This window comes from Dermacentor silvarum, chromosome 6 (genome assembly GCF_013339745.2).
Source record: "Dermacentor silvarum isolate Dsil-2018 chromosome 6, BIME_Dsil_1.4, whole genome shotgun sequence".
Taxonomy (NCBI): Eukaryota; Metazoa; Arthropoda; class Arachnida; order Ixodida; family Ixodidae; genus Dermacentor; species Dermacentor silvarum.
Window position 1 is genome coordinate 139402730 of NC_051159.1, and position 288358 is coordinate 139691087.

General features: G+C 45.3%; 1 protein-coding gene across 3 annotated transcripts; it reads right to left on the bottom strand.

The window, feature by feature from the left end:
* Positions 1-13515: 13515 nt before the first annotated feature.
* Positions 13516-208037, bottom strand: LOC119456090 (hemicentin-2-like). 3 transcript variants are annotated; one of them, XM_049669540.1, is made up of 11 exons: positions 207950-208037; positions 75948-76034; positions 47034-47158; positions 40598-40877; positions 35221-35556; positions 33592-33861; positions 24552-24827; positions 23361-23539; positions 15854-16031; positions 14991-15089; positions 13516-13881 (listed from the first exon to the last, which is right to left on the bottom strand). In XM_049669540.1, exons 2-10 carry the CDS (start codon positions 75952-75954, stop codon positions 15004-15006), a joined length of 1737 nt encoding a protein of 578 aa, XP_049525497.1. In that variant the 5' UTR covers positions 75955-76034; positions 207950-208037; the 3' UTR covers positions 13516-13881; positions 14991-15003. The 3 variants fall into 3 exon arrangements, with proteins under 3 accessions (XP_049525497.1, XP_037573619.1, XP_049525496.1); XM_037717691.2 differs by lacking the exon at positions 207950-208037 and adding an exon at positions 146197-147067; XM_049669539.1 differs by lacking the exon at positions 207950-208037 and adding an exon at positions 110036-110238.
* Positions 208038-288358: the final 80321 nt, after the last annotated feature.

Here is a 288358-nt window from a genome sequence, read left to right on the forward strand (position 1 = left end):
TTAGCTTTATTATTACACAAAAACATGTTTTGTTTAATTTTGAGGACATACTATTGGATGCACAATTCTATGAAACGTAAAAAGTATCAACTGTCCGCTAAAGTTGGAGGACAGACGACAAGATTCTCGCTCTCTTTGGAACAACTTGTCGTCTGTTCTTGCTTTTCTTCGCTTGATGCTGCATTGTAGGTGAGTAAACTTTATTGAGAGATGTATTATGGGTGAATGAAAGCCTTTTATGTAGATTTTATTTTAAGAACGCGTTATTTGTGTAGCCATATCCACGCTTTAGACGAAGCCTCGTACAACACCAGCCAACACAAGCCTCGCAGACACATATCCCGTCATTCCCATGAGGGCACGGCAGCCCTTTAAGAAACTCGCATAGACGGTGGCGCCAGTTTACCCTCTAGGTGTGATAGTGAGAAACTCTATGCCTCGTGCTTTGCAGCGTGCAATGCCATAGCCACTTAGCCACCACGGCGGGTAGTGAGCGGCTTGCGGAGAACAGGCGCAGTTCCTATTAAAGCGAAGCTTTCTTGCCTGTTGCTTCGACGTTCTCGCTCCTGCTACTGTCTTGGACATCGCGTCGGGGGTCACTGAGAACGTGTAGAACATATATGAGAGAAGCGCGGGTGATAGGAAGAAGGAAAGGTGGCTCCAGAAAGTATGCCTTGCTTGGGGTCTCTTCGATAAAAGAGTAAAAAAAAAAATTCCAAGCCCTTCCACTTCTGTGAAGATGGAAGCCAGCGAAGCTATGACTATGGTGGGTCTGCTGTAGTGAGTATTGCTATAGTGAATTTATATGTTATCATTATTTATTGTATTGAGCGTCTTCGGCATGTTGATCAAAGAGCAAGGACACCGGCGCCACTTGCGTTTGTCTATGTAGTACAGTACACAGAGCGTACAGTGAGACACGTTTGCGTGAGGCGTTGTTGTGGGCCATAATCCGTAGCCTGCAAGAACGTTAGCACTGTCATTTCTTCACAAGGAGCATCGAATCGTGGCGGATATATATATATATATATATATATATATATATATATATAAAGTTGAGGAGCACAGCTTCGCGGTTTTCTTAGGTTTATTTACCCAACATTTGCGGTCGGTGGACCTCCCAAGAAATATCCAGTTACTATGTATATATCTTGTTATTGAAGCCTTAGGATAAACAGCTGCCATGTCATGCGCCCGATGTACCAGCACCTGCTGGCCACCCGGGCTTCCATCACGCATCATGGCCTCCCAGTGTTGCAGGGTTGGGACATCGTGGCTGAAGTGTTGATTTGATGGACCGCCGCTCGCGTATTGTCGTCTTGACGCCACGGTGCTTTAATGCGGCTTTGCGTCTGCACGCCCAGTGCGTCAGTTGTCGGCATAAACAAACTGGCTCGGTGTGCCTTTTACAGAAATAGCAGAAACGTAGTGTACCTTACCTTAAAATATTCTTGTTATTACTATTATAAGAACATTATTATGTCTTACTTTTATTAGTATTATTATTATTCCTAGTAGCAGCGTTCCTTTTACTGAAGACACGCCAAACGAAACATGCTTTCTGACAGCGCCTTTGTCTTCCCCCGCGATCCTTCCATGTATGCAAACTGCCACGAGCGAAGAGTGGTTATTCCCCCGTTTCGTCACGGCGTTGGCTTTACGCAGCCTCTGTCTCCTCTTTCTATCATTCTATCTCCTTTCTTGGCTACTGCGCGGGAGTACAAAGGTAAGCGCTGCAGCTTCTGCAATGCTTTTGTGGTGGGCTTACGCGTAATTACAGCCTTTCAGAGTGAATTGTGGCAACGGACAGGGAGCTCCAGAGGGCATTGTTGCGACGCCCCCGGAGTTCGTTGGAACGGTCTCATAGACACCTCTCGCGCGCCCTCGCCACGTAGATTAGGCACGTTCTCAACCACACCGACGTGGCTCGCAAGTCAGCATCACCAGTGGAATAGTTGAAGCAAATTTAGAAAAAAAAAAGCCTGGCTTTGAATCGCCTCCGGCAGCAGGATCCGAAACTGCGTAGTAGCCGACGGCTCCACCCATAGGCAACCAACACTGTTTTCCAGCGAAGCTGTCAGCCTCTTGCTTGTCGGGATTTTTCGTGTCCGCGTGAACGACCTTTGCTCAGACGAAAATGTAGCCGGTCCCGTAGTCAGTGCAAAGAAGCGGGAAGCGCACAGTGTGCTGTTTCTCCAAAGGCATCACACGACGTCATCAGGCGACATCATCACTTAACGAAGACGTCGTCGCGGGACATCACATTTGACGTGATATCATGATGTCTTTTGGTGTCCTGACGTCATCACATGGCGTTTTAGGTGATGATGTAAGCACGTTTTATCAACATGTCAAACGTGACGTCACCACTTGGTCACGGGATTTAGGTACCATCGGATGTTAACGCCGCATTTTTCGCTTCATGGGCCATGTAATGATTTCGTGTTTATAAAGAATGCTCCCTTCAGCAGTTGCAGTGGCGGTTTTCCACAGCTTCGCCGGACATCCACTTTGGCAGGCCGGGATGGTGAGTCATTTTCGAGAAGCAAAGATTTCTTTGCTTTTTCGACTTTTCCACTGCTGCTGCTGCTGCTGTCTTGGACACCGCGTCTTGGGGTGCTTCAGAGCGTATTCATACATGGATGGAGCGTGGCAGCGAGGAAAGGCGACGCGAGAAACTGGTTGAACCTTTTCAGCGCGCCGCATGTGCAGCTGCCTGGGCGCCACCACATTGGCGTCTTGACAGCTGTAATTACCCGTGACCCCCCGCAAAAGCATTCAAGAAACTGCAAGCAGGAAAACGCTACTAGACAGGTTTAGCTTGTCCGGTAATCGGGTTAATGCGTGCGGACTAGGCGTTGGGGCGTTGTGGTGGAACTGTAAACGGGAGTGGCCTGCTATGGTGCTGCCACCTGGTGGCGCACCATACAGGCCAATTAGATTAGATTTAGATTTCGGTGCACGTTAAAGAACACCAGGGCATCAAAATTGATACGGAGCCCGCCACTACGGCGTGCCTCATATTCCGATTGTGGTTTTGGCACGTAGAGCCTCATAATTCAATTAAAGTTTAACACTTGTGACACGCTGTTGCTTTTGAAGCCATGGCAATGCTCAACCCTCTCCGAGATCTTAAGAAACATCTCCCTGTGTGTTTTGTGCGCTACGCAGAGAAGCTGCAGTGGTGCACGCAAGGTAATTAACGTTTAACATCAACTCCCCACCCTCGTATTGACTAAACTTTAAAGAAATTAAGCATTTGCCGTCAACATCACCGATAATTATCGTCAATGAAACCAAACATTAGAGAAAGCTTCGCTTACATCGATTCCCACATTGCGTGGGATCCGCATAACTTTTTTCTTCCCTGTTATGAATAACAATTATGAAAAAAATTACCGCCCAAGAACTCCGTACAGATGTTTAACCAGCGAAGCTGAAACGTGTGGCCCCGGTGTTTATCACTGGGTTAATCGCGGTGGTTCATCAAATTCTTTCTCAATTATTGGTTACTTTGTGTTTCTTAAGGAGGTTACACACACGTTCGGCTGCAACTGAGGGAACGACGTCACTGACGGTATGCTCGCAGTCCGCCGTTGTCGCATTGCCGCTTGCAATTCGTGAAAATTAAATTGCTTCAAAATTAAATCCTGTCCGTCATGTAAGGCAATGGATGGCTCATACCCCGTTAAGCAATGGCTCATACCCCCATAAACGCGGCCTCCCCGTTACGACGACAGAAGTGAAATTGTACGCTATAATGATGAGCGGTAACGGAGCCAGCTGTGGAAGAGGACGACGACGCTCGAGCAGTTGCTGATGATGATAGCTTCTGCGCACACCGGACGGACGGATTTTCGTTTCGCCTAGCCATATACAGCTTCGCTGTATAACGCACGAGTATACAGTAGATTGGATACATAGCGGCCAAAACAGCCAAAGCCGCGTCTACAAGCACGAAACAAATATGTCACAAGGCAAATAATAAAGCGAACAGTTCTCTGACAGGGAGGGAAACATACACTTCATCAACAGTGCATACCACTCCGATGAGAATTCTCTTTAACCATAAAAGTATTTCAGCTGTAAAATCATTTCAATGGAGTGTGACTGCGAAGATGCCTCTCCGGGGTACGTCACACCGCGCCAGCGACGTCACAGCGTGACGTCATCGGCACACGTGCAATGACCCTGCATGGTTGGCAAAACACAGCCGCCGCCGGCTTTCTGCGTGGTGCAGTCGCGCAGTACTGGTGGGAGCCACGTCGACACGCCGTTTCTGTTTTTCTTTTTCTTTTTTTTTTTTAAGGCGAACTTCCACAATTCTTTTGTCAGCCAGATTAGCAGTGTTGTGTGTCGAAGAACATCAGTGTGTTAAACGGCGTGATGAAAATATGACTTCACTGGCCTCTTTTACTTGCGAACGTGAACCACGTGGTGATCTGTGATGGACTGTGCGATGAAGAATATTGGCTTTCCCTTGGAAGTGTGCCCCGTTTTGCTTTTTTTTTTTTGGTATGGTAGAGTGCGTAGCGAAAACAGAGACGACCATCTTTGCGTTGAGAAACGGACCACATTATGTGTGTGTATGCGTGTTTCTGTGGTGTACTACCCGATTAGCAATCCATTTCGCTTGTGAGACTGTGGACGCATGTTGCGCGTAATAAGGCCAGTCGTAGTGATCAGACGCCGATAGAGCTTCAGTACCCGTAATTTTTGACCAGGTGAAAATGAATGAGACGCGATGATTAGTTAGCGCATGCATTTCGAGGCCATCAGCGCTGTGTGCAGAGAAAAAAAGAAAAAAAAACTTTGTTGATCGTAATCTATTAACTGAAAGGTATGAATGTAAATTAGTTCCTAGCATGTTTTTACCACTGCCGAAGTTGCCTCTATACATTTCACCACGGGGAATGCACAAAATGCAAACCACTGAACTGATCGCGTTTTAACGCAGAATGTCATGGCTCATAAGTGAAACTGAAGCTTTCTTTTTTTCTTTGTTGTTATACTTACCTTTACGCCGCGAATTTTATGCTGTTATTATGCACATAAACATGCAAAAGTTGGGTGTTTTATTGTTGAGAGCAGCAAAGGGAAGTAGCAGACACTTCGGATGCATCAGACACATCGAAGTTACCGTGAAACAGATTGTGTATTTTTGTACGCTTTTGCTTTGTATGTGCATAATTATTGCTAATATTTAAATTGAATTATGGCATTTAACTGTAAGGAAAGGCTCCGGATTATCTTGACCACCTGGGGTTTTTCACCGTGCTCTTGAACCACGTTTACAAGTGTTTCTGCATTCCTCCCTCATCTACACCAGTGATTTTATAAACGAAGTATCATTTCGGCACCGTGAAAATTCACCGCAGATGCCGGCACCGTGACATCTGCTGTGATAAAATGTTCGCTTTCGAAGGGTAATACATTTTTGTGGCTGCTTGATCTACGGAAGAGGCACATTCTTACGAAATCACTACATTCCGGCTTCAGGGAACCTTGCACTATAGGCAACAACGCTACGTTCTTGGGCCGGTAAAACAGGAACAATTATACTTTCTATGCGCAGTTCACAGATGCTGTCACTTCAAAAAATGGAAATATGCCGAAATTACGATCGCGAAAGTTAATATACAAGCAGCGTTCTTATGCAGAAAGAACAGGTCGCATGAACGTTTTTTGTCAACAAGCGCCCACTTCGGAGGTGCAGCAGAGGGGAGGGGCGTTCACGACGTTGCTTCACGTTTTTTGCAAACAAAGAGAGGCCCATTGTTCGGCATTCAATTCTAGAATGGGAATTTCTCATAAACTGTGCAGCCCCATAATTAGCAGGATGTCAAAAGGTGCATCACCGCTTTTAGATGTCATGAGATGTCGTATGGAATTAGGATTTAAATCAAGACATTTTCTAAACGTCCTTTGGAGAACACCCCAAAGTAAGATGTCGTCCTTGGAGCCATAATACAGCAACGTTATAGATTTTTGGCAAATCTCGGAGACCATATTTAAGGAAATATAGAAAAATGCCTTTCCTACTTATCAGGCTTTAACAGGTAGCGTTCCAGTATGCAGTTTGTGCCGTAAAATAATGTCTTGGAGTGTGGAGAAATAGCCATTTTATGGACTCGTGCAAGGATGTCATGTCCAGGTAAGCTAATGTATGTTCAATGGTATGACGGAGGCGGTAAAGGCATAGATACTACTTCTTTATACACATTCTCTAGTGAGATAGAGAATAAATACTCATTTCAGAATCTAAATGCTAGAATATGAATGAATGAATGAATGAATGAATGAATGAACGAACGAATGAACTGAATGAATGTAGGAATCCCTGCAAATTGGGACGCGAAGCAAAATTTGTCGGAACCACTAAATTTGGTGAAAATCTGACGAGATTTCCCTGCAAGAACGACCGGAGTAACAGGTGACAACAGTCACCAATAACGAAATGAGACACTATTTGTTGAAAGTAAAGGTGCACCAATCCAAGTCCACCTGCACTAACTCGTCCGAAACGATTGTCGCGCCTGACTGGCTCATCAGAATGGATGACAAAATGTTTGCGAATATTCAGTAAATCTGCTGAATGTAAACACGCGAGCAATGAAGGATTTGCAACACATAGAAGTATTTTGTTGTCAGACATAAATTGCACACTTTAGCTCTGCCAAAGATTGAGAGGTTATGGGGAACAAGTTTCTGCATAACACTTTAGGGTCGGTATATGTTCTCTCCCGTAATTTGTGGTTGACTTACACGTATCCAACGGAACTCCAAGGTATTTCAATGGCCCACAAGAGCATCCACAGTCCCAAACATTTAGTAGAGTTCATTCGTGCTTTATGACCCGCCATGGTTGCTTAGTGGCTATGATGTTGGGCTGTTAAGCAGGAGGTCGCGGGATCGAATCCCGGCCACGGCGGCCGCATTTCGATGGGGGCCAAGTGCGAAAACACCCGTGTACTTAGATTTAGGTGCATGTTAAAGAACCCCAGGTGGTCCAAGTTATTCCGGAGTCCCCCACTACGGCGTGCCTCATTATCAGATCGTGGTTTTGGCACGTAAAACCTCCTAATTTAATTAAACTTTTTTTTCGTGTTCTATGATGGACACTATATTTTTGATACTAGACTTTTCCGTACAAAGGAAAGCAATGTTGTCCGCATGTTTCAGTATTTCTACCTTACTTCCGAAAACACCCAAACCATTAATATTGATAAAGAAAGCACGGTGATTTTCAGTAAGGGAAAATAGCGACTCGTGTCGCCGGCCTCAACAGCAAGTTTGTCCGTTGAGGCCACCGATGCAGTCACGAAACGAGTGGAGTAACAATCTTGCCAAAATTCACTCGTGAGATCTCGGAGGGCGACTCTCAAAAACGCACGAACGTGTCAAAGCAACTTTGACGTTCCGCCTAGCAAAACGTCTTGCAAGCCGCGTTCACATGAATGCGATAGAAGCGTATCGTATCAACGCTCACTACTACTAGGCATGACAATAGTTCCGGACAAACTGATAAAATGTAAATTCAACATACCTGTACGTATCTGACTCGGTTCTGCGAGACGGCAGCACTACCCTGTGCAACTGCAGGCGAGGTTTCTCAGTTTATGCTGCATTGCATTATACTTCGGCATAGTCCCCCTCGAGTGATCATTAGCGACCGTGGCCGTCAGTTCACAGCTGATGTTGTTGAAGTACTTCTACGTTTGTGCGCCTCCAACCTGCGACACTCAACGCCTTATCACCCGCAAACTAATGGGCTGGCAGAACGCATGAACAGAACACTTGTGAACATGATTTCCATGTACGTAAGCTCGGACCACAAGAACTGGGACGAAGTATTGCCGTTCGTCACATACGCATACAACACCGCGCAACATGAGACCACTGGATACAGTCCGTTTTTCCTGCTTTACGCTCGTCCGCCGAGGTACACTTTGGACACTATCTTCCCTTTTGGCAGTCACGACGACGCTTGTATCGCGGAAACTCTCTGCCGAGCAGAGGAGGCTCGGCGCATCGCTCGATTACGTACTCTAGCTTCGCAAAAGCAGTACAAATCCCGATACGATAGTCGACATCGGCAAGTCACTTACGAACCGGGTGACCTAGTGTGGCTATAGACTCCCGTGCGTAAACGCGGTCTATGTCAAAAACTGCTCGCTGACTATGGTGGACCGTTTATTGTGCTTGAGCGTCTCAGCGAGGTGAATTATAGAATTGCGCGCCTCACTTCCAGTGGGAGACGGTCATCCAGGACCGACATCACGCTTGTAGCCCGCCTGAAGCCGTTTATTCAACGAAAGCCCCACTGAGTATACTCGCCCGGAGGGCTTCGTCTGCGAGAGGAGCCATGTTACAGTGCGTCAAAGGTATTGGAGCGGCAGCATGAGCAGCAACAACATTAGTAGAGCAGTGAGGAAGAGAAGGACGACGTGTGGTATCGGCACCCACTTGCCCTACGTCTCTCTGCAATAAACGCCTTCTACACACCTCGTAACAATATAAACAGCGTGCGAGTTTTTCCTCGCAGACGCAGCATCTGGAGATGCAAAGCAACATTGAAGAACATAGCGCCACAAATGAAAACGTCAAGCAGCATGTTTCATATTTCTCCATTCAAGAACCCTTGATCATCATTGTATTTGCACTGCAGCGTCAAAATGACAATAGGCAAGCGGCCGTTCAGCGGACCAACAGTTCAACAGTTGTGCCACGTAACCCCCCCCCCCCCTCCCCCTCATACCGCTCTCGTCTGCGGCCTAGCATGCTTGCGATCAAGGGGCTTTAAAGCCACGACGCTATGCGCCGTGTAAAGCGGTGACAGTGCAAACCTTATCGCGAGCTACAAATATGGGAGGAACAATGGCGGGAACAATGAGGAACAATGGCGGGAACTATGCCGCAAGCAAACACGTCTCGCTTTTTGTTCTGTTTACCGCGTAGACAAATACAGGTGCTGTGTTCAAAAATATGTTAAATATCAGTTCACCACTGTCGTACTGCGCCGAGCACTGAAAAACGTCAAAACTTTGAGTCAAAACCTGCAGCAATCGGCGCAAAGAATAAAGAAGGCTTCGCTTATGAGCCGATTTCCATGGTGCGTGGGATCCGCATGACTTTTTTGCGTGTGAAAATAAACTTAAAATCGGGCACGAGACCAAAAAAAGCTCTGCTTAGAACGGAACTTTTCAGGCGATACAACGCTCGCAGTTTTAGATTTACGAGTGCATGACAATGCCACACATTGGATTTGCTCTACCAGGTTTGATCGGCTGACACCGGCAAGAAGGGCGCAAATAAAATTGTGCACACGTGGTACATGCGTCTGTGGGAATATATATATATTCTTGCCTCCCCCCCATAACCGTTTCATGACATAAAAATAATTACGCAGAAAAACTGTTCGGGGAATATTGAGAGTCAATAGGCAGGATGGGGCCGCCAGCTTGTGAGGCTGTTGCGCCAATAAATGTAGAAGGCTGTGCATTATTTCTCGTAGTGACTATGCGAAACGTACTTCTGAGAGATGCTGAAACAGATAAATAAGCCAGCAGCACATACCGAAATTGGTGAAGCAAGTTCAATGGCAGCCGCTTTGGTGGGCACGAGGATGAAGTGAAAAAAATGCGGGATGTGGTTTAGTTTGGACAGCGCGTAGGGCCGTTGTGACGTCGCCGGATGAGAGCAAAATCACCTGGCAACAAATCAACAAAATCGTTGTTCGTCAATGGTTGTTGCCGAGTTCGTCAATGGTGTTCGTCAATGGTGTTGCCAAGTCACCGCTGTGTGTGTCTTTCTTCGTTTGTACCTGTCTGTCGCGCTATTCTTATTTGAAACCTCATTGTTTCCCAAGGACGCCACTCCCGATAAAGCCGTTGGAAGACCATCCGCCGACTGTTGGCTTTGGCGCATAGTGAAAATGTCTACATCAATAGGGAGGGGGAAATTCGGTACTGCTGTATAGTCCTCGGGTGACCACGCTTTTCCTGGCCAACGTTTCGAGACGAAAGTACAACACAAAGCCCAAATCTGCAACGCTGCAACTTAGAAGGAGCACACTGACACCAGGCAGGAGGACAGCGGGAAGCAGTAGTAACCGGAACTGGATAGCGTTTTAATCGTGCTTAGAGTCAAAACCAACAAAATAAACGAGAAAAGCGCGCCAACGTTGCGCACAGTCATCACGTAGTGGTCACGTGAGTGCAGGGGTGAAAGCTATTTTCAGGAAAGAACACCATGAAGAGTAGACAGTGAGGTGAGCAGGAAACCATAGCGGCTGCGTGGAAGTCAATGAAACACAGTTAACTTTGCTATTACGGTGCCCTTTTGAAGAACTGCAATAAACGTGAGGCAGCATGAGAATTACAGGTATGTGCAACTGCCAATATGTTAAGTAATCTTCTGAGCTTAGTGACTGTTGTTACATCAAAATTCATTTTTATGGCCTATCCATAACGAATAGATTACCTGAATATAAAATAAACATAGACCACTCTTCATAGAATTGGGACGCACTTCCGCCGTAGTACGCGCCAGCTCCAGCTGCTGTTTGTGTGTGTGCCTTTGTTCACGTGTGTTATAAATTGGGTACAGCGGTTAATTTCCAAACGCGATACGGGAACTGCGGAAGACGAGTAGGCGGCGTGGAGTTCCAAAGGCTGACCTCGAACGCCGTGCTTTTGTGTACTGCAAACACCGAAAGGGATTGCAGGAGGTCGATATACACCATGACCGCCATTTACAGTGTTTTTAAATGCGAAGAATTTCTTGGCGAACATTTGCTACTTTGACAGTATCTATCTATCTATCTATCTATCTATCTATCTATCTATCTATCTATCTATCTATCTATCTATCTATCTATCTATCTATCTATCTATCTATCTATCTATCTATCTATCTATCTATCTATCTATCTATCTATCTATCTATCTATCTATCTATCTATCTATCTATCTATCTATCTATCTATCTATCTATCTATCTATCTATCTATCACCCGCCGGGGTGGCTCAGTCAGCCAAGGCGTTGCGCTGCTGAGCACGAGGTAGCGAGATCGAATCCCGGCCGCGGCGGCCGCATTTCGATGGAGGCGAAATGCAAAAACGCCCGTGTGATTGCGTTGTAGTGCACGTTAAAGAACCCCAGGTGGTGAAAATTAATCCGGAGCCCTCCACTACGGCGTGCCTCATAATCAGAACTGGTTTTGGCACGTAAAACCCCAGAAAGAAGATCTATCTATCTATCTATCTAGCTGCCTACGTCTTTGTGCTCTCATGGTCGTTTCGTTAACTTGGTATGTACTAAAATTGGCATACTATGACAAGAGTATATGACGAACATAAATGATTGTCATGATATGAATGTCATTACATGCGTGTCATGTAGGACATGAAACAGCCGCCTACGTCTTGGTGCTCTCTTGTTTCGTTAACTTGGTAGGTACCAAACTGGGCATAGTATGACAGGAGTGTATGACGAACATAAATGATAGGTCATGCGTGTAATGTACGTCATGACAATGATACCGCGAAAAAGAATAAGACTCAAAAAGCCACAGAAATGGGTTCGCACGTGGGTACTAAGTGAAGGAAACACTAAAGCATGATGGTAGAAGTCATAGCCATGACCATGACTGAGCAAACAATGACAATGACTCAGTCAAGAAAAGATTAATACAAAAAACCACTGAAATGGGTTTGGACGTGGGTGCTAAGTGAAGAATGAATAATGAACTCGCCAATGCATTTCTTCACAGTCGACGTGATGTGCAAAGCAGCTTGTGAAGTGGTTGTGTTTCTCACCTGTCATGAACCAGTTCTAAAATCACACAGTAGCTAAGGTGCTGAAATGATGCGCGAAGTTATTCGAAGAAATGTAACCGAATAAGTCAATTAACATCATGTTTAAACCATCATATTTAATTACAGGAAAGTTATTCTAGTGAGCAATATATTTAAATAAGTAATTCGTAAGATAATTTTTTAAGGCTCTCGGAATATTTATCATACGGAAACGTGGTACGTATGAAGAAAAAAGTACAAGTTTATCTGAAAGTTACTGACAACCAAATTTAATGGTACCCATTTTTTTAGTGCAATGAAAAGCTTACCGGTCAGAGTGTCTAATCATGAAGTGGTAACGCGGAAAACGCCGTGGAACATTTTTTATCAGAATTTTTCGACCTGCAGTGAGAATGCATTCATTCACTGGAAGCATGCTGAAAACAGTGATAGGTGAGCGCGATAGCGATTTTAGCCGGCATCGGTGGGAGGCAGTGGATAAGTGTGGCCGTAGTTGTGAGAAAGTATTATTTTGTTTATCAAACTGATGTTCCTGCGATTCATGTTTTCTGAAGTGTTCAATTATATCTACAGTTATAGCTACGTGTTCTCGCGGTTTCCTGTCCAACTGCTTTGGTCACTAACCAGGTTAGAGCTTTTTTTTTTTTTTAGTCAAGCCAAGCTAAGTTCTCGAAAGCAAAATGACATTTTTACACGTGATACGCTGGTCAGCGTGTTGCCGTAGCCTCATACGCGTGTGCTAATATTGTAGGGCTGGCATTCATCCACGGCACAACTATAGTGGAGGGCATTTTGTAGTCTCACAGGGACACCACGTGACTCTGGGTACTTACTCGCAAACTCGCGAGCGTACGACAGCATGTGGGCCGCCATGCTTGTGGGACGCATGTGCCGCTCGTTCGTGTGGACTTTCTTTATTTCGTAATACGCATAGAATAAAGCGCGAGCCTGTAATAATATACGATTGCCATTTTAATCAATAACTAAGCTGTGTTTATTAACCGGCAACTTACGTATGTACAGTAATCTTATGGACTACATCCGAAGTACCTAGATTGCTGGATTCTATCACAGCAAATCATGATAATTTCATTTCCATCAACGTATCACAACACATTTTTGCCAGCTGTCAGTCCCTTTAATACATTGGTGGAAATAAATCTTATTGTATTGTATTGTAATGTATTACTTTACGGCCAATTATGCATTTTACGATTTGCAGCCGCTGAGTTCGCAAGGCCTATCCAAAAGGAATTTTCAGTACGACACCAGTTTTGAGATAATTCTTGTAGTTGGAAGCAAACTCCATTGGTATCCAAGTTACTTAGGACGCTTTATTGCTTAAAACAAGCGTGCACATGCCTGGCAAGCTCGCTGGCTTCAACTTGTAAATTGCAACATGCGCTGTAAAGTAGTTCATTTAAAAAGTGCAGGTATGTTCGCCGCTACGAGTAATCCAGCTCAAGGACTACAATTACTCGACATTCTATAGCCTCTGTAAAGCCTAAAAGAGCCTATTTGCTGAATGTATGTCAACGCAAAAGGTTGTCCTAATCACTGCACCAACTATCTGATGAATATTCTCAACTTGCCAATATTCTTTCCCATGCGGTATAGGTAGTGTGCAAAAAACACCGCAGTTGACCCGGGAGGCCAAAGTAATTACACTTTGTTACGCAATGGAAAACAGCTTGAATTGATTGTGAATATCACTTCTACTTTATTTTCCAACATTTTTTACAGGTTAATAAACATTTTCAACACAAAAGCCACAACATTTTCATCATGTACAATATAGTGTGGAGGATTATCACAATTTTATCCCTCCTCGGCACGATGCTTATAGAAACATTGACTTTGTCTGTGGTATTGTGCTGCCAGTGTCTGGACGCTCAGCCCTGGTAAGATGGCGATGTGCTCGCTTGTGGGACCCGCTTGGCTGAAGAAGGCCTGGCGTTGCTCTTCTCTGCACAGCTGTTACACAGTGTCTTCGTGGCAGGTACACATACACCTCATGTGGTGCCTATGGGACGTTCATGTGCTCACACGTGGTCTAAATATTCTGAAATATAAAAGAGAAAAGCAAGCGTAATTTTAAGAACGTACTGAATACGTTGTGGAGAATACTGTTGCAAACACATGCGTACATTTCGTACTGGTTGCTTCTTCAGGCAAGGCATATATCTCGACATGCTACTATCGGGATACTCAAAAGTGCGCTTTTCCTTACACATATAGAAGAAATATATTCGCCGAACAAAATTTCAGAACCACCAAATGCTCACTGTTGTGTTGAATTTCCCACCCCACGCAATTATTTGCTCGAGGCCTTCTACGTGCACGCAATCAAGAAATAAAAATTATTGCAAATCCAACGCGCAAGATTGGAATCCATGTTAAGCTAAGCTTTAGCAAAGCGGGTTAATTATATGCTACAAAACTGTTCATTTTGTGCACCGCGTTTGGCATCAAAGCGATTACGTGCATACCCAGCAAGACGCAGACCACGTACCACGTGACCCACGTGGCCACGGATTACACTGCCTCCGGTATCGTCCCACTTTACTCGGCGAGAAAGACGCACCAAACATTTACGAGGGAGCAACAGTAAAGCTTCGCGCTATTTAAAAAAAAGTCATTCTGAGCTTGAAGGCGTGTATCTGTTGCAGTCAGGATATTTATGGTCGCGTGTATAGTTTCACTGCCCAATTACGCGGAGAACATTGACGGCGACCAGAACATTTGTAGAGGTAGTACAGATACCCCATATAAACACAATACATATAAGCCAGTTTGATATATGAGTGCTGCCCAGAGTTTTGGTTATTCGACGGGGGAGCAGCAGCAGCAGCAGCACTGGTGAGCAGGCACCGTTAGCAAAGCGTTTGCCACAGAAAATGGCTAGATTAAGGGCACGCTACTTTGGAAGATAGACATTGGTATTTTCAAGTAACATGCTAAAGGAAAGCGCCAACAGACAAGCGACTAAATGAAGAAAACACACAGTGCATCGTCCATTATCTTTCGGTGCTTGTTTTTCGCGCTGAATAGTATATCAACTTGTCTAGGCTACGGTTTCTGACTGAGGAATGTTGGCGAGTTGGTGCAACTTTCATAAGGAATATAATCATTGAGCTTTTTGTTAGAAGCTTATAGTACAGTTATACTTACTCTAAGATGTGTGTCAGCTTGCGCCCCGTCTCATTCTGTCGGAGAAGGCCACAGCTATGCTCATCCACGTTGCCAACATCCAGTTAGCTTCCGATTTCTCTGCAATTATAAAAAAATTGCATGTATTGACTTATTTTGCAATAGACAGAAATTCGACATTCAATACTAGATGAGGAACTCACAAGAAAAACATTGTGATTGGCACACAGCTGCCAATTTGTCGTGGGTTAGAATTTTCAAGCCTGGTGAAGATTCTTTCATAAGTTTTTTCAACTGGCTGTGTAGAGTGATAAACTCTCCAAAATCATGGCTTAATAGCAAATGTGGGTAAGGATGGGTCTCACATTCATATACGTAATGCCCATTCGTAAAATTACGCAGGTGAGATGCCCTGTAAGTTCTGCATTTTTTTCTGTTTCTTTTGCATGGTACAGAATTTTCTGCAGAAGCCCACAAGGTGGATGAAGTTAAATGAATGAGAAAAATTGGCATCCATCTGACAGTAGCACAAAACATCCAGGTAAACCAACCATAACCAATGTGCGTTTCGACTGTGATGATTCACCAAGTAAGTATCCAAAGAAAGCGTTTTACCAGGGTTCGAGATTACATGCGGTTGTTCACAGAAAGCTCTGACGATCATTGACCGTTAGGGCCCAGCCATATACTTTTTTGTGATCTGAATGAAAAAGAAGATGCAGAAAACGACTGCAATGGTAAAAAAAATCCAAAATCAATATTTAAAGCAGAGGAAACAAAAGGGCCGGATGAGGTCAAGAACCAATTATGTCGCCCTACAAATTGTCGTTATTGTGCCCTTTGCCTGTAGAGACACTGTTGAAGCTACTTCATTGTCGCCGTACCTGCGAAGGAGTTCTCCTCCGTGAAAGAGAAGCTAGCCTGATGTGTGACGTTGAGGATGATAGTGGCATCGTCAATGCCTTTGGAGTTTCTGGCAACAAACAATATTTCTCCGGCATCTTCAGGGTGAACCGACCTAATCTCCAGGGATGTGGTTCTGCAAAATGGTGTGTCGGCACTCTGAAAAGAAAACAGATAAAAGTACAACCTATTAGCATGACAAAACAGTTGTCATCAAAAAGTGAGGAGGTAGGGAAAGCTACTAAACAACTCAATATATCCACAGCTAGGCCAAAGATTAAGTGGCACTCAACGAAAATAAGAGAGGTAAAGTATCATTGCTACAACAAAAAAGCCGGGATGCAACCGATGCTGAAAGTAGTCACTCTCAAAAGGCCACACACAGTAACATCTCCACTTTCTTTAGCACATTAGAACTGTAACTACTAATCTTAAAGAATAACGACCACATTGCGTTCACAATGAGACCTTTTATTGCCTAGCATCATAGCTCAATTAATGAGGTGAATGTGACATCAGCATTTGTGAAACTGACAGATTACTTATTATACTGTTTTTTTTTTTGCTCTATCCCTTTCTCGGTGTCCTGGAAAACATTGGTAGTGAATAGTTCGTACCCATCGGTGAACCTCAAATACTCGGGACTCAGCCAGACACCAGGCATCTTTGCTGCTTTAACCACAACACAATCTCGAAAAATGTATAGGAAAGGACAGCACAATTCTACCACTTAACCTGCATTTCGAAGCGGCGTACATAGCTCGTACAGAAAAATGTATTTTACAATTGAAGATTAAAAATATAGCGAGCGCCACCTGTCGTATAACAAACGAAGCTCCAGCGCTCTAGGTGCGAGGGTATGCGTTTATAAAGGGAGTTTTGTTTCCGGAAACATTGGAAACATGTGCACTTCATTGTGGCAAAAAAATGATTAAAGACAGCATCGTGCCTTTCCTGTTTTCGGACATGACATGATCCTCCGACTTGTCGGAGTGTACCCTTAAAACTTACCGTGCGTGGTAATATCTGCCCTCTAAGAAACTTCCACAGTTTTCCATACTCGTCGAGGCTCGGCACGGAAGGAAGACGAGTACGTTAAATATTTAAGCGTCAATTCGGCCACGGCTGATGCCAACATGGGTCTATTACGAGCGGCATGCACTCCTTCAATAAAGGGCGGAGCGTATGTCGTTTGAGCCTGGTTTGAGAAAACTACGAACAGCATCGTCGGAACACATGCACTGCCGATGTGTCGACGAGTTAGCACACATTTGGATTCGAAGACTGGCCCGCGCGCAGCAACCTTCGTGCGAGGTGGTTCACCTGGTTTGCTCTTTATTTAAACCTGAAACATGTCCAGACGCTTAAGAGCTCACGAAAAGAAACGTTTTATAACTAGCGGCGTTTTCATCGCAAGCTCCAACGACTGGGGGCTGTGGACGAAGTCGGCGGGCCATGGGCGTTGCTCCGCTTAGGAACGTTTGCGGTACTGATATGGCTGATCCGCAACAAAGGAGAGTTTCGCAGAGTTATTTGTCTTATTAGGGCGGTCCTTCGTTGCTCAGGATAAATAAAGGAAACTCACAAAAGGCACGCCGTTCTCTGACTGCAGAAGCCGGTAGGCCTTAAAACGACTCTACTTGGTTGGAGGAACGTCCCTTTATATTTCTGCCGACATTCCGATTGACTCCGACGCGGCGAGCAGCGGTAAGCGCAGCGCGCCGTCTGCTCGAGCAGACGACGCGTCTCTCTCGTGTTCGAAATGACGGTATTTTGACTGTAAGTGGCATGAAACCTTCTACCTGCTCAGGATTTGGCGTCTAAATAACGAAAAATTGCATATATTTGGGTATGGGTGTTTAAATGCTGACGGAGGTCGTAAATTATCCACTGTTGTGCCGCTTCTCCAAGGCCTCCTGAACACGTGCTGCCCCTAGCGGCGGCGCTCACTTCCGGTCACACGAAGTGGTCGCTCTCTCGCCCCAGCGCGGGCGCGCCGTCGGAGCACCTATCTTCTTACACCGTGGTTTAGAGCCACGGTGTTGAGGCCCAACCGCATGCACGCGATTTTCGAGCGACAGCGACAAGCGACGGCGACGAGCGACAGGTTTTGCCGTCGCGGAGAGCTATCCGTCGCTGTCGCTGGTCGTGTCGCCGGTTTCTGGCCAGCCAGAAAATATCGCTTGTCGCCCGGAAGTCAGCGCCATGACATCCGCTGGGGACAGCGATTGCACAACAACATGGCAGCAACCAGCCTGCCCGCTTCGATCTGAATTCGCTCTTGCAACTTGCTCTCTGCTGTGACAGCAAAAAATAAATAGTACAATCAGTCATCGCTTCACCTCATCGCTAGCTGAAGACTAAGTATCGGCGCTCTCTTGTCGTTATTATTGAGATCGGTTGTTTTGTTTTGACGCTGTTAGGCCTAAGACGCCACCGAGAGCCGAGAAAGTGTTTTAAGTTTTACTCAACAGATGGCGCCACGGCACCTTACGCTGGCGGCATGGGACGGAGTTCCACTGGGGATGCATGGGACGTATTTTCACTGGGGATGATAGCATATTTTAGCTAGGTCTAGATAAAACATTGACCTTTTGATAAAATTGAGATTTCTTTACGCGCGCACGATAACATTTATTCGCAGAACAATGTAAATCCGTCGCTACTCGTTTTCGCGATGTCGCGTTCATGTGGTTGCTCCACGCCGCGACACGACTGTCGCGTCGCTTGTCGCTGTCGCTTGAATATCGCGTGCATGAGGTAGAGGTGGAACGACGGAGCGCCGCCGCCGTGCACTCGCTGCGTCGAACTTCGGCACCTCCGCTGCATCACGCCGCTAGATGGCAGGAGCGGTCGCGTGGCCGACATTCGGGTGAGCCGGCCCGTATTGCGCATTTGTGGAGGAGCGGTCGCCATCTAGTGGGAGCAGTTTTCGCCACGTCGCGCCCTTGTTTTCATTCTTTTTGTGCGATGACAAGCTGTGCCATTCGTGTTAGCAAGCCGTGAAATTGGCATCAAGTGGTTTGTGCCATGGTGCAAATCTGGCTACAAGACCTGCACTGAAAAAGTGTAGCTTTTTGCTACACCTCGAGAAGCGGAGCACCTGAAGATATGGCGCCATGCGATTCCACGCAAGGAAGGAGAAGCACTTCGAGCCGAGGCACATGACGAAGACGTGGGAAGCAGTCTACAAATTACACGTTCTTGAGAGTGCACCACGAAAGGCGGCTCGGACAAAAGACACCGTGCCGACGAAGTTTCCCGACTGCCCTGCTCACTTGACAAAGACAGAAAAAAAGAAAGGCGCCTGCGGACCGTTCGCACCCTCCTGCAACCAAACGTAGCCGTGTCAGACTGGAAAATTCTCTCCCCGTGCGAGAGCTAGGCTTGCAACAATGACAATATTTGGGGTTTTCCGTGCTAAACCACGATATGATTATGAGGCATGCCGAAGGAGGGCTCCGGAAACTTTGACAATCGTATTCTTTAACGTGAACTGACATCGTACAGTACACGGGCCTCTAGCATTTCGCCTCCATCAAAATGCGACCGCCGCGGCCGGCAACCTTCGGTCAGTAGCCGAGCACCGTAACCACTGTGTGGACTGGCTACGCTCGTAAAGACTCCACACATCCAAAAGGACCAAGTCGTAATGCTGTCTCTGGCCTACTATGTAAGACACAGACAGTGAAAAATACAGAAAGTGAAAAATATCACTCGGATGGGAACAGAGAAGAATCGGAAGCACATACGCGCCACAGAAAAAATGTCTACCTTTCTGGCGGTGCCAAACCAGGATGTTTTTTCATGCCCTAAAGCGTCGTCGGTGCCTCAAACTTAGCTGCTGGCACTTCGCTAAAATTCACTGTTGTTTGTGCGACTAGCTAGCGTTAACAAAGGTTGTATTCATCACACATCGTTTTATGCGTAATCAACGACCGATAATTGCTTCGAATGTTCGAGATGGCAATCGACAGTACGTTTTACTGCTGTAGTACTACGGATAATACGTTATTTTCCTTCAACAAAGAGAACTAACTTCTGTCATATTTCAACGCGACTTGACTGTCAAAGTTTAAATGCATGATTTCATATGTCCGAATGCGAAGGCATCCTCCTATTGCAAACCTTCAAGGTGGTTAATTGAACATATTCAACAGATATCTATGGCTGTATCGTCTAAATCTCGTATTTGTTCGCCGTTTTTTTTTTTTGTGCTCGTTATAGCGCGAAGGCTGAGTTTTTTTTATTTATTTGTCGTTCACGGCCCCGAAGCGACCATGCATGTTACCTCGCATCGGCCACGGGTACTGTGGCGCCATCGCGGACCCTCTGCACAAAACGGGGACCGAAGTTCCGCCTTTCCGGAGGCGCCGTTGGTCCACTTAAAATACTCCTAACACCGTGGTCTAGAGCTACAGCTGCAATTACATGTCTGCTAGGTGGAGCTGCCACTTGTCGTTGTGATGCGGCATCACTTCTTTGTCGCACTGTAGGAGGCACGTGATGGTGTTGCCCCGTGATGTCAAAGCTGTGTATGTCACTACTTTCTCTTCATGAAAAAAAGTGGTGCGACCGACAGCGCTTACGCCAGCCGTGCGACGTGACTCACATTCACATGCACGATAGTTAGTAGACTTCTTGGTTCAATTAAACACAGGTCTCTACAACGCTTCAGGCAGCCGCGGAAGCGTCTCAATCAACCATCCTTTCAACGCAGTGACTTCGCTGCGACATCGCAGACAAACGTCCATCTGGACAATACCAACCCGAGACAACAGTACTTTACCGATTCATATTAACTGCACAACAAACAACCACAACTTCTAGTACTTTGCCGACTGTGGCTTGGCGTCGCTTTTACGAAATCCTTTGCTTTCCGCATCAAAAAGGAAGATAGTGTTGCGTGTAGTCACTGCGGCCGCAAGGAAAGTATTGAACGCGTTCTTTGCCGTTGTCCCTGATACAGCGCACAGAGGCAGTCACTCGCGACCACGCTATACCGTCATGACGGCTGGCCGCTTTCGGAGCAGACAGTACTGCAGCGCCGGGCTCAACACAAGTCGTCAACCACAAGTCGGTCAAGGCACCCTTGAAGTTTTTGCGTTCGAGTGACTTATTAGAGATACTGTAGTTCTCACGGACATTCCCCACTTTCTCTATTTACTTTTTTCGTGCCTTTGCTTTATCTCTCCGCTATCCTTTCCGCATTTTATTTCCCCTTACCCTTCCCCCAGTGCAGGGTAGCAAACCAGAATCTCTTCCGGTTAACCTCCTTACCTTTCGTACCCAATTTCTCTCTCTCTCTCCTAGAGAAACGATCAATGTATAAAATTATACACTGACCGACACGATATAAAGTTACCGCATGGCGATGTGGTTGTAGTCTATTATTGTGGGTGATAGAACTCCCTGAATAATTGCAGTAGGAATTAGTGGCTATAAGCGGGGCAACTATATAGTAGGGTTACTATAATATACTTTAGCATTACTATAGTATGGTTAATATTTACTTTATAGTATACTATAACGAATGCTACAGTATTCAGACATCTCGAGGTTCATGTTTCCTAACGATTCTTTTCATTTTTCATCATTTATGTTCTTTATCATCAGCTCGCAAGAACCCGCGCTCCCGTTATTGCCAGGGTCGACTACTCGGAGGGCCGGATGATAGAAAAGAAAGAGCAACGGCAGGCAAAGAATCCTTACAAAATATGCACCAGATAAATTTTGGATACACTCCAACCTGCTTGCAACACTTACCAGCGTTTAATTTCCTTACGTTTCCTAAATTTAGGCTAGAATAAAAAAGAACCGTAGAGAGAGATAGAAAGGAGCATGGTATCTGGCCCGCTATATACTCGAAGGACGTATGCATAAAGTGGAGACAAAAAATAAATGGAGGCCGTGAAAGCTGCGTGTGACCTTGACTCTATTTCAGGTGGCGAAGCTCCCGCGAGAGGAAGAGTGCGTGGACTCCTGTTTGAAATTTTAGCTGTCTGCGCGACTTACAGTCGCTTGTTGCTTGCAAACATGACTTCCACCCCGTGAAATACGCACCGCGCTCGTCTGCTTGCAATGCCCAAACCTATTAAGGGGCTCTTTAACCCAGTGGTACCGAGATCCAATGTTCGACTACTCGTTTTCTAGCGTTCAATGAAATTCCTACACCTCTATGTCATAGAAAAAATATTGGAAACACCGTAAATAATTTAATATAAAAGCTTTTCTACAACCAGTTTCAGTTTAGTATCTCCCTATGTTGTGACGGTATGACGTAGTATGTGGTCACAGGGAACAAGATTTGCGACGCTTTCACACTCACTGCAACTGACTTGGTCGCCTCGCATGTCCTGCTTAACGTGTCAGGACGTCACAACTCAGTAGAAATGAAACCGAAACTAACTGTAGAAGGCTGTTATATTGAAATATTTACGGCGCTCTGAGGCTTGCCAATACTTTTCTCGTGTTTAGAGGTACCACGTATGGAAAAAAAAAGAAAAAAGGACTAAAATATCGTGTCAGATCCCCTTTAAGGATAAGGGTGTTGGCCATGAGACAAACGAGCTCCTTCATTAGGGGGCGAATATGTTTGCAGTGTTCTATGCCTCTGTGCAGTGGAGTGGAATAACTTCAGGCGCCACTTGCGGCTAGAGCGCCAGCAAAGTCAAAGCAACGCATTGGGATGTTCCTTTTAACAGTGGATTCGCATAAGTTAGGCACTTTTGTATCACGGTAGGGAGCCAATGATATGGTTCCGGATAATGTCGGCAATGTCAATTCCACAATGGAAATGCCTTGTTCAGTCATGTAGCACGCCGCGAACTGACGCTGTCCTGTCCAGTTCCCAGCATCTTTTGTTGTACCTTGTCGGGCTTTTGTTCTAGCTTGTTATACAATCTACACGCGCACATGATTTTATCATGCTGTACAGAAAAAAAAAAATTCATCGCCCATGCACCCCGTACGGATGGTAACCAGCGAAGCTGAAATGTGCGGCCCCGATATGAGCCACACGTGACTTCTTTCTTTCTGCCCTTCTTTCTCGTCCTTGAATCATATACACCCGCATATCCCTGGCGCATACGTGTGGCGCATACCCGCATATGTAATGCGGGTATGCGCCGCACGTGATTTTATTATCGTTAATCGTGACGTAACTGACGAGCATGTGATGTTATTGATGTCACGACCTATCAGTCATGTTAATCATACATTCGTACCCTTCCATGTCAATTTTGGTATATACCAAGTGAACGAAACGCGAGCTTTCGACCGGTTTTCGATAGGGTTTTAGCGTGACACCACCTCCACCACCACCGCCGACACTTGTGAGGCAATACAAGCTTCGCTTGAATAACTCTTTGAGACGTTTGTCACGTGCGATAGGTTTCGATAGGCTTATTTCCACCGGAGAGTTTTTTGTGGTCGGACCACGGGTGTTTCAGCCTAGGCATACACAGCTTCGCTGTAAAAATTACTTACACTGTAGTTATGGGCAACGTATTGGGCGAGGGCCGCTTCTCCGGGACTGAGAAGCAGGCGTCTCACAATCCAGTAAGCTCGTGTAGGTGGTGGGTTGGCACAAACCAGAACGGAGATCCTGACTGGCTTGCCCACGATCGCCATCAGGGTTTTGTTCAGTGCTTTGACGTCAGGCCGCCCTGGATGAAAATTCAAGCAACCGTAAGCACTATTTAAGCGTAGACACCAGTTTTTCTCCGCACTGCAGAATTTTTGAGTACTTTTTTGTCGACCGTTGTTTGAAAACGACTATTCGATTAACTCGGAGAGAAAAGAAATAATAAATCTAGAAACAAGTATTCATTGTTCACAACTTTAGAATTCATACACACCCCACTGTTTACAGCGCAGTGTTCTTGAAACTACACTGCTAAATGTTTCATTCTCCTTCTGGAACACTCGGGATAAAAGATGAAAAGCTGAGAAAAAGTTTTATGGCATAAAATATTCGGCCATCAATACCAGGTTCATGGACCAGCAATGTTGCAGGAGTGCGACTAATCACACATTGAAGGCTAAGCGTTCAGCGCAAAGCGAATTTATGCATTAACTCAGCGGCTGAATGAAGCGGACGTCGTCAGAGAGACCACAAGTACAAATGGCTCACACTTAATGGAGCTATCGGAACCACAGCTTCGATTCTTCCACTGAAGGAAGCGCTCGAAAACAGTTCACGCAAAGCTGACGACATGAGGTGTTGATGCTGTACTAAAGCTCCAGCATCAACAATTTATTTGACAAACTTGACAGAAACTTCTTCCTAGTAAACTAAAAAAAGGCGTCCTTTTAAAACTTTGTTTCGTTCCTCATTGTTTGAATGCATCTCTCGTGCCAGGCAATCGACGTGCAGACCTACTGTTCGCCATGAGAACGTATGCCCGGCGTATTACCAGCCGCTTTGGCTGACGAGAACACAGGGAATGAGAGAGAAATGAAGGAGAGGAAAGCTGGGGAAGTTCACCATAGAAGCGTCCAGTTTGCTACCCTACACTGCGAATAAGAGAAAGGGGGAGAGGAAAGAGGAAGAGAGTAAGCAACCGTGCGCAGAGTAGGACGCACAGCAGCACTACAATCGGTCTGAGAGGCCGGTGTTCTGCAAGAGCTGCAATAGCACACGGATAGCAAAACAGAAAAAAAGGAACAGACAACAACCTGAGATGGTGAGCAGGATGTCCCTTGTCCGGGCACGTTCCTCCTTCCAGCCCAAGTGGTTTGTGGCCGTGCACTGGTAGCTCCCGGCGTCCGAGTACAACACCGGGTCGAGGAGAAGGGAGCTCTCCGAAGCCATGCTCTCGAGGCGGCCCGAACGCACACGTGTCCAGCAGTAGGACGGCGGCGGCTTGCCGTCAGCCTTGCAGTCGAGCTGCACGGGCTCGCCGAAATCGGCGGCCACCTTCGACGGTGGCTGGTCGACGATCTCGGGACCGTCTGCGTGAAAGCCGTGACCAAATGGGGTAAGAGTAGTTATCAATTGAACATTCTTGAGAGAACGAGGGAAGAAGAAAGCGTTTTAGTGAAACGGCGGAGATTTCTGCCAGTGCTTGTGCTTAAAGCCCCTATATTTACAAAAGTAGCGCCATTCTTAGATCTTGCCGCCACCGCGCTCACCCCGGCGCTTCCTCCTCGCCCTCTCTTAGCCGCCTCCTGTCGCCCCAGCCTCCTCCGCTCCCCCATTTGCCAATCCGTGTCACGTGGAAGTTCGCGTCGCGCTTTTGTATATTTTTTTCTTTCCAGCGCGCTCCGACTGCCATTCTCGGGCCTGTGCGACGAAAGTGCTGTACGCACAAACGGATCAAACGTGTTAGGGACAAGAACTTCGTTGTGATGGCATGCTGCTGCGCCTTAAGTTGCCGCAACCGACAAGGCGAGGGCAAAAGGCTTTTTTTGTTTACCATCCGGCGTGCGCAAACGCTTGCTGCACACTTCATATTTACGCCGTCTCGCATCGTCGCGTTGCTACTTCCAAAACGGCATTATTAAGACCAGTTACTGACTGACGAAGCAAAATCGCGCCTCAAAAACGTCTCCGCAGGGCGCGATCGAAGTTTTCCTCGGATTTCCTCTGGTAGCGCGTTAGCTGTCGTCTGCCACGGCAGGCCCGACGCAGGCGGCGCCACTGTCGATATCGCGCCTCGATCGCGCTGGTCGCGCCGAGCGCGATAGTGCAACGGAGGAGGAGGGAAGTGGATGGCGCTACTTTTATAAATATAGGGGCTTTACTTGTGCTGTCTCCTGCATGCTTATCTGAATGTGGGAATGGATGAGGGATTTGAAAGGCCTTACGAGAAATAGAGGGCGTAAGAAAGAAAAAAAAGAAAAGACAAGAAACAGACAAAGTACTGTCGAAATGAAGGTGAACTTGGCACTTGCATCAACAGTTTGCGAAAATCTGTAAGTTGCAGAAAACTGAAAATAATTTTTGAATGCGTGGCATTCAAAATTCGGTCAGTGTAAAAAAATACAGTCATTCTAATTTGTATACACAATATATGATGTCCTAAAGCTTTTACAGCAAGCCGGTACCTTGGAGATAAGCAAACAACAAGTTTAAAGCCTGCATTTGCCTAAAAGGGCTAGGCATCGGACCTACTGTGCTTCTCAGCATCAATAGTGCTTGACTAATTTTGTTCATTTTGGTTTTGTACAAGCTCCTTCACAGACATTAGTGGTTTGTAGTACAACAGTCACGATTCATTTAATAGATTAAAAGACCCATCTGACGCAGCGGCTGAGTGCATTGCGTCTTGCTGGGAAACACAGCGCGAAATCGGCCACTTCTCAAAGTGTACACACTTCGAAAAGCCTGTGCCGTTTTGTTCAGTTTGTTCTTCTACGCAGACGACATAACACTCTGGACCACAACAGGGTCCCTTATTGAAAAAGAAGAACGGCTGCAAACTGCAGCTGACCTCATCCAAGAATACGTCAGCCAACGGGGACTACAATGCTCGCCCGAGAAATCTGAACTCATACGAGTCTGGCGAGGCCGGGGTAACCACACAGTCCCCACAGACCCAACACGAAAAATCGAGGTACACCTCAACGGGAGCCTCATACCAGAAACGTCATTGCTCAGGGTGTTGGGCATGTGGCTGCAGTCTAACCAGCGTGCTACACACACCCTTACGCTCCTCAAAACCAGTGTCAAGGCGATATCACGCATGATATCCCGTGTAACATCGAAGAATAGAGGCATGAAGGAAGGGGACACACTCCGACTGGTCAAAAGCCTGGTGGTGAGCAGAATCACATACAGCCTGCCCTACTACCATCTCACACAATCCGAGACGAAACAGGCCGACACGCTCTTGAGGATGGCTTTCAAGACCGCTCTCCGCCTGCCGATGAGTACATCGACTGAGAAATTATTGGCGCTGGGGTTACACAACACCCTCAGCGAACTCACAGAAGCCCTTCACGTCTCACAATAACAGAGACTTGCGCGGACTCACACGGGCCGGAAGCTCCTACAAACTTTGGGCTTCAAAGCCACAACACGAACCCAAGAAACCTGCACGATACCTCGTCACGTCCAGGACAGGTATCACATTGCCCCAATACCACGCAACATGGACCCTAACCTACACTCCGGAAGGAGGAAAGCAAGGGCCCAATACATAGAGAAAACATTCAGGTTCGATACCACGGCCCGTTTTACGGACGCCGCTATGTACGGAACGAATAAAAAGGGCGCAGTGGCAGTGGTATGCGACCGCCGAGGCCACGTCACCTCCAGTGCATCGACCCGCCCCTGCACGATCACGGAAGCGGAAGAACTGGCCATCGCGTTAGCCATCCGCGAAGGTCAACACGCAAAAAAACCACTGACGATCCTCACGGACTCCCAGCAGGCCTGCCGCAACTTCCTACAGGGAAGAATCGCAAGACCTGCGGCACAAGTCCTAGCCCAAATACCTAAGGAGGACACTGACGACAACACCATCATAGCCATCATTTGGATACCGGGTCACGCTGCCATCACGGGTAACCTGTATGCCGACAGAGCAGCTCGAGAATTTGCATATAACCGAGCACTCATCACGCCGACTGCAGATGACCCTGACCCAGTTGACCCCGAGTATTCAGCAATCCTGAACTACCACAGAGGGAGTCGCTTGCGATATCCCCCACCCCATCGAATACTAAAGACGGAGGATGCCGCTGCCTGGCGTAGGCTCCAGACAGGCACTTACACGAACCTACACATATTACATCGCCTGCACCCCACAGCCTACAGGGACGAATGCCCGTGGTGTGGGGTCACACCAACCCTATACCACATTACGTGGGAGTGCACGCTACACAACATAGAACACCGTGACACGAACACCACGAGGGAGCAATGGGAGGCACTGCTGTCCAGCTCGGCCCTCGACGACCAGCTCAAGCTGATCCAGAGAGCAGAGAAGATGGCAAGAGCCAGCGGAGCCCTGGACTAGGGGCCCCGACCATTAGCGATGCCCCATTGGGGCAAGACAAAACTATATTTGAATTAAAGTTTATCTATCTATCTATTGTTCAGTTTGTTTAAAAGTGCTCGTGCCGTGAAAGCCGAGAAAAAAATCGAAACTTCTGTAACAGAATAAAAACATCGTGTTTTTTTTTTTAATACCATACTCTGCTGTGTACGAAACTCATTTTCTTCGCTTATTGCACGGGTGCCGAGAAGCGGCGCACGCGGCGATAGACGGCCTTTTTCACGCCGGTGTTACTCCACGATGACTTTGTTTCTTTTCTTCGTCTTTCCTCTCTTTTGCGCTTTATACAGAAAATAAACTGTCGTAACATCTGCACACGTGTAGTACAAAGTAAAATACGGTTAAGAAAAGTGAACTCTCCACGGTTCGTCAAAGGGGCCAGGCGCGTGCTGTCGACGAGGCTGTGAAGCGACAGTGGCGACATCTGCTTCCCGACAAAAGACGCGCCCGCGAGCAGTGCGAGGAAGAAAAAGGAGACCGCCTTTACGGCAGACCGACGCCTCAAGGGTTTGAAGTGTCGTTGAAGGGGGGGAGGGGGGTTGAAAGAATGGTGCCTTGAGGTGGGAGGGGGAACTTTCTTTTGATGATTCGACTTCGGGGGGGGGGGGGGGGGTCTCGCGAATGAGGCGGCCGCTAACTCGTTTCCTGGTCCTCAAGACAGGCTTCTTGAGACAAGTGGCCACCGTTATAAGAATGTCCCCGCTTAGCGCAGAACAGTATAGTGGCTAGGCTAAGCGGGGCGGACCCGGCCGACGGCAGTTGACTGGGTAATTAAAAGTTTTCCGCCGCATGCCACTCGTCTCCTTTTCCTGGCTCGCACGCTTCGTCGATCAAAACGAAAACCGCTCTCCAAAAGGGACGCCCTGCCGTTCTCACAAACTCATCGCCGCTCGGCTGTCGTTTGCATCTTTCTTTGTTTCTCCCGCGAGCTATCGTGAAAGTTTAGACAGCGTGACGATGGTGCTCTTAGCGTTCCCGCTCGGAGCGGAGCATATTGCGCGTGCAGAGAGAAGACAACCCGAGCGAAGCGACTGGAGGGCGTAGTTATTTGCCGCGTAAAGAAACACGCCGTTAATAAAAGGCACGAAAGTTAGTAAAATAAATCACCCGTTCAGAAGTATTTGATGAGTGCCGCTAAAAGTTTGCTATTGAAAGGGCTAGCGCTGCCGCAGACTGCACGGCCTGGTAGTTTGTGTCTACTCGTTATAACAAAAAAAAAAAAAAATCCCGGAAACAAAGGGTTTTGATGCTATTTCTTGTAGCAGTGAGAATAGCCGAACGAAATTTCCTTTATTATTTTCCTAAAATGCTGCGGCGATGGAGTTCTTCGGGCTGTGCTTAAAATTTTCAGGGAAGCTAATATTAACATCAACATGCCAGGAATCATTCGCATAAATCGACGTTTTTTCTTGAAGGTTGCAAGGATTACGCGAAGAAATGGTTGTCCATTTTACCACTATGCAATTCGATTGCTTGTTCCTTTAAACTATGGGCAGAAATTAGCCTTTCTGGAGTTCCTTCTTTTCAAAGCTGGAGAAATCGTATTGCAAAATTTGTGACAAACGTTTCGCGAACGCTTTTTCTTTGTAAAGCTTGAACAATTACAGTAACGTGTCGCATGCTAAATCCGTGCAAATGCCGCTCATGGAATGTTCGTAAGAAACATCAGATAGGCAGGTTTTTATAAGACTGCTCTTCTAATCTGCACGTAAGCTGATCTATCCGTCGTATTACATGAGGGACCGCCGAGCTGGCTAGACAGGCTCAAATCGATCGAAACTGTTTACTCGGAAGAAAATCACTTAATTCCGATTAAGGGATCAATACCTAGATGTGGCATGAAGGACACATGTCATTCTTTTTTTTATGCCACTTTTCTCTTGAGAATAATTTTAACAGCGGCTCACATCACCAAACATATACGAAGATTACTGCGTCAATATGGCTGTAACAGAGATTAGACATTTACAGTGTCTACGGTTGCGACACTCACGCAAGATATTTGGCTTTTGCCTTCGTCATTACAACAACTCACTTGACAGCTATCTAATTTTTGTTTGCTCCTAACTCTAACACATTGGGACTGCTCCAACCATAGCAACCTGTCCAAAATGTACTTTTTTGCTTTGTACACGCGCTTGAAGTGAGCAGATGTGGGGTTTTGAAATTCATGTCAGGAAAAAAAAAAAACAATCCGTCATTGACTTCACAGGCCATCAACGTCTACTGCGTGACATTTGGCAGGTCAATTAGTTTCGTTGTTCCTTTGTTATTGCGACATCACTACTATCTGTTTTAAGAAGGCTTTATTGACACGAGTTGCTCCATACTTCCTAGCGTACTTCAGCACTGCATGAGTGCTCAGTTTATTTATGACAAAGTGGATTTTGCTTACACTGCTAAAGGTACAGAAGTACCGGAAATGAATAAACAATACGCGTAAACATTTTGCATGATTCAGTTCCGCATATTCGGTTCCGTGATCGTGACCACGGAACCAAATATGCTCACGTTAAACAGCTAGCACTCAGCTTTGTTCTCCGAGTTTCGTTGTCTTACAAATTGTAATTTTTTTCTCCTTGTTTCTAACAAGTTCAATAGGTGATAACCAGCTTCAGCCATGCGTCTAATGTAAGTTACCTAAGTGTCAGTCTCACTGTTAAATGAAATCGCATGCATGCTAAAATATAAATAGAGAGCACCAGGTTAAGATTGAAAACCATGACGAAAGTGAGTTAATTTATAAAGCTGAGAGCATATGTAGTGGTTCAGAATAGTACGTAGAGGGCCATACTCTAATAGTTATGTCTATGAGCTGTATATAGGAAAGAATAAAAGAAATGGTTGGAACAAAGTAACCTATTTTTTCTTCAGATAGTTGGATATCACTTAATAACAAGATGCATTGTATATCTACGATGACATTGTTTTGTAGACTATTTACTACATTTTAGTTTATTCTATAGGCGCATGAAATTAAAAAAAGATAAAATAAATATAAGGTGGGAATGGCGAATAGTCGTAATACAAAAATTCCGCCTGGCGCTGCAGCTTCACGGCAATCGCTTGCGCATTGCAGTGAAGATGCATAAATTATTGACGGATAGCAACAAAACAACCACAATGACTCAATATATAAAACAAACATTTGTCAAGCTTACTTTCTTGCGTATATTATAATTAATCGGGAATACTCATATTGAAATACTTACCGTCATATGCAGTTATGTGTGCGGGGTTATACACACATGCTTTTTTTCCGCGAGGGTGTAAGTCGCGTGTGAGCCACACGCAGAAACGGGTTATCTGCACGAAAATCCCGATATCTTATCCCTCAGCTTTGATATTCGTAGAACACATTTTTGTTTAGTGCGTTTATTGTCACACTCATCATTAGAGACTGGATATTTAGGCACTAGAGATTTCATTTAAGGCATATATAGGCTCCAAAAATTGTCCTTTAGGCATGTATAGGATCAATTATAAGAACTTCCGCTGTGCACGTATGAAAATCTTTTGATTTTATTGCGATAGCAATTATATGGACACTTCAACCGGATTTCTGCCGTCGCCGTCGCCGTCGCCGTGAGGTTCCGTATAGATAAAATCTTCGCCGCGCGCCGTATGCCCGAGCGGAAGCGTGCGGGGACGCGCGCTATCACGGAGAGCGAACGCACTCAATCTCCCACGCGCAAGCAAGGAAGCGGAAAGCCAGCGTCGGAGGGAGCAGGGGGGGGGGGGGGGGGGGGCACTTCTCTGCCAACAACCGCGCTCGTCGCTCGTCCGCACAGTCTCTTATCTCTTCCACGCGCAAGCAAGGAAGCGGGAAGCCAGCGCTGGAGGGAGCGGGGGGGGGGGTGAGGGGGGGGGCGCACTTCTACGCTGCCAACAACCGCGCTCGTCGTGCGTTCGACCGCACCGTCTCTTATCTCCACACGGCTCTGACCTTTATGTGCCGCGCATGCGCCGCTCAGTTTCCGTTGAAGCGATAGACCGCACGTACCTACGCCCGCTGCGCGGCGTATGCGCTCGCTGCCAGCGTTTTGACAGTCGTTGGCTGCAGTCATTCAGTGTGATCTATTCATGTTTGTTTGTGCGCGCTCACACCACGCTTGTTCAATTCAGTTAGTAATAGTCGGGCCACATTTTCCAACGCACGCTACACATGCAATGCTGCCCGGGTCGGCAGTGCAGCACTACAGGTGTGTCCCTTCGCACGCGCTGCCCACGGTAAGCGCTTCTCATCAACACCACCGTTTCACACGCGCCTTCTCGTGGTCATCGAGTCTCTCTTCATGTCGGTCTACTTACGCCGCAGCACACCTGCTTACTTAATCAGCTCATGTTTACTACAATTCATATTGCTACCAAGGCCGCTCGCCTTACTTCGTATGACATTGCTGTGTTGCTATCGCATTCATTGCTTCGCCCTTAGGGCGAAACTGTGACATTTTTCTAAAGAACACCGTCCAAGAAAACCCGATTTCGTGATATTCATTTTATTTTCTCCGTATAAGTCGGAATGAGGAAAGTTGTGTAGGTTACATGATTTATCTGAAATCCAGTGTGACTAGGCACCACGGGAAAAGCTGTGAAAGCAGTGCAAAAGCACCAACTATAAATTTTCGGATTTCCTGTTGTGCCTTTTTTTTTCACTGAGTGTATTAGTTTGTATGCAGAAAGGGAATGCCCTTACATTCACCTATGTTATCGGCACATACTTGCACTTCGAAACGTTCAAGGGTCCAATGCCCTCTGGAATTTAGAATGTTCACCGGTTAGCACCTTCGACAATACGTTCTTTCAGTAGCGAAAGCCCAGAATTTTTGTCCGAGACAGATTGAAGTTTTGAACTAACCCTTAGCAACAGGCAAATTGCGGATAGTGGCGAAGCTTCACTGCACCTCTAAAATGAGCCCGACATTTCCTGTCAGAGCAGCGCCCGAGCATTCAAATTTCTCGATGAAGATGGCTAAAAAGACGGAGTACACATCTACGCAAGTCAACTTCAAGTGTATCGTCGCGCAGAGTAGTTTGAGTGCGTCTCACCACGATACTCTTGTGTGCTGCAAAGCTGCTAAATATAGCGTTTAGACCGGCAAAGTGTTTGCGTAAAAATCGGCTGCCATCAGCCACGTCCCCCGGCGGTGATATCATTACAAACAAGATGACGCTAGAAAAAAAAAACACCAAAAAGGACCATTTTGAGGCCATAAAAATCTAATTTAAGAATTAGCATGAAAATAGTAATTAGTAGGCCACGAATAAAGGTTCCCCCAAAACGTTGCTAGACTCATAGATCGCGTTTATATATTAAATAGGCACCATAAAGACTGCAAGGAAAAACTAGGTATTTTGCCAAAAGTTCTAGTCTGCAGTCATTATCGTTACCAGCCTATCTAGGACAAATATGTAACCGCCGCCGTGACTCATCAGTTTGCTTTGGCACAACAAGATCGTGGGAGCACGAGGTCGTGGATTCGATCCCCGGCCGCGGCGTACTGCTTTTCGATGGGAGTGGAATGCAAATACGCTCGTGTACCTTGATTTGGGCGCACGGTAAAGAACACGACGTGGCCAAAATTATTCCGGAGCCCCTCTGCTATGGCGTCCCTCATAAACTACTGTGCAGTTCCAGGACGTTAAACATTACAGCATAACTTAGGAGAAATATTATGCGGCTTCTACAGCTCGCCAAGATAGTACGGACTCACATCGCACGTTGAGGAAGTATCCGAATGAGGCGAATGTCCCTAGGCGGTGGACAGCGGCGCAGCGGTACCAGCCTGCATGCTGCCGCTCGATAGCTGAGAAGTTGAGGTATCCGTCGGGGCTCTGAGGTACAGGAGGTGGCCCGTCGTCTTTTAGCCACCGAGGCGCGCACGGTGGGTTGGCATCCACCGCGCAATGGAGCGACACCGGCATCTTCTCCAGGATTGGGAACCCGAAGCCCGGCTCCCGGGAGATCGAGAAGGACGGCACATCTGAAAGGAAGATGGATAGAAAAACATAAACTACAGGAGTAGACGTATTAGGAAATTAGGAAGCGAAACTTGTTCTTTCTATCTTGCGACTCGCATATCATGTTCGACTATTGGTCCTCAGAAATCATGTCAGATGTTCCTAAATGTCGACAACAGAGCGGGCTATAAGTTGTTGATTTCACCTGTGGTTAACAGTAACGTGGAAATGAATAGACCAAGGGCGCTTACAACGTAAAATGATTCCAAACTGTTTTGATTCCAAACTCCTGACGTCAAACTTACGTAACCGCCGACGCAAGCATCGGGCGGTGACCCGCAGCGTTGTCTGAACTACCCAATCAAACACTCTCCTCGTTTATAGGAGGTCACCTTTGTTCACTTTCAGAACCAATAACGTTGTTATCTAATTGGCTGACAAGAGGCGAGAGCACGCTCTGGTGGAGAGGGTTGCGATGGGGCCGAGCCAGCAGAATGAAAATAGATAACCGCATGGAGAGGGTGGTGCCGGCTTCTCCGATTGGTCCGCTTCGCCTTACTTAGCTTGCGCTGGCTAGTCAAAAATCGTGGCGGCGTGCAACAGAAGGATAAGAATGCCGCTAAAACAGATCCTCAGCAAGAAAGAGGACGAGTTGGCAGAGCGATGTCGTATGCATGCCGAAAGGGCTCGATAACGCTTTACTGCCACGCAAAAAGGTTTATCATGCGCAAATAAATACATGCTCACTGGCAGGTGCGAGTAGTGAGGGCCTGAGCGATCGGCGGGCAGCCATCTTATATTCCTTTCGGAACGGGGCAGTCTGTGGCTATTCAGAAAAATTTTCAGTTTTGTTCGGCATATTAATGGCTTTTTTCGCGTACACGTCACTTTGACGTGATGGGTTTTCGCGGTTTTGAGAGGTCGCGTGACAGACAGGTGAAGTGGGCGTAGCCAGAAAACATTGGACGAATAGCAGAGGGCTAATGATGTAAAGGCGTCGAATCAGGAATGACTATTTTTCTTTTGTGCGGTTTAATCATGCATAATCTGTGTGTGCACGTTATATCCGATGGGGAGAGAATGTGATTTTCGTTACGTCGCGTGACAGACAGGCGAAGTTGGGAGTGGCCCGGAAATGCTGTGACCAATCGTGGAGGCTGATTGCAGAAATTGGAATCAAAACAGTTTAGAATCATTCTACGTTATAGCGCCCCAATTCTCGACAAAAATTATTCGTGACATCAGCGTCAGCCCGTGGATTTTACGTTGAACGATAGCCTCGCTGTTACCGCAGGTAATGTGTCAAGTATAGTGCACCCAATTTTAGTATAATCACAGGAAACATTTTTTCATCGGGATCACAGTGCGCACATTGGACTCACAGAGGACGTCTAGTGAGGCAGCGACGGCCGTGGAAGTGGGCCACGACACGTGGTACACGTGGCAGGAAAGCTGCAGGCCGTGCAGGTCCCGCGAAGCGTTGAGGCTGAGCACACTGCGCGTGGTGTACGAGTCCTCCTGGGGGGAGAACTCCACGAACAGCTGACTGGCCCCGGTCATGTTTGTCTCTCCCAGCATCCAGTGCATGTGTCGGACGGCGGGCACGGCACGGCGCGCCACGCAGCCCACTTCCACCTCCTCGCGCTCCTGGACGGTGACGCGGGAGCCCTCGCGTAGTCGCTCGCCTCCCAGCGTGAGGAACGGTTCCTCAGGGGCGCCTGTAAAAGCACGTGTACGTACGAAGTTACTGGAAAAGACGTGCAAGAAGACAACGACAGGCAAAAATTTCCCCCTTTTGCGAGCAATTTGCCATTGCGAGCGGCGTAATTATTGTCAGCAACAACAAAAAAAAATATCTTGTTTGTAAATGATGGGTGCAGTTAGTGAAGACACACCTGCCGAGCAAGTCGCAAGAAGCAGTCCAAATAAAGAAAACAAAAGTACTTTGGCAAGCCATTTTATGAACATCGTATCTGAGTAGCTGTCCGTTGATTGTTATTACAGTGAATAGTGAATGTAATCCCGCAAAACACAGCGCAATAAAATTTCAATTAGGACGAGCTAATCGTGGCTTCCACGCGTATGGCGACAGAACGCTGTGAATAGGAACAATGGGAGCCATATCTTCGGTTTACCATCTCCTTTTGGAGCCGGCAACACACCTTAACAAACAAGTTGGCATCCACGGTAGCCTTCCCTGCGTAACATATATGTACATGGATATATGTCCTTTCCTTCAATGTTCTATATCCCACTGCTCTTAAAGCGGGTAGAACAACTCTTATTTTACTTTCGGTGACAACCCTCAAAGTGTTCTTTTTGTGAAATGAAGTCATAAACGTTAAAGGCAAAGGCGGTGCATCAAGGCACTCTGATATTACTGCATTCTGCCCCCAGATTTGTAATTAGTTCTTAAAAAAAAGAAAAAGAAAAAAGCCTGTAGTTAGTATTTCAGCAGAATTATCACATAAATTGAAACATTTCCTTTTGTAAACTGTAAGCAAATAAAACGAAGCTTTCTTATTACGGCTCCGCAGATACACAATATTTCTCTGAGCATGGAATAAATTCATGGTTAAATCCACAACTGCTATGCGAAAAGAAGTAGCCATCGCCATTATACGGTGAATAAATCTTTTTCTTTTATTTTAATTTCCGTTGAACAAAATCAAAATAAAATTAAAGCCATTTTCATTCGTGCGACAACGTTGATAGAAAAAGGTGTCCTAAGGTATCTCTTCTGAAGGACTTATCTCCCTACGCAACTTGCACAGGTCACCAATTTTCTCCGCCTTAGTCGAAACCCGCCACATCGACCAATCGCCGAAATTGCCCCAACCTTGTTACGCACTGCGGAGTTCACTGCTTTTGAGGGACTTCCTCGAACTTGCGCGTCGTTTTAAAGATTTCCCTTCTAGCGCTGGCATTTAGACCCGGCCTAGGTCTGCTCGGCGGCGGCCATGATTCCGACAAAAGACGTTCTGTCTCTTTATCTCGCGCACAGAACACAATGGAGCGCGCTTTCCGATCTCTCCTTTCAAGTGCGCGCAAGAGAACTTCTTGGGTTTCTCTTCGGAAGGCAAACAAATGGGAAAAGTGGGATGGCTGTGGGCTTTAATTTATCTCCGGCTCTTCCCAATCAGGCACGGCGCTCTTGGTGCTCTCTTTGTTTTCTTACTTTATTGCTTTCTTTATTCGCCCGAGAGCGCTGACTTCCAGATCCATTGGGCTGGGCGCACGCGCTCGACGGAGGAAAAACACACAAGACGCGGCAGACGAAAAGAGACGACTGTCAGCCGAACCAGAATCGGAGCTGCACCGCGCATTTGCGCCATTCGATTACTGACAGGGTAAACATGCTCTAGCGTTTCCTGCTTCCCCGCACTGCCGAATATACTCCTTATTATCTTGATCCAATTAAGTCGGAGAGCCCTGTCTCCTGCCCATTTTCATCGACTGTCGCGGAGATGACGGCAAGCCCTTTCCCGTTTCGTTTGGGGTCAGTATACGACGTCACTTGAGAGGGGACACGAGAAAGCACTAGAAGACTGCGAGAAATAGTTGTGTCACCGAAAAGCGAGATGGAAGATTCCGATTTCCAACGTCTTCGTCCGAGTGATATATGCGAGCTTCTTCGACCACCGCATTTAATTTCCGACGCCTTTGTGAAGTTATCGCTTTACGAAACACCGGGGCACCTATGCCTATCGCCAGGTCATTCGCGTCTTCACTGCGAAATGAGGAAAATATAAACACAGACGTCGTTTGTGTGCAAGTTCACTGTGCTGAAACGATAATCTCAAAAGTGAAGATCCTTAATTTTGAGTTCGAGAGTGACACAGAGAGGCCGCCAGGCTCCTGCAAGTATACCGCCGCTCATGGGGTGCTCAGTCAGTTTTTCGCAAGTCCAGCAAAAGTCGCTATCTTACATGTGACATTATTTTCGAATACAGTGCGATATGTTAGTACGTTTTGTATAATCAGTGCTTGGTTAAAGAAGGCTGGAGGCTATGTACTCTCACAGTGCTGGTGCCACTTGGACGATATGTCTACGTGGTTTTATTGTTTAGAAAGCCCTAGCTCTTCTCGGCAGCGGTGGCACATTTAGTTCGTTCTGCATACTAATTCATCAAGTGATTTAAGCTCACATTCGGTCTACAGTGTTTCCTTAAAGTTGTCCTGAACCGCCCATTTTTTGTAGTCGTGCGCGGTGAGTGGATCCATAATTCTCAAACACACTCTTCTCAAGCGAACCCTTCTCCTCATCCGCTTCGAAGCTGCCGGCGGCGTGAGTATGTCGTCAAATACAAGATTCCCATAGATGGCTGCTATTGCCTGATAGCTGACATCAATCATGAAGGGTGTTTGGAACAGTCCGCTTCTTCCTACTGTTACTGTGTACATTTATTGATGCAGTTTAATAAACAGGCTGAAGTAATCGAAAATCTGCTTTTCAATTTTGATAAAAATTACGTACTTCCGGAAGAGGCCGACAATCGTCTGCTCACGCTAGGCCGAGGCAGCCCTCGTAGGAATTAAACTTTGGCCACCCTGCTTATCAGTGTCGTAGCCGTTAGGTATCACTACTTTCGGTTAGCTTGAACACTAAGCTAGCCCCGAACCATGCGAAAATTAAGGTCAGACCACACGTACGCTTGCCAGCGCGCGCTCGCACCTGGCAACTCCTGGCTAGACGCCGTGGTAGACTTGGCGTCGTATTGAGCTGTTGTCAGCACTTCAAAATGCGCAAGTTGGATGTGGCTACTATCCGTTCGTCAAGGTGTTTGACAAAGCCGGTCCGCATCAAGTAGCAGGGCCAGACGGAGCACATGAGCGCGAGCGCACACTCCAGCCGAGCTGTGCACAAAGCAAACAATGCGCACACGCACTACAATTGCATGTAGCTGCGGTCTGATACCTATAGCGTGGATACCGCGGCGCCCGCGAGGTGCCACAACGAATCCGCTCGCTGAGAGATCTGCGGCTCGCTGAGGACAACCGCGTTTGGCGCTTCGTATGTGCCAAAATCGGAAATAGCGGCGTCTATGTGAACATCCAAAATCATACTTGAACTGTAACTACTTTCCTAAAATATAACTTCCTGACAGGAGGACCTCCTTCTATAAATTTATCCATGTATTTTTGATATTCTTTAAGTATATAGATTGAATGATTGGTTGGTTGATTGAACTACACGCCACCGTGGCGCTCAGTAGGCGGAGCATTGTGGGTACGTCCGGCTCAGTGCTAGCCTTCGCAGTACAAGGCATTAAAGAAGGAACCGAGCACCACGAAGGTGATCAAAGGCGATGTTTGATTGCTGGTAACTCCGCTTCTGCTGAACGTATTGAAGTACTATTTGCAGCAAAGTATTTCTGAAATAGTCCAGTTTAACTTCAAATACATTTATCGACTTCGATAATAAGTGTTCCAGTGTCTCTTTAACAATAGAGTAGGCAGGTAGTTGCAAGCTCTGGAGACTTATTCTCGAACTGTCGCTTTCAGTGCGCGCTTATTGGCTGGTTGAGCAAGAACAGATGAGCTGATTGGTTCCTTGAGTGCTGCGTCACGCTAAAGCGATAGCATCGCTGAAAGTGATCGTCCGAGACTACGTCCACTGGTTCGAGCTAATCGTAGGTTTAACGAAATGTGACTTCAGACGTCCTGATATTGGTGGAATCCCCGCACATTATTAAGCTAAAATTTGGACTCTTATTTAGAAACCTCTAACTTGATAGATTAAATTCTGGTTAAGGTGAAGACTACACTGCAAAAATGAGCACTAAAAATGAATACAGTCGTATTAAAAAAAAACAGCATGCCCAGCAAACCCAAATCCAGTAATGCGATTATATTGGTTTCGTATAGAATCTCATCTGGTCATACATTATTAAAATTATGGGGTTTTACATGCCCGTGGTGTGGAGCAACACCAACACTCTTTCACATCAAGTGGGAGTGTGCAGAACACGGAGAAGAACACGAAACAAACGGCACGTGGAACGAATGGGAGGCGCTGCTGTCTAGCCCGGCCCTGGAAGATCAGCTACGACTGATCCGACGAGCTGAGCGGATGGCCCGTGCTAGTGGGGCCTTGGAATAGGGGCACCATCTTGCTGGACAAACTTCGTGTTTAACCCCCTACCCCCTCTGTGGACTGGGGTAGGAGCCTGTCCGGTTTCTGAATATAACAAAGTTTTACTACTACTACTACTACTACTACTACTACTACTACTACTACTACGTGCCAAAACCACTATCTGATTATGAGGGACGCCGTAATGGGGGACTCCGGAATAATTTAGACAACCTGGGGTTCTTTAACGTGCACCTAAATCCAAGTACACGGATGCTTTCTGCATTTCGCCCCCATCGAAATGCGGTCGTTGTGGCCGGGATTCGATCCCGCAGCCTCGGTCTTAGCAGTCCAACACCATAACCACCAAGCAACCACGGCGGGTCGGTCATACCATATATAATAGAGTTATAGCTCATGCAGGTTCCTTCAATAAAGAAAGTGACTTACACATGCGTCTAACCGATTGTTGATCTCCGTTACTGCTGAATTTTCTTTTCCTATGTCCGATCAATGCTCTAGTCACTTCCCCCTAACATCACAAAGCTACACCCGGGCCATGAGGAACGTGCGGTAGAGGGCTCACTTGTCCTAATTACTGATGAACGTTTCGGGTCGAAAGAGCTCTGCGTGTAAACCGGCCTACAGCAAGCTTAGCTTATACAGCGTTATAGCGAGCGCACCTGTGACGACCAGCTTGAGCACCTTGGTCACCCTCCTGACGGAGTCGTCATCGCCAAACTCTCGGCACTCCCACAGGCCGTCATCGGCTCGCGTCACTTGCGTGATGGTGAGCGCAGCAGTGCCGTCTCGCGAGATGTTCCATTGGCGACGGCTAACGCCGCCGGCGCCACTCGAGCCCACGTCCAGCACAACGGGGTGGCCATTGCGCATCCACTGCACGCTGCCGCCAGGGGTCTCCAGGAAGCATGGGATACTCAGGCTCTCGCCGGGGTTCACCACCTGTCGAGAAAAAAAAAAAAGCAAATAGGACTGTTTCTCAGAATGTACCCATTATCACTCAGTGGTGTAGCCAGAATGTATTTTCACGTGGCTCTCCACATGCCTGTGTGCCAACCTAAGCATGTGGAGGGTTTTCTCTTTATGTCATAACGATTATAGTGATCTTGTGTATAAAACTGATCATTTGTCCCTGATAGTTGTCTGCATTTTTTTGCATGGGCGTAGTACCTAATTATACCGAAATAAATATTCCTACTGCAAGATTATACGTTGGCGTTTGACTATTCGATATTCGCTACTTACTATTCATACTCGATTCGCATTCGAAAAACTTTATATTCACCCACCTCTAGTAATTTTCTGCCAATATTTGTTCCGGACCTCTGTCTTTCTCTGTCACACACACACACACACGCGCGTGCGCGCGCACCCACGCACGCACGCACCCACGCACGCACCCACCCACGCACGCACGCACGCACACACACACACGCACGCACACACACGCACGCACACACACACACACACACACACACACACACACACACACACACACACACACACACACACACACACACACACACACACACACACACACACACACACACACACACACACACACACACACACACACACACACACACACACACACACACACACACACACACACACACACACACACGTGATGCAGCAACCACACCAGTCGAGGTGCCTGTGGCCTCACGCGCAGTTTTAGTTTGCACAGACTCGGAGCATGAGTGCTAATTGAATCCATGGATCCATAGTGCGAGAAGCGCACACAGGCAACGCACAAAAACAGTGGACGCATTGCACCCTCGTGTAAACACTCTTTCCGGGCCACTTGTAATGCGCGGTAATGGTTTTGCCGGTGAGAGAGAGTCGACAGGGTCATGAAGCCTAATTTCAACCCGTGCTATTTATATTAACTGTTTTGGTTGCGGACGTTGTTGACCTTTCATGCTTTATTTTCTAAGCTTTGGATCTCATCATCTCATTAGCACAGGCTCAACAACGAAAGAGCCGAGTGGTGCTTTGCTGTGGCGCCCGCAGCTTATTTGATGCAGCATTGGCGGCACCGCAAGCTTGTGTTCATGACAACAGTGCTGAGTACAGACTTTCGGGCTTGTTGCTTTGATACAGTTTGAAAATTAGCGCATGTCTTTGTTGTTCTTCATTGTCCGTGTCACGTAAACGCTTTGGTCCCATTAATAGTGCTGAGATTTTGTCTCGACATTGCTGTTTTCCTGAAATCACTGCAGTGCAAACCTAATCAGCCCTTATAACAGTAGCTGGCTTCGAAAACGCCGTTTGAAGCTGGTGCACTGCAGCGGAGGCAGTAATTCAATAGGCGAGTTGCCTTCGTATTGTGCCATACATAAAGTACAAGGTTATTTAATCCAGTGAGTGCAACAACTGAAACCTCCACAGTGACGTGACAAGCATCATTAGCTACACAGTGAGTATGAGAGCAGACCAGGCCACAGCACAGAATACCGCAAAACACAAGTGCTGACTTCCACCTATAAAGCTTTAATGCACGTGACTCATGTATATAAACAAGAGCTCGCACATTATCAATCACTGTATGATTACAACACCAAGTATGATATAGACGATGAGAAACACGAGAATAAGGTGAGAGCACGAGTCAACGTTTCGACAAGTGGACTTGTCTTCTTCAAGGCCTTGAAGAAGAAGAGTCCACTTCTTCAGACAAGTCCACAAGTGGACTTGTCTTCTTCGCCTTGAAGAAGACAACTAAACTTCTCGAAACGTTGGCTCCTGCTCTGACCTTGTTCTCGTGTTTCTCATCGTCTTGAATTTTCATCTCCCGCATTCCACGTGTTTTCCCCCGTATGATATAGAGTGTGATATGCGGTATACATTCAAGTGCCTATATAACGAACGCCTCTACAACTAAATTGCTTGTATACCAAAGGAAAAATTCTGTCCCGGTCCTATTGTGATGTGTGCGGTGCGCGACCTTGGCAACGAAGTGGCCGTATAACGAATAACTTCGGATGCACCAAGCACTTCGTTATAAAGGCGTTAGACTTTATACAGCTAGTATATGCATTGGCAGATACTCTTCAGCAATCCTTGGTGCGTATGACTATGGCAAGGTAGTTATCGAGGCGAAAACGAAGGTCCAGCTCGAATAAACGAAAAATACAGTTTAATAAATTCCGCAGTAAATAAAAGCGAAGCAAAACAAAGCTGTTGCAAGTTGTCGGCCATTATAAACAACACAGTCATGTACGTGTTTGAGAAGCGAGAAAAAGTCATTGTTAGTTGGCATTTGTAGTCAAACGGCGTCAATAGAAAGCTTCACTACATTTGTTCTTTATTATTACTGCAGTGTAATCATGTGTTTCTGTTTTCTTATTAACATTTAAAGCCCCTAAATATTGCAGTCGGACGTAAAAACTTCGGAAACTGTTAACGAAACATTTAGTTCGTAAGAGCTACTCGTCATTGGCGTGGTGCCTATATGAATGCTGCCATAGGTGTCATAATTGGAGGGCACCTATTCTCATGAACTCCTGCAGCCTACATGCTGTTTTGTGATGCTGGCTCTGATACAGATCTTAGCACAGCACTCCCCATGAAACTACCCGAGCCTTGTGATTTTTTTTCTGTCCAAAGGCGTCTAAACTAGCAAGCATTCATATAGAGAACTCCTTCCTGTAACACTGCCACACCAAAATGAGCTTTGCAATGCACGGTTTTGAAGATGCTGTACCTGCACCATAACTCTCATGATTTGACACTTGTTGCCGGCACAGAGACGTTGAGCTGCATTTTCGAGACTGATCAGTGCCCACCATGAGTGTGTAATGTCAAATTATGCCTCAGCGGCAAGGACATTCATTTCCCCTGTGGTACCTTGAACAGCCTTGGCCCATGTCCCACCACAAGTAAAGTCTGAGTTGGAAAATATTTTTGAAATGCGAAATTCTTAGGCTCATACTCAACGAGAGTGGCTAAACATACTTTGCGCTCGCACGCGCACGCATGCACGCACACAAAGACGCGCGCACGCGTCTGTGGCCTTGCGCCGTGGCGAACGTCAATTCTCTGGATTTTATGCTGAAATAAGCATGCGTCTTGGCGATTTTCTCTGCCTAGCGTGTCTGATTTCGTGTCTGAAATGTGTTTGCGGACCTAGTTGAGCAGGCTGAAACCTTCCTTGAAGAAGTCAACTACCCAGCCGCGATAGCGTGACTATAGCGTTGCCTGTGCTGAGCACGAGGTAACGTGTTAAATTAAAATTATATCCTGGTGTTTTGCGCACCAAAACCGTGATCCGATTATGAGGCACGCCGTAGTGGGGGACTCCGGATTCATTTCGGCCCCTGGGGTTCTCTACCGTGCACCCAGTGTACCTGGTACACAGGTGTTTTCTTAAAGCACCGACTTGTAACCGCTGGTTTTCATTTCCGTCAGTAGCTGCAAAAAGGTGTCAAAACTTCATAAAGCTATAATTTCTCTTTTTTGTTTCATTTTTATTCTTTTTTTGCGTTAATGGGGAATTTTTGTTTCAGAAGTTTTCGTCATTCATTGCGCCTTAGCCCATATGCCTACAAATGATACGAATTAGCATAAAGCACGTCCTTCCAACCTCTCCGCGGGATCCCATATAGCTTAATCCTTCTACCTATAGGCTTAGCCCTGCTTGTACAAGAGTTTCGTAGGTGTAAATCACAAAATCACAGATGATGATAGGTAAGTAGGTGCTGCGTCATAACTATCCATTCCTGTTCTTTTGCGCTATAAACGTAAGTAATGTTAGAAATTCTTGGAACATGGAAGAATGGGTGCTGCGGAAAAGAGGCTGAGGGGAAAGGGCGACCACTGCGCCTATATACAATGCCTGCAGGAACACCGATCATGCCCTTTTCTAACCCACCCACTTTCGATGCCACAGGGAATTTGCTAGTCTTGATGGGCTTACGAAGGTCTTCGATGAGGTACCACGCCCACATTTGCTCCAGCGCCGACCGGGCAATAAGCGGAGTAGTGGCGGCTATGTTATGGCCGGACGTTCTAGCTCATAGAACCAGCTCGCAGCTCTATCGATTTTTTCCACAAAGGCGTCGCACCTCAAGTACAGAACGTGCGCTTTAAGTAACTCGCCATGGAAAGAATCACAAGTTATTGTTATGACAACTCCGTCGCTTTCTTATGCATGGCCGTCTTCCTCAAATCGTTTTTGATAATTTTTTACAGTGAACTATCACTGATCGGAATCAGCCAGCGCAAATTAGAATCAGCTAGCTCAAGACAGGGGTAATAGAGATCGCAGTGGACATAAATATAGGCTGGTGATGATGATCACTGATGAGGGCGAACACTCTCCTTCAATAAAGCTGTGGAATACCCCTGATGCTGTTATTGTAAGATTCCCCCTAGACGGAGTTACGAAAACAAAACCAAAGGACTTCGAATGTACACGAAATGCAAGAAAGAATTAAGTCTAGCTAACAGAAATATCGGTGTTACAAAACAATAAAGGCGCCACTTTTGCTTAGAATAGAAGGTTTCTAAACTAATAAACGATAAAACGTAGGGCAAGGGTGACGATATAACTTTGGAAGTGCGAAGCCAACTCTCAGAAGTCATGGGCTGAAGTACAGGACGCCCCCAACAGCTTAACGGCAGTGTTCAACGATCATCAATAGAGAGCAAACTACCCTATATTCAAAACTGGATAAAATGCAGAATAATCTCTATTGGCGGATAACAGAGGAAGTTCCTGACTCTGCTATCACTTGGCCCCATGCCTCCTGTGCCCGCATCATATGAGGGTCGTGCTGTGATGCGCAACAGTGCTTGCGCAGCAAGTGCGACACAGTATGAGCTTCAATATCTTTAAGGCAATGTAACATTCCTGCGCTGCAAACAGATATCGCAGAGTTCATGAATGACGCACCGGTCACGTGCGACGTCCTATGCTCGATGGTGAGCTTTAAACTGGGGAAGAGGCGTACTCTTTTAAGTTGTAATTTTCAGCATGAGTAAGACACCTAAGGGCACAGAACGAAAGTTGGCAGATTTTCGGAAGCAGAATGTAGCACTGTATTAACACATAATTTTTGCTCGTGCAAATTTAACAAAAAATTGTATTTCATGGCACCATAAACGGTACGCGTAAGACATCGTCTCCGCCCATCGTTGCATTCAACTTCCTTAATTGAATGGCTAGAAATATGGGCCTTCTCTTTGTAGGAGTCCGCTGGCATTGCGTATAACTAAATGCGCACCAGAATTTTAAAAGATCACCAGCCCTTCCCCTGTCGAGGAAAGGGTGGTAAGCGAAGCTTGTCTTGTGTGTATCTGACCTTCGTGGTGATTTTCTCTCTGTCTCTCTTTCTCTCTCTTTCTCTTTCTTTATCTCTTTCTCTATTTCTCTCTCTTTACTTCTTTCTTTCTCTCTCTCTCTTTCTCCTTCTTTCTCTCTTTCTTTCGCTGGCCTTCGTGGTGATTTTCTTTCTCTCTCTCTTTCTGTCTCCTTCTCTCTCTTTCTCTCTTTTTTTCTCTCTTTCTCTCTCTCTTTCTTTTTCGTCCCTGGTATGTGTCATTGAGCTTGGACCCTATCTGCACAATCGCCAGGATCGGCCCTCTTTTCAGTGTGACACCACCACCACCACCGCCGGCACGTGTGAGCTTATAAAGCTTCGCTTAAAAGCGTGAATCTGTCTAAAGAAAACGTACTTTTCCACCAACATTTTGTTGATATGTGAAAATGGGAAAACGATATTTGGGAACAGCTTCGGTAAATTTCAGCTATATGGCAATCAAACTATAGCTTCATGGACATATTGGTACATTGAATAGTTGATTCATTGAGGTAATAAAACCTCCCAGGAAGCTAGTGTTTTATTACCACATAGCTGAAATTCGCTTAAGATGTTTTTAAATGGGACGTTTTCATACCAAATCCTAATTAATAACTAAGTTTTGGGGGTAGCTGCTGGGGTAGCACTTCCGCAGAGACGAGCGTACGCCCACCGAGAGAGGGGGTCACGTGTCTCGCGCGCCTCATGCCCAGCATTTCTGCATATGACTGGGACGACAACCCAATGTGACGTCAACGATTTGATGTGTTAAGCTCTCAGGCAGTAAGGCACGTACCTTTTCTGGCGGTTCGACGTTGTTTGCTGCCGAACCCCCGGAGCCTGGCGCGGCTGGCGTCGCCACAGTCAGGAGGGCGCCGATCACAGCGGTCAGCAGGGCTTGCCTCACTCCCAGCGCCAATGCTAATAAAGAGAATGTAGAGAACGAAAATTGTAATCCCACAAGCTTTAGATACGGGGAAAGAAAAGGCGCGAAATAATGTTATATTCTGTTTGCTTTCTGAGGTTGTTTATGCCTTTACCACTTACTATATCAGCACGCGAAACACTACCATGAGAAGAAAAAACTCAAACTTTAAAATACACACACAGAGAGAAACATGAAAAGAATACAAATCCACTTAGGCTAAGCACTTAACACCAATTTGCATTGTGGAAGTTTGGTTTGAACTGTCTTTTTTTGCCATTCTAACACAGCAGTGATTGGCTTTATACAAAACCGAATATTTCTTCTGCGGAATGTGCTCTGTTGCATACTCTGTTATGCAGTTCTACGGAATATATCCCGTTTTATGCGCTGCACGCAAGTACACTGGTACTTCTGTATGTTCAGTTACGAGGATGTCCTCTTAGTGATGTCAATTAATGACATTATAGCATATGTTGTTAAGTAAGTCTCTACAGGGAGATGGTCATTACCTAATTCTGTATTTAGAAAGTAAATATGCCTAAAAATAAAAAGGTAATTGAGTTATTTTAGGGGTGTTTGTGTGAGCCGGCCTAACTTTGAAATCTGATGTTTTATTAAGCGAGAATGAGTAGCCGACATCACAAGTAATCCAAAACTCTCATACACACATATTTACTGTGACAATAAAATAACATTTAGCCCGGGGCTACCATTACTGGCTACCATTACTGCACAAAATCAAGGCACTTACTGCGGTGGGCTAAATGATCGTGCTTGTTCGTGCTTTTCTGTTTTTTTTTGTTCTTGTTTTGTGCATGCATATCAAAAAGATGGCTCTACCCAGCAGCGTACGAGAGAACGGCGTAAAGGTGCTTGTTAGGTGTCCAATTATTTATGCCCGTACAGCACGTTTTGTCCACTGACGCAACCCTATGCAGGAAGTGCAGTGAGGATACCGGAAAGTATTTGGAACGAATTAAACCGGGTATAAGCATTGTATGGCCAAATGGTAACATTTGCTTCACCATATCATTTGTATATTTTATAGCCAATATTAGAAGACATACTTGTGATGGAACACTGTAAGTAATGTGTTGATTTATAACCATCACAAACCGAAAAAAAAATTACCAGTCTTTCTCGCTCGTTCATGACCGTTTTGTCAATTTAATTTAAATTATAAAAATTGACAAGGAACTCAGGAAAACCAAACAGGACTACCTTTTCATGAACGTTCTGTCATGCAACACGTGACCTTGCTAGTTATCACATTATTCTAGGGGTCGTATTGAGTTTACTTGCGCTGCTTGCCTCAATAATAAAATACCAACACTTCCAGCAAACTATCCGACTCAACTGTTAGGTCTCACGATAAAACGATGGAATGGAGGCAGGTGAAAGAAGACTAGTAGCTAGCTATAAAAGCTGTTCACGCTTAATGGAAGACGTACTCGATGTACACATTAAAAAGGCTTCTCTCCAACCGAAATTATCCGAGGCCCCGACATTCAAGTTAGCTTGAGTGGTTTTCCGAAGCGCGACCACTGCTTCACTGTGCATGACAACGTTTATCAAAGAAATAAGATAAAGCCGCCCTTTTCTAAAGTACAACAAATGCGTTCCCCAGCGCAAATACCAGTTTTTTTTTTTTGCGAATACGTTTATAAACACACGCCCACACCACGCGCTGAACAGATTGGAGTTAACGACCGCAGCACAATTTTATGGAGGGTCTAGACATCCTTAATATCTGTATTCACGCCCAAATTTGAAGAGTTTTTAGCCAGCCTCACATTGCCCAGTTGTAATTATCTGAATAAGTATGCCGAGAAAAGAAAGTTCAAGTGCACCCATGAACGCTGTGAATGAGCGTTGCATTATTATTACGTTTTTTTTTTTTTTTTCATCGACGCCTCGGGGTCGACCCCGAACCGCGGTGCAGGCACGGCTGCGTCTGAGTGCGCTCCTTCTCAGTGAATGCCGCGCTCGGTGCACGATCATCAGTGGCTTCGCGTATTTTACGAGTTTCTTTAGCCGAGCGAGGCTTAACGACGCCGAGCTGGTAACTAATCGAGTCGCCGCGTGGTGGTAGTTCGAGGTTCCCCTTCGTTTTCGCCCTTGTTTCCCCACATTACCCTTCTCACCCTTTTCTCGCGAGACAACTTCGAGCAGTAGGCATGGTGCGGGAAAGAGGGTGAGCCCGTGCCAGACTTCGAGGCGAGCCACAGCTGGACTTAATTCTTCGCGACGCCGTTACGCGGCGCTTGGCTGTAGCGGCACTTAAGCTATGCGCTGGGTCGTCAGCAAGCACCCGAGAATTACCGAAAAGAAGCATTTCAGGCGCGCTAAAGGAATCACGCTAAGGAGAGCGATGGAGCAACGTACGAAAGAAAAGAAAAGAAGACAGAGAATGCGGCTCTGCTGCAGTTGTTGCTCGCCTCAGGGGCGCTTTCTCGGAACTAGAAGGAAAAAGGTCCTAGAGGCAGCGTCGCTTATGAACAAACGTGTTTTCCGCGCACCTACGCCATGCGCGCACAACGGTATAGCTGGCTGCAGCGAGGACCAGAGAGGTGAGTGAGAGTGGGTGTGCGTAAAAGAAGAGGTCCGGGAGTAAATTACTCTGCTTACCAGCACGGAACTGGCAATTAACCACCTCTGAACCCCCTCTCTTTTCTCGTGGAGGGTCCCCTGCCATCGATTGCTTCCGCTTGACTCGCGGCCGAGGGGAGACGAAGAACGAAGAGAACGCGGCGATGCGCCGGACACCATCGGGATGCGCGACCGTTGTCGGTCGCCGCTGGACGCGCGAAGGCGAGAAGGAGGAGTGACGCGAGCAGTGTGCGAAAGCGCGAGGACCGTGACACGCGCCGCGGGACGGCTGCGCGAGAACATGGTGCGGGAGCCTGCTGAGCGTTCTCCCCATCCTCCGTCGTTTCTCTCCCGCATCTGCCTTAGTTTCTTTGGTTATGGGCTCCTGTTATCCCTTCGCGTCACTTTATATCCCGCTTGGCTGCGCAGGTGGCTAATCTCCTCTTCTTCTTCTCATTTTTTTTATTTCCTCCTTTTCCCTCCTTCGCCGAGTATTAAAGAAGTGGGCTTCTCCTCCAAGTTGCTTTATAGCGTGGCGAAGCTAACTTTAACAGTTGTCTTAGTATTCGGCGTACCTGCATGCTTTCATCGACACCACAGGAGTCGCTGAACGAACGTCACTACCTATAATGGGAATGTCTGTACCGCGCAAAAGACGAGGACAGAAGAAAGAGCACAGCACAGCGCCTGTGTTGTGTTCTTTCTTCTGTACTCCTCTTTTGCGCTGCGCAGACGTGTCGATATTGAATCCCCAACTCGCCCAAGCTACTACTTTATCAAGTTATAATGGTAAACTATTTATTGGCTGCTTGGCAGGTAATGGCAGGTAACTATTTACTGGTACTTGGCCTAGGTAATGGTCATCCGGTGCGTGCACTCGAGAAATATTTGCGAAAAAAAATGACGTTGGTCAGATCTGGACCACTCCTTTCATCACATCGTTTTATACTCACCTAGCCAATTAACGCGGTTTTGGAGTGAGAATTGCGAAAGTGATCGATGTGGCCTCAGGCTACAATGTAAAAGCGTACTATGTTATTTTAAAATGTTGCACAAAAGTGCTGCTCATCATGCATCATCAGAGTTGAAGATAAAATAAAGCGAATCAAGCTGTACACTATGATGCCGATACCAGAAGGTCAACTCGCATCATCTGTAATTCATGACTAGCGCTCTGTTATGACACCCCGAGCTTATGAACGCCTGTACGTGCTCGGGTGAGCTACTGCTACTTGCGAAAACGTGCGGCAACTGCAAGAAAACGAAGAGAAATCCCGGCGGTGATGGGGAAGTGCAAGGCAAAAGTATTGAGAAAGCTATAGTTATGATGGTGACGAAAGGCAGCTGTAACATTCCATCTGGCGAGGAGGTGAAGGCAATGACAGCTGTCAACTATTGTGCACTTTATAAGCTGCCTATTGCGTCGCAGCACAAAAACTACGCCAATGTGCATCATTAGGCTGTATTGATGACATAAGTAGCAATTCCTTATTAAGTTCACTTGCAAATACAGGGCCTTTTATATTGTCATTGTTGCTTTTTGTGCATGACAGATCACTGTGCTCTTGCCTATGATAACCGTGCCAAAAGCCATGGTATTCGCCCATGAAAAGCAGCGCGCTGTTGCCAGGTTGTGAAGAGCGAATGATTCAAAAGGACTCTCCCCCCCCCCCCCCCCCCCCCTCGCTATAAACATCTGGCCAGTTACGTGAAATATTTAGGAGAAGGCACCGATACATCGTCAAAACGTCATTTACCACAAGGCTCTCAAGATATTGTGCAAGATTACCAAGTGGACTACAGCTAGCGACAGTGTTAGCATTCTCATATTCTTTGGGATTGATGTGGCAGACTAGTGCGTGTGCGAACTACAGTAATGTGACTAAACTATGCAACAACGCCTATTCCACTCATTCCGCGTGGGCGCCAGTCTCTGCGAAATGCTTTAATTTACTACGGATTTGAAACTTTTAAATATAGTAACAATGTTTTGTTTGTTCTTCATTTGTTTTGTTTTGTTCTTCATTTATCGAACCAAAAACGTTCACTGAAGATTACAATACTCCCTAATGCGAAATTTGAGTGCAGCTCTATACGTGTTTTCATTTCGCAATATATTGAGGCAAAGAATTTGAAAGAGACATGTAGCAGAGTCGGCAATTATCGTATATCTGCTCTGCGGGTCAAGCGCGTCCGCTTTTATACATGAATCGTCGAAGGTTACAGTGTAATCACTGGTATCGCTTGGCTTCTAGAAAGTACTTCACAATTCGCGTCGAGCATACATTACAAAACAATCGCAAACCATGACAATGAAAACAAGCGCGAACGAGACCAAAACAAGCAAACCAAACAAGTGCGAGCGAGAGCTGACGCAAGCAGACGATAGTACGAAACTATAGCGGTCCGGCTGAGTCAAGATACGAGTACGCATCGAGCGGTCAGGCGAGTCTGCATGAAACCAGTTTTCCGCGCCTACGTCACTGCAGGGGCCGCACTCATTGGTCTCTGCCGTTCGCGGCTCTCGTCTTTCATTTTTCGCTGTTGTGCTCGCTGGCTGGGTGACGCCGCCGCCGACGTTCGCCGCAGGAGCTGCGCTCTAAAAGTTGCTGGTGCACTACTAAATGAGTTAGATGTAACGTAATCGAACGCCTATCCGTAAAAAAAACTAAAAAAAAACATGTGTCTTCTGCCGTACATGCGAACCATGTGTATTCGAACCTCTGCCTTTTATTATTGTCCCCACCCTTCGAAGTTTGTTGTACAGACAGCGAGGTGTTTGTTTCTGTACATGGCTAGCTGATTTGCAACGAACATTTAAATAATTAAGAGTCAATTTATTCTCAATTACGCATCGCGATTGGTCGCTCGCATTAGGTTCTTTTTTATATTCGACGAATCTCACAAACTTAAGAACAAGGTTCGAAACCGCACGAACCCCAAATAGGCGCGTCGACACAAACACTTTTACTCTGGAGCTTGCGCAAAGAAGATAAATACAAACTCAAAGCTTCACAAATGCAAAGGGCTGGAGCAAGCTTAGAGCGCGCGGCGAGAACGGGAAAACGCTCTGTCGGCAAATCAGCCTCAACGGCCTTCGTTGTCTTTGCATCCTTCCCAACCCATTCGGGTCGCAGGTTCTGAGAAGACACGCGTTCGCATGCTGTACGAAGACATAGAGGGAGAGCTGCTTGAAGAAGGAAAGAGAACGGGTCTCGTCATAAGGGGGACGAGTCTTAGAGGGGCTGAAAGGAAAGCGGGGACACGGGCCGACGTGGGCGAGAGATGAAAAGCGCGGCTGTTACGTTGTGCTTCCGACCAGAGAAGTGGCAAAAAAGTACCAAGAACAAATACGAGCAAAGAGAGCGCGGACAAAGCGGGCGACAGCATGACGCAGTACTCTGGGGCGCCGTAAAGCAAACACACCGGTCGAAGCCAAGGCAGGAAGTAGCGGTAGCAAAGGCCCCTACGGTATGAAAGGAGGGGAAGAGCTCCTCTTCCAGCCCGTTTGGCAGCATGGAACCGAAGCAGAAGCACCAGAAACAACGGCACGTGAAAAGGCGCAGCTCATTTTTTGCTGTTCTTCCCGGTAGAGTTCTAGGAGGAGGGCGCCTGGGACGAAGAGCAAGAGAGCTATGCCGCCCTTCCAAATTTATCTCCTCCCTGGGTCCTGGCCTCGCCGTGCCCACCGGAGTCCTCGCCGGGCACGCGGGTGCATCCATCTATCCGTCTACCCGAGCGAGCATTTGGGCTCAGCCGAGCGTCAGCGTGCCGTCGAGATAAGGCCTTATCTTCACGGGATCTTGACGGAGAGATGTGTCCCGCGGCGGCGGTGGTCGCCACCGCGCTAGTGCCAGAAGCCACGTTCCACCCACTTTCCCTTCAGCTCTCTGTTTCTATTTCGCCTTCTCGAAGACCTGGAGAGGAGTGTAGTACGCATTCCTGGCGTAACAGCAGCGTCGTGTCTGGACATCTGATCCCGGGAAGAAACAAGGCCAAAGGGCTGTCGCTCGTAGAGCAATTTCACATACTTGAAGTCACTGGCGTGTTTATTTTTATTTTTCTGTTTGCTTTGCAGCTATCGCCTCGTAACTCTGTTCCTGTGATATTGTTTTTCTTTTTGTCCCCAATAACTGCGCACTTTGCTTTAGGCTACATCACAATAGTGTGCATCACTGTGACAATTACGGTGTGTTAACTGGTAACAAACTTCATAGCATTGCTCGTGTTCTATGGTCGTTTCAATTGCCAGGCTATTCATGAGGTTTAGAGAAAGAAGCTTCGTATTGAATGCTCTGGTCAATAGAAATCTTTTTCCGATGTACGAATAAAGATTTCGTTAACTCGACCCCACTAACTTGCGGCAACATGGCCTTCCACAACGTTGCACACTTTTTGTAAGGAAACGTGTAGCTCGGGTTTCGCTTTCTCTTGCCTGATGATTGGTTCATGGGGAAATAGCATAGAAAAAGAATAGTCGCATGAACGCAGGATGGTATGCTTGACGATGGACCCCCGGTACCGGCGCCACATGACACAGACAGCTTTCGCAAGTCACCATGTAATATAGCACGCACGTTACGTAAAGGCGACGGAGTTAACATAATTTTGCCGGAACTGCATTGCGAATTTTCGATTTATCAGCTTGAACTCTCCTCTACTTCATTTGCGCAGTGCTCCGGTACGCCGTGTAAAAATTACAAGTACTGTGCAGTGGAATCTCGTTCTTCCATCTTATGGTGGAGCTTGCATTGCAATATCTTCCGGCATGCTCTGAACGCAGAAGAAATTATACGCACACTTTTGGAATGAAAATTTTTACCTGCCCAGTTTCGAGCACAAGTTCTAGTGATAAAGAAACGTGAACACAAGGAAATGCGCACAGCATTTTGAATGGCCCTACTGCTTACGTAAAATCAGCAGACAGCTATTTAAAAGTGCACCAAGAGAAGAAAACGAAAAAATCGTCGGCCCTTCCCCTACCATAAAAATGGGGTGTGCGAAGCTTGTCCTGGGTGCCCCTTGTGTTTGACGCTATGTTTCTTGTGAGTAACTTGACCGTGACCAAGGGAAGGTCAGGGGATCTGCTCGGCGTTGGCGGAGTGCCGCAGCTTCAGCGGCTCGCACCGTAGGATCAGCCCGTCAACGACGCGCCCTTTCACAGGCGATCTCCCGTCGGCACTCGGCGAGAGCTGCCTGTTGTTCGGGGGTACGCACAATGCGCGGTCGTCCCATCGGTTTTCCGCGACTGAACTGAACTGAACGGAAACGAAGCGGGCGCAGCGCGCGCGTAACACTTTCCTGCCCTTTCCCTCCCCGGCGGAAGCAAAACGGCTCTGATTGGCTGTGCACGTGGCGTGAGCGCGCGCCTGCGCAGCTGACACCGTGCCTAATGACTCACTCCCGGCGCCAGCGAGCCGCCACTGGAGCCAGAGTTTTAGCGTTACATCGCCGGCGCAGGCTAGCGTATACAAGCTTCGCTTGACAATGCCTTAATAATTGCTATTCTTAGTTAGCTTTGAAACAATGTTTCCGCACAAAAACGTTCTGAAAACATTTCATCACGTTTCAACAGTCCGCAGCATCGCGGTAACTGTGTCGGCGTACAGTAGCTGTCTAGATTTGGTTTATAACTACACCGGTTGTCGAAATGACCAAAATGCCAAAATGATCCCTTATAGCCTGTGTAATTCTTCTGTTTGGCGATTCGCGCCTTTTAGCAATAATCAGGGCGCCCTCGTTGTCATATACGCTACAATTAAGTGCACACAAAGCCCCACGTTATCTTGACCATTGTGAAACGGTTTAGTCGAGCTTCTTTCTCGTTCTTTTGGCTTTGTTGTGTTTGTGTGTGTGTTATTTTCCTAGTATTGTGAGAGCATGCACTCAGGGGCATGATGGAAACTTAGAGGCGTTTCATCGCTCGGTTTCGGCTATTCCAAGGAACTTTGAACGTGCCGTTTTCTTTCTTTCTTTCTTTTCGTTTTTTTATGCTGGGTGAGATGGACCGAGCGCTCAGCAACATCTATAGGCTCGTGCCTGCTGTCTTTATTCTTTTCTTCTCTCAAACAAAGCTCCTCGAGGTAGAGCCATATCTGCTTGGGAAGACAATCTTTCCAAGCGTTCTTTCTTGGGCCGCCGAGAAACCGTGGGATTCGCTTGCGTCGAGACACCCAAATCAGGCCACACGTGCGCTTCGCCGAGAGGAAATCGGGAAACGCTTCAAGTCTTCTGGCACACTTTTCACGCTTCCTCTCGTACCTCCCGTTCTTTCCTCCATGCCGATTCTTTGCAATCCTTCAAGAGGTAGCGGGCTAACTCGCCGCGAAAGGAAGCATTCGGCTGCACCTGCCAAGCGCCAAGTCTCTGCGCGCAACATCTCCGTTACTTTTTTTCTTGTTCTTCCACTCTGCCGCATAGCGCAAACAACCACTCTTGCGATTCCACTAAAGCGTTGTTTTATGAGATACGTTTTTATCATGTCCGTTTAGGAACGCGAGCATTCCGCCGTGTACACAATATATGTGTTCGTGTGTGAGCGTTTGTGTGTTTGCCGGCGCGCGTGTGTGTTTTGTGTGTTTCTTTTTGTGCGTGCCTATTTTCGGAGGCGTCTGTGTTTTTTTTTTCTTTCTGTGCTTGTGTGTGGGAGAGGTTAGGATGAGGAGTGTTTTAAGCTGGGTTTTTCTTTTCTTTCCCCCCTTTTTTTGAGAATTCATGTCGCACATTTTTCGTCTCCCTTTCTCTATCTTGGTTACAACCAAACTACCCGCCCACTTCTCTTTGAGTGTGCGTCTCAGATCTCGGAAAATCCTGCCCATCTTTTTCCAGTCATCTCAGCCTGATGATGCCACTCTCGCCGGCAGCTGAGAAAGCTCCCTAGAAAGACAAGGCTGCTCTAAAAGCAGGCACATATAGCGTAGGGAAACACACACACACACACACAAAAACACACAAAAGATGCAATTCACTCGACACACCAGCGCAAAATCAGAAGAACACGAATAAAAAGCGACCGGGTGAAATTCTACCGGTGAAAGGAAACACTGCAGCGGAGGCTGGGTCATCTCAGGAATGCGCTACCGGCAAAAATAAAAAAAAAAAGAAAAGAAGAAGGAAAGAGGAAGACAAAAGAAAGTAAGCAAGCGCGATGCTTGACGTTCATGATGTTTTCACTTCTCCCTGGGATAACGCAAGCGCACGTAAAAATGCGCACACTGCATGACCTAGATGCTCAAATTAGCATCATTTCCCTGCGTCTGGCCCGAGACAACAGGGTGCGTATAAAGCACGCACTGTCTGGCAATTACTAGGATATGGCGAGCACGGAAATGAGGGGAAAAACTCTTGGTTTTATCTACGGCTGTAAAGCGGAAAACTGAAAATTTTAATGGCTTGGTAGGGCTGAAAAAAAATGTGAGAAAGAAGAGTGAAATGTAAGCTCTTGCGGATAACATAAATCATATAATGCTTCTTAATTCGTTTAAAAGAATGCCTTCACTATGCGACTTCAAGACTACCATAACCTGTAGCATGTTTTGAAATACGGTTGATCAACATAAATAAAGAAAATTGGAGGGCGCATGGGATGTGCAGACTATAATGGGCTTAAACATTGCTTCAGAACACTCGCAAATAGGAAGAAAGGAAATGTTGACATGATTTTTTTTTCTGTGCGAGCGCATGCCTCCCGATACGTAAACTTATTAGTTCCGTGAAGTTATCTGAGATGCCGAAAAGTTCATAACTTTCATGGAAATCCAAAATCAAAAAAGATGGCTGACTAATGGAGTAGCACACGAGGAATAAGGATTATAAACAGGGATAAGGTGCCTCAGAAAGGCTGGCCAACGTTTCGATAGGAGGACCTATCTTCGTCAAAGGCAGGATAGGTCCTCCTATCGAAACGTTGGCCAGCCTTTCTGAGGCACCTTATCCCTGTTTATAATCCTTATAACTTTCATGGAATAATTTTCGCACACGTTCAGTTGCTGTCTTTTTTATGTTTTGTAGATACCCAGTCAATGCGGCCGTTATGAGACTATCATAGGTTGAGCTTTATAATGGAATATCCTCAATGCCATATGCTCTGGTACGAACTTGAGCTTGCTATATTTGGAACGATATCTGAGTGCAATAATGTTGGCGTAGTGCTCGTTTCATTTCATTATATTACTTTCAGTATACCTATCTGGTTTTACAGAATGGGTGAGTTTAGAAATTAGACAAAACGAAATTAAATTACATGTGAGCTAACAAAGCAAATGGGAGGCTGCTCTTTTAAATTTCCGTGAATCGTGACGGAGATGACGGCGGTGAGCAGGTTGTTCCAATCCAATGCGCTCTTCGTAACAAACGATTTATTGTACAGACCATTTCTTCCTTGTGGGATTATAACTTTGGGCATTCCTGCTGATGCAGGTCATGTCGCGAGGTGGCGCTGACATCAAAACACCCTAATTTCATGACGAGAAAAATGACTTTGGGCACTTTTGGCTTAGTGTAAACCCAACTCATACCCTTAAAGCCCTTTTGTTGCGGTTCCTAAAACGTTGGGCCCGCATCATCTGAACGGCAGGGTAGTTTCCTTTAACGGAGCCGTGCCACTCGCAAACATCATCTTGGACAGCAGCCCGTGTTAGGCGAGGTGGGCGGACTGCCCGCCCCTGGTGGCAGTGACCGCCGGCGATGACTAAAGAGACCCCGCCGGGTCGTAACATCGGGGCTTGGGCGTTCGACGCCACTATCTCACCGGCGCGCCATTTGAAAGCGGTATCGCCGATAGAGCGCCCGTGCGAGGCCCGCTAAATCACGGGCCTCGCCGCGCGATGACACTTTTACGAGGCCCGCCTGCGAGCCTGGACCCGTACGGCGGCGACGGACGCCGAAAAGTCGAGTTTCGCGGTGCCGCCCGCTGTAAAGCACTGACCTCCCATGCGGGCGCCCGCTTTCTTCCCGTCGTCTATCTGCCTCGACTAATCCAGTGTACTTCTAAAAGAAAAGAAGTCGTGCAAGACAATAAAGCTGGCTGCAAGAGCGCGCGGTGCACTGAGCGCGAAGAGAACTCTGTAGATGACGCAAGAGGCGGCCAGTTTTCTGAAACTTTTTCGCGGGACAAGCCGTGACCTTTTGCTTGTTTTGGTTTTATAGCGCAGCTGCTTAACTTCGGAAATAGAGAAAAAAGAAACGCATAAATCTAGAAGGGCTACGAGGATGAATAGCCCTTCGGTGTCCTTTGTGAGGTGCGGTTTCGACGTAATATATAAGCCGCGCGACTCCCGAGGGAGGAGCGCGGACCGAGAGTGACGATATTCTCGCAGCGATGTGGGCCGGTGCTTGGCGGAGAGGGTTATGAGGCCCCCAATTTAAGCCCTGACGTATGTGGGCGATAGATTGTCCTCCCTTTCTCTGTCTCTTCACGCGCGGGAAACGCCTTCCTGCGCGAGTCAGATATTTATGGGCGCTGCGCGCGTTATGCCGGCTCTTGCCGATCCGGGAGCCTGCACATGCGCCGTCGCACACATCAACGCAAGCACTGCTTGCCCTCCTTCTTCGGTGTTCTGTACTCTCTCTCTCTCTCTTTCTTCTATCACCGAAATTTCTTTGTTCCCTGCGCCCTGAGTTCTACGATCAGTGAGAGATACAGCGCGATGGCGAGCTATACAGCTGTTCACAAACGAAATAGGTATGATGTGCAACAGCGAGGGTGCTTCAGTTCAGTCTGTGTGGGAAAGCGCTCTACCTTTGAAGTTTGAAGTTTGAAGTTTATTTTTGCTTCCATTACAGAAACAAGGAGCAGGAGCAAAAGGCTACAAAGGCCTGACAAAGGGCTCCCGCTCCTGTTGACACTCAGCGTCAGCGGTACAAATGACAATACGAAATACTTCACACATGTTCATATCAAATTAAAAGTCACATAAGCAGTATACAGATCACATGATGTATAACATGTAGCTTAAATCAAATTAATCCGGATAAGTAGCCCGGAATACAAAAGAAATATGCGCATTTAACAGTAGTTAAATACACATGATTAAGAATCTGTAGAATAAGTTTCCTGTGACTTCAGTAAAAAATAACATACGAGACGAAAGTGAATTGCATAATTCAGTTGTAAAAAAAAAAGCATAACTTGGTCAGAACATGAAAACGAAGACGTTTAGAATGACGGAATACACTTCGAAAGAAAGACCGTGTCTTGCTTTCTTTCTTTTATCTAATTGCTATTGCTTTTTTGGCTTCTTGCATTGATAGATGTTTAAGTAAATAGAAGACAAAGACCGTACAAGTGCCTGATTGAAGGACAGCGTGAAGGCGCAAATTGAAAGGCAAAGCGATGAATGCCAAAGAGAGAGAGAGAGAGAGAGAAAAGGGGGGGGGAATTCACGGAGGTTAGACAAAATGTGTCTCCGTGTCTCTACATTACAAGGGGAGAAACATTCAGTAGGTAGCAATAGAAAACGAAAACACTCATATATATTCGTTCACGCAGATCGGTAAGTCGCAACATGCCCTGTTGTGTTTTCATGACCTACTCATATGCAACGAGTTGTCACGTCAGTGCTGCAGAATCATGTGATCCAACAGGAAACGTCTGTCGAAGCTGCTGAGCAGAACGGCGAATGAACAGCTCAGTGCAATGCAGTTTTTCGGATGTCTTTCTTTTAGCACATCCACAAAGAACTTTCCAGCAGAAATATTTAGTCCACAACCAGTTTGCATTGCTTTACTATAAGAATATTTATTGAAATAACTGTGTAATTGTTCCCAAATCATTTGCTTGTGCGAGGCTGCACCTGAACTGAGGATGACTTTTCTAGCCAATGATTCCGTGCGCTGTACGGTCAAAGACAATTGTGTCCTGCTTCTACTTGCATCGCGTCTACTTTGTGTCAGGCACTTCTTCATACCGCTGCCCCATCGCAGTAATTCCCATAGTGGTAGCTAGCCTTGAATACACGCGCAAACCAAACACGTAAATATATACAAAATAGGCGAATAAATCAAGGTGACCAAGGAAGTTAACTCACTTTGATGACACAATTGATTTCGCAAAGTGCCTCACGTCCGCGCAAAAACAGCAGTGGTGGCAAAGCTGTACGATAAATACACCTATAATTCAAGCCATCATGTCATCACTACACCTCTACATCGAAGGCAACCAAGCTTTTTAGCGTGAGCGTACAACCTTTGTGTGTGTGTGTTGTTGCTTAGTTCTGCAGCTTTCCATCAGTGCTGTCAAACCAAGTTACTTGTAAATTCGATCGTCTAGGTGTGAAGGAACAGAAACACTTAGAAAGCCGTAGGACGGGAAAAAAAAGAAAGAAGAAAGCAATGCTAAGACCGCCAAGCCCGGAGCAGCAACTGACTATGAAACAAGAGGAGGGAGGTGCCATGATCGAAAAGTTTTGGCCCAATATTTGCTTCCACTTCCCCCATAGCTCCGCTGTTCTTTTTGCCACGTGACGGCAAACAAATTCGCTTTCGCCTCACCGGCCCATCCTCCAGGGAAATTGCCTTTACGACCTTCCTTTCGTGAGAATCGATGGACCAAAAAAGGAACGAGCAAAAAAAAAAAAATAGAAGAAAATAGCAAGGCAGACGAAGGTAAACTGGCTGCGGCAGAATCGAAACCGAATGCACATTCACCGCGCTTCGAGGACGGTCTTCCCTTTCCCCCAGAGTCAGAAGAGTCTTCTGAACGCGAAGAGAGCGAAAAATACCGCGAAGGCCCTCAACGCCGCACGTGTATACACAGCCTATTCAAAGAGACTCGGCGTCCAAAGCTAGTGGAAGGGGGGGGGGGGAAGCAGGGTTCCTTCTTTTTTGAATCCCAGGAGGCGCTAATGAACTGCGCCCCGCGAACGGCACGGAAACAAGTCTCTAAGACGGCTGGAATTAGATGGGCTTTTAAAACCGCGGGCACGAACGTCTTTAGCAGACCCTTTGCTCAAGATTTGAGAACTGAAGCGAAAGCTTGCTTTCGGCACACTTTTGCGCTCTTTTGAAAATAATAAAAAGAGAACACCCTGTCCAACTTATGTGCTCAGTGTTTTATGCATAAAAAAATAAAGAAAAGAAAAAAAATGGCGGTCGTAATATTTTTTTGCCCAGGAATGCAAGAATTGTATTTTATTTTCTAAGCAAACGGTTCCGTTAGGACCGCGATCAGATATATAGGCGACTTCTCCGTGATAAAGAGAGTGCCTTGGGCAATGCTGCACATAGATCACTCATCCGCTGAGATGTTCACGAAACGAAACGTCAAGTGTACCGGTGCGCAGAAGCATGTCATATAAATGCATGCAATTATGATATTAAACAGAACTCAGCATTCTCTGTTTTCCTCTATTATATGACGATAAAGTTGAGCAAGTCGGCTGCCAAAGAACTGGTAAGCACAAAATCGTGACTGAGAAAGGAACTAACAGGCGCCAAAGAACAAGGGAATAACTAAATAAAAATCTGCAATAAAGCCTAAAAGAAGACCAAACGGCAGGTGGATGCAAAATAATGAACAAAGAAGCAACCAAGTGGAGCCAAGAAACAAAGAACAAGCAATAATAAGAATTACACGCAGGCATGATATAATGTGGTTGAAGGTAGTCGATGAGCCGTTGCTGTAAAGCTTGACCAAACGCACATTGACTTCAATCAGGCGGATGTGTTAACGGTAGCTGCCCGAGCGTGACATGCAAATTTCAGAGCAATCTAAAAACGCAGTCATCAAGAACACGTCGACGCTGCATGATCGTCGGATGTTGGAGATGCTCGTGAATAGGTGATACCAATCATACCCATCCGCAGATTAGGTTACGATGTCTGCCTCATTACCCACCTATATGGCCTATTTCGAAATAAACATCAGTAAGGCACGGTTTGTGAATGAGATTCGAAGCGCTGCCGTGGTCTTCATAGTTTCTCTAAATAGAGAAACTACCTGATGTTCACCAAGGCTTCAAAACTTTGCCAACATGCTGACACAAATACACTTGGCTCTGAAAAATAGCACGTTCTCTCCTCTCTATTTGATATACAATATAGCAGAACAAAATCAAGAATGCCATCATTTCTTTTCTTTTGTGCGACTTAAAAAAAGTAAATCTTTTAGAATCTCGTGTTCAGTACTGAAGCGTACATTTCCTCATAGGCACGCATGTTTATGTCTCTAGTTGCTCCAAAAATACCCCTCTTCAGCACCACATAAAGTGATACTGGTATAAGTGAACGCCTAGAGATATTGACACACGTCAACATTGTCAGCACTCTCTCACCTCTACTGGATATTTCCCTTTCGGCGTTCATCTCCACCTATCGCCAAGCACTTTCGTACAAACGGCGTCAGCGGCCAAATAAATAAAACATAGATTACACGGCTGAACGCTAAGTCGAATATCTTCTTCATTTCAACGAAGTCGTCTCAAGCATCGCACTCGTAGAAGATTAAGAAAAGCCTTCCTGCGTGCAAGGAGCGTGGTTATCGTGTAACCGAGGCGCCGTTGCCTGGGGTTGCATTTTTTTTTAACGCCTGCGGTCATGTCAGCCGCCGCCTATAGGATTCATACCTGCGAAGGCGAACCGGATCAATAGCCTGCTTGCCCGCCTGTGCCGGACACGCCACCATCACGATGCATTGGTGCCAGCATGCAACGTCACGAGGGGTCGTCGGATAAGCGTCGCGCCGGAGAAGGGTGCGCACGGACGATCGAAGAGTGACGCTCACCGCTCCGTCGCGTGCGACAGAGAGAGAGAGGGGGTGAGGTGAACGGGTTGGGGGTTTGAACTTCGGGATTCGCATATCTCTTCCGCCCCGCGGCTCATATCGACCCGGGGCTTATAGCCCCCCCTCTCTATCTTCCGCGTTGGGCCGGAAAACGTGCGCTCGCGGCTGCCCACAGGTAACGCTACGCCCGGCCGCGCGCACCTGCTCGCTCCCCCATTTGCGGGCAGATTCCGTGCCCTTTGCTGTCGCCACGACCGTACCAAGTCAGCACGGAGCTGCGCTTCACTCCGCGATAGGGTGTATAGTGAGTTTCTTCCGCGTTAAAGTTGGCGCGAGAAAGGTGATTCGAAGAAAACAAATAGCTGTATGCAACTCAGATGAAAAGTATATACAACATACTGAGAGAGAGAGAGAGAGAGAGACAGAAGAAACGGCAAAGCAGGGGTTAACCAGAGGTTAAGATGTGGTTTTATAGTGAGTATTCCGTGAGGGTAAGTGCACTGCAGCGCACAAGAAAACAAACTGACATTTGTAATGTATCGGATTTCGGTACCACTACGGAAGAGTGCGTGTATACGAGAAATTTAAATGGGTTATACCATCCCCCCCTTCCCCTCCATAACACACATACCAACACAAACAAACAATTTCTTCCTCTCCCTCTTCTTCTCCCTAATACCTTAGGCTATCTTACAATAGATTTAAAGGAAAAAGGCAAAAGTACTAGGCGCTGTGTACACTCCACATTACATTTGCGCTATCCAAACTGTCCAGGCATTGCCACGAGTCGACAAGGCAGCATAAAAGCACGTGCCATCGCTGCTGCAGGCAGAGTAACAGGAAACTTTACACTCCTTATGTACACGAAAGAGCAGTCGCAGTAAATAGAAGCCCTAGCAAACACGGCTGGTATGTTTGGATTGTGCGCGTATATTCCTTTGAGTGGAGGAATGTAAATCCATGTGGAGGAAGCCATACAAAAGAATCCTGGATAGGATCGGGGGTCGGCTCAAGCACTTCACAAAGAGCTGTTCCTCTTTACAACAGAGCTGAATGTAGCTTGAAAGACTTCACATATGCAGGGCGTTCCATACCAAGAAAAATAACTGTATTCATTGATTCTATGCAAGTTTTTGGCCGCTGGAAGGAAGTGTTAAAGGAATAGTCAAAACGTGATTCGGGATGTCTGTTCATGTGCAGCTTCAGAGAAGAGCACAAAACGTACAACGTCATGTTGTCGGGGGCTCGATCAAACACGGTTTTTGTATGGTTGTCCATCAGACCAGAGGCCTACCTAACTTTCCAGTCCCACACGACAAGCCCCTGGCCAACACGATGTAGGCAAATACTTCGTCTGGTCAAGAAAAAAGAAGAAAAACCAATAATTGAAGTGCTTTTGCGCATTCAGTTCACAAAAACAAAATTGTGAAGACTGTGAACTTTAAGCTAAGCCTCCCGGCGCATGGGGATGACTACAGTGAAGCCAGTTTCGTAGTGCACACCTGTGTGGCGTGTGACAAGCAAAGCGTTGCTTTCTCAACGAAGAAAAATAACGCAAACGGAATGCCTGGACCAAATTCAAATATATATATATATATATATATATATATATATATATATATATATATAATAGAGTAATAGGTGAAAAGAAATGGACAGCCCAGTGTTAAACAGGACGTCAGTGTCAATCACGAGCATAGGGCGGCGCGATTTCGAGCGCTATTTCAATGCTGTTCCCGACACATACATGTCTAGATTACACAAGGGCACACTAATAAAATATAAACAAGAAGTGCGTAGAAAAAGTGGGGCGTGTCATACAAGGTCTAAGCCAGAGTCCTCGGGGAGACTCTCGAATAGGAACAAAAACTGGCGTCGTTTTAAGCACACTAGAGAGGAGAAAGGAAGGAGGGGGGGGGGGGGGGGGGCTCCAAGGGCTGAGTGCATGACAAGTCTGGACTCAAATGAAACGGATAGACAAAAATCGGAACCCCTTCTCGAAATGCGACATTCGCCGAAGCATGAACAAAGTTTACCCCCCACTGTCTACAGGCATGAAGAGCCCGGGAGGGAGACGAGTGGCTGGGCTTAAAAACCTCTCGAAAGCGACGTGTGCGCCTCACGACGGCGATGAGAAGAAAAGGGGGCGCATAGAAAGGACGGGAGCGAAAAAAAGGAGGCTGGGAATGAGGGGGGACGCGGCGTCGCTCTTCAAGCGCCCTCCCTTTTTCTTAACAAAACCATCTGCCTCAGCGGCGACAGCAGCGGGCACAGCATGGGCGGTGGAGGACGGCGGGGGAGGAATCGCTCAGCTGGCTGGGTGCCCTCGAAAGGGCATTCTTCACTTTCTGCGCAAGAGGCTCCTTCATATTTCATGAATGCGCAGCTATAGCTTCTCGTGGGCTCTGCGAGTGCTCCGCAGCGGAGCTCGCATCCTCAGCAACGACGGCAAAGGCCTGACGGGTGAACGAAGCTGCGTCGACTGTGATAAAGGCAGGGTGAGGCCCCATAGCTCGCTTCGCTCGGCGTGCCTTTTTCTTGGGAGAGACGCTGTAGACGCTGAGACCTGCCGTGAGGAGGCCTCTCCTTGTTGCTTGCAGCTAGCGCGACGTAACCCTTTTTTCCTGACAGGCCCCCGCACTTTTCCCGAGCTCTTTCTTAACATCCTCATTTTTTGGGAGAAGCTGCTCCTTTTCACGAAAGGCAACATGATGATTTTTTCCTTTTTTTTGTAACGCCAGCAGTCATCCGTGAAGCTTCGGAAACTGCGCATCCAGTCAGCTGAGAATCTTTCTAGTACTCGCAATTTTACCTCGCCAGCCGAATCTATGTGACGCGTGCGACCATTTGCACATGTCGTTGATTCAGAAAAAAAGGGCGCGCCTGCCGCCCCCGTTTTTGCCTTGCGTCCGATGGTGCTTACCATTCAGTTCGGCGTTTCACGTGAGGTCAGCGTGGCGCAGAACACACAGTCGGCCGGATCGTCACGTCGTGAAGTCTGGATAGTGGGAACTGGCCGCGCCCAGCTACTTATTAGCTAGAACATAATTATTGAGAGAATAGTGTGAAACTTAATAATTTTAAAGGGACTACCTGAGTTCGAACTAAACCAGTCAGCCATTAGCTTCCTCACAAAAACGCGAGTCTGTACCTTTTTTGCGTTGCGAAAAATCGAAGGCAGGAATGCCGAAAAATGGTATTGCTCAACGACTGTGATTGCTCCTTCCAGATAAATAGTCACCAATTGAACCACATCCGTGGTTAAAAATATTCTATCTAGGCGTCTGACAACTTCTCTCTCTCTCTCTCTCAATGATTGTAAGTTTGCACGTTGAAGGACGTCCCTGCAATTGACATTTATAACAATACGTATATTTATACGTAAGACAGCGCAGTGATGAGCTCGGGAAGTGCAAAATAATGCAGAGAAGAACTACTTGTGATTACTGAGTGAAACTAGGTGGAGAAAGGGCGAGGGTGGTGATCCTTCTTGCCGACACCATTGCGACATAACCTTGGGTGGTATTGGTATGTCATGCCGTTATTGACTGATTATTACTATTGCATTTAGGATGGACAAAACTTAGGAAGACCTCGAATAAATATAGAACGAAGCTGACATTTTGGGCTGAGATTTTCAACCAGTCTGACAGCCTTGCAAGGTTATTCAACGAGCTGTAGTAGTTCGCAGACACTTCTGCTATAGACGCACTGCATGTTAGGGGATTAAGTTGAAAGGAGCGAGCAAAGCGTAGAGAAAGAACGAACAGTGACTTGAGGAATGTTGGGAGATGGGTTGTGATAAGCACATGCGCCCCAGAAACAAAATGACCCGTTGCACTGCGCATTAAACGCATTCTCGTCACCCCCCACACTTTGCCTAATGGTTTCGCCTCGCATTCGAGACTGCGAAGTTTTCGCTTAGCGAACTAGCCGAATCGACCATATCTTAGTCATACGGAAAGAAATCGCTCCACTTGGGGGAGACGATTCCCCTCCCTCTTTTTCTTTTTAGGTCCCCGAAGCCGACATGCCTGTACGGAAACCGTGCGAGTCGGGGACAAAACTCCGATGCGGGCAGTGTAATGGTCCAATGCAAAACAGGACGGACGGTGAAAACGTCGGCAGTACCCCCGACGTGTCGTTAGGTTGATGTCCCGGGTGCAGAAGAAGCGACGTGCCTATTCCGAAGGAGGCCGCAGGCTTGGCGCATGCCGCGTAATCCTGTTTTGCATAACAAGAAAGGGAGAAAGCAATTTGCCAGAGATAATAGCCCGGCGGTGGCTATGAAGGCCTGCATGGGAAGAAGAGAACGTAAACACAATCACGTCGGAATTGAAGGAAAGATTAAGCATGGTATTGTGCTTGTTTTGTAAGCGCGCTTGTCATCACGGGGAAGATAAAGGAATAATAATGATAAAGACGCACAAATGTTACATATCAGGCACAGCCCGCCGTCTTACTTTATTTACAAAAAATACGTGCAAGTTTTCACCATTGTGCAGTTCCAATGTGCATTAAATAGACAGAGAAACCAATGTGCACCGGAAAAGAGAGTTAAAGAAGTGATAAGAAAAAGAAACAGGGAGGTAGGTCAGGTTGAGCCGGTTTGGCTGTCAGGCACTGACGAAGGGGAAATTGGACTAAAAGATGAGCATAGGAGAGAAGAAACGTTCACACTATACGTGCAGTGTTCGTGCATCAGAAGCAATTAAAAATATTTATATCAGGTGCCACTCCCGAGTGTCCTATGCACATAACGTTGAAGTGCATGGGCGGCAAAAGAAAAGGAAAGAGAAATTGCAGTTTCACGCGGAGTGCGAAGGATTCACAGCTGTGCCTAATGTACTAAGCCTCGAAATATGGCTCGAAATTTCATATAGTAAACGTTCACTGCGGTGTGCAAACAATACGTGCGTAAGCCTTAAGGGCTTGAAACGGGGTTTTGTAGGTAGCTGGGGCTGATCTCAGAAAACTGTTATTGGGTGAGTGCTTTTTGCCATTGGCCAATAAGCTTCATTAATAATATGTCAAGTGTCAGGATGGGCTAGTAGATAGTCTCGGGTCGGGATAGTGCAGATGGAGGATGAAGCTGCAGACAGTCGATGTAGACATGTGTGCTGGAAATTAGCTGTGTTCCACAACGATTGTGTGGCATCGTTTGCAAGCACTCGAAGTTTCACTGCTGACAGCGGGATTGGTTCCTGCACGCCGTCTTCATGAGCAATCGAGCAGCTTCATCAGCATGTTCGTTGCCCATTACGCCACAGTGGCTATAGGGAGCCACTGAATGAGGATGTCGTGTGCTTGCTCGACGAGGCGATGAAGGAGCTCTCGGATTTCTAACACTAGTCGTTCGTAGAGTCAATGGCGTTAGGCGGAGAGCAAGCAATGTAGAGCTGCCTTGGAGTCACTGAAAATGCTTCATTTTTGAGGTGGTTGCCTCTCGAATTACGCGAAGTGCACCTATTAAGAGCAGAAAGCCCCGCGGCTGTAGATGTGGTCTGATGAGATGTCTTGAACTTCAAGACGGTGACTTTCGCAGGAAATATCACTGATCCTGCAGAACCAACCACGGTGGTTCAACCATCGGTGTATAGATGGGTATGATCTTTGTTTTATACTTAATAACGAAGATAACGACTTCATTGTTATGGGTGGTTAGACTAGTTCAAAAACGCCTCATAGTAAATAGATGTCGAAAGGATCCGCCTTCGAAGGGCAGCTTTCAGTTGAAGCCAGCTTTTGAAAAATGAATATTTCTGTACCCTATGCGCGATTATACTGCAACTAAGAGAAAGAAATCCGCGCGCCAAATTACGCCTGTAACTTCTGCGCATCAGACTACAGCGGTTTGTTAGAGGCGGGATAACGCTGCAACCTGAAAACACCGTCGTTACCTCTTGCGGCACGCAGCACGCGAGAACAAAGTTATTCTTTTTATGTCCTTATCGCAGCGATGTAATGGTTGGTATAGCCGTAAACGGGCAGGGTGGCCGCGTATCGCTTATATATGCATTGTACACTCAAGCTCTTCTTCAGCCGAAGCTGTAATGAGCTAATGAGTTCTAAAGTGCTCGGCAAACTAAAAAAAAGAGAAAGCCGCAAGGACGGGAAACCTAGAACAGAAAACGCGCAACTCCAGCCCACCAGGTTTACCTGCCGAAATTAGGATTTGCTCCGCCAGATCGCTGACCGGCAGAACCATTTCCGCCCATTAGTAGCGACCCGGAAAGAATGTTTGCGTGCGGGTACAACGAGCTGCATCTTTTTTTTTTTTTTTTTTTTTTGCATGTGCCGCGTGTTCCGCAGACCAGCATTCCAGGGCTTCAATTAGGGCCGAAACACCGAGGTCACGCAAAACTGACCTGCGTATGCGACCACAAAAGCTCTATGCTGCAAGTCTTTCATACGTATGTGTTTGTGTGTGGTTAGTGTGTGCGGGTGTATTTTGTGTGTGCTGTATCTTTAAGGGCGCGTGTGTCTGCATGTGCCTGCGTCTGTATGGGCATGCGCGCACGTGTGGATTTGGTTTTGCAAGCTGAAGTCTGGCCCGCTCATTTTTTTTTTCATTCCTGCGCTAACACGCATCTAGGCACTTGTTTGTGCTTGGGTGTGTGACCGTGTTGTATGTATGTCGACAACGAAATTTAGCCTTGTCTGCTCGGCCACTGAAAAGTTACTCGTGTAGCCTTTTCTTTCTGTCTTTTCTCGTTGAGTGTCAGGAGTGTCAAAGTGGAAAAAAGTGCGTATGTGTGATGTGTGGCAAGCTGGTCATCTGGTAATATATATATACTGAAACTGACGGTGGTCTGCTCCCGACCACCGTCAGGTACACGTCGCTCCTCGAAGAGGCCGGGTGTGTATTGAGTGGGCTCCTGAATCACACTTCGTAATGTGGCGAACGCGGTTTAAATCATGGATCAAAGGGGTTTGACCTAATGCTGACGCATTCATCCTGCATTTACCACTAAATCGACACGACATGTTTTTTTTTTTTTTTTGCATGCGTTCGCTCCCAGTTACCTTCACTTAAAGTTGACGTGTTTTACTTGCTTATGGTAAGCAGGTAATTGGGCTGCTGAATAAGAAAGTTTGAGCTTGGCCTCTTTCATCATCGATGTACTCAGTTTGAAATAGAAAACGAGCAGTGGCGTAGGTAACGGGATTGATATTACATGGCATGGAAGATTAGCATAGACGGAAACACATTTCAATGCATCATAGTCAACTGCCGTACTCGAGAAAAATATTTAAAAGGAGAGCCCTGCATAGTGCTTAAACAGCTCAGCTAACAACGAATGAATTAGTATTTGAGCTAGCTTTAACCGCCCTTACCCTACTTCGTTAAATTCTTATATTAACGGTTTACAGTGAAACAAACAAAAACAAAACTCGAGAGTGTGAGGGAGTATTGATCAGAGATATTTCGATCTGTGCTTGTTTACGCACGTCGGTTTCTTTCCTTTCTAACGCGAGAAGGAGGAGCATGTTGTGGTCTGCTGACAGACCGAACTTTGAAAAACATGCTGGAAATGGCTCCGCCTTAACGCCCTTCGCAAACTTTTTTAGTTATAGAAATTCGCCAGGCCCACTCAATAGGTTTGGCGCCTACTGCTGCCATATCTAATTTCTTGGTGTGTTTCAGAAAATAAATATTTAGTTGACGACAAATAGCTAGCAAGAAAGACCCTTCCTAACGGTGCAATCCCTTAGAAAAATTACGCATGACATTCAATGGAATCTCACCAGAAAATCTACTGTGGAAAAAAAAAAAGCTCAATAGAAACGCAACAGAACTCGTATAACAATTTTTGTAAGGGACGTCAACAATGAAGTGGTACACAGTGCGCCTTGCTGGGTGTGTACTTTATTACGCGAACCAAGTACACTGCGAGCTCGTATGGTTGTCGGCAGAGTGAAGTCGGTTTAACCCACCTTGGTTTGTAGCAGCAATGCAGATATGCAACGATTTCTCCAAAATACAACACTGCTGTACGTAGGCCCGGAAGGCTTTCGTATACAGTAAACGCGCCGGCCTTCATAAAACACATTTACATGAATGCGATTGTATAAAGCGTCGATTTAGCTAAACCACACCACTGTACTATGTTAATCGGTAGCCCCGCGTGCGACGAACAGCTTAACGTTTCTCACTCGAAGGTATATAGAGGCACTCGCACAACATGTCGATAATTCTAGTTCTCGTTGCGTATAATTGGTTGTGTGGGCGCCAGCTGCGAAATGTGGAAGTGATTGTCCAGCCATCTCTGAGTGCCTTATTTCTTGCCATCAATGCCTTCTGCCTGCCGTTTAGGGAAATTCACTGAAGGGATTTTGTCCCTCGCAGTACACACGCCTCTGATGCAATAATGCGATGCTGAATCCTTGCACACCACCACTACTCATTCACCAGAGGGTTGGTCACATAAAGCATAGTGCACTAACATTGTCACTGGCGTATAAACGAGAGCGTTTCAGAAATAAGTTGGACTACCATCGGTACTTTGACCCAAGTGCATTCCTTGCATGACCTGATCTGAAATATCCATTCGACATTCGGCTTACCATTCTGGGTCAACCTACGTCGACCTCGTAGTTCTAACCCATGTAAAAGTGCGTTATTGCAACTATGTTCGCTTCGCTGACTCTGGCTTTGCATCGTTTCTACAGCATCGGTTAAGATGACCACAGCACTGAGCCTGCAGCAGTGGGAATGGAACAGGATAGCGTCATCTTCTCCGGGCACTTGTATGTCGCAACTCGAAAGTGCCTCCGTAGAATAAGAGTCAAGCCAGGTTATGTCCAGCCGGAGATCCGTGCACTGTTTCGGCCACTCGGCCTTTTCGTATGGTGAGAGAAAGCTGGTAATTAGTTTTTGTTTTGTTTTCATTTTCTCACTTCTGCTCCTGTGAATCGAATATCGCATACCTATGCCTATTATACGCTAGTTGTTCCCTTGGAGTAGCAGGTCAGGCGAATAGCCAGGCAAACATCTCCAGCATTTCATTATAGCATGTTTCTCTCTCTCTAGTTGTTCCCTCAATATCTTCGGAGACGTACATACATAACAGCTGTGCGAACTTTGTAGCCAGCAGCCATATGCCTCGTACGTACTTGTATACGACATTTTCGTCCTCTCGCAAGTAACGTTTGTGCTGCTTCAGTTGTTAATAATGTCAGTGTGTGTTAAAATCAGCCCGGCGAGCAGCACGGTGGCGTGTAAAAATATTACATTACCCTTTTTTTATGAAATATTTACAGCAACAAAATGCTTCACATGACAGGAATGAACTTATGAACCCTATAACTCTCTGCCTTTCTGTACATATATTTCTCTCTCTCTCTATGAACACTATAACGCGTCCTAGAAACAAAACACTGTGGCGAGAGTGGCAAATAGTTTGCCATAACAGGCGTCCATTAAAGCTCACTACATCTTGCGGAGGAAAAGAAAACTCGACGAGAGGCTTCCATTTCATCAGAGCAAAGGAAGCGCGGTTTGTCGACCCTTTCTGACTAAGACGCGGGGCCCCGAGCACTTGTAGAAAAAGACGCCAGTGTCGCAATAGAACCCCGACGAGGATACCGCTGCTTCAAGCGGCAGCGGTAGCTCTCCGGACGCCGTGTACACACCCGTGCCACGGCCCTTCCGCGAAAGCACTATCCATCATGCCAGCGGAAGGAACTCTGTGTCGATTCCCGCCTTCTCGCTGCATCGCCGTAGCCTGGCAGTTCAAGCACGGGAAGCACGACGAGACGATGACATTTCGAAGCTTAGGATAATGTTGTTTACAGTTGTGCCTTTACGTTGTATATGCTGCAAGAATTTGTAGGCTTGTTTGGGTGATGTGCTTTCACGAACACGTATTCGAAATCCGTTTCAACGACAACAAGATGACAAAAGTGACTCGTTTTTACGTTAAATCGCCCGGGAGAATAGGCTGTATTGGACGAGGACATTGATCTACACCGGTTGCGTATAAAAGCGCTGGTCCCCCTTGCTGCCTTCGAAACGAATCTCGTCAGGATTTCCTGACCACATGACGTCGGGCGTCCGTGCGAAAATTAATTTGAAAGTTGTACTGCAAGGGCAACCTTCAAGCTGATAAACTCTTACGGCTTCCAATAACTGTGTGAAACAGTGGCACAATAAAGTGGGATTTAATTATGATCGCTTCCGCTGTGTAATTGCACGTACGAAGACGGGTCAAAACGGTAGTGTCTACCATGGCTTCGTGAGTAAGCAGATGAACATGTGCCTATCTGTATTTAAAGCCATTCAGTTTAACTTTACTATATACATCAGACATCGCAATGAGCAAAACGATGACAAACGATGATGATGGGTGAATAGTAAAGTAGAACTCAGCTCACAAATAAGCATGTGCACATGAGCACAAGCTCATGTGCTCTCACCAAGGTGGCTATCACCCACATGGCTTTGAAATAGTGTCCTGTAAGACGTATCACGTGCAAAGTACTTCTCGCCAGCAATTAAAATGACAATGGATTGAATACGTGGTGCTCACTAGAACAAACGAGAATTATTCGCTATGTGATAAATGGTGAGCTTAAGCTATCGTTTTGCTCATTGTGATGTCTGGTGTCTATAGTAAAGTTAAACTGAATGGCTTTAAATACAGATAGGCACATGTTCATCTGCTTACTCACGAAGCCATTGTAGACACTACCGTTTTCGCGACATTTCTATCGTAACTTGAGGCTTTCAATAGAGACATTGCAAACAAACAAATATGGAAGAGAAAAAGAAAAAGAACAGTAGCAAGACAGACTTGAACGTGTGCGCAAACCTATCTTTATTTTTTAGGCGTGTAATGTCTATAAAAACGCTTCTTACAATGGTTTCTATAGAGGGCAACCCATTGTGCCTCAAGTGCGGGCTATATCAACTCCGGTGTGTCCTTAATATACACGTGTTCTCGCATTTTTTCCCCTACAAGATGAGCGTCAATCCCGGTTCCAACTCTTCTCTGCATCATTCGTCGCACTAATTGCAGTGCTACTACTTCACCGGCAACTTTCGCGACAGTACGCAGCGAATTTAAAGTGCGCGGTAGCTTTAGACCGGGCCTGTATACGCTCCTGGGAAACACGGGGCATAATTGAGCACTAGTCGTCAAGCTCGAGCCGACGACGAACATTTCAATGAAGCAAGACCACGCTTGAGTGGCTCTCCGCCTCTGCACTACGCCATCTCCATTTGAAATGGAGTATACGCCTTCTTGAGTCTAGTCAACGGCATGCGCCCCCCTCCCCCCCTCACCACTCTCCTTCCTCGCGCGCTTTATTTCAATGAGAGAACTAGTCTGCCTCTCTTGAGAAGCGGTGCGCTCTTCAACAAGCAAGCTATAACCAGGACAGCATTAGCACACCTACGTATAGAACAAGTCCCATAGCGCGAAAAGCCGAGCGTCACACTAAGATCGCCGCGGGGCCGGATTTCCAGTATTTCCGAGTGGGCACGATTTAGATACGAGGGTGAAGAGGAACGCTCATTAAATGGGCTACGGTACGTGTTCTGGCCCGTGTCCAGTATTTTGCAGGCGATTGTTGTATTTTATTTTTATCCTCTTTGTCCCAACGAGGACGTTGTGTACAGAAGACCACAGAGGACAGCGTCTGTCCATTCTGAGGAACGGAGAAGGACCGGAGATATAGCTATATAGTACGTCCGTTTCAGCAACTGTGAGGTTTGTTCGACTTTTTATTTTGAAGTTATTAACCAAATTCCACCCTCCCATTTGAGTAAAGAAAAGTTAAACAAACACGGGAAACACATGAGACTAAAGTACCGAAAGCGGGCTCATTTCACCGCGCAGTTTAGGTGCCGGACAAAGGACCATCGCCTCAGTTCATTAAACGGAGATTTCCTCCTCTCCTTGCGCAGCCTGTCCTGCTTTCGGAAAGCTGACAGAAAAAATGCAATATACATTAGGCTCAGTTCGCGTATAGCACTTTGTCAGTAAATGTAATGTATAACATTATCGCAGATTCCGCAACGAAAGAGATTTGCCTAATGAGAATGCGCGCCAATCTGGTTATACAAGACTCTTTCGCTACAAAATCTGCGACAATATTGGGCTGCAAGGTGCAACGGTGAAGACGCATCATTGACCTTATTCTTACATTAATTGATTTTAACTACGTGTATTCTCATTTTATAGTACAAGCCCTTGTAGTGTGGATGCAGACGATTCTGTTAGTTTCAGGATGGGTCTTTCCGATCTGACTTCTCCACGTTTAAAACAGTGTAAGGAAAGCGTGTAAACTAGAGAAATTTCACAGAGAAGTTGGTTTGCACACCCGGTCGCACAACTAAAACAATGTGAAATAAAAATGGAACCATGGTGAGCTAAACAATCTATATGAACATTTTTATATTGTTTGTAAGGTAGTGCGTTCGCTTCCATTTTCGAGACGAATGAAGGGCAAGTGCACTTATGACTTACGTTTCATGTCCTTGCAGTCAAGTTCGTTTAGGTGCTTCAAGTGATTACTGCCGACGCATCAGCGAGATTGCAGCCTTTATGCATCTCCTGAAAACGGGAGAGAAAAAGCACTTTTAGAAAACGATCAAATAAAAAGTGACTACAAGCCAGAAACGTACTTTCCAACTAATAATAAATTGATTTGATTTGATTTGATTTGTGCTATAGAAACGGAAACTTTTATTTCATTCCAGCCTCGATCTGCGCGCCCGTCTGTACTTCCACGAGCATCGATTGAAACAACATATTATTCCTCTTAATTCATCTTTGGAATTTCAGAACGAATGCCTCATTAAATTTGTCAGCCATCAATTCGTAGTATTCATCTGGAAAGCGTACGACTTTTGCGCGTACACCAAAGACAATGTCCCACCTCATGAATAAAATAACAAAATAAACATCTAAAAACATACTACTGTCACGGGGCTACCTTTTATCACATTCGCGTTAGCTCGTCTGGCGCACCCTCTCTGATGTTCATGAGGTAGGGTATTTTATCGGCAAAATCCCGAACATGGAAAACTCAAGCATTGTTCGTACTCACACGCACAGAGAACTCGGGTCCTAATGAAATAGGCTAAATGAAAAAGTAATCTATGTAAAAAGAGAGCTGCTCGGGGTTTTTTTTCTCGTATGCGCAAAATTCTTTTACTAAGTAAAAGGACATTAATAGTTCGCTCATCCGCTCAGTGCAAGCACCCTATTTCCCAGCCTGTTCTTTGTTGATAACGATGAAGAACAGCGCTCAGCCAAGCGGGAAAGTTCTTTTTTATTTCTTTTTTCGTTTTCAAAACTACATCTGATCTGGCAACAATGTAAAGTAGGGGAGGGGGCTTCGTATTATGCATAATTTGGGGACATGCGAAACGAAGCGAGGAGAATAGGCACACAAGAAGAAGAAGATGAAACAAACACAGAATGTTTTGCGTTGAGTATAAGTTCTACACTTTTAGTTTAGGCGATTTCGCTGAACTGTGCTCTTCTCTTCGGGCTAAATAACGCAACGCTTCCCAGGTTTCTTAATTCCAACAGTTTCGAAACATGCTGATGCGGAAAAAAGAGAAAGAAACCTTTGGGGTTGCCAGCAGTTAGGCGCATTAATTAGGAGAATAAGTTCTTTGGCGTTCCGTAATTGGAGACGATATTTTGCCTAGCGTTTCACGTTCCACGAATAGAAAAGGAAGGGAACACATGTGGTTATTATACACTTTCAGGAAGAACAGTGCGGTTAGCTGGCGTTGTTTCATATTACTTTAAGCAAGGTAAAGCTTATGGACGAAAATTACGCGGTTGGCTTGCTCGTTCTCTTGTTCGCACAATGTGCACCCAGATGGGCTAAAAAAAAAAGAACACACCTTCGCATTATACGTTCTACGTTGTAGCCACCTATTTTGCTTGGTTTTGTCGTACATGGCCTTTCGGCGAACATGATCTTCTGGGAACTAATTAGCCTTACGCAGGCTAGTTTAAGTAAAAAGCACACGTGCACGGTAATTAAAGCTTAGGACTTTGAAGATGTTTCGCATCGGCAATGTACTGAAGATCGCCGAGTCATATTTCGTTAAGAAGCATTCGTCAACTCGAGCGGGATGATTAACGATAGCGAACACTTAGTAATTACTCCACCGATAATTGCTCGGAAACTCTTCGCTACCCAGTGTATTGAACTATATATATATACCGTCATTAATTATAGTAAAGCAGTGCACAATAAGGTCCTCTGCTTTTCGGCGATGCGAAAGCCCCGAATTCATGGGCGGCCATGGCTGTGCTGCTCTCGCGGTGCGGGGAGGAAAGGTGGAGGAGGAAAGAGAAAAGCAGAAGGCAGGGAGGTTAACCAGAATAACGTCCGGTTGGCACCCTACACCGGGGGAATGGGAAAGGGAAAAGCACATAACACGCATACGGGGCAAGATGAGCGGGAATTGAGGAGTATAATTCGTAATTATGAGGACAAATTAGGGAGCAGTGATGTGAGAGTATCGTATAAACCCAGCAGCTACAGCTTGGAATCGAAGGAAAGGGCCACGCATCATAGGCTACGTGACTTCATCATGATAATCGTGATCAGCCTATTTTATGTCCACTGCAGGACGAAGGCCGGCTCTCCCAGCGATCTCCAATTACCCCTGGCTTGCGCCAGCTGATTTCAACTTGCGCCTGCGGATTTCGTAATTCATTCACCGCACCTAATTTTCTGCGGTCCTCGACTGCACTTTTTTTCCCCCGGCACCCATTCTGTAACTCTAATGGTCCGCCGGTTACCTACCCTATATATATATATATGCATACATGGCCTGCCCAGCTTCATTTCTTTCTCTTAATGTCAACTAGAATATCGGCTATCCCCGTTTGTTGTGTGACCCACACCGCTCTTTATGAAGCCATAAGTTGCTCCGCGATTAATGGCTTAATACGTTTGGTCTCCATGTGCCATTTTCAGGCCTTAGTGCACGGACTTTGTGTCTCAGAGCCATAAAATGCTTTCGTGTCGTGTACCATAGCCGAATGTGAGACAGCCTGGTGTTGAAGAGGTGCCAGAAATCTATCATAAATGAAAATCATTAGACCATGGCGATGCGCGTACGTGGGGGCGAGGGCATACCAAAGCGCCGCCAGCTGACAGCTCCTTAATGACGTGTAACGTTGGATCATGTGCGGGGGCGTCTGCTTCAGCTCCATTGCGTGTTTCGGTTTACGTCGTACTGCCGCGCACGTTTGGTTCGTTGTAGTAGTTTTAACCAACAGTGCTTGTTATTTGTTTTGATTTTAACATTTTATATTCTGTATGAGAATATACGGCGTATCCAAGTGCCGATTTGGGGCAAATTTTGCTTTGCATGCTATCAGGAGAAATGAAGAGCAAGGTAGCTTTTACAAAAGTTCAACGGTTGTCGAACCCCGGTGCCAAATTTTAAAGCACCGCATATACATGTAAAAAATAAGTTTCATTCTCAAGAGCGAAGCTGTCGAATACGTGAAGCGAGATATACGTGACTAATGCAGCCATTCATGCGCGTGGCACAGCGACGTATCTCTTAAATATACAGCGTTTAGTTGGGTTGAACATGTGAATGGATCTGGTTGGCTGACGCTCTGGATTTAGTGCACCGTATGTCTTACTTTATTTTATTTATTTCATTTGATTTCCTTTTTCGCGGGCAATGTGCGCATGCGCCTGTATCGCATCATTTGCTTCAGTCAGATGGTTATCGTTGCGACAGCTACGTGTCATGAATTATGCGGTTCTATTATCTGCATAACATTAAGCTGCAAATATCTTCCTTAACTTACCAGCAATCTCGATGGAGGATAAATCTCCTGTAGCAGCTTCTTAAATTTTTATCCCACGTACAATGCAAAGCCTTCGGCTCAACTTTAACTTTAGACGCAAGAAGGATTGCAGCGCCGGCGCTTCTATTTGGTGGTCCTCGCACCCAATATGACACAAGGATGAAAGAGAGAGAGAGAGAGTGAGACGTTATCTCTTTTTTCTAGAGCTCTCATTGGGCAAGCCTAGTATTCATTTGAAACCTAAGTTTTCCTAATGTGTCCGCATCTGCAGGCTCCGCACACGAGCTAAGGTGCGCCGCTTGTTTAGGAGCTATATTAAATGGACCACGCCTATATGACGCACGCACCTGGGCACATCAACAATTGTCGACAGCCATCCTACGCGCGGGCGCTTTAAGGTGCATCAGATCAGCGGTCACGGGTACTCAAGGCCCGTAGCGCGTTCACAGCTCCATACACAGCTCTCCATACACGGACCCTCTCCGAAGCTCCATTTCTGAGGCTGCAGGAGTAATACTGTCGTCAGGGAGAAATCGCGTGTCAGGAGACGTGTGCCACGCTGTCCCTCGGGGCTTTAACGGGGAGCCGTGGTGATGATAGCGCACCATGTGGCGCAGCGGTGCCGAGTAGAGGGGACCGCCAAGTGCGTATACATGCGTATACATACACGCGATACGGCTTTCACTCACCCTCCCCACTAACCTACAGCGCTCGCTCGCTAACGAGCAGTTTGCCCGACGCGTCTGCTTCGCGATGTCACGCCTGCGGGGACCCTGTCAAATTGTTTCTTTTCTTTTATCTCTGTCTTTCCTTCTCATATGCTGTTTCCTCTTCTTGGGCGAAGTGAATTGCCAAAAATATAGACAACCTCCCCCGGTGCAGTGTCAGGCTCATCTTAATGACTCTATAAGAAGACCAGGCGCTTAAACAGCGGAAGCGCATCCTCTTACTTGGTTGGAGGACAAGAAAAACGAATGTGTATCTCATCAGTATGTAGTAAGTGAAGTAGGAGATCGTGTTAAAAACAGGTTTCGAGTGGCAATATGAAAAACAGAAAGGAAAAGAAAAAGAAAGCAATGGAGGAGATGAAGCGCGGTTCTGCGGTGAAGTTTCTATGTTACAATAGAACCTCGGAAAGGAGCTGTTCACAGTGCCTACACATTCAGCAACAAACCTGAAGGCACAGAAAACTCCCAATTGTAAAGGACTGAGGAGCCGATCTTTGTCTTGGGTATACTGATGCAATTGTTGAGTTTGGCACTGCTCACGTGCCCAAGGCTGTTGCGTTTTGACACAGAAAGCATGCGCTGTCATTGCCACTTCCCCATCGCTTGATATCACGCCCGGTGCAGGCTTATGTTAACAGCGGCTGGATGACCTTCTAACTTCATTACAATTTAAACCTCTACTTAGCGCACTCTAATGCTGTGATACCTAAGTGAACACATGGTTTGCGATGGTTCTAAGCGTATTAGTGCTATTGAAGTCCTTTCGCCGAACAAGAGATTGAGAAGACGAAATCAGCGATTAATACAGCTCTGAATTTGACTGCTTATCTAAAGCGGACGTGACCCTGTTCTCAAAAGCAACTTCTCTGTAAAGCCGAACGCAGCAAGAAATGTAGTTGTAAACCCAAGCTTGCTGAGTGCGCAGTTTCAGGTGGATACCTTGAACAATACAAACACGAAAACTTTGATGCCTTCACCATTCATCAAATTGGTGGAAATTGTGTCAGCGTGCCTTCGCTATCGCTGCGTCAAAATAAAATTATTCACCGTTCCAGCACGTGACATCTCATTGTTTGCGGTGATCTCGTATGTCCATGTTCGTTTGTTTTCCGTTATTCTTTCTGGGGTTTTACGTGACATAACCAGTTCTGATTATGAGGCACGCCGTAGCGGAGGGCTCCGGATTAATTTTTACGACCTGGGGTTCTTTAACGTGCACTACAACGTAAGCACATAGGCCATCTTGCATTTCGTATCCATCGAAATGTGGCCGCAGCGGCCTGGATATTATATTGAATGAACACCCAGTATACATTGACGTCGACACGCAATAAAAATTGGTAGTTAGATAGCGCCGTGTTTCCCTCGCCTTGCTATTTTATGCATTCATTGTTATTTCATTGTAACACTCTATACTCAGCACTCCTCTGGGGCCTGTAGGGTAATATGAATAAATAAATAATCTAGTCTTGGTCCTGAAGAATTATTTGTTGGGCAAGTTAGTCTTGCATTGCTGATGAGGAAAATTAGAGCAACAAAAAGACAACGCACACGAGAAGGGCAGACAAAGACAAGCGTTACTCACAAAATTAATAGCGGGAAACATTTCACATATAAATCACTTGTCACGTATGCGCACATTATTGCATACACATCGCAAAAAGAACACGTGCGCAGCACGTGTTCAGCACGTGCTTAGAATATCAAGGAACGCACTTTCATCACAACTCGAACGTCGCGCCAATGAGAACTGTGTCATGGATTTTAAGCTGTGTAACGATTGGTTTAAATGCATTTTGTGCAGTTTTTGTGCGTTTCAAGCGGTAATGCTTGGAACCCTTTTCGTCCATGATAGTAACTACGTCGCTATCAAGCAGAGTAAAATGAGCGTGCTGGCGTCGTTCAGCGCCAAACCTAAAGTACGCCGGGAATAAGTTGCAATTAGGTAAATTCTTTAACTATCACATTTTCATTAGATACAGCCACCCCCCCCCCCCCCCCCCCCCAAAAAAAAAAAAATCACAAGAAAGGTGACCTCTTAAATGTAAGTGGTGTGAATAAACTTCAAAGAACTTGCTATTGGCCTAATTAACATTTGTCAAACAACATGTCTAGCGCTTAGCAGATGAAGACGAAGGCGTAGAAACATAAACAGGCAGCACCAGCGCCTGTTGACAATTCATGATTTTTTTTTTCTATCAATATAAATGCAGGCCCAAGGTGACTCGCGGAGAGTGACTACATACATGGGCTGTGCTCCGGGATCAGGCCATGGCTACTCATATGATCGATGATGTCGGCAAAAAACCTCGTTGAGACAGGGAAGATGTAGTATTAAATAGGCAGGTGTTTTCATGCGCTTACTATTTTTTCCTACCCGTCAGATAAAAGTCGAGACCCGCCGGGGTGGCTCAGTCAGGTAAGGCGTTGTGCTGCTGAGCACGAGATCGCGGGATCGAATCCCGGCCGCGGCGGCCGCATTTCGATGGAGGAGAAATGCAAAAACGCCCGTGTGCTTGCGTTTTAGTGCACGTTAAAGAACCCCAGGTGGTGAAATTTAATCCGGAGCCCTCCACTACAGCGTGCCTCATAATCAGAACTGGTTTGGGCACGTAAAACACCAGACAGAAGATGAAGAAAACAAAATTCGAGCGCAAATTCATGTGTTCAAACACAATCGCAAGGTGATTGCAAGTGCAACATGATCCCGTTAGCAACACGATCGCAAGTGCCTCAGTTAAACGTGACAATGTGAGCTAGTATTTTGTTTTTATTCCCTTTGCGTATTGTTTTGTCTGCATTACTTACTCGTGCGTTGAGCGTTGTGTTGTTTAAAATGGTAACAAGCACATATATGCCGTGCGCCTCCGAGCATAATCTCTCTCTCTCTCTCTATATATATATATATATATATATATATATATATATATATATATATAATGATCAATAAGATCACGTGTTTGTGACGCCTGCGGCAGAAAGGATGATCCACATCCGGTTTGTGAGTGGTGGTGCTGGCTAACACTCCCATGTTAAGTTCTAGTTGTAAAAAACATAAATACCCCAGAAAGTGGATAGGAAAACGGCTCCGCGGTAGCTCAATGGTGAGAGCATCGCACGCGTAATGCGAAGACGTGGGTTCGTTCCCCACCTGCGGACAGTTGTGTTTTCATCCGTTTTCATTTGCAATAATTTATCATTTCTTTAATTCAATTAGTAAGTGCAAGTAAGTTCCCCTTTGTTGTCCTTGGTGTCATTGTTTGTTGGCTTCTTATGATATATATATATATAACATCCTTCTTGCCACTAATTTTTGCCCTCGATCTCCAGGGGATGTATTCTGGGACGATCACTGCCGGCGATACTATCAGCTCGCCCATCAGGCACGCGCTGATTGGCCGGTTGAGCAAAAGCAGGTGAGTTGATTGAATGATTGAGCACTACATTACGCGAAGGCGATTGTATTGTCGAAAGTGAGCGCCCGGGGAAGCCTCCCCTGATATGGGACTTTAAATCTCAACCACTGAATCGCTGAAGCCACGGAATGACAATGCAGTCGTATTTCATGACCTTACGACGCGGGCATTTGGCACGATATTACTGGATGCTGTTGAGGGCGGCGTCACGGACATAATATATGGGCTCACATGGCACTGTAGAGAAGGGGATGATAGATAACGAGAGTCAAATGAAGAATCTACAAAAAGTAACATCTACCCTGCGCGAGGACGATGCTGCCCATCAATGTCAGCCTGCGAGAAAATGCTTATGCGGCCTGCGTTTCCGCGCATTCGAGAAGCGGAAATTTATGACGATCGTCCCCCCCGTATACGGAAGCGTCATCCAAATACACTAAGAGTAATGCGCGCCGTTTAGGCGTGCCGACCCACTGCTGGGTGGGTTTGTCTTTATTACCGATGCGGCTGGACGTCGCGCTGAGATTTCTCGCATCTGTATCTATCAGTAGTCAATTTATCTTTATGACGTCGTAAATGCGTCAGGTACAGCGTCCTGCTTCCATCGATCCCTCCTATGAAGACTTATGCTTTATGTCTGGCTAACGGCAAGTTTCGGGCTGCCCTACTGTATATGATAAAGCTCTATGAGAGAAGTATGTGCACAGAGCTACACTCTAACTCAGCAGCTTTGTGCAGTGTAGCGAAAGCTACAGGTCACGTAGGCGAACCTGAAAGGATAACCACAAGACCGGCTACTCCACTGTCCGTCTTTGATCGCCCTCCATGCGACGTCGAGTGAAAGAATGCGTCACGGGAGGATTAGTAGCGCATAGTAAAAGGGACCTCCTCCCTCTTCTGAAAGACGAAGTCAGTTCTCTTAAATGATTGGCAAACACAATCCTTACCTTGGCTGCACTGCGCGGAGTTCGGGCTACGAAATACAAGCGCTCCGGAGAGCTGTGTCCGTTCATGCAGTCCGCTCTCATGCACCCACTAAAATGCCACGATAAGCGAACATGCTTGGGGGCTCAAGGTTATTGCAAAACACAATGTTACGTAACTTAGTGATTGTGACAAAATGTAGGAGGCCACCAAATAGGCACCAGTGCCACAAGAAGCATGCTTAAGTGTAGACAATGTTCTTAATCCGAAAGTGAGCTTCGGCACATTCGCCATTTACCTTCCTAATGGCAGCAAAGGTTATTATTAAGGCGAAAATTTTGAGTGCGAAGCACGCGTAGCAGCAAGTGGCTGTGTGACGTATAGTTTGATCGGAAGAGCCACATCTACGCGTTACATCCCTTTAAAGTACACAAAATGTATCTATCTGTTGGTGATGGCAAAACTTTAGTTTCAGCAGAAAATAAAAAAGGCTTACTGACCACAATAAAAAAATATTAGCATCGGCGTTTAATTAAAATTTCCTCTGCTACATTTAGCATGGCAATCCGCCTTGCAAGAAATTTAGCTATCTTTGTAATGCCTCTGAAAGTTGTAGCTAAAGAAATACGGAAAAAAATCTACCAGATGCACATAAACAATACAAGGAAAGAAAGGTCAGTAGCGGAGCAAGTGTCCTTGAGCTTGTAATATATATTGATTCTGTAAACGAGCTTTCGTGCGCAGCCAAATGCATTAGCATAATCAAGATAATCAAGATGCCGCGGTAAGCCATTAACAGTTGTTGAGTGGCAGATTCTAAAAATTGCACAATTTGCTTGTCAACTTGAGGAAACTAACGAGATCCCGCAAATAAAGTTTGTTCTTCTTTGAACAGCTTGACATGAAACTCGGCCGTACTTTAGAGCGACCAGATTGATTAGCTATGCATTTCTACCACTGAAGCAGTCCGGTTTGGCACTGGAACTGGATCTCGTCACATTAACGTTGCACTGTTTCCTGACAGAACTTTACTTTTCTTTCTTGGTAAAATATTCGGAATATATCAGCCCTCAGGCCCTATTGTTTGTTTAAAAAAATGAACGTTTCAAGGACGCTGGACTGAAGTCGCAAATGAACAAATAAAGAAACAAACAATCATAAATGGACACCGAATTACAATCGCCATCCACCTGTGTCACATTGTATTAGAAAGTGGGTGAGCGCGGAAAGCGGCCAAGGAGTGTAAATTTGTATACAACGCGGAGAACGTGAATGCCTCGTCTAGATCACATTTATCTAGGCAAGAGTGATTGCTAAATCGAAACTCTCCAAATGACAGACGGCGAGACCACCCTAACGAGTTCGTAATTACTTTCCAATTCACTCACTGCATGGTGGCTCTTTGGGTCGAGTATTTCCGTAGATAGTAAGACGGCGAGCGCGCAGATGCGACCGAAACACCGCCTGAGACGTGTGTGTGTTTGTGCTCTGATGGTCGGAGGTCGGCCCTCCGGCCTTCAGTGCTCAAGCTAATTTGTAATCGAGCGTAATGAGTTTTATTTAACAGAGCGCCCTCCCGATGAAACGAATCTATATTAATTTTTGAATCTAAATGAAAGATTTCTTTATATTACTACAAGCGAACCAGCAATAAAGGATATCTCGTTTATACATTTCGAGGTGCAATAACAATTTCCACGATTAGGGTCTGCACATTTCCATCGAAATTAAATGGCAGAGGAAATTGAGTGTAACATAATTGCGAGCTTTAGCGTTATATACACCGAGATAAAAATAGAGGTGCGTTACTGCGGTATCCTATATGGTGACGTCTTCACCCTTAACGCGCAGAATTCGATCCGCGATTTTGTTTAGCTTTTTTGCCTTACGCGAACTTTGTCGGCTTATAGACATATATTTAAAACATTTCTGTGTCTTTTCCTTGACAAAATGAGCCAGACAACAGTAAAAATCGTTTTATATGCACGCTGGTTCAATAAAGAGTAAAAATATGAGGCAACCAGCTCCCTTGTTCTTCATACACACGGCTCTCGTTTCATGGTGAAATCTAAGAACAAAGATGCTCTACGCGATTTCATTTACTCAAGTAAGTGCTTGGCCTGCTGTTCAAGTGCATTTCTTGGGGTTGCAAGTTTATTGCTGTAAAGAACATCAACCAAATCAACTAAATAAACTTTTTAAAACGCAAGGGCCGTCGTCATAATAATATCGGCATGTTAGTTAAATTAAATGGCAGAGGAAATTGAGTGTAACATAATTGCGAGCTTTAGCGTTATATACACCGAGATAAAAATAGAGGTGCGTTACTGCGGTATCCTATATGGGGACGTCTTCACCCTTAACGCGCAGAATTCGATCCGCGATTTTGTTTAGCTATGACACACATAGCTTTAGTATTAAGCTATGTGTGTCATAATTGGCATAGTAGACAGTGTAGTACTCCAGAAATTGTCACTTCTTGCCTAACTTTTCAAATTTTTGGTGGCCCAGCTTCGCATACCTTTCTGTCACCGCGAACTCACACCTGTTTCCCCCCATGCACCAAAACAACCAATAACGAGAATAGTTGTTGCACACACAACCCCTAAAAATTAAATTCTGAAGTTTCACAAGCCATAACCACCATCCAATTACTGAGGCACACCGTAGTGTGGGGAATTCGGATTAATTTTGATCGCTTGGGTTCGTAACACACAACTCTTCTTACTTGGCTACTTCTAGCTTGAAAGCAGGGGTACGCGAATTACGCTGTATACCCAGAGTTGAGCCCACTAAAACCCGCTGGCGTGAGCGGAATCTCATGTGTTACGAAGAGGCTCGCACGCTTCCTCCTCAAGACTGATCGGAACTGCCGTGACCAACGATGACCGCGGCGTGCCAAAACGTCATCTGCACTGACGGAGAGGCAAGCGTGGTGCACCCGAATGTCACCACCAGCTTGCGTGCCGTTGTCTACTCGCGTTTTACACGCTTCGAGGCAGGCACCGTCTGTCTATGTGGAGTAGCCTAGAGAAGGCTGATGAAGCGGTAGGCCCTTCTAGCCGAAGGCGTGAGAGGAGCGTTGTATAGTGTAGCGGGGACTGGTGTGAGTTGGGCTCAAAGCGCAATTTAATGGTCACCGAACACTGCGCCACAGATCTACATGTGCGCCAGTGGTGGAGCTGATGCAACAGCTGCCGACGCCACTGATCGCGAGAGACCGCTGGCGGGATGCGAATACGGAGTGCTGCATAATGCATCGCAGGGGGCACTCATGGGCCGCAGGCCGCGTGGAAAATTATGCAGGCGATGACTCTAATACTCTCGAGGATTCGGGCTGCTTCCAGTGCCGGTGTGTCGGTGACGCTCTCGCGCAGCATGGATGCAGATGAAACGCACCGGTAGCTATACCACGCCGCAGAAAGCGAAGCCAACTAGACTGTTGCATAGCCACTGAGTGGAACACGGTATAGTAAGTCAACTCGCAGTATCAGCATTTTTTGTGTTCTCCGTCATGCTTCTCGATCCCCGAGGCAGCTTTGGAGAACTCGATTAGGGATGGCCCCGGAGCGCAGTAAACGGACGTGTTAACGACAGTCACGTGACGGAGGCGCGATGCACCGCACCAGAATGAGACATTGTTGGCATTAAAATCAAATTTAGGTCTCAGTTTGAATCCAACGTGTCCGTTTATTATATACGGGACATCATGAGTCAGTGTTGACTGTTTCCATAATTGCTATCTGCAGAGTGATAGGAATGCTTCACAGTGCCATTATGCGCTGCTTTCCGTTTCATGCTTGCTTTTTTTGCAAAAAAAAAAAAAAGGAAAAGAAAGCGTCGTCTTCAGGACACAGACACGAACAATGCACTTTCATACGGCGTGCAAGCTCGCAAAGACAAAGAGAGAGAGAGGAGTATGGTTCACCAAGCGAAATGCAGTCGCGGTAGAATAAGCGAGAACTCTACGTGAATTCCAACTCCGTGTTTTCCGTTTATATGTTTTACCACTTATAACGCTGCTCAAGGCGGAGTCTCGGTCAATCTCGGCCCCAGTGTATGACACGTCTAATTGGCTTTTGTGCGTTTCCGAACTAGACTACCGTTTATATATATATATATATATATATATATATATATATATATATATATATATAAACGTTTTAGGGACGCTCTCGTGCTCATACGTAGTGGACCTTTTGGTACAGTTCAATAATTTCTCAGTGCTGTAAAGCGCAAGTGTATAGCTGATACTTAAGTGAACAGTCGCATAAGGTGCGGATGCATGCATTCCTTGGGGAGGGTATACAGCAAGGAACTCTTTATGCGGAGAATTTCCTAAATGTGCCCGGATTAGGGACTGGAAAGCCATGGTAATATATGTGCATTTGCCCAGACGGCAATTTCTACTAGGCATTCTCGCAAGATTTGAATGGACTCGGGATTCAAACTGTTTCTGAATCATTTGTTGTTTAACACTGCGGCATTGCAAGATCCGATGATCACAGCACCAATCATGGGATCCTTCATCATTGTACATTTACGAACATTGTCGAGATGACGGCTGCCTTAAATACGGAACTAGACCTCTCTTGCTTTGCCATCATGATAAGTTTATGGTGGACATCAATCAGCTAGAGACACTTCATATAAGGAAGGCAGGAGCCGGTCTCAGAATGTCATTCAAGCGAAACTATGCTGCCCTCTTTTCTGACATCTGTATAGCACCTGGCACCAGCTTTTGTTGAATTAGAAAGTGAATGATAGCCAGAGAGAGAGAGAGAGAGATGAGATTGGAAAGGCCAGGCTTCTGATTTGCTTCTTCCCTAAGATAAGCTTCCGGTTTACTACACTAATCAGAAGCAGCAAATCCGTGACCTAGGCTAGATCGGACAGCATTTTTATTTTATTTTCTCTTTGGTAGGTGTCGGTGTACTGCTCTTATTCTTTTGTTCGGTTTACAAGACGTTTGCTTGGTCTTGCGAGTTTCTCTCACTGATCCTTCTCTATTGCGTCGAAATAGACACGTCACACGCTCACTGCTTATCGCTAGTGCCATTTCCTTGGTTAAGCAACTAAAGCAAGCCACACAAGTTAAGCAACTAAGAAGCCACACATGCCCTGCAGCAGACCACGAGACCCCACGTTAATATGACTGTTCACTCTTTCCGTTACGTCTTTGTGCACTAACCATCGCATAAGCCTCTATTCGATATGCGCTTTATTTTCCTTCAGTCTCTGCCTCCACCTTGCTGTAGTTTAGTACTGATCTGGCACTCACTAAGATGAAACTGACCGGGCAGCCGGTTCGGCACCTTAACACATACGTCAGCCCGGTCGGCTGTGCCCCATACATCACGTCTCGGCTCCTTGGGCCCAATTTCGCTTATCCTCGCTCGATGTTCTGCCAGCCGTCGCGGACTTCTCTTCGAGTACAGGAGTCGGCTTTTATTGGGATTTCGCGCTGTGCCTCGTGGTATTACACAGAAGCAGAGCGAACCAATCATCTGTTCTTAATGGAAAGGCGGGAAGCAGAATTGTGTACCCGCAAAGCGCTGGCTGTCGGAACGGAAAGCTCAACACGAAGTTCGTTTTGCTGCTGCACGTATATGTCTTCACCATGGCTCTTCCCCTTTCTTTCTTTCTTCCTTTTTTTCTTTTCTTTTTATTTCCTTTCTTTGCTTTACTTTGCTTATACTCCGACGTTCCAGTTAAGGAAGTCATCCATGGGTCTTAGTTTCTCCTTTCAACGGCTGAGTGGACAATGGGCAAAGGAAGTAAACGAGAATAGTTGACGGAATGTAAACAACGTGGCCGCTGTATGACTCTTGGGAAGGCGAAGAACATTATTTGCTTGGCCGGTTGCGAAAGCATCATCAACCTGTGGCGACAGCTCAGTGCCAGCAATAACTCATGACGCGCAGCCGTGCGCGCGGTGTCTTTCGGATCAACACTCATTCCGCCGTTCGGCTTCGTTGCCTGCGCTGTGGGTAGATAAAACAAAGAAAGAAGAAAGGCAGAAGAAAAGAAAGAAAGAAAAAAGATCTTGAATTTGTCGTTAGGCGACTACCGGAAGAGAGTTATCGGATCGCTGGATCGGGCTCTCCCGTACACTCACGTCAATTTTTTTTTCTGGCTCGGGATATGCGGCGTAGTTTCGCCAGATTTAGTTCCTTTTTTTATGTCGTTCATCGTAACCTCTGTGTGTGTGTGTGTGTGTGTGTGTGTGTGTGTGTGTGTGTGTGTGTGTGTGTGTGTGTGTGTGTGTGTGTGTGTGTGTGTGTGTGTGTGTGTGTGTGTGTGTGTGTGTGTGTGTGTGTGTGTGTGTGTGTGTGTGTGTGTGTTTTTCATGTACGTTGATGCCTTGCGTAAAGTGTCGTGGTATCTGACACGATTTTCTTTTATTTGAGCTTCGTTAAGTATGTCGTATATGTACATAAACTCTTTTCAGTGCTTAATAATCACAGCCAGATGTGTTGCTGCCTATATAATTGAGCTTGTTATGTAGGAAAAAACTAAATAACGCAGATCAGCACACTATATAATGAAGAACGAAACGTTCCTCACCGATTCGCTCGCAGAAGATACAGACATGCTCCAATGGCAAAACGGTCGTTTCTGTTTCCTTCACCGTACTAAAATGGCGACGAAGTCGCATTTGCGGCAGCTCGGGCACATCGTGGAAAACGAAAACGCACGTTCATTCCGCATGCGAGCTCATCAGCAGCAGCCACCCAAAGAAAACGTTGGGAATCTCGCGACGAACAGCTTCTATCATTAACTTCACGCAGCAAGGAAGCGAGAATGGGTTTGATGATCGATGACGACGGCGACGTTGAAAATAAACACTAAAATTTTACTCAGTATAGTAGCAAATGTGTGCACGTGACCTAGTTTTCTTGGAAGCATGCACCGAGCAACCGCGAAAAGCTGACCGAAGCGCAGCAGCACGAAATACGTGAAACAACGTGGAGTTTCACGTTGGGGATGCTGCATTTGCGATGCTTGTCATCAGCATCGCAAATACAGCGTGCGCGAACCTATATAGTTCTGCTCTTATCACGAAATACACTTCGTTGCATCTTCCAGGACGCAGGCGTGCCTCGTCATTCGGCGCGGCATATCACCTAATGCACATTTGCCCCGGAAAGAAGCGAGGGAAACATTGTGTTGCAAAATCAAAAGATAAAGACGATTGAAGATGGAGACAACGGGGGGAAAGCGCCAGCAATGTCAAGCGTCAGCAATGAAGCAATAATAAACAAAGAGTTGTGCGGCTGCGCTTGAAAATGTTCTCAAACAATCGCCTACACGGTGTGCAAGATGTACACTCTTCGAACAACTCCGTTCTCTAAAATCTACTAACTGTCTACAGGGCCGCAAATATCGGGTGACCTGAGCGCGACAGCCGCCTAGTGCTGGTGCCACACAGCAGCCTCTAGACGAGAAAGGGCTGAGTTCGCTGAAGCCCCTCTCTGCGCCGGCTAAGAAAACACGTCCCCGAGTCGCATATAGAAAGAGGGAGAGCGGAAGAAGTTCTTGCGTTAGCGAAGTGGCCACTCCCCGCTGCTACCACTGAGAAACACTCGGCGCGGGTGGTCGGGCCAACCGGTGCTCTCCTCCGGACGGTCTAGGGGAAAATCGAACGCTAATGGTTTTATTATCCGAGCCTCACTATCCGTGCACTCGGGTCCAGGCCCTTTCGCTCCGCCCGCGGTTCACCTATATACTGCACCAGTGACGAGGGGGGGGGAGGGGGAGGGAGAGAAGGACAACAAAGGGGGAGAATGAAGCTTGGTGCTCCGCTTGCGACGTGTTAACGAGAACGGCCGGCCGCGCCCCACTCCCGCCACTCCAAATGACCGGAAAAACGGACGCACTTACCACGTGCCGGACTAAGCTAGGGGGTCCCGGCAAAACAACGATGGCTGCGCACTCCGTCCTATAGACTCGTACAGAAACGACCAGCTCGTAACGCGAGAAGACTTCCATGAGCCCTGGGAGAAATTGCCAATGGCCCGGGAGTGTCGACCTCGATAACATGCTTCTGAAGACACGAAAAAGCGGGTAAAAGAATCGATAGCTTGTAAGAAATTCTCGCTAGAAAAGAAAAGAACAGTAAACGCTGGAACAGACTAGCACGCTTGAAACGTGCTGGAGAGCATGCACTGTAGCAGAGTCGGCCGTTAGCGACAAAGGCCGCGCGGATAATTCAAGTCGCCCCGCGGTAATGGCCCAGCCACGCTGGACCCGATATACCGCTGCGCGGTGGGATTACGATGTGACGCCTCAGCAACGTCCCTTGCTCTCCCTGAGCGACCGCTTCGATGTCGTTCCACAAGCGACCTCTCCTACGGGAAGTAAGAACTCTCGTTACGAGTCGGGCTATCGATAGGCGCAATGTATATCTAGCGCTGCAGGCTCGTTTTATTAGTTAGCGCACTCGGCACTTTTGGCGTACACGTAAACTATTTGACGAGGCGTTAGCGGGGCACATAGCGTAAACAAGCATGTTAAGTGCCGACTTAAGTCTTTCTTCTTGTGCCTCTTTTGTGTTTATTTATTTGTGTCTAAAGATTGATTATTCTGTTGTATAGAAAATATACTTTGAAGAGTTCATCGCACGTACCGATTATTTTTGTGGAGATTCGATGATGGTCAAAGTTTTTTGTGTGGCTCACGCTTTTATCGAGCTCTCTTCTTACAGCACAGTGCGAAAAAATAAAGCGACGAGCTTTAGGATGTTCGAAAATGACTAACGCGTACGAGAGTAATCAGATTTCACCAACGCCTGATGGTATTGAATGAACCATGACTTGCGACTTTGCCTGCTACCCGGACGATCCTATCGTGAAACAACTTCAGTGTAGCGCCTGTGTTTGGGCGTCACATTCACGAAAGCTTATTCCTTCCTCGTCGAAACAGCCAACATCACTGGATGTCACACTTGCGGATGTGATGAAGCTATAGGAAACATTCTGCGCCACTGTCCATTCTTCGACTCTCCACGATAACGTTATCGGATGCAAAGATCCAGGGACCTGGGCCGAATACCTCTATCATGCACAAGGATACATACGCACTAATGCGCTTCTTGAAGGCAAATGGGCTGTACGAACGTTTGTGACTGTATACGCGTGATGAACATTCATTTAAAGGGTGTGCGAACACTGGCCCTCCTGCTTCCTTATCTTTATTTACGCTAACTCCTTCCCCCACGAGCGGAGTAGTCAACCAGACGCGACCTTGAATAATATTATTCCTGCCATTCCTTCTTTACATCTCCCTCTTAAAATTTATAAGGGCAGTAACCATACTCCCTGCTTAACAAGATGGCGTTTCTATATTTCAAAGAATAAACAAAAGCTCAATTAAACATGTCTGCAGTACCGTGAAAGCCTTCATAAGGAAACAAGAAAGAAGGTGGTACCGCCCATATGTGTGCTGCCTTTCGCAAGTCTCGCAAGTCTCGCAAGTGCATGGCTGCAACTTTCCAGCTTTTCAAGCAACATGGTAATTGACGAAAACGCAGCGTGTCAGCCACCGAACGTATCACAAAATCAGTGGCTATAGCGTTGTGCAGCTGAGCCGGAGATGGCGGGTTGTCGCCCCAGTGAGACGTGGGCCAAGTCATACTCAGCTTTTGGATGAATCCCGGGTGATAGCCTTCGCTATAGGTGGTACCGGTCAGTCCTGTGCAAAGGAAGTTCACCCGTTCAGCTTCTTCTACGGCCGCAATTTCATTGCTGCTCTGCGGCACGCCGGCTGGGTGGCCATGATTTTCCACAAATTAACATTTTCTCCAGCCGAGAGGGCTTGGTCTCTTCTTGACTTTGCCGCGTGTCTCTAGTGTAGCGCCGAGCATGGCTTCTGAAGATAGCAGGAGTCTTTGAAGATCTCTCTTATCCCCGTTAGTCCATGCACCTTCACCAACCAGCGCCATCTCTGCTAAGCCTCTTGGGGCTAACGTACCCAAGTTCATTGCCTGTCTGCATCTCCTTTCTCGCTCTTAATGCGCACTTAAGCCTTTTGTTATCAATGTGTATCCTTACTATCTTTAACATTGTAGCTATGCCACACTATGTCGTACACCGAGAAAAAAGAACAGTTCAACGTGATCCGCTCTAACTTTATCATAATGAATGCAGAGCAAGGGGAAGTGCTACTGCCATGAGAGTTCTTTGGCAACAGCTGCCTTCCAGAAACGAAGACGATTACCAAAATAAGGACGTGGAAAAAGGTGCTCTCATATTTACCGAGGTCCAAATGAATACTGCAAGCACTGAAAAGTAGGAGTTCGCGTAATCATTTAGAAATAGAAATAGCCAGGAGGGAGAACAACGGTTTCTTTGGGCAACCATTTTCGCCTGTATTTCTACCACCTCTTTTTTCAAGCGTGTAACGCTGATGTCTTCTTACTTTTTCGTTTGTGTTTAGCCGATATGATTGTCTTCGGCGCTTTTATTTAATTCAGATAGTGCTTTGAGCCTATACAGATCCTTTTATTCGAAACTGTTCCCTTAGCTGATGTGGGTAATAAACTTGCTCTCATCCTTTGCTGGTAGCAAAATTAACTAGAGGGTAGGAACATTACCAAGTGGCACTCGACTCGAGAACAAGATTTTTTTCATGCCAGCCGACGTTACAAGTCCGAATCTCAACTGCTATCAATAAGCGATTATAAGGACGTGGTGGGGTTTTTTTTTTCGTTTTTCTTTCTGGCCCTGATTTGCTCTAGAGAATTTATTAAAGCGCTGTTGAAGCGTCGTTAAAGCCTCGTTAGGAACAGCTGAGAAAAAGCAAAAATAGTAAATGAAGCAGGTGCTTCGTTAAACATTAAGCGGCGGATTCCGCTGAAGTAATGACCAGTCTGTGTTTCTCGAATGTTGCGGAAGAATCTGCCGTGCGGGAGCTCCTTTGAGAGCAAATTCTATTTGTCGTGAATATCTAATGCACCTAATTTTGAGCGAAGCAGTTGTTCAGTAAAACTTTTCTATAGATGTATCTTGTGAATTGGTTAGTAGCGGTGAAAGCTACTAGCGTGAGAAGATCGTCTTAAGCGCTTCGATTGCATTGTAAACGAAGACTGCGTTTAGTTCGAGTTTATTGTGGTTTCATGTAAGTTCGAGTAAACTTTGCGAATTTACGACAATGTGTCAAGGAAGGAGTGCTGTTTGCAATAACAGCGAGAGGTTCATAACAGGACGACGCTTATAGAGGAATCCTAAATGAAGTCTAACGACCTTCTTTATCTAGCGATCATTCGAAAAATAAGCATGTCTCTTAGAAGCACTGCACGGTGGTTCTTTTACGGTTATTACCTTTTGCGAAAATGCGAGCAAGAACTTTAAACTTATTAGTGGGGAAAGTGCGCTGTACAAATGATTAGACGGCCATGGACTGAATTTATTCTTTAAATGTTTTTGGCAGTGAAAATCAACACGTGTGCCTCAAGTTAGCGCACCTGGTAAAAAAAATTCTCGGGTTTTACATGCCAAGACCACGATCTCATTATCAGGCACGCCGAGATTAAGGAATAATTGCACCATGTGCCCCTAAATTTAAGTACATCAGTGTTTTGGCATTTCACCCTTATTGAATTATAGCCGCCATGGCCGGAATCGAAACGAAGACCTCGAGCTCAGCAGCGCAACGTCATAGCCAGTGAGATACTAAGCCGGGTATACAAAAAGAAAAAAAAGGAAAATTAAATGAAGCAATGTTCTCGATTGACTGTTGGCTCTAAATACAATTTCACCATATTTCTTATAGACTGTGCAATAACTAAACACTTATTGAAGACATTTTACATCCCAACATTACGCCTGTGCTACAAAGATATAGAGTTGCGATTCTGTATGAGAAGGTAAGGTCAAGGAAGCTATGTGGCACTGAGGAAAAGAGTAGGCACTAATACCTTGAATTATCTGGTGATTCTTGGAACGGGACTTGATGACTGCACAAAACAATTATAACCATAGCTTATGGGATTGACAGCCGGGATAACACTGCACACTTATGTGCTTAAGACTCGTGTTGAAGTACGTGCACTGTTGACTATTTTATTATTTATGATTTTCATCCTGTCTTTCTTTCTTTCTTTTTCTTTCATTGGTAGTGTTTGGGAACTTGGAATAGGCGGTGCTAAAGAGGCATTCTTTCCCTTTTTTATTTAAAACAACGCAAAATATTCAATCCTGATGCTTAACAGCAAGATCGTACAGCCGCTGAAACACCACAGCTGGACTCGAGTCTATATATATACTGACAGCGAGTATCAAGTATTAATGTGTACTTGACAGCGAGTAAGATACATAACCCAGGACAGATACTCAGCGCTGTCTAAGGTCTGCTCAATCAATAAATTATGTATCCGCTGCGAAGTTACCCCATCGCCACAAATCATCCACGACGAAAATCATCCCTGCCCCGAATAAAGATGACGAAAAGGCCAGTGTAACCCTACGTTACTGCTATTACTCTATCCCTCATAGAGCCGACATATAAACGTGAAAAGCCCAACGCGGGAGAACAACGCGATACGATCGCGCCGGGACACAAGTAATGGGAAAGTATGGCTTATCTCGGTCCTGCCGGTGTCCCTGTGGCAACTGCAAGAATGGGTGGACCCACAAACTTCAACGCCCACAGCCTCATAACCCGCCCGACGAAATTAAGCGGGTACGCGTGGACGGCGGAGAACCCTGGTGGCTAGCAGGGCAGATAAAATATCGTTATTTATAGGTGAGAGCGGTCTTGGATATTCAGTGAAGAAAAAAAAAAGTTTAAGTGAACGCAAAATGCCAAGATCTAAAAAGAGGGTTTGTCTATAGGAGCAGGCTGATTCCCTATACAGAAGACGCTATCCGCCACGAATCAAATGGCCGTTGAGAGCAAGGGAGATAGAACGCGAACGTTGCATGCGCTTTGTTGGTTCAATAAGTGCTGGCGAGTTGGTGGCTTTGCCTGCGTTCTTCCACGTGCGTGACTCCTATTTCATTCCAAGCAAGCACGTGTGTATTAACGAGGGTAGGGGACACCGTGGTATGGAGGGTATCTTTTGTGCCTACATTGTTGTCGTGCTCACCGCCATTATACCAAGATCTTTATCATGTGGCTCATGGATTGGGGAAGTCGCGACATGTGGGCGGCGCGTGAACAAATGTATCACGTAAGAGTCCTTGTTATCAGCCACGCTTTGTAACCGTTCTTTTTTTTTCTTTCGTTCTTCAATCTTATGCTAACGCACGTTTGACTCGATATTACGAACGTCACACGTAACATTTCGCGGGAGATGAGATAGCGAAGAGTTATTACGCTTATATTATTACGTTTGTTGCGGCGGGTGTAACCTGCTGTGATAAAACGCCTACCACCAAATGTCTCCGTCTGATCCTCTCAACAGCGGAGCGAAGCCGTTTGTGTACCCCTCGTATAAATAAAAAAATAATTAAAGAATGTGACGTTTAGTGCTAAGGAAATTAAATTTGTAAGCAGGCACTCAGCAAGCATTTATAAATTGAGAATTACAGTGCAAGTGCACGATATAGCTGCGCATCGCTGAGTATGCAAATTGCGCCTACAATGGGCATTTTCTTTCTCTTTCTTCTTATTCGTATGCTAGCATAAATTCCGAGCGCAACATCACCTCTTTTCTCTTAATATTTTTTTTCAGAACTCAATAATTACAGCTATATTTATCAAGCAGCCAGAAAGAATGCTGCTGTGCAAACTGACCTAGAAACGGCATACCTTGAAAAGCTGAATAGGCCGGTCAGAAATTTCCGCGCGTCGCACGCTGCTTAGAGATCTGGCACCAGAGCTTGCCTAGTATTTCTGATCTCCACCAATATGGATTGCGTAGACTTTAGAGGAGCAGGCTTATTGATGCACTAAAAGTTTGCGAGAGATGGCATCAGCATCTGCAGATAGTGTTCCGACATTTATGTAACTACTCCCGAAAAGGGCAGCAGCCATAAAAGTAAAAAATAAAGGAAATAAACAAACGATACATTGAAGCAGAAATAAATAAAAGGTAAACGAGAAAGTGAAGTCAAGCGAGCAGAATGAAGCTTTTGCTACAGTTACGTTACGTCCCGCAACCAAGTAGACGTACAAAATACTGCTGCTAACAACGTACGGAACCGACGAGAGAACATGGTGCATGAAACCGGTAATAAAAGGAATCCCTCCTAACGTTATATTGTTGAAGGGTAAATTCGGCTAAAGTTGGGGACGAACGGTAGAATTCCAGCCAAAAGTTGCATTAGCTGGTATTGAGCACGTAAAAAAAAAAAAAAAAAAAAAAAAAAAAAAAAAAACATTGCCGGCGTTCCAGCAGACGCGAAAAAATCCGTCTGAGAGTTCATAGCAGAATGCTTCCTTCTTAAGACCTCCCCGGATTTCGGGCAAATTTGTTCCTCAGTGCTGAAGCTTTTTTTTATTCATTTGTATGGCACGGAGAAGAAAAACAAAACAAAAGAGAAACGTCCCTAATTAAGGAGCTGTCTTTTAGACCGTATCAACAGCACGTACGAGTGTAGCTATTCCTTCGTATAGATTTACTCTTTTTCGCCTTTCCATAAGCGTGCTTTTGAAGGGGGCTCAGTACAAACGCAAGCCCACATACCTTTGATGCGGAATAGGTAAGCGGATTCTAGGTGGGAGGGGGTGGGTGTAGGAGGGGGGTCTCTTCGGGGATCTGGCGCACCGAAGCAAAGCAGATCCCACTAAAAGCGGGACCAGCCACAAAAGAAGAAACCAGCCTTTGTACAGAAGCAGAGTATTTCCTAACAAAATACACGACAGTGATTTAAAAGAACGGGGGGATTAGATTCCTTTCGGCTTGTTTCAGAATACCACAGAGAAAGCTCCAGGAGATTATACTAGTCAGAGTGCACCGGGTGCTGCTTTTTCACTTTCATCATCATCATGTGCCTGTGTCTTTCAGTCACATATTTCTTGGTGTTCCTCTTCCGTGAACCGCCCTGGTTGAGTTAAGCTCAAGCCACAAGGCTTGCACGCAGGTCGTTTCCTTTTCCTTATAAGGCAACGTTGAAGCCGTGAGTCGTTCCTTGGAGAGCTTTGAGAAAACTTATACTGGGAAATAATGAAATAGCCTAGTTTAGAGGTTTCTACTCTGTCTGAACGAAACTGAGCAGCTCACTTTGGAATCTAGGCAGGAAGCCAGCTCACCAAAGCCCGATTCAGTCAATGGTATGTCGGCATATAAGATATCTATGGCCATCGAGATTAGTTGGCACTAGCGCTTTGGAGCTTTCGGCTTACGTTTAGCTGACGCAAGTTGTAACTTCTGCAGTGGAATGTCCTGGTTGTTTTGGGAGAGAACCTACAACATTTATAATCGATTTCTTAATACAAATCAATAACGTGAGAAAAAAAAGCGCACCAGTTTCTTAGATCCATGGTAATCTAAGATAATAAATTTATTTTAATTGACAAAAAGGCACAGCACACTGGATAAAGAGCACAAGACAGAGAAACTGAGACATATAATCACATCAGATCAGTTCCTTTTACATTCTGTTTTAGAAGGCTAAATATAGCATCAAACAGCAGTCACTAAATAGATAAAATAACTGCAGATGTTGTACACAGGAGGATCGAGTCTGAACATTTATATATTTTCCGTATTCAACAAATTAGTTCCTGACAATAGACCGCTGTCAAAAACAACGACATGTAGACTCGGATAGCGCGCTAGCTGCGAGGAGCAGCCCTTTCTCGAAGCAGAGATGACCTTTACAGCTTTGATGAGGTAAATGTCCAGTCAATAAGAGATAATATTAAGAAGGGGGCCCAGGCTAATACATCTACCGCACGATTTACTCCCGTTTTTACTTTCTTATATCAAAAATACTATTGTTTTGCTTTTCGGCCAGTGGCCCGGCCTTCATAGGAGTCTTTGTGTATAGGTATATACACAAAGTGGCATAGATGCATGACCTGCAAACTGAGAGCAATTCCCGCGCTGAATGCAAATAAGAGTAGACATTTGTCACATTCCAGTTCTTCCCCTCTCTATTGCCGGATACGAACTTCGTAACAAGCATTTAAACTTTTTTGTGTAGTGTGTATTCTACTCAGTGACACAAAGCAATAATTTACAGAAAACTCGAATAATATCGAAATCCGTTTAGCCAACACACCACTTTTAAGGGAACACCTAGCATTTCGGAAACGTCATGATTGCTAAAATGGAGCGATGGCAATGTATATCAATAAAACAGTTCTCGGTAACCGTGCAATTTAATGCGCCATCTGAACGCGTAAAATCTACTTCGGAAGAACGCGTCACTTACCCGTAAGAAATTTAAGAAAACGTATATGAAACGAAGGGAAGCAAAGGCGCTTCAGAGCAATAAAATGCGACGAAATGGAGGCAGTTTAGTGAGAATGGTTTCAACGACCATTCAGAAGTTCTTCGCAATCGCAGCTGATAAGGAGAGAGAGAGAGAAAAGATGATGACTTGCGTCTTTTTAGGAAACATCTTTCATTTGCGGCGGACAGTAATCGCTCAAGCTACCGATCACGTGCGCTATAAAACCAGAATTGTCTCAAGCTGTGCTGCTGAGGAAGGTGTCATCGCCAGAGACATTATCGCCTGTGGTAACAGACTTCCCATCACAATAAAGCATCGAGCTTGCGACCATACGGTACGTAGTCTTACACTTCGCGATGTACCGCAAGGCCTTATGGGAATGTCTTCCACGTGCTGGGAGCTACAGCCAAACGGAGGCGTTTGTAATTTTGCAGCACCGATGTTGGGTCAGAAAGCCATAAAAGTATTGATTTGAAGGAGAAAAATACGATGAATAACGAAGGTATAACACAAACCTGTATCTAATAAATGCGCCGAGTATCACTTCCGCAGTGACGTTGACTGTGCATTTTTGCTCAGGAGTACTACTGTGGTTATATTTCTAAACAAGCTTTCTTCGGGGTGGTGTGGCAATATTGAAATTTCTTCTTTTCTGACATATTGCTCTGCTCTTTTGCGTCGGCTCTCACGTAGCTGCCGGTCTAGGTAGAAGATACTTTTATTGTAGCGATATTGCACAAGTTTATTTCCTCCGCTGATGTGCGTATAGTGAGGTGATTGTACTGGTGGAACAGGCAAAAAGTTGCGTTTGGACTATTTGGCGAGTTAAATTTACCAACGAAAGCTCTCTTGTGATGCAACATAAAAGTGGCATGCACAAAGCAGAAAGCCTACAGAAAACACTTGCAGTCCTTTAAATACGGGCTGCACTTTAGCGCGGCCATTTGTGACAGTGAAACGTCATTAGAGCTCAGCGCTCCACACAGTACAACGTTTATGGTAAGGTGAGAGATGGCGCACAAATAGGCGTTTATGGGAAAGTTGAAGAGTCTCTCGACGCAGACTGCCACCACGTCAGCCCCGAAACTAGTTCATTGAGATGCTTTTGCAAAAGCAGTGCTAGTTTCCGAGCGCTCTGCTGATAGTAAACAGCAAATTTCGTAGCGCCGCAAGACGTTCGCTGGCTGTACGTACGTGTAGTTCTTCTATGTGGTGAGTGTAGAACATTGGCGAGATGGAGTGGATTCATCCGTGGTAAATATTAAAGGGTTTCGCAAAGGTGTAACCGATAGTGCCCGATGAAAAATCCTCCGGCTACTAAAACCTAAGATTACTTCTTTCGTTCTCTATACAGCACGCTGCCACACAGGGCCGAAAAGAAGCTAACACTTCTGTCTACTTGGTGCCTGGCCGAGGAACGCTTGCAGGATATCCTCCATCAGATGACGCGGCAGGCTGTCAGAAAAAGCGTGGGCGAGGAACGAAAGGGTTGCTGAAGCCTTTTGCCACTGGAGGGACCGATCAGCCGGATGGCAAGGAGCACCGTGGATCAATTGGCGCAGTTTCTTTCGGGGTGAAGGCCGTCTGCGAACAGCGCAGCGCGAACAACGAAAGGGGAGCTTCAAATGTCTTCTGCGTGTACAGAAACCTCACTTGGTCCATCGAGCGCTCTGGTCACAGCCTCGCGCCAGAAACAGTGTTGGCGACGGCATCTCCCCGGAATTCGGTACTGCTGGCTATCGAAACGTTGAATGTATATTATAGCGCGCACAGAATGTATTTGGGTGTATTTGTGGTATTTAGTACTCACGGAGGCATCCATTTCCTGTCTTTGCAGGGATATACGCTTGCAATTGTGTAAGTTCTACTATTCAATTTGACATTACATTCGTGCTTTCGCAGTCAGTGGGTGGCTTAAAACTCAGTGGGTGGCTCGGGGACAACTCTGATTTTCCAATTTCAATACATCTAAGACGCACAAATGCTTTTATGAGACAACCGTTCAACCAATTTGAATAAAGTCTGTTGCATTTCAGGAAGAATGTCAAATTCTAGTGACTCTACTGCTGATAATTTTTTGTTTAAGAGGAGAAATTATTACGAAAATTCTCGTAAATTGGCAAGTTAAACAAAATTGAAGCACGAAGTTTGCAAATCTATATCTACGCACTAAAATAAATATCGCAGTTTTGTCAACTGCATCACTTAGAGCATCTCAAGAGGACAAATTTGATATATAATTGTGCTGCTTACACGAAGTTGTTACAACGTATACGACGGTTTTGCGAAAATCCACCGCACAATTTAGGGCATACACTTCAGCGCAGTATATAACAAATCACTTTGGACCGCTTGAGGTGCAGTATGGGTAAATTATATAATTGTAATTTTGTTTGTTATTGCTGACTTACACAGTTGCAAACTGGATGGCTTTGTTTTTTGAAGGGTTCAAAAAAATTCCAATATAAATTGGCAGTCTAAATAGAATATGTTTTTTTTTCATTCACTATACTATCCAATAAAACCGATTTCTCTGTTCCTATGCATTTAGGTAGGAGCTCCCAGTTTAAAGCTTAGCGTCTACTTGGAGTAACCTTAACCTACATGGCTCTTTCTTAGAGGGGGAGATAGAAACATTTTATTATTGTTAGGTACTTCTTCTTTAGGTAGAGAAACTAATACACCTCCCCAGAAACATTTCTTAGACGCGTACTCTGGTGAACCTTGAAATCTAACTTCCTTCAACTGAATATCTGTCTATTTTTTTTATTTTCCTTTGTGGAGAGGGTAGCCAGATCATGTCGTGGAGATATATATATATATATATATATATATATGAAATCATGTATAGCATCAACTGAATACATAATTTTGGCGTACGGTTGTTGCTTTAGCGCTATCGATACAGCACTTATCGCTATATATCACGTGCCCACACCGTGTGCCAACTGCACGCTTTTGGCGCACTGCTAAGAGCAGCGCAGCGCCAGCATTAAGGCGCAGAGGTGTGCTAAGTGGACATATTCAACCCAGCTAACATCTCTGAGCGAGTGTTTCAGTTTACGACATGAATTCTGGTATCGTAAGTACCAAACGTGGCTCTGAAATGAGTGCTACTTTTTCAAGACATCGTCAACATATTGCACTGCAGCGCTAAGCATCTCGTGCCCGTCACAAGAGTGAAAGCGCGTACGTTGTCTTTGCTCTTCGCGTTAAGAAGAGCCAGAAAGCCAAACTAACTTAGCTCCTGGAGAAGCACACTCCAGGAACAAGAGTTCGTATAACTTTTGCTTCTGGATGTATTCGGCTCTCTTTCAACGGAGCGCGCTCGGTCTTATTTCTCGTTTCACCGGGGACCCACTCGGGCTGCGCGTTTCAAGTGACGATTTCCTCTATCGAACGCTCAATTTGCCCGATCCCGTTTTCTCGAGGCTTTCATGCGGCACTAAATGGACGGCCAGGTATACGTGTGTCTTCAATGGGCGAAAAAAAAAGTAGACAAAACGAAAAGGAGGGAGACTTTGAGTGCGGATGCAGGAAAGTGGTTGGCTAAGCCTAGCCTGTCCGTTACGCTCTCGAGAGCTCCGCTCCGTCCAATCGAAAGCAAGAGTGGCGCAGCACCACTGTGTAACTTGCGCAATTTTTTAGGCCTGCGCAACGTGTGAAGCTGACACATTACCGGCTTTCTTTTTTCTTTTTTCTGGCCCAAGTGGTCCGGCGCACATGCGTACAAGTACCTCCTGTTTCAAACACTATAGAGCAGCTTTTTTTTTCGTTCGTTTTTTTTTGTTTCCGAAAGGCCTGCTCTGCCGAAACGTCAGTGAAGACAAAGTGCACTCTTCTCCTCCTCTCGCATGTATCCGCCGCCACCGCTGTAGCCACCATCTGAAGGGGCTCTCCGACGCCATTGCAAGACACGCATGTTCTGGAGCCGTGGACGGGGCGTTTTCGCGCCTGACACCGACAGAGGCGCCTCTCACTTTTCCTTCAAGAGAGGAGCGGGGCTCGGCGAAGCAGAGTAAACGGAGTTTGTGCTTGGCAAGCGAGCAAACTAGGGTGCGATGAGTGTAAGCGAGCGCGCTGCGTTCTTCCGTGATTGAACCCACCTGCGCCGACTATAGCGTTTTCGTTTTGGAGCAGGTGTGCTCGCCAACACTAGATGCCCCAAGAGAGGCTTCGGATCGAGACAGTTGTAAGCCTAGCTGTTGCCGGAAAAATGTGCGTGGAAGAGTCGGGAAGCTTTAATGCGCAGCAGGGTGCATGCAGCGCGTTATTGGGGCTTTAAAATCGCAGGTAAGTCCTGTGATAGGCTAGCCTATATATGTCTGCATACTCATATACGCGACCCTGCTTTTCTTGAAAGGGAAACGTGTGTACGCTCATTTCTTGTCAGCCTATGCCGTTTCTTATTGGTTTCGCTCATTAATTATTTTCGGCCCTGTGTGTTAGAGTCAGGGAACACTTATGAATGGTCACTTAGCCGACAAAAAAAATAATGTTGTGTCATCATCGTCCGCCAGCGAATATAAAGTGAACCTTTTTTTCTTTCAATATAAGAAGAATGAACGCCGTGCCCGCGCGAGGATGCATGTCCCCACAATAGAGATTCATTGGGGCATGGCACTTTCGAGAGTAGCACAAGCACACGACACTCTTTCTCAGTGTTGGCACTTCAGCGATTTTGTCGCTAAATTTGGCGACCGGTGACTTTTTTAGGCGATGTGAGAGAGCAACTAGCGATGTGTTAGTGCCTTCAAAGTTAGAAAATTGCTTCAGAAATAAGCCTATAGCACGAACTTCATTGTTTAAAAGCTACATGTTGCTTTGCGTGGGCTCTGTGACCATGTTGAACCAACGGTTGCCTTCACATCGGTGGTCTTCACATGGTGCTTCACAGGGCGGCGGTCTTCACAGAATTCACACTGTGCTCACAAAATGCTTTTTTTTAATTGTTTTTGTTATTCTTTACGAAATTAATTTGAATGGGTCTCTGTGCTCCGGGTTCTGCACTTTCACTAATACGTTGAACCTTGAACCTTGTGAGAATCTTGAAACCTTTCGAAAGGTGTCTGGACTGGACTGGACAAACTTTATTTGGGCCCTGCAAGACGCGCTTAGGGCGTAGCGGGCGTCTCCCACATAGGGACCGACAGGGAATACCTCTTCCGTTTTTATCCCATGGCGGAATGTACCAGACAGAAGTGCAAGTGGTGTCGCGAAAGTTGTTGCGCATTAAAAATACATCAGTGAAGTTGGCGAACTTCCCTATGTTAATGACCTGATTTTGTGAGGCTGATGAGCTTTTCCGAGTCCAGCAACTCAACGTGAACATTCGCTTGCTTCATTAGCAGGCTTTTATTTAATAAAATGTGTACAAGGAGATGCTGGCGCCTCGTAGAGGTGCCGTCTACTCCTCTGCTCCAATGTGCAATAAAACATAGGAATATTTCTTTCCTCAAATGCGCGCAATTTTAACTATTATTTTCTCCTATTCTCGTGTCTTATTCTTGTCTAATTTATTTATTTAGTATATAATATTAGTTTTCGAGTGAAGCTTCTTACTGCTTTGCTCATGCAACCATAACTGCATCACGTGTGTTGTATACCGCCGCGGTTTCGTTTGCATGTTTGAAATATCGTGAGGCCAATTTTTCGTAAATTTGAATGAGACATTGCAAGCTGCATCATTTCCATTAAATCTTTCTCAGATGAATGCCTTGTTCGTTATTGCTGCTCTCTGGCGTTCTTTTTTTTTTGAAATTCTGCTTTCTCTTTTTATATACATCTGCTTGTATGAACTCATGTATTCCGGAACATGCCACTACCTCAGGCCAAGTCCTTGCGGTATACTGCGAACACACAACACCAAATCAATCGACGCAAGCGACTGACTCTATTCAGTTTAGACGGCGGAAGCAATAAGACGTCTTCTATGCATTCATCTTTCTTGTCTGCTAAGCGTGAGCGTGCGAGGGCTCGGCCGCGTTTAAATCCCAGTCGTGACAAATGGAAGCTGTACAGACGTGCACGTCAGCGCCAACGTAATTAATGGCTTTGCCACCTTGCGCTTCTGACCGTCTTCAGATTCTTTTCTCCGCCTCCTCGTTTGATCTGTACACGCTTTGTTCCACACCGAAAGCCATGTGCACGCGCGATTGCTTCATTTCTTTGCAGCCCATGGGTCCTTGCGAGAAAGTCAAGGTATAGTGTTACTATTATTCACTGTTTAAGAAAACGAAAGGAATATGTTGCTACTAAAATGAATTTAGCAAGTCCCTGTTCCATATGTTGTTCCGTTCTGAATAGCGCGCCACTAGTAGTGGTAAGGTTCGTTATTTAAACTATGACAAACTGGATTTTTCTCTTACCGGTTAACGTCCCTGGCCCCACGTCTGGTGTAAACTAGCACCATAAACAAATACCAATTTTGCGAAATCTAGTGGGTTGCACTAAGGGGTCGACATTTGAGAAGTTTTTATAGGACGACCATGGAATCGAACTACACATTACGAACACATAGGTCATCGTAATTCGTTACCATGCGTTGGCCACAACTATAACACCAGTACAGCAAGGCCGAAAGGTCGCGAGACAGTGTAAACACGGCCCTCATGGAGTAAGCAAACATTCATGCGACGTCCGGCCGCTCGACCAATCGAAATGCGTCTTTTCCAGCCAGTGTGTATGACGGTGTTCATGGCTGCTTCGTTTTGCGCTTTACGGCTCATATATCATCGCAGGTGGTTCTCAACGTTTGATCTCACTGATTTAATCTTGCGACAGCGAAGGCTGCAGAACCAGCAATGAACGACGCAACAATTAGTAACGCTGATTATAATATTCGCGCAAAATTGTGGCATTCGGGAGCACCGATAGCTGTTAGACTTCCCAATTGCGCTAGCAGTTACCTTCACCACATGTGCCATCACCTTAGGTTACGCGCTTAGGGTAATGGTCATCATTGCCTCCCATCGATCCTATACACTGTCAACGATAGTAACGATGGAAAGCCGTCCGCAAATATTCGCATGACGGCAGTCTCAAAGCCAACCTCGTACACGCGGGCCCGAAGTGCGCCGTTAAGATTAGCGATAAATTATACATTCTGTCCTTTACCGGCCCCGCGCGGTTACGAGGAGAAAGGAAGGAAGAGCGCCAACGAGTGCACCGCAGCGTAAGGGAAGCCGAAATCAATATAATACTCCGAATCAGCGATGCTATCAACACAGGGGGGAGCTGGGCCATATTCGCCAAGCCGAGTCACCAACGGCTAACGAGGGGCACATTGTGAGCCGTGGCGAGAGATTTTATCGCCAGTTGAAAATGACCGGGGACGGTGATTTATTCACTGCCAGCTGCTTGGGATCTCTTTCGCTGCACAATAAAGGTCCGCTACAAGGCCCGACATGGTCGTGGGGGCGACAGGGGAGAGGGGGGGGGGAGTAAAGCAAGGGCGTGGCCCATTATATCTGCTCGAATATTTTGTTCATTTTCAAAGATGTGATGTGTAAGATATGTTAGCGGACTTTATTTGGCGCTGACTACTCTTTTTCACATAGAGACGTGCAAAATAATAAAGGGCACCGACATGAAAAAATCGCAAAATCCCACTGATACTTAAATTCAACTCATAAGCAAGTCTAGCACTTAGTCTTAAAGCCATGCTCTTTTTTTTGGGCATAGAAAACTGCATCTACATTCCTTTTCTTCCTTATGACGCCAACTAAAAGAAGAAAAGATAGCGTGTTCAGAGTGTATAAAGCAAAAAAAAAATGGTTTTCTTTAACTCTGAAACGCGTTCGGAAGATTATTTCATGTTTTCAGAGTCATGGTTGCTGATAAATAAATGAACGCTTTCTTTTTTTGTGTGTATGCGTAACGTGTGTCCACCAACAGCAATATACTGCTTCCCCATGCACGTACCTTATTCTATTAGATGTCACTTTTTTTCATTGTTGTTATTTATTAAGCACACTCAGGAACTCAATGTTCCTTAAACGTGTGTCAACAGCAGAAGTCCCAAAAGTTAACGTTAAGAAGACTCGATGTTGAGAAAGGCTCAGCTATTATAATTAAGCAATCACAATGACGATATGGATCCTTTCGCATTCCAGAAACAGCGAACGGTTGAGGCAGCATGCAGTGAAGAGACTATGTATGCAAGGAAAAGTCTGTGAGCCAGTTCACAGAAAGTTGTTCATAATACGTATATCCAATACCAAACACAATGGATATCCTTAAAGTTCCTTGCGCTACCTCCATTTCCTTCCCACAAGTATATTATATGAAATTACTGCCATACCGTAACATCTTCTTCGTTTGTTCACAGGTAACCTTTCGGTAGTTTCTTCCCCCCAAGAAATGCATCACAAAGTAGCAAGCACAAACTAAAGCAGCCAGGGATTGTATGAAATATGAAAAAAAAATTACGAAAGAAAACTGCATGTAACCTATAATTGGTACCAGTCATTTGTATTACCGGTGCTGCTTATTGTTTAGATACATACTTGTGCTTAACTAAATGTCAGAAGAAATCGCATGATTCGTTGGAAGCTCGTATGCATACACTGAATCATCTTCATCGACTCCTATTACGCAAACAAGCGCACAGAAATGAACAGGATATCAATACGCCTTTCGAATCTGGCCAAGCGTTCCCGTATTATTTACCTTATAATCAGAGGTTATGATAGATTGAATTCCTTTTTTTACCGTATGTCTTCTCTGAGTGGCTCACAGTATATGGCAACGCCTTAATGCACGCGATAAAGCTCTCAGTCAACAGTTGGGAGTCCTGTCCTGCAAGCCACTCGTGTAAAAAATAAAGAAGAATATATTAAAAGCAAGCAACATGCAATTTTTGCAACAGAGTTGCTTTTGCACAGAGCAAGAGTAAAACTGCACCAGCGGGCTTTCCAGAACCGAAAAGAGCACCCTGCAAAAAGCAAATATCGAAGTCACAATCTCGAAATCTAGGTACCTCACTTTAGCATTACAGCCATCCTAGGTGAACACGCTTCTCCACTTTCCGCCTGAAAGAGCGATGGTTTTGGGTGGCCACTACGCGTAAGACATGACATACGGCCACTTTGTCATACGTTATACTCAGCGTCCGTTATCGAGGCATTTCACATCATAATCGATGCCGCCACATCTAGAGATGGACCGTGTTATCTGAAAATTTTCTACTGAAATGCTTCTCGTGAAAGTTTTTAATCGCATACGCTTCTAACTTAAAAACGTTTCGCAATTTTCGTCCTACGGCCCCAAATGGAACGTTGCTTGTTTGCTCAGCTGTCCCATCCGCGGAGTCTTCGTTCCAACGCGATGAGAAAAGTACTCACAGCTCCCTAAGACTTGCACCAACGAGCGCTATCCCAAGGGCTTCTATGACCGCGTAGCTGGTGCAGACAAAGCCAGTAGGTAAGCGAAGCGGACAGCCGACAGATGGGCTGACACGATGCGACAGGGCAGCCTATGGCCCCGACCACCATCATGTAGTCGTGCTTCGGCTCTGCAGGTTCACGCAACAAGCACCGAAGGTATATGTATACATGCGAGGCCAAAAAAAGTGCTCTCTCGTGACCAAGTTTGGGAGGAAAACAAAAATTGCACTCCGCATGTAACTTCAAGCGAAACAAATGAAAAGAGATAGCCAGAGTAACCTGCCACAGGGATAAGGACGCAGCAAGAGGCAAAAATTGAAGCGAATGACCCTGCTTCCTTTTATCTTCTTTAGGCACGTCAGTCGAGTCTGGACGGCACCCTTATCTCGTGGCAAATGGCCGAGTTCCACTGAGTGCGCCCGAAAAACCCCCGCCCGCTTTCATTAATCTTTTCGCCTGCGTGACTTTATTTTGCGCGTAACAAAAAATACGAAAGAAGAAGAAAAGAAAAGAAAGCAAGCAAGAAAGAAAGAGCGCTGCTTTTCTAGTTTCTCTTCCTTAGCCGCTTTCGCAGCCTCAGCGCTCTCCCTCGACCATCCCGCGCTTCGCCGCCTTTTGCATCTCGTCTTTGCATTTGTTTTGTTTATACTGTTTCTTATTATTGTTGTTCCTCGCTTTTTGTGTGTAAAGGTTCGCCATGGATGTGCTAAACGATACTGCACAGTATCCTATATCTTTTTCTCATTGCCTTCAATTTGTTTTTTTTTTTTTTAGCAACTTGTCAAGGCTTTCTTAACCCCCCCCCCCCCCCCCTCTCCCTCGCTATCTCTCTCCAGGTCTGCCTTTTCCTAACGGCACAAGTGTGCCGTTGTTTCGCTGGCCGGTAGTAAAGGCAGGCGGAACAAGAAAACGGAACGACGGCTTTTGTCTTGCCTCATTCATTCATCTTTTTTTTTCGGTTTCTTGCCCACCACGCGTGTTTGCTCAGAGCCGCATGTTTTATCAATGGGCAAGAGAACGGCCGCTGATGGCAATGTCCCGTGGCGCACATTTGTTATTACACGTATGAGGCCACGGCCACAGCCGTGACGGGCGTGACGTGGGCTAACGAAGCGCGTCTAAGGTTACACGTCGTATACGTGTCTCCCCAGTGGCACCCTCTGCTGCCTCGGGCCCCGTGTACTGTGCGTATCCCGTGTGCTCGCGATGCTTGGTGTCAGCATGCAGGCAGCGAGAGAGACGAAGAGGAGAAGATGAAGAATGCGTGTCTGTAAGGGAGAGACAGAAATAAAGCGATGACTCATAGGTCTATGTAAGGGTCCATATGTAGCAAACAATACCCGAACTACAGAAATTACCGGGTTTCGTGAAAGCTAAGGCTCACATGACTCAATAGTTGCCGCGATAAAGATGGAACGTTATTTATAAGGAAACTTCGCAACAATTGTACTCTCAAGACCGAACCTTGTTTTAGTTGCCATATACATGTTTTACCCTTAAATGGCCCATTTCGTCGGGCACTCGTAAATCATGTTTCTGCCTGTGTACTCCGTCTTCGGGCGAAATCTTATCATTGCACTACTAGCAGTCATATTTCCTGACCATGGTCACTGTATAATGCACGTAGAAGAGACAAAGAAAATTTGGGTCAACGGCAATCAATCGATCGTTTCCTGTTTACCGCCAACATTTCGCATCACTAGACGCGTGTTAGGCAGCTTGTTTCTGCATGACGTACAGTTGGTTTCTGATACTCCATTTCTTATGATAATAACTCACTCCATGATAATAAGATTTTGTTTGCTGTAATGTAAGGACACGCGTGCCGATACTTTAAATTAAGCATACAAATCAAGGAGCATTCACGCCTGCTATGAACTCTCTCCACAATGAGAAAAATACTCACGTGGGAAGTGTTTGCCGCGTATACAGTGGATTCAAACGAAACGCTTGGGCAGCGGTTCTTATGTCAACATGAACACTGTAAGTATTGTTAAAAAATGTCTCGAGTGAAGTATTGTTATGGTGCCGAATGTTAGTGATTCAATGCAAAGATACTGGCCCGTTATGTCCACGTCATACATCATTTTGTGTGTTAATGAACTAGGACCGTGGCTACACCCGATACTGGCAAAAAAGCGATTCTTGCACTATAGTATACTACTTCAAGTGCACCGGTTTAACAGACTGCTTACAGTGTCCCTGTGCATCATCCCACGTGTATTTAGTGTTCACTCTCTCCCTCTTTTCCTCTTTCTGTTCCCCTTTCCCTTACCCCCAGTGTAGGGTAGCAAACCGAACGCTCGTCTGATTGACCATCCTGCCTTTCCTCTCCTTGCTCTTTCTCTCTTGACGCATGTGAAATGAGTAAACTACGGATCATTCCATAGGCCTGCACAGCGGTGACACTAAACTTTAATTTCCTTAGAAGGGCACTGCTTTGGGCTTGTTGGTAACAATTCATAATAAATGTTATTTGCGGACCACTTGAAACGAGGACTCAAAATGACAGACACAAGCGCAAGCAATCAACTGGTTTTAATGGTAGGAAGTCGAGTGATTTTATACATACATGTGATAAAACATGAAAAACATTATAAAATATGCACGTGTAGTCAACAAAACAGACTTCGAAGCTGGAGAAAATGGGGATGGCAAGTACCTGCTTAAAGAATGCGCTGCAGAAGTCTTGCCACCACGTAGTGGAAAATAGCTTCCGGGCTCAGGTTAGTCTGCTCCAGCAGGCAGGATATTCAGGTGATGTGTTTGTACCTGTTGCGGAGTCTTTGTTGCAGGTTGTCAGGGGGGTCTGGGCGATGCACTGAACCGAGACAATCTGAGATCGAGAGGAGTCGGGTTCGAGGGATGGCTGTAATACCGCACTTTCATGACGTCTCCTACCGTCTAAAAAACATTAGAAGCCGTGTCGGGGTAAAAGAGGTTTTAATGGCGCCCCACAAGTTTAGCGTCACTATGGAAGGTAAAGGTGAAAGGTACAACAAGGAACAAGACATGCACAAAGAACCACAGGAAAGAGTATGTAGATTGCGAAGAAAAAAGTGGTATATGCGATCCCGCTCAACTGCTGGAAAAAGTACATTGGCCAAACAGGCAGATATGCCTGACCGATAGCCTTCGGGAACATAACGATAATGTACATAGGACGGTGCAAGGGCAGCTGGCTTTGCATTGCTGGGATTGCGGTTGTCAGCCGTTGTTCGGTGACTGCAAGGTTATAGCCAGGCACAATAATCAGACGACACGAGAGATAATTGTAGCGGCAGAATTTCGACGCCCTGGGAAAAACTGCGTCAGTGTTGATTCATTGGGACTATCACAAAATGAGCTTAGTTATCTTAACGGGACCGAATTTTGCAAAGCTGTGCGACAGATGCGTAGGCCATCGATATATGTGTTGTAACGGAATGAGAGAGACAGAGACAGTACCGTTCCTAGGCCAGCTGTTTTATTATTTGCCCACCTCCTCTTCCTCTTCTTCGCTCTTCGCCTAAGCAATACGAGCGCCGATACCAGCGGACGGCACTACACCTGCGTCATGCTCCCGACACCATTTCCCCGTGGACGCTGCCATCCAGTCCACGGACTAGGAGGTAGTGTCATGCCAGTGGGCATGCTCGACGTTTATGTATCAATGAGTGCGGACAAATCGCCTATTCCTTCAACAGTGTCTTGAGTATCACTTAATATTTTGAATTTATCTGGATATCTTGCTACTGTTTGTTATGTTGATTACACGTGCATATTTTACAATGTTTCTCATGTTTCGTCACATGTATGCATAAAACCACTCGACTGCCTACAAGTAAAATCAGTTTAAAGTTTGGGCTTGTGTCTGTAGTTTCTAGTTCACGTTTCAAGTGGTGCCCAAATAATATTTATCTAACATCCACACCAGCGAGAAGCATTCGGACGACGGCGAAAGCACGCGGGACGCCGTGGACTACTGCCAGGTGGGGTCACCTATCATCCGTCGCCCATTGTCACCCGGTGGACAGGGATTATTATTCCTGTCGCGGGCAGGAATAGACAGGACGTGTGGCGAGTGAGTTCCCGAACAACACTTTACAATGAGGTAAACGCGGTGTAAATCATGGATCCAGGATCTCAAGTTGGCGCAACGTAATCCTAAAAAGTTACTCTCGCACTTACCGCTAAATCGCCAACGAATTTTTTGACAAGGCGATTCGTCTTCTTCAGTGAGTCAGGAGCACGGTCGTTAAGAGAAACGCACAAAGGAGAGAACAGCTCTAGCGTAGAGAAATTCAAATTTAAATTAACTCTTAAAAAATTGTCCCAATTGGTACGTTAGTTCGTTTCTTCCATTGTCATAGTATGCCGTGCCTTCTAATATCTACATTCTAACATCATTGTGAAAAGTAAATCAGTAACAGACGAAACAAACGAGAGTTCTCGAATTAATCCCAAACTGCAAGAAATGTAGTAGGCAGCAACCTCATTTTGGCTTCATTTGCGAGCAAATAGAGTATTTCAGGCCGGCGCATACCTGGCCTGATACACATTGTACAAAGTGAGCTTTTCCGACAGGCGCGCCGCTGTTTTGCATATGCCATTTCTTCCTTTGCCGCAGAAAAAAAAAAAAAAGCTCGGACTCGGGGATTACGCCGGGAGGTAATATCGACCGACAGACGCGGCTTCTAGAGACGCGAACAATGAAGCGCTCGAACAGAAAAACAAAATAGGAAAAAAAAAATAATGACCGGATAGTGAAGCAACACGCAATCACCCGGGAGGAAACAAAAGGTCGACGACACATATGTAACGGGGCTTACCGCTCGCATACTTTCGGAGCACGGCCTAGCTCACTCACTACGAACAAATTAGAAAAAGAAAAGAAAAACCAAAGTTTCTGCGTTGCGGCTTCGTGCGGCGGGTGTATAATACAAAATGCGGCGCTGCCCAAAGCCGACGTGTTCAATATAAGCCGCGCGCCGCTTGACAATGGCTCGGCATTATTCGGCGGCGTACGCGTTCGGGATAGCGCCGCCAACGACGGCGCTTCACGACAACAAGACGGTATTATAGGGCGCGTCGCTCAAACGAAGAGGCCTCTTTCGGAGACGTCTAGACGAGCCGCAATTCCTGCGCTCATATTAAATTTCTCTTTTCTTTCGCGAGTTTACGGCAGCCCTTAATTAAAGCTCCCGCCGCAAAAGAGAATAACCGCGGCAGCGGGAAGCAGCCGCGAAGTTTTTGAAGTTTTCCAGGGAAAGGCGACGGGAAAAAGAAAACACGCTGTACGAGAGGACACTTTGGCTGACGCTCCTGTTTTATTTATTTATTCTTTGTTTATCTGTTTACTTCCTGCGTCCGTCGTATTAGAGAAAGGCGGAAGTACGACACGCCTAGACTGAACGCCACGCGCTCAATATCCTTCCAGGCTATAAGGAAACCTATGGGAGGGGAATAAATCGCAAAACAAACCGGGTCATGTGCACGCGGGAGCCAACAATGAAGGACCTAAAGTCGAATGATCGGTGTTGGCTGAAAAAAAAATATCCCTGACGCTGCACGCCGGGGATCGCCTGGCACACACTGCAGCGTCGCGAGTTTTTTTTTTTTTATTGTTTTCATTTTTTTCGGCCTTGTTTTTCAAAAACAACAGCCTCAGCTAAGATGCTATCACGACGCCCCACGCGGTGTTTTCTCTCCCGTTCCCAGTCGTGTTTAAGAACGATGCGTGTTGCTTGCCGACGCAAATTTCCCAGCGACCAATATCCAGGGGCTGCTCGAGCTTGAAGAAGAAACGTGTTTACATAGCTTCAGGAAATACTTTTTTTTGTCATCATTTTTCAATAAAAATAAAAGTAAAATAATGTAACTTCAGTGTACCTCTAACTTTCAGTGTACAGTGTAAATGCCAATCAGAACCACCAATTAGACCTTTTTTAATTTTATTTTACCTTACAGATGTGTCATGTTCTGATATCACTGAAGACCCGAAAACGATATGGAAAAGTTAAGCTGTTGGACCATCATATTTAATATGTTTTTTCGCTATAGGTACGGCAGATTTGACTGCCGTCTCAACCATACCTTTTCTCGGCTCTCCGCTGAATGAGACGGCATTGGTACATGCCTATACATAATCGTCTCTTACCAGGTAAGGCAGTGTAATTCCGATTAAAAAAAGTCGCCTACGATTACGATACTCCCAAATGCGAAATTTGAGCGCAGTTTTCATTTCGCAATAACTGAGGTATCGCACCGATCACCGCACCAACTGGCAGAGCCACGACGCGCGTCGCTATATATAGACTTGACAAACAGTTGCCGCTTCCCGGCAACTGCAGTTTATGCAACGGTAATATTAACCGGGAAACGGTTGCGGCGAACGCACTGCGCGAAGGCGAACTTTCTGGTTCTTTTTTTTTCTGTCTGAGCACGGCCGGTGCCGCCGCTGCCGCGATGGATGGAAGATGGATGGATGGACGCTATATGAGCGTCCTCTTTGAAACGGGGTGGTGGGTTGCGCCACCAAGCTCTTGTTATTATTTTGCCTAATGTCCTACCTTTATTTTTGAGAAAACACACAACTACAAAGAATTCCAAGCATCAAACTTTTTGAACCATTACTGGGAACTCTGTTTCTGCACGTTTCCGTTGTTTGAGGTCTCCCTACTTTTCTGCCACCAAACCTCCAACCACCTCTTACTAATCTCTATAGCGGACATGTTTACTTTCCCCCCGCTATCCCTCAAAACCAACGGCTTCAAGAAGGTCAGAGAAGCCTAGACTGGGAGCTGAATATATTTCATATTCCAATAAAACATGGTCCATCATTTCCCTAGCTTTACCGCAGCAAGCACATGCGTCTTCTTCCTTGATGTACCTCGCTTTATAACTGCGCGTTCTAAGGCATCCTGATCTCGCTTCGAAAAGTAAGGAGCTTCCCTTTGAGTTATCATAAATTCCTGATTCATAATTTCTTGATTTCGTTTTCTTCTCATAGCAGGTTTCCTTTCCATTGCAGCCATCTATGGCATTGTCTCAGCCTCTCTTACTTTGCGTTTGACGTTCTCTTTTGCCATATTACTTACTATACCGGTCACATGTTTGCTGGTAAGCTTGCTAGTTCTTTTCCTCCACTGTGAGTCAATGTTTTGCCTGTACAAATACCTGAACAGTCTTGCACCCCATCTACTTTTCCTTCATGATCCTCAGTCGTTCTTCAAAATAAATTTTGCTCTGAGCCTCCCTTACTTCAAAATTTGTCCAGCCCATATCACCCTGCACAACTTCATTAGTAGTCTTCCCGTGAACACCCAATGCGAGGCGTCCCACTGTACCGCTGACTTCAAGCAAACAACCGCATTTCCTAATGTTAGCCTTGGAACCATTACACCTTTCCACATACCCCGGCGCACCTCGTACCTATTGTATCCCCATAGCGCTCGGTGCTTCATTATGGCCACATTTCGCTTCCCTTTGGTATTATTGTTTTTTTTTTTTTACTGTGCCTCCAGTTATCTATCGCCTTCGTTTAACCAGACATCCAGGTATTTGTATTCTTTTACCCGAGGTATTCCCTGGCCCTGTATCAACACTTTCTGTTCACTGTTTTCATTGAATACCATAAAACCTGATTTTTTAACGCAAAATTTTAATCCTAAATTCTCACATTCTTCTCCACAGATATCAGCCAGACGTTACATGTCACTTCGCTTGCTAACAAGCAACACAATGTCGTCCGCATAAAATAAACCTGGAAGCTGCTGCTCAACTATTGTGCCGGCTTGTTTGTATATATATGAGAGGTTGAACGCGATATTGATTCCTTCTAGCGCCCTTTCCATCCTTACCATGTACATCATAAACAGCAGCGGGGATAAAGGGCAACCCTGTCTCAGTCCCTTGTTGATATGAACTTTATCCTTGCTCGGACGTGAGCGCCATCTGGTGGTGCTTCAAAGTGGCTTTCCTCATGCGTCCGCTGCACCCTCATCCTCCGCTTTCTTCCCCGCGCTGTCTTCCCTCTCGCCGTATTTAATCCGCCACTGCACTACGTGTTCGCACTTCCATCTATCACTGTGGTCGTTCACTCGGTTACGCCTCCAAGGCACGCCGACGCTGAACGTAGGAACAGGTGCCTAAGTATATATATACTTTATTACACTGCCTAAATCAGTTTTGGTGGGAGACAGTAACACGTTGAATGGTACCCGAAGCACTTTGAATTCCACACTAAATAAACCAGCGACCTCTTCTGCGACAGGCCTTCTTGCACAGCTCGCACCGTCTTACACCCACAAAAAGGGTAAGTAAAGAACTGATGAAGGAACAGAAAAGGCATATCTCGGCGCCCAGATAGATGGCTCAACTTTGGGAGAGAAACCCCAGAGGTGTTGTCGACCCACAAGGAAGTCTGCGCTACGTCGGTGCGGAAAACCTCGCGTCGAGCCCACAGTGTCCTGAATGCCAGCTATCTCCCGTTGTTTCTGAAACACTCGGCAACGCGATGAATACGCGCACTGCAAGAGAAAGCAACGAAGAAACAGAGAAGTGACTCCACAACACGGCAGCTGCACACGCATACACACGGGTGCTCGGGACAAGGTGAAGTGAGGGTGCGCGTACAGCCACTGAAAGGAGGTATCCTCCTGTTCCAAACAATGAAATATAGGCGTCCGCAGCAGCGCAGATAAGACAGCGCGAAGCGCCCTGTCCGTTTGCCATCTACTTCATGTTCCTATTTATTTATTTCCGCTTCCATTCAGATTTTCTTTACGTGCGCTTCTTTCTTGTTATACTTGCCTTCCAGATCGTTTGCTTCTTCCACTTTTCTGTCTTTATGACCCACATTTCCTTGCGCAAGCTCGAACCACCACCACGACATGCGAAATGCATTCCTCAATTTGTTCTTGTCACTTCCACTTTTCGCATTGGTTCCTTCTACCTCTCTCTTTCTCTTCCTTTTCTTTCTGTGCAATGTTCCTTCTGCCTCTCTTCCACTTCTTCTTATACTATTCTCCTGGGCGTCACTTTCTTTCTTTCTCTTTCTCTAGGATACACACAGACGCTTCTCCACGGAGGAGCCCGAACCCAGCTTGAGACCTTGTGTCCGACTTTCTATTTGCGCCGGAGACAAGACCCAAAGGATTCCGCGCTTGCTTCGCTTCTGGTTCTTCACGCCCGTTTTTTGCTCTTGTCGAATTCTGAACAACCACGAGGAATGCGGCAGTGATCAAGAGAGAAAATAGTGTTTTATTCTCGCCTACATAACTGCCTATGTACGTTTAGTAGTACTGGTAAGCCCTGTCATGGGCATGTTTCCAACCTCTGCATTGATTGATTCATCAATTAATTGATTGATTCATTGATTCATTCATTCATTCATTCATTCATTCATTCATTCATTCATTCATTCAATCATTCATTGAAGAAAGTGTTTGCTGGCCCGTGCTTTACTCCGCATACACGTTGGCGCATTCGACTACTTGAATTCAGGCGTGAGTGGAAAGAAAGAAACGATAGAAAAAGAAAACGACACATTTAATGTAGAACGTGTTTACGAGGTCTCCTGTTTTCCCTGGCGCAAAGTGTTCTGTCAGGTGAAACACGTATAGTTCTGCAGAGACGGGTTTCGCGAAGAAGCGAACGCCGCTGAGGCACGCTAAGCAGGACACAAACGTAAAGACATTCCCGGCAAACTGTACAATTGAATTTTCGAATCAGCGCGTCTATTGTGATTTCCTTTCTTTTTCTCTCTCTCTGGCTTTGTCGCGGCGTCGCTTCGAAACTGCACTTTGAGTTTGTTTCAGAGAGGAAATAACATACAGATTGCCTCAGGCAACTGAGGTTCGACAACACAGTGGCAGTGATTCAATTTTCTCTGTCGTTCGTTTTAGTAGGAAGATGCGTTTGTTGCGGTACTACAAGAAAGATGCACGTTGTACGAAGTCTCGAGGAACTCCCAGTACGCAGCTTTGTGGTCGTATGTGCGTGCGTATGCGTACATACGCTGTCGAAAACGAATGACAGAAAGCTACCAAACGAAGACACTGGAGCGAAGCATGCTTGGGTAAACAGGACAACGAGAGGGGCGTAATCGAAATCAATGAATACGCTTTCGGCTCAATATAAGCTGGCTGGCTAGGCCCATGCACGGCACCGAAAGAAGGCAAGCGAGGGCGTGGGTCTATCTAGAAACAGCGCTGAGTCGCCCAACGTGTGTTTGCTGTGTCTTCTTGTCCAAGGCTAAACAAGGTGAATGAAATGGGAAGCAATACAAAACTCGTAGTCTTTATTTCGGGATAAGAAAAGGGGCGCCAGATTACGAAAATAATCGTTGTTACGTGAGGTTAGTCAGGTTATAGAGGTTCTCTGTTTTTGTTGTCCGTGACCAGTGGTGTATGCGAGTAAGGGAAGAGCGGTAAACTCCAAGAAAGACTAAGATGATTTCAATAACAAGTTCGGTTTACCAGGTTAATTTTTCATAATACCTTCTGAAAAAAAAAAGAAAAAAAGAAAGCAAGCATAGAAATAAATAAACAAAGAGCCCTTGTTTGAAAAAATAAATACGGATTCACAAAACACTGTGTAAAAAGCATGGTCCAACGAATGTTTACGGTTGGCCCACTTCACAGACACATTCAGGATGGACGCTTACGAGAAAACGCTAATTGCGGTTCTTTGAAAGCGTCCTTCCTCTTTGACGTGTGCGCGCATTGTGTTTGAAACTTACGCGTGCGATTATTTTTTGATGAACCTGTCTTTCAAAGACCATTTCAGTATTGTTCTTCACGGCTGCGCACATTTTAATTATGCGCATGCAGCGTTGGTGACAGCAAGCGACGTAGTAAAAGACGTTTGCCAATGACAGACATGTTTTTGTTCGCGTCGCCATCTTCTTCGTGCATAAATCTGTCAGCAGTGTCCAGGAGAGAACATTCAACTTGTTTTCAAGCAGCAATTATGCTCGATGTGTGAATTTTAACCTGAAACGTGAGAATATTTCTAGTATTTGGTCTTACGGAACACTTTGATGTCCGCGATTATTGTAGTGTCACTTGGCATCTTGAATAGCAATTTGGGTGTTGTCCGTGACATTGCTCAAGGAAGATTGTACTAAAAGCTCAGCGTACCTATTTGGAATTGATGAAGCACATTTTAAAAGTGACTTGTTAATGTACAAAGGCTTGAGCGCGCGGCCACCCTTTGTTGCTCTATTGTTGGTGGCGTATTGGGAGATCTGCTTCCACGATCAAGTAGTAGCAGAGCTCCCACATTGCCGCCCTTCTAGTGGCGTCATCCTAGGGCAAAATGACAATGTTCATTTCCTAACTCTCTAGGGTGCACTGGCAGAGAGCAATAAACGCGCTTCTAAAGGAGCACGCAATATGAACGGATAGGTTCGCCGTTTCCCATTGTGTGCACTGCTATACCGTTCTCAGCTGTGTGGACGCTTTAAGTCGTTGACACGCGCCATCTCTTAGATAAATTGAGCGCCCGCGCGTAGCGGTCAGAGCTGGGTCGAGTGCACAAGCGTGAACTGGCCACTGTAACACTGACTGCACCCCGAGGAGCTGTAAATCGACGCCTGGGATCAAGAACACACCTTCGTGCTTTTTCCTGCCGCCAGCGCTATTCATTTTCCGCGCTAACACAGTTATATACTCGAATCAATGCCGCTGTTTTTTTTTTTTCATTCCTTTATTCCCCCTTTCTTTTCTTTTCTGTTTCTTTTTTGATGTTGTTGTTTTGCGCCTCTTCATTGCGCGTTCCTTGCGTCGATACCCCAATATTTCGGCTTCACTCGAAGAGTCTGGGTATGCGACGCGAGAAAATAGTCAGTTGCACGCCTATCTGTCATTGTGAAAGCCAGAGCAGGAGCGCGGTGACAGAAAGCCGCGGTTGTGAATTGTGCATTATAGCTTGCTGGCACCACGTGTATGTGTAGTACGGAACACTGCGCGTTATAGCGCTCGCGTGGCAGCGCCTGTACAATCGCGCTGTATTGACTGTTCCGGGTCTTTTGCATTATGCACGCGGTAACTCACCTCTAACATGCCCCTCGAACTATGTAATTACTCTTGGCGCATGCCCGTACTGGGGTGTGGATAGTGCTGAAGTTATTACGCTTTTTTTTAATTTCTTGATATGGTAGAAGAAGGAGGTGTTAGCGATTGAAGAAGAAAGCAGGGCACAATATGCGCATTATCGGAAACTCATCCCATGATGCGTTTGTCGTGCGTAATTTTGCCTCCATGCGTCAGCGCTGTCAAAGTCACGCACGCCCGTTTGTCCAGATTTCAGTTTTTGCATTCTAATGATGCACATTTGTCGAATACTGATTTTTCCACTTCAACTCTGTAGCACAGGACTGTTCATTGTCATACAGCAGCTAGTGTTTTCAAGATCTCTTCTATCTTTAGGTACTACCCCACAATGGTCCCAGGCGTTGCTTGGAAAAATTAACTCTGCTCAATGCCTGGCTCAGCGGCCGCGTGAAAGTGGCTAAGTCTCGGTATCGGCGTTGGCCACCGCGAACTGCAAGCTGCCTTTTCCGCGTGAAGCACGGAGCCAATGCAGTGCGCAGCGGCATTGAGGAGGAGGACAAAGGCATTGAGCAGAGTTAATTATTCGGAGTAACACCTGGGACCGCTGGTGTCGCGGCATGCGGACTCGTAGTCATGCGGCTATTTTCATATTTCGGACAATTTTAACCATGAAATGCTTTTAGCCCTCGTTGTCGGCGACCTTCAAGAGACGTTGAGCCAAAATCCAGAGCCGTTATCCGAGCACCCAAGACGAGAATGAAATGTGAACATACGGGCATCGTTGCGAGAGCAAAACTAGATCGTCCGGGCAACCAGTCAAAACTCAAGAAAATGCGGTCTCTGGCCCCCCGCCCCTTGTACAGGACCGCATTACATGCGCTGGTTACTGTCCAAACAAGTTACCAAAATATATTGCTTCCGCTTTCTTCCTAATCTTTGTTCATAATATAACTGAAGCTGTAACTTCTAGTACGCTGAAGTTTAATTTGTCATTTCCAATAGCGACGTTCAAAAGGCAGATACAGTGCACCACACACTTGATTGTCACCTTTTGGTGATGAGACAAGGTTACCTGCGCTCTTTTCGACTCCAGCGGTCCGTGAGTGCCGCAGCGCGGGCTTTGCACCGCCTCCTTCGAGAAATAGCGCTACACTGCGTGACCAGACCGGCAGCGTCTGGCGCGTCGCGGATGGTTATTTGGCTGAGACTAGACTTGCAACGATGCTCAGTTCAAAACAGGTTAATTTCGGCTCAGTAAGCTTTCAGGCCTGCCTCGTGGCATAAAATCTTCTTTGCCGCTAGCCATTTCATGCTTACATATACTCTCGATTACGGAAGAGCCAGCATCACTTTTTTTTTCTTTCGTATTCCGGAAAAAATAATTACGTGAGACATAGCACACTAAATCTGGTGTGTTAAAACAATTATTTTCCATCAAAATTGGCACCCTCAACTCAGCAATTGAAAAGTTGATTAACTAATCTCATATAATTATCGATAGTTCAATTATGAAAAACAAATCCTTCTAGTGCGATACTTCACTGCTGACAGAATACATTTGTTGCGTCCACGTATATTCTATACTTTATTTTTAGGAGCTTGGCTAACGTTAGCTGGGACACCCTGTATACGGCCAGCTTCGGCGCAGTTAAGCAGCTCAAACAAATAACAAAAGCGCTGCGTATTTGCGACCAGGTACACAACATTACCAATTTCACACGCGTGAACATTACTCTCCACTGGGTGCAGATGCATGGTCATCACCACAACAATGACCTTGTGGACCGCAGTGCTAACTCTTTCTCGACACCCGCCCCCCCTTCTCTTTCCCTTCCCTCTGACCCACGCTCTGTTTTCATTGGCTGAAAATCCATCCTCCGGCGTAACACGCTTGCCCTCATCCCCCCGCGTGTCTGCTCCATTCCCCACAATCTTTCCCGGGTAGAGTCTCCGAAGACTTCGTGCCGGCGCGACCCTTACACCAGCCATCACTTGTGCTTGGGGTCAACCATACAAGGACATTGCCCATTGTACGAAATGTTCCACTCCTGCGTCTACAGCGGATGTCCGCAATCTACTTTGGACGTAGCCTGGGACAAAGATAATTCGCCAAAGTGTACTTCGAGCTTTGACACTGAACAGTGAAGAAGCTGAAGACTATGAACGACTGATTACAGACAACAGAACTTATAAGTCAATGTGGCAGTATCTGTATGAAACAGGCATGCATGCTTATATTTAATTTCAGACGGACGTAATGCCGCATGGCAACCTAAACAAATAAAAAAAGAAACTTAAGATAATTAAATCCCGGGAGGACCTTTCGAGCAACGCTGAATTGTTAGCCGATTACGTCGCATCCTCCTGGGCACAACTAGCAATGTATGAAGTAACGTCCGCTGCTGGGCTAGTTGGTACAAGGTTATAAATGGTTTTAGGCGCAAATCAACACACGGACAAATAATATAGAAACCAACAGGTACACATTCGCAACCGATTTTTATTCTTCCCGATGCATCGCTTCATATACCCTCAGGAATGCGCACAAGATCACAAGAAAATGAGTTAACATGAGATTAATACCAAGCTTAATCACATCCTATCAGCAAGAAAGCTAAACTCATTCTCGTAAAGAGACAACGATGAAACACTGATACAGCGGTCTCTAAATTTGCTGATATACGTAGCCTCTGCTAGTTCCCGTGCCACTGTATCTCTACTTTTCAGTATTGTGCATGTGTTCATCAGCAAAGGTTCGCACGAAAACGAAAAAAAAAAGGAAAACTTGTCCTGTTGTCATTCCGTATGTACACAAAGTGGCTGATTCGTTTAAAATGTGGCTTCTAGGTATGGTGTTACGGTAGTGTTTTCAGTTCCTCTGAAACTTTCTCGCATTTGCGCTCGCCTGCTATCTGTAAAACGATGCCGAATGAATCAAGAAGCGCGCAAGGTGTTCTTTGAAATGTTACGCTGGGGTCGTTTATAAGATTCTATTAAGCTGCGGCAAGGTATACATCGGCCAAACTGGCCGTTGTATAGATGATTCCTTGCGAGAGCCCGCATTGTCAATCAGAAATGGGACAGGCTCGCATTTGCCGTATCATTGCAAAGTGTGCATGTGTGAACCTTTGCTGGTAAACACAGGCATACGGTGGAAAAGTAGAGATACGGTGGCACGGGAACTAGCAGAGGCTATGTATAGAAGAAAATTTTGAGATTAGTGTATCGGCGTTTCGTTGTTGTCTCTCTAAAAGAATGAGTTGAGCTTTCTTGCTGATATGATGTGATTAAGCTTGGTATTATTCTCATGTAAACGCATGTGTTTATGGTCCTGTGCGCATGCCTCAGGTTATATGAAGCAAAGTATCGGGAAACATAAAAATAAGTCGCGAGTGTGCGCATGTCCGCGTCTTAATTAGCGACTTGAACCACGTGCCAATGCCGTTTTGTAAATACGGGCGTCTTAATGAACGGGCTACGACTTGTGTATTGTGCACGCTGCGCGGGCCTTGCGCGAAACATTTGTGAAGTGTTAACGGTGAGTTGTGTGGCTGAGACAGGGTGGATGCGCAGCGTGTGTGGATAAAAAAATGCTGTACCAGCAGCATCCCTCAAAAGGGATTTTTTTCGAAATGTTCTTACATTTCTTGAAAAGAGCCCGCTGTCGCGACACACTGCCTTCACTTGGTGGTCCTATTTATAGATTTGTGAGATTAATGCCTGTTGTGATGGGTGCACTTGAGCCTGAAGTACAAGGAGCTCAATGGAGGGCATGGTTGCATTCGGTAATTATTTTGTCACCACAATCACCTTCTTTAAACTACGTTTTTTTTCAACATTCAAATATTTCACAGTGCCGGGTCTGCAATATCTTCGTGCCATTTCTACCAGTGAGTTAGAGTGGGCGACTAGTCTAACTCAGGCGATTCTAATTAGCTTAATACGTTCTTTCTCGTATCAATTTGAAGAAAGCGGGAAGGAAACCATTTTTATGCATGAATAATTAAGTCACTTCAGCTTTGCTGAGCATGACTGCGTGCTTTGCCTTTACTTGGTTGTTTGTACAGTTACGTTCAACTGGTTTGAGAATATTTCAGCATATATAAAACGGTTCCAGAACGTATTAACCATAAGTTCCAGCTATAGCGTTTGAAGAGAGTCACCGAACGTTCCAAATTACGCCAATCATATGTAATTCCGCAATCAAGCCAAATGAAGCGACATAAAGTTTGGTGCAAATGGGCGAGCAAGAGCTCGAATTCTCGCGTTCGTCAATTTTGAGACCAGCTCAGAATTTAGCTGAAAAGCTCATAGGTTATTTCTAAGCCTGTTAACACGCTTAGAAATAAGCTATGAGCTTTTCAGCGCCGATGTCTACTCAGAAATGCTGCAAGTGGAGAGTTAGGCGCATCATCATCATCAGCCTACTATGTATGTCCACTGCAGGACGAAGGCCTCTCTCTGTGTTGACGGGAAAAAAAGTACGCAAATATGATTTAGTTTGAACGCTCCGTCACCATATGCGCCCTACTTTATTTTCCTCCACTACTACACTATACAACGTTCCAATTTCTCGCAATGACGCGAATAGTATTAACAGAGGGCGACCGATGGCTGCACTAATCAACGATATAAACAGCGCTATATCCTTCTCAGACCTAAACAAAATTATGTGATATAATCATTCTTTTTTATTTTCTACTCTTATGTTTTGAACTCGAAAAAGAATTTAAAATTTTAAGCCCCACTGGTTAGATGCCAATTAAAAACTGCGTCTCCATGTACGTGAACATCTCTTCATCTCCTCATGTTTGCTACGGTAAAAACTGCATTTCGGTGCTTAAATGCAGAGTTGAAGATGGAACTACGTGTAGTAAATTGCCATGTTGCTGGAGCGTCCGGTATTTTCACGCAATTTCAGTGATTTCGAAACACATCTCAAGGTTGTTTTCGGCCGTCTGGGAAGACGCAGAGGTCCAGACCAACTTAGTGTCGAATTACTCGGAAAGCGAATGAAAATAATATGAGTAAACCACTTCTTTACAGTTACACATACACCGTACTTTATATCCAGAATGAATATTTTGCGTAATAACTTCCGAGTAAATTTATTTAAAAATGTAGAAGGCAATGTGGGCAATGTATTGCACAAGGGGTCTTATAGGATATAGTGGTGCCGGATGCAGATGACGTTGCACTCTCTCGATTGTACTGCAGCTCAAAGCAGCCAGAACCTATGGCCCGTGTGCACCAGTGCACTTCCGGCTGTTTCCTTTACAAGCGCAAATGTGCCCCAATTTATGGCCAAGGAATGCATGACTTTCTGACGTTGAGAGGAAAGAGAGCAGGGAAATATGAAATAACAAATAAGCATAGCGAGGCTACATGGTCTGCCCGAGTGTGCAACACATGGCGCGTGACATACAGATATGCTTGTGCATAATTCTGATACACGAGCCGCGGTTTCAGATATCACAATTTTAGCTTATCTGTAAACGTATTAGCGTTTGCGAAATACCGCAAACGTGGCATACGTTGGTGTACGGCAGCAACAACGCTGCTTTTGGCGCTGAGTTTAACCTGAGAGCACACAAAGGTAATACTGCAGTGACTGACCATATTCTACATAACTGTTAGTGTAAAGCGTTAGTAGCGACATAATCTTTAACATGCAGTCTTTTTTATAATTTCCATCGACGAGAACACTGACGCGACTCAAAAGTCTTTCAAACGCATAGTAGCTGGAAAAAGCGGTGTCGTTACCAGCTTTGCTACGGCCGTCCACGGCTCCGGTGATCCGGTAAAGTCGAATGCCTTTATAGCGAAGTGCTTGGGGCTCCGAAAGTATTCGTTATACAGGTAACTTCGTTGTAAAGGTCGCGCTCGGAACAGCTCCCAATTGAACCGGGACATAATTATTCCTTCGTTATGCGGGTGATTTCGTCGTAGAGGCTTTCGTTATAGCGATGGTATTTCGTAAACGGTAGGAAGTGTACGGACAAGCTAAAGCACTTTATAGTCTGTCTACGTTTCTTTTCAAGGGTGTATTCCATTAGCGGCGTGGCTCAAATGAAGCCAATTGCCTGCTTCTACATTCACACGCCCTGCATCGCCTGCCGTCGACATCCTCTGCCATACATAAAACTACGTTTGACAACGCTTAATTGTGAAGTTAGGAGGTGAAAGTGAATTAGAGTTTAACACACGTTCACCTGTGCATCCAAGCATCCTAATGTCTCTTTCAAAAACTTAATAGCTGTTCTCGGGCTTCGCACTAAAACTGCTTTCACACCCTTTCATTCGACGCTGCAAGCGCAAGCTGTGAATGGAGGCCAGTGGCGGCCCACACGCGTATTGAAAGTCTATCTCCCAGCGACACGACGGCATGAGTGTAGCTGGGTCTGATGGAGACAAAGCCCCGTCGGGGAGACGTATTCAGTTAACGCGAGTGGCGGGAATTCGGGGCCGGTTGGACGATAATTGCGTAGGCGCGGTTGCAGCAGTCCGTGGTGGAAGCATTTACTTCTATCTACTTCGTGGCTTTCCTCTACGCACAGCTCGGCCTCATTCTCGGATTGTGAAGCTATAAAAAAATGAATTATGTATTAAAAGAATGGGGAACGCGTTCACGGGAGCGTACACAGCTAAGGATGCATAGCGCTTCTAACAGCTCGTATGTTATGCGCGCGCACGCTACCCACTTATACGAGTTATTGAATACCTTACGATCCTTTGAGGCTTGCAGGAGATTTGCTTCTATTTCATCTATTTTTCTCCGTGCAGAGTAAACTGTATTTTCGGCTGAATACCGCTGCGTTCAGCTGTCAACTGCAACGATTTGTCCTGACAATGCCATACCTAAGCTTCCGACATCGACAGAAAATCTTTCGGGCTTTCAGATGTGGTCTTTTGTGTTGTGTGCCACGTATGCAGGGCAAGTTTGTGAAAAAGGAACAAGAACTTAACAATATGGTTTGCATCTCTGAGCGAACAAGGGAGATTGCGCAACCAGAGAAGGCTCAGTAATGCCGATCTAGGTAGCAATGGAGTAAAGCCTGTTGTGCGATAGTCATCTACGAAGCTGGATGCACCGTACAATGCAAATGTATGGCTGCACCTTTGTTATCTCATTTAAGACACGGAATAGACTTGCTGGAGCACCTATCAGGGCGTCTTTACTTCTTACTGCACGCTTTGTAATCTATTTCAATAAATTTAACTTTTACACAACCAAACCGCCTTCGGTGAATCCCGTTCTTTCGGATAAGCAGTCGCACGTGCCTATTCAGAATCTTCTTGTCAGAAACGTTATGCATGCCAAAAATGTAGCAGAGCTGCATTCTTTAGTGATAATTTTTTTCACATCATCAATGTATATTTCAGTATTGTGCATAATCATCAGGCTACGTAATTTACAGAATAAATACAGTGAGTTTTATCAAGAAGTAGTAACATTGTGTGGTCGTCAAGCATGGACGACCTAAAAGTGGAGCCATAATTCATAATTTATGGCATGACTTACTGTTCAATACGGGGCCGACACATTTTCTTCAATTAAGCCTTGAGTTATCCTATACAAAATGAAATGCTTCATTCACTAATTACCTAATTAAATTTATTATCTTGTGTATCTGCGAGCCTGACGGCCATGACAGCGCCGTAAATGCCAGAGCTGTACATGCTGGTACATGTTCCGTGCTCATATACGGAAGCTGCAAAATCCTACTCAACGGTGCAAAAATCCCTTTTGGGATTGCAGCATCTTTAAATAAGTAAATAAATAAATAAATAAATAAATAAATAAATAAATAAATAAATAAATAAATAAATTGCACCATAAGAAAGGAATTCACTTATGGCGAGGCTGCGCTGTCATCACATTCTGGGCGCCAAATTTCGTTCGCACAGACTCCCTTTTCCTGCATTGTCTGCCGAGCCCTGTGGACACGGGCCGAAACGCGGCAACACCACGTCATGCAAGCTTGACAGGATCGACAGCTTCATCAGAAGAGCGGCGATGAGAGTTAGTCGCCCCAATCTTCCCCTCCCGTCCCTCTCGCTGTATCAGCTTAACTAAGCTATTCCCTTTTTGTTTTTTATTCTTAGCCTGCTGACTCACGCTTCAGGGATTGCGTCTCGCGCGACTTATTACCACGAGAAACTATTACTCGCGGTCTGGCGAGCATGGGACCCTTCAGCCAGGCTAAATCTGCAGCCCCCTCTCCGTCACAGTTCGGTGTTCCGCTTCCCCACGCCGCTCTGGCAGTGCACCCTGCAGGGCAGCCAGGAAGGAAGTAACCAAAACAAGAAATGAGACGAGTGCAGAAGGCAACGAGGGCAGCAGAATGCAAGGGCACACTAATCAAGCTGGTGGCCACGGCTCACGCATTGTCGGTGATTAAATGCAAAGGCGGCCGTCGTTGGGCGTGGCTCAATCCCGGCCGTCCGACCGTCGACTACTGGCAAGATAGGAGTGGGGCTGGTGTACTGGAAAGCAAACGGTGCAACGGGCCCCTCGCTCGATCCGTTCGTCACTGGATGACTCCTTACAATGCAGTCTGATGAGCTGACGAACTGTTGTGAGAGAGTGTAGGTACGTGTGTGCATGTACGTGTGTCTGTATGTGCTTATGTGTGTTTACATGCGGGTTAGGGTGTGACCACTGATTGAACCGATTGGTTTGTTCTAGCAATTGTACTTAGTTTTTAATCATGTATTTCTGTAGCATCTTGTCTGTAGTTTCTTTAAACGTAGCATATGCCGTGCGCAAGCATAATAAGCTCTCCTTTCTGGCGCACGCAGCTGAAAAAAAAATTTTTTTTTAGGGCAACTGCTCTTACTGTCCAGGAACAGTTGCCTTGCGTGCAGCATCGTGCCATGTCAGACCAGCGTACAGTTAAGACACTTTCCGAAGAGTTGAAGCGCAGCGCTCAACGTTGACATCACTGACAGCGGTTTACCCTTCGGAGGACACTGCCAAATTTTTGCGTGAATCTCCAGCCAGCTACTCAACCTGTGTTTCATTAATGATAGGTGAACCCGATCTGTGTGTGCTTGTACGAAGAAGTGTGGATCCACCTCTCTTGGATGAGAAAGCAAGAGGAAAAGATACGCAAGACAATGCTCAATAAAAATGCTATCCTGCGATAAAAGCTTGCAATAACGAATCAATGAAGTGCTTAACGTCCGACGTCCAAATTACGTTGAACCGCGGCTGCAGACGTGATTGCGTGAATACGTTTCCATGCTAGAGTAAATACGATCCCTCACTGCAGTGCTAACAAAATTTTAATTAGAACGCCTCTCGAACCTGGAGCTTCCCAGGTCTCAGCTCAGTATGCGGAGAATGCTAGAATAAACTACGCGTTTGGCGTTTGTGCCGGGCCATGCATCCCTTTGCAAGCTGAATTAAGTTGCTTGCTCTCGATTAGGTAAAGCTCACAAAGAAACTCGCTCAAGCGCGCGGCCACTTCTTTACGCTGCCGAAACAGTGCAAAACTCGATACATGATCTGGTCCTCGCTATAACCCCTCCTGTCACGAATTATGACAGTGTTCGTACGGCCTTCAAATGATTTATTTTTCTAGAAACATGCCGCAAACTTTGCAAGAAGAACATATATTTATACCTGTAGAACTGCTATATCACGTCAGACCAGTAGTCATAATTACAAAAACCCATTTACAAAGATACTGACATCTTGAGAAGATGTCTTATGTCATGAACATAACTGAATATTTTGCTGGAAACAGATTCGATAGTTATTACTAAGTCGAGGGCCCTTCTTGTGCAAGAGAGAACACTATTTAACACCAGTGATGCAGAGCAGCACGTCGAACTTCTCACCAAACCTAGTTGTGCACCTCCTAAAATAACCATTATTTTGCGTTACTCTATGTACAAAAATGAAATATATGTTTTTATTTTTTTTATTAGCAGAAGGTTATGATGTCATTCAGCCCTATGTTACAGATGTTTACCTTCTCTCCACAAGCCGGAATATTTAATAGTAAGGTGCGTCTTCATATGGAGACACCGTCACTGAAAGGAATAAAGTGCACGACTCTCCTGTGAGGCGTAACAATGCGGCGAAAGAAAGCCCAGAAGAAAACGGCGAACGACGCAAGCGAGCAACGCCATCGTCCTTCAAGCTTTTTTCTTTTTCTTTTGCTTGTGTGTGTGTGTGTGTGTGTGTGTGTGTTTGTTGCTCACGCACTGTTGCCCCTTCAAGGACCCCGCAAACCTCTAAATCTTACATGCATGGCCCAAAGTGTGTGTGACACCTACTTTTCCCGACTAATTGAACGTCGTTTATCACGGCCCTGTGTCGCGCTCTTCTTCCCTTTCGCTTTAACGAGCGCTGTGCCGTTGCATTTGCGCGCCATAAGGAGGCAGCAAATTTGTTAAGCTGCCGCGTGAACTTTCCTTGCAGAAAATTGCCGCAAGAGAGGGAAACTGCTAGGTTTACGCAAAGATAAATGGTCTATTATTTTTCTTCTGAAGAACTGTCCCCTGTCCGGTAGTCCAAGCGTTACACGTGGTAAATATCCGTAGCGTTACAGCATGTTTTTCATGTTAAATTGCATTCCTGCTCAAATGCCGTCCGCAAGTGGGCAAAAAAGAAGAAAATGAAAGAACACTGAACAATTGTTAATGTAAAACAGTTCACACGAGCAACGCTACACAACGCTACACAAACAAATGAACAAGAAAGTGAATGAGAGAGTTTAAGCTGTCGAGTACGAAACGAAAAGCTTGGTAGTGTCCTAAACATAAGCATTCAAAGCAGGAAAAGAAACAAGAAAATAACCATTCAATGAAACAACGGAGTTTATAACTACTTCACTCGGAAAATGCTAGTTGCAAATAGGTGTGAACATTATGCAATATATTGTAATAAGTTTGAGTGCCATATATTTCAGAATTTGCAACTGGAAATGATAGATGGCACAGAATTTGAGCCGCCTGTGTGTCTGTGTCAGCTGCACGGTAATGCGACAGTCTTTTGGCTTGCATCTACCCATTATACCGGGCGCAAAGACATCCCGTACGGCCAATTGTTCTCGTACGGTAACGTAGCATTGTTAAAACTTACTACATATATAATTAAGTTGACTTATGAAGCGAATTATTGATACAGTTTTCAACTCAGACGGCAATCCATATTTTTGAATTGGTTGAAGTTTCTTTCTCGAAAGCAATAAGTATGCTTAATCTCCCACAGACGCTTTCAATAACCCCATTTTCTGCAGCAGAAAATCTCCCAATTCACACTGTACAGAAGGTATGACACAAAGACGGTATTCAATTGTTGTGAGCGTAACCCTCTTCGTGGGATGGACCGAGAACTCATCGTATAGTGAACGGGGTAAGCGCTACTGCGTTTGCTACGGGAACGAAGCGAGGGCGTCAGCTTATACGACGTATACGAGAATAGGACGCTATGAGCAGCACAGAATATATGGATGCAAATAATCTGTATTATTATGACGTAGCAGCCGTTATGCTTCACAGAGAGATTTGTTATTGCTTTAATAAGAGTAAAGCAGAATATTGTTTTCAAAGGAACGAATATTGAACTATCAGTTTGCTAAAGTTGGTGAATAACGGCTGTTCCTTGAAAATATTTAAACGTGTTCCGAAGCGGAACCTGAATTTCGTCTTGATGTTTAGTTCAAGGTAGAAGGTTACGCGGTACCCCTAAAATACATTAAAATGTTCTTGTCTGAAGCAAGGTCTCTAAAGACAATTCGCGCCTACGTCGCCACGACAGCTACCTGTCTAAAAAAATGTGTAGTTTCGCCCGAAAGGCGAAGCATCAATTGCTATAGCAAATTAGTAGAGAGCTATTCGGAGTAGGGATAGTAGTTTTATCGGCTGCATAAACTTGGAAACATTCGCTTACTAACTGAATTAACAAGCGTGGTGTCAGCGCGCACAAGGAAACATGAATAGATCACAATGAATGACCGCAGGCAACGACTGTCAAAACGGTGGCAGCAAGCACAGCCACCGCAGTGGGCGAAGGTTCGTGCGACGTCTATCGCTTCAACGGAAACTAAGCGGCGAATGCACAGCGCATACAAAGGTCAGAGCCGTGCGGGGGTGAGAGATGGTGCGGGCGACTGCCACAACCGGGCAAAGTACAAACGCTGTTGTTGGCAGAGTAGAAGCTGCCCCCCCCTCCCTCCCGCGCTGCCTTCCCGCTTTCTTGCTTTCGCGTGGGAGATTGAGTGGCCAGTTCACCTTGCGCCCGGTTGCAAGATACGCATTTCGTGCCGCAGCACAGCGTCACCCCGCCTCTCTCCCTCCCATACCCCCACGACATTTCGCGCGACGGTCGCGTTTGCTTTCCGCCGTGCGTTCGCTCTCCGTGATACTGCGCGGGGGAATACGGCGCGCGGCGACGATTTTATCGCCCTTGGACTTTATACGGAACCTCACGGCGCCGACGACGGCGACGGTGACGCCGACGGCAGAAATCCGGTTGAATTGTCCATATAATTGCTATCGCAATAAAACAATGTCTGAAGGATGTCCACGAGCTCTGGAATACGGTGTGTCGAAATCTTTCGAGAATACTGACACAGACGCCTACGGTGAGAAGTAAAGTAAGACTACATGTTAAGTACAGCTACATTCAGATATGTCAGTATTGTGTTGTACGCGTCTATACAGAAAGGTCTAAGCTAAGTGCCTCGAGCTGCTAGCCGCGCGGCAATATTGCGTGTATGCGCGGGCTTCTTTCACGCTCGGAAAAACCCTTTTACGTAACACATATTCAGCAACGGAAAGCTGTATCGGGAGTTTTTCGTGCGGCTCTACAATTTTATCATGATCTGGCATCTGACATTGATTCAGGTGGACAAACCGACTGTATCTTCTTACATTTCCGTAAGGCATTCGACACGGTAACACACTCATTTCTTTCCAACAAACCTAAACTACTAAATATAGACCCTGCTGTGCTTAGGTGGATAGAAAATTATTTGTGTCTGCGTCGACAATGTGTCATTTTAAAAAGCAAAAGCTCTGGGTACGTTGATGTGACGTCGGGAGTCCCACAGGGCTCTGTATTGGGGCCACTTTTATTTTGAGTTTATATTAATGATATTTCAGTAGGTATTTCATCCCATATTAGACTGTTCCCCGACGATTACGTTGTGTACAGACAAATAAGGAGTGAGAGTGACGTTACCCAACTGCAAACTGACTTGGAACGTGTTCAGGATTGGTGCTCTATGTGGAAAATGAACCTAAATAGTACAAAGTGTATCCATGTTTTTTTTTTTTTTTACAAGGAAACGGAAGCCAAAGGAGACTGAGTACTTCTTAAACGACGAGCCTGTAAAAAAGCAGTTAGATATAAATATCTAGTTGCAGTCTTTTCATCCGATTGTTCATGGAATGCGCATGTACTCGACGTGGTCTGAAGAACTGGAATGGCACTAAATTTTATGCAACGCAATTTAAAAACTTCGGAACTAAACTTAAGAAAGACAGCCTATTTAACATGTGTTCGACCTATACTAAACTATGCCTGTGCCGTATGGGATCCTTCGCAAGTTACACTGATTGATGAACTAGAGAAACTTCAAAACCGGGCGGCTAGGTTCGTCTTGGGACGGTACAAGAGGGGGGAGAGCTGCACTAAAATGAGAAATGAACTTGAGTGGGAACTGCTTTCCTCGCGCCGACATAAACTGCGGTTGAAGTTCTTTTTTCAGATCTGCAGTGATAACACAGGAATCAACAAAGAAAAATACTTTAACGAACCTCATTACCGTTCATATAGAACTGAGCTTGTTTTCAAAATAAGGCAATTGCGTAGCAGGACGGACCTACTCGCAAAACCCTTTTTTGTTAGAACCATTAAAGAGTGCAACAAGTTGTCTCAAGTGCAAGTGTGCTGTAACAATGAAGATTTGCTTATGTTAATGCTGTCACCCCCTGCTGTATAGCACCTTCGGGCAATGCGGGGTAATCTTTGAATAAACAATAAAAAAAAAAGAAAAGCTCAACAGCGAAACGTCATAGCCATTAAGCTACACCAGGGTGGTTTGAGTGAAAAAGCAATTTTGACAGGCGACTCTCATAACGCATTTCGCTGACAGGTCCTTTACACAATTTTCTTACTTTCCTCACTATCTGGCTTAACTCCCCCCCCCCCCCCCCCCTCTCGCAAACAGTGGAGAGTAACCATCGAAACAATTATGCTGGTTAACGTACCTCTCAGCCATTCATCTGCTTTCGCGCTTCTTTTCATCGACGGGAAAGAACAACTTTTTTGTTTTGTGCCGTTCGGCAGACTTAATAAAACCGATGTGTCACATCGCCTTCTGAGAGCTCATACTCGTTATTGTGTTTAACGCTGAGCAGCTTTCACTGTTAATTTATTATTGTTCTCTCGTGCTTTTTCGAGGAATAATTGCCAAAGGTACAGATTGCATATAGACATGTACAGGCAGCCGCTCTAAGACCCCCACTGGAAACACAAAAGAAAATATTTCATCAGCTGCCAACGACTAATTTAGGCCACAACCAGAGCCCCTAATTTGGCCACGCGGTGGAAGTCAGCCTGATTTCGACACTGGCCCCGGCACCGGGAAAAAATGTATTCAAATGTGCATGAGCAAGTGCTGGCGCCTGGCGTACAGATACTCTGTTCTCTGCATAGGAGAAACGCCCATTGGAAAGCTCGTTTAAGAATTTAATATATCTTCTGCAAGCACTGCACTTTACCACTGAGCAGCGCTTATTAATTACGCGAGATCCTCACAAGATATAAATGCCCGCTTTCTTTCACTTGCTTTTTTTTTTTTTTTGCTCAGTCCGTTTGCTTGGCACGATGAAGAGTGGCCGGGAAATTATGGCCAGACAAGGAACGCGGGTGTTCTTGACAGCTGCCCGGCCATAAACGCGATTGGTGCGTTCCTGGAAATTTGCATACGGAGTTTTTCCCGTCTACGATCCTCTCCTTTTTTTTCATGTCGTTTGATTTTCCGAGGGTCCTTATTTATAGCAACGTTCTGTTTCACCCATTTGAAACTACACAGTAGGTTTGCATGGTGGAGCCTTTTCTTGTTTGCTTATGCATTCAGAATGACGCTTAACGTATACACCTAGAGTTTCTAATTTTATCTGCATGAAAATGGCTGTCTTTGACACACATAAGTTAAGACACCCATAATAAAGGCACTTGAAAATAAGTAATCAGGTTTACTCCTACAATGTACGCTAAGCCATCTGCCTTCAAGCCTTCAAAAAGTGTCAGTTGGATCCCATTTACATTATTTCGTGCGTGAAATTTTCAAAATGATCATCATTATGACTGCGGAACAAAATCCTCTCCTAGTAACGTCCAGCAACTCTCATGCCACTCCATTCGACTCCCCATCATATGCCTACAATTTTCTTTAATCCAATCGTTTCACCTGCCACTTTGGACAGTATTCCAACTCTTATTCATTCTTACTTCTGCGAACTGTGACAAAGCACATTTCCAAGTTCAGGTGCCCCTCATACCAACAGACATAATGCTGTGCCCAGCTGGGACAACGCTAGCCATTTTTACTGCGCGAACGTCCACCCAACGCTGTATTAACTCGAATTTCTTCCTTGTCAGAGTTATATTGTAATCAACAATTTAAAGTGAGTCCCGTGGAATTGAAATCAAGCCTCGCATAATAAATGAAGGGGACAGGCAATGCGGCTTCGTCCATGTGTAGTTGATTCTTCAATATTTGACTCATTCTCTTTTCTATATATTTCGAACTCTTTTTGCCTGTTATTAAACTGTTCATCAGCATTATAGAAGCGACCTGCGGCGCAGTGTTAGTGCTGGGCAAATGAAGTCGGAGCGTGTCAGAGCTGCTTTTCCTGATCAGCGAACAAGTCCAAAGTGCTCATTAGCGCGGGCAAGGCCAGGTCGAGAAGGCAGCCAGGCGTACACGTCGAAGTGCGTGCGAGCACTGAGCGGTATGAGCCGTGGTGGAGATGGTAAAACAATTCTTCTCACTTTTCTGTAACTTTTCCTCACCCCCTCCTTTCCCTCCTTTAAGCGCGACACACACACACACACACACACACACACACACACACACACACACACACACACACACACACACACACACACACACACACACACACACACACACACACACACACACACACACACACACACACACACACACACACACACACACACACACACACACACACACACACACACACACACACACACACACACACACACACACACACACACACACACACACACACACACACACACACACACACACACACACACACACACACACACACAAGTGTGCACACGTACATGATGCACGTACGCACGTAATGTGTAAGCCTAGGGGCTCTCCCAGTCAGCAACTAATGCCACAGAAGTACGAGTTGTGGGAAGTGGAACTCTTTGGGCACTCCGGCGAAATGCAGCTGATGTATACCACACAGGTGATGGAGTTTGGAGCACTTTCACACATTGCAGCAGCTTCGGGATGAAAGTCGGAACAGCATTCCGAAAACGTCCCGCCTCTATTGAGACAGAGTATTGTCATTCTTGAAGGTTAGCGGAACAAAAGGTGATTTTCGCAGGCGATGCACCTTCCATACATCATACTCTCTGCTGCCGGCGAAATCAAGATAGGCAACTATCACAACTGAATTCATTAACGAGGTGTAAATAACGCTGTAATAGTATGTCTACACTGAGGGATTCGACAGCGGACACTAATGACAGCCAGGAACTTGGTTCTACTGAAGTCATCCGATGGGGCGACCCAGTTTGTGACGTCACTTGCCTGTATGCCGTTAACCCGCACGTGCGTGATTTCTCTATAGGGGCAAGGGCCTCAAAGGAGGACAATTATTATTATTATTATTATTATTATTATTATTATTATTATTATTATTATTATTATTATTATTATTATTAGCGCAAGAATTATTGCTCAGAAAAAATTATTGAAGGATCGAGTTATGGGGAAACAAACTTTCACAGAAATTTGGCATCGAAATTCTTACTGTTCCAATTTCTTCTGTTTCAAGTAGAATAACCAACTGTTATCTTATTCTCATTTTATTTTCTTGTCATCTTGTTTTTTCTTTTTGTCTTTGTATCCCATCGGTATGTTTTTTTCATTTACCGTTTGTATTATGCTCATAGGCACGGTCCTACAAGGCAACTGAGGCTTAATTAGACCAGCCTGTTTGTGTTGCTCTGTATTTTTTGGTGCAATAAACATTATTATTATTATTATTATTATTATTATTATTATTATTATTATTATTATTATTATTATTATTATTATTTGCTTTGTGTATATGTGTATGGGGTTACCGCCGCTCCTAAACAACTGTATTTGTCAAGGTATTGATATATTAACACTTAAATCAAACGACATTCATCCACTGTTCCTCGACCTTTAATGCAACAGCATTTTCTTATTAGCTTTCATTTTACAAATGAACTGGTTTAAATAGCAGTTTGTTATAATTTGGTCAGTTGCGTTTAACAGCGAAGCTGTTTAAGCTGGGTGTAGTCCGGTGGTGTACGCCCGAAATGTGGGCTGATCCTGGAGGTACTGTAGAAAGGGTCCAAGCGCAATGGCACATGCCCCTGTGAACTAGCGAAGCTGCTTAAGCTCGAGGATGGTCCGTCGAGTGTATGCCGGAAAACCTCCGCATAGCGATGACGTCACCATACGTCGCCTAGCAACGCTTCGCCCCATCTGCGAGCCGTGACGTCATCGCGCGCGCCGCGTCGCTTTGCCTTAGCTTTGCCGAGCCATAACGTCACCGCGCCGTGCGGAGTGGCTGCCGCGGCTTCGCAGAGGCGAAGCTAAGCCGTGAGGCCACTGCGCGGACTCACAAGAAATATAGCTCCGCGTCGCCGTCGCGTTGACACAAAAGCCAGGCCGTCTCCGGCCGAGCACATCGGGCGGCCGAAGAAGAGCGTCACTCCCGAAGAAGAGGAAGCGCGGTGCGGAAGCCGCCGCACCGCTACTCGAGAGCGAGTGAGACGACTTCGGTCCGATCCCGAGTATCGCGCCGCCGAAGCGGCGGCGAAACGTCGGCGATTCGCAGAAGATCTGCAGTTACGAGCCCGCGAAACCGAGCAAAAGTGTTTGAGCGTCCAGATACTTAAATGACCGAGTGTTCGTTGCTCCTTGGGCTGTCAATGATACCGGGGTGATCTTGCGCAAAACGTGGCCGAGTCTCGAAGCACAACCTCGCAAAAACTTGGCCGAACCGAGATAAAGCTAGGTGGCGTCGCCAGCTTCGCTGTTTGCCTAGTCTTCGCACCACTAGTGTGAAGCTGCCTCTAATTTTTTTGAACCACTTTCTAGTCAGCGGTTGCTAAACGTTTTTTATTGTCGTTTCTTTTTTTCTGGTTGCTTTGTTTTACGAAAGCCCACACTGTTCTTATTCGATATATTTGTATATGTTGGTGAATTTTTGTCATTTATGCCCACTGTTTGCTTCGTCAAACGTCTAAGCCGTGCAATGCATTTTTTCGCTTTTTTTTTCTTTTAGCCATTCTATAGGTTACTATTAGCAATCCTCTGTGCCCATTTTCCTGTGTACGTACAGAAATTTGGCGGTTGCTTGCTGCTTGCCTAACTTTTTTTTGGGGGGGGAGAGGGGTGGTAGGGGCCCATAAAGCTGTTTCCAGGCTTTCTTTCGTGCCTAATTCATATGTACATGTGGAAACTAAATGACAGTATACCATTGAAAGAGAGAAAAGAGGAAGCAAGGGGCACGCTGACAACGGCCACCGGAATTGGCTGAACGCCTGCCTACTCTTCACTAAGGAGGGGTCAAAAACGCAGAAGATAGGAATAAGACAACAGACAGACAAAGGACTTTATTAAATAGGAATAAGACAAGAAAATAGGAAATAACAAGATCATAGATCACAAAAACTGAAGTAAGACAATGTCAAATAAAGAGTGTGGTACCAAGCAAACATGATTTCCTATTAGGATAATTCACGTCGGTGGGTGCCTTCTGCGTGGAGAGAATGCTATGTGTCGGTGGATTTCACACTGCACGTTTACCATCGCCTTGCTCGAAGAGCAAAGAGTGAAGATTCTTTTATTCACCTTATTTTTATCACTGCAGCCACATAGTTACCTGCATCACGCATATGTACCCACTAGCCAAGCTTTACGTTCAACTACGCGTGTACTGACTCCCGTCAGAAGCATCGTCCTTCAAAGCATATTTCAGTTATTGAGCAGTGAAAATACGAAAGGCAGGTTTTGGAACAGTATAGGATCTTAAGTAGCAGGGAAAACTCGGGCAAGTTGGCGCACGTTAATACTTGACAAAACCACAATAATAAGCACATGAGGAGAACTGAATAGAAACCTTTCTTTCTAAACTGTGGATGCTCGCTGGATACCATTCAAGGCAGGCAGTCATGTTCCAGCAAATGGGAAGAGTTTTCATGCTTCAGCAAAAGCAAATCAGCCTTGAAGCAACCTATTTAGAGCAATTTGTTGTTCATTTCTTGTGCGTAGGGCCTATAAATATAGACAAGGAGGCTTTAGCAATTTCATTTATCAAATGTGACAGCATGAAAATTTTGCTGCGTTCGTGTCTGTGCAGAAAATGGACTGTGAGCAATGCCTGTGGTTGATTACTGCCATGGCAACGGTCAGCTTCGCTAAAAACAAAGGAACGAACGGATAATAAACAGGATGGCCTCAGCTGCGATCGAACCTGATCGAACTAATGTTGTCATGTTTTTCTTGTTTCTTTTAATTTCTGGATAAAGCCCAAACCCTATGACAGTACTTTGTGCGTGACGGCGACGAGCGATTGCTTTGAGCGATGAAACGGGCCGTTGTGCGAACAGATTGCTTGTTTTTGTCGCTCGATCGCTCGGTTTTGAAAATCTAGAATGCATCGCTCGTCGCTCAGAAGTGCTATGAGCGACTAGCCAATAGCGCGAAGCCGGAACTGGATGTACATCAGTCAAGTGCAATCGATTGTCGCACGGATCGAGCAAACGATTAAATTTTGATACCTGCAAGGATACGAACCTACTGCAAGAGCTTCTGACATATTTTATGCTTCAGTTTACAGTAAAACACATCAACTTAAATTAATAAAGCACGCGTCAAGCCAGTTTTGGCGCTTATTTGCTACCCTCATACCGGCAACATCGGGGAGACGTCACTAGAAGTCATGGGTCACGTGGGGTACGACTTGTAGGCGACGAGCGAACGCGACAGCCATCTCTATCACGTTGCTTGTCGCCGTCGCGCGCAAGATCGCTTGCATGGGGTTTATACTTCCCACCTATGACAGCTTGAGGTGTAGTGATACTCCAAGGTGATTGAAACTCTCACGACAAAGCGTGGCCTCATAGACATACTTAAGATCATAAAAATGGAAATGTTTTATTCTTACCATTAGATTCAGACGTTAAATATAGAAGTAATGAACTCGCAACGAGAATGTAGCGAAAAGAAGCATTGAAGAGGGAAGCAAGAAGAAGAGGAAAGGCGAGACGATTAACCAGGGTAGCCAATAGGTTGGCTACTCTGCATTAGAAGAAAAAAAAAGTGTCTAGCAGGACGGGTGAAACAAAGGAACGAATGAAAAGCGATACACAAGGAAGTCAGCCAAACACGAGAAATTCCTATTCGTTATTCTAAACTATATCTCAGCTATGGCTATAGCTATTAGATGAAAACAGAGGAGACATGGAACATCCACACGCGCATAGTTGCCAAACCAAGCTGAACGCTAGAGCGATCAGCATAAATAAGCAACCCGACGACTTGTGAGGACCAGCAAAACGCCCATAGTGGTATCCTATATGATAGCCCGTCATCGTCTACTTCGTGAAATAGTGCATGTTCGTTTGACACAGTTTCCAGATTTCATCGAAGGACACAAAATTCAGTTGTTCACAGTTACAAGTGAGAAGCGAAAACGAGGTCAGCTGCAGCAGGTCCAAAAGGAGCGAAAGAAAAAAGAAACAATGAGCAATGGTTTACCAGAATACCCGTAAACAGGCACGCTCTTACGCGAACGTATAAACGCCGAGTGGTTCCAGTTTAAACGCAAGCAGGGGTTCCGTGAGCGAGCATTGACGATAGCTAAAAAGGGTCGCTTAACGACGAGCGGCTGCACTTGCTAAGAGCAGATTAATTAGCGAAACTGTTGCCAGCTCACGCGGGCCCCGCGCACAGAGAGCAGCAAGCTTCTGGTAAACGCACGCACATAAAATAGGTCAGAACAGTTAAGATGTCAAAACTGGCATGGTGTACAAGCATGGTTCGAAAAGGCGTCAATACACGTTAGTTTAACGGAACTCCAAACACGTTACCATCTGCATAATTCGTTCGAAAGGCAGGTTTTGGAACGATATAGGATCTTGGGTAGCAGGGAAACTTGGGCAAGTCTGCGCACGTTAACACTTGACAAAAACAGACGAGTACGAAGAAATTGAGGTAGGTTTTCACACAGAGCGCTTGTGTGTGAACCTACGCTAATTCCTTCGTCTTTGTTAGCGCTGTTTTTGGCAAGTATGTATAACATCTTTGTTGTTGTTGTTATGATCGCAACCTTAGTGATGCTCAGTGCAGAAGCCTGGACATTCGTGGAAGGCCACGTGGCGAAGCTGATATGCGGTTTCGTCCGAGAAACAGTCCTTCAGTGACAAAGGAGTCTATACGCCCAAGGCGGAATCACACAGCGTTCGCGAGACCTGGTTCGTACGGTATCGTACGAGACCACGCGAAGCAATAATTACGTTATCGACGGGCCCGCCGGACAAACAACTGCGCCGTTCTTTCCGTGCACCGTCTCTGGAACCGTTTATTGAGTCTCGGGAAACCTCGTTATGCTCGTGCTTCCGTCGTGCCTTCTAATGACCCTGCCGAAGATCGATTGGCCGTGCACGTTTTTAGATACAAGAAGCCACTCGCCGACGCTTTTTTAATGAATTCACGTCGTGGTCACTCCGGCGTGTCTATCGCTGAGTGAAAACAAAACTTCATGTCTACGCGTCCCTTGTATCGCATTATGGAACAGCTTCTTCTGAGATGTTCGTTTTTATCGCGGTGAACAATCTCACGTATTTTTTATCCTCTTGTGTAAAAAGGAAATTTACAACGAAGTAAAACTAAAGGTGAGTGTTTGAGTAGGTTATTTTATGAATAATAAAATATTGCCGATGCGCCATCAGTTAGAGGGGGGGGGGGGGAGGGTATTACACTGAGGCTCTTTCTTGCCTGTTTTCGCTCTAATTTACTTTGTTGGTTGCCACTGTTGGATCTCTGAATGATGTTCTTGTGCATGACTTTGTAGGAAAAAGTGCAAAATAATATCCCATTTCGCGTTCCATCTTTACACGTGATGCTCAGAAAAACTACTTTGTTTAACCTAAATTCTTCCAATATTATGCCGCATGAGCAACTGTGCGGGAAATGATTTCTTTCGGCACATGTGAGCCTTATTAGTATGCGTGCTTTTCCGTATTGTTAGGGATAAGTGGGAACATGCACTAAAACTGCACTCGATATGTACTGATAGCGACGTGGAGTGATGAAACCAGACAAAAGTGACTTGATAGACGTGTATCTTTCGGGACTCAGTATATTTTTCATGCAACTTGTCCTCGCTTTTTGTCTCTGTATGTTCCAGTGTGTCTAGGGCTCTATGGGAAGCACATATTCTCTGTTTAGCTCACTCTGCTAGTGAATTTCCGAATCGGCGAAGTTTCTTCTTATTTATATTATGTTATTATAACCTTTACACACGAAGAAATACCTGTCACTGTTATAAGATGATAAATCTCTTCTATTTTCATTTGAACAAATAATAAATAAAAGTACATCAAGACCTACAATTTGCACACTTTGTGATGTCGTTTAGAACTGCACAACGCTAGAACCGACCATGATGGGTAAATTGCAAACTACACAGTCTTCGTTCACGCCTTGTGTTGGCTTCCTTCACCTATGTACTACCAGTTGCTACGTTGGGCGGCTGGCCTATAGATAATCCGATAAGCAGGTATCTAAAATACATCTCACGGAACAGTATAGTCGAGCTTGTTCAGAAGACAATTTTGAAAATCCGCAGGATGTTGAATGCAAATTTCTTGCCCTAATTTTGTCTGCTGTTAATTTAGGCTTTCAATTGCATGCGGAAAAATATTCATCTTATACAGGCCAAGAGAAAATTATTACCCTGCGACCTATTCGCGGTGGATCACGTTAAATGATGCTCCCATCTTTTTGCACCGGAACGGAACGTGTGAACTGAAACGTGTGAGCAAATAAATAGCCCATTATGAGGCAGAACTTTTTTCTTTGAAGCCGTTTCACAATTATGAAGGGTCAATTTTTTATAAAAGGAAGCTCCCGTGAGAGGCTCTAGAAAAAAAAAAGGAGGCGCGGCTTGTGGTCATCAACCCGTTCAAGAAAATCATGACGCTTGCTTAGATGCGTGCGCTATTGATACTTTAGAATGAAGAAGCTTTTGCCGATAAAACGCAAGTAAACTCTGCAGCCTCTTCAGCATGTTCATAAATATCTGAAGATGAGACAATTAGTGACAGAAGCTTATGAATTATGACCGCTAATGACCACAGATTCAACGCTTAAATTTTTAAGCGCCAATCCAGGTGACAGTTTCAAGTGTCTTAATGAGATCCCTTTTATACCCACTAAGAAAAAAAAGCAGTCATCACATTTAACAAAGCATAACACATTCACCTATGCCTCAGTGAAATATGAGCTCGATACAGAGCTTAGGTGCAATTGTTTGCGTGTACGCAACAGCTGGTGGTGTTATGAAAGAAGGTATGTGACAACTGCGTGCGCGTCATTTCATAGACTAGTTGTCATCGAACGCATTTCCTTTAGTTCTCTGCTAAAGTCGGTTATTTGAACCACTGAAGAGCGCAGTTTTTTGGAAGTACTTTCTGACTCATGAAAGTTTGATTTCTAGATTTATAAACAGCACAACAGTGTGTTCACATGAATACTTGTCTATGGCAAGAGCCGAGAGAAAAAACGGATATCTGCAAGCGCTTACCACAAGCGAGGAAGAGTGCATCGACGTAAAACCACTTGCTTCGAGTCATCCGTAATTTCTCCAGGCAACAGCACAGAGAGATGGCCTGTGGGCGGATGGTGGTGGTCAGACCGTGAGGCGGAAACTTAGCAGCAAGTAGTCCGAACACTTGTTAGAAGAAAATCCGTCTGCTTCGAGGCAGCCCGAGCCATGTTCAACCGGTGCAGGCGTTCAAGTGAGCGGAGTTCCCAAACGTGGAGCAGACAGTTTGAACAGTGAAGCGGAGCAAAGCTCGCTAAATCCCAGCTCAAACAGTCGGAGCGCGCAACGTTCAACGAGAGAAACCGTTCAACGTTCACTGCTAGGGGCACCAGTCAAAGAGACGAGTGCCAGGCCCTCTTTGCCTTTCACATTAAGGAGCACGTCGCCACTTTCACTCCATCGCATTGGGGCCAAACAACAGCAGCAACAGACAGCGCTGCTTCTCAATGCATCGGCTCCACCGACGCCGTAGCGCGTCGAGGCCACGGAGCGTGCGTCCGAGCCCGGCGGCACCGCGTGCGCCAATGCACAGCGCGCGGCGGGAAACCCGGCTTCTGAGCCGCGCCGTGAAGCACTTCTCCCAGGCCCTCGCCACCACCAGCGGCGCGCGTTGGCCGCCCCGTCACAGGCCGCCCCCTGCTTCGGGCCTCACTTTATTTTTTTGTGATGCGTTCCGACGTTTTCTTGTTTTGTACTATCGCATCTTTTCTTCGCCTGTCCCGCCCTTCTCTTCCCAGGCATCTCTGCACCCGACGTTGGCCTCTCTCGTCCTCTCTCCGTCAGCATTACTTTTGCTCTTGTTTCTCCCCCATCGTTTCCTCCGGGCAGCTTGGTCGGGGTGTGCTTTCACCCTCGATTTCCGGCGTGTGACGTCATGTCCGGTGCGCCTCTCTTCCCATCTGCGCGGCTGCGCCGGGCGGACAGGCTACCGAGGCGCACTTCCAGAGTTCCCGCTGCGCGACGAGCGGCCGTCCGTCCGGAGCTCACGTGCCTGGCCGCTGGCTTCTCTAGCTCGCTGCCACACACCCGACAGACTGAACCCCTCCTACGCGTTCGCAAGCCGAGGTCGACGAGGAGCTGCGCACCGAGTGGGGGGACTCCCAGCGTGGTGTGCGCTGCGCCGCGTGTGACCGGTCTTTTGTAGCAATGCGCTTGCGTTTTGTTTGTTTCGCGCGGCCTTCTTAAGAGGGGGGCGTTGGGCGGCGGGGAGGGTTAGGAAAAGTGGGGCGGGAGGAGCGCGGGAGGGAGCACTGGCGGGGAGCTGAGGGGCCGCTGGGCGTGTAGGGCACTCGACTCAAAACTTCTGGCTTTGTGCTTTACTATATCCCGGCGCGGTGGCTCTTCACGGGTGCCTCTTTGAGCAGAATGAAAACGCGCATAATACAGCCTCGTCGATAACGCCGATGTAATGCCTTGTGCAGTGTCCGAATGCTTTGAAGGGTGCCGACGCAGCCGTGCCCTCGAACGTCGGTCTAGACAGCTACAGGTTTACTGGCTTACTGCAACAGAGAGACACACCAATACGCAACCCCAGTCGGGGATATTTTTTTTTTTAGGTAGTGCTCTTTAGTTCTTTCTTATGTATTGTGATTCAAACTGGAACTGCACAACATGCGCCACCCGTTGCCCAGGGTTGTGGCTTACCCGTCTCAGGGCCTCACGTTGCTGTCGTTTGGCTTCTCGGCCATTCTGCACAAAACCCCGCCGTATACGACCAGCTCGTATTTGCTTTCTTCGGGTGCGACATGCACTCTACTACGGCTTCTGTTTGAAACTGAGGCCACGCTAGAGCATAGCTTGCTTGAAAGCAGTAAACAAGCTTTTAAAAAAAGAAAGGAAAGAAAGAAAGGTTGGAGGTGCGCTGAAGCGATTCGGCGGTGGTGAGAAAACCACATGTATTCAGCGCCTCTATACGGCGCGTATTCCTTGTTGTAACTAGCTAATACAACCTCATTGCCTTTGGCCCAATGGTGATACAGGCAAATACGCGAACATGATTCATAGCACCCTGGATTTCACCTCTATGCTTTCGAGCAGTAAAGGAAAGGAGGATGGTTCAAAAATTTTAACCAGTTCAGAATTAATTATATTCGGGCGGTTCAACCATACATGTACGCTAATACATGATGCGCATCGCTTGCATTTTAGGTGGGTTACTGGGCGTCGGAAATTTTCAGATTCTCGTTATTCCTTCTTTCAGTTTACTGCAATAAGAAGTTAAGTCATTCAAAGCATGACTTGCATTGTACGTAACGTAACATTATGCTCATGTTGCAAGCTTTGAGTGGTCTTCATGGGCGAACAAGAAGAGATCTCGTCCTGCATTCTTGTGTCGTCTTTGTCTCTTCTGCTCTTCCTAACAATGAAAACTAGACAACTCCCCAGTTCACCATTTTGCTGAACAAGAAGAGACACAGAGACAAGATTTGCAATATGAGAAGAGCAAAAAATTTGAATAAAATATTAATTACAAGTTTGAAGGACGTGAAATGAGCAATTAAGTGTAAACAAACACCAGACTACGTGCTCATTTTGCCAACTTTGCGTTGTCGTCATTAACGAAACCGAAAAGATACTAAAGCAAATTTTGGAGAGGAGATACAAAAAAATCGCCTGAAATAATTAATTAGGCGTACAAGTATTGTAAACTGGACAAGACCAGAAAGCCCGAGCGAGATGTCTGGTCAGGTTTGGTGTGAGTGAGACTACAATGCCTAACCACAATTTTTGAAATAAGGAAAGAAAACATAAATGTTTTATTAAGGCCACACCGCATAGAACCGGATACATGCACTGATCCCGTATAACAGGCCTCAATCAAATAAGAAAGCTCTATAGCTTTAATAAAAAAAAGTAAATGCTGAATCCCAACATAACTTTATTTTACGCTGCTATTCAGCACCGAAGAGAACAGGATCACTTAAAATACAGCTTCCAGATGTTGAATAAAAAAAAAAAAAAGGAAGTCCCGACAGTACCCATCTCTCAATGAATGTCCACGTTATGCGATTAGCATTGATGCCATGAAGCGAAAGACCGTATCGACAAATTCTTCGACAAATTCTTGTGGCCTACTTACTAAATTTTCGGTTGTTACCGATATTTTCTTCATTTGTCTCTAGCTCAACGCTCCTCGCTTAATGCACGCTCTGTTCCCATTTTGTTCACTTCACTGCTTTCTCCACACTCGGCGGCCTCAAATGCCGACTTTTTCACTTCTACGCAGCTGATGTCTTCAATTTTCTTTTGCCGACTTCCTCAATTATTGTCTTTTGTTCTGCTTGTCGATCTGGACATTGACCCAGTGGCACACTAGGTAGAGGATTGGCAAAGAATGCTCACCCACATTCAGTGTCACACGCTCAGTTGCACATATCCAATGACCGATGAAATGACCAATCCAATAACCAATGACCAAAGATCCAATGACCGAAGTTGTCTATTATTCTTGAACATACCCAGTGGCACACACACAGGGGCACAAACCCAATGACCTACGTTATTCATTCCCAAGTTGCCTGTTGAGGCACATATCCAGTGAACAGATTTAGCGACCCAAGTTGGCGTGAAAGAGGTTAGATACGGACGGATATACCGAAAAGCGCAGGAAGTTCCCAAACAATGTTAGTTGCATAAAGAAAGCAAAAAAAGAAAGGCGTTCCTTTACATTGTTTGCAGAATCAACACTAGCGTCGATTGGTCCGGACTTTCGCATTTGTTGAGCTCAGCGGCTGATTATTTCACAACGTAAGCCTAAATTTATTGCTGCTCCGAATGCTTTTCGACGAAGGGAAAGATATTGCTACATTGTCGTACTACGCCCTGTGCGCTCCCCAAAGGTACCTCTGATGCCGACTGAAAGTGTGAGGAAACGTTTCATAAACATCGTAAAAGAAAGCAGAGTTATCTGCACTTCGAGTTGCAGAATAGGTGGAAATACAATATTCTCAAGACGTATATTAAGCTGTGCAGAAAAGCCTTTAAATGGCGTGAAAAAGCGGGTGCCATGAGGGCGACGCCGCGAAGAGGGAGAAGGAGCGGAAAGGGGGGAGCGGGAAGAAGGTGTCCATCAAGTAGCCAACCTCGTTTTTACAAGCAAACCAATAGCGCGAGGCGAAGCACATGCTTGATTCGTTGGCGGAGTGCTGTAGAAACAGGCGTGTGCGGGTCGCGTTGCAACATCGCGCCGTTATTACACCGGCTGCAATAAAGCAGACTTCTTGGCTGTCGGTGGCGCGGAGGCTTTAGGCTACGGCTGCTGAAACTGCCCACTATGGCCCCGCATTTACTCACTGCAACAAATCTAAGCTCAAAGCGGGTCGGGCTGTAAGACGGGATGTTCACGCTGGCTGCCTGGTAGCATTACGTCGACTGCTACTATTCTATAGGAGCTTCTGTTTCTGCTGCTATTCCTTCCCTTCGCCTTTTCTTCTTCTTTTTCTTCTTCCCCCTCAGGAATCGCCCCTTCTTTCCTCTCTCAAGCCCCGGGGCCCGTCGTTAGGGGGATTCGAAAGCCGAAACCTGCCACGCGATGGAATCTTTACGTGCACAGAGATTGCGGCTATCGGAATTGCAAAGCGAACGCTACGTGCCGAGCTCGGTCCTCTCGTCGTCACACAGCGGAGGACACAGGCCGAGGCGCAATCGAATTCGGCTCTCCCCCTGCGACGAGCACCCTCCTTGGAACGGCGAGGCAGCCAGAGAGTCGTTGCATAAGCAAGCAGCGTCATTAAAGATAGCCAGCGGAGCGAGAAGATACGGAGACCTGCCCTGGCACAAGAGGGCCCACCGAGCAACTAAAGTACGATCGCGGGCCACACTATATATATGTGCGTCCACACGCAAGGCGAAGCCTGTCGTCATCGAAAGCAGTGGCTCTAACCCCGGTCTAACATCGCCGACGCTGTACGGAGGCGTTCGCTAAACGGAGGGCATTCCGCTCACAGAGTCGACTCGGGAGGCCAAGTTCGCGGTCTGTGTTTCCGATAGGCGGTATACGACGCGGCTTTTGCTATGTCGCGCGTTTCTTCCCTATATACCCGATAGCGACAGCTTGGTTGGCTGCTCAAAGAATCCAAAGCCCCCCCTCCCTCCCCCCGATCCCCCCCCTCACACACAAACATACAAGCCGTTGCTGCACTCGGTCCGATAAGCCTGCGAGACGGGGCCCTTGTTTGCGGGTCACCCGCATGTCGGTCTGGTGCCTGCATGTTAGGGGACTAGCGATGGCTGCTTGGTGCCTGTCAGGAAGAGCACCCCTTGGGCGAAAGGCTGGTGGAAGTAATTCTCTTGTCTGTTCGCTGCTTGGGCGAAAACGAGATAGGGCACGAAGATTCAGTGGGTGAATGCAACGAGAAAAGATCGGCAAAGCGTACGCGCGCAAGTAAACGAAAAGCGATCAGAAAAGCGAGAGAGACGGCCTGTTTTGTGCCTTTCGCTGCTTTTAATCTACGGGTTCAAGAAACGAGCGTGTAAAGAAAGTAGAGAAGACGTGCTGCTACCAATTTGCGCGCCACATGAAGGGATGCCCCGAAGGCTTTAGACTTGTCTCTGATTGCTTCTCCTCGTCTCTTTATACATTTTTGTATTTCCTAAAATTAGTTTTGTCATTGTCTGAGTACCAACAACGAATGCGCAAAAAACAGCAATGTGCACCGCCCACCGGGTAATTAAGTAGGCTTTGCTCGAAGGCAGTCGCAACAGCTTCGTAGGTGTCAGAAGGAAATAATTGTATCGTCAGTGACATTTCTTTTTCACACAGTGCGTTTCTTCCATTACTGGTAAATTGGAAGTCGATGTAAAAGTAAAAGTATATATTGAAGATAACCACACGAAAGTTGGAAAAGTCACGGTCGAAGTTGCCGTGTAGCAGGAAATAATACTCTACGCCTCTGAAAGCGAGCTGTGTGCATTGGGTATCTTCGTTGATTACTCCAAAGCATTCGACCTTATTAACCATTTCACTTTAACAGAAAAGCTTAGTCAGTATGACTTCTGTTGTGTACGTTTCGAATTAATTCAATCTTAACTTCATTACCACCAGTAGATACATAGTGATTATCAACAACTATGCACGCGATTTAGGAGCATTAGCATCAGAGGTGCCACAAGGAAGCATCCCGCGGTCTTTATTCTATTACTTATATATAAATGATCTCATTTACATTGATAACTCCGCTAAGCTTGTTATCTACGCTGATGACACTACTATACTAATTACAGTGATAAAGCAAACGCAGTGCTAACGAACGAAGTTATCAGTATTGTCTACTACAAATTCTCTTGCAGTAAATGCTGCCGAGACAAAAGTTGAGAAGTTTGAAAATTTATGTATTGAACTAGTACCTACAGTTAAGTGCTTAGGCGTTCTCTTCGAAGAGCACATGTCAAGGAATCCACAAGTGCACCATGCAGTGACTACATTATCTCGAGTCGCCGGTTTACTTCCTGAACTAAGTTATTCAGTCTCAGAAAGTGTGAATCTTCCTACTTATAATTTTCTATTCGTGTCGATTTTAAGTTACTGCTACCTAGTATGGAACACTACTACTGTATTAAACGTTAAAAAAAGTATACATAACAATAATAATAATAATAATAATAATAATAATAATAATAATAATAATAATAATAATAATAATAATAATAATAATAATAATAATAATAATAATAATAATAATAATAAAAAGTTCAAGCGATTGCGGATGCTTCATACGAAAGCCCCTCAGAACCACTCTTCAGGGAGTTGCAGTTTCCCTTCCTGACCGTCCTGACCTTCACGAGCTTACGCCAATTAGGTGTTTCGAAAGGGACTCAGAAAAAGCACAAATACTAAAGACTACTGCATGTTGGACGCAAAATAAAAATACGCATGACCCTCGATTTCATAATATTCGGGGAATTCGACGTTGCAGAATCCACTAAGGTGATCAATGGTTGCGCTTGCAGCTACCCCGTCAACTAAATAAATAAATTATATTGCGTATAACACCATATTGGTCTTCTTTTTACGTCCTTCCTGTTTTTCACATGTATATACCCAAAGTATGTTTTCTTGTGCAAAAATTTTCTTTACGCTGGTCATGCGCATAGCTAATTTAATCATTTCCTTATATTGTACACGCTACTCAGCATTTATCACGTCATGACTGAATCTTTGCATATCAGTTCTTTTTTTGTGTTTCCATGACATGTAATCTGGAGATTGTGTACTTCGTCGATTGTTTAATGTATTCGTATGTGCAATGTTAATTTTGTATTACCTTTTGCACTGTTGTACTGATTTCTGTGAAAAATGATGGTCAGTGGACACTTTCAAGCCCATTTTCGAGGATATTTGTCCACTGCCCACAACATCATTCTCTTCTGATGTGTGAAATAAATGTAATTGAATTGAATATAACTCAATAGCCGAGCCGAAATGCTCGTCAGATTAATATTAAGGGAAGCTACGTACAAATAAATTAAGCCCATCTTCAATGCCAGGACCGATAAGGTAGCAGATAGCCACCCAGAACCGAAAGTTGCAAAAGTCAATATTAGTGCGCTTTTCCATGACAAATAGACAAACGATAATAGGTGCAAATGCTCCCTAAATTAATTAGATGAAGAAGAAAATAAACACCCACGTGATTGGTTATAGAAGCTGGTTTCCCGCTGTGCACGACACATGCGAAGTTTTATTTTCCCTTTAAATGCACAAATTTGGTTTAGTTGTGCAGTGCTATAAATGACCAGACAGTTGAGCAGTTTTGAAGCGCGGTTTTTACACTTAAAATTATTTCAGCGAGCACTACACTGACAGCTCTCTTGTGTTCTATGGTTATCACCCGTGAAGCATTGACGTCGCGGACAGGTAGGCCATATGGCAGCATAAGTAGTTTAGAGCCGCTTGGCAAAATCTAGAGATGATGTCAGTGGAACCGCGGGTGCCTCTGAGTTAAGGATCAACGATAGAGAACGCTACCAGTGCGAAAGGTACCTAAGGTAACAAAGAAACACGACGGTACCAAAGGGATGAGTGCTACGGAAACAGTATCCATGCAAAGTCGTACATTTTTTTGTAGAATTCTCAATATTTTCCTGTTTCCTTCTTTTCTTCTCTCGCATCCCTATGTCCCTTCCATATGCAACAGACGCTCGCAAAGTGTTAGCCCTAAAATATTTACATTCCTGACCGCCACGAATTTGAATCGCAAAAATTTTTCCCCGACGTCTAGTTTATTTTTAGTTTGTGTGCTCGCCGCTGCCGGCTGTTCGAGCATGAGCATCTCAAGTAAGGGTAACGGATGTAACAAACAGTGCATGCATGGAAACTATAGTGCTAGGAATAACAGCGTTGTTTGCCGTCCAGAAAATTAAGAAGAATACCGAGCTGGAGTGACCTCGTTCGAAGTGCGTACCGGTGGTAGTGCTTATGTATGGCATTCTCTTTTGGTTCAACAAAGGCTCGTTGACAAGGGTACTTCTCTGTTGATCGTCTTCCTAGCAAACGCCTGCATATCGTTGGTTGCTGCTCTGCCGTATTTGGCAGTATATTGCAGGCCGTCGTCAGGAAAAAAAGAACAGGGTTAGATTTGCATATAACAAGACGAAGACCACTAACAAAACAACTGCCAGAAGCAGATCAAGACAAACTGTGTGGCGCTCAAATTCGAACTTATTTGCACGCAAGAGAGGTGCGCTAAAAATAGAGGGTGGATGGGGATGGGCTACTTTGTCGATCGCAAGGATGACAGACGGGCTCTTTGTTTCTGATTTACTGGCATAGCGTATAACAGGAAATAATTGCGAGCAGAAATATTTGCGTTGTGCATGTGATGTATTCTGATAAACAGTGTATGCTACTACAAGCCGCTTTACTTGATCTTTCACTTGTATTTAAGGGGCCCTGAAACATGCACTTTGCTAACTAATATCTATTAGGTCATTGCACGAATCTCATGGCATTGAAATTCTTCGAATCCTTCAACTAGAAGTGGAGTTATCGCAATAATATCTGGCTTTGTCTCTCTTTTCGTTACCGCTAGCGCTGAAAGCCACAATGGTAGAAGTCAAGAGGACAGACCCCAGCCAAACGTTGAGTGACGCGGTGGCGAAAAGGCTCTTCGCTGCAACCGGTGGCGGCCGTGATAGGCTACGCTATTAAGCACGCCGCTGCCATCTCGGAGACTACGAGCAGGGCAAATATGAAATAATTTTTCTGTCTTTTTGAGGTCGCGGACATATATTTCATTTCTTTAACTCAAAATTAGCAAACACGTATTACTGAGAATGTTTTCGCGATCACGGAATCAGCCAATAGCGTTGGTAGGTCAACTGCTTTCGATGACGACATTACGGATGCGAGAGCAAGCGACTGTTCACTGCTTTTGACACAAGATTGTAAATTCCCGGCTGCATGCAGTTCAATAACATTTGACTCACATGTTCACAGGAGCCTCGGTAACAGATCGGCAACGTTTTTTTTTTTTTTGCTATGTTCAAAAGTGTTTCAAGGCCCCTTTTAAGCGCTTCAGTGACATTTTGTTACGTTCCGTTTGACAACTGTTGCGGCGTATATATATTTTTTCTTGAGTGTTTGCACCGTGCAACACAGTCGTGTATATTACGTGAATGTTTGTATCTTGTAAGTGTTTTGGCGTCCGCCATAACGACGTCGTATATGTGAAAATATCCTGAAGGCAGCACACATCGATCCCCCCCCCCCCCCTTTTTTTTTGCCAGCATCCTGCCAAGAGCCAAAGATATATAGGCCTAATAAATCAACAACTCCAAGTTGTGACAGCTGAAACAACGTTTTGACTATGCCGAGAATGTAATAATTGGTCTAGTTTTTATTTGCTTTTAGAAATATAATTCATGCACTTTTATTATTCCTTCAGTTGTCTTCCTAAGAGGATGTTGTGTTAGTAAATCGCTATCTTATCTTCGCCAGACTATATCGGAACATTTCAGCATGTTTAAAATCTTCTAGAGGAAATTCCAAAGATATTTGAAGACTCTCGAGTGGGAACAAGTACCGAGATCTTCTTTAATTCCTGCCTACCTAAGAATATTTCACAAAACACGCATGCGCTTTCAAAAGGAGATAGGCAAAGCCAATTAGCCTCTTGAAAAATCTCGCACAAAATTAAAGAATTCAGCATGAGTTTTCCTACATCAGAATGAAAACAAGCTCAACGCGGATCCTGAGTTGTCAGTGTTCTTTTTATTTATCTTCTCCCCAGCTTAGACATTAAGCTCGCCCCAAGTTTGACTGTCGCAGCTTAAGAACTCGGATTTGTAACACATTAGGAAAAGAGACGGCTGTCGAAATCCAATTACTCAAGGCAGGACCATTAGGAAGCAGCAAATTTGATTATCCCAAAGACCTTTCAGCAGCGTGCCATTCGCTTCCCCCCTACCCCTAGACGAAGAGAAAATAAATTGGATGCCATACGTTACGCCGTGTGGAAAGACATTTCGTAAGTGCGACGCACTTTTGACAGCGCTAAATTGCCCGATGACGTTATGTAAAAGAAAAGCTAGAAGCCTGCCGCATATGCCGCACTCAAAGCGAGAATAGAAATCCCGCCGTATCGTAATCTCGAGATAAAGCATTGTTGCTGTAGCTTCAAGACATTTAGCAGGGCACGTTTCATCTTATTCGTTCATTTTTGTACATGAGATGGCGCAATTGAAAACTGCGTGTGCTATCCTCGATTAAGACACTGCCGCTATTTAAAGAACATGGTGCCAGAAAGCAGGCACTGTCTCCACCACACGTGCGTGAACATGCATAGATAAGCGAGCATGTGTACACGTAAGCGTCCTCTTGGATTTGCTTATTCTAGAAACAATAAGCCTTTTTGTTGTCTACTGGCAGATGGAATATAAATGTTCAGTAGATGCCGATCAATATTTGTTGTTATCGTTTTGTTATTGCTGAACACAATAATGAATGAATGAATGAACTTTTATTTCCCTTTTTAAGAAAGGGGAGGGGCCGGGGGGGGGGGAGAGAGGGAGGCCTGTGTGCTCCAGTCTTAGCATCTTGTGCTGCCAGATGTCCGCCTACCAGTCGTGGTAGGCCTCCGCTACCTCCTCAGCCCACCTCAGGACTCGGTCCTGCAGGGTGGGATCGGAGCTGCGCAGGGCAGTCTCCCACAGCTCCTCGCTAATAATTAATGGTTTGAGGTTGCGGGGGGGATATTTGATGGGGCATTTCCACATTATATGGGAGAGATCTGCTGTCTGGACAGGGCAGAAGCGACACTTGGGTGTCGGGTATGTGTCGGGAAAGAATAAGTGCAAAGTGCGTGGGGTAAGAAAAGTGCGAGTTTGTAGTTGGCGCCACAATATTTATCTCTGGCGCGTGCTCGACACAGAGAGAGGTGGATACGCTAGGCGTTGGTGTTTGTAATGTGTGCAAATTTCATGGAATGTGATGAGTGCGTCTTTATTGGTCTGTTGTTGGGAGTCATTGGCTTCTGGGGTAAGGCCCACATTTCCGTCCACTCGGTCCGTGAATCCTCGAGCAGCGGCATGAGCCATTTCGTTGCCTGGTAGCCCTTGATGTGCTGGAGTCCAGATGAGAGCGATGTAGTTTTTCGGCGGGTGAGCGACTAGTAGAGAGTGCGCGAGGTTTGTAATGTAGCCGCTACTGAAGTTCCGGATAGCAGTCTTCGAGTCACTGATGATGACATCGCAATCAGGTAGCCCCGATGCGAGTGCAATGGCGGCCTCTTCTGCGTCGCCCGCTGAGGTGGTCCTGACTGATGCTGAACGAACAGTGTTGCCCTGCTTGTCTACGACCGCTAAAGCATAACGATGTTTAGTTTTATAGGCTGCGGCGTCCACGTAGTAAACTCCTTCCGCCTGTCCATAGCTGCGTTGTAGCGCCTTGGCTCGAAGTTTCCGGCGTTCGACGTGAAATTCGGGATGCATGTTTCTGGGTAGGGGTTGGATGTGGTATTGGCCGTGTATGTTCGGAGGAAGTTGATGTCGCTTGTTCTCGTTGAGTGGTGGGGCGTAGTGAAGTTGTCTCAGGATCTCACGCCCAGCTGCAGTGGTGGAGAGTCTGTGATATTGCGATGATAGATGTGCTTCGGTTAATTCTTCAAATGTATTGATTGTGGCTGTGGCCATCACCCTCTGTGTGGATGCTCTAATCGGAACACCAAGAGCGACTTTGTGTATCTTGCGGATCAAGCAGTTTACAGTGTCCGCTTCCTTCCTAGAGAGTGAGAGATATGGTAGTGCGAAGGTGATTTTGCTTAGGACAAAAGCTTGGATGATCTGAATCAGTTCCTTCTCTCGAAGCCCTCCGTGTTTATTGGAGATCCTTCCTATGAGGCGTAGCGTGTTATCTACTGTTGTTTGTAGTGCTTGCAAGGTACGCTGATTTGATCGGTTGCTTTGAAGGTGAAGACCTAGCACCCTTATCCTGTTTACCTGGGGTATGGAGTGCCCTTCAACTGTGAGGTCGATATTCGGGGGCGATGTCCTGAAGCGTCTCGTGGGGGGCAGAAGGAGAAGCTCTGATTTGGTGGGGGAGCACCTAAGGTTCAAGTCGTGACCTACTTGTTCGATCTGGTCAATGGCTGCTTGGAGGGTGTCTTGGATGTGCCCGTCCGAACCTCCGGTCATCCACAGCGTAATATCGTCCGCATACAGTGAGAATTGGAGGTCGGGAATCTTCTTTAGAGCGAAAGCTAAAGGTCGCATAGCCAAATTGAAGAGGAGGGGGGAGAGTACTGCCCCTTGGGGCGTACCAGTGCTTCCTAAACGTATCTGACCTGATTGTTCGCTGCCTAATTGGAGCGTTGCAGTGCGCTTCGTCAGGAAGCTGCATATATAACGGTAGATTCGCTCTCCACAGTTTATACTGTTAAGTTCGCGTAGAATGGCCAAGTGGGACACATTATTGAAGGCTCCCTTGAGGTCGAGGCCCAGCAACGCTTTTGTGTCACGTGCGTCGCTCAGTTCAATGATATCTTGTTTGAGCCTTAGCATGACATCCTGGCAAGAAAGAGACTTGCGAAATCCAGCCATTTCCGAGGGGAACAAGCGATGATCTTCGATGTATTTGGAAAGGCGTAGGTGGATTACGTGCTCCAAGATCTTCCCTATGCATGAGGTGAGAGAGATGGGACGGAAGTTATCAATGTGAATTGGCTTATTCGGCTTGGGAATGAAGATCACCTTGGCTGCTTTCCATTGTTGGGGTATCTCGCCCTCTTCGAGACAGTGGTTGTAATACTCGGTGAGTTTGCGTATGGATTGCTCATCGAGGTTGCGAAGCGTCTTATTTGCCACAGAGTCTGGACCTGGTGCCGTGGTAGTTCGCACTTGGTTGAGGGCATGTCGAACCTCCGCTTCTGTGATGGGGCTGCGAAGGTCCTCATTGGGTTCACCAGTATAGTCGGGCATGGGGATTTGCATAGGAGGGGGCATATGTTTGGAAGCCAAGTTACTGAACATTGTCGGCAGGTCCGCTGCATGTTCATGTAGCAGTTTATTGATCTGGTGGTTATTATATGTCCTAGATGTGGTGGGGTCGAGCAGGTGCCGGAGCAATTGCCAGGTCTTTTTAGTGCTAAGATGACCATGCGCTCCTTCGCAAACCTGAGTCCATTGCTGTGCCCTCAATTTGATAGCGTATTTTTCAATCTGAGAGTCCAATTTGGCGATTCTGATTCGGAGTTTGTGATTGTAACGGGCTGTTAGCCATTTCCTGAGTAAGGCTTGCTTCGCTTCCCACATGTGTAGGAGCTTCGAATCAATTGTTGCCAAGGGTGTATCTGACGGGAGAGTGGTGGTATGGGCCTCTACATCTGCTTGTAAAGCGTTCGCCCATTGCTCTATGTCGGTAATGTCTTCTTCGTTGGTGTTGGAGCGAGATTTTCTGAATTCCATTCAATTGGTAAGCCTTAGTGGTTTCATGGCCAGTGGTCTGTGCTTGAAATTTACGCGGAGTTCGAGGATGTAATGGTCGCTTCCTAAGTTGTTTTGGAGGTTTTGCCACGTCGCCTGAGTGATGCGGTGAGCTAGGGTGAGGTCGGGGGATGTATCCCTACTGACGCTATTTCCTAGAATTCTACCTACGACAGCGACAATAATAATGAAGCCAGCACGTAGTCTGGTGATCTGGCAGTGGAACTGCAGGGGGTTCTGCAACAAGCGCGCAAATCTTACACTATTTCTGCAGAATCTTAACGAGCTCCCTGATATTATAGCCTTGCAGGAAACACACGGGAAAGTAACTCTACCGGGATACAACACGTTTCAAGACCCTCACATAGTCAAGCCCAACACTGCCGTACTTGTAATACAGCACCTTTCTGTTAAATGGGAGACATTCAGCAGTACTGACATCCCCCACGATTTCATCGAAATTCTACCTACAATAAAGAATCACCGGTAGCAAATATTTCTCGATTGCCAGTGATTTAATTACTTTAGGAATTGGATGCAACGAGCGATTAGCTCGTCACAATTGCAATTACATAATTGACGGAGTTGCACTAAATAAGGTGGTCATTATATAATACTGCAGAGTGGACGTTGCACTCTGTAGTGCTTTCCAGGTGCTCAGAGCCGCTGTTAGTATGAAAATGTTGTTATACTAGGTCCTGTTTCGACATATTGTCTCTCAAGTTAGCCGCGAAACACATTATTAAGGCGAAAGCCTTAGGTGTCTACGTTGGCGGCGCCCTTGCGGTAACCTTTCAGTGACCTTGCAGTGACCTTGGCGAAACTGTGCCGTGAAGAAAAATTGCCGACGCTGGAAAGCGTAAAATCACGTCTAGAAATGCTCGGATTGACGAGACATTTCTCAGGCAGGTTCCTGTAAACAAAGTAAAGTAGTGGCATTGAAAAGAAAATTTGGTAAATTTCGGTCTGGGTGGGAATAGAACCCGGGCCTCCGCGGTGCGAGCAGAGCACGCTTCCCTGAAGCCACGGCTGCTCCACGGTTGTGGCTTACTAAAGCTGTGACTAGCACGTGTCCGATTACACACGTCACGTGGTCACAGAGATGCACTCGGGCCACTGCTTGCACGTTCGTCGTCGTCGTCTTCCTCCACAGCTGGCTCCAATTCCGCTGATTATGCCAGCGCTCCGATACTGCCCCTCGCGCTCGTGCCACTGCTCGCTCGTTCGTCGTTGTCTTCGTCCACAGGCGGCAGGCTTTCGCCTTCACGTTTTACAAGCGTGTAACACTTGCTTACTTTTTGTTCCAGTTGTTGGAAGTAAATCATCCGAGAGGATATAAGCGAAGTGGTGGCTAGTCAAAAGTATCCCACTAAATTACCATGCTTAGAACACTGCATGACCGGGTTATATTCCGGAGTCCCAAGGTGTGCTCTAAAGTAAGTTGTTAAGGAATTATGTAGGGTGTTTTGGTTGAGAAGGCATTTGCACACTAATGTATCGTATACTAATTAAAATGATGTACAGATCGCATTACGACCACCGTCGCATGTATATACTTATATGCTTCGATTATTTATTCGGATTTATTTGGATGAAATTGGAAGTCTTGGCAACTATTGTGCCTTCGGCTTCTCAACAAACAATATTTTTTTTGTTGATCAACGGATGAAAATTATCAAAGCTGAATTCAATTTCTTAACGGTTGCCTAAGTAAAATGTTCGGAACAAGTACGACATAGCACTGTATCACGTAAATGACGCCATTTGAAGCCGCCTGAAATAATTCGGTACAAGTGAATTGTAGTAGAAAGTTTCTAGCAAGGCGAATATTACGTTTATAGAAAAGGGGAAAACAACAAGGAGAATGGTGTCTTGTGTGGTAGCTGGAGAAAAATGGTCTTTATTAGTCAGAACCTTTCGAACCTGGTGCTCCTGGCAGAAATACCATGCCCCTCACTTTCCCGCTTATATCAAATAAAAAATTAATACGCTATTTACTGCCACTGCCCGATAGTTTTGCAAATGACGTATGTGTTTCGTGTTTAGCTTTGCGTTTAGGTTTACGGGGCAGGAAGAACAAATGGCCACAAATTACACCGACAAGGGAGCTGAAATTAGGGAAACGCCGCGGAAAAGCCCGGATTTTCCCGTGATGTGTTTTGGAATAAATCAGCGTTTTATTGTGTCTACGTTTTATATTAAACAGGAAAATAATACGGCGATATCTGACATAAGCAGCATAGGACCAAAAAAGAAAAGGAAAAAAAAAAGAAACTGCAGTTCTCATGCTAGTCACGATGCCTCTATCGCAGGTCTCTACTAATATTCTACTCTGAGTTTTTAATATTTTTTCTTTGATCCTTCGAACTGCCACACGATCATTTTACAGACGTAACATGATATATATACACTTCATGCTTAGTGAAAAAACAAAGAAGAACGCAATCAAAAAAGCAACAACGCATCACACATCAAGAAATGCTGAATTGAATTGAATGAACTTTATTTCTCGTCCAAACGAGGGGAGACTATCACTAAAGGCACGAAAGACCTGCCAGAGGTTCCTTGTTGCCATGTTGCTAAGGGTAGTCTTCTCGCAGTGCATCTGGTGAAGGTGCGTCCAGCATGAATCGGTCATAGCTCTAACTAACGTTCTCGTTTATTAATGCTGCAGTTGGTACCTTCGCCACATGCACTCACCGCTTACTGCATGGCAAGTTAGCAAATATATAAAGTGTCCATGCAATGGGCGAATGAAAAATAGCTGCATGGGAAAAAGAAGCACCAGGGAAATGCCCGATGGCTATGCCTTGTTACATATCAGCTAACAGAAGGATTCGCATAGTAAGCACGCATAAGGACCACGAAACAGCTGCACTGTAGGGCGAAAATGCAGACAATACGCCTTTAGTGACGTGTCGGCAGTTGTGTCCTGTGGTTGTCTTATTAAGGAAACGCAAAGAAGTGAAAAAAAAAGAGTATTTCGGCTCCAGTTTGTGGTGCAGTTGTCGGCCATATTATATGTGATAAAGATGCTGCGCAAGCTACTCGGTGATGCCTTTCCAGTGGCGCTGACGTGCGCCTATTCCTGAGCGTTACTCAGGGTTCACGGGCAAAGCGCCAATAAGAGCCGTGCTCGGCGGATTCATGGACAACAGGAGGTGAGGAGAATGGGTAGACGCATAAAGAAACAAAGCAATACCCTCAAAAAGCTATAGCCACACCACATTCAACGTGCTCACACAACGTCAAAACTACAGGTTCAGCGTATACTCGCAGCTTTTGCACCTGAACGACGGGAAAGGAAATGGGGAAATAGAAAGAAGCAAATGGGTAATTATAGCGAGAATTGATTTAGGAAAAACAAAAATGTGCCACAGGGCTCTGGAAGAAGGTCGAGAGTAGTTCAAGGAGGTGGCAAGAAGTTGAAAGAAATCTTTGCCGGTAAACTAAAAAACAAAAAAGAAACAGAAAGAAATCAAGAGCATGCCTCCGGGTAAAGCGCAATGCAGACTGAGCGGCGTACCACACCGTCAGCTCGTTCGAGTCCCTGTCAGCCTGCGGTTCTGGTTCCGGGTCGGCGCTCTCTCTGTAATGACTGAATCGTCTTAAAAGCCCCCCCCCCCCCTCTTCTACTGCACCAATTCCCGTGGGCACACCTCTGACGCACATTGATGCTCGAATACCACTGCTGCTTCCTCGCCTACTCCTCCACGTGCAAATCCTGATCGATTTTGTTTTCTTTCATTTTTTTACATGATCCCGTGCCTTCAATTACTGGAGGCGCCAGAACAGAGGCGAAGGCACGCACTGCAAATTCCGAGTAATAAGTTAGCTCGTTCTTCTAAGTTTGTGTATGACATCTATTTATATTTTTTGTTCATCATTCATGCAGAGGGTCTAAAATGAGTAGGTCGATGCTGGGAAGTTGCAGCTGGAAATGTAAAGGTATTTCGGCCATTCGCAGTCTCTACGTTGACTTATAATGCCCTACAGACGCACCGCGAGCCTTACCTGTTTTTACTTTTGAACATTTTCATCACCAAATAACCTTGAAATGAAAAACAAGCTAAGGCAATTTCTTCCTTTCGATTAGGAACTAAGCACACTTTCATAAAAGCGATGTCCCTCCGCCTGTATCTTGTATATACCTGCCTTTGTTATTGTTATAAGACTCCATTTTGGGTCAGTCGATGTACCAGGGGAAAGTCCTGCCAGATGTGCAAAATGAACATTTACAAAAGTAGATGATAAGCTTACGGCAGTAGACGATGAAAAAGAGAAAGCTAACAGACATTTTCGTAACGTAAACGTTTCCTTTCTGTACAATACATAACCCTTTAGTGTGATCAGAACTACCGATTTCGATATTGTGGCTTTATGGCTGCCGTCTTGTACACATCTTTCAAGTCACATAGATTTATGAGTTTCAATTGTAGCACTGAGAGCGCTAAAGAAGACGCTTCCGACAACGTTGGCAACTTTCAGCCTTGTGCTATGGGACCTCCTTATGTATATACTAACCCTAATGCCTGTATATTTCTTGCGACAAATAAAGATTTTTTGATTTGATGTGATTTGAACTGCTTGCACGTATCATCACCGCCCTGTGTACTGTAGGACGGAAGCCAGCTCTAACAATTTTTTATTACCCCTGTCATGCTTCAGCCGATTAAACCATGTGCATAATATTGTCGCCCGGAAGGCAAGGCATCACTTTGCGATAGCAAATTAGTAGATATCTATACGGAGTAAGGATAGTAGTTTTATCGGTTCCATAAAGTCGGACACATTCGTTTACTAGCCGAAATAACAAGCATGGTGTCAGCGCCCACAAGCAAACATGAATAAATCACTCTCGATGACCGCAGACAACCACTGTTAAAACGCTGGCGTGAGCACTGCTGATATGTCTACTGAATCGAACGTCTAATAATGATACATGAATGTTATGTCTCTGGTTATTATCCAGATTTATATGTCACTTCTATAATAAAATGTATGTTATCCATTATTGAATATGTACTTTTAAAGCCAGTGTGTTCTTTGGAATGATTGAACTTGCAGCGCCTCAGCATGCGGCGCCCGTCAAGGAAAAAGAAGTTGGCATTCGACCGCGCGGCAGGTGCAGAGCGAGAATAAAAAATCAGTTCGAAAACTCAACGCTGTCAGAGCTGGATCTTTCTCGTGTTAGCTCCGACAAAGTCAGGTCATTGAAATGTGTATGTCATTCCTATACTACATACCATCGGTAACCTGTAACTGCATAGTAGAAAGTATTCCGCCCCTACCTATATATGAATGGTGTACCGGGCGCTTGCCGAATCCGATATCCTCTAAAGCACTGCGGAAACTTCCCTCGTCAACTTCCGCCTATTACTATCTCTGATATGCAAAACTGCAATCTAAATAAATAAGAAGAGTCCGGACATTTCTGTGATTAGCTTATTGTCCCGATAGCGAGAGCACAATTAAATCAACACTGAAATAAAAAAGAAGAGAAAAGCAGGAGTTCACCAGAAAGTAAGCTAGGTCTAGACCGTATAGTATATGTATATAATGCCTCACTGCAGCAACACAGCGCATATGACAGTCGCTGCTTTGCAAAGGCGACACGTGTACTGATGGGACAAATTTTTACCCGAAACAAGGTACATGTGGCGACACGATATAGATAGACGGACGACGCTTGCCTATAGGCAAGTGAGTCGTGCCAACCCATCAGCCGTCACGCGCGATGGGGGATTGGCAGGAACGGGCCCGGCTTCAGGCTTTCTGTCAAGGTTTGTGTCATTTCGCCAGGCTGGAATCGAGGAAACGACAGCACTAGTAGCCCGGAGGTAAAAGAGGACGAGTGCTCTTCTTCTCGTATGACAGTTTCGGAATGACAGGAAGAAGGCCGTTCGTTTTCTCATTGCGGTTAATAGAAGCACGTGGTAAGGGCTTTGGCTTGGCCGATTTTTCGGGGAGAAAAGAGTGACAGAATGACACCTCGTTACCTCGAGGAAACGAAATACTGGCAGTCAACGCCATGTGATTTCTTTTTCTTTTATTTACCGCGAACTGAGTTTCCCGAGCGTTTTCGGGGGCTTCAAGGAAAAGCTCACACGAAAAGGCATTGATATCTTTCCTTGAGACAGGCTACTAGAGATAGCGCTCACGAGTCATTTAGGCTTATCTAGTCGAGGAGATAGAGGCAAATGGTGCAGACGCCTTTATAAGGAGCTGGCACACCCGTTTGTTTATCATTCGTGGTAATATACAGACACGAGTTCCCATCTCTTATTATTGTACTAATGGATTTCACAACGGAGCAACATTAAATCCTGGTACTTTCTTCTTACATAAGTGACATTTTGAAAACAGTGCGTTGTTTCACGTGTCGTTACACTGACCTGTTTTCAACATGCTTTTGTTAATGTTATATGGTGTGACGCTTGCGTTCTCATGTTATGAGTGATGGGTTTGGAATAAACTTTCCTTCGGCTAACCCAGAGGCACACATAAAGCAACTAAAAGCTAAGAAAAAACGAACTTTCATATTTGTCTTAATATTAATCAACACTAAAATATTTATCGGGAAACATCAACGCATTCGAGGACAGTCTTTTGCGGGAATTAAAATGATCGGAGGAGGGGAAGCTTTATTGCACCTTTGAGGTAACATTGTGCAATTTTTCGTTGTTATTGTCAAGATGTTCCGCTGGTTAGGGCAAGGCGATCGAATGCGCCATAAGCTCAGCAGACAGCATGACACAGCGCTCACAAATTCAGCGTTCCGAAATCCCCTTTTTATTCGCCGCCTGTCGCTGTATAATCGTGAGGGCGCTATTGATAATTTATATAATTTATATGCGCCCTCTACAGTTGTAGCTATATAGGCTTTCCCGTTGTGTTGAAATGCTTGAATGAAAGATTAGGGACTCTAGGACTCGGAGGAAGGGTAGCATAATTAATGACATCCAATCCAGGTTATTAACCCATAACAGCCAGCTATGAAGACTTGTTATGGCCCAATTGCTGTATTTAGAAAACGTTCTTTGCATAAATATATATTGATGCTTATACATACAAGCTTAAGCATATAAACGCGACTGCTTAGACAGAATCTGGTTGTTCCAGTTTTGTCCCAAAATAGGGTGGCCAAAAGGTTGTAGTTAAGCTTGAACCTTCCATTCTTTCCAGGCAACTCGTTGAGTGAATTTCGATATCGTATTAGAGGCCAACTCTAATGCCAGACTGGATATGTATTTATTCAGTAGAAAAAGCAGTCTGTTTAAAAGACCTTGATTATTATTACGAAACAGATACTAGTTACAGAAATCTACAGAATCTAGGATACCTGTCTCAAATGAGCACGGCAGAGTTTGCCAAAGCGAGCGTATGTGCGTTCATCTAGCCTACACTTGAATAGCGAGTCAAACGACGGAACCTACTCTCACATTAGCCGGTGTATAGCTGTTATACGCTGATGTTCTAAAACAGCTTCGTGGGTAAAAATTAAAAGTCGCTTTGGAATGTGTTGGAAGCCACGTATATATATTTTTTGCGTTTTTTTTTGAAATCTCATAAAATTTGAGAATGTCGATGGGAGAAGAAGAGAGTGGAACAAGTCTGCTTTTCTAGTGCAATCGTGCAAGCAGGTTGCTTCTTAGCACCTCTCACACGAATACAACGAAGCTGATACACATGAGCTCTCCATCCAGAATAATACCATACCGCAATTATCGGTGCATTGTCATCCCTGTTTCTGTGAGCCGTTACTATCTAGCATACAAACTCTGGGCAAAAGAGGAGATACGCTAGCACGAGAGCTAAAGGAAGCCTACCATATCATGATGAAAGAGAAGGCACGTAGAAGTGACACCTCGGTATTGTTGCGTAGCAAAGAAGAAATGTTTTAGAACTACGGTTGGGATTTTCCCCCTTTGCATGTTTTTCAAGATAGCACGAGATGTGTGGCCTATTTTGCGCTATGCTCTCTGTCTATATACGTTCACATGTGGCTTCCTATGAAATTCAGTCCCGAATTAGTGCTTGTCCGTTGCCTGCCTCACTGTCCCATCTGATGTTTACGCTTATTATTCCACGCAAAAATAAACCAACCAGTCCGGCAACACATTCTGTTGAAACAGTCGTATATTATGAACACCTCATCATGTGTATTTGCTTACTCGTACTCGATCGCCAGATTGTGCATTTTCTACTGCAGAATACATCGTCCCCGGAAGGCCGAGAAGGAAAGACAATAAGTTGCTACCGAGTTCTCGCCTTTCCTCATACATTTCTGATATAATGTTCTCAAACTACTCAGCAATTTTTCTAACAGGAGAAAGGAACAGGGTATTCCTCCCAGTAAATCATGCCACTTGCCCACTCTCGTAAGCCTAATTCCCAAAATCCATGCTTCCGCTCTTGAAAGCACGAACTCCGAATGTCTTGCTCATGCTTTCACAGTCTACAATGCTGCTGCTATAACTTTATCTCTATATTGGTGCATCATTCGAAAATTACAGACATCTGTTGAATTTTTGCGCATTTGCTATGGGAACTTTTATATGTCGCAGAAATGACGTGCGTGCGTGGAAATGTCAACACAAGGGAAGCGAACGAAGAGCGCACCACAATGCCTGCGCGCAAACGGCGCAGGCGCCCCGCCCCGTCTGGATCAACGCGGTGCACGGCCGTGCTTTGCGGTTAATGGACAATACGTCGATGAATGTGAGCGCTCAATGCAAGCATTACCTGCTTGTTTACGCCAAACCACCGCTGCCCGGAGGTTAGAATGGTGAGCTAGAAGTCGCATGATCATTGGCTCGATACTGGGTCTGATGCCTTCGTCTTTTACGTGCAGTCGCACCTCGCCTCAATCAAAGTGGGACGAACGAACGAAGACGATCGACCCATTTTCTAGCTCATAAAAGCTGTTCGCAGCATAGAAACGTTACACAAGAACAGAGAATGCTCGCTGGCCACAACTCGCGAGAACTGCGTCCGCAAGGGGTAGAGCGACCTATATGGGGTGTGTGTGCATCAAAACCAAGCCGAGTCGAGACAAACAGTCGCGCCTCCTCAGTGCGAGTTTCCAATGACTTCTATTTATCTATTTGGTTCGGCGCAGACTGGCACAAGCCTTTGCGTGGCAGAGGCGTTGGAAGGGTGTTCTTATTAATAGCCGGCCAGGAAGCTTTGACCTACTGAGCACAAAAGGAACGGCAACGCGCTCCCCCATTGCCCGGACCGCATCGCACAATGGGATGCGAGGACAGTCTCGTCGATAAATAAGATGCCGTGGATGCCCCGCCGGGCTTCTGCGAAGAGAGAACGCGCCCCACTGCCATCCACAAGTCAGTGGCATCCGCACGAATTGCCAGCGTCTCCATTGTAGGGTGTAGATAGATTTATACATAGAAACACACACAAGCGAGAATGACTGAAGAAAGTAGGTTTTGCTGAACAGAGAAGACGAAAGCGACGCAGCTACTACGAAAGGGATGGCTACAGATCGGACGGCCTGTCGTCAACATCGTCGATGGAATTCTTGACCATGGAGCGACGGACAGTAAGAACAAAAAAATAATAAAATAAGACGAGTAGATGTTCCGCGGCGCGAAAGATTTCTCCCCACAATCGAAAGAGATAGAGGAGGGGGTGGGGTGGGGGGAGGGCATTTTAAGGGCCAATCGAAATTTTCTTTCTTTCACCCCGAAACATCATCTTTTCTTACGCCTCTTTTATCTATCACGCTTTCTGTCCACTTTCCATGGTGCTCTGACATGCTTTGTAACTTTTTTATTTCTCGTATTTTTCCTATCAGTGCATTACTTTTTATTGACAGCGAAGTGACGAGACGATGTCGCATAAAAATGTGGGAAAACGTTTTTTGGGCGATCTCGTGGATGCTTATATAGCATTCACAGGACTTTAAGAGGTTCTTCATCACTCTGCAGTTGAATCCACAAAAATTGGCTTGTGTTGTGGGTCTACACAAGAGAACAAAATTTAAAAAAGTCACAGGCCTGCGCGCCACACGCAGCACAGTCACAGCGTAAGCTGATTGAGCGGCGCAAGAGTAGCTCCAATTTCGACACCACGCACAACAAGGTCTTCGCGGCAAAGTGTATTCGCCTCGATTTTGACGAGAACGATCTGAACTGTCCGCCCGGCGTCGACGGCGAGCTGCGAATTGTAATGCTCTCTGCACAGCAGTCTGCTGAGCCCGATGATGCCTGGTTGTAGCCGCGCACGTAGCTGTACGATTCGCTTCTTCAGCAGCGGTTAGTAGCTTAGAAGCGAGGAGATGACATAACGTGTACCGAAGAGGTACCCAGAATACGTGGCGCACATCTAACATCGGGATAGCGTTGATTGCGCGCCTCGTCTGAATCGCATCGCGTCTGAATCGCATCTCGTCGCACGCGGCGGTTGCAGGAACGTTAACTAGATGGGGGAGGTGTACTCTCAAATGATATCGGCGTTATCTCCCCTTGCTATTACTGATTTACGTTTAGGAGCACTTTTAGTTTAGGAACTGCGATATGGAAATTCTGTAGTCTGGCTTGTCGAACGTTCGTACTATGGAAGTTCTTGGAATTCAGGTCTGCTGGTCCACCAGAACAAAAAAGGTAGTTTTGTTGAGTACATATAATGTGCATTATTATTTTTTCCGTTGTGGAGACTATTAGCGTTAGTCGATTTCTGCCCATTCATTTCATTCATTTTGCATTTTAAAGCAGGCTCTTAAGATCTATAGATTAGCGATGTAGGACCAGTGACAAACAAGCTTTTCAGCCTTGCGGTGTGTTTGTCGGGCACGCCGCCCTTAAGGTTGAGACCTTAAGTAAGTGCTAAAGATGACCGCCACGGAGAGAGATAGGGAGATGTTACTTTTCTTTGTACACTTTATTCTCCCGAGCACATGTCTTCGCATTCTGTTCCCTCATAGCCCCGCGCACCATGCACGTGATCTCAGGAGGTGACGGTCTGATATACCGGGGAGGGATGAGAAACTACTGAAGGAAAGCACTACAAACGCTGTCGTACAAAGCGTAGATGGACATATTCTCCTCTCTCATTGGACAAACATTATCACCCGCTTCAACAGCACCGTGCACGGAAACGCAACAAAAGGACATATGGAGGCAAGTAAAAGAAAGTGTGGTGGGGGCCCGCAATGTCTTGTTTATCTCCCGCAATAACCGCGAGAAACCAAACGCGTCTCGCTAAGAAAGCGGGCGACGATGGCTTACTGCTAATGGCGACATTCAGCCGCGGCAATGACAACATTGGAGCCTGCCGCTCGGTGGCCGTGTTCCACGAAGTCGGGCGTAATCCCCTGAAAACGATTTTTCTAAGCCTCGCGACGTCCCAAAGCACGATATCGCTTCCTGTCCCGCAGGAGGCCACCACCACCACCCCTACTGCGCAAATGTTCTCAGCATTTGTGGGGCACACAAAGATTGAGAGAGAAAGAGAGAGTGATGATCCTATCTCAATTTCCTACACCATCGGGTCGTGAACCAAGGAGACTCGTTTGTTTGCAACGTATTCTGGCGCCGCAGAGCTTTTCATTCGTGTGCGCTGGAAAGCAGAAAGGGCAACGCCGAGATTTAATCTCGCTTGTGGCAGTTGCGGCGGCATCGCGTCATTTGATGCGCGCCGCAGATAGTGTGAGATTACCCCGTGCCGGGGAAGGAAATGGAAAGCACTCCGCTTACGGTTCTCATAGTGCTGGCGGCTGATTTATGAGTGGCGTGTGAGAAAGTGTGCAGCGCGGAGGAGGGTCCACTGGCAAGGTCACATTGTCACGTCGTTACTGCAGCGCATTGTTCCTTCTCGCGTAAAGGAAACCACGTCGAAAGAAACTCGCCCACACACACGTTCGCGTAGAGGGCTAAGAACGCGGTACTGTGGCCGTGCTTCGATGCCCACCCCACGCTTTCATTTCACTCATAAATCATCTGATCACGGTCGCGATAACGGAGCTTCGCTTGTAAGTTAGGACAGCCTCGCGCATTGACTGCCTGGAGTAGAAACCTCAACTTTATCACATACACATGCCGATTCTAATGAGACAGAATTGGAAAATCTCTCACTCACCAAGCCACGTTCTGTTGCTGAAGCGCTGATTCGAAAGACAAGGCTAAACAAAAAAGTTCAGTCTCAATACGAGCATTGTATCAACACCATCATATGTGCACTATAATTGCAGCTGTTAGAGAGTTTAAGAAGAAAGGAGCACACGTAACTTGAGGACTTCGTCGTGGTCTTCTGGAAAGGAGATGTCTGAAGTTAGCCAATTTTTTTTCCCTGCAGACACGTTTAGACTTACGATAGACAGTGTCTTTCCTACGTTAATAGCGGGGTGGTGGATAATTATCGTTTGATCTTTAGGAAGCGATAGCTAGAAGTAATTAAATTGTGCAAAGGAAGAGACGTCGGCCTGATGTATCCCACTAGTCTGCCGAAAATAAAAGGGAAAGGAAGAAAATACTTGCTCAGAGAGGGGACAACGCGAAAGCAGCAGTTTCCGAGCTCGAATATGTATTGTTTATTAGCCAAGGTCTCGCAAGTTCAAAGTACAGCTGTCTTGTACGTCAAACGTTGAACTTCCACGTCAACAGTTGCAGTCTCACGGATTTATAAGCTGTTCGAATACTTCAATTCCAATTACGAGAGCGCTGGGTGGGACGACGGCGTAAAGTCCAACGCGTGCTGCCTTGAACTATATGGTGTAACGCGTACGTGACTACCAGAAGCGCTGACGGATACGGCAGAAAAGAATGCTTGAATTCTGAGATCGCTCTTACGCTGCTGGCGAGTTATTTACCATGTCCTTGAAGCTTCTAAGAATGGCGTACATCGGCTGTCTTAATGGGGTCGATGCAGCACACGAGGCGCTCGGCCTATCAGCATGACCACTGCCTGTCGTCTGCTTAAGGTTTCATATTACAGATGTTCCTCTGATCGTATACTGTTCTGCAATGCGAAGTTGACAAACAGAGAGAGAGCGACGAATGTTTGCGAAAGACTCAAACACCGGAAATTATACATCGACACAAGATCTTCAGAGCCCTTTTAAGCAGAAACGTGGCAATATACTCTTAATGAAAGCAACCATGGCGCGCGGTGTTGGGAACTGGAAGCACCCGAGATCTTAGGCGTCAGTGTTTACAGAAAGCGCCCAGCCGCAACCTATCACCGTACGCGTGATTCGTATGTCCGTCCAGGCGAGGCTTGAACTATACCTACGAGGCCGGACACATCAGGAGCAAAGCTGCACGGACGGACGGGACTCGCCCAGCAGTCGAATACTCCCGGTGAAACGTACGGACTTTTGCACAGGAAAGAAGAGCGTTCCGAAACGAATCGGGACGCCCAGTCCAATAACATGGCCCTGGCGTTCGGCGCCACGAGAACGGACGGGGTCCGGAAAGGAAATGAGTAGAAACCCGATTACTCGGCCCGAGCTTCTTGTTGCTCGGGAAAGCCAGGTTCCAAAGCAAGCGCGGACCCCATCGGCAGGCCTATTCATCCGTTAATGGGGCCCCCGGCCGACGTCGCCAGTTTCTCCTTTCGGCCGCCTTTTCGCTCCCCCGCACTCTCACACGCGCACGAAGGAGAGTCTCCGCTGCCCGGTTCCTGTCCACACGCTTCACCGGACGCGTGGGACGCGCTGGGCAGAAAGGAAGGAGCGTCTCGTCCGAGGCTTCGTCGGGCTTATAGCCTGGCCGCTGCAGGCTATATAGGATCGGGCGGAAAAAAAAAAAGCTCGGCCGAGCGAGAGTTTGTTCATCTCGGTCGGTGGGGCTCCTCTGCCTCACGCTACGCTGTCTTTCGCTGTGTCAGTGTGTGGGCTCCTGAGTATAAGGTATACGCCAGGGTCAATTCGACTGATTGCTTTTCGTGGCCCGTCTTTCACCTGTGCCCCGACGAGTGACCACCGGCGCGAGAAACGCGAGGAATGCGGGTCTTCGGATTAGTTATTGCTTTCGTCGGCCCTATACTACTTTCCTCTTGGTTCTAGGAGAGCGGCCGTGTTGTGGCAATACATTCGCTTCTGCTGCTGTTCACTCCAGAACAGTTTAGGCGATTCCGTGTTTGGCGTAGGTAGAAAGCTAATTTAGAAACAATAGAATGACGTTGTGATCTCACAAAGATGAAAAATAAAAACATTGTAGAAGGGAACTTACAAAGTGGCTACTTGAGAGTATTGAGCTCTGTGGGGGAAAACTAAGAGCTTTTTTCTGAGAGTTTGTGCGCCATCTGCTAAAGTTGCTGCGTACCCTTAATCAGATACTCATATTATTTTAAGAAAGAGGTTTAGATGTGCCCTCCACTTCATCGTATACCAGAAACGAATCCTTTTTGAAGATATTTCCGGTGCATGATAGCGTTATACTTGCCCTCCGCAAATAATGACACAGCACAAAATAAAAAAAGTCCCCGGCGTACAAATACCGTTCATTTGATATTCTGGAGCGACATGATGCATCGCCTATTTGCTAACTGTTAGTGGGACTGCAATGCAACTGTGTTTGTTTACAAACCACAAGTTGTAGCGTGCTCCCCACCCTTGCAAGTAAAACAACAGCAGAATATTTTGAGCATAGGGCATTAAACTTGTACAAATAGCTACACAGAAGCGAATTTCTGCAGGATGGGGCTACAATGTGCCTGATCTGCAAATGAAGCGTAGTCATAGATTTCCTTCTAATATTTGCTTTTGTGGCTTCTCAAATTATGACATGACAAATCTATACAACCAAGGAAGATCCTGAATGCCTGTTTAGAAACGGGTGACTCGATAATGATGAGTAAAGGAATGAGTGCTCCAATATAGTAATGGGAACCCACTGTTACCGAGAATAGTTAGCAGAGAAGTTACTGAGAACAAAACGCCATCGCCTTAATCGAAGAATGAGTATATCAACTGCCTACCACCGTTTATTCTCATTATTAAAGAACGCAGACTAAAGTGGAGATCAGCAGTTTCTATACGTCTTTCCTTACGTTTCTCTGATAATGCACTCAAAATAGTCCACTCACGCAGTTAAGTTGTTAAAAATATTCGTGTTTGCCTAACGCTGGGACGTGTCTTAAATTGCGTTAGGCGCGCATGCGTGTGTGTGTGTCAGTGGGAAGGTAGGGGTGCGTGTTTGTGTGTGCGTTGGCTTTCAGCTAGTTTATGTTGTTTATCAGGATTGTTTTCCAACATAAATTTAAAAAACGACTGCTGAAAAACTAAAGCGTACAGCCTACTCAAGCATGATAATATGGAGATAGCTGCCAAATAATAAAGGCATAGTCCAAACCTGTCGAAGATTACACTCTTTTTGTGCAACCTAGATTTACTACTATACAATAATATGCCCTAAACCATTTTCTTATACAGTGATGTGGTTTTTCATGGGAACATGCGGCGTTTTATACTGAATCACGTGATGATATATGATTATGGGTATATAGCACGTATGGGGGCATAGGAGCTCCTTAAAGTAAACAATCAAATGTAATCAATCAACAAATCGAAACTGCTGTACGCTCAATTCAGGAGGTAGACAACTAAAATGAAATAAATGATAAGACACGCAAAAAAAAATGGGGTCAAGAAAATTTCTTCAATACCTCTACAGCCAGCTTGCTTCTTTACCGTGTCATTTTTTTTTTTCTTGGCTGTCAAGCTTCATACAAAAGACTCGGCATTTAGGAAAATTATAACTGCGCTAAAACGAGACACGAGGACGAAGTGGACAGGACGTCCTGTCCACTTCGTCCTCGTGTCTCGTTTTAGCGCAGTTATAATTTTCCTAAATGTCTCACCAACTAGCCCCCCACCAAACGCTTCAAAAGACTCGGCGTCCTAAAATTAAAGAAGGAATACTCGCTGTTACAGGGGTGTGCCTATCTTTCCTTGCGGATTCCGATCACGTTTTTTTTTTTTTTTTTTGTCACCCCAAAAGTACTTCATGCAATATCCGCTCCTATTTTATCCGTTCTATAATTATTGCTGGTTTTCCTAAATGTCATTTCATTCTAAATTGTTATCTACCCTCACTTTCCCTGCTCTTTCCTAGCAGCGAATCCCTCCGTGCGATTGCATCCCTCCACACCTAGCCCAGTGCAAGACCACTGGGCCAGAATGCCTAAAAAGAAGGAGGTCCCGGAGAGGCAGCAGCGCCCCTGAACCCGCCTTCCTTTATTTTTTCTTCTTCGTCACCCTTTTTAGCCATAGGCAACTCTTTCCGTCCTTAGTCAAGGGAGAAGGAGCCCCGGATCGCCGTTCGCGGAGACAGATTGGACCAAAAGGAAAGGCTGACCGTCAGGGAGGAGATATGTTGGTGGAAGCGCGCAAGGGGGGTAGAGGGGGGGAGGGTAATGTGGAAATGATGCCAAATTGGAGCACGCAATTCATTCTATAGTCGAAGAACCCTTCGTGACGAAGGAGCGGAAGGGGCGAGAACGAAGTGGTAGGAGGGATAGAGAGTGTTGTAGGCGGGTGGAAGTGTAAGTTGGCCCCGGCTTGGTGGGAACAGTTACGGAGGATGCGTGGTAATCAGATGAAAAAAGAAGAAGCAAAAGAGGGGAGCCTTTGGGATCTAACACACTCATTGGGTCCGTAGGGAAGGGGATGAGGAGATTGCGGAAAGGGCGAGAGATCGCGGGAGCATCGGGAGTGAGAAAGAGGCGCAAACGACTCCACTGGGGCACATTTCGGCGAATGATTTGTGCGCTGTTTCCTCCCCTAGTTGCAGCCACAAAGAGCTCGTCGTAATGAGAGGCTCAAATACGGCCCAAGAAAAGAGGACCACTGGCAGGCCTCAATAGAGCCAACGACGTGGGTGGGAGGCAGGGCACTTTCCCTTCGTTTTCGCAGATTCTTTCTGTTGCCTGTGCTAGACCATATACAGAGGGGGAAAACGACATGTTGAAACGTTGGTATAGAGCAAAGAAGAAAAAAAGTAGACCGGTTGCTTCGTTCAGCAATGCCCGATGGATGGATTCAGTAAACACGGTTCTGAATAGGGACGCAATTGTAAGCCCCACTATGTGCAGGGCGAGGAATATTTGGACTAGCTGAATGCTCGCTTGGGCACTTGCCAGCTTACGCTTGGAGAAAATGGCTGAGAGACGTTTGCCACGCAGCTTTTATTCCGTGGGGTTGTTTATTCATTCCTTCTTGCACAAACATTCAAGGTCGTCTGGAGGACAGATTATATGATAACGTTTTAGTACTGACGATGTGACCGATGCGCCAATACTTAAGAGAGGCAGAAGTTCTATAAAAATTGCAGCAGATACAAGCTTAACTGATGTCGCTTAAGGTGATAGCTAGCTAAATAAGTTTCTTTGAAGGACATAATGACAAGCGCTGTCGTAAAGTTTTCATCAAAGGGTGCGTAGCGTTGTAGCCTGGATTGGTGTCATAAAATGGACTAATAACGTCTGCTGAAGCAGTCAGGAATGTTTATAATATTCGTTTATCAAAGATGATTTATTTATTTATTTATTTATTTATTTATTACGAAAATATAATCAGAACTGGTTTTGGCACGTAAAACCACAGAAAGAAGAAGAAGATTTATTACGAAAAGCCTCCAACCCCCTGCATGCATAAATGCAACTGTTTGTGCATGTGTGTGAGGTGGAGGACGAGAGCAGAAAGGCGACAAGAACAACCAGCGCCTCTAGCGGCCACATGCTATCAAGGCGCTAAAGCGCAGTTCTCGCGAATATCTGCTCATCAGGTACAAATCACTCTAATAAAGGAAATGCGCGTTATGCACGTGTCGGTAAACTGAATGTTGCGGCAATGTTTCGGACTAAACTCCCAATTTCGAGCTGGAAAGTACAATCTTCGAACGGAACAATGCATACACTGGAATGTTGTTGCTGCCATACGTAGCTTATCGGCTTGGCGCCAACTTCCACGAAACATTGCGCCTCAATTCTCACAAAGCATTCACTTTGCTGTGTGACATTTTTGAATGCAGAGATGCAAAACCTAACAAAATCTACGTAAATATGGATCTATTCATTCCAGAAAATGTGGTTGTGACTACCGTTGTACTCATTGTACTCCGAATAACGTGATCACCAGGGGAGCACGCTTTACGAGAACTGTGAAAGTTATTTAACGTAAACAGAAACTGCTAATTTGACGACTGTGTCTAAGTAAAAATAACGTGACTCGTTAACGTTGAAAACTCCATGGTTGGATATTACATGGTTCAGTAGTAACGACTTCTGCACCAAAATGTTGTCGTAACGTCGCAGAAACCCGCAACAAATGAACAAAAAAACATTGCTGTTTGCTCCCTGTGAAGGCTGCACAGCCTTTATAAGACTTAGCTTGCGGCGAAGCACCCCGTAAGCTATGAAGGAAGATGTTTGCCATTACAAACTTAGCAATAGGAGCCACACTAAAGATTCGTGTTGACCGGTCATATCTAAACGTTGACCATTTCACTTATAAGGGACAGTTAATATAAAAACTCATGAAAGCAGCACAAACAATATTAAGAAAACCAACAATATTCAAGAACTCAAGCCTTGCTGATATGCAACGTTGAATAAGATCTGCAACAGGTTCAGTGTTTCCTCACAGTAACTCGAGTGTGTCATTGTAGTTTAGACCTATTACAAGTCTTGAAGAATGAATCCTAACCAAATACTTAAAACAGTTGTCTTGCTACTTATAAAAGAAGCTTTGTTTTGAACATGTCTTTTTTTATTCAGTTTACATGCGTATGTCGCTAATGAAGTACAAAAGCTAACTCTTGCCTGTCAGATATTCACTTGACATTAGAAACTCTGTGGATGACAGGTTTAAATAGAAGAGCGCCAGAGTGAGAACGCGAGGAAACTTGCAGAACGTGACGTCATGTTGGCTTTATGGACATCCATCGCGCGCAATGATGAACACAGCTGTACACGAAATCAGATGATCTGTACGATTGGACAGCGGTGTACAGCGCCGAAAGGAAACCTCAGTTATGTTCATTTTGAATCGAAGGCTTATCAATTTTGAGGTGACAGCACCCGAATAAATCTCAATAAGGCTTCATTTTATCATAATTGAAAGCGATTATGAGTGAAAAGTGACGCTTTTAAATTTCACCCTACCAATTAATGCCGCCCATCTTTTTGATTGCCTGCTTTTATCCTGACAAGCGTAATATAAACAACATAACAGAGGGGTTTGACACGACAAGATAAATTGTCCGTGCAAATATACGTCCTTTTTTTTCTTACGATACTTCGCAATTTCTGTTTACGAAGATTTTAGTCTTTTCTAGGGTGCCGTTTTCAGATTTTACGTAGTACTAGACACCATCTTGTTTACCAGGTCTTTGTAGTTCTCGCCTGCTCTCATACGGTGTCCTTCGTTGTATTTCAAGTCTCATAGATATTTGCTCTTATTTGAATATGTGTTCTCATTGCTCTGACCAAATGGACCTACATCACGAATGTGAATTAGCTGGGGAATTTATTGAGTTTTTGTTTATTCTTATGTTTCGGTATTTATTAAATTTATTGAAAAGTGCGCTTGCCAGGAGAAAAAGAAAGTACACCTTCTCATAGGTCATGCAAAGAACTGTGAAAAAAAGCAAAATATGTAGTCATTAGGCCAATCTTACGTTTATTATGTGACGACTCTATACGTCTTCATCTGCCTTCTGCCTTGTCTGTATTATTAAATATCTATCGCCTCTAGCCATATATCCACGTAAAATTATCTCCACATTATTTTTTCAAGAGTGTCTGGAAAGTGTTCTTTTTTTCTCACGCTGCTAGCCTTGACGAGTAACTTGGGCATACTTCAGGAAATATTGTTATCTACAAGTGCACTCTCGTGTTTTATAGTCAACAATCAATCATCCAACCGAAAAAGTATCTTTTTGCTTGTTTTATAGGATTCAAGTGGGCAGTATGGTAGCCTGTATATGAAAGCATGCGCAGCAGTCCAAGAGTAGATTCATTCGCATTAGAAGGTGCACCATGTATCAGTCTGGCAGTGTTTCATTGGATGTCAGAGTTCTTGCACCGTGAACAGCACGGGAACGCACGTTACATGTGTCTAAATGTTACAATTTTCGGCCAACAAAGTGGAGGGGCATTCTAGCTAAAAAAGACAGCTATGATGACCAACATAAAAAAACAGATCCTTTAGAAATGGTACAAGAATGCAGTGACCGAATAGGCTTAAGCATTTAGTCCTTGTAAGAAATCCGCAATGTAAGCGGCATCAAGGTACAATAATGATGCACTTAGAGCCAGTTCATGCGGACATCCGTTAGCAGATTTACCGGAGAGGTGGTCATGTTTTATCGCCTAATATTTGTGTATGAGGACATTTAGGGAAGTTTATTGACTACGAGCCGCTGGCTCTCTTTATGAAGATTAAAGAGAAGGATCGGCTGACATGAAGCTTTCTTTATAGTATCCGCTGCAGCTTTTTTTTATATACTGCTTATGGTTATGTCTCAATTCTTGATCTAATGATCTTGCTGAATGCCGTAGGCAAATGGGAGCGTCGCTTCAGAAACAGTATTTTAGTTTTGATCGGTATGATACTCTTTTTCGGCGTAACGAAAAACAAAAAAAAACATCAAAAAAGACAAAACAAGAAGCGAATGATGCCTGACCATTCAATAAACGTGGAAAGAGAGCGGGAGTTCGAAGTTGTAGTCATTTTTCAAGTCAGTTGATTATTTTTACGTTGCTTTGTTTGTAAGGGCCCAATGGTTTTCGATATTGACCGATCTGTACATGCTCCCCGCTAAAGTATATTATCACCATCTGCATGGTTAATAGTGACATTGCACAAATTTTAAGTAATATCATGCAAAGATCTCAGGAGAAACAATTAGCCCGGGGGCTGGAAAGAATTTCACATATTCTTTATGGGGTACGACAGTGAAATTTTATGTATATTATGCTGTTAAAGTTACTGTCCTGAGATGCTTGGCTGTATTCAGCTTTTTTGCGTATTGTGTTTTGTTTGTAAATATTGATATTTCACCCACAAGTACTTTGAGTGCGTGCTTTCTTCAGAAATGCATTAGATCAATTAAACTATACCATTATGCGATGCATATAAATGTACGAATAGAATGAGACAAGATTGGTCGTCGCACTGCCTACATACCTACTTCTAGGTCTACGTCTCACATTTTGAAAACGTTGACATTCGTCAACACAAATTTGTATTTGTTCAAATTATGCGATCTATTTCAGCCCGGACGGGCTCTGTTGTACGAGTAAGATTCAGTGCGCAGCCGATGTGCACACAATAGACGCTTATCTGCATACGTGCACTCTATCACTTCGAACGAGTCTCGAATTCAAGATTTGCTGGATACAATGTCACGTTCAACAATTGCACAGAACAAATGTATATTGGTGCTTCCTTTGTCTTCGGCGTATCTTTAGACATATACGCCCAATTTGTCAGGCGGACTGGAATGTTGTCCAGAAGATTATTATTTTGACCGTCACTCAGGGTCACTAGAGCAGAATAAACTCTATAAAAAATGGCTGCGGCTTAGCTCAGCTAACCCGGATATGCAAAGCGAAAGCTTGGTTAAGCTTGGTTAAGTCTTGGTTTCACTTGGTTAACCTTTGATTTAGCTGTAACTATTATACTATGGTATACACTCATCGTTAAGCCAGGTATAAATTATAAGCCGACAAGTTCAAGCGTTTTGCGAGCCGAACGACTCGCTCTTCCTCAGTCTCCTACGTCAGCAGAGCGCGCTTGGCATTCCGGATTCTCTCCAGTGAAGCAGCTCGCCGGGCGATATCCGAGGGGTGGTGAGACGCCGCTTGTGTTACTTCTGTAGGTAACCTGTCGCACAGTGCGTTATTGTCGAGAAAACACAAAATATTAAACTTGGGAGGGATGTATAATAAATCATTTAAATGTTGCCATCGCGTGACATCAACACATGGTCAAGCTAAATTAACTGCGAGATTCCGTGCGCTTAAGTGTATGTGAAAGCCAGGGGTAAAGCTGACTTATTATTCGACAGTATTTTGTGACCCGCTCATTAAAAGCCAGCTTGGACCCGAGCAGAAAAAGCTGCGTCCAATAATCCACCGTCGCGAGCTTCCAGTTTATCGATCTCGTGCTATTTCGACAGTTACCGGGGACATTACACTTAGCTCTTTGGGCACCGCACAAAGAAGCAGATATCGATATTTTGTTGCGTCGAGTCGACGTGGTCGTTAAATTCTCTGCGCACTCCCACGCATCGATTTCCGATAAACACTAGCGTAGTATATCTATACCTCAGTGCCTTACACTAAAGAAGCGGTGGGAAGGCTCAGCAGGGACGGCACATGGCTTTATATGGGCCAGTTAAGATTTAGTGCGACATCTTAATAACCTACCCCTCATTTCCTACTGTTTTCGCAACGTGTATGTTTCGAGAACGACGGAGTTATCTTAGACACAGTGTTATCAAAGAGGAATGAAATGTAAATAGGTTGATTAGATGAGAGTGAATAGTTGGCTATCTCACATAAGGTAACAGAAAATGGGGTATAAATGCAATAAACGGGAGACATGATTTGCATACTAATTATGCACAGCGTTACTACATACGGCCATTCAGGCAGCACACTTTACAAACTTTGGTGGTGCACAAATTACTTTGTGGTTATGGCGTTGCGCTACTGAGCACAACGTCGCGGGTTCGATCACGCCCTTGGCGAGCCCATTCTGATGGTGGGGGAGGGGGAGCAAAATGCTCTTTCCCTGTACATTGGTGCACATTCAAGAGCTCCAGGTAGCCTAATCAGATCGCGGTAATGGCACGTAAAACCTCAGTATTTATATTAAAATTAATTTAACGAATTAGTTCTTGCGCGTGCAACGGACGGGGTAGCGGTCTTAGAATAATCGCAATTGAAATTCATATTCACATCAGGTGGTTTATCGCGGTCGAGGGAAACAGAGAGGCAACGGAGATAACAATGAAAGCAGATGACAGATACAGAGTAGGCGTTTGATGATTTGGTGTCACCCATACGAGCCGAACGTTTGTCTATCAACAATTACAACTCGATACTAACAAGAGTTTGTAGACACGACTCCAGGGCTATTTAAACTCAGCGGGAGAAGGTAGTTGGCAGCTGAAGTTGCAACAAAAGGTCCAAAATACGCAACTGGTAGGGGGCGCTCAGAAAAGCTCAAGAGCTTCTGTCGTTGTGCAACAAAGCAAACTTTTTGTTGCAGTGATCGCTCTCGCCAAATGAATTGGCTTCGTCAGGATGCCTTCGTGGGTAGATTTGACAGACTCGTCAGCAAAGCCGTCTAAACCTATCCCACAATGACCCGGAAGCAGCTGAAAGATGAGGAACTACCAGTTTCTCAAAGCATTATAAAGCATTTTTATATTTTCAGAAACTAAGTACTAGTATACTTGCTAACCTAATGGATATTGGATACCCTGAATAGCTGCATTCTAGTAACTAAACACGGCCTCGTTTCAGTACTGGGCAATGTCTCATACGTTATAATGACACGTATAGAGCTGCGATATGGTGACGTGGATGTTGTTATGTTTGATAAATGCAATGCGACAGTTGCACACTTGTCTTATGTACGCAAGCTGTTTATAAACTTAGGCATTGTGGGCTCCCTGTGATGGATGCGTTAACTTTCAACAGCAGTCGAACAAGGGATGTCTGTTACAGAGATATATCGTGTTCGATCGGGGTTGATCACTTTTAGCCCTGCCTGACCTTCCAGTTTTTGTCGGTTAGATGAATTTGAATTGAATTGAAGTACCAAACCTCCAGTGTGCCCTCTGTTTTGTTTGTGGCGTTAGTTTGTATCATAAAATTCTAATGCACATAGCTCGCCACTGTGTATTGCTGACTCGGAGACAAAAACTGTATTCTGCATACATTTATTTCTTCAACTGCCGCCGTGATTTCTATAGTCATAATAGAGCACTGTGCGCTTTGACTGCCGAAATGACGTAGCTGCGATATTAATGTCCATAGGTCATTCGCCAACGCGTACAAGAAGGGTCAGAAATTTTTTTGTTAAGCTCCAAATTTTAGAATGCGTGCGATTTCAAGTAAACAAACAGAGAGTCACATTTTGCTCGCAGATATTTGAGAAAAGTTCTTCTAAGCCGTTATATTGCGAAACTGTGTTGTTTTCCTCTCCGGTACACAATAACGGCTATCGCACAAGCTCTCTGTGCACTTATTCGCATATCGCATAGCACCACGAAAAGAAATTGGAAGCGCATCAACTACGCGCGAACGAGAGTATGATCATCGCACACATGCGACCTGCATTCGGCGACATGGTTCACTTTGTGTCCTATTACACTCAATTTCGCCGTCATATCTATACCTCGGCGCTGTCATCGGAGACACAGTAAATATTGCGCCTGAGTAAATTGCTGGTTTCGTGAAAGCAATTGTCCTTCTTTTCTACTGAACTAAATCTTTCTGAACGACTCTGTAGGTAGTAAAGGCAGGAACACGAGGCGTATGCTGTGTCGCAAACATGAGGCTATACGATAGTCTAGGCCGTATTCAAAAGGTTTCAAGTTTACATTATGTGCAACATCTGCATTCGATATTCCAATTGCTCGGCGCCGGTTCTTATAAGCCCGTTCTGGTTATGTTTCTTTGCAGCGGGGGCACGTATATTAACTACTTGATTATGAAAACATGTTTTGAAGACTCTATATATTTTCAGCTCGTGGCAAAAGAGTCCGCACTGTACTAGCAACGACTGAAACGCGAAACTAGTAGCACTGGCTTAAACATTAGGTCTATTCTGCACGCCAGTTCAAACCTTACAGATTACGCCAGTCGTCACACACGCTGCATATTTCACAGTATGAGACAAGCATGGATAGCTACGTGAAAGAAGCGCAATATCCTGTCGCGGCCGAAGAACGTCCATTTATTTCTCTCGGTAAGACACCGTAATGTCCTGCCAGGGCTTTCAGACGGGCACAATGTGCCGAGAAAGTCAACATAACTGTGACTTCTGTTTTTATTCTTAACCTTAGAAGGTTATGCGCTTATTGCTGCTTGGTTTCGGCTGAAGTTCTGCGAAAACGATTCAATTATTCACTTCATAAAAGACCTAGTATATTTGTTATCGTCATGTACCTGGACATTTATTTGCAAATAAGTAGCTCAAAATCAGTCCCCATTTCTACAGTGTTTCGATTTTCTGACACACAGGTGTACATACGGCGACCGTTTTTTTTTTTCACTTTTTATTTTGAAGAACACGGCACGAATAGATGCCAGTTCTTTATTGCTCGATGAGTAGCAAATCATGCGATGTCCTTGCGAAAGTTGTGCTAGAAAAAAGAAGCGCTAAGCACCCTACTTACATCTTACTTCCAAGTTAGAACAAAAAGCGCACATCACTGCACAAAAGCAATCGCCTGTTGAACGACTCTTCATTTGTGCAAATAAGCCATCAATAAAGCTGGAGTAAGCATTAGGCGGGGGACTAAAAAGCTACCGCAAAGGCAGATCCTGAGACACGTTAGATTAACACCTACTTCGCCGTAAGCACATAGAAAGAGTGCGCGTGAATCGAGGAAGTAAGTAATGAGAAAGGCGACTCAGCTCTTACGTCAATAATGGTCCCTTTCTTTGGTAGTGCTCCGAGTACGATCGTCATCACTGTCGGGATAAGGCGGAATTCAGTGACCGCCATCGTGTCCTGTAGGCTAACGAGACAGCGGACAATACCGAAAAAAAAAAGAGCATGAGATCGGAGGTTCGGAGAAAAGGGAGATTCCCAGACAGCATTATGAGGTGAGTCTGGCCCGTAATTAATCAGCTTTCTTTCAGAGTCCCGCCAGCGCCTATGGTGCCCTCTGGGATTGCTTGGACATCGCTGCTTAATCACACTCGGCGTAACGCCACCCTCTCCTTTTTCTCCTCCCCTCCTCCTCAACCCGCTCGTTCACTGCCGTTCGCTTGCCAAAGTGGCAATTACACAGCACACCCCGTAATTGCAAGCTGCCTCGTCTTCGATCCGTCATTCCGCCGCTCCCGAAATTGCGATCAAGGAACTCTCTCGTCTTCCCCTTCCCCTTGTGCTATTTTCCGGTACACTGTTCCGACAAAGCACAGTGTGTACGACGTTGCTGCGTGTCCTACACTTCATTGAAATGAACTCTTTCGTTATCTTTAGCAGCACGTGGTCTGACAACAGGACGTGAAAGTCGCTTGCGCAAGCTGTGAGAAGATGTCTAGTGTTCTTCTTTTTCGGTGTTGGAAAGGTAAAAATAAGATGCAAATGCCCGCATCATAACTCATGATGCGGATATTCCACAAAGAGATGACATGTGTCTTGGAGATGATATTGTATTGTGGTCTAATGTCGCTATTTCACAACATCGAAATATCGAAAGAGCGCCAGAAATCTCAGATCCATTTCCGGAAGTTTTATTTCAACCTGTGCGGAAGAACCACCAATAATTTGAGCCACTCACCTTTGTCCGCTGTATCGTTTTGTATCGTTAGGGCGAGACGAAGATCTTGAAAACTCTAATAACTATATGCGCATAGCTGCTCATACCAGTGCTCATTATAAAGTAATGGACAAGAATCCAAACTGCCCATATATCGTAGTTTCCATTCTGAAACACAATCATTGTATATACAGGGTGTCCCAGCAATCACGCAGCACGATTTAAAAAAAGAGGAACGACGCTACGCGAAGCAAACCTAGTGCGTATTGTTTCCGATACAGTGGAGTAGCCGCCAAAAATTTTTTCGTTGCTGAGATTTAATTAGGTAATTGTAATTGATTATCTAACTCGAGAAGTACTGCCCTAATTATCAAAGTGTCAATGAGAAAATTGTAGAGCAACATGTAAAACTCCAGATACAGCTTTTTGTTGCTCATTACGTGGCACATAAATGTGTTTTTCCGAGTGTGAATGAGCCCGCGAATACACGCAGAATTGCCGCGCGACTGGTCGCTCAAGGCACTTTGCGTGTATTCGCGGGATTCTTGCACGCTCGGAAAAACACTTTTATGTAGCACGTACTGAGCAACAGAAAGCTGTATCGGTAGTTTTTCATGTTGCTCTACAATTTTCTCATTGACACTTTGATAATTAGGACAGTACTTCTCGAGTTAAATAATTATTTACAATAGGTAATGAAATCTCAGCTACTAAAAATTACTGGCGGCTATTCCACTGCACTGGAAACAATACGCATTAGGTTTGCTGCGCCTAACGCCGGTCCTCTTTTTAAAAAAAATCATGCTGCGTGATAGCTGGGACCCCCTATATAAATGTCGCCTTTCCGGAGTGAATTCCTGTTTGTTGGAGACCTATGTAGCCTAGGCAGCGGCTGTTGCTTCAAGTTGCTTGGTTTCCCAGAAATCATTATTTTGTCCAAGATGATGTAGGATATATACTGAGTTTACGGGTGGCTTTATTCACTTATACGCTCATTTGAGGACAATGACGCTGGTTGCTTAAAATCAGGACGTGAGAACATTCTTCACTATTTCTCCCGTTTTATCACCGTACGTTATAAGCGTTTTGGATACATCCCAAAACGGATTGCTACAGATGAATAGAGTAATGTGCAGCGAAGACAGGCTTGTGTCCTGAGTGATTAAACTGATGATTTCCTACGAGACGACCAGAAACGCCGCTGAAAACTTATAAGTAGTAGAGCCCATATATAGTGCGAAAACAAGTTTCTTTGTTCAGCCAGTGGGACATCTCAAACGCGCCGCCCACTTTAGTGGGAGGATAGGAAAAAAAATCATGCAGTACATTTTTCCTGCACAATTTCGTTGGGATCCTGGCTGCGAGGAAGATGAGTAAAAGACGCAGGCAAGAACTTCGTCAGCTCTTTCGTGCCCGACCATCGACGGGGCAGTGCCGGGAAGATACACGCAGCCGTTCTAGCGCAGCCGTCATTTTCCAGCTTGCCCGTTGGGTGGTCGCGCACCCCGTCGCATATTCGAGGGTTGGAAGTTTGATGCTACAAAAACATGGCAAGGGCGACACACGAAATTACACGTTTGTGCAAAGTAAACGCGTCATACAAGATCTACAAACACGCGCAGTAACAGCTGCCTTGAATGTCTTGTCGAGGTCAGTGTGCCAGGGGAGAACTAAATACACCTTCATCGCAGGCAAAGCCCTCATCCCCAAGATTTCAACACATCTCTCGGCGGTGGCCGCGCGCCCCACCGTAACTGAATGGGAAAAAGCCGAATAACAATATATTTCATGAACAAAATTAGTTATCGAAAATGACTCGTGGTTATAGATACTAAAGACCCACGGGGACATTCTGGTGCAATTCGACTAGCTTACTGCAGAGCACGTAGGTTCCCAGGACATTTGAATATTTCACAACAGTGCCTATGGGCTTTCGCATAGCCACTATTGTAATATATGTATTTTATTTTATTTGTTTCCATATTCCTTGCTATAAGGTAATCACGCCATGTATTTTACAGAATTGTTGCCTATAAGACATGCGTCTCAGAAATGTTCGTCAGTACAAGACCCTTCTAAAGAACGCATAGAAATATAATGCCAGCTCCGCTGTTTGGAACAAAGATGCAAATATTTTCTAACCGAGAAGTACTTGTTTTCCACCTTATATCGATTGTCACGATATGCCAAGCTTAAACGGCTCGCATGCCCGTATATATAAACTATATAATCCATACAGAAAGCGTTCAACATTCCATTTCAGTGCTTCTTTCCATTCGGAGAAACAAATTTCAAGGATAACGGAGTATAATCTCGGCGCGCATTCTAAGAATATCCCCTCTATCGCGACGCACACCGGGGAGTACGCCTGCGCCTGAGCCTTTCAGCAGCGTTAGCAAACAAAAGTTCTCGGTGCTCTTGCGCGCCGTCCCACCACCCCTCAGTACACACGGGCTCTAAAATTTCTTTGCCGCGCAAAACACAGTGTTTTTCCCCGCTGTTGATGCAAAGCATCCTCTTCGCCCCAGCAGCAACGCACCACCCAAATAACCTCCTATCTTTTACTGCATATCATTCTCCTTCCCGTGTACCGGGTCGTGCAACATCTACGAAAAACAACCGCCGAGCTGCGCTGCTTGGACAAGCGGGTTTCGCGATCCGCCGAACCACCACTGGAGACGCGGACAACGGCGCCGTGGTTGCCAGGGCAGCGACGCGGCTTAAGCCTCCCTCCTACGCGGCAGGTTCGCCCCCAGCCTTACTCGCCTAGCTTCGAAGCCATATATCAATGCGCAAGATAATCCCCGGGGGGTTATCCGGCTTCCCGCAGTCGCCTTTACTGTCGCTCCTCCCCTATTCTAAACCTCCTCCCTCTTCCCCATATCGGGGATTGGGGACAGGGGGTGGGCTATCCTTGTACGCCATCGAACGTGCTTCCTTCTGCGTGATGCGACCGCTTCCCTCGTGGTCTCATTTTTATAACACAGAGACAGATAAAGAAAAAGAAAAGTGAACTGTTCCCTGTGGCGCAGGGATTCTGAGGGATTCTGAGCAAGAAGAAAGTGGCGAGGTTGAAGGCAGATTTGGCAGGCTCCGGAAAGAGTAAATTCAGTTGAAGGCACCCAGAGCAAGCGTGCGTAGCTGAGGTTGTGTGTGGCCGTTTGTAGAGACTTGACGACGCTTGACTTGACGTCACCATAACAGGATTATGGCGTAGGGCTGTTACATGCACGCCGGTACGCGGGCGTACATGCATAAGTGTGTCAGGATGTGAGCGCACAAGATAAATTTCCCAAGTAGATACTCCTATATAACCTATTTTAACACGAAAGTGTTTTATGCCGGGGTCCACCAAGACTTCACTGACGTATTTCCGTCACGGAAATACGTCACACGAACATACACGAACATAATACAAAGAAAGAAACCAGAAGAAAAAGTTCCACAAACATGCAAAATTTGGAAATCGAACCCACGACCTCTCGGTCAGCGACGATAGATCGCCGAGCGTTTAACCCATTGCGCCACAAACGCATTTGCAGAGAGCTACACAGACGCGCCTTATATATCTAACACTCCTCCGTGTACCCGCGCTCTTGCTCGGGGCGGTGCCGCCGCCTACGAGCAGAAAAGAGAAGTACTGCATTATGACACTAACGCGCACCGACAGTGAACGCTTCGGTGGTCTCAGCACTACGACGCCTCGATGCCAGCATTCGAAGGGACGCTGGCATCAAGAAGCACTACCAACGCGTTCTCGCAGAAGCACTACTAGGTGGCGTTCACCGTACTCAGCACAGCGGAGCGTGGCCTCCGCAATTAGCTCTGAAAATGTTTCTGAAGTTGATAGCGGAGGCTGCAATTACGACGCGCTGTACGCGCTGATTTGACTCGGTGACGATTCAGTTACGTGCTTTGTCTTGCGCGTTGTATTAGTGTGTCAGTTACGTGCTTCGTCTTTCGCGTTGTGCTAGCGTGTGCAGCGTAGTGCAGCTTCCATATGCACGACGGTTGCTCATGGTCATCGACGTTGGTAGTCGTGATGGAGGAGACGTGCCACCAGGCGTCAGCGTGGGTGCATAAACGCCTAAGGGCGCTTTAGCCACAAAACACCAATAGACATTATATATCAATGTGCAATAAACATTACACTACTTCTGTGAAGACACGTTTCACTTTCGTGTTCTATACCGATTCCTATATAAGAGGGATCAACCACATTTTTTTCATCATAACATTGCACTTCGAGACAACAATTGTCATAATCTGTGCGCGCATCTGGTTTAGGTATCGCACTGTCGAACTTGAGTTGTCTTTGCCTTTATTGCGTATATCTTCCTCTTTTTACATGGAATATGCTAGCCGGTTTATTGTCTCTCTAATTTTGTGTTTCACAGCAGTGTTCCATAAGCCACAGACCGCAAATTTCTCGAACACATTCCTTGTTTTGCCTGAGCAAAAATAAGCCGCCACTCCCTGCCCACCCGCTATACCACCCAAGGGAAACAAACACTCTACTTTTTGTACCCAGAATTCCGGAAAAGCACTAAATGCTCCGGATTTCACTATCACCGCCGTCTGTCTCGCCACAAACAAATACTTAACCGTCGATGTAATTATTGCCCCCTCGATTGGTAATTATTATCGCCCCCTTGATCAGTATTCCTAAGCGTCATCGCAAATAGTGATGCCAAGAAGGACGTACCACTGTTCGACATGTGGTGCACTAAATATGCAAGGTTAGGAAATACTTTCTGACACATAAGGAACACAAGTGACGCATAAGAAAATATACAATATCTTTCGAAAAAGAGCGCGTTTTAGCAGTATCGTTTTGTATCGCGTATTGACACACACACACACACACACACACACACACACACACACACACACACACACACACACACACACACACACACACACACACACACACACACGCACGCACGCACGCACACCATTTCATTAACACTAATATTACGATGAGATTAATTTATTGAGGCAATAATATTGCGACAACGCTTACAACTACACTTAACGCCTTGACAGCGCATATTCACTCCACAGATGAGTATGCGCAATATCTAAGGCGTGAAATGACAAACTGGGTAAATTAATTAATGAAAAAATTTTGCGTAGCTTGCACGGGAGGCGCAATGCTAGCGAAGCTGATGGGCACCTAGCTAGTCCTGGCTTTTGGGCTAGGCTAAGCACTACCAAGTCATTCCCAGTATATTTTCCGGATTTTATTGCTTATTCATCGATTATCGATTAGCTGTGGATTAGCTATCGATTAAGGCAATCGCATTGCAAGGTATTGGCTACGTATTTGGGCTAGGCTAAGCACCTACCAAGTCATCCCCAGTATTTTTCGTAATTTATTGATTGATTATCGATTAGCTATTGATTGGCTATCGACTGGATATCGATGACTGATTAAGCTTAGGTAGTCCCAACCATGCTTATCTAGACTTAGCCAGGCTCAGCTTCGCTAGTTCACAGGGGTATGTGCCATTGCGCTTGGAACCTTTCTGCACAACCGCCAGGATCGGCCCACATATTTTATGGACGACTATTGGACTAGCGGCCGGCTTAAACAGCTCCACTGTTAAATGAGGCCAACTAGAACGTAAGCTGCCATAACGTTGCACCTTTTATATTATAGGAATGTTTTGGAGTGGCTGTCTTCATCGCTGCCGCTTTTCTTCGTCCCACTGGACTGAACGAATAAACGTACAACTGACCTTTTTTGAGCATCAAAATGAATGGCGAAAACCAACTGCAAAGGCGTTTGATGTCATGGATGGTTGCTTTGCGCATTCGAACGGAAGCCTCTTGCTACAGCATCAGAGCCGAGGGCTACTTGAATGGAGAGCTCTCCACAAAAGAGCAAGCACCTGGTTCATTTAGCGTATACAGCGGGAAAGTGCAGATCCATAGCTCGACTCATTTGAAACGGAGGTGATCTCGACCCTAGATATTTCTTGAGCTTTGAAGAGAGCTCAAAGCGCGCTTCAGCAATATCATAAGCTGCACAATGTTGTTCCGAGGCTTCTTACTCAGAGACTTCTCTCGAATGCCAACTTGCAGTAATGCTGAAACGGATAGCGAGACGTGAAACGTGACATAGTGAAACGGATAGGGCTGTTTTGGATGAGAATAAGTTTAAGCAAGTTTTTTTTTTTTTTAAATCGGGCGTGTATGCTTCAGGATACAAAGAAAACCACTTGCTAGTTACACAAGTCATGCGTCACCACATGGCTGATTAAGCAAGCTATATCCTCTCCATCCAGTTTAGGACTGAATCTGAAAAGTGCGTATGCACCAGCATATTACTCAACGCTCGGGCTCAACGCGCTGACAAGGACAGTGAATGTATCTGAAGGCAAGCCTGATAACGAAAATGATGATAGGGTATATATGAGTTTCCGAGAAAAATACTTGGCTTTTGTTTTTAAACGTACTTTTTGGTGTTATGTGCTCAATGCCACTCAAGCTTCACCATCAGTATTATTTGTACTGCAGTTTTTGTCACTCATGTGTTTAAGTCCACCTGCAACTACCGTGAATCTCCTATCCCATAATCACCTATGTAAGCAAGGCCCCTCAATATAGCAACCATCCATAAGAGTGCACACATGAATAACTGCAAACTGAGCTGCTTACCCTTGTTGTCATAGTCTTGCAATGGCATCGCAAAGCATTAAGCTGGAATAATATACATCTGTCGTCGTCGCCCCTAGATTATGAAACCTAACGACTAAAATTAAGTACAATACGTTTTCTCTGTATTAGAGAGTTTTCCTCTTCTATTTTAACACGTTTGATCACATTCAATACTCGCTCTGATAATTAACCCTGTAATGAATAGTGAGTCATTTATGCTACGCTGTGTTCAATACCCAAGAATTGTGATTAAAGTGTGGGACACGTAACACATAAGCCATACGAGTATATAGCGTTCATTACGCTGGAAGAGTTTTCAGTTGTGGATAGTTTGGCAAATCAATTACTAAATGAATAATTATTATACTAATTAGGATTTTGCTGAAACAGCATTTGACTTTTTTCAGTAGAAATGTAATCTTGATGGCCTGAAATAACGGTGAAAAAGTTCTGACTTACAAGGTTGGGGAAATGTGCTTGAACATTACAGGGTTAAAATGACGTGGAAAGCTGTGAGAAACATCATTACAAGAAACCGTTGTTCCCTCGCGTTACTTCGCCTCTCGCGATCTCAGATGCGACGAAAACCATTTCCTATTGCGTTCCTCTTTGTCATTCGAAGCAATTCAAGCTTTCAAAAACGCAGCAGGTGTTCAAGAACTGACCGAATGACAACGCAGGCCTTTACTCGGAGAAATTTTAGCAGGCTTGAAGAATAAAAAAAGAAACAGAAATGAAAAGAAAACATGAAAATTTAAGGTTTCGCAGAAGGAACTAGACGAATAAAAGACGAAGACAAAGCAATAGCTGGTGTGCTAAAGTGTAAAGGAAGCCCATCGCCAATTTCGGCCCGAACCATTTCACCACGTTAGCTTCGGAGAGAAAACGGCATGTGCTTTCCCTTGCACCGCCTTCTAGCGACGCATTTCACTTCCCCCGTTTAAATGTCCCACATAAGCTGGCCTTATAGCTAGCAGCTTTACAGGGGGTGTCGCGCTGCGTTGACTGCCAACAGCCCATAAGTTCGGCTGGAGCCGGCGCGGAAGAAGGCTGCTCTTGCGTGAAGCTAAAAGGAGGCGCTGTCTGCTTTTATCCAAGAGCTTCCCCTTGACATACTTTTCCTTTAGGAAGGCCCAAGAGAAGTAAATAATGGCAGGAGAAACGAAAGCAAAGGACGGAAGCGACGAAACTAAAAAAAAGAAGAAGAGAGGTTTGAGAAGCGGGCTTTTGAGAAGAAGTAGGCATTTTACAAACAGCGAAGTTTTTTCGCACTTTCGCGCCATTGGCACGAGAAGGGCTTGCGCTCCGTGCGCAGGCAAATGGGCGAGTCGGGAATGCATCGGCGCCCACGGAAACTGCAGAGGATTGCCAGCGCAAGAATATCGAAAACGTGGGTCTAGGTCAGCTCGCACTGTTGCTCGAACCACTTGCAAACTGGTAGTCGCTGCTTTCTACTAGGCAGGTAAGTAAACGAGAGTCTAACTCTAGAGGCTGGAAGCAGCTTGCTTCCAATTACTTCACGTCACTAATGGTGAAAAATTGGGATTTGTCCAATATTTGATAAGATTGAACATTGTCAACCTAAACGGACAGTGTAGCAGAAACAAGCCCTAGCGCATACTTGGGAGTGCGGAAAGAAAGGATAAAGCAGAAAATGGCAGAGAAAGAATAAACAAATAACAAAAAAGAAGTGCTGCTGCGACAACAGCAACAAAAAACGTACGTCACTGTACATAAGCAGGTCGCTAACTCTGAGCATATTTTAGTACTAAAAACAAGTTGTCCATGATAATAACGGCTTTCTTTTTAATGCCTGTAACAGGCCGTGGTCTGATTGCTGTGCCAAGTGACAATGGTTTGCTATTCAGCGCTTTTGTTTTTCACGCTACCGCCGCTATTTCTGGGCATAAAAGGGTAGTACAACGATACGTATACACTGCTTATTTGTCCTAGGCACTTTACATGCACAATTTCGGGATTGCGCGATTATATTTAGGAAGTAATTAGTGTATTCTACAACAATGCAAAGGCAGTGAAAAAAGTTTACACATGCCGTGGCAACTTGAAATATATATATATGGAAGTTTAATTTAGGATTTACGGTACAGAAAATGGCTCTTTTAGCTTGTTATCAAGTCATGCTGCAAATTATCTTTCCGCAGAGATTGTCCTTGAATTTTTCTATTACAGCGAGCCGCGGAAGCTCTACCTCTCTTTATGCTTTTAAGCATGCTCCGCCATTTTGTCCGGTGCACTGATTCCGAACAGGCCGATGTAGCTGGAAACTCAATAAAATTCAATTACATGACCGCAAGCGCCATGTATAAACTCCACAATTTTTTCGATGATTTCACTATGTGCTCATTTTGCGTAGACGTATAAATTTATGAGCAACTCAGACACGCATACCTAGAATCTGGGCACACGCCTTATATACTTGATGTTCACTTGTCGGAATAAATCTTGTCGCCTGTAAAACCTCTAAAATCGCGCACCGTTCGACGGTCGTTGCTGTAGCAGAAATACGACGCCTAAACATGCGCTTTTTGGTCTAAATGTCGGTATGGAAAAAATCAGACGCTTAACTTTCCTGGGTTCCCGGGCGATCATATCACACTTGTCTCTTGACTGCATGTTGTTTGATGCTTTCTACTGGCGATCGAAATTCCATGCTACGAGTTTGTAGAAACGTGTGAAGCTCATCCGCATAGCACATCGCTCTTTTTGGTGGGCTTTAAGAAGTTTCTTCCTACGGGCGGCGAGGAAATAAAATTGTAAACGCATATATATATATATATATATATATATATATATACTATGTCTAAAAAGTTAGCATGCAAACGTGCTGTCAAAGAGTGTGGATATATATGTGATGGCAGCGGCTGATAAATTCAAGTTGGAATAACGTAATAAATGATATCGTGAACGAACGACATGTCTTCTTGCTTCAAACAGCAGATAAGCCACTGTCAGTAAAGCAAACCGAAGCTAGAGGGATTCGTGCGCTCAGGTTTCTTTTTAAAAATTTTATTTAGGCATACTGCGGCGCCACACTCTGGCGCAAGCAGGAGGGGAAAAACAAGCACTAAATCAATAACATAAAAAACAAAAGAAAACAGTACAATAAACAATAAAACATGAAAGAAATAATTCTAAAGCTTTTCTGTGAAATCATCAAAAAGGAAACCACTAAATTGATGAAAACTTAAATGCAGTACAATGCACTTAACACAAAACACCAAAGAAATAATTCTTACGCTTTGCGGCGAAGTTATGAAAAAAGAAAGCGCTGAATCAATGACAACATAAAACAAGTACAATGCACTATAACACGAAACATAAACTTGAACTTTTTCCTGCATGGAAGCCAAAATCTCCCGTGCTAACGAATTTAATTCTGTCACTGTTCTGGGGAAAAAAAACTCTACTTATAGATATTAGTTTGCGCAAACATTAGCGCTCATGAGTGAGTGCGTTTATTTCGCGTTCCTTCTGATGTATCTGTTAGTACATGTTAGCACATGATGCATATTGTTTTTCAGTTCGTTTGACAGTGTGTTTGTTCAACTACTTACAGTAGGGTGAACTCGCTGATATCATTACGGTTTCATTTCCTACCGCAAATCGGTGACTACATAAAGGGAAAGCCGCCACTCGTGTGTCCGCATTCCCAGTGAAAACAAGCGGATTCCATGAAGCCCTCGGTATATTAGCAAGAAGCAGTACGTGCTACCCGATAACGAAAAAAAATTAAGCCGGCTTTCAGCGCTCAAGTGGAGTATTGTTACTTTCTGTAGCACGTCTCAGTTTAGGAGGCCGGAACAAGATGTCTTGCTTTAGATGAAATCTGCGGGTTAGCAGTGAAGTTTTTTTTTAATTTTTGTTCTTTTTTGTCCTTCTTTATCGGCGGACACCACGTTTTCAAGAAAACCGACGCCTGTTACTAAAATAAGCATTTCTCTACAGAGCGGTCAAAGGCAGAAGAGAGGGCTGTAGCGCTCCAGCAAACGTCACTTCTACGGCTGTCTTCCAATACTCGCCTTAGACGGCAAAGTAGACGGCTAAGAGGACAGCTGTCATCTTAAGCCTCGTTCGAATTCTCACGAAGACGTCAAGTTAGACAGCTTCGTGAAGACAGCATCGAAGTAAAAAACGATGCAGGTTACTTTCCTGCCAAAACAAGATGGCGGCTGAGCAGTACGCTTGGAAACTCGACGGAAATGTCGTCTGCGCACAAGAAAACGGAGACACGCTTTCCTATGCCCTTAATGTAAGTCACATCGTGTTTCTGATGGGTTCGCAGGCGCAGAGACCTAAGATACAGAAATAATTTGTGCTTTTCTCAACTGTCTCTTGTCACCGCGAGGTGGCGTCACGTCGCAGAAGCGTCTTTCATACGCCATCCAGACGGTTCGGAACGCGTTCCCTTACTTGGCCTAGTAGTCCACGTATGCTGTCTCCGATGCTGGCCAGAGTTGGAAAACCCCCTATATCGCTTCTATCTTTTCGAAGACAAAATCTTATTTGGAGACTTCAGATAGATTTGGGGTTCGTGGGAACTGCATGGGCATCTGCCCAATTTCGTATTAGACGGTTTGAAGCCTTCTAGTGCAGGTAGGTAAACGAAAGGAACGTCAATACGAAGTTAGCATAGAGCTATGTGCGGAGCACTAGTAGAGCGTATTTAGAGCAATAAGGGCCGAGATAAAACCCAGATGCGCTCGTTAAAACTGCGTGCGCCTAAAGTTGGAACCATAAGTGGGGCTTTATTCAACAACATATATTCACCAGTCCCAGAAGTAGGGCAGTATATAAATGTTAGCTGATCCCGAATGTAGTGCAGTTTGAACACCAAACCACATGCTATATTAATGCACCCAAGAAGACCTCGTCTTGTCTTTATTAGATGTCGACGGATGTCGACTCGTCTTTTTGTGTGCGTCTCTAATTTTGCGCTGCCAATATGAGTACAAACTGTTTCTACAGCCACCTCTCCTCCACGCCCCTTTTACCCCTCGTACCCTGACTCTTCAAATTGTGGGTGTTAAAAAACCAAGGCAAGCACAGCGCAAAGACCATCTGCGAACACACTGCCACTCTCTGGCTCTCTTCGACGCGATTCCGAGCTGGGTGAACACTGTGAAGCCTTCGTCTTGAGCAAACTCTCATCAGCTCTAAACTACCGCGACTACATCCCCAGACCTCGAATCACTTTTTTTTGTTATTATTAGGAGATCACGTCAACGACGTCAGGGAAAGGGCTCAACAAATTTAAAACAAGCCAAAGAATGGCTGGAAACTTGGACCATACATTCACGCTCTCAACAGACTTACCCAGCAACAACAAGGAAGTCAAGTGTGGAGTGTAATATAATAATCATATTCGCGCTGTGTAAGTCCAGCATAGCGCAGTCTAAAATGAAGGAGGAGTGTAGAGTGTGACATTTTAGGCTTTTGAATGTCCCGGCTGTGCCGTCTGATTTGCGAGAAGAGATCGCCTACCGAGCGGTAAACGTATTAAATGCTTTCTAGCGGGAGCATCTCGTCATATTGCGCTCATGCCGCATCGGAAATAACTGGCCAGCAGTTGTCGCTCAAGTGGACGACAGCATTGGGACAGAGTATAGTTCTATAGGCAGTGAAAGAAAGGCAGTTAGAAAGAAAGGGAGAGACGTAGGAGTGAGATAAGACACGGGAAATAACAGGTACCCAAAGCGCTGATGACTATTTTCCAGGGGCAGTACGTCGATGCTTTATTGGACGTCATGTTTCCATTCCTTCTTTGCGTTCCTCATTTACACTTAGAAATCGAAAAATTAAAGAAAAGGAAAAAAATAAGAAAAATAAAGAAAGAAATGACAGGGCACCACGAACGGCAATCAGCCGGTGTCCAAGCTCTTAGCGTGTAACTCGCGTTCACTCTGGCGATCTCCCGAACAAGGGATCCCAAAGAGCTTTGATGCGTCCGCTTGAACCGCCTTTCGCTTTATATATATACATATATATATATATATATATATATATATATATATATATATATATATATATATATATATATATATATATATATATGTGTGTGTGTGTGTGTGTGTGTGTGTGTGTGTGTGTGTGTGTGTGTGTGTGTGTGTGTTTTTAGCGCTCATCCCGAAACATCGTCTTAGCGATCTTAAAATTGCCAGTCGGATCTCTTGGATACAGGTCGTTTTATTTGTATGAGGGTACCGTCAGCAAAATGAAGAGCAATATTTTTCTTTATTTTTTCTTGTACGCAGGCATCGAGTGAAACGACAAAACGTCTATAGAAAACCGAAGTCTAAAAAGTTCATGATCGAGCGCTTTCATTTCTGTCGTGCACCAGCTTCTTGATATCCCCGGAAGCGAAAGCTAGTTGTCTTCTTTTTTCTCCTTTCAGCAAGTGCTCTTGTCAGACTTTTTTCTCTTGCCAAGCATTGATTCATTATTTATTTATTTATTTATTTATTTATTTATTTATTTATTTATTTATTTATTTATTTATTTATTTATTTATTTATTTATTTATTTATTATTTATTTATTGAATAATTCATTCATTTTAACATCCCTCACGTATGGTGTACGCTGTAGTGTAGTTCCTGGGATTATTAGGCCAGAAGTATTTGTGTAAGGGGCCGCTATACCGGATGTTTCAGTGAACACTTAAAAAAATTGTAAAGGTTGCCTGTGGCAGATAGCACAACTCTAGCCGTGCGGTTCCCAAGGCGAATTCACGTGGAATGAATTCTCAGGATGACACCAGTTTCGAGATATTCATTCCCAAACTTTGCGGTGAAATGCATTGGCTTTCCAGTTACTTTCGTGCTTAAATGCATAAAACGACGTTTTCTTAAGAAAGTAACTCTTGACTTCGACATTTTTTGCAGCCAAACGCACTTAAGTCTTAAAGCATAATAACAATACACGCAAATGTACCACATGCACCGTCGATACCAGGACAGAGCACCACGGTAGTGGCACTAATGGCGACTGCACGAATGGGCCTCGACTGCCCGTATAAATTTACCAGTTTGTATAAGTTGCCCGTATAAATTTTCCCGTATAATTTACCCGTACCCGTTTCTAGCATTGCGATAGCAATGCTAGAAACTGCACGACATTGAAAACCAGTAAACCAAGAACAAGATTTCGCTGCTCCCAGAGAACTCATTAATATATTCTCATATGAACAACGCTGATCACATCAAGAATACGTGCGATCTACATAATCCATGTATGCTTGGCTTGTAACGCTTAATAAATGAACTGCAAACCAATAACCTATGAAAAACGCTCAAGGGCTCTCTGTTAGACACTGTTTATTTTAATTGCGAAGAACGTTCACCTGCTGTGTACTTCGACATACGTGACTCGTAGGCGTCTCACGTTCGGCAGCCTCAACACGGAAACGAGCTTCTCCGTAAAACTCGGATAACTCAGTCGAGAGGCATGTGCATTATTGAATTTTGAGAAAGAAATCAGGGTGCTGGCGGAGTTCTTCATCCCATCGCTACTTGCACCAAGATAAAAAGAAAAAAGTTGCAGGCTCGTGGCATGAACAAATGTTAAAGAAAATTTATAAATACAAAACCAATCAGACGCAATACGCGTCTCCTGCGTACTGACGTGGCGCGCGGATTGTCGTGAATGTTTTATGGGCAGCCTTGGGCAACTGAATTTCAAATATATCACGCGCGCTTTGCTTTGCGAAATACTCAAGTGCAGGTGAATGAAAAGGGTCCCGTGGGCGAGACGTGATCGAACTGAAAAGGAGTCCGCATACATTGTCATGCGCCTGTTTTCCGCATTATCCGTGCGGGTGAACGCAATTCGAAATTCGAAAAAATGTTTGAAACGTTTTCGTACACACATTGGAGAAAACGCATGGAAGTCTAAAATAGGTACAATAAATTTTCTACTGGGAAGGAAATGAATGCATGAGGAATAGGTGTAAAGTGTAAGACTGTTTTATTTGAGGTTGTGGGTGGGCGGGCGCAGGAGCTGCACGCCCAGCGAACATTATCGAGACCCATCGTGGTATTTCTATTTTAGAATTTTAACTAAACAAGAAGAGTGGTTAAAATGCGTTCCATTGGTGACGCGAGTTCGATTTCGTACCTTGATAGATAGTTGATGTGAATCCCTGCTCTATAGAATGCTCCTCCGACTAAGACTACCTTACGCGAAATGACATACATGTAATGCAAAGAAGCAAGCCATACGGGAGTGCTTGATATGAGATAGCTGAAAGCAGGAGGCTGATGGGTGGAAATGAAATTCTCACTGCAGTGCGGCAAGAAACCTCAAGACAGAAGTAACACTGCTCACCCAAGAAAAAAAGAATATCCTCCGTCAACGATATCAGCATTTCATCCCTGATGAAAATTAAACATGAAATTACCAAGTAACTGAAAAGATATGCTTTGTTGTTTGCTCATATTTAGTAGTCATCAATAGTAATTCAGACACTGGAGGCAGTCGCACTGCACAGTACATTTACTCACAGTTATAAATGCAGTGATTGAATGCCCTCTCGTGGTAACGGGTGACGCAATTGGCCGCATTCCGATAGGGGCGCGGTAAGCAAAAAGGTTCATGCACCCTGTTATGAGTGGACATTAAAAAAAAAAAAACCTTAACCAGTCTAAATTATTCCCGCGCCAGCATAACCCGCTCTGCACCATTTAAAGCAATTTAATTATATATAACTTTACGCTTCAAAGTAAAGGCAAAATTGGTTTTGCAAGTTATGTGATATGTAAACATGATGAATATCTCGGAAAAATTGTGCCCTTTTAATTTTGCCGTGCCTTCTTCCTTTTCTACGTGTTATTTTTTGTTTCTTTTTCGCAATGTAAGGTCTTCAGTCGGGCGCACTTCTGGATGACTTCATTGCTCTTTTTATTTTTATCTATCTCCATGCGAGAAAGATTATGCTCCAAAATGGCTGGCAGTCGTAGAAAATTTACTAAATAGCTACTTTGGAAACCTCAAGCAAAACTGATTATTTTTATAATGGCCTCAAGTGCCTGACCGCCATCATGTCTCAGAAGGAATGCCGTGCAAGTTTACAACGTGTACGACGACACGCGGATCAAGACCTAAGCGAAAACATTTCACCAAAGCAACTATACAATGCTTTCGGATTCCCACACGTAAGCAGTCTTAATTGTTTCCACCGAATGTTTTGTTAAGTGCACTGATTCATCAATATGATACATTCATTGAATTACGTACAGATAAATAAATGTTTGTATTATATGCGTTTGTGTATTGCTTATTACAAATTGCTGCCACACCCATCAGGGGAAATACAAGACCACGTGCAAAGCTATTAACGATGTCTCTGGCGCAAGTGATGCAAAGATGTTGTTGGACGAAAAAAAATTACAGAAAAGAATTATGAATATTTGAGTGACGATTTAGCGGTAAATGTGAGACAAATGCATTTGAGGTCCAGGATCCTTGATTTAAATAGCGATCACCACACTGCAAAGCACTGTTCAGGAGTTCATTCAACACACGTCCTGCCTTTTCGAGCAGTGAAGGGCAACTGACTAGTTGCACTATCATGCGTACATACGTACGCACGTATGCGACACTATTGCACCCTTCAAATTTACTTGCATCGTAATAAATTCACCACATTTATTTGCCTTCAGCTTATTATTTCTACACTTCAAATAAAACTACAAGTAACTTCTCCTATGCTTTGCGTGGCTTCATTATCGGCAGGCTTCATATGGCTATGACTAACAGAATTCGAGCCCTACGGTTCCCCCTTCTTCTCGTTCACCGCTTCACTTAAGAAGCTTCTCAACGGTCCTCACATGTGGGCTCAGTGTTGCCAACGGTTTTCGAGCCGGCCGCCAAACTGAGACAAAGAAGCCGCTAAATTTTCGTTACTCCTGCTCCAAAGTCGCTAGAGGTGTCGCTAAAACAGTCGAGTGAATTTTGCATAATAGCAGGTGCTATTGAAGTACGGTAATATAGGCTAATATGGCGTATCGCATATAGCGAAACGTTTCACGTTTGTCTAGTTTCCGTGAAGGTATATGAATAAACAGTAAATTTAGGACCAGATGGTAGAGAACGTTTCCTTTACTAATGTATTAAAAAAACAGTGCATGATGGCAGCTGAAATCCTGCGCTTATCTTAAGAAGTTAGGATTACAAATCCAGCCTCGTTCAAAAGAACACGGGTCACCTGAATTTTCTAGCAGAAAGACATGCTTGGTCGACATTATAATAGCAAATTTCCTAACTTCCGAAGCTACTAAAAGAAAATGAAACTATGCGACACAATCTTGACCTTGTTGCTTACACGGAAATAATAATTACATGACCTTTGTACAGGTCAAATACTACGTCATCGCCCTTTGATTCACCTGAAAGCTCCGTGCAGTATATATCTGTACAAAATCCGTGAGAAACGCAGGCGGTACTTTCATATTCGCGTGAACAAGCCCAGTCGCTCCGAAACACATCCCTTCGTATGTTGATATGTTATATTAACCACATGTTTCATTCTAAGCATAAGCTTAAATTTTATTGCAGGAGGTCTTGGTAATTCAATTTACTGTTACGCTTCCGGACGTCCACTAATCGAATGTACTTAGTTAAATTGCAGCTCGCACAGCGTCAAGGACCTATTCTAGGAGGCTTTATAAAGAAAAAAGTGTTTTGTGAGCAAATGAAGCATGTTTCCTTAGGTGCAATTAACCACAGCACAAGAACTCCGCGAGCGCAGACCAAGGCTACCTTATTGAAGTCACACAGCCCACCCGCCGTGCCAGCAATTGAGACCTCCTTTTTGTAGCTTTTAAATAATTAATAGTATTTTAAAAAGCCATTTTCGTAATAACTTTCTTAACCTCGAAGCTGCTAAAACGCCACGTTTTCTCTCTTGTCGTTAAAAAAGGTCGTCGGTCACTAAGGACAAACATTTCTCGCTGAACCCATCAAAGAGTCGCTAAATCTAGCTACAAGATCACTAAAATTGGAATACTATGTGCGCTGTATCTGCGTATTTTTGTTTTGTTACAATAAATTTAGTATCATTCACGTTTACAGTGTAATAAACACTGCTCCAAAGGGAAAGAAAGCCACGCTGGTATTTACTACATATTAGGCCACGCCAGCGATTTCTTACATATTAGTGTTCGCCCGTTTGGATTGCCCCCTCCGAATTCTAGTTTTTTAACGAAGTTTCATGCGCTCGTAAATACCCTTCAGTACCGCGACAACAAGCCCCTGTCCTGGCGAAATAAAGTACGAGAGTACTCGAATAGAGTGCACAAAAGGCTAGCGACGGAAGGCCATCTTCAATGCGCCCGACATGAGCAGAGGGATTCTCCATTTAAAAACTCGGCCCGCTTGACCGCAGGCAGGCATTTCGCGATAACCTCTCGGTATGTTAAGGAGCGCAGCGAGGCCTGTACGAAACGCAGTGGGACACGACCGAATTTTTACCCCGCGTTTATTATCACATATATCGAAATCCGCGCTCACGTAGCACGTGGACGCGCGCTTTGGCGGCACGTTTATTGCCTCGCAGAGCCGTAAATTTTTGCGCAGAGCGGTGAGGACCAAGATTAAACTAGGTCCCCGCTTTTAAAAAGCGGTTAGCGAGAGATATGAAGATGAATTTTGAGAGCGGCCAAGTGGAGACGAGCGGTGTCGGCCTTTGTGGACGGCGTTCGCGCGCTGTCTGTTGGGAACGAAGCCAGAGGAGAGAATGGAAAGGCCATTAAACGTGCTTTCACACGGCGGTTTGGAAGCCTGCACGCGGCCTTGCCTGCAATGCCTGGGTACGATGGGTTGCCTGCCTAGATGCTCCGGCCACAGCTTTTGCTGCGACGACATTCCTTCGTCCCAGTTCTGTTATCAACACAGCAGGCCGGCACTCTGCAAGCACTTCTACCCCGAAACTTTTTTTCCCGACTCCCTGTTCGCCCGCCTCCCCTTTAAGCGCCCGCGGACGCATTTTCCCCCACCCCAATTCTTTGTCTCTGCAGCAGCTGTAGAAGGCTTTAGCGGCTGCAGATGGCTTTCCAGACCGTTCGCCAGCTGGTCAGAAAACTCGGCCAGTAGCCATTTACTTTAGGTTAGGGTAAAGAGGGGGTGGGTGGGTCGCTGCTGCGTCACCTCACCGTGACATCGCTTTCTGTTCCGTTACCCGTCACGGTAGTTTAGTGGCTATGGCGTTGGGCTGCTAACCTCGAGGTCGCGAGTTCGATCCCGGCCGCGGTGGCCACGTTTCGTTGGGTGAAAATTGCAGAGACGCACTTAAATTTCTGTTCAATCTAAAGAACCCCATATGGTCTAAATAATTCCGGAGTGCCCTCTCTATGGTGTGATTCATAATGATATCATGATTTTGGCACCTAAAAGCCGAAAATGTAATTTTGTTTTTCTGTTCTGTCAACACGTGCTGCATGCGTACAGCTACGTTCAGCAGTGTGTCACCTCTACGGCTCTGAATCATTAATGTTGAGGACGCAGAGCAGAAGCCGCATAACGCTTGGTGAAATCGCACTTCATAGCCCAAACAAGTTTAGCTTTGTTGAAGCTCGCGCATAGATCTTCACAGAACAAATGTCACAGCTGCGTGTCAACTCTATGGCCACGATGGATACCGATACACTAAGAAATGCAGAGAAAGGAAGCTCGTGCACTTTACCAGACATCGCAGTCATTGTGGAATGCGCGTACACATCGAAATCGGTGGTGGTAGCGAAGTTGGCGATTTGCTTGACTCGTGCGTCCAAAACACTCACTTGTAATATAGGACGAGGAAGGGGAATATGGTACCGAAAGGTCACATGGCAATCGGTGCTTGTTCTTGTAAGTATGGCACCTGCCACGCCCATGCGATGAAAAGACGAAGAGATATGGGCATGTAGAAAAGGACAAATACCCATTACGTTAGTCAAGTACTGTCATAATAGTGTCATCGTTAAACATTGAGCAATTCCATGTCAAGTTCTTGTGACGGAAATATTCGATATGTTTTTGCACGCAACCCGTACACCTGCTACGGTGGCTGAACCACTGACTTTTTGCTGCTCAAGTCACAGGTCGAATTCTCAGCACTATGGCGGCTGAGTTTCGACAGATCTGGCGAAACCATTCGTTCTGCCAGTTACAGATCGAGCGACTTCATCAGCACCATTTTGATTAGTGGCACCGAATTTCGAATCATCACGCATCCATTGGAATAGTCCATGGTGTTACTTGCAGAGTGCATAGGTGGTGCTTTTGCAGAGTTACCGAGACCACCGGGCCACACATTACAATTTGAAAGCACCCGGTGGTTGTCACAGAGTTACACGAAGGTGTTCATATTTAACCAGTCCTGTATATAAGGTCCAGTACAATGCTGAGTTAAGCAAACTACGCACATTGATTTGATGAACAAGGAGATCTCGAAGTTGAGCGTTCAAGGTGCTCAAAAAATACTCGCAGCGCTCATTCAGACAACCAGCCTTTCTCGGCAGTAGCCGTCGTACCAAGCCATGCAGGAAGAGGCTTGATTATCACGCAGACAAGGAGCACGCTTGCTCACGCCAGCGTTTTGACAGCGGCTGTCTGCAGTCCTCGAATGGGATCTATTTACGTTTTTTGTGCGCGCTGACACCATGCTTGTTAATTCAGTTAGTAAGCGAATGTGTCAAAGTTTATATAGCTGATAAAACTAATATCCTTACACCGTATAGCTCTCTACTAATTTTCTATCACAATTGATGCTTCGCTTTTCGGTCGAAACTGCGGCTTCCTTACGGACATATCTGGAAAACAATGTAAAAGACAGCTTGCCTTCACTGCTGAATCTTTATTGTAAAATCTCACGGCCGTTTTTCCGGACCATTCCTTTCTGTCTTCCACACGAGATGATTTCTATGTCAAGCAGTCCCCATTTTAACCCAAGCGCTCGCCGACGGTCCGGCGCCAATACGCTCCGTCTATTTTCGGTCCTGAACTTCAATTACTCGTAGAATTCCAAGAGACGCTCTTCGGACGCGCGCTATCTCCCACTCCCTGAGCGGCGGTCGTAACTCCACGAAACGGCAACGATTCGCCATTCTAATCCACTCGCCGTCGACTGTGCACCACAATTTATTGTGAAGAGCGATCGAAGTTTCTCTTAACTTCACATACACCCGGCTTTAGTACGAAACTAGGACATCGGGAGCCCCTGCGATGTCTCTTTCACTTCTGTACGTTGTGTTTATCGCTGGTTTTCACGTTAATTATGAACCAAATGGCTCAGTTCTCCACCTTGTCACTTCAGTGACTGTTTCAATTGTTTGTGGCCAAACGATAAGCTATTTTAGCGTGAATATACTAGTGCATGAGTGTGTAGGTGTGTGTGACATTCATATATACAGGTTTGCAAACAATGGTTTACGACCACATGTACGCTTATAGCAGGCGCCAGCTGCGCCGTTATCTTATCGCATACGTTGTTTCAGTCTCTACAGTGTTCAGCACTCTTGTCACTTTTTTTTTCTTGCATGCTGTAATCTTGGTTTTCCATTCTCTTGACTGCCTTGGTTCTCTTTGGAAAGCCGCCGTCTCGCAGCAGCAGTATGAAGTACTCTGTGCGCACTCGGCATACATATCGCAGTTTTACAGCTTACGTTTCAAAAAGCTCGAGCTTACGTTGTGGGCATTCGAGCGACGTGTTCGTCCAGCGCAGCAATCTGCTGAGTGGGTCGGCGTTGCGTGCATTTGCATTCGTCAGGTCACTGAAAAATAAAAAGACTTTATTGCGTTTCGGGTGCCCAGTTCTCACAATCTCGCATTTATGTTTTAACCTTATAGACGAGTAGAACGACACTAGTGTAGTGTGTTTGCATAAACCTCCTCGTGTAGCTTAAGGCTGTCCTGTCCGCCATATCGCCGCCATCGTTAAACAATATCTTGAGCCATTCCAAGAGTATTCAACTTTTTTTTGAAAATGGAGCAGTACTTTCTACACATTTTTGTAGTGATTTTTGCGATATTTGAAATGTTTCGTCAGCAAACGGTACCAGATATTTGTACACTATCTCATCGCGGCGATGAGACAGAAGACATGCATACAATTTCTAACACCATCTGCGGCAAGCAGAGATAACTATGTAAAAAGACTTGACAAAATCACTAATAAATTTCCTGATAAACACTATCAATAATAATGCTTCAATAAAAAAATTGAATGTAAATTTCTTTGAGGCATCGGTGTGCGCCATAATTATATTAGGAAAAGAATAAGCGATGTATAACGTACTTGTTTCAAGCTACTTGTATGAGGGTACTGAATATTTTCGGGTGAGAAATCCATCCCGCATCTCACTTTTTCTGAATGATTTCACAGACTTCTGTAGAACATCATACAATAATAAAATGCTAACAATTTCGAGGAGAATTAAGTACGCTTAAATTTTGCATGATATACGTTATCTCTCAACATGATGCTACTTTATGTTAAACACCTAAAGAGGCAGACAAAAATTCAAACAAAACACCGAACTCTTAATGGCCACCCGCTGCTTTATATCCTTAAGGTACACCGTCCTCGCAGAGTTATTCCAAAACTGAAACTAACAAAGAATAAGCTGTGGTTTTTATTCGCCTTGGTCTCTGCTGTTCTCACCAATTCTGTAGAGTCCAAAACTTCGGTATTTAGTGTAATTCTGTAGAGTCTAACACTTCGGCGTTTAGTAAAACTGCTCGACCGGAAAGGGCACGACGTGACCTTTCAGGGAGCCAGTGGAACACTCGACGCTGGTATGTCGCTGGTCACAAACCGGCTCAATTTATGTGAGGACATGTGGGCGTATATGCCACTATTCCTTTTGCCGGGAGCCCTGTTTGTATGGCGACTGCTTTATTCCGCTAACATTTCATCCTCCACTTTATCATTCCCATTTACATCATCTTGTGCTCGGGTTAATGTCGTTGCACGTCAACAAATGGCCATCTAAACCTGAAGTCTCCTGTTCGCCGTGGAACTCCGAGGGTTCGTTAAAATACGACCGCACATCTGGTGCCAGTGAACATTTTCATAGCAGAGTAGCAGTGAAGGGAGGATGTTCCGCGTCATAAACAAAGACGAACGAAGGAGCAGGCATAATTTGTAGCAAACTTTCAATAATGTTACTTCGGTGAGAAGCCGTCAATTTGGCCTAATTTCCACACATGCGCAGTGAGGCCAGAAACAATCACTGTAAGGCTAAACACACAAACAGAGATAACAATCTGAAATATAGAACTAAATGGGTGCTTCACTGCAGTATGCTGCGTAAGGAGAACATCTCCTCGCTGCTAAACAAAGAAATTGTTGCATCGCTCATGCAAATTGACGGCTCCAGAGATAACTAAATCTGCTGAATGTTCGGCGAAAGTGCATTTCTGTCCCTCTGTTCATTTATTTTTTCTACGTTGCGCTGCATTTTGCCTTGAGCGTGACAAACCAGCTAGCCCAAAAACAAGACATACGGAGAAGACTTATAGCAATATGAGGCATGAAAGACACAGTCTGGGTAGACGCTGTTTATCAGCGCGGATTGCGATCCATTATTCGTTAACTTTTTTTATTGTTATCTATTCGATTGCGCTCGCTTCCAGCATCAACATTGATAAGGAAAAGAACACCCATTTTTATTTTCCTTAGTGTCGCCTATTCACTTTGCTATCGTATGACGCTTGTGATTTAGGGTGGTGCTGTCACGCTCAAAAAATAAAAATAAAAAAGCGCTTTAAACCTGAAGACACACATAAAAACAATAGCAGATAACATCCACATGCATCGCTAGCATCGTATGCATTCCTGTAATTTGATATGCATTCGACATTACCGATTCACTCGTACGGAAATATTACGGACGCACTCCCATGTCTGCATATTGTCACGCAATCTTGTCTTCAATATACTTTCCACATTATCTGTAGCACTTTATGGAATATTTCGAAAATGTTTTTCTTGCCAATTTGCTTTCTCTTTTTCATTCCTAATGAAAGAAAGTTAACCAATCGAAGAAGCAGAAAAGAATGAACCCAGACTTGCCTAAAGAAACAGATGTGTGATGTTGTGATATAGCCATGTTCATAGTTTATATTTGCCGTTACATACCGCCTAAGAAGTACTCAACCTTCTATAACTTGGTTCACTTAATAGAGGAGAATGAATTTGATTAAAATCAAATGCGTCCTTTAAAAATTCCTACAAGGTGAGAAATCATTTCAGACTTCAAATTGTCAGATTTATTTCAAGCTCATTGCATCCTGTGATGCAGAAGTCCAGCAGGGGATGTGTTTTATCTTGCAGCAATTCTACACCATGCACCTTCAGCGGCACCGAACATGCTACACAACACCCATAATGATAATTTCTTGATAATCTGGCATATAACACGTGACCTGAACAGTTGCAGTTTCGTGGCATTTTGAAATAATAATAATAATAAAAGGTCATACGCGGCGCAGCAAAATATACGCTTGGTCATACGCTTAAAGCTAACGAACAAAATTGCCATACTCTTAGAAATGAGCCACTCTTCCAGCAAATGTATATTACAAACCTTGCACCGTACCATACCGTCCCTGTCTGCTAGTGAAAACGGTAAGTGTACCACTGTGAAAATGAAAGCGCCCTAAAGAAAGCTACGCAGACGAGGTCTTCCTAAAGCAGGAAAGCAAAGGTTTCATGCAAGACGGACCACGCCCGTCGAGCCTGGGCTCGGATCCACGACCTCTTTGAAGCATTACCTGACTCCTCCGGAAAACAGTACTAACTAATCTCCGAACCACGCTAACCGCAATCAGACGTATCAATGAAGGCGTTTTTACACCCCAGTTCGCAATAAAGACAAGACAAATGAAGAAATAAAATGAACTCATAAAATGAACTTCTGAAGAAAAAAAAGGGGAGCTGCGCCAACCGCCATAAGAAAGGAAAACTCTGTGTCGACAAAAACAGCTTTAAGGGTGCACATTGTATTCACGCTCGCGCCGGAGATTCTGAGAAGACTCAGCCGCGCGTGCTACCGGGAAAAAGACGGAGCGGTACAGGAGGGAGCAAAAGACAGAATGTGCCTTGTCATAAGAGGGGAGTGAGGCGGGCGGGGGTGGGGCGTTAGGTGGGAGTCACGGATGAAGATGGCGGCAGAGATGCTCTGCTTGCTCCGGGACAAGTAAGAACAAAGTACTCAGAACAAGAGTAAAGAGAGCGTGGACAAAGCGGTTGACAGCATGACGCAGTACTCCGGGGAGCCGTAAAGAAAACACACCCGCACTAGCAAAGGGAAGGAGCTGCGGCTAGCAGGCGGCACCAACGGCTGTCACGAGATGGGAGAAGGGGAAAGTTTTTCCAGCCCGTTTGGTAGAGAAGGGGGGAGGGAGGCTGGTAGAAGCAACGCAACACCGGTGCGACGTGAGAAAGGCGAACTCTTTGTTCGTCCTCTTCCTCTTAGACGAATAGGAGGAGGCGCCTAGTACCAAGCCAGCGTTCCAAATTTATCTCTTCGCAGGGTCCTGCCCTCGTGGCGGAGCTCTCGCCGAGCGCACGGGAGAATCCATCTATTCGTCTAAGCTAGCAAGCATTCGGGCTGACGAGAGCACCACCGTTCCACCGAGATAAGACCTTATCTTCACGGGATCTCGACGGAGAGGTGTGTCTCGTGGCGGTGGGTGTTTGCACCGCGAGCTCCATACTGCTCGCGTTCTCCCTCTTTCAGTGTGGCCTGCGCAAAAGATATTCCAGAGGAGGAGACGGCTCACATTCCTGCAGAAGCCAAGACATGCAGTGGCACGCCAGTGATAACCGATCTGGAAAAGCAACGGAGAAAAGTTGGCGGTCCCCACGCACTTTCAGACGCTTTGAAACCACGAATTCGGCTACCGACTACCTAGCGTAGCATCTAACTACCCTAGCGATGTCCGGTTTTATTTTATGAAAGCAATCAATACCTCCCCTTGTACATAGCTTCTGACTGGCTTATGACGCGGGCAAGGAGGAATGACCTACACGATGCGCTTGAAAGAATCCCATCTCTTAACATGATGATGGCTCCGCGGGACCCGTACGAACCACGTGACGCAATGAGACACGCAACTATTGAAAGCTACCCGTACAGGCAACAGCCGAAAAACACGTTTGTTCGGAACTACCGAAATAGCGTTCGATCAGCAGGATGCCTCTATTTCTTAAGCTTACGTAATGCACCAGCCGTAAAAGAAATGAAAGGCGCAGCGCATTAGAGCCAATGGCATCCTATTGTGGTGAAGTACACGTGTTCGCAATCATCGAAGTACAGCCATCTATGCTGTGAGACACAAAAAAGAAATGAGATTAGCAGATATAAGAAATGGTCACTTTCAGAAGGCACATTTCATCATTGCTTCAGTCGGAAGCTTAAGCTGCACCCAATGGGCAATGGAAGCAGCAGCAGACAACCGCACATCGAACTGCTTTTACGTTTACAAATATCGACTGAGATATCAGAGTTTCACAAGAATAAGAAGCGGTGCCGCTAAGATTGGTTTAATATTGTTTCTTCGAGTTAAATCGATGGCGATGCTATATAGGACTTAGTTAAACACAGTGGTTTAGTTTGTCGCTGCCTGCGAAAACAGGATTAATAGTAAAAAAAAATGAAAGGTTGTTTTGAAATGTTGATAAAGTTTAATCAGGCCGCAAATGAAGGATACCCGCCTTGGACCCGGCAGATCATTAAACCTTGCAACTGTAAATGTGCGCGTAAGAGGGGGATGACATAACTTCAATTTCATTTTGCAATAAGTACTCCTAAGACTCTGAAAATGTCAGTACGCTTTGTTAATTATGCTTCGCGAGGAACTACATGGCAGACATCGAGCCGTCGAGGCTACAGGGTGGCAATAACGTAAAGGCAGCCATATTATTCGTGTACTATTTTCTTGCGTTTATTCACAATGTTGGGAGTTTTTGTATGGCACCATAATAAAGCTGCAAAGTCATCATATTTTCTCTACTTCCTCACTTGTTGAACAGTTTTATGGCTAAAACAAACAATTTACTGCCCACAAGTTAACTCATTCGATGCCTGAACAAGAACGATTGGAGGACCAACATTTCTAGGAAGACCATTACTTGCGCAAGGCGTACGGCTCGATGCCCGTACGTAATTTCACTGATCTGCGACACGCCACAAGTCAAGAAATGCCATCGACACTGTCTGTGTGTCGTTGAACATGCTTTAATAGAACGCCCATGTATTTATGTGTATTTATGTCAACTCAATGTAATAAAAGTGGGAATAGAGATGAGTGCGTGAGGGTTTGAGTTAATGGAGCAGTACAAATGAGGCATGCTAGATAAACCCGGCAAGAGTGGCGTAGCTTCTCGGTACGTCAGTACATTAGCACCTTTAACAGATTTATGGCTCAGGGATACAATTATTACAGGTGCCAATTTGCATAAGCACACTGCGACTATTCATTGACAGCACGGAACGTTTCTGCTGCCAAAGCAAGCGGCGTTGCGCCGCTCCCTGTGCGCAGGATTAAGATTAACAAAAATAAAGAACTATGACACAGCATGCGAGAATTAGACCGCTCATCCCGTTCTATTTTGGCCAGAGAAGAGAATTCGTGTTTTTTTTTTTTTGCAAAACAGCCCTTTGGATGACACGGACTAAACAAGAAAGCTACTAAATCAAAAGACGCCCGGTTGGCCACCCTACACATGGACATCGGGAAAGGGCGAAAGAAAGATAAGAGGGCAGAAGGAGAGACGAGCAAGGTGGATACGAATAGCCAAACAGTGGTAAAACAAGGGATGTCTCTAGAGTGAAAGTTTTGAATATACACGTCTTGTCGGAACGTTGTTCTTATCGACGTCACAGACTTGAGATCCCTAAACTCTATTATCTGACCATCTTACTCACAGAGCATGCACAAAAGTGCAACAATGTCATCGAATAGGACAACGCATCAGTGACCGCCAAAGAAAGAATTGTGCCGAAGAGGTTTCACTCGATTTTTTAAAGATACAGTCGACTCCGGATACCATGAAGGGGACGGAGGGCATCTTGCTCCCACCTTATACAGGATCATTACGTCACGTGCTGCATACCTAAATTGACAACGAGCCTAATTCTACTGCATTGTGAAATACGAACCCCATATAGGTTTCAAAACGGCAGTTAACTTTGGCCCTGGTCAGTAACCAGAAGCCTTTGTGTTTTCTAATATGCTACCTGACCAGACGGCCTTTCGTCAAACTTTTGACCATGAAGACTTGCCTTCGTACGCCCTGACCAAGGCAAGTACCTTTGTCGAAACTTGGCTCCAGGGACATCCCTTGTTTAAGCACTGTTGACAACCTAAAGAAGTATTGTAGGTCTTTAGTTTTTGCGCTTTGGTCAACCGTGGAATAAACACTTGCGTACCAAATTGAATTTCATTCCTTGAGATTCCTACGCCTAAACGGTTAATCTGTGGCCGTTGTTTGTTCAGCAGTGCAAAAGGAAGCCGCTCGGCGCAGTCATTGCACTGAAGTTGGCATCTTTATATTGCTGGTGATGTCGACTCGCAAAGCTTGCCCATTGTCCGCTCCACGACCTGATTGTTAGCGGCTATGGTATGTTGCAAGTGTCCATGCCGATTTAGATGCAATATGCAGACTTTGTAATCAAATCTGTGCTACCTTAAAGCCTGGTCCAGTAAATGTTGCACTGCCATCACCATTTGTCACTCTCGAAAAGTAATAGCTCAGACAGATAACTTGAATTTTTGTGCAGAAGAGAACAATTACACTAAAAAATATAAAAATGTATCTCCATAAAAAGAAAAAAAATAGTTATTTAGTCTTCCCAGCGAAGGAAAGGCTTCAGCATCGTGAAGACGAACAACTGTGGTTTGAATGTGCCTAAATATAACCTATTTCCTCACGCTATTTGTCCCAAGGCGAAATGGTCGCTAGAAATCACAGCATGCACTGCCCAGGACCTTTGCTGTGTAACGATAAAGAAATTAAATTCTGGGATTTGGCATGCCAAAAGTACAATATGACCATGAGACACGCCATAGTGGGGGACTCCGGAATAATTGTGACCACCTGGGGTTTTTTAACGTGAACCCAATGTACGGTACATGGGCGTTTTTTTTTTGCACTTTGTCTCCATGATAATGCGGCCGCCGCGGCCGGTATTTGATTCAGCGCTCTTTGGCTTAGCAGTGCAACGCCGCCAACCCACCATGGCGGGTCTGCATAAAAATTATACTTGTTGAAAGGTATATGATAACGTTTTTTTATTAGGTTCTTGTAATATACGGTGACAATAGCGTTATATATCTTGCCATCTTTGCAACTTTATCAAGGAGATGGTAACCATGCTCCTCAAGTAGTTACTTTTTTGGGAGCCGCTTGATGTGTTTCCGAATGACACATAATGTTCTTGTTTCTCTTACACTCTAGCTCCCAAAAGAGGGCTCCCAATTAAGTGTCAATGGGACGCAGCAGTTAGCTCCATACCGCGTTACACTCAGTTTACAGAACGGACCATGCATGGCAGTGCTCTCAGCTGCACTTTCGATGGATTTCGTTGAAACACTCGCACAGAACCACGCTTGCATTAAACAGCAAGATTACAAGAGAAACTACTTTTACCCTGGTGAACAAATTTTCAATTAAGACGTCAGGACTCTGTATACGTTCTGTTTCACCAACGAACACAGAAGTTCACAAGAAACTGCACACTAGAAGTGTGGTTGAAGAAAACATTTCTCGGGCTGGAATTGACGTTTAGATCACAGGACATGTCTTTTGCAGGGCTACAATTAGGTCGATCCCAGTCATTTCAATCGTGATGGTACCAGAAAAACTATGGCTCTCTATTCACAAACCCAATTCATAGATTCCGTGGTCGAAAGGGTGTTCACAAGTATTTGCTCCATGTCGCCGTAACCCCAAGGTTTATTTTGGCACGTGATGACCAACTGGCTTTTCCTACCGAATGCGTACTTGAGAAAATTGGTTTTACGGACTTTCACTTCACTGGAATTGAAGCTGCGCAAAGGAATGCCTAAACACAAAGGAAAGACAAACGGGACGAATGTAAAGTTGTGCCGGCAAAATCAAAACAGAATGCATGCTCACCGAGCCGAAAGACTGTCTCCCCCCTTACCGACTTATCTTTTCCAGAATGCGAAGAAATCGAAACACACCGCGAAAGCCCTCAGCATTGAACTTTTAAGGGCAACCTCATCAGTGAGTCTTCGCATGCAAGGCGCTGTGCGTAAGCCTCTTTCTTTTAAATCCAGGGACGCGCTAATGAACGAGTCCCCGCAAACTGCCGCAAGTAAAAAATACTAAGATGGTCGGAATTATATTGGCTTCGAGAACCACATGAAAGCCTTTAGTGGACTGTTTTATTAAGCTTAAAGAATGAAAGCTTGCTTTCCCTGTTCTTCTGAGCAATATTTACCTGAATTTTTGATCAATATTTTTAGTGCATTACGCACCTCAAGTTCTGCGTTAAGACTTTTATGCACAGCGAAAACAGGTTCTAATTTTCTTTACGCTCTCAAAAATGCAAGTCTGCTTTTATTTCCGAAAGTAATGCTGCGCTGCGATTGCGATCTTAAGGATACGACTATATCGCTGTTACCACAGCATGATGTGGAAATGTGCATATAGCGAACACTTGGACAAAGAGAATGGCTAATCAATTCGGCGTGAAGAAGGGCAGCTAATAAATACTACGTAACACAGGTAACTTGGAATGCGGTATTTTTGTTTACTACTTGTCGATAAAACGGAAACAGCTCAATGTCGGAGAAAAGCAGCCGAGGGAGCAAGGAGTGCGCCGGTTGTTGCGGTATTTTTCTGTTAAGCTTTTTTTCACACTTATTTAATGGGTCATTGTTTTTTTTTTTTTTTTTGCCGTGCAAGTTATGGTATATGCATGTTTGTCGATACATCCCTCAATAGAGGTGTCGTATGTCCGGCGTGTATTATTACCTTTATCACTGCAATCACCCGAGAATAAGATTATATAGGTTTTTCCAGCTAACATTAGCCAAGCTGTTCAATGAAAATGAAGATTAACAAAGCACGGCGCGAGATACCATCTTAAGAGCTACGGCGTTCGGTCGTTAGACCTCTCACAACCGAACACCGTAGGTTTTATCATTTTATTTTGGACTAGTGTTTTTTTAAATCTTATTTTGTTTCTTTGAGCAGCTTGACGAACGTTAGCTGGAACAAAGGGTACAGGAGTGCATCGCCACTAGGCAAATCTCTCCAGTTGTTGATAGAGGACCGCTCTCTCTTCCTTTACCACAGCGCTTTTTTAAGACATGATAACTTTGTAAAGGGAAAAAAAAACTTTCAACATGTTTTATGAATGCTTTTGCTAAAAACTATTGTGATCGACGATTATTAGAAAACAGAGCATATCGTGTCATGTTATTGAAAAGCTATTACAACGGATTCCCTGAGTGTCATACTTCGTCGATATCGATGTAAATGTGGGGACCGTTGCTGATGCTTATTTTTCTTTGCATGCGGCTAAGTGACTATAGGATATATACCTACGAAGAAAAAGAGGATCAATAACCTGCCTTTGCCAGGCACACCATCACCATGAAGTTCTATTAAAACGCCAGCAAGCAGCGTTACAGCTTAGCCTTCGTGTAAGGGAGTCGACTCTCACGATCGAAGAGTAAAACGGGCTGCTCAGGCGTGGCCAACAGAAACACGCAGCCGTAGGTAAGAGGGGGGTGACTGTAGGAGCTTATATACTCGATTCGACGCTAACATTTGCGTATCTCATTCACCAGGTAGAGTCTACGCTCTGCCTGCTATACTTATGGAGCAGCCTGGGGCGCATTAATTGATGTTCTTTTTACATTGACCCACCACAGCAGTTGTCTCTTTCTCCGCGCATTCTGTATTGTATCGGAAAGCGCACCTATGCGACTTCCGATAGGTAGTTAGACAACCAGTTACAGCGTGGACACGCATCGTACGTACATCGGCTTCTTATATCCCTTTTGCTCGGATCTTACGCGCACCTGTAAGGGGACTGGTCACGACATGCAGCCTATAGGACTGGATACTGCAAACAAAAAGCAAGCACGACAACACATCGCAGTTACATTGTCTCTATGAATGCCTGTCACAGCTTTTGATTCTAAAGCAGCTTGTAGAACTTCAAGCTATGACAACTACAGAGCAGTGGTGTGTTTGCATAACAGTGGGCTGCGCACCGGGCCGCTTCTGGGCGAATGAGCGAACGGCTAGTTACTAAATGTTCAGCGTAGAAATTAGGTTACAGATCGCATCTGCGCTCACACTTAGCAGGCGTGATGTGGTCGAGTGGCCAAAACCTGTGAGTAAACTAAGCACGTAAAAGCAACAACAAGCCACTCTTTGCAGGCGTTACGCGCCGCATAATTAATACCTGGAAAGCGGGGTCATTATAGTGAAATACTTTCACGTATATCACAGACGTGCAAGAAAACTACACCGAATTATGCTTCCTTTTGGTTACTGGGTTAAGAGTGTAGTCATGACTGTTCTATTAGGTGCATAACTAACGTCAGTAACAGGCAATAGCTCAGAAGCCCCTGTTCATAAGTGAGTGGAGCACGTGCTTTCCTACTGTGCTCACGTGATAGGCGTAATTTTGGCACGGGAAGTAAGGGCAGCAAGCTGGGTGGGTGATTTAAAAAAAAAGAACAAAAATCTAAACCGAGAAAAGCCAGGGTAATTGAAAGGTTTGATTTTTGATAACCACAATGTGAAACCAACATAAACTATTTCGGTTCCACTACCCCTCATGTAATGTCCCTAACGCCCCTTGAGGTATAATAAAATAAAATAATAAAATAAACTGAAGTCGAAAAAATCATAGCGGGAACTAACTGTTCCTGCACCTAAAATTTAAAACTATTTGTGAACCAGACGGTTAATATTTTGATAAGCTTGATGTTCTTAACACAGAAAAAAGTTAGGGGCAGCTTCACACTAGTGGTGCGAAGAATGGGCAAACAGTGAAGCTGGCTACCACACCTAGCTTAATCTCTGTTCGGCCAAGTTTTTGCGAGGTTATGCTTCGAGACTCGGCCACGTTTTACGCAAGATCAACCCGTAATCATTGACAGCCCAAGGAACAACGAACACTTGATCATTAATGTATTGGCCAAGTTGTTGTGAGGTTATGCTTTGAGACTCGGCCACGTTTTACGCAAGATCACCCCCTAATCATAGACAGCCCAAGGAACAATGAACACTTGGTGTTCATTAAAGTATCTGGACGCTGCAGGACGCTCAAACGCTTTTGCTCGGTTTGGCGGGCTCATAACTCCGGATCTTCTGCGAATCGCCGATGTATCGCCGCCGCTTTGGCGGTACGATACTCGGGATCGGACCGAAGTTGTCTCACTCGCTCTCGAGTAGCGGGGCGGCGGCTTTCACGCCGCGCTTCCTTTTCTTCGGGAGTGACGCTCTTCTTCGGCCGCCCCATATTCGCGGTAATGTGCTCGGCATGGAGACCGCGGGGCTTTGGTGTCACCGCGGCGGCGACGCGGGGCTATATATTGTCTCGGTACACAGGTACATATCGAGTGCTGCGTGGCGTGACTCCAGTTACGCATGAAATCACCCCAGTCAGTACGAGTGCCTCATCTGCCCCGAATTCCACGGACGTTGTGCATGTCACACGCCTCAAACTATATTACTCTCGTGTAACCACCGATATTTAGACGCACCGGGACGGTGCTTCTGCCGCCAGGGATATGATACATGCATATTGCGTGTTTCTTGTGGACGATGCGTGCCGGCGCCCCGACGAAGAATTGACGAACTGCTTCTGGCTCTCGAGCTGTCGGCTGAACTGGCCAGCGCGGCAGTTATACTTTCTAAATATATCTTGTAAATAGTCTCCAGGTCTTATTCCTTCGTTCGCGTAACAATATCCCGTGGGTCGGCGCAGTGACGTTACGGCTTCGTTCCGTGTCTGCGCAGCCGCGGCAAGCCACTCCGCACGGCGCGGTGACGGTATGGCTCGGCAAAGCTAAGGCGAAGCGATGCAGCGCGCGCGATGACGTCACGGCTCACGCAGCTGTGGCTAGGCTCGGCGCGGTCGGCGCAGCTGGGGCGAAGCGTTGCTAGGCGACGCATGGTGGCCTCATCGCCAGGCGGCGGAAGTTTTGCGGCGTACGCTCGACGAACCATCCTCGAGCTTTAACAGCTTCGCTAGTTCACAGGGTTATGTGCCATTGCGCTCGGACCCATTCTGCACTACCTCCAGGATCGGCCCAGAGTTTTTGTTCGCACTACCCTGGTCTCGGGGGAGTCGGCATTTGTAAATGCACTATAAAAAATAGACTCTTATATGTATCATGACTAGGTTCATATCAAAGACAGGTTTCCACACGATAGGCAGAGTTTTCGCGGTTAACATGAGTTTTTTTTTCTCATTTTTCGGCTACTTTCACTAACGATATAGATTTCCGACGTATCTGTCAGCGCCTAATCTTACAAAATATATTTTACGGCGTGAGCTGCTTCTGGAATACGGGCCCCGGCCTTGGGAAGGTGCAGCGGAAGCGGTGACACTGAAGACACCACCGCTATCTATCATATACAAGTACCACGTACTATTAATATACGTATATCATGCACATGTGATACCGGCTTGCGGCTGCCTGTGACAATGTGCGGAAATTTATGTGTTCCAATGTAATTGTGGTTTATTTGAATAGACTTTAAGCGGGATGCGATGCATCGGCATGGTACACTCAGTGGTGTACAAGTGCGCCGTCCGAAATATCAGTATATCGCCATGCGTCTGAACGACAACATAAAAAACACGTTCCCTCTCCTTCCTTTACAGGCAGTGCAAAACTGAAATACAAAAAACAAAAAAAAACGGTTGAAATATACGAAAGCTCTAGCAAACAGAGCTGGCGTTTTTGGACAACCCCGCGTGTTTTCCTTTCAGTTCAATATGGGAATCCGGAAACACGCGCAACGATATACAAATGCTCCAGATATGTCGGGCTAGCTCAAACCTTTTAGAAAGAGCGGCTTCTCTAACAGTACAGTCTATTGTAGCTTGAGAGCCGCTATGTCGGGTGTCCCGGCAGAAAGAAAGAAAGAAAGAAGGAAAGAGAGAAAGAAAGAAAGAAAGAAAGAAAGAAAGAAAGAAAGAAAGAAAGAAAGAAAGAAAAAGCATACCCTGAGCTAGGTTCTGACTAGCAAAGGAAAGCATTCGCGTTTTGTGCAAAGAATGTTCAAAACGCGACTTCAGCCGTCTGTTTATGTACTACAAGCTAAAGTATAGCAATGAAAATACAAGCCCAATGTTCTCTAGAACAAATGCAAAACGTACTTCGGGGATGCCCGTACAACGGACCCGAAGATCAGCTGGCTTTTTATTTGAATAAGCCAAGTACTCACCTACCTGCGACACGTTCGTGCATAATAAATATATTTTCTGCAGTGGTTTAACAAAATAAATTAACTCAATCTGAGTCACACATTTTTCTTCAAATAAACGTAAATTGCGTGTCTCATTACGATATCGACAGTTTAGGTAAAGTTTGTACGTTGCATTTCATACACTGGGACGACTCCCAATTAAGCACAAGCTCCCGCTAGTTGTGATAAAGGGCATAATACTAAGGAAAGCGGTGGGCCAATCACAGAGTTTTAACGAACGACAAACACTTTGAAAATCAGCTTGAGAAACCTGGCGCTGAGCCGTGCTCCCTCAAGGGCTGCAGAAGATAGTGCCAACCTTTCCCTTTCCACACGAACCCCTCACTACTGAGAAACCTTAATCACACCCGCCGTGGTGGCGTAGTGACTTTGGCGGACGCTCATCTGGTTGACCTCCCTGCCTTTCCTCTCATTGCTTTATTTCTCTCTCTCTCTCTCTCTCTCTCTCTCTCTTTTTGCGTTGCGTTGCTAAGCCCAAGGAAGCGAAATCAAATCTAAGCGGCGGCGTCCGCATTTATATGGGGGCGAAAAGAAAAAAAAAAAAAAAGAGCTCCAATCCACGCCGTGAAGGTGGTTGGCCAGTGAATCTGGGGCATCACCTGATCTGATAGACCAATGTGAGGTAGCCCTGAACTGGGTTCTGTCGAGCCTGAGCAGCCATTGTGCATATTGACGTATATCAGGCCAATTACGCGGGTAGTTCTTACGAACTACGAATTTCTCTTATTGTGCCTAAAGTTCTTGCGCTTGAGTTAAATATGTAAGAACTTTGAATGATAGCAAATAAACAAATACAGGATGACGTTAGAGACAGAATGACAAATGCACGGAAACGTTCTTCTGGGCCATGATTTTGTAGTGATGCTTTTTCAATGCTATTCCTTTCCGTGATTTTTCCGCTTCGTCAGGGATCAGAGCGACACTCCACCTGCGTTATTAATGAGGTGAGCCGGCCGTGACGGCGGCTGATAATGATGGCATAGAATCTAGGGAAAGGCATTACTACAAAATGGCAGCCCTGAAGCCGTATCATTACAGATGCCATGACATCTGTAATGATACGGCTTCAGGGCTGCAGTCAATTGACTGCAGTCAATGATGATAATCCTTGTTAACTGCTCAGGCACGTGCATGGCTGTATTTGCCGAGGTCGACAACTGGCTAACCAAAAGAAAGTGGTGGCCTGCGCATCTATACGCACCAGATCAAGCGCCACCGCAGAGGCAGCAGCCATAGCCCTCGCAATCAAAGAAGCAGAACGAACAGGTCGCTCCGCATATATCCTGATGGATTCACAGTCCGCCTGTCGGTTATATATTAGAGGCACACTTCCCAGGTGCGTCACCGATATCCTGGGGCCCCACGCTGACTGAGGACCATGGGATCGTCTGGTGCCCAGGGCACACAGGCCTCGAAGGCAACGAGGAGGCCGACTGTGTAGCTCGCGGACTTGCTGGCCGAGCCACAGAAGACTCTTCGAGGCCCCTCACAAACCGCCATAAAGATCCCATCACGAGCAGGCAGATTTTGGAGGACCAACGCCTGACCAGACGATCCAGGCTGGTGAGCTCATCACCGACACTCACAACGTGGTCTTTGGAGGCACGACTTTCCGAGCTGGCACTGGGAAGCCAACTGGCGACCCTGGACCAGGTCCGGCGAGCCGCCGCGGCCAGTGGGGCTCTACAAGAGGGCTCCACCCGAGAATAACCACACCAACCACTCTTCGTACAATAAAGTTTATTCTCTCTCTCTCTTTTCATAGCCATACGCACCTAGAATTGCTGAAAATTAACGGACAATCAAAGTTCTCTCAACACATGTTAACCCCATATCACATCTGTCATATGTGGTGTTATTAACAATTAATGGTTGATAAAGTGCAAGCTCTTGCTTAGATGCATAAGTCACGGGTAATAAAACTTTACAGTCGTCGGTCGGCGCTTGAGTTTGTGTTCTTCTGTTCTATGGCCTGTTTTGCTCTCATCCCCACTGTTTAGCTAATGCTTGTCACATCACTGTGAAATTTTCAATTGTCGCATTCGCTGGAAAAAATAACACTGACTTCATATATGACATGAAATGAAAGCAACTCGTCTGTTGAATGACTGTCTCGACGGCCGTGCGCCAGCTTGCAACTGCGTGTACGTTGCGAGCTAATGTCATCAGCACTGTTTAGGTTTCCCCTGCCGTGATTTCAAGAAAACTGCAATGTCGAGAGAGAATCTCAGCGCTATTATCGGGACCATTTAGCGATTAGGTGACACTGAAAATGAAGAACGACAAGGACGGGCGCTAACTTTCAAACTGTATCAAACCAGCTAGCCTAAAAGTCTGTACTCAGCACTATTGTCGCGAACATAAGCATGCGGCACCGCTGATGCTGCATTAAATAAGCTGCGTGGGCTGGAGTAAAGCACTGCTCGGCTCTTCCGTTGTTGAGCCTGTGCTAATGAGATGATGAGTTCCATAGCTTAAAAAAGAAAGTACGAAAGGTTAGCAACGTCAACAGCCAAAACACCTAAAATAAATAGCACACGTTGAAGTTAGGCTTCGGGTCCCTGGCGGCTCTTTCACCAACAAAACCGTTTCCGGGCATTACAAGTGACCCGTAAAGAGCGTTTGCACGAGGGCGCCACGCACTGTTTTTGTTTTGTTTTGCACTGGCTGTGCATGTTTCTCGCTCGAGGGATCCGGGGGTTCAATTAGAAGCACCGACGCCATGCGAGCTGAATCTGTGCATGAGACCACAAGGCCACCAGGCTGGCGCGTTTTCGTGCAGCACACGTTCAAATTCGCGTGCCTTGTGGTCTTGGGCGTGTGCGTGCGTCTATGTGTGTTCCCTTGAGTACGTAAGCGCGCGCGTGTATGTCTGTGTGTGTGTTTTCACATACACACAACACACACGAGAAAAGCAGACTTATGCCGAAGTTGTGCTTGAGACAGTCAGAAACAGCAAGTGCTTAAAATCGTTTCTGTACCAGATTGCGCCGCTATAAAAAGCAACCATGGTAGATGAGACTGAGAGAATAGTATATTTGAGAGGAAGCTTTAGCTCGGGGGCTGCTATCTAAATATACACTGGGAAAGGAGAAATCTTTTTCTCGGCAACCACTGCACCAAATAGTGATGAGGTTTGCTGCATTGAAAGGAAAGGTTAACATCTATTGACCGTTTGAAGTGGACTCGTTATTTGAGCCGTCAATATCTTAATAAAGATTGTTAGAAATCGCTAATTTTTAGAAAACGAAACTATCAAGATTACAAGCAACTTTGTAACTCAGCAATGCAAAACAATATCGCAATTCTGTAAAATACATCTAATAGCATATTGAAAGTGGACAAATTGAATGTATTATACATGGCTCTCACGTACACCACTAATATGTGAGTAGGACTTTTGCAAAACCTTCGTAAACGTTCTAACAAATTCAAGTAAGATAAAAATCAATAAATCAAATTTGTCCGCTTTGGATATTCTGGCGGATTCAATTTTCAATACTGCCACATCTATTTTTGTGTAGAGTTACGAATTCGTAAACTTCGTGCTTCTATTTTTTTTTCAAACTTACCAATTTCCGGCCATTTCCGTAAAAAAGTTAAGGCATAGATCAAGATTTGGCTTCCAGCAGTCACTTAGAGTTTAACGCTTTCTTTCAAATGCACCGAATGAAATTAAAATCCGTTGAGGGGTCATCTTAAATAAGCAGAAATGCTTCGCATGTACTTGAATAGGTGGTGTCAGAGTTAGGATCGAGCTAAAGCTTCCTCTTAAGTGATGGCTCGAGCCCAATTTGGAGAAGTGTGTAAGAGAAAGAAAAAAACTATTTTCAATTCATTTACGTGCAACATCGCACGAGGAGGTATTGCATAACAGGGAGGGGTATACAGAAATAAACAATATATGAGTGAATTGTGAATTGAACTAAGCGAATTAGGATAAGTGTGAACTATAATGACAGATTTCTTGCGTAGGGCGTGTCAAATACAGAATATAGCTGTTCCAAGTGTGCTCTTGCTTTACTGAGCCTCTGAAAGTTGCTTCATGATTCACGTTTACCTGACTGCATACAACAGCAAGGAGTAGCGCTTGCTAGTGCTTTAGATCGTCATTTGTATCCTATAGCACGATGCCAGCGGCGAGCAGTATACACATCAAAGGAAAGGGCCTACGCTGTTCGCTTCCAAGATGCGAACGCTGCCTACGAGCGGCGGAGAGTACTCGAAAGCTGTCTGAAGCTCCTTTTCGCTGTTGAAAAGATTCGCCAGCCGTTACTGGAGCATTTTGCGCACTGATAGTCAGATGTAAAAAGTCAATCCTCGACATAGTGATAATTCGATAGTAATAAAATCTAGTTCGCGTGCCGTCACCCATACACCAGTACAAGCAAGCAATTATTTTTGACATTCCCGATGGTGTATGCTCAGGTTTGTAATTCGGCGACAGGAAGCAGTTCTAGGGATGTCATAGCCAATCCGAGTTAGCGTGTTCAGATCTGGCCACCACGGCGTATCCGATTCTTTTATGTGAAATTATTCGTTTTATTTTTGGCTCCGTGGAATAACGATACGGAAGGACGAAGATGTGTGAGACTTGTCTTATACTCCGGCATAAGACAAATTGAAGTATTCTGCTGGAGAACTAGTCGGCAAATACACTTCAAAACGACCTGGAAAAATCGTGTCCTATGGAACATGTATGCAGCCCCTGTGGCTACTAAAACATTGTCTCGGCGTTCACACGCGCCCTGCGCGGACCTGCACATAAAGGTAATTTCGAAATATAGTACCTGGGCAGTATCAGTTGCGCTGGCATCTGTGATCACCGTAGCGCGTCGGTTCACTGCAGGTACCACGCTGCTCGAGCGCCACGCTTCTGCTTTGACATTTGGCCATAAGCACCATGCGCTGCACCAGATTCAATAAATATTGCATGATTGAGCTGTTGAGTTGCGTTGGAAGCTTATAGAGTAACCACTGCATATCTACCAACCGCTGACACGTGTCGGTGGGCCGCCGGCGCCTGGTTCTAAGCATTAACCGACAGCTACGCACGCGCCTGCTTTCGTTAAATGAGGTAACCCTCAACCGCCAAACGTAATGGTGATCAGATTCGATCGACGACTACAGTCACATGTGCCCCGCAATAACAATGAGAGCCCACCGTGAGAGCGCCCATCGATAGCGGCGGGCGCTGACACCGCTATCACTTGCAATGGAGTGCAGCTCTTGGAGTGCGTGGAAAGGCGCGCTCGTAAAGTTCACCTGTTACAATACGCCCCCCTCACATGTTGTGTTGTTTTGCATGTCGACGTTTGTCCGAATTAGCTGACGCGGGTAGTTTTATTGTTTCTTAACCTGTGCAGTCAAAAGTTGTGAGTTGCGACCGTCACATACTTGTTTAGTTTACTTGTTTTCGTGCGACAGCGCTGGCCGACGGGCTTAGCGTCCGACGAAAGGACGAGCAATCTACGCCCAAAGGGTTTGTCGGCCTCCAAAGAAAGTATGTTCTCTGCAGCCATGCTATTACGACACCCGTACGGTTGACCTTTTCCTGCATCGCTTTCCGCGCTGAAAGCTCGGAACGCGCATCAAGTGGAATGGTGGGCATTTCAATATACAGCTCTAATGGCAGGCCTCCGAAAACAAATTTCGCGCCTAAGAGATTAAATGGCGTCACTTCTGTTTTCAACAGATATGACATCAAATTATTTTTTCTTCCGCCGAAGTGTTCCCTCCTGACACAGATGGCGCTAAGCCCCATGAACCGCTGATAAGCCGCCATGTTTTGAACGGATAGGCTTCTATGGAAGCTTCGCTACCAGGTGTATTTACCTTGGTCGGTTTGTGAAAAGGACTATAGGGACTTTACCAACGGCAGGAGCGGTGACAGCGTGTCGACCGCGACGAGGCGAGTTGCCGGAGAATCAAGGCCCGTGGTGTGACGTCACACAGAGGGCGCGGCGAGTGCCCAACGGCAGGAGCGGTGGCCGCGCGGCGACCGTGACGAGCCGAGTTGCTGGAGAATCGAGGGCCGTGTGTGACGTCACAGTGCGGCCACGGCTCGAAGTGCAGCGACGGCGAAGAGGCGAAAACCTGGCGTAATGTAGCTACAAAAGAAACTTTGGCCATTCCAATGCGTATAAAGCATTCCTCAAGCTTGTCTAGAAAGCAACCAAGTTCAAGGTAGGCCTCTCTCTAAAAGGGCAGGGCATTGGGCCTAGTGTGCTTTCCGGCATCAGTGGTGCCTGGCTAATCTTGTCCTTTTGGCTTTCGTTAAGTGTTATTTCATCAGTACCTGCACCATACACTGTATCATCCTCTTCTCAAGAACACTGCATTTACAAAGTTATTCGTGCCGACTTGGACAATGTACAAATCCCTACTGAGACAACTGTGGTGCTATAGAAACGGTTGTGCATATGCTATTAGAAGTGCCAGTCCTATATTCTAACTAGCGCTCGAAACGGCCTAGGAAGCATCATGGTTACCCACAGCAGTATCTCGTTTCGGAAATGTCTGGGAGAACAAAGAGCGCCCTGAAAGCTTTTCGCGCCGAGCGAAGTGTGCGAAAGAAGGAGCGCCTTTTTTGTCGTTGTTGCCTCCAATGTATGCCCGGCAAAGAAGACACTGTGGTGGGAGCGCCAAATGGAGTGCGGTAAGAGACGTCAATTATTGCTCGCAATCTCACACGGAGAAAAGAAAAAAAAAGAAAACGACGAGCAGCACATTGGTGTTTTTTGTAAGAGAAGGCTGCCTTTCGGCACTTTCCCGTTCGTGCACGGCATTGCGTGTGCTTGTCCATCCTTCGCACTTGCCGTGAAGAAACAAGCTTTCCTCGCATGGACTCCGCTCTGTCAACCTGCGGCGGCTCCACTCGGAGCCCCGTGCAAACACAAGCCCATACAACACAGAGGCACTCTTTCGAGAGCCCTATCCATCAAGCCAGCGAAAATCCGGCGATGTCGACTCTCGCCTTCACGCGGTGTCGTCAGATCAGGTGCTGCAAGCACCGAAGAGGTGTTACTCGGCAATTCAAGATGCGCTAGTTCCGATGTCTTCACAGTAGAGCTAGTTTCTGAGTGTCTTAGGTACAGGGTAGGGAAGCGCATTTTCGCGTTATAGAATTGCGTTTTGGAGTATAGCGTTTCACGTGTACGATTCGGGGATGTCCACTGGCGCAGCTACCGAGTAAATGGTGGGATGGTCGACCGACCATCGGTGGCTACTTTAGGTTTATTCGCGCTATAAGCAATAGCTGAAGCTCCTTCAACGACTCAGCCTACTACGACAAACTTGCCCTGTAGCTTGGCCCCAGAGTTGGCTTCTGTCTACGACGTATTTGTAAAGAAGCAACTGTCCCTTCCTCCAATCCTACGTAAGCTCGTCGAACACTTATGTAATATCAAAGCGATTACTGCGAGTTTGTGCCAGGTCTGCCACATGACAATGCCGGTTGGAATATCCCCACATGGAAATATTTTGTAAACAACCGCATAAACGCTCTCGTAACCGTATGTCTTTTAAAAATTCCAGGTCACATTTCGCGATTTATGGCAAAAGTTATGAACATTGTTGAGCAAAACATTTACAATAAGGCAGCGTAAAGTGATGGCAAAAACTGACGGAAAATTTCAAAGCGTAAGTACCGTCTATTAAGATCCTTTTTATGTACCATTTGCAATCCCATTACCTAATATTAGCTTAGGTATTTACAACCGACAATAATTAGAAATGACCACTTGGCAACATGACCCAACGAGGCTTCGAGAACAAACAGCGGCTGCAATTTATTCACAAACCATCGTTGCGACTTAGTTGCTGTGTGTAAGCAGTCTTTAGTGCATCTGCCGATTTGTTTATTTATTTATCTATAGCAAAAGGCTCGATGCCATTGAAGAGACTGAATGCAATAAGTGCGGTTCATCGACCAATGTTATTCGTGCTTTGATTCCAACAGCCACAGTAAACTGATGGTGGTGGTGCAAGACTGAGAGGGATTTCTAATGCCAGTTGGTGCAGGTCCGGTGATCAGTCTGTTGCTATAGCCCACCAAAGCCACAACCACCACCGCCATCCGGGCATCAACAACTTATTACGCTGAGACGATATGGGTGTAAATTAGTCGTCAACATCTATGCGGAAGAATACAACAAATAATGAACCGGTCTCTTTTGTGCAGCTAAATTTCCAACACGCTGATGATTTCCGATACGAAAGTCATCCTACCTTTATTATGATACTTGAATGTTACAGAAAGCCCGAGATAAAAGTTGGCAACATCTTTAATGCCGCTACATCAAATCGAATCAACTCTAATTGGTTAGTCAAATCAATAAACAATTCATCCGTTAATTGAAAATCTAGTATGCGCTGATGTAAACAATAAAAACAAGTTCATTTGAATTGAAGCTCAAGAATGAAGGTGTGCCTCCGCAGTGATCAGAAAATTGTGAAGCACCCGATTACTAGCCTTTCAGCCTATGTCAGTAGGAGCCAGACAATCCAGTGATCACTGAAGCAAGGAAAAAGAGAAAAAAAAGGACAACAGAGGAAAAAACAAGCGTCAGGGAAATTTTGTTTCTTAACACTAATTGTTGTTTAAGGACGGTTTTATACAATGCTACTCATTCAGCCTCATCTGAGCATTATGCGCACTGAATCCTTCTGCCGGCACGTATTCCTCAATATTAAACTCTTTTCTGTGTGTTCCTTTGATCTGCAGTCTGACTGATTCACGAAAAGCTTTCGCAACATACTCCAGCTCAGTGAAGTGCTCGGGAAGCTTCCGTGGTGGGCATGGGCGTTCCTGGGAAGCAATGCCTAATTGAACTTGAGTCGTTAACTCCAGCTGACGCTACGCATTTCAGTGAAGCAACACCGTGCTTGAGTGAATTGTAAGCTTTAACCTATGCCATCTACGATTTGAATGAAGCACCATTTCTACACATCAACTCTATTACTGTGCTCCTATTTTCCGGTAATGCGACTCTGCAAATTAATAGTGTACTCTTCAAGAAACGTCCCCTAATGAGCTTTGCGACGCTGTTGCCATGGAAGGAACGGCTGCATTTTCAAGGCAGTGATGCACTAAGGTTGTATCTGCAAGCAGCCTAACTATGATTTAGGCAGGCATATAAAGAAAATATTGCCAAGTGACGATTCGTGTTTTGGTGTTCCTCTTATTTTTTTTTTTTGGCTACATGGATTTAAACAAGCAAAAGAAAAAAACAATTTGCATCCTTGTAGATGTGGCGCTTAGAAATCGTGCAGTATGGGTTCGCACGCTGTTGCTAGTGCTGTAGCATTACCAATATTTACATTTTTTTTTGCATTTCATTGACTTATTCTTTTTGCACGTGATTTATTTATTCAGTCAGTGAGCGAGTAGTTAATGAATAGATAATTGATTTTAACATCCCAAAGCAACAACCGAAACATAAAATGAAGGTTCACCCTACTGGGTGAACCTACATTTGATTTTCTACGTGGAGCTTCTAAGTCTAGATGCACTAGCGTTGTCGCTTTCCACTTCCTATCGGGAATGCCGCTGCCGCATTAAGGAATCGAACTCGCGATGTTGTGCTTAGCCGGAAAAAGCCGTAATTTTACGGAAACAGTGTCAGGTACAAAAGACAGTATAAGTACTTCTTGAAGATCTAAAAAAAATATGTTCTGTTGGAGCCTTCTAATATCCTCATTAGGCTTACTATCACCACACCTTGAACTGCATTTAACTTCTTAAGCAGGCAAAAGAAGGAAAATATAGAATGCCGCAGGAGATAAAGCTTTCATGTTCCTCGTGATGAACATCAGGTGGCATACAAGAGAAGGCGTCTATTAAAGCGTCTCATTTTTATTTTGTCTTGATAATGAAGTGACACACGACCTTATTTCAAGGAGTTGCCACTCGATTTCAGTTGTTCACATATCGTTTAAGGCAAAATGAACAGTTACGCGATGTACTGCCAATATCACGTAATCATTCCCAGAATGCCGGGAGTGCTATTGGACCTTAACAGTGATTTCATCAAGAATGAACACCCTTGCGCTCGCACTTTTCCCCTGATTCTTTACGCTGACTAGCTGCTTCACTAGAAAGAGCGTGTTCGGAGGCAAGATAATCTTTACGTCGAGTGTGACGTTTACATGGCTATTCCATCCATGATTAATGTGTCGTAATCACAATGAACCAATTGCGAGGAAGATCGCAGATGTGATGTGTGCTTCAGACAGACCAAAAAAGGAAGAAAAAGAAACGAGAAAGAAAATACCAGGAAGGAGGGCAGAGCAATAACGGGCCCAATGAATTGGAATAAACCTAAGAATCTGGGCTTTTATACCACGTGGTTTGCTCGCTTTTAGCGGGACAGATCACGCTTGAACAAACAAACAAGTCGTTTAAATAGCTGTGCAAGCAGTGTTCTCTTACAGTGCGTTTGTTTTTCTTTACGTAGATCCTGTAAGGTTGAGTGTTTTCTAAGCCCTAAGGTATTGTGGAGGCTTTCTGAGTTGACCCGCTCACTCAGAATTGCATCCCGCATAGTGAATTCGCTGCGATAAAGTGCCGTCCACTTATCTTTCGCGTACGTTACATTTTTTTTCCTGTTTACTCAAACCGGAAGGTTAACTCCAGAAAGGTAATCTCCGCAGTATCCAACTCTTTATTGCAGCCATATTAAACCACAGAGAGAAACTACCCAAGGATTTCATATAAGCCATTTATTCCGTGGGTAACAGAATGTTCAATGAGGAATTGTAGTTTCAACATTGACTTTCACTTTAGGCAAACAGACAAGCGCCCTTATGTGGGTATGCTACGTCAAAAAAAAAAAAAAAGAAAAGCGTCATGTTCGCCTATGATTCCCATTTTCTTTCTTTCTTTCTTTCTTTCTTTCTTTCTTTCTTTCTTTCTTTCTTTCTTTCTTTCTTTCTCTTTCTTTCTTTACTTTCTTTCTTTCTTTCTTCCTTTCTTTTAAAAGGGCGCATCAAGCGCGAGATTTTTATTTATAACGTCACTAGCTTTATGCGAGGTGCTTGCAAAAATAAGTTCTGCAAATAGATGACACCACAAAGGTAGTTGTCATTTTTTTAACTGCACATAATATTTCCTGCAAATTAAGATAAAATGGAGGAAAACCTTGTGCTTCCGTCGTTATAAGACAGAACCCGGGCCTAATATTTCGGTTGATTTTCTCTTGAAAGCGCGTTCCAGCAAATGAATGAGTTTATACGACGGAAGTTGACACAATGTAGATGACATTTGAGTGGAGTTCCTTCTTCTGGCGAGATCTAGAATTCATATTGGAAGCCGCGCATCTAAATGGTTTTTCGTGCGTTAAACGAAAGCTTTCCGAAGAATATGCAGTCTCAGAAGCAGCCTTACTATACGATAACGCCAGTGGCTTTATTTCTCGCTTGTTTTCTTTGACATCCAGGAGACGTTAGGAAGAAAGGAATAAAAAGTTAATGCAAGACACCATAGCGAGGTAGTCTAGGATAAGAAACATCATGCAGCGCTCTGAAAATAGACCTACTGTGCGAGAAGGTTGGCAGAGACGCACATCGAGGCCAGCTTGCGAAACAAGAAAATGATGCACAGCATATCGCTAAGTAGAGGTCACGCGTTGGCCGAAGGGTGTTATGTTTTACCAATCCAGCCACTACAGTTCCGAGTCGGTCTTCTTGGTCTTCTATATTTCGCTCTTGTACTGGGTGTGGCATCTTTTAGTGGAGCAATTGTTGCAGTCAGGCGAAAACTCAAGGAAAAGAACTCAAAATGGGGTGTTTTCTCTTCAGGAAAGTAAGAAGAAAGCACTCGCGATCCGCGCGAGAACAGTCAGTACTGACTACACAACCCGGCCGAAATTATGAACATTTAGTTGATTCGTTGCTGTTTTTTGCGGGACAGTTCTCACGAATATTCCGTGCTGTGATATTAATTTTTCTTAGTCTACAGCCACATGGAGAAAAAATAAAAAAAAACTAATCAATACAAAAATGGGAGCTACGCGAATGCACACGAGAGGTACATGAAGTGCTGCTTCAGAGAAATAAACTCATTTATTGGTACTATTTTAAATAAATCAAATCATCGGCATTGCAGCAGAGGTAGAAATACGGTCGTTTGATTATACTTTGTAAGTGGTCTTGTTATCTAACCCCGAATTTGTGATACATGAGACCAGCTAGCACGCACACCAAAATGTGAAGGACCTCCTCAGAGTCCCCTTATTCCCATACCAAATGCTTGTAAGCATTTTGATAGCATCTGGCATAGATGAGGTAGAAAAAAAGAACGGTCCCATATTTATTTACCCTTTTGACCTCTTTTCTAAGAAAGCCAACATACGTATAGAGTTCTCCACTGCTGCGAAGGCCCCTCATCACAAGCGCGAAGTTGCTTGTTGAAGTCTCGTTTGATGCTCTGACGATTGCCTGGGCTAAACGAGGTTAATGTTTGTAAACAAGAAACACAAAATGTAAAATAAAGAAGAAACACTTAATGTATTGCGATTTCTCGTTGAGCAGCTGCACTTGTAGCAATAAGATGCGGCTTAATTTGTTTTTCTGTACGACGATAAGAGACTAATAAAACCAGACGCGCCTCGAAAGGCAATCGTAGGCACCTACCTTAATGACGTCATGGCCTAGAGCAGGTCTATATTAAAAAAATTGGAAAGCGATTCAACCACTGGTTGACGTCGATAAAAGGCAATTTCTTCTTGAGTGAGTCGGAGATGAGAATGGGGCGGAGTCACTGCGCACGGCACTTTATCGCGTAACCACTCGCGTGAGGGGTGTAGGAGGACTGCCAGATTGCTTAAAATTTCAAAGCGAACCTGTTCTTTTCTTTTTTTGCCTGACAGTTTTCCTAAAAGCGTTTAAGACGAAGGCGAAAGGAACACATACGACACGACGGTCCTTTCGTCTCCGTCGTTAGGGCGTTTTTATGAAAACTGTCAAGATAAGCTAACTCGCCCAAACCAAAGTATTGCTTTTTTTTTTCCTTTTCCTTCCAATTTCTCGCTGTTGCTGCTTTCTTGTAAATCATGTGGTGGTTGGCTGAGAGCCTGTAGAATCTACATGGGAGAAGCGCGCGGGAGAGGGGGGCGGAAGGAGAGGGCAAGGAGGAACGACGACGTCAGAAAGCATGCCTCGTTAGGAGTCTCTTCGACAAAGAAAAAAAAAAAACTAGCATAGCTTGCACTGGAGGAGCAATGCTAAAGAGGCGGCGGAGCTCATGGGCACTTAGCTAGTTTGGCTTTTGGGCTAGGCTAAGCAATACCAAGTCATCCCCAGCATTTTCCAGAATTTAATAATTATTAATCGATTATCGATTAGCTATTGATTGGCTTAAGTAGTTCCAACCTTGCTTAGCTAGATTTAGCCAGGCTCAGCCAGGCTCAGCTTCGCTATTTCACATGTATGTGCCATCGCACTTGGACCCTTTCTGCACTACCGCCAGGATCGACGAACATTTTTTCGGTACGACTAGCGGAATAACGACCGGCTTAAACAGCTTCGTAGTTAAAAAAAAAAGAAGAAAGCTTTTCTGGTGGCAGGATCTGAACCAACATTATCGAGCCTTGCCGTCGACGGCTCTACCCATTAGGCCAACAACATATTTTTTTTCCCATGGCATTCATTACAGTTATAAAAACGCAAAAGCATAACATATAAGCATGGCGGCCAAAACAGCCCTAGGTGCGCCTACAAGAACAAAACAAACACGTCACAGGGCAAATAATTCAAAAGGACACTACGTTGGGCACGTTGGTAATCCATACCGAAAACTATTGACCGCACGAAATGACACGAACGACACAGAAAAGAAAGCACGAACGACATAGCGCTTACCCGTGTATCTTTTCTGTGTCGTTCGTGTCGTTTCGCACTGTCAATAATTTTCAGTAGGGCAAATAATAACTCAACAGTCATCCGAAAGGGAGACAAAAAGATATACTTCATCAATGGTGGGTACCAGTCTGGTGGGAAGTCTCTTAGATCATAAAATTCATCTCTCAAACCATATGAATGAAATCTGTCTGCGAAGAGAATTCTTTCTGCATTACTATCTAACATGTCAGTTTACCATAAACTGTCGATCGCCATAAGTAGGAGCGCTCCAAAAGGCACATCATCGCTGTTAGAAGGCATCAGATATCGTATGATAGGAGGATTTACATCAAGATCTTTCTTTTTTTAAAGGTCCTTTGGAGAAAACCTAGAAATATGATGGCGTCATTGCAACTAATAAAGCAGTGCTGTATAGTTTTTGGCGCAGCATACAGACGACATGTAATGAAGAATACAAAGATGATTTTATACTTAAACAAACTCCAACATGTCACGTTTCAGAATGCACTTTATAAAAGGATGCCTTGGAGTGGGGAGAAATAGGCACTTTACGAACTCATGCAAGCACGTCGTGTCTAGGTAAGCCAATGTATAGTAGGCAGTATAATGGAGGCAGGGAAAGCACATAAATCTTTACACAGTTTTTTATGAGATAGAAAATAAATGTTCATGTGTAATAAAGACATATTAACAAATATTCATTTGAGAACCTCACTGCCAGAAAACGCACTTAGAACTGCACTTCACACATGAGTTCCTGCAAGTAGGAACCCGAAGCAAAGTTTGTCATAACCACTCTATTTGGTAAAACGTTGACGAGATTACCAGGCAAGAACGCCTGGAGTAGCGGATGAAAACAGCCACGAAAGAAGAAGAAACGAGACACCATTTATCTAACAAAGGTGCATCAATCTAAGTTAGCCTGCTCTAGCCGGTCTGAAAAGATTGTCGCTGCTCATTTGCTCATCTGTTGATGCCCAAATGAAGGTTGCAAATATTCGGTAAAACCACTGAATGTAAACCTTGGAACAACGAATTATTTGCAGCAACAGTTTTTTTTTACTGCGATAGCAATTAGGACACTTAGGTGCATTCCTGCCGTCGGCGTCGCCGTCGACCCCTTCGTTGTCGCCATCGCTGTAGCCGTTGCCGTGAGGTTCTGTATAAAGTCCAAGGACGATAAAATCATCGCAACGCGCCGTGTGCTGTATGTGCAAGTGAAATCGTGCGAGGGTGATGCGGCAATCGCGGCTCAATCTCGCGCACGCAAGGCAGGAAAGTGGGAAGGAAGCGCGCCGTCTTCCACTCGCGTGCAATGATCCGGAGGGTGGGTAGGGAGGGGGGGGGGGTCGTTCTGTTCGACTCCGGGCGGCCCACGAGCACCAACCCGGGCCGCTGTATCTTGAAAGCCATCTGCGGCGGGGACAGAGTCCACCTTGCGCTGTGTTTTCGCAGCGTAGTTCGCATTGATGCGTGCGGCACCCCGAAGGTCAATTCGCTCACGGCTGGTGCCGCGCTTACTCACTCCAGCGTTTTAACAGCGAGTTTCCGCGGTCATTGAGTGAGATGCGTTCATGTTAGGTTGTGCGTGCGTGACACAATGCTTGTTAATTCAGTTAGTGTGCCTATGTTTAGATGTTTATATGGCCGTTAAAACTACTATCCTTACTTCGTATAGCTGTTCACTAATTTGCTATTGATGCTTCGCCTTCGGGCGAAACTTCGCCTTTTTTTAATTGTACGATCTTCGGGATCGGCTCACATTTTTAGACGGCGCATACCCACGGGAACAGACCACTGTTTTACACTGCATTATCTCCGGGATCGGACCATAAAAGAGGCTAGTAACGCACATACCTGATACGGAAAAATCTGTATAACACACCAAGGAAAACATTGTTTTCAAAATATTGATCTGGAAAGCATGCTGAAAACTCGTTTTTCAGGAATGAGCTGGCCTCCGAGTTATTTATAAGCGGGAAAACGAAAATAACACTGGGAAAACTCTCACGACCTATTCTAAAATTTTGTTCACAACAAAAATAGGATTATTAAGTCGCCCATGATCATGCCTTCCACCTATCTCAAAGCGTTTTCTTTTTTGTGTTGTTGACAATGCAACATGCAATACTCAGCAAAGTGCGTGCCTTTTGTGCATTGAAGATAATCAGTGCTTACACAGTGTGTAGTGTTTTACAAACATTTTAATTTGCTTTGCTTTGTAAGCATAATGAGTGAAACGATGGACGTAAGCTTGAAAATAGATGTAGTTAGAATGTGAAATGATCTGCGTAGCAGTATGCTCGCATTGATTCTGCATAGCACATCTCGGTATAGAATACGGGCTCAGTTTTATTCTTGAGGTAAGCAGCACAGCGTGGTGTGGTTTTTATTTCAAGTCGCTTTTGAGCGCAATGATGTGGAAACAAAACGTTCCTTGCAGCATTCACTTGCTCCAGTTAAGCAAACAAATCTGCGCTCTATAATTGAAGGGAAAGATCTTGAATCGTGTTTTTTGTATGTCTAAAAAGCAGCACAGAAAAGCGCCCCGTTATTCTGCATGTTTCAAAGGACAATAAATATCACTAACCATGCTACATTCTTATCCCTTAGCGAGGTGGGCATTATGAGCTGAAAGTATCCAGTCACTTTGCCCCTTCTGGCAGCGCATGCGCGATAACTGCTTGAAGAAAAAACCCAGTCTCCGCAACGCAAGCTTTTCTGGGACTTATTATTATTATTCTTTTCGAGTAGGGGCTCTTTGCGATATTCGAGTTTCGCTAAACTAATTAAACTAATTAGCTTCACGTTGGCTGCTCTTTGTCCACAGCATATGCTCAGTAATTAAAACTTAGGGCTTCGATAATGTTCTGTGCAGTAAGCACTTCACAGACCACAGTTTCAGATTTCCTTGAGAAATAGCCTTTAATGCTTACAGTGCGTAATGAAGCATGCTACAATTTCCGGCTTCGTCATACGACTAAACTTAATTAAGTGTTTTTGTTCGCGTGACAACTTATATTTTTGTCTCCTTAATGCCATACGTGATATCGCCAACTGTGCGATGCTTGACCATTTTAAATTTAGTTTCAGTGACATTTCAGTGACATATATATATATATATATATATATATATATATATATATATATATATATATATATATATATATACAGGGTGTTTCAGCGAACACTTTCAAAAAGTCTGAAAGGTTGCCTGTGGCAGATAGCACAATTCTAGTTCATGAGCTGGTCTACTCGAAGAGGCGGACATCACTTGCACAAGAAATTGAAATGCATTATCGAATAATTACCAGAAATTCACTAATTATGTTTTTAACTAATTACCTGATGGCCCACATTGCAATTTACATATTGTATCCGTGGAGTTCGCAAGGCGGATCCACTTGGAACGAATTCTCGGGATGACACCAGTTTCGAGATATTAATTCCCGAACTTTGCGAAGAAATGCATTGGCATTCAAGTTAGGTGCTTAACGAAACGTCACTTTATGCATTGAAGCACAAAATTAACTTGAACACTTATGCATTTCTCCGCAAAGTTCGGCAATTAATATCGCGAAACTAGTGTCATCCAGAGAATTAATTATAAGTGCAACCGCCTTGCGAACTCCACGGCTACAATTTGTAAATTGCAATATGGGCCACCAGGTAATTAGTTAAAAACATAATTAGTGAATTTCTGTTAATTATTCTAATATGTATTTCAATTTCTTGTGCAAGTAATGTCCGCCTCTTCGAGTAGACCAGCTCATTAACTAGAATCGAGCTATCTGCCACAGGTAACCTTAAATAAATTTTGAAAGTGTTCGCTGAAACACCCTGTATATATGCAGAGGGAGATAATTATTGGTGCTGTTATTTTATTTGATCTTCAAAAAGAGAGAGAGAAGAAAAAGGAATGACAGGGAGATAAACCAGGTTCCCCCTCTCCCAGCCCACGCTGGGAGAGGGGGAAGCGGGCACAGAAAGTTCTGACACAAACCATCCCAAGATTACCATCGGCGTTAACGCGATAAGCGTTGAAGCAATGCATCAACATACCATACTGCCACCACCGAAACGTGTCATGTAGGAGGCATATACTGGGGCCGACCTCCTCTCTCTCGCTTTGCTCTGGACACGCTGCTCCATCTAGCGGCGCCACCGAGAAGCTCGCGCGTGGTGCGCGTCTGAATATATATATATATATATATATATATATATATATATATATATATATATATATATATATATTATAACGCGGATTTGATTCCGCCCAGCACCGCAGGAATTTTAAAGGATATTTTCTTTGTCATTCAAGAGCATAACATAACCCAGAGAAGCATAATTCAGTTCTGACTGCTCAAACGAATTAGCAATAACGGAAGTTTGGGCATGTTGGTGCTCCATTTCTGCATCTAGCCCACAACACAAGACAAGGACAGTGTGAGAAAACCGACGAAGGCAAAACCCTTATATATTGTGGGTGTGATGCTTCTAAAAATAAATCTGTTGGAAGTTAGCGCCTGACTTCATCGGTTTTTACACTCTGTCCTTGTCTTGTGTTGTGCGCTAGATGGCAGAAAAAGCAAAAGCAAGGCGTAACGACGGGAACTTGACGGCAACCTTGCCGTCAGAAAGTGCCCGTAGCACTTTCTGAAGCCTTCGCCGCAAACCTTGACAAAAACTGCTGCCGCAAGCCGCAAATAGCATCCCCGAGTAAACCATCGTTCACCTCCACTTCAAGAAACAGCACCGCACAGTCGGAACACGCGTCCCGCTAATGGGTCGCGAGCAGGTGGAACGCGAGAAACTGAGAGAAAAGTGAATTTCCAGAGCATCCTCATGCCCTGCTCCGCGGATGCGTCTAAGCCGGGGCGCCGACGCTCAGTCAGACCGTGACGATGAGCCGCGCCCACCTAGCCCCAGTCCTACGTCCCGAGAATCGCGCGCGAACCCTTTGCACCGGACCGCGAGGGACAGGTCCGATTAATTATCGCGAAATTGGCGCCAGGAAGTCCCCATCCTTTCCGGGGAGGCACCGGCCGGGAATCCATCAGCGACTTCCGCCACGTTGCTCCCCGCGCTTCGAAGCACTTTGCTGGAGGGCTGCGCAAGGGGTGGCGGCGTAAGTGCGGGTGACCCGTAATTATGACGACGCCGGCGGAGGCAGCCGACGGCGGAGCGTCGTTTAACCCAGTCGCCGCCTTGCAAAGGGGAGAGCGTGACGCCACCGCCCGCACCGCGACTCGGCTTTCATAAACTTGCCTGTCCTTTCCGTCACTCTCGTGCCTTGCCGCTTCGACGAGTCCGCGAGTTTTCTCGACGCCACGGTCTCGGCGCGTGTACTCTGGGCCCGATGTAATTTCATGCAGTATATGGTCGAAACCTGAGGAAGCATAGCGCTCCTGGCATGCCACACAGGACATTACAAAGGTAAAAAAAAAACTCTCGCGGTTTTCGTATACCTGGTGTTGGGGTCAATCACTCGGCGATGACAAACCTATTCTTCACGAGGTCGAGCTACAGATGGCAGCTTCATTACCGCCTTAGTGTCGATGCGTAGTCAGCGGCAGGCAGTGAAATGTACACGGCTTCGGTTCGATGTGAGCCGTTTGGGCAGATTGTCTCCCAATGAAACGCGCAGACTGCAGTGAAACAATATTACGATGTCCTCCAATGCCGAGTTTTTGCAGGAAACACGCCAAAAGTTCTTATTATGCGGGAAAGAAAAGCCAACTGTCATTCAACGGGTGACTACTAAGCCGCACAGTCTTTGTTTCGGCACATCCTTGGCGCGTTTTGAGCGCGATCGGCTGGTGTTTTGCCTCCTAAGCAAGCTACGTCACTGGGAGTGACAGCGCTATGGCAGAATCGCCAAGTTGATACACACCCAATTACATTTATCGGTGTAAATCTAAAAAACGTAACATTTAGGCCCAAAGCTGCCTTGAGATGGTTACGTACGTTACGTACATGACAATGTATACCGATACGGCTGCAATTATACTGAGGGCGAAAATTATTGTGTTCTATTCTTTATGTAAGCACACAATGGGCGCAATCTTCCATCAAGGTGACGTCACCACACGAAAGAGAGAAATATAATAGCTGTCGGCAGCTCAGCGTTATGACGTCCTTCGTCTATATAGACTACTGCGTCGCACCTGGTCTTCATGTAATACTATATTCTCGCTTTCTGCTCGTAGTCGGGAATCAAAGTACTGAAAGTCCTACAATTCACTTGCGAGGCTGCATGATTTCGCAGTAGTGAGATCAGAACCACATAATAGAAAGGGAGACCTCAGGCACAAGCTAAGCCTGGCCGCGTAAAGCAGAAATCATGCAAATATGTACAGAAGATTAAGTGTGTCCCAGGGTACAATTTCAGTGCTGAAAACAAAATTAGGCTCACTGCATCGGAGACGCAGCCGCAGTGGGGTGCGTGAAACGTCTTGGGTGCTGATGATGGTGTGTAGGCACTAGGGTGCCCAAAAAACGTAACCAAATACACAAGTGTCATTATTTCACGCACTACAAAGCTTACAAGCTTAACTTTAGATACAGCTAGTGGACGTCCTATGGTCTCATCTTGCAATCGTGCTAGCTCCCTTGCTGTAGGGGCCCCGCCGTGGTCAAAAGTAGTGGGCGCGAATTGACATGTCTCTGCCTTGCTGCCCCAGCCTTTCGACGCTGTTTCAGAACCCTATGCGAGGCACGACAACGGCGCCATAGTCATGCGGCTCATACATGATCGTGTAGTGGATTCGTCCTATAACAACGATATCAAATTAAGGCGTGTGGGTAGTACGGTTTAGACATAGGAACCATTGTTAAAAGCGCAACACCACACAACACAAGATAAGACCAGACGAGCACCACACAACACATCTTGTGTTGTGTGGTGTTGCGCTTTTAACAATGGTTCCTATGTCTAAACACCAACTGGCCCAACAGTCAACTCTTTTGTAGTACGGTTGCAAAGTTATAAGCAATGTTACACGCGGTTTAAGCAAACGACCCCTTTTGCTGACCGAACTGCAAGACGTTTCAAATCGAAATCTTTTTCCTACTGCTGAGTTATCTTCACGTTACCTCGTTCCTGTTTTTTTTTTTTTTTTTTTTGTATCACTAAGATTGCGGAATGATGAACGCATCGCGTCAAGAGTCGCAAAAGTGCGGCTTTCGCGCCTAACTGAAATCACTTCGTTTGTTTAAGACGGCACCGAAGGTTTTTTGTGGTGTGCCGAAATCACGAAGCGACAACAGCATTGAAGTGATTGTGACCAACGGAGGGTCCTACGATCACACGTCTCGCATTCGACAGGGCAGACACTGATCTTACCATAGCGCAAAGACTGCAACTCAAAGCTACTGCATTCGACGAACGACGGCGGTATACATGGAATGGACCGGGAAGAAGGATTGGACACCCCTCTGGGGCGTTTTGTTCATGCTATTTGCTGAATCTAAAGAACACGGATCGAAGGACACAATCTTGTGGGCGGAGTGCACATTCTGTCGTTCGTCCCACGTCGTTTTCTGATGGAAGCTGAAAGCATGAAACGTCATTCAGTGCGGATATCCTACCCATAGTTGTGCTTAATGTCCCATTTAAAAACAAGTTCTTTGAAGAGGTCGGCGGTGCCCAGAATTCCCGATATTTCCCGACGCCTCGCACGACTTAAATATGGTCGTCTGAATGAACAGGTGGATTCCCTTGAACTTGTCTTCAGAAGCACGTTTGCCAGACTTTTAATGCTGCTGATTTGTTCTGCTTCTTTACTGTTTTCCAGTTGCGTTCTTTCAGCTTCCTAATGACCGCGTTGGACTACTTCAGGAAATGCTTTTTCGTGATTTGTCCAATCCCCCAGGTTGTAATACATGACATTTATTTATAGCATTTTTAGGGTTAATGTGACTGTTAACGCATGTTCCCGATATTTATTTATTGCTACTAGATGTATATTTCACTTTGTATTATCTTGAAAACCCTGCGGGTATATTATTGAGGGCATTCTAATTACACCAAAACACTTCGTTCCTAAATTAAATCATTCCACCTTCATGAAAATACCCCCTGAACGTGAGCTCCTTACTTCCGCCATGTGCTCAGCAGAGAATAACACATGGCTATGCCACTGCTCGCCTTCATTAACAGCGAATACACGTTATTAGTGTAGGCAGACTGTTTTGACTAGCCAAGCTCCACGTGCTGTCTATGAGGAACAAGCGCTCCTAGGCCGCAGACAACACTTCTCTCGGGTTTCATTCACAGCTAAAGGCTTCGTCCAGTGGCTGATGCCTCTATACACGTGTGATCTTCTCACCTCCCCTTCTGCGGCAGCAAGCGTATACAGTCATTAAAGAGGACTTGCACGCCAGGTGACGCTCTGCACGCTGTCCCCGAGGGCTTTAACGGCAGCTGAGCTGACGATAGCGGGCGATGAGAAGCCGTGGTTTTGCTCGGGAAGCGAGAAAGAGCGGGGGCAAAAAGGTAGGTGTGAGGCAAGTGACGCGAGTATACGTAGGTACTACTAGCGTACGGGCCTTCAAAGCAGTTATCCTTCCACCATTCGCTCTCCCAACCCTTCATTCACAAATACACACAAGACGTGTTCTCTCGCTAACGAGCAGTTCGCCTGTGAGAAGGATGACTCCTCGGTGTGGCGCCTGCGGGGTCGCTGTCACGCCAGCTTGTGTTGCTCGGTTTATTTTTATTTTATCTCTCTGTGCACTTCTCTTACGCATCGAGTCACGAAACGCTTAAGATAAGAACACCCCGCCAGCGCAGTGTCAAAAGCATCCTCACGTCTCTGAGAGCAAAGCCAACGGTTAGAAAGCGGAAGCGCCTCGACTTCTTTTGGCTGGATTGAGAGCGAGGGTAACGGTGCGTGTGCACCTCCGGGGCTTCGAGCGAAAGAATATTGGCGACGCTGTTGCAGGCAGATTTCGAGCGGCAGGAGTCGAAGAACACAGCTTGAAAGCTAACGTGCCGTTCGACGTCGAAGTATAGCGTAAAGATTCCCAGTGTTGCCTGTTGCAACAGAACCAAAATATTGTATCCTCTGAAAACTGCCCTCAGGATTTCTTCAAGAGATTTTGCAATGCAGACTGCATGGTGTATACGGCAGAAATTATGCACTGGCAATTCACGTGTCACTGCTGACCAAAGCAGGGGCCTGCGGTTTGAGCTTATTAGGCTCACAGGCAGGAAGACTGCTGGGTGCGTTATTCTCACAGGGGGATATCCTGTGACTCGAGTGCTACGCTGGTCACTTCTATTAAAATTTGTTAAACGTTTTACCACGCTCAACGTTAAGCATAGCGTTTTTATGATCTCTACATTTGACACCAATGTAGAAAAACAGGAGCAAGCACTAATGAAAGCGACGACGGGTGATATGCGCCCTAGCTGGTCCCGTGCATTGGTAACGTGCCAGCACTGCAGGTAAATGCTCACGTTAATGACAGCTAATGGCATGTCGGTTGATTGATAACGTAAACAGATTTGATGCATAGACAGAACGGCGATGTAGAAACAAGTAGATAATCTGACGCCCTCTAAATGTGAGACGCTGGCTGTGGTTCCTTATCCGTAGTACTCAACTTCGCCGGAAAAGTGTGGATAAGTCTTCTTTAGCGTAGTTCTTCCTCAACTGCAAGACGCAACGACGGTATGCATATTACAGGATATAATAAATCAGTTCCGTGGAGGACTTCCGTGGAAAGAGAAAATTATCATCTACCCGTATGTGTCATCAACACATACGGGTGGATGACAGTTTACCCTTTTGTATTCTTTAAAGTGCCAAATTCACGCAACAAATTAAGCTTCCTCTGGCCTCGTCCGTGTTCATACTGGCTCTAGTTTCTGGTTTTACCACAATGGCAACTTACACGCAGATTCTGTAAACACTTTGTTGCACTTAGCCGGAAGGAAATTAAAGCCCAACAGACAAACATTTGCATACTGGTATGAGATCCGCTCCCAAGTACTTTTCATTGGTGTTAAGCTGCTGCTTTACAGTGACTGCCAAGTAAAATATCATAGTAGTATTTCCAACTCATACACTCTCCTCAAGACCCGAGGACCGCACAGTATAGGTGAAGGGCGTGACTAAATTAGTATAACTAAGCTGAAGGTCCACTACATCGTAATGCTTTTTGCAAGGCTTGAGAAATTCATTGTCAATTTGTTGTGAAGTGCTTGTGCACAATGCCAGCTGTTCCACATGTGACCAGGACCTTGTCAGGCTCTTGCCTTTTGTCTTGGCGCCCTCTTTTTGTTGAAAATAAAATAAGCTTTCACTTTCACTTTCACTTTCACTACAGGAAACGGATGGATAGAGAGCAGGAAGCGAGTGAGAATCTACGAAGAGCTGGTTTGCTCGAGGTCCGGGCGGAGGATATAGCTCCCGTCAAATTCAGAACGTGAATAAATGTACGTGCAGCGTGGTTCTCATAAATTAGACAATTGGATATTTATGGCTACAGCCCTCTGTGAGGGGCGCGCAACTGCAAATATACACAGTGAGGTGTGCACATTTCAGGCGCCCCCACGCGGAGGTACTTTGTCTCTATTATTGACGCGGTGGGTCGTCACACCACCATTTTGTCGCATATTGCATCCATCAGTCGTCCAGTTGCCTTTATGGCCTCGTTAACCCATCTGTTATAGCTATTTTCTCCCTCTTTCCGTCCTTTGGATGGCAACGACCTTCTGTCTGACTCACGCAATCATTTAGGAAGTTCTGGTATAAATAACGTTTAGGCAGAACTGACAGAACTCACTGAAAACTGAGTGGAACTGCTAGTAGTCATAAAAAATTCAAGGCTGTTATAGAGCAGCTAAATTGCTCACAATGGTAACTGTGCTAAAATGTGCGTACACAGATAGCCAGGATTGCTCAGTATTGCATTAAGAAGCTTTCTTGAATATGACAAGAGTCTTACTCCAAAGAGAATCAACCACACGAATAATTTTATCTTCCCAGGCGGTCCTGTTAAAGAAGGGAAATACTGAGCAGACATTCCCGCACAGCACTGTTGTAGAAGCCCATTAGCTTCCACTGTATGTTTTTTTTTGTGACCCTCTTTCTTCCCCTCTTCCCCTTCTCTTACGTAGAGTAGCAGGCCAGATGCTCCATATTCCGGCCGACCTCTCTACATTTTCACATCAATAAACTACTTCTTCTTTTTTTTCTGGTTTTTCAAATGGCTTTCCGTGAGCAGCCAAAGTGTACTCAGTAGAGACGTGGGGCTACGCATGACTAGGCCACATGGCGTACCTTGAAGCTCTGCAACCACATTTGGTTGCGCGGTGAACAATTTAGCGAGTTCGGGCACATCACGTATTACATTTTTTGTCAATTTATTATTTTTTTCTGCTGGTTTTCTTCTCGCACAATTTAGGGTAGCAAAACAAGTGTCACCTGGTTAACCTTTCCTATGTCTTCTCCCCTATACCTTCGAGTCATTGAGTCAGTGTCGACAGCGTGCGAACAGTAGCGAGCACGTGAGTCGAGACCGAGCTGTGCGTTTGCAAAAATGCAAGGCGCATTTTTGCAAATGACAGAACCATTCAATTCTTCCATTGAAGATCCCAAATTTGTCATACTCGGTGACCCTGAAGCACGCACATGGCTAATTCGAATTTGGTTTTCCAGCACACATTAGTAAATATTTGAGCTTACTAAGGCAGCCTAAGTTGATACCGAGGTTTCTACAACGTTACACAGCCTGTCTTTAAAAGACATTTTGACCTTCTTATGTTTTCTTTGTCACTTCAACATTTTACTCCTGCAAATTATTCTACTTTTATACATGGCGATTACGCTATGCATACTATACTAACTGCTTGCTGTGGAGGCATTGCGGATTTTCATACCTTCAAATATTTTGCCCTTTCTTTAATGATACAAGCTGTGTGACAGTACCCAAACAGTCTTAGATTGTTCATCTGTACCTTCTGGACCCTTTTTTTTCCTCTCACATCTTTATACTCTTTTTCCCCTTCCCACGTACAGCGCAGCCAACCGGAGAATCCTCTTGTTAACCTCTATGTGATACTTTTGATTTTATCTCTCTCCCCCTTTCTTAAATATACAACAAAACAGGTTTTGCTACACGCAGGGTAATACGGCTGAATAAACCTCTACGCGCAATAGTCAAAATAAATTTAGGAGCACTATTAAAGTACAAATTATTGTGTGCTGGCTTGTGCAACAAACTCAGAAGTATTGCACAATGGATGGCGAAAGTACTTGGGGAGTGAGTGTACAGCACCTGGAGCTCGTTTAACTTACAAAAACGATGGCGAAATCAAATCTGAACAAGAATGATTGCAAAATCAAAACCGCTAGTGACCGCAAAAAAAAAAAAAATACTAGGCCGCTCTAACGAGTCCATGATCGCTTTCCAATGCTACATGTATTTGCCTTCATGAGGCAACTGCACTGGCTGCCTTTGAGTTGATTATTTCTGCAGATCTATAATGGCAGGCAATAATGGTATAGAAAAAACGTTGCATCTAATGTGCATGCTTACGCAATTGCCCCGATGGCTTAAGTATCGCATGTAACTATTTTTTTTACTGCGCCGGTTTCCCGATGTGGCAACGTTGCCTGCGAAATGACACTTACTTTCTCGTACAATGTGTGCAGTGCGTGATTTATATGTGCTGCAGACAAACACTGCTTCGAATTGACTTGCACTGACCTTTATATAATACCAGAAAAATAAATATTAAGCAAAACTTTGTCAATCTGCATGCGCACCAAACAAAATTGCGTTATAAGGGCAAACCATTTCTGAAGAAAAATCACCAATGACAAACCTAACAAGTACTTTTTTTATGCTTTCCGTAAACTTTTCTGCACGGCAGCGCAATTACTTCTGTGTTTCGCTCACAGAGAAGATTGATTCATGTGTTTTGAATTTACAAGACAACACTGGAATTTGAGAGGGGCCATAGTGGAGGGGGCTCCGGATTAATTTCGAACCCTTGGCGATCCTTAACGTTCGCCTAAATATAAACACGCGAGCATAATTGCATCCCACCCCCATTGGAATGCGGCCACTGCTGCCGGGAATTGAACGCATGACCTCATGCTCAGTAGAAGAATGCCACAGTCACTGAGCAATAGCAAGACGGGTTTGCAGAGATGTTAAACAAAACCTTCTGAGATGGATTGATGGCGTTTGAAACGTTTTCACGTCAAAACACATGTATTTTCTTACATCCCTTTTTAAGCGAAGGTTTATAGGCTCACAAGTTTCGGCGGCGGTGGTGGTGGTGGTGGCGGTTGTAGTGGTGGGGTGTCACGCTGAAAAGTGGGCCGATCCTGGTGACAGTCCACAAAGGGTCCATGCAAGCTCAATGGCACATACCCCTGTGGGCTCGGGGACCTCTAACGCGCCCTTGAACTACCCTTGACACACATGGGACCAATACTTCTCGACAGGGGAAGGACTCTGATTTTTTTCTGCATGGTTCCTTAAATTAGTGACAAATGCGTTGTATATACAATTATATCTCTACCAATGACACCCAGTTACTCGTTAATTCATCTCGCAGTTTTATTGGTAGCAGTCGTAAAAAGAAAGTCGAAGCACACTGCGTCGAACAATGTGCACAAACTGCATATTGGCACCCGATCAACGTCAATGGTTCCATAAACAGCAGGGAAGTTGAAAAAAGGTAGAACCAAAGAAAAGGGAAAAGAGAAAACAGAAAGAGGGAGGGAAATACACACTGGGAATGTCTCACCGGTCACCGAGATTAAGATCGCGTACATGCCTTGTACTCTCCCTCCCCACCCCCTCTTTCTTTTCGTGGCAAATGAGCGTGCACGGTGCGCTACGAAGAAACACACTGTGAAACGCGCGGCATGAAAGCGAGGAGCAGAACTGTAGTTCGACGTCCGAAGTGGCTGATCAGCTTCGCAAATGGAACATGCATGCACATGCCTACGGTAGGTCCCGTCTAGGAAAGCACATCACTGCCTATTTTCGCGGAACAGCAATCTAATGTGTAGTTGCTGGCATGAATAAACCAAAAACAACTTCTTCGCAACGAAAAAAAAAAAAACACGACAATTTAGTAAGAAATGTGAGGTGAACGAGCAGGAGAAAAAAGGCATCAACAAAACTATCGGGATATCGTGGCGTGGGACTACGCTCGTAAGGTTTCCCTTATAGCGGAAGCATCCACACCAGTACCCAGTAATGTTCTCAAACAAACAATCAAACAAATAAACACACAAACGGCGAAACAGACAGGCAAGCGAGCAAACACAAAAGCAATACTGCATCTACGAAGCACTAGACGAGGACGCTGGGTGTTCTGGGTGTGACATGCATCCGCGTCTTCGAGTACAGCGTTGGGGACTCTTGACAGCAAAGCGCCGAGATGCATCGACAATACCTCCGAGACAACGGAGGACAGACATCCACCAGAGAGCGAGCGGATGGTGGGTTCTGAAGCAAAGTGTCTTACTGGGGGCGTTATGGAAGTGTCCACCGCTGCTGATGCTGCCACCACCGGTGAGTGCGCGGCGCGTTACCGGGGTGTTTAGGTGACTGGAACGCTAATGGTGTACAATCGGTGGCCTGCGAGCTCACAATCTGGCCCAGATTTAAGCGTGCTCCGCTTAAACAATGGCAATGCTTTTGATGAGCAACAGAAGCGTCGTTCACATGAACTCGATGCGAGCACAGTCAGAAGTCGCGCTAACCCAGCCCGGCAAGACCACGTTTACGTGCATCTTGCCAAACGTGCTCGGTGAGTCAAACCACCCCTGAAGGCCGCGGAATCCCAAGGGATCCCCGCCGGCCTCCTCTAAGCCAGCGCAACCGGCCCTTGGACTGGTCCCCTCTATTTAGGCGAAATAAGAAATTCACCACCACCACAGACCACCCCTTGCAGGCGGGTTGACCGAACTCGTGTCGAAGTTCACTTGGTGCGACCCACCAGCGTTAACATGAACCTGATGACTAATCTTCAGCCCGACAAGCTGACTCAACCCGGTTTTACTAGGTCTATGTAAACATAGGCAGAGAGCATGAGAGCTTCCTGTGCTCCTAACTCTGTGCCCTCAGTGCTCAGTGCGGCACCTCATTGGTTTTACCCGTATTATAACTCTAAGAAAATGAAATACACTGGTGTTCAACAACTGGCACCTATATGCCATGGACCCACATGTCAAATTACAACATTTAGCTGGTTTTACCCGTCGGGAAGGAGCGTTACTGGGCCGCCCATGACTAGCGTTTCTTTCACCAATGCCTACTCATTCCAAAGAAACGATACAACGTCCTCATAGAAGAAACGATATAACATATTCTGTGTGACTGCCCAATATATGAATATGAGAGGGCTACCCTTCGGACAGCTTTAGGGCAATTAGACAAGAGGCTTTTCACAGAAGAGATCTTGGAACCGTCGTTTCATGCGGCTGCGATGTATAAGGTCACGAAAGCGCAGCTACGGTTCTTGAAAAGCACAAGCCCTTATGACCGCTTGTGATTGATGATGAACGCTTGTCTGTGTGTGTACAGTGCAAATTGTCAACTTCCCTTTTACAGCGAAGCTGCTAAGGGCTAGGTTCCCCAGGATCGTGTCCGCGTGCAGAAAAAAAACTATCACAGCCTATGGCTCCATGTATGTGGTGGTTTCCCGCAAGTTGTGCCTTAGCACAGGTGTCAAAACGAATGATGGATAGCCCATTGTTATACCCCTCGCCACCACCGATGTCTCTTTTACAAGTGTCACGATACTCGGCGGCGGCACGTCCCACCAATCGTTGTGGCCTTTTGCCTCGTGACGTAGAGATTGCGCAAGCGCTCTTATCAGCAGTTGCCCTTTGGACTCGCTATGGGACAGACGCTCGTTTAACCACATCTTTCAGGATCCTAAGGTCAGGATCCTGATGATGCCGTGCAGTGTGCCGTGGCTTTGAACGCTGTGGCTCATACTCTAGTTTATGACGATGGGGCGGACTTGGCGCAGCAAACGTATATATGTAAACATATATATTCATGGATAACGATGCATATAAAATGACCATGTTTTTTTGTCCTTTTTGTTCCATTTGCAAAAAAAAAAATGTCTGTTGCTGAATCTTACATATCATGTCATAGGCACGTATCTGAGTTGTAAATTTGTTTAGTTTATGTTTAATAAATTTCCGGTTTAATTTTGTACCAAAAAATGTTACTGTTATTGCTCTGCCACGTACAACGCCTCCTGGGTCCAGTCAAGCTGCTGACAACAGCTTTTAGCCCCGAAGGACGTTTCTAGTCTGTACTAGAAGAATAATTAACTTGAACTTGACTACTTTGCCATTGCGCCGGGCGAAAACAAGGCGCCGGTGTCCTTGCTCTTTGACGAACATGCCGAAGACACTCAATATAGTCAATAATAATATATAAATTCACTATAGCAATATTCACTATAGCAGACCCACCATAGTCTCAGCTTCCCTGGCTTCTATCTTCACAGTAGTGGAAGGGCTCTAAATTTGTCTTTCTGATTTTTTAGTTCCCTTTTCCCCTTGCCTAGCGCGGAGTAGCCTACCGGGCTCAGCCTGGTTGACCTCCCTGTCTTTCCCCTATTACCTCTCTCTCTCTCTCTCTCTCTTTGCATTAAAATAATAGAAAAGAAACGACATCACAACGTTTTGTAGTAATGGGGATTTTACAGAGCAGCGGCGGCTTCTTAGCTCGCTCCAGAGTCAGAGAAAGCAATCACCCGTGAAGATTTTTGTGAGTCCAAAGAGAAAAAAGGCATTCGGTGGTTGATCGACTGCCATGCCTTGAACGCGAATCAATAAAGAAGATACAAATCAATAGCCTATGGAATTTTGCCAATTTCAAAGTACACAGTAATGTATTCGCACTATCAAGGGTGATTCGTTCAAGCAGGTCGCTTGTCCGGAGGAACCTCAGCAGCGCGCTCATCGCCTTCTGGTGTGAAGAGCGCGTCAGCAGGCACTCAAGGATCGTCTGCTCAGAGAGCGGCCGGTCGTCGAGGCGCGCCAGCGTCGTCACGAGCGTCTGCTTCTGGGAGCTGTAGCGGGGACAAGGACACAATATATGTTCGATTGTTTCTTCGCTGTCGCAACTATCACAGGTTCTTTGTGTGTGTGCATGTGTGTGTGTGTGTGTGTTTCTGATCTTCCTCTCTTTCTATTTTTGTGCATTTTTCTTTATCTTTTCTGTCTCCCCTTACCCCTTCCCCAGTGCAAGGTAGCAAACTGGATATCCACCTTCCGGTTAACCGCCCTGCCTTTCCCATCTCATATCTCCCTCTCTCTCTCTAAGGGTGATTGATTTGTCCCAAGCGTGGCTTACACCATTGCCTTTATTGGGTAAAATGGATTCGTTGATGGAGGAAAGTGAAGTTTTCTTTTTCGGCGACGTCTTGTGGCAAACATGATGATAGCTACGAAAGACGGCAAGCACACTCCTAGAAATTTTCTTACATTGCTATCGCCTTAGAACTATCATGCCAGATATTTCAGTGTGAAAAATAATGTCAGAATAACGCACAATTTTCAAATGTGTGCTAATTGCAGGTGTATGGTGTTAATCGCAGGTGTATAGCTCGAGCTCGCTGTCGAGCACAATAAATGTTTTTACAGCCCTAAGGGTGAGCGTGTTAGCCGTGTGACAATCCAGCACCCTGAAGTGTGCAACAAATTTTACTGCGTGAACAGCAAAAACGAACGAGTCTTTCAGAATGAAAGGTGTCACGGGGTGTATAAGGCCCCTAGAAGGGTCGACCGGGCAACCGCCATAGAAACAAAGGCTGCGCGGGTAACATAAGCCGTTTTGCGGTAACGGCTTCCCGGCTGTGGTGGGCAGATATATGGCCTTGAGGTGGGAATTACGTTTTTACGACTAAGCAAGATCTCCGGCTATACCGTCAGCTATCGACCCGACAGCGTACTGCCGTTTCTCGTAAACAACGGGTGTGATCGCGAAAGCAGAACCGTGGGGTCTATAGCGTCGTCGCTTTTCCCGTGTACTACAGAGAATATACGAAGACGTGGGCTTACCAATATGCAGCCCTTTTGTCACTGTCGACGTCGCTCGCGCAGTTGGAGGTGCAAAGCGAAATATTGTAAAAACAAAAAAAAATTAAGCAAGTGTTACACGTTTCTAAAACGTGAAGGCGAAAACCTCATTGCACACTTGGCACACTATTTGTCATGATTGAGATACGTTTATGAAGAATTGTGGCTACTGTGTGCCAAGTGTGCAATCAGGCTTTCGCCTTCAGGTTTTACAAACGTGTAACACTTGCTTAATTCTTTTGTACCATCTCAGTCTACGGTTCGTCCAACGGAGCAGCGCATGACAGAAGTCACCGAAATCGCCGCACCGGCTAGTACTGGGCCTGTGCAGTCAGCGCCTTGGCGAAGGGAGGGGACGTATGGGAACGCTGGCATGATGAGCGGCGTGGGAGCCAGCTGTGGAATGTGTCGACAATGAACGCGCGAGCAGTGGCACGAGCGCGAGGGACACTTTTTTTTTTTTTGCCTACAGAAGCATCGACGCGTTTTTTTTTTCAAGGTTGTTTGAAGGTCATTGTGCGATGAGGCATATAACGCTTTCGCCCTAATAACACTTTAACGGCCAAAGAAAAATGATCTCACACATCGCCATCTCGATGTCGACGTTGATTATTTATGAGACCACGAAAAGAAAGTCAGTAGCATCATATTCTGGTTCTGCATACATCGCTGGCCGATCACAGCAGAAAACAAGGACAGAGATACGAAGAGTAAAGTGCACAGCCCTCTGATAGCCCGCGTGCAAACTAGTGCTGGCAGCGGTGCTTTGAATATTTCTTGTTACGTTCGGCACAACTCTACATTGCTAAGGCAAGTTGATGTGGCCAAAGGAAGCGGTTAACTACCTAGAATGTTAATAAGAAGTTACAGAGAAAAATCCCAAACATCCTGCAAGGAGCTCCTCGTGAATAATTTATGGCTCAAGATATCTCCAACTTTTTTCCTTCGCTTCTGTCCTGCAGTAATTGATTGTGGCACGCCAGAAACTTCTCAGGAAGAAATAAACTACGCGGTAAGAAACTTCAAGGCGGTCTCTAATTTGTTAATAAACTTCAACCTGTCATATGGTGGCTGTGTACTATTTAAATAGCCAATAGATGCTTTAGACAGTGAAATATATATATATATATATATATATATATATATATATATATATATATATATATATATATATATATATGTGTGTTATTCCACGTCGATTATTCTTGTTAGCGGTAATTGCTTATATAGGTTGCTCTATTTTCTTTCATTACCATATTGATGTAGTTGTAGGAGGTCTCCCTGTCAGGTCTGAAACTCGGGAACCTACTGCTCTGATACGTTTCCGTCATATACAGATAACTCCATCATGCTCCTTGAAATAAATTTGACTTCATTTGCAAAGGTTCTCTTTCGGACCATTTAGTTATAATAAGCGCTACAAGGTCAAAATGAGTACACCTATGAGAATATGAAGATGATTGCATGTGCCTTTAATATCTCCTCAAAAAAAAGAAAACGAACATGTTTAAAGAAAATTTGTTACTAAGCAAACCCACGAAGGCTCGCCGTGTTGTCCTTGAACGGGCACTTTTTACTCAACAAAGAAGAGGAAAAAGTGTCAAATGGGATCAGAAATCAAGACATGAGTTATTTTTTTTACAGTGCTGCGTGAAGCACAATGGGAGTCCACGGAACATGATAAAGAAGCTTCCAAAGCTGAATAACCATTTTAATAACTCTGGTAGTTTTCCGCACCGTGAGTTTTCGTTTCTGAAGTTGTCTTTTAAGTGCCAAGCACTTTAGGGGCCCGGGCTGTCGGCGTCTAATGGGATGTCATGTCAGGGTGGTCAAGCGCAAAAACAAGATCTGCCGAAAACTCGCGTCTCGTTCACTTGGTATATACCAAAATTGGCATGGAAGGGTACGAATGTATACGACTTACATGACTGATAGGTCATGACATCAATAACACAGCATGTTCGTCAGTTGCGTCACGATTAACAATAATAAAATCCCGTGTGGCGCATACCCCCATTGGATATGCGGGTATGAGCCAGGGATATGCGGGAATTAACAGAAACTCGTGAAAAACGCTTCCAAAACGCCAGTCTGGCACCAGCGCAGCGCAAGGTAGGGCGTCACTACCCCATAAGCACTTGATTCCTCCTCACTTGCGCAAAAATAGCACAAGAATAACATAAGGGAAACACCGGCGCATCACTGCTTCGCACTTTCGCAGTTTTCACGTTAGTGGAGCTGCATTAGCGCAGAATTTGAACGACACAAGCGCAGAATTTGAGCAGGATTGCAGCTATATTAAGCGCAGGATTTGAGCAGGGTTTGAACTGCACAAGCGCAGTTTTTTTTTTCTTTCTTTCGTCTCTATCTCTCAAATTGCTGAACTGAAGGGAGCGCTGAAAGAAAATGCGCTAATAAGCAAACCCGTGAAAGCTAGCGGTCCTGGAATGGGTGCTCACTCAAAAGGAAGCGGAGGAAGTTCATAAAGGCGACTTATATCCAAGCCTGAGCTCCGTTCTTTCACTTACAGTGCAGCGTATACGTGCATAAGTCAAGATATCATAAGCATAACAAAGAAGCATTCAAAGCGGTATAACAATTTTAGGAACTGGTATTTTGCCGCATACTGCATGTTATTGGTTTCTCGAGCTGCGAACTAGAATCTTAACTGAAACCAGAGTGGCGTCTCAACGTAGGCACATAGACGTTTTTGTTGTTTAATAAGGCACCAGTATTACCACGAGTAAGACATGAAACTTACGATGAACACCGTTCTGTTGCGCAATGGCAGGCACGGTGTTTGTAGAAAGACGAAGTTAGTAAACGCACTTAGTAGGAATCAAATAAACACACGACAAGTGAAGCGCAAGCTGTCAACTGGGTTTTATTCGAAAATAAAGTATAATTTATACGCATAGCTGCTATCAGCAGCTGCATTTTACACGCGCAAATAGAAAAAAAACAAGAAAGAGAGAGAGCGAGAGAAAGAAAGAATCAAGATATAGGATGAAAAAAAAAAAAAGGACCTGACGTGCGTCCTATTTGAGACATAAAAAGCAATATAATCTTAGGAATTGGGTTTGGAGGTGAGAAAGCTTACGAAAGCTTCTTCCCCATCTGCAACCATGGAAAACGCTTCCCATATCTCTCTTGTCGCTTTCATATTGCTTCTGAGGAGAAGGTCCATTCTGCCAAAGATGGCGTGCAACCACATCTTGTGACAAGTTGCCAAATATGGCCTGTCATTCGCGTTCTCGTCAGCGCAGAACTTACAGGGTCTTAGCGTGAAAGGGAACCAAAAGAAAAGAAAGCGCAGATGATAGGTCCTATGGTGTTAAAGAAGTGCAAAACCCGCCGTGTGTAGAGAGAGTTGTCTATAAGGTACCGTTCTCGCGCAATCGGGCTTACGTTGGGTAAACAAGCCGTGGTGAATTGTACATTGCGCAGCCAAGTTTCCCAGTGCATTAACTAGGCTAACAGCGTATCTATGCTCCCTAAGCCTCTCGTTTCAGCATCCGACTTGTTTGTCCAACGTAATTGCGATAGCACGAGAGCACTTTCTTGTATATACAACTTCCTCATCACACACGACGAATTTTTGTAGTGTTTAACACCACAGGACCTATTATCCGCTCTTTCTTTTCCTTTTATTTGGTTCACTTTTGCGCAAGTACCCTGTAACTTGAGTCTTGTGCGGTGCTGTCAACACGAATGACGCGCTATATTCGGCAACTTGGCAGAAGATGTGGTTGCGCGTCATCTTTTGACAGTACGAAAGAGCTGAACAGAACCAAGAATAAAGTGACAAGAGAGATATGGTAAGCGCTTTCCATAGTTGCAGCTGGTGCAGACGCTTTCAAAGCGAGTTATCAATGTCAATCTCTCACCTTGAAACCCAATCCTGAGGATAATAATCATATTTATGACTCAAGTGGGACGCCCATCAGATCTGTTTTTCATCCAACTTTCGTCTCAGTTTTTTTTTATTTGCGCATGTAAACTGCAGTTGCTGATAGCGGCTTTGGGTATAAATTATTCTTTCTTATCAAATAGAATTTAGTTGGCAGTTTACGCTTCACTTGTCAGGTGTTCCTTGTTTTCTACTAACTTCATGTATCCCTGTGCCTGCCACAGTACAGCAGAACGATGAAGATATACCAACTATAGGCCCTTTTCAAGCTCTGCTTACTTTCCTTTCAAGAAACTTCACTAATCGTGATGAAAAACATAGTGACAACAATGAATCCAAATGTCTTCGTCATATAAGGCCCATTTTATCAGCATCAAAGCCGCAAATAAAGAATTTTGCATAAATCTGTTCACAGCTGTTGACGTCGCGCTGAACCAATGTTCCCCGAAAGAAGCATAGTAGGGCCGGTGTTTCTGTAGCGATGCCTTTCTGATGCTAATGTCTTTTCGCGCTTGGTCAGTGGTCAGAGTGACGGTCAGAGCAACAATTGAACGCGATCAGCTGAAGCGCCACCAGCGACGCTCTGACGTCACGCCGTGAGGATCATTGCCTTTGCTTGTCACCCACGATAGGTTAAATTAAGGTTAGGTTAGGTCAGGTTAGGCTAGCGCGAAAGGCATTAGGTGGCGCGGCGTACTCTGACAGCAGTTTCAAAGGGCGTCGAGCGTCGCCGGTGGCGTTTCGGCCAATCGCGGTTGCTAAGGCGCTGTGCCTTCCAGACTTTCAAAATATATCTAGCTGGGATCGAACCCGCCACATCGAGCTCGGCTGCGCAACGCCATAGCCACTACATGGGCTACCACGGCGGGTAAGGCGGAATATGACTATGTCAATAGCAGAACACCTGGTTCCCGTTGTCACGCTGACGCGAAACCTATAGATACGTGGGCGTTTACATGGGTATAGTCAAGCAGGTCGAGCGAGTTTACATTCACCTGACTCAGAAGGATTGTCTCCCTTTGACTTTGGGAAAACTGCGTGAAACGAAGACGGCAAACAGAGAAATAGTAACGCCAGCGTCGAAATCTTTCCTCCCAAACCTTTCCTTCTCGATGTCTTCATTGTTTGCCCCTTTCTCAAAACAAGTCCGCTCCGACTTATCAAGCTTGCACTTCTTTGGCAGGATTCACTCGATCAGCCCACCATTAGCCCATCGCGCCCCACAAGCGTTTCCATGAACAGTCAACTAGATTGCGAACTGACGAAGTGGTTCTGTCCAACCGAATTGAACTCCGTGTTAACAACCTTGAAGTTTGTTTCCTAAATTTAAATGTTTTTATCGCTCTCAAATCGTGCCCTTCTATCTATATTATTTCCATAGAACTTTTACTTTCATACTGCATATTGCTTATTTTTTTTACCCCTCTTGCTATAACAGCGAGCGTCACACATATACAGCCAGTCTACGAGACGCCACACCTTCTGTATCACTATAACATGCCCGTACAATTTAGCGAGAACGATGCGTTACACGGCTTGCACTATATAACGTCACAATATATCGACAGAAACAATACACGGAAATCCCGAGAACTATATATTTGAAGCACAGTGTGCCGTTCAAAAGCCCGCTGTTGCTTCCGTCCGCACTACACCACGAAAGCACTTTTCTCTAACTGCGTAGAATAAGAAAGCGCTACTGCGCAGGAAGAAAAGAGAAAACTGCGAAATGGCGTAATTACAATAAGAAATTCTAAAAAAAAACAAAAAAAATGAAAAGAAAAGTTATATTGAGAGCAACACAGCAGGTCGGCGTAGTTATATAAAACAAAGCGAGGAGAAATAAGCCACTTTCTACTGTCTTTTCTTTCTTCATTTATAATTGCACTTAGCCGTCGTCTGCAAATTAGAAGCACGCAATTAAGGGCGCTGTTTTCAGATGTTCGTTTCGCGTCGACATGATTAGCCCCAGTTTTTGTGCTGCAAAATGAGTGTAGTCGAGATCATATGGCCCTTCATTCACTACAGTGCTCGTCGCTAATGTGGGTAATAAACTGGTGCTCCCGCCATCATTTGTACCAATAAACTAAACAGTTGACTTGCAACGGAAGTGGCGTACGAAAGGGCACCTGTTCCTTCCTCAGACGTTACGACCTCATCTCGCACAAGCTATCGAATAAAGCGCCCTCATTCTGCGTGGCCCAGTTTTCTGACTCAGCATTTATTAAAGTCTACGTGACGCACCATTGGAGTCTCGTTAAGAACAGTCGAGAAGCAGAAACCGTGGAAATAGAGGCAGATGCTTTATTGAAGTTTGCGGAAACGAGTCCACGGAAGCAATGACCGGCCTTACTTTAAATAACGTTGTGCAAGAAGACAGCCGGAACCGGTGTGTCACTCTTTGTGATTGTGAAGTGCCCTGAATTGGTAGGTGAAAGAAATTACTCAACGAACACCCATTATATATATATATATATATATATATATATATATATATATATATATATTGTCACAGTGCGTAAGGTGGAAAGAAGAAGACATGGTTGGTGCCCTGGGAGACGACAAAGAAGATTCTGGGTTTTCGCTTCTCTGCGTAGCCATTCGACACCTTGGCGTTTCTCGGACCTATGACCGAATTCGGCGACGATTTTTCTGGCCCCGTCTCAACCGCTCCGTCCGTCGCTATGTCGCCGCGTGTGAGTCGTGTCAACGCCGAAAACGACCTGCTGTACATCCCGCTGGTCTGCTGCAGCCTCTGGATATACCGACCGACCCTTTTTTTCGCGTTGGCGTTGATCTTCTCGGACCATTCCCTATATCAAACGACGGAAATAAGTGGATTGCCGTCGCTACGGACTATACCACCCGCTATGCCATTACAAGAGCCCTTCCCACCAGTTGCGCTACAGACGTCGCTGACTTCTTGCTTCACGACGTTATCTTACACCACGGCGCACCTCGTCAACTTCTCACCGATCGCGGGCGATACTTTCTTGCCAAAGTCATCGACGACTTACTTCGATCCTGTGCTACTAAACACAAGCTTACTACAGCCTACCATCCTCAAACTAACGGTCTTACTGAACGCCTGAACCGGACAATAACTGACATGCTCGCGATGTATGTTTCCTCCGATCATCGCGACTGGGACACTGCTTTACCATTTGTCACGTTTGCGTACAATTCCTCGCGCCACGACACAGCTGGTTATTCGCCCTTTTACCTTCTATATGGCCGTGAACCGACCTTGCCTTTCGAGACTCTTCTTTCGACCACACTCGACTCGCCGACGGAGTACGCTCGTGATGTTATAACCGCAGCGACCCAGGCACGCCAGATTGCCCGTCTTCGTCTCTCTGCTTCCCAATCACGTCAGAAGTGCCGTTACGATCAGTGCCACCGCGATGTCGAATACGAACCAGGTGATCTTGTGCTAGTTTGGTCTCCATCTCGACGTGTCGGCCTTTCGGAGAAACTCCTTTCGCGATACTACGGCCCTTATCGCATCCTCCGCCAGGTGACGCCTGTCACATATGAAGTGTCTCCTCTGGATGCTACCGTGCCTTCACCTCTATCTGACGTCGTCCACGTCAGCCGCCTCAAACCGTTCCTTTCTGGAACCAGTGAGTCGCACCAGTAAGGTGCTTCTTCTGACGGGGGTAATGTCACAGTGCGTAAGGTGGAAAGAAGAAGACATGGTTGGTGCCCTGGGAGACGACAAAGAAGATTCTGGGTTTTCGCTTCTCTGCGTAGCCATTAAAACCCGTCTGTAAAACCAGTACGTTTCTTCCTTCCCGTAACATTATATATATATATATATATATATATATATATATATATATATTCATACTGCGGGTTTGGCTCAAGCAGCTGGGAGGGACATTACAGCAATAAGTTTGAAAAGTGAAGAGGCTACACAACAATATGAACAAAGATCTACCACTAATTCAACCGGTTATATACAGTTGAAGCTTCAGTGATTTGTATTGTATAAGAACAAAAATTGATTGTTATTGGAAAAGGAAAACCAAGTGCTGCGACTTATTGACGAATAACGAATGCGTACGTCCAATGTGTACGTCGTCGTACTCGGCTATTTACCCAAAATTACATAAGAACTCGCCTAATTATCTATCCTGCTGAACCTTGATGGGTCTGCGAAGTTTTCCTCAGCGCGATATCGTTGATAAATGTTGTCTGTAGACTACTTGTGACTTAAATTAAGGTCCTTTCTTGTTTAATGGGAATATAGAATTACCTCATGCGTAAAGGGAATTTGCCGTAAAAGCAGAAATACTGGGGGAGGCCTATTTCTGTGGAAGAGTCTGTAAAGGTATGCGTAACAAGTATTTAAACGAGGCAGTGCGACGTTCGCGTCGTTTGGCATGTCAATTGCACGTTGAATCATGTCATCTGTGTTTCAGGCTGGTCCGAAACGCAAGGTTCCGAACTTTGAAAGTGGGAACTAATTTGTACTAACAAATGCGGTCCTTTGAGGCGCTTAAGTGTCAGTACCCCGCAGCGTTCCCATTCGACTAAATTTAAATGTTTTATTTTCCACAAATGTATAGAAGAGAAAATTATAAATAATAATAAAAATAATTAAGTGGCAATTGAGACCGAAAGAAAAAGCATTACAGTGCCAGCGCAGTTATATGGAAGGCGGCATAATGGTATTAAAGCCAGCTTGGGCAACTTTTCTCGCTATTTAATGTGACCTTCGCAGCCCTGAAGCAGACCCTCGGCATCCTGTTGGGCAGTGCGCCTGGTATAAGCAAAATATCGAGCAATTTCGAGGCCCGCCCTTAAAGTAGAGGTTCTACCAAGTTAGTATGCTTCCAGCATTGACCGGCATCAATTATACAAGTGATGCACTCGACGTCAAGAGAACAAGCGAAATTACCTTTAACATATTATTGAGTGAAACAGCTGTTTCTAGTTTTCTTTTGTTTGTTTTCTTTAGATCGAATATTTTAAAAAATCGCTTCTGACAGCCTTGTTCCCCTTGTCAGCAGCATTAATGGAAGAAATGGGCGTTACCTGCACGACCAATCGCTTCCAACCCGACCATTTAAGAATATTCACCAATTACCTTTTTATTTATTCACTTGGTGGCACTTGTCTCATTGGCAAACCGAAGCCGAATAGTTATGAAGACATGTCTGCTCAGCAGAAATTGCAAGTCTATAGCACCACTTTAGAGAAATCCCCCCTTAAAGTGTACAACAAATTCATGGGTTTTCTAGCTAACAATGTCCCAAAAGCGTGCTTAAGCAGTTCTGGATGATCTCAATTTTAACATCAATGCATTCTTTAGCGCTATGTATGGCTGATATTTTGAAAGTGGCACTATTATTATTTGTGCTAAGCAGACACGACATCACAGCAGCTCGGTTTCAATTCCACAATAGAAATAGGTGCCCTATAGTGAGTAATTAAAAAGCCAATAACTGAGAATATTTGATTACATACCTAGACATTGCAGTATGCCGCACATTTAACTTCCGCTTCTTCCGGTAGTTCACCTCTACTAGCGAAATTTCGCTATATATTCCACGCGATTCAAAACACACACACACACAAAGAAACAAACAAACAAAAGTTAAAAGATATCCGAAAAAAAAAAGCGTCGTGTCCTGTGGGCCATGGTACAGAGAATGCTAATGCCTCTGAGCAATCCCATCGATTTGGCTGAATTCTGCCCTCTACGACAGGTGGAGCTTTTCTTTCTCACTTTTTTTTTTGTTTCTTCTAATGTGCACTGACTCGATGCACCTTGGGTGTATAAAGAACAAAAAGAGGCTATAGAGAGAAACGACTGCATAGTAGCAGGGCAACATCAAGACAGAAATAGCCACGAAGGAGGGTGTTTATCTCTCTTCGACCAGTGCCCAGCGGTGTCCACAGATTTTTGGGTCCCACGGCCTCTTATTCCAGTGGATCAATCCACCCGACAAAATGAAGCTACAACGCGTCGACAGTGGAGACGGCCGGCGGGAGAAAATGCATTGTATCGGGAAGAGTTGGCAGAATGTAAGTATTTCGGAATTCTGCGAACAACGGCAGAGAAATAGATAATACAAGAAGCAAAGGTGTTGATTGAAATCTGTCTCATGGCGCGTGTATCTTTTCTGAAAGCTCTAATTTATTTTGTTTAGTTATTTTAACCTGACCTTTCCTGTAGAGCAGAAAAAGTACAGTAGCCGAGCTCAATATCTGCGCAGCAACACATTTAAACCAGAACAAAACAGAAAGTAAAGCTTTCAAAGGAGAAGGGGAAGCTTTCGACGCGCAAAAGTACTCAGTAGGCTCAACGGCTCCAGAGAATAACAGAACAGAGAGCAGCGTTGTATCAGCGGTGGTCGAGCCACTGTGAAATTCACAATACCAACTACGTTCCCTCCCTGCGCCTGCACTTTCAATTCACTTCCGGGGAGGGCGGAAGGGGACGCCATTCTATTTTGTTTAGCTTGCTTGTCCTAGAACTGCCCCAAACCGAGATTTTTATCACGTGACCTCAGGGAGTTGCAATCGCGCGACGTGGGTGGTTCGCGAACAGATGTGCGCAGACGTGTTGGAAAAATGTCGATGCTGTCAGTTTTCGTGTTAGGCCCTGTGCTTTGTCACTGTCCTTTACTGTTCTTAGGTAGTAGGCTTTTGAGCAGCCTATCTCTTAAATTCACGCTTGTGCTCTTGCACAAAGATAACGAGAGTTTTCATTTATGCCGATAATCTTGGTTGGTTTTTGCTGAGTGAAAATGGTCGTTGCGAAATACGTAGACACAGACGTTTGTCATATTGTGACGTATAAAGAAGGCATGATCTCGCCGTTATGAAAATATTAAATAAACTAAATGTAACGTACAATGTGCACGATAAAATCTGTTCAATTCGGAAGGCAAGAGCTGAGCAACTTGCCAGTATAGCTAAATTCAAGTGGAGCGTTAAAGAGAAGTATACAGGCGGCAACATACACGTGGACGCCTGATTTTTAATTAGCGAGGCTTTTTTTTTTTGCCTAGGCACATGCAATAACTAGAAAATAAACAACGGTAAGAAAACTTAAAATGCAAATTCTACATATTGCGCAAATTTGAAGGCAAAGCGTCAAACAGTCCACTTTGACCCGGGCAACAACTCAGGGGGTAATTCCTAATCTGCAGAGAGGTTAAAACCTCTCAGCAGGATTTGAGAGCAACAGCCTCCATGACGCAGGAAAACAACAAAAATGTATCTAATTTTAGCTTTGTAAAAGACAAGAAATACTTCTTACAGATCTTGCAGATGATACAGATACGGCCACAAAATATATGAATCTTTATATGCAGGGAATGAAGTGGCCTCTTCCGTCCTTATCTCAGCAAAAATACATAACCGCGAAAAAAAGGGACAACAGGATCCGTTTCCCGTGGTGGGGACTTCGCCCAAAGACAATCAGCTCACCTATGCAACAAAATAAGGCAGGTCTCAAAAAATGAGGTAATTTCACGTGTCAATGCAACGAAGAATTATTGCGTGGATTTCAGAAGAGACCTGAGCAATCAATGCAACAAACAAAAACATTCCAGATCATAGATTCGAGTAAAAGGCTCTCGTAGTCATGCAGGCTCCCGGTTATGTCGACATTCCAGACAAGAAACACCACGCTGACACACTCGAGGAGCTTTACATTCAGTGTCTGGCGCCCTCGTAAAATGAAGTATGTAATGACGTAAGCTTCCTTCGACATAGACACTCAACAGATGCCCAAAAAGCGATAAACACTTCTGGACGCCTTGTTCATAATTAACGAGCACACGAATTGAAAGAAGAAAAAAAGAAGACACATTATTCACCCATTAGAAAGAGACAGCTCGTACAACACCTTTCATTGGTTCAACTTGGGAAAGCGACATTTATTGCGTCACATTCAGCAACGTTGTAGATTTGAGAACACAGAAAACAAATATTACGAGGGTGTCCCACATTTTAAACTAGAAGGACAGAATATACTTACGAATACACAGGTGGAAACTGAGGCTGTCACTTCTATTTGGTCATTTGAAAAACCCTGCGCCGACATGCCCAGCCCTTCTTCCTTCTATCCGCAATTCAAGGTAATGGTTGTAATGGTAACCTCTCAACCAAGAACACTATACAGTAAGACACGACTGCCAGCTTTTTTAAAGCGAATACTTTTTTTTTTGGCTGCGTCGCCCGTCTTTATGGTTGGTGGTAAGGGACGTAAGAACCTCGCTTATCACTATATATATCGCTGAAACGAGGGGTAAAACTGGTGGTGTGAAAGAGCAAAGTTAGGATCTCTCCAATACACTAAGTTTACTCCCTTACTCACACAATAGTCCAATCTTGCAGCAACGTACAGCATATATTCAGGAGAACGCAGAAGAATCTCAGAATGATTTTCACGACTGTGGCCATATTTTCATTCCTCTGTGTGAATCATAAACAAATTCGGCTTCCTTGAAGAGAAATAAACCAGAAAGGAAAAAAAAAATGTACAGCAAGTTAGCAAGTTAGTGAATATGCAGGTCCACGACGCAACAGGATATACCATGCTCTCCGAAGAGGCCCGTGCAATTTTTTTTTCTGACCCGGCTGAAGTTTGAGTCTGAAGAGAGAATTTCCACTATAGAGAACGCTCAATTTAGCTTTTCCTAAGATATTCAGGCAGCGCTCGGGGAACGAACGAGGTATATATGCATTTAGGATGTGAACCGTATGGACGAAGGAAGACAGCGGGCTGGAATTTGAGTTCAGATGCAGGTGAGCAGTTGGCTAAACTCACCCGTTCAGTTGCCTTGTGGAGAGCTCCGCTCCGTAAAATGGAACGCAGAAATGGCGCCGCGCCACTACTTGAGACATTTTGGGCGCGCCGGCGGGTGAGCTGGGGCATCAGAGGCAATTCTTTATTTTTCTTCCCTAAGTGGAGCGGAGCACATTGAAGTACTTCCTATTTCAAGCGCAGCGGAGCAGTTTTCGCTTCCTAAAGGCTTCCCCGGCAGAAACATCGCTGAAGGCGAAGTGCACTTCTCTGCATCCCTGGCAATGTACAGCCTTCACCATCGGCGCCATTTCAAAAAAAGGCTTAGTGATGCTGCTGCCGGGAACGCAGGATTCCTTCTCACTCTAGACGGGGCACTTGAGCCTCAAACCGCCGGAAGCAGTGACCCCTCTTGCTATTATGTGCCGTAAGCCAGTGTAATAAGGAGCTGGTGCCTGGCGATCGAGGAAATCAGAGTCACTTTGTGAGTAAGTGAGCCTTCTTTCTATAGCTGAGATACAATTCACCCGCACGCATTTGAGCTTAGTTTGGCGCAGCAAGCATACATAGTAGTTCCGGCAGGACGGCTTGAACATCAGAAAGTTATGAGCCTGATTTTACCTAGACAACTTAGTCGGACGCACCAGGAAGCCTTAATGCGCCACAGGTGCGACGCATCACTGCCTTCAATGTCGGCACTTCTCGAAGGTTGCTCTCAGCTAGAAATGAACATCTGGAGGCTCATTGGGACGTTCCTGAGAGTTATTTCTTTGGCAAGTCAAAGAGAGAAAAACGTAGGTTTCTTGCACCATTTATTGCAGACGTTCTGCCTGACCTAATATATATGTATATATACACATTTCGGGTCCTGTCTGCGAAAGTCCTATATAAAGCTTGCTTATCTGCTTTGGAGCCACGAAATACAGGGGAAACGTCGCTTGACCACTGTGCAACAATGAACAAGGAAAAAAAAACGCAATCACGGCACAGGAGAGCGACAGATCAGGAAAAAGGTCAAAACGCCCACGAGACGATGAGCTCCTCTTTGCTTTCCTATAACCAGAAAGAGAGTGAGAGAACGTAAGAACATATGAGGATTCACAGAGCAAGCAACGGAATTAGTAATTCTTGTAGACGCCTACTCACATTCATTGAAATTCACTTCGCTATGGCATACAACTCGTCTACTCTCGTCGACGGAAGCTCCCGCAGTATCGCTGGAGGTTTGGTTAATCGGCCAAATACAGTAGAAGCGCCACTAAATAAACGAGCATGGTGGTACCGTTGCAGCAATCACAACCCGGTTTCTGGATCTCTTACCTGAGTTTAAGGAATTCCCATGTTAATTTTCCCGCTACTTAGAATGCAACAATTAAAAATTTGCTTTGTTGGATTTGGTGCATGTCAACAAAGCAAACTAAAGATTTGCTTTGTTGACATCGAAGAAGAAAGTATTTATTGTTTTGTGTGTGTACAACATCAAACCGGTTGTACTTCCTCTATTCATTCCTTTCCATCTTCCGATCTTCAAATTTTATGTTTCTATCGCCTCCTTCCTGAATAGGCGTTATGCCCCTTCTTGTACAGCAGCTGCCAACCTACTTCTTCCCTTGTTTTTCTCCGTCAGTTGCATATGTGCTTCCAAACCAAATACCAATAATGGGGAGGACCCTGAAAACATCGCTCCTAACCAAGAAAAAAATATTCTACGTTGTAGTCCCCTTTAGGCTTGCTAATGGATCCATGCAGGCGCCTAATTATGTACAGTACGTGTCCTCTCCTCCAGTTATGCAACTTATTTGAGAAATCATAGCTTGAAGTTCCTAATAAAGGGAGAGAAATGTTAGAGGTTGACTAATCTTAGAGGTAGCAAACGGGAGATATTACGAAAGTAATATTTCCCGCTTCGCACGTTTAAATTTAAGCATCCTGACTACTTTGAAAATCAGCTAATGCTTCACTGCTCAAAGAGCCGTTATTTCTATGTTCCGAAATCAAAAATGATGGCACAACCTCATGCTTGTGATGGCTGTTTCACTTCGCGATGCTTTCTAGGGGAGCTCAAGCTGCTTACGCTTGCGTATACTTCCTCCATGAAACATGCCGACCTCAAAACCCCAAAAAGCACATTCTTATTTCTTTTTGAGATATTCTTTGCTAAGTCGAACTTCAAGTCGCTGTTCACTTTAAACACGTTAGCATTAAGGTCCCCGTGTCGCAGAAAATCCGGTGTCGGCGTCGGCGGTGTTGTCCGTCAAAAAAAAGTCATCCCGAACCACAACCACCTAGGCCCTCCGAGTGGCGCATGGGCGTTACTGAACTAATTGTAAAATGCGCGAGAAATTTCCTAAAGTACGATTTACACACAACCTACATACAGGATAACGTCGGATTGTAATTTGAATATACGAGAAAACATAATTATGTTACGCGGAAACTCACACACAAACCAATTTTTGCTTGCGATGAGTCACTGCTTGTAGCCTCTGCCTTACGGAGTCGAGCCATTGCTCTGCCCTGCACTGCCACCGGGATCGGCCCACCACTGTTTTCTGTCGACGTTACGCCACGAAGAAGTCCCGGGATCCTAGCAATAGACAGCTGCTCTGTAAAAAGAAATGAAGCTGTGCCGGCCACGTAATGCGCAGGGCAGATAACCGGTGGAGCATTAGAGTTACAGAATGAATGCCGAGGGAAGGAAATTGCCTTTTCATACATGTGCAAATCTATTTTTTTATGATTTAATAAACGTATTTCTCTCTCTCTCTCTCACATAGATTCCGGAGATAAAAAAATCTACAATGTACCAACCCCTTCTAACCCGGAACTTTAAGTGTGCTCAATCTTTTCACTAACTAAAAGGGGCGGTGCTTTGTAAGCGTTCTATTCCTCCCGATTCTATTAATTTCATATCTTTCGTCGCCTTCCACAATGCGCCATCAACTAAGTTCATGTCTCTGATACCAATAACGTGTATGGGGCAAAACAAAAAATCGACAAAACGAGAACTATTCGGCGCGATCTGGACTGCGGAAGCAATAAAACGACTTCCTTCATTCATCATATTCGGCTTCCGAACGTGTACGCGTCCCTTCTCAGCTCCAGTTAAATCTCGAGCATGACAAATGGCAGGCGAGAGGACGCGGACGTCGGAGGAAACAAAATTGATGGTGTTGACGACTCATGGCTTTGCCCGACACTCCGTTCGCTTGCCGTTTCTTTAGCGCGCTTTACTCGAGTTCGAGTAAGCAAACGTGTGCGTGATTCGCTGTCGTGGCTGCAGTTCAGTTCGCGGAACCTTGAGGTGCAGTCCAACACTTATAACCAGCTCGTCTCCGGGGCGAAAGAATATCACGTTACAGATGGAGGAGGACGCGTTTTTGAAGCAAAACTTTCTTCGCCTCTTCGTCGGGGTTTCGCGTTCGTAGTTTCTTCGCCGGATGTATTTGTGGTTATATATACGAAGCTGGTAAGTGCTCCGAATGCAAAGACCAGCAAACGGGCGTATATAAACCTTGCACGCTGGCCTCCAAAGTAGTGCGAGTAAGCGTTAGTTTGTTCTGAGTAATAGAAAAAATGAATGCCCTCATAAAACCTGTACACACAATATTGTTTCATAAGCGTCTCTAAAGCACGGCTATCTCATTATGGAATAGTTCAGCATGTTGAGCAGCTTCTTTGATTTACTTCATTTTCGACGATTTTGTCATTCAGTATACGTTACTGGGTGCGTGATAATTCCTGACTGATCCTCCCTATTGGGTATGTACCTGTGTAACGTAACGGGTATAGAAGCATTAAATGTATTTACATGTATGTGCCAATGGGACATACGTTATGTTTAAGCGCCACAAAACTCCAAACTTCTACATAACTATTTCATGAGATTACACGTTGCAGACGACGGAAGTAAACAAAATAATACGCATTGCCGTTAGTTTTAGAGCATTTAATTAACCACTTCACTACAGCTTTTCTTCGCATAGATATGTTACAACATGTGCGGTAAATCTGCGTAATTTTTTTTAGATTTTCTTTCGAGGCCAGAAGAGCAACATTTAGACTAAGGCTCAACCAACCAGGACCAGCACATGAGACTTATGTCTTCGTTTTGTCCAATACAAACAACATTTTATTCTTTATTGATTTTTTCCGCAGGCCAAGCACTGACAAACTCGTCCATTGGAGTTGGTTGTTCTAATCGCAACAAACTTCCCGTGGCAATGAACAGAAATCCCTTGGTTAGAGCACATACCACAGGCCCTAACCTAACTTTAACCTTAAAGTTGGCCAAGCAGTTCACAACAAAAAGATAATAAAATAACGCGGTGCGTGATAAAAATATAAAACCTACGGTGTGCGCTTTTAAGAGGTCTGCCGACCGAACGCCGCAGGCCTTGGGAATGGATGGAAAATGTTTTCTTTGATCTTTTTTTTTTTTTGAACAATTTGGCTAAAGTTAGCTGGGACACCCCATACAGCGTGTTTCAGCGAACACTTTCAAAAATTCTTAAAAGTTACCTGTGGCAGATAGCACAATTTTATAGTTGGAGAGCTGGTCTACTCGACGAGGCGGACATTACTTGCACAAGAAATTGAAATGCATAAGCGAATAATTAACAGAAATTCACTAAATAAGTGTTTAACTAATACCTGATGGCCTATATTGCAATTTACAAATTGTAGCCGTGGAGTTCGCAAGGCGGGTCCACTTGGAACGAATTCTCGGGATGACACCAGTTTCGTGATATTAATTCTCAAACTTTGCGGAGAAATGCATCGTTCCAGTTAGGTGCTTAACGAAACGTCACTTTATGCATTGAAGCACAAAATCAATTGGAACGCCTATGCATTTCTCCACAAAGTTCGGCAATTATTATCTTGAAACTGGTGTCATCCGGAGAATTCTAAGTGGATCCGCCTTGCAAACATCATGGCTAGAATTCGTAAATTGCAACATGGGCCATCAGGTAATTAGTTTAAAATTTAATTAGTGAATTTCTGTTACTTAGCCGATTATGCATTTCAATTTTTATGCAAGTAATGTCCGCCTCTTCGGGTAGAGCAGCTCATTAAATAGAATTGGGCTATCTGCCACAGGCATTAAATAGATTTTGAAAGTGTTCGCTGAAACACCCTGTATATCGCATGTGCATATAGTCGGGATTAATGTACCGTAGATTCCGCCTACGTTTTTAATAGTTAATAGTGAAAAGCAGACCTAAAGAAACAAGAAAACGAAGGTTTACAATAAGTTAGTTTCTTGCTGTCTAGTATCAAGCAAAAGTGTAGCGAGACATTTCGTAACATACTTTCAGTTTTCACAGTTTTTCTTGCACAATAAGTAAAAAAATTAATAAATAAAAAATGAAAACGGAGTAATTGGTTTAGCAGAGCAAGTGATCATCATTCGAATTATTGCTGAAAAAAATTACTGCCGTCACACTATTTGCGTTCATGTGGTTTAATCACTTTTTTTTTACTTGTACATGTATCCCATGCTATCGGCGTAATTTGCTCGAGGTGGTTTTTAAGATTTTTTCATGTCTACTCATATTACAACCTTCTGGCTGAAACTGTTCTGCTCATCCCTTTATGGACTGTTTTCAACAACCTAATATTCTGGCGACGGCGGCAGCGAACATTGCCAATTTAGTATCCACGGAATCAATGACTAATCAATGACTTATACCCAGGATGGTGGTATGAAAAATACAATAGCGTTTCTATTTATTTTGCTGCAGCAGGCATTTTAAGCCACGTGGCTATTCAGGTACCAGATAAAAAGCGCGTGACCCAATACGCACAGGCAAAAATGCATAGAACCACGGAGAAGGTCATTATTCCTGCGTTGGCAAACAGCTTCTTCTCGTAATGGCGAACCACCGAAGGTACTACGCCAGTCGCGTAGCTTCTTCCGACAGCATTTGCCTTAAGTACGCCGCTAAGAACTACGATAAATTATACATTCTATCTTTTATGGTCCCCGTGCGGGCAAGAGGAAGAAAGAAAGAAGAGCAGGCGCAGGAACAAGGCGGAAGTGAGGGCTAACACGAGCTTATGATCCCGGAAGGGAAGCGGAAATCAATATAATACTCTGAATTAGCCGTGCTTTCAATACGACCGACGGGGAGCTGTGCCTTAGTTGCCACGCACGCCGAGTCACCGATGGCTAACGAGGGGCACATTGTGAGCACCCAGAAGGGAGATTTTATCATCAGTCGCAAATGGCCGTGGACGGTCATTTATCTACTTCCAGTTGCGCAGTGTCACCACGGCGCTATATGACAGTTACTTTTAGGGCTCCGGTAGGTTCTTCTTTGAGAAGGTCGTGATGTGCTCTTTACAGTGATCCTCGTAGTAGTCTGTATGCTGGAGAACATTTTACGTTTATTTACAATGATGCAAATAGCATGTGTGTTCTTTGCGATTTGTAAAAAAAAAAATAGATAAGACAAATCTCCATCCTCGCGATGATTGTCATCTGCAACGGTGAAGAGCAGTGTTTACTCTGCCTGCTGCTGATATTTTATGTTCAGTTAAAGACCCTTTAGAAAAGTTCCAGTCCAGTTTTCCCTTAACGCACAGCTGCCCAATGTATGGCGCCATCCCACATATTTAGATTGGTGAATACTAGTCACCTGGTGCACCGTTACTCTTTTCGTCTGTAGAAGACGGCGGAAGAAGAATGCGCAAAACGAGGATGATGCGCTATAGCCGTGCTTTAAGCAGCATCTTATGAATGCGTGCCACCACATTTATGACAACGTGCATTGCAGGAAAGGCAGCTTGCAACATTTCTAAAGGGCCCAGTGCCGAACAATCGGCAAGCACCTCTTCTATAATACTCCGCTCAGGCGCACGTTGAACGATAATAGCCCATAGCAAAACAAATATTCGACAGCCCCCACCACAGATTAAACATTTAATATACACGCGCTTGCTATCAACGTTTAAAATTACGAGCCTTGCTCAGGTATAAGGTGGTCTCAAACAACTGCTGTCATGTTCCTATACTTCTTCAAATTTCGACCCCATTTGGGATGAAACGCTAAGTTGGATGCAACGAATTCCGTTTCTCCAGACATGCGGAATACCTAGACTGACATTTTTTTTTATTTATTTTCTAGGCTCACCCTTTTCAAATCACTCGCCGAGCCATCTCCGTCATCTTCGTCACCGTCACGATGTCACCACCACTCCGTGTTCCCGACACTGCGATCAATCGCTCGTGTTGTTGGTGGCACGTCGTGACACGGCAGCGGCGCACCCAATCAATCCTGATGAGGTTATACAACCTACGCCGCAACAAAAATAACACCCCGAGTCACTCAGCAACGACAGATCTTCGCGAGAAAAACGAGAGAGAGAAAAAAAATAGGGGCGCAAAGAGAACAATTTTGTACCAACGCACTTACACCACATTCAGCTGAAAAAGACATGCCTTGCTTCTCTTCAACAAGCGTTTCTAGTAGTTATGTTACAGTGCAGTTGCCATGAGAAATTTTCTCGAGCCACCTTATCTAAACTTTTCGAAAGCGTTTATTCCCACACAGTCAATTTTTATGCCTTTGCGTGCGAAAGCCGCCATGGCGCAATGGTTAGGATGTTAAGCTATGGTTAGAGTGCTAGTTCGATCCCGTCCACCCTCACTTGCTTGAAATGGCTGGTACTATAGGCGACACGTTGAAACTGTGAATCTTCGCGTGCTAATCTAACGTTAGTCAATACTTTTTTACCTAGAAGATTCCGCATCCTCAACGTTAATGCTTTCTTCGCATGCGATTTAGATGTCAAAGTTTTTTTTTTCTGCGAGTTGTCAAATTTTGGAACGCGATGACCGGTTCTTCCTGTGAACCACCACTAGAGATATTTTCAGCGACACTTCACTGATATTGTTTACCGGACTTTAAAACACCGGCTAATGTTTAGGTTTACTGTACTGCTTTCTTGTGTGTGCTTGTACTGCACGTGTACACATTTCTGCAATAGTTCTTAATACAGACTAAATATTTGAACATAAGGAACAAATAAACACCTCGTAAGAAAAGTGCATGCTGTGTTTCTTTTTCTCTGTGTTTCTTAACAGCGTAACTGTTTAAGCTCGAGGTTCAGCTACAAATCGTTCGCAGAAACTCCGCCGAGCTATGGCGTCACTGATTTGCCGAGCAACCACTTGGCATGTCAGCGCCCAGCCGCGCTACGCTGCACCGCCGCTTCCCGAACATCGCCAAGCTTCCACAGCCGTGTAGGAGGCGAAAAAAAAAAAAAGCCATGACGTCACTGCGCGCCGCTTCGTTCGCTGCCTTCGTGTAAAGCTCCGTGACCCCGCAACGGCGGCACATTGTCTAGTGTCTCTTCGCCGAGCACATCGTTTGCGTCGCCTAAAAACATTGGTCGGCCGAAGAAGTACTTAACCCCGAGGAAGAAGATGCTCGACGGGAAGCCCGTCGCACCGCTGCTCGTTAACAAATGCAGCGGCTGCGATCAAACCCGGAATATCGTGCTGGTCGTGAATATCGTGAATATCGTGCTGACCTTCGTCAAAGCGACAGCGAAGAGTGGAAGATCCCGAGTACCTTGCCCTTTGTCGGGAACGCTCTTGTCTGAGTTATCAAAAGCGCCAACAAAGTGATCCTGACTACCGTGTCATGCGTAACTTCCAGCGGCAAAACTACACGTCCGTGGATGGCGCGAACAGCTGATTTGAGCGAGAGTTCTTGAACGTCGAGCTTGGTCACGGCTGCCGCGTCTGCGATCAACGTCAACCTGTCTACTCTGAACTTGAATCGAGACTCTGAGAAGCGCAATGTCGCAGTGCAAGTGTTGCGCGAAGCATTTCCCGCCGAAAACGACCCCGGAGCGATGAAGGTTTTGCAAAAATCTTGGCATAACATAGCATTACATAGCAAAACTTCATTAAAATCTTAGCATAACATAGCAATAAATAGCAAAACTCGGTACAATGTTGGCATGACATAGTAATACATAGCAAAAACTTAGGAAAACATCGTAAACCTTGGTCTACCCCCAGCTGCGCTGTTTCTTCAGCTTTGCACCACTAGTGCAAGCTGCCCTGATTTTTTTTTTACGAGTGGCGTTTTGTAATCTCAACTTCTGGGCTTGCACTTTCACCATAACGTTTAGAGTGATCACCGTGGCCCAACTTAAGTTGGACAGTTGCCTCCTGCGCTCTAATAATAAATTCGAATATGAAAGTGTACTCGTTCCTTTTTAACGTAAGCACTGTACGTCTTTCGAGAATTACGTCCTGCGTTGGCAAATGAACCTAGCGCTTGCTTTCCCAGCCACCCGATAACGCAAGAAGATTCGAGCGTGTGGTGCAACCGACCACCGCTGCGATATCTCACTGGCTTTCACGACCCACGCCGCCTAGCTTTAACGGAAGAAAGCTGATAGCTAAGCGCAGTGAACACGAAACAGATAATATGACACGAACCAACAAGAAACCTAGCCCCGACCGCAATCAACTGGTCATGTTCTTGTTCAGATGCATACAACAAACACGTTCACAGTAGGCGCACAAGTGAAGCCAAAGAGAGCTATCACGTGACCGCAGCCATTAAGGAGAAATAAAAGACAGCGTCGTCCCCCTGGTTAGTAGCTGACCGAACAAAAAGAATCAGGAACAGAAACATGCGCCAAGAAAGAGGAGGACGCAAGAAACAAACAACAAATGGAGTGACCCGACTTCCCTCTATCTTCTTTAGGCACGTCAGTCGTGTCTGGTCGGCAGCCTTATCTCGTGGCAAATGGCCGAGTCCAGTGAGGAAGCCAAGAACCCCTGCCCGTTTTCATTAATCTTTTCACCTGCGTGACTTTATTCCCTAAGTGGAGAGAACTTCCCTCCTTCCCCGTTCCGCCTTTCATAGTCGCTGGAAGATGCGATGCTCTCCCTTAACAACTCCCTCAATTCACAGGCCTCACTTTTGTTCTTTGCGTTTATTGATTTATTCTGCTAATCGCATGCTTTTCTTTTACCTATCTCTTACTGAACAGTCGCTGAAAGAAGGCTTTATTCCGCTGTCCTCGTATATGCTATTTCTCGATTGTTGTCTTTTCCTAGTTCATCTTCTTGTGGGCCACTTCAGCTTCCACATTAACCTGTCCCTCAACCTGCCAGTATATATCGTATGATGTACCGATGCAACTGTTTCACTCACAGAAGGAAAATTTACAAAGTAAATAAATCTAGACCAGTTGTTTTAAATTGAATCATCTGTCCCTTTTTCCCCTTTGTTTCACATTATACGCGTATTTTTAAAAATCATTTTCTTCCTTTTTCTTTTTTTTTTTCAACACGCAAAAGGACGCCATCCGACGCCCCTGTTTCGGTGCCCGCGCTTCTCTTCCCACGTATATGGCAACGAACGAAGCAGCCGAGGCGTGCGGTTCTGTGACGGGGACTAACGAGGTGCGTCTCAGGTTGTACGTCTCGCGTGCCTCTACGCAGGTTGCTGCCGTCGTCCAGTAACTCGTGTTTTGCAGGGCCAAGCCTTGGCGGGTGCTCGAGGTGTCAACAAACCCGAAGAAACATTAAAAGCAAAAGAAAAAAGGTAAAGCAGTGAAATAAAGCACTAAAGTTTGTGGGACCGTGTGTTTGAAACAGCTAAAAAAAGAAAGGAAGACAGAAAAAGACTATGAAAGAAAGAGAAAGAAACGTCTTACCGGTTCAGGAAAGGGCATATGCAAGGAAGTAGGGGTGCAAAAAGAAGCAATAAGCAACAGGGCGAACGCACGGATTGCTTTTTGTCGTGCCAGTACAGACAACGTTGCTCCTATATATATATATATATAGCGCTGCCGCGAAAACGGAAACTCATTGATAATGGATAAGGTTAGGCGCGTTCGTGCTTCCAAGACAATGCCGCGCTACAGAGGCTGAGTTTCCGACAGAACTTTCTTACAGTTTTATGCTTTATTTAGAATTGTTTTTTCTCGAAGCTAAAGTGTTCATGAGAAAATTGTACACTATGCTGAATAATTCTCGATCGAGCTTTCTGACGCTCAACACGTGTGGCAAAAAGTTTTTTCCAAGTCCCGAAGAAAGCCCGCGAAACACACAAAAAAAGTGCCAGATGAGTTTGCAATTTTCTCATTGACACTTGTTTTCCTGATTATTATAGTTGAAAAGTTTATTAATTACTAATTAGGTGATTAGGCTAAATAAAAAAAAATGACTGACTTGGTCCAAGCGCCGGAAAACAACATCAACTTGATTTTGTCCAGCACCGTGGCACTTCCATGTTTGTTTTTCTTGCTTTTTTTAAAATTTTGGCTCACGTTACGTGGTACACATCGTATAACGCCTGTATTCCACCGACAATGTTGTGCGAGTAGCGCATGCCCGTTCTGTTAAAGTGAAAAAAAAGTTGTCGCAGTTTCACCTGAAAGGTGAAGCATCAATTGCGATAGCAAATTTGTAGAGAGATATACGGAGTAATGATATTAGCTTTATCAGCTGTATAAACTTGGACATGCAGCAGCACCGGCAACGCGCCGAACTGTTGTCGACGCCGTCGGCATTTTGCCCGCGTTCGCTCAAAATGCGTGCGGCGTTGGTGACTGTTGCCGGAGCCTCTGATATAAATAGGCACTTGGTGCCGCAGCTAAACGTCGCCTCCCTTCCCTCCCCCTTCCCCCCCTCCCCCACGGCCTCTCGCGCATCGGAAGAAGGCGCGTTTGCTCTACATATATGGTGATTGTAAAGGAGGAAAGAGACGCCTACTTCTGCAGCCCTTAAGGAAGCACGGCGCAGAACGCGCGTTTGTTCTCCGCCGTGCGTTCACTCCCCGTGAAAGAGCGCGTCCCTCGCGCCCTTTCACTCGCACATACAGCGTTCGGCGGCGCGCGGCCACGATTTCATCTCCATTGACGTCATACGGAACCTCACGGCGACGGCGACGGCGACGGCGACGGCGACGCCGACGGCAGAAATCTGCTTTTGAGTGTCCATATAATTGCTATCGCAATAAAATCAATAGTAGCCCCTCCCCTGCCGAGGAGATGGGGGTAAGCGAAGCTTGTCGTGTGTTTCTTTGGTGTTCCTCCGAAGGAATTGCACTGACGAGTACCACGTTGTGCTCGAACCACAACCAGTCACACATACCGCAGATGGCTCCGAAGTTCCGGTTGAGAAAATCGCGTTGAAACGTTCTTCTTTCTGGGGTTTTACGTGCCAAAATCAGTTCTGATTATGAGGCACGCCGTAGTGGAGGGCTCCGGAATAATTTCGACCACCTGGGGTTCTTTAACGTGCACTACAACGCAAGCACACGGGCGTTTTTGCATTTCGCCTCCATCGAAATGCGGCCGCCGGGGCCGGGATTCGATCCCGCGACCTCGGGCTCAGCAGCGCAACGCCTTAGCTGACTAAGCCACCCCGGCGGGTCGCGTTGAAACGTTGAAACACGCGCCGTCGCACCGGGGAAGTTGGCGCTAGAGTTGCCGAGGCGTGCAGCATCGTTGCTGGGTTCCTGGAGACGACGCTGACATGTGGCCTCAACATCGCGTTCCCGCAACTCGGGGTGGGCGGCTCTTCGCTGACGTTTGGCCTCAACATCGCGCTCCGTCAACTCGGAGTCCGCGGTTCTTCGATGACGTTTCGCCTGGGATTCGGAAACCCCCACGCTATAATCGCCACGTCGACGACCATGCTTTCCCGAGCGCGTTCAGTCTGGATGGATTTCCATGAAATTTCTTCGAAATTAATTCTGTCCGTTACGTAAGACAATGGATGGTTCACACCCCTATAAGCCACGGCTCATACCCCCCGTAAACGCGGCCTCCCTATTACGACGACAGAAGAGAAGTGAAATTCTACGCTGGAATTCGACGCCCATGTGCGACTCTTGTGGAACTACAGAAACAATTGAACATGTCTTATGTCTCTGTCCCCAGTTCGACGTCGAGCGTGACGCTCTCCGGACAGCATTGAACCGGCTGGACTCTCGACCATTTTCTGAAATGAAGATCCTTGGACCATGGCCGTATGCGTCGATGGCACAGAAAGCCACGAAAGCCTTGTTGCACTATCTCAAGTCGACAGGTCTTGGCGACCGTCTGTAGACTTCGTGCGAAGTGCGCGAAACTGTGCTCTCTCTCTATTTCTTTCTTTCTCTTTTCATCCCTATACCCCCTTTCCCCAGTGCAGGGTAGCAAACCGGACGTGCGTCAGGTTAACCTCCCTGCCTTTCCTCTCTTCTATTTCTCTCTTTCTATGCTGGAATGATTAGCGGCAACGCAGCCAGCTGTGGAAGCAGACGACGACGACGAACGCGGGTGCAGTGGCACGAGCGCGTGCAGACAACCTGTGCATATTAACTCCCGCTTTTAATGGAGCGTATCATGAACTGGCAGTGGCTGAACATCATAAACTTGTTTTAGGTGCACAAGTTTATGATGAACTTGATGTTCAACTGGACTGGTAGCACATTTTGGTGACGTGCTTATACTTACCACCCTTTTAAAGCGGAACAGTGCCTGTTCTGTTTTTCTGCGTGTGACTCATTGTTCCCGCCAGTCTATGAATATACAGAATTGGTGTTTTATTGGATTACATGTTAATGTAATAAATACCATGAAAGAAATAAACTGACAGTGGCTAAATTGGTTAGCGTGGTGGTCTCATACCAAGGAGGTCGGTAGTTGGAATCCACAGCCCGACGAGAAATATCTATTTTCGCGCGGCTTTGGTTTTTTCGTGCGCCAATACCAACAACACCGACGCCGACACGAGTGAGAGCGTTTTGAGGTCACACCTGCAACGGCACCTACACTTGTGAGGCAATACAAGCTTCTCTTGAAAAATAAAATACCACATAATACCCGAACGTATAATGTCGGCTCACAGGTATCTTTCTAAAGCACACCGAGCTTTTAATGGAATACCACCTCTTAAATTCCATGAATGCTTTGATATAATTGATTTTCTTTGGTATAGCCATTCAGCATGTGCTACTGCATGCGCGTTGGTCCATTCTTGGCCAATCCTCCAGAAAGAGTACGCGTCAGTACGACACAAGAGGTACAGAGTCCTTCAATCCAGCAAGGTTTTGTGCAGCACGTCTCTGTGCGTACAACGTCCATCAACATTATTCTCTCGTCAAGCTTTACACACTGCCTTCGTCCTCATGGTATTCCTGCATAGACGTCTCACAGTGTTCTCCAGCATGATAGTGGTGTGTTCATTTCGGCATAACTTCTGCATGAATTGAATTCTGGGTTTTTACGTGCCAAAACCACCAGTTGATTACGAGGCACGCCGTAGTGGAGGACTCCGGTTTAATTTTGATCACCTGGGGTTCTTTAACGTGCACTCAACGCACGGTAAACATGTGTTCTTGCATTTCGCCCGCATGAAAATGCGGCCGCCACGGACGCGATTCGATGCCGCGCTCTTGGACAGCAGTGCAACGCCAAAGCCAGCACGCCGCAACGGCGGGTCGTATACTTGGTGCTCTCATGGTCCGAACTGTCATGTGCACAAAGATTTAAATTCATGCAAATGCCACGTAGCTACACAGAAACAAGGTAATGTTGTTCGCCGCCGCTTGGAGATACTCATATTATCACTTGCATTCCGCGTAATTAAATAACTCGTCTTCTTTAATGAATCAACTTCTTGGATATTATAATTACATGAAAAGTGTCAATGAGAAAATTGTGGAGCAACATGAAAATCTCCCGATACAGCATTATGTTGCTCAACACGTGCTACATAAGTGTTTTTTTTTTCAAGCATGAAAAAAGCCCACCAATACACGCAAAGTGTCTCGAGCGGCCTGTCGCGCAGCAATATTGCTTGTATTGGCGGGCTTCCTTCTCACTCGGAAAAACATTTTCATGTAGCACGTATTGAGCAACAGAAAGCTATATCGGGAGTTTTAAATGCCAAGCATTGCTTGGCGAACATTTGCCACTTTGAGAGTATCTATCTATCTATCTATCTATCTATCTATCTATCTATCTATCTATCTATCTATCTATCTATCTATCTATCTATCTATCTATCTATCTATCTATCTATCTATCTATCTATCTATCTATCTATCTATCTATCTATCTATCTATCTATCTATCTATCTATCTATCTATCTATCTATCTATCTATCTATCTATCTATCTATCTATCTATCTGCGTCTTGGTGCTCCCATGGTCGTTTAATTTACTTGGTATGTACCAAAATTGGCATAGTATGAGAAGAGTGTATGAAGAACGTAACTGATAGGTCATGACATGGATGTCCTGACATACGTGTCATGTAGGTCATGAATCAGCCGCCTACGTCTTGGTGGTCTCATGGTCGTTTCGTTAACTTTGTAGGCTCTACGCACACTGCTTCGCACAGCATCGATTCCCACAGGGCGTGGGATCTGCCCTGTTGTTTAAGCGAAGCTTTATAGGCTCACAAGTGTCGGTGGTGGTGGTGGTGGCGGCGGCGGTGTCACGCTGAAAAGTGGGACAATCCTGGCGATAGTGCAGAAAAGGTTCAAGCTCAATGGCACATACCAGAGACAAAAAGAAACAGAGAAAGAAAGGAACAAAGAGAAAGAGTAAGATTGAGAGAGAGAAGGAAAGAAATAAGGAGAGAGGGAAAGAAAGATAGAGAGAGAGAGAAAGATTGTTATAAAGCACACATTTCAGTGATGTCAGTGTACGCGAAAAAGTATCATCATCAGGAGTGGCTCGAGCGTCGTCGTCTTCCACAGCCGGCGCGTTGGCGCCCCTTGGTTCGCGCTCGAGCTAGGCGCTCACTCGTTCCACTGCTCCCGCGTTCGTCGTCCTCGTCTGCATTCAAAGCTGGCGGCGTTACCGCTAATCATACCAGCGTAGAATTTCACTTCTCTTTTGTCGTCGTAATGGGGAGGCCGCGTTTACGGGGGTGTGAGCCATTGCTTAAGGGGGCATGAGCCATTCATTGTCTTACGTAACGGACTGATTTAATTTTGAAGCAATTTAATTTCGAAGAATCGCAAGCCGCAATGGCGGGCGAATGCTGCTAACCACGGCGCCAAGCAAACTCGAGACATCGAACGCAAGTGGCAACGGCGAACAGCGGCAATACCGTCATTGACGACGTTCTCTCCGTCGCATCCGTCGCATCATGGCGAGTTCAGGTGCGCCCAGGACAAGCTTCACTTACCACCATTTTCTGGTAGGGGAAGGGTTGGTTAGATTTTGTTTTTACGCGATAGCTTAAAGGGCCCCGTGTCGCAAAAAAATACTGTGTCGGTGTCGGCGCAGTTGTCCGTGAAAGAAATTTCTGTATATATTAATGTATATGCCACGCCTTGCTATATGACATGCCATATATACGGGTTATATTTCCTCATCATTCTCGATCAGACCTTGTCTTACATTCCTGGCAAAAAATTCCTCGGAATTTTGAGTTTGAGAGCTTACAAACAAATGTGATGAAACAAAATGCCGATAGCTAGCGTATGCCTTTTATGTTAAATATTCTCAGACTGATATATTGAAAGTGCGAAACAATAACAGCAAACCTTAAAATCATGCAATGTTTTGGCGCGGCTATTCACTACCTCCAGCCCACGCAAGAGGCTGCGTTTCTGCAACAAAGCTCGACATCGTGCATAACGTTTGCCGCCAGCGTTTCCCTGTAAATATTACGGTTGCATAGGCTACATTTGCCGGGAAGCATGAGAAGCAGTCAGTGATTTTTGAATGCTATCGCGTTCCAATCTTAAAGGCAAAGCTTACGCATCCTCCAAATTTCTCTTCATGCATTTAATTATCGAAGAAAGTATTGTGTTCGGTTATATATGACCGAAAGCAACGTCTACCAAGGTACACGTGGCTTCTATTTAGAAGCAAAGTACGGACTGCAGAAAGAAAAAGGAGAAATTATTAACAGCGAAGCTGTTTGCGCCAGCCATTTCTTGTGGTGCGTAGCAAGAAACTACCAAGAAAGAAAAGAACTTTTCATGCCGAGGCGGGATTCGAACCCGCGTACCCTTGATCCCAAAGCGAGCGCCGTAACCACTAGGCTATACAGCCTTTCTCTTTCTTTATTGCCTTTATTCAATTCACACAGAAATACGGTGTACAATGATACCAGCCCATCAAGGGCTGAAAGGGGAACAATCGAAACTCGGCATCTACATCAGCCCTTCTAACCTAGGAAGCCAGTGTGGTTCGGATTCATGAAGTTTATACACTTGAACAGCCACGCCTGCAGAGCAGGCATTTGATGATGATGATGATGATGATGATGATGATGATGATGATGATGATGATGATGATGATGATGATGATGATGATGATGATGATGATGATGATGATGATGATGTACCTCTGTCATGGCTCGCACCCACTAAGGGGGATAGGCCAAGAATCGGGCGGCAGTGGGAATGCTAAAGAAAAATCATATTTGTAAACAAGAAAACGAGAAACGCCAAGTAAAAGACAAAAAAAAAGGCAGATGTCGCACTAACTAGATTAGCATGCGAGCAAGCAGTCAGACTAAGGGCCGTATTCTGAAACGTTCGCCTAGGCGAAATTTCTTTTTTCGCTTTCAGGCGTGCGCCGATTGGCTGTTTTAGCAAAATTGGATGAGCTGATTGGGTGGTTGAGCCCGACGTCATTCAATTTTGCTCAACCAGCCAATCAGCGCGCACGCTCATTTCGCCGAGGCGAAATTTCGCCTAGGCGAACGTTTCAGAATACGGCCCTAACTGAAAAGGTGAAAGTGAAGAGCTGTTACAACCAGGGAGAGGTAATATTAATAAAACAATTTGGAGAAATCAATTTAGGTGATATGAATGCCTCTGATGTGCAGAATACAAATACAATAATTAGCAAAGTAATCGTTTTGTTTCAGTTAAAAAGTTAAATACTGCACAACACACTTATGCGAGCCATATGATTGCGTCCGAGCATCGTCGTCTTTGTCCACAGCTGGCCCGTTCGTACGCTCGTGTTCTGCGAGGTGAAGAGGTTTTGCGTGCTATGAGAGCGAGAGAGAGACGCATTCACAGAGATTCACTCCTGTAACGTGGTGTCAGCATTGAAACGCGGTGTCGGTGGTGCAAGCTGCGCTATGCAATGCGCAGTGACGGCCGTAAGTCCGAGACGCGCGAAAACAATTTATCATCATCATGAGTAATAAGATGAAAAGTTTGCGCGTACTTCCAGAAAATACTGGGCTACGATCGCCCAGTTTCGCTGTTTTATTGCGATAGCAATTATATGGACACTCTAAAGCAGATTTCTGCCGTCGGCGTCGCCGTCGCCGTGAGGTTCCGTATGACGTCAATGGAGATGAAATCGTCGCCGCGCGCCGCCGAACGCTGTATGTGTGAGTGAAAGGGCGCGAGGGACGCGCGCTTTCACGGGGAGTGAACGCAAGGCGGAGAACAAACGCGCGTTCTGCGCCGTGCTCCCTTAAAGGCTGCAGAATTAAGCGTCTCTTTCTTCTTTTACAATCACCATATATGTAGAGCAAACGCGACTTCTTCAGACACGTCGGGGGGGGGGGGGGGGGGGGGGGGGGGGAAGGGAGGCGACGTTTAGCTGCGGCACAAAATGCCTATCTATATAGCACTTACCCCTCCCCGTTGGCGCTGAGCCGTGCTCCCTCAAGGGCTGCAGAAGATAGCGTCAACCTTTCCCTTTCCCTCAAGAACCACTTATCTATCTATCTATATAAAAATGTTGCGAGGCGAGAAGGTGGTAAAGACTTCCGACGCTGCTCGACGAGTGTCCCGTTCTGATCTCGTCGAAAACTTCCGAGCCGCCCCCAGAGGCTCCTGCAACAGTCACGAACGCCGCGCGCGTTTTGTGCGAACGCGGGCAAAACGCCGACGGCGTCGACAACAGTTCTGTGTGTTGCCGGTGCTGCTGCATGTCCAAGTTTGTACAGCTGATAAAACTACTATCCCTATTCCGTATAGCTAGCTCTCTACAAATTTCCTATCGCAATTGATGCTTCGCCTTTCGGGTGAAACTGCGACAAGTTTTTTTAGACCGACGCGTATTCAACGTCACAAACAACGGGTCAGTGACATGAGTAGCGCGGTTTACAGTGTATTTTTGTATAACCGACGCTGCTTTCTCGAAATAAGCAAATTCGAAAAACAATACAGCTGAAATAGCATATTACAGGTGTCATGCAAAATAAGGAGACCAGAAAAACCACGTATCGAATCGCTTTACATCATTCGGGCATTTTTACCAAGGTACAGTTTCGAAAAGATGTCGCCATGGCTTCTCGACACGACGGGTCATCGTTCAGACGAAGGGTGCGGATTATATAGCTTTAGGCAAGCGAACTTTGGTAGGTACGGGAGCTTTAATCTCTCAGCTTATATTCAACTTCTCGCGAGGTTACCGCAGGTATTAATTAGATAAATACCAAGGAGGGAATGACAGCTACCCTTACGCTTATACTTATTACTTTGTGAATTGTTTCACTGTTCAAGAAAGTAAAGTTGTGTAACCCACACTATGTGTGCATGCGTGCGAGTGTGCGTGTGTGTGCGCTTGCGTGTGTATGTGTATGCGTGTGCGTTTTCGTGTGTGCGTGTGCGTGCGTGCTTTGTTTCTTTAGAACTGCTTGCTTCAAGGTTGCCTTTTGGACAGGACAAATATTTGTACTTGAAAAGAATGAAATATGGTCGTGTGTGGTGGCTGAGATAAGAAAACGCGAAGCTTCTAGCTTTGCTGCTCTTCAGACCATCTTCTTTTTGTTTCTGAATTTGGGTTTCCATTCTTTCCCGCATATTTTATTTTCTAAGCTCCAAGCCCCGCTGTCAGATGCAGAATGCATTCGCCGATATGTTCTTGTCACTTATATCCTCCGCGTATTCTATTTTTTGTCCGCCGCCGGCTTTTTTCTGACTCTTCATTGTTTACCCCACGTCTCCATTATTTTTTTTTTTTTCATTTTCACCTTTTGTTGGCTTTGCTTCCATTTATTTACTTAGACGTAGACTGCACCGCGATGCTTCTCTACCAAGCATCACAAAGTACATTTCGCACTTTGTGCACCCCCCCCCCCCCCTCTTTTCTTTCATTTTTTTTTTTGTTTTGCCCTAGCCAGCGACACGGTCCGACACATTTTGCGATCTCCTCTCTTCTGTACTGCTTTTGTGCTTTTCGCTAGATTTTTATTACTCAGTTTGTATCAATAAGAATCACAAAGAACGGAAGCGAGTAGGAGAGTGTTTGCCAGCCTACAAGTTTACATAGTTGTTTACTCTTAGGAGTTGATAACTTGTGCTCTGGACACGAATGCATCGGCCACATTCATTCCTTCAATAGGTTGCTGACAATATTTTCGGGCCCGGCCTTGAGGGCTGACGCACTGGGCTGCTTTCATTCAAGCACACAGGAAAAAAAGATAGAGCGGGCACAATCAATGTCGGACGCATGTAGAAGACCCCGTGTTTCCGCGAAGCGAAATCCTGCAACATGAAACATACAGCACAGAAAGGGAGATTATAGATGAACACAGAAACACGGTAAGCCCCCTTCGTACAGTTGTGTCTTACAGGAAAAAAAAACAAGAAAAGTATTGCTAGCAAACCCGACAAATATATATTTTTTTCGAATGAACCCTTCCGTTACCACTCCTTCCTTTCTCTCTTTTGCAGTGCTTTTATACTCAAAGAAGAGTGCGTTCAGTTTGTTGGCGGTGGAACAGCCTACGTATATTGCTACAATAACTGAGGATTGGCAGCGTATATATTGTCACTGATTGGTTTCTTTCTAGTTTCGTTCCCTGGCAGAATGTTTTCGTTTTATGCTCCAGTATCCGATGCATTTTGTATGGAGTTTCGAGTGCACAGGCCTGTCTTCTTGGGAGTGTTTGTTGGTACCGTTGCGAACAAATAAAAAAAAAAGAGGCAGCGAAGCGCGGACTGGAACACTGCGCGGCTGGATAGGAACGACGGCGAAGGGGGCGTAATCGAAATCAATGAATACGCTTTCGGCTCAATATAAGCCGGATGACTAGGTTCACGACACCGAGAAGAAAGCAAGCGCGGGCGTGGCTGTATCGAGAAACCGCGCGGCGTTGCCCAGTTTGTGCATTGTGTCCGGGTGGCCGAGGCAAAGTAAGATGAATGGAAGGGGACGCAATACAAAATAAATGGTCGCCAAAGCGCGAGGAAAGTATATATGCGGTCTGTTGTCTGGGCGGGCCTTCTTCGTAGAGGTGCTCTTTCTTTCTTCCTTAGCGGTTGCAGAAGCTGGGACCAAAGTTTTAGTCTGAGCGCTGATATATGTTTTGCAGTTTCATTTAGGTATTAGTTCGTGCAAGAATTTATAAACTTTTGAGAGTTCTTATGAATTCTTTATGAACACCTTACAGGCTCCGACGAATGCATTGAGTAAGGGAGATACTACGATTACATAAATGTATATATATATATAGAAAGCATAACTGTAACACGAAAAAAAAACATCCTCATAAAATACATTACTCCCTCAACGAACATTATTCGGCCATAAAAAAAAGACTATTCCCGCAATGAAATAGGATGCAAGGTCAGAACAGTCTGTACTAAAATTACAATTAAAATGTTACGTGTTTAACCAAGTGAAAAGGGGCAGAAAACGGACACAATGACTCCTTTATTTATTTTACTATCTATAAACAAACAATATCAAGAAAACTTAAAGCAAACTTACTTCAACAACATGGTTACTTGGCTAAAAAGCCTCGTAACAAGAATATTTATAATATTGAACATTGCCATGAATAAGAAACAACAAATTCACACTCAGGAAGCACTGAGTAAATACAAGTTTGTTACCGTTTTTGGCAGCGTATAGACATGTGCGACATGCAGACGAAATCATCAAAGCGAAATTGGATGGTTGCTTCAGCTGCGGCCTTAGACATCCTTTTATGGTCCCTATAAGTAACTTTCTGAGGTTAACGCTGTATGGCATGTCTCGAATTTACTTTAATTACTTCGATACGCACAGAAAATA

What these genes read in the sequence shown, in the direction of transcription:
- LOC119456090 (XM_049669540.1), bottom strand. An exon ending in ACGTCGAACCGCCAGAAAAG is followed by an intron (nt 40,878 to 47,033) that starts GTACGTGCCTTA and finishes TTTTCTCGACAG; the next exon opens with GTGGTGAACCCCGGCGAGAG. An exon ending in TGCCTCACTAGACGTCCTCT is followed by an intron (nt 33,862 to 35,220) that starts GTGAGTCCAATG and finishes TCTTCCTTTCAG; the next exon opens with ATGTGCCGTCCTTCTCGATC.